At 46.7% G+C, this 255063-nt stretch overlaps 2 protein-coding genes across 4 annotated transcripts; both read left to right on the top strand.

Annotated features, from left to right (window-relative positions):
• Window positions 1–16206: 16206 nt before the first annotated feature.
• On the top strand, window positions 16207–190930 carry LOC142767596 (uncharacterized). 3 transcript variants are annotated; one of them, XM_075869592.1, is made up of 7 exons: window positions 16207–16337; window positions 45665–45792; window positions 91080–91112; window positions 120691–120740; window positions 130398–130462; window positions 142315–142383; window positions 190696–190713. In XM_075869592.1, exons 2-6 carry the CDS (start codon window positions 45675–45677, stop codon window positions 142358–142360), a joined length of 312 nt encoding a protein of 103 aa, XP_075725707.1. In that variant the 5' UTR covers window positions 16207–16337; window positions 45665–45674; the 3' UTR covers window positions 142361–142383; window positions 190696–190713. The 3 variants fall into 3 exon arrangements, with proteins under 3 accessions (XP_075725707.1, XP_075725705.1, XP_075725706.1); XM_075869590.1 differs by lacking the exon at window positions 130398–130462 and having other exon boundaries at window positions 190696–190930; XM_075869591.1 differs by lacking the exons at window positions 130398–130462; window positions 142315–142383 and having other exon boundaries at window positions 190696–190930.
• Window positions 190931–212805: 21875 nt separating this feature from the next.
• LOC142767845 (uncharacterized) lies at window positions 212806–213579 on the top strand. The gene has a single exon (XM_075870084.1). It carries the CDS (start codon window positions 212806–212808, stop codon window positions 213577–213579), a length of 774 nt encoding a protein of 257 aa, XP_075726199.1.
• Window positions 213580–255063: the final 41484 nt, after the last annotated feature.

Here is a 255063-nt window from a genome sequence, read left to right as displayed (position 1 = left end):
TTATGGCAGCTAAACTAGTTGGTGCCTCGAAAACAGAACATACTTTCAAAATATGAAATGACAAACGGTAATGAATTTCATACCATTTTTTTTGTCAAGGATATATTTCAGCAGTACAGATACACGCAATAGTGTTCCAAACGCAACAATAAATGACGTGGTTAAGTTTAGATATAACACGTGAAATGGAGCCAACTTAAATGCTCAAATACAGCTGACTCAAGCTTCTGCAGCAGTTGGCACTTTTATTATTGAAGGCTGCATATTTTCCAGCACGCAACACATACCGGAAACATCGGACATGGCAGTGATTAACTCAGTGGGCACGCGTGTATTTAAAACATTGTACATTTTGACCCGTTGGATCATGCGCTCAACGTGAATTCGTACCCTTGCGACAATATAAGTCTGCTGTATTTCAGCCTCAGTGAACTGGCCTTGGCCTCTGGGGAAAAGAGGCATTACAAGTACAGTTCCAGCCTTCCCGAGATCTTTAGTAATGCCTGAAAATCCCCTATCAGACATGATCATGTCGCCTGTTTTTTTAGAAATTTAGAACTTACAGTTACAAAAACATCTGGACACGTTCTACCATATGCTTTCGAATGAAAACACACAGCTCCACTAGCTGTGATTGCTACAAGAAATTTCAGCATGTAGCCACCCTTGTAGTTTGAATAAAGTGCCCTCTGCTATGTTACAGAAGCTGGCTGCTCTGTCGGAACCTCTGTGCAATCGATAATCATGGTGCAGTTTGGGTTGTGCATTTTGAAGCAATCAGGCATCAGCGATTTAATGATGTGCTTAAATGAAATGAATATCTATTCTTCAGTTGTAGTAGCCAATGTGTGAAGCACGCTATTGAAATGTCTAGCAGAGGTCATTCTGCTTTTGGTATATAATACTTCTAGTGATGAGTAGGAAATTGCCAACTTTAGCTTCAGTGACAAAATCAACAGTCTGACATGCATCGATACACCACTCGAGCGATCAGCAGCCACAGGCAGCAGCACAAATAAAACGGCATACATTTCTAATGCAACACTGAAGAGATCTCTCATGGCACCAGAACATGACTTAACACTTTCGTAGCCATTGAAAGATGAAGTTCGCTGGCTTGGCCCGCTGTGGCGGGAGGATGTTGAAGGGCTGCACAGAACTCCTGCATCGCAAATAGTTGTGTGCCAGACCAGTGTGCTTTCATCATGCCCGTTCATGCAGCACAGAAACCCAACCAAACGGCCACAGGTGTCAGCATCATCAGTCTGGCTGGCCTGCATACAACCAAGAGAAAACATATGCAATGAGCGATATTTATCCCCTTAGAAAAACTATAAGAAGTGGTATGGTTCAGCGTATACAGAAAATCCCAAACTCTAGTCCCTTATTTTTTTCCCTGACCTAGTCACACAGTGAAAATGTACTTACCGCACTGGAAGTTCATTTACAATAAAAAGGTCAACACATCACATATTGCAATTTGAGTGTAAATGTTTCAGCTAGTGGTGATTGTTAATTATGAAAGAATAACTTGCTGCCTCAAAATAAATTCTTGAAATTCAGCTACCATTTGAGTAAGCATAAAATTTCAGAGAGCTCATCATCGTGAATTTTAACGTAGCAAATTTCTGAGTACATTCCCATCATCTAACTGGTGGCTTTCTAGAATGTCTCCAGTGCTTTGGTGCAACTTTTTTTCACTTTTAATGAATGAAAATGTGGTTATGCTATAAATTGCGTTATCAACTGCAAGATGCTCAACAGGAAGACTTGTAGGAACAAGTGCAATTCCTTTTTCTTTTTATCAGAAGCGTCAGCATCCTGCTCGTGCTGTTACGTGACTGTGATTCTTGAAAGTGTCATTTATGGCAGAAGCAGTGTTATGCCTTCCGCTGAAGAGCATATTTTTTCTGTTAATCTTAGTGATGTGAAATGGAACAGCAGTTAAAAAAAACTGCTAATCAGCGATGCAAAAAATCAGTATAGGGTTAACATATTTGATGTATCTTAGCACTTTTAGACCTGATGCAAAGATGCGACCTACCACGATAATGTGGATGATGTCAGTTTTTTTTAGATGTCGTAATATGGGTGTTTATTTACACCTTCATTAGTGCGCATGTGACGGGCAGTACCACTGCTACCACTGCACAATAAAATCTCGTTTGTTGGTAAAAAGACCTGCTTTATAAGACACACTTCAATTTGCATGCAATAAAATGTCATATTTAGGTACTTCTTATCATACCTACACTTCGAGAACAATGAATATTTTGGCATTAATCAATACGTTTCAACTACAATTATTATTATTTTCAGCATTCATCTATACCTTCAACAACCATAAATGGCACTTTCAACATCTGATACAGCTACAGCCTTAAGTACAATGAAGGCTGCTATCATAATGAAATGATGTCATGTTGCCCACTGCTGAAGTGTATTTCAACAACACCATCAAAAACTATAGCGAGCGCAATTAGCATAAACAGGGCACAGCTGTTACTTAGTGTAAATTTAAAAAGCAACTTTCTATGGCTATACCTGGTCTGCAGCTTGCTCTTGCGCCAAAGCAGCGGCAGCGCAGAGCAGGTCCAAGCCATTGACTGGGCGTAGCGCTGGAGGTACTGGAGGTCGTACTGAGGCCTGTGTTCTCGCTGTTACTGAAGTCAATGTCAGTTTTTGGGTCTTCAGGATTTGCTGACCTTGCAGCAGATACCCTTCTGTTCCATCTAAATATGAAATGCAATAACAGTAAGTTTACACACGTAAGTCGTACAAATATTACAAAGCCTTTGACAGGCCTTCCTGTTTCTCATGCCGTGCATGTCTATAAATAATATTTCACACCAACACCAATCTCTCAGAACTGACCGTTTACATCTTGACGAAGGTCTTTCTGCATCGACAGGGTGAGACTTGCAGGCATCTAGAAAAATGGTAAGGTAGTAGCCTGGATGCGTAGTAGGTTGCTCTTTTCACCATTGATTAGGTGCTTTGATCATACCCTTGCTGCATCACTTAGGATCCATGCAGAACCTTTACCCTCACTAAAAACAGGCATTAAGAGAGAAGGCACTAGTGAGAAAAAAACATGCAGCCCAGAAACAGAAAATTTTTAACATTAAGCAAAAAAAAGAAAAGAAAAAAAGAAAAGGCTAGTCAGTGTACAATCAAGGTTGTGCGCACTTTTACAGCGAGAAATAGCATCAAGCACATAAACAAAAATTTTTTGCGCAGCTTTATGAGGAGGGTATGTGCTAGATAACTTTCAAACATACAGGCTTGCTTCAAAACCATACCCATATTTTTCTCAGAATGCAGTTTCTTGTAATTACTATGGAGTGGCAAAATTTATGCAACTTCGCCGGCAGACCGACTGATGCGAGCAGTAGAACTGGCAGCAACTATAGAACGACTTCAACGACTTCAATATTTGCTAGCCTCAAGCTATGCGTAAAAACAGCATAATTGCAGCACGTACACTTACGAAGTGAAGTAAATACATGGTTCACACAACGATGCTCACTCATGTTGCATGACGGCTGCACTGCCTCAAAGTTCGTTTCGCCACCGCAACTGCTCAGATTTTATTACTTTGAAAAAATTACCAGCTGTCACTATTCAGATATGTCAAAGTGGCAACGACACTTTCGCAGAAAATTCCCCAGTTTTCCTATTTGACTATTGCCAATCTCGATTCATTTAATTAGTCACAAAGTTGATTCAATTGAATATTACCGTCATTAACGTCTGATAATCATAAGATGTCTGTCGGTAGAGAAAACCTTAATATCAACGCAACAAGCGAATATCGCAATTTCCTTATTTTTCACAATCTTTAAATACAATTCTGGAACCAGTCCGTACACTTACGAGGACGCGCGTTCGTAGTGTCCAGTACACTCTCGTGTTGATGACAAACGGCAGCAGAAGTAACCGAAGCATAATTTAGTGCTAATTACACAGATGCTACAGGTTCTCATTTAACTCGCCGAAAGGCAACAATCGATTTTCTCCGTCGTTCTTTCTCCCAAGGCTGGCCGGGAAAACGATACAATCGAATACCAGCCTGTCCTTCGCGGCTGTGGCAGTCTTTGACGCAGCAGTAGCGGCGCTTGTTGGCTTTCGTTCTACTTGAAGTACCGGCGGTACCGGTACCACCATCAGTTGCCATGGGACCAACAAATAGAGGCACTAGCACGAGGCCGCGGGTACTGTTTTCGCTGACTGAAGACGATGGACGCGGCGCTGTCGTTGACGCCGCTGCGCACCAGGCCAACCCGCAGTTTTCACGGCATCGCAAAAGGTGGCGTCGGCGCGTTCGTAAACTCCACTGAACGGAGCCTATAGTAAGTGGTGGTCATGGCAGGTGTGGCGGGCGAACACACGGGGGGGCAGCTACGGGTGCAACGGTGAGTGTGTGGCAGGCGACGGATAGAGGGACACCAGCGCCCACTGCGAGGAAAGCGTGACATCAGCGAGCAGCCGTGGCGTAACCTACTTGGCACCGCGCCAAAACCTGCAGCACACGACAGGTTCATACGGAAGTACAGCGTTACAGAATATCTTTATGTCTAACGCTGTACAGTGCAGAATTGATGTGTATTGGACTCTTCGCGACTATTACACATCATTCCTACAGCTTGCAAAATGAGTCACATGTCTGACTCCAAAACCTTTTTTAGCTATTCCTGACACGCGCTTCTTAAGTTTGCCCTCAAGCATCTCCCAAAACTCACTCAACCTATTAGGTGCAAAAACTATACACTTGCTCCAAACCGACTAGCAACACCCTTGAAATTGTGGGATAGTCTGTGTATGTACGGGAGTATGACTCAATATTTATTATCCTCTGGAGCTGGATGACTAGCGATACCGTTAACGTTTATATTACTAGCTTGATAACTTACGAACAGTTTGACGGATGCGATTGTCCAGCATACCTGCGTCTCTAAGCCTGATCACTTGTTCCGCGAAGCTGGTGCCCATTTAATAGGAGCAAAATCTTAGTCGTGCAGAATGTAAACTTGAAAAAAGCAATATCGTTTCTAACAACTTTCTGATGACCTGTATTATTATTCATGAGAAATCTCGCTGAGCGAGGGCTAAACTTTCAGCGCACATGATCATTTCGTACATTCAATTGGACATCTAGGAACTGAAGATGCTGTTTAGTGGAATTCATTCCTAAGTTACAACCAAACAACCGCCTACAAGTTTGGAATACTAAGTTTCAGTTTTGCGGCTCCTTTTTTTCTTAGAAAAAAGTGTAAGGCATATTGTTACGATGCATTGTATAATTAGGTATTTTAAATCTTCAATAATTACTTTTGGCACAGGAACGACCTAATAAGTGTGATAGCAACCAATTAGATTGTCACAGGAAAAAGGGCAACCTGCTCGAAACTTGCAGCATGCTCCTAAGACTCAAAGAAAGACACACAAAACGAACGCAAAGGTATACACAAGATGATCGAGAGGTATTTGCCACTATTACTTGTTTTAGCAGTGTGTGGCCAGTAATCACGTGGTCTTACTAATCTACCTTAGTTTGGCCCTCCGAGCTAGCACCTGAGTACTTCACTCAACGCAGCCGCTGAAAAAAAGCGCAGTGACCTTCGGGCGTTTTGTAACTTCAACGCAAGGTTTGCGGTGAAAGTACAAGACACGCAAACGACCCTCCTCATAAAATCAGCGGGCGTGCTTGGTAGGGCAACGTACAAGTGGTACCAATACGAGTTATAGGCCGTCACCATCTCTCCTGTTCTCTTTTTCAACCGTTCCTTGGCATTTGTGCTTTTCTACAACATTGACCAGTAGCAAATTTCCTTTTAAACAGACAGGAAGAGAGAATATCGCAGCTCTGGTAAAAAGCGAATGAGGCGACGACCTCTTACGCGCCGTCCTCGCAGCAATCTCACTTGCAATGCGAAGAAGACCTCGACCCACGTTGACTAGTGGGGCTCATAATAGCTGCTTTGAACTACCAGTAAAAACACTTGATTATTCCGTTGGCACAGGGGCGGTAACTGGTCGTACTAAAGTGTTAAAACGCTTTAGTCAGTCCGAAGAGCATGAAAAGGTTCGACTGAAACTGTCATCCTTGGTCAGTTATTACATGGCGGGGCGCCAAAACGAGCAATTTAGCTTGCGAAGAAGCTCCAGGCGACGTCTTCCATGGTAATTACCTCGAGGGGACATGCCTTGGGCCAGTAGCGGTAAGGTCTATCCGTGGAAAGTAATTCTATTATGTGTAGGTGAATGCGCTCCGACTGACGAGAGGGCTGAAGCAAAGGTTTGAGTGAGGACGAGCAAGCCTGGTGGTTGTGGAACATCGGCAGTGAGTGCAGGAGTGCGCCCACGTTCAACAATGTCGCTGCATGGAGGGCCAGGCATAGTGATAATTCATGTAGAGGCGCGTATGCTGCAATAAATGAGGTTCTGGAACTGGTTGAAAAGACCTCAATGATGGGACAGGGACACGTAGAGCTTGCTTCGTACGCTCGACTTGTCGCTGTCTATTGTGCTTGCCGACTTTGAAATGGGGACTTCTTGAAGCTGTTGCGACAACTTGCCCTTGAGAAGTTCCTGCAGTTTCGCGTCAATGACCTGCGCATCGGCGAGGACGTCCACTGTTATCTGCACCGAGCTGCTACTGGCTACACGGGACAGCACTTCGGCGACCACGTTGCCTTTCCCTCTGACATGTTGGATGTCGGTGATTAACTGTGTGATGAACGAGAGTTGGTTCTGCTGAACAGGCGGGAGTTTGTCGTGACGTTCAGAGAAGGCGTAGGTAAAAGGCTTGTGGTGGGTATAGGTGGTGCAGTTCTGTGCTTCGTGAATACGGCGAAAGTGTTGCGCTGCTTCGTATATCACCAGAAGTCCCCTGTAGGAGGATGGGAAACTTTTCTGGTTGATGGTCGTTGTTTTGTCTGTGGAATTGGTAACTGAAGCAGTAGTCTTCGGAGTTGTGAGTTTTTTCGGGAAGACTGAGCGTTGTCAGGTGTTTTCCATGCGTTGCGTGAGGGCGGCGCCGATGGCGAAAGTCGATGCTTCCATGAAGAGTCTCAAGGCAGCGTCTGGTACAACATGAGTAAGGAGTGTGGCAGTTTGCTGGGGCGCGAGTAGCCGGTAAGTTTGGCGAGAATGACATGGTACGACGGGTGGTCGTCAACGCTGAGTACCTTGATGGTTGGCTGTTGAGTGGTTGTTCGCTGGCCTAGTGTGAAATATCTCGTTGTTACGTCTATGGACTTGTAATTGTGGCCGTCCGGAAGGAGGTTGTAGTGAGCAAAGTCTGAGCCGGTGAGGAAGTCTTGGGCTTGGCGACGTTGGTGATAAAAGTTCCAATTAAGGTCGCAGCGTATCCTCTTGAACTAGATAGTTGGGTGCAGTGAGCCATACGTCTTGATTGTGGACCGGTTCACCGGCTGAGCTCGAAAGATTTCGGTGGGCAAGGACCTTCAAGATGTGCTGGTGGGTAGCAGCAGACGTCAGAGCGGGAGTAGACAAGAAACCGCCGTTTTGTGATTTGGTTAGTAATTGAGATGCGACGGCTTCCAGGTTGGCAGCTTGCAGCCAACTCTACCAGCTGCCATTGGAGCTTCTTGTTAGCTGCGAAGGTGGTCAGCATTGCTGGGCTGTGTCAACGAAGTGCCGATGTTAGTAGCACCAGCTGTGCTCAGCAGGCTGCTGGGTAGAGGCAGTGTCAGGGTCACTGCTTCGCGATTGGTTTTGCTCACGAGTTGAAAGCCACTCACCGAAGCGTTGCTAAATGGAGCCGAGTCACCAATTGGTGTAGTCAACATGGCAGCAAGCTCTCAGTTCATCAGCAGTGCGGCAATTGCAGGGATGGTGGGCGATGACAGTGGCACAGAGACATCAATGATGCAGTTAGCGATCTCAGCAAGGTTGCTGAAAGGAAATCTGGGCTGAACCTGGGCAATTTTTTGGACGTGTGGTCGAAGTCATTGGAGCCGAAACACTTGCGGGAAAGGATCTGGTATTTCGGTGCTGCACGTGAGGGCGCGAATATGGCGGAGCAGCTTCGAAGGCTTACGTGTAACAAGCTGTGTGGGCTGAAATAGTCGCAACTTCTGTTGATTAGAAGATGGCAGGTGGCGTATTAGTTCAGTCTTTAGGAATTCGTATCGGGTAGTCACTAGTGAGTTCTCGAGGATATCCTGGACCTCGTTGGCGTGGCATCCAATTGGGCGGCTATGTAATTGTAACGGGTCCGGTCCTGCGTACTGCTTGCCAGAGAAAGCTGGGTCTCGACTTGTGTGAACTAAAGTTTGCGCGCCTCTGCCCATAACGGTAGCAGTTTAGGAGCTACGTGAAAGAAGTTGAGGTCCGCAATGCCTGCGGTAGTAACAGTGCCGGCGTGTACAGTGACCACTGGAACGAAGCCCTAATGAGCGTAGCCCAAGTGCGGAGGTTCCGACTCAATGAGGGAATACGGTTCAATTGCTAATAAAGCTCCTGTTAAAGGGTTTGCAGTTGTTTTTTAGGTTGTTGCACTTGCTGGTGAAGAATGTCAAGCGCTTCCGGGTCGACAATTGCGGTGTGGTTTGTTTGTTTTCGGGGACACAATATATAGGATGCCATACCGATGAAAGGATGCATCCCCACATAAAACATAACGGTCGTTTAATAACGTGGTAGCAGCAGTGGAGCGACAATTCCGTCACGGTGCTCAAAGGGCTAATAAATCAAGGATAAAACCAAGCTTGTCAGTAGTGACGAAAACCTCTGGTGAAGGTGCGGTGGCACTGTTTAAGCTGCGGTACCACCTCTCGCGAAGCTGCAGTGGCGGTGTCACCCAAGGCTAACTACTGACGCAATAGAACCTGCGCAGGTTTGTGCGAAGTGGTCGCCACACCCTCTTTAAATGACCACTCATATTTCTGCATAGAATGAAGTGCTTTGTCGTCCTTTGCTAAAAAAAATTCTGCGATCAATCTCACGACTTTAGGCGGCTTTCACCGTAGCTTATGCAGGTTGACCATACCGAACGTATGACGACCTCTGCAGTGCCTGAATTTCTGTGCCCGCAGCTTGATGCACAGTGACCATTACTAGTGCAGTGAAAGTAACTCATGCTAGTTGAGAGTTTCTTTTTCTTGTTAGTCTTGTAGGAGTTTCAAGGCTGCTCATCCCTGAACCCTGAAGGGAAGACGCAGAGCCAGACCAGGAACCTTGTTTATTCCTCTTAGCCTCGGCCTCAACTGCCCGCTGCCATCGGCTGCCGCGTGCCTCGAACCGCTCACGATATCATTTCCCTCTTTTTCCTCACCTTTCTGGGGCAGCTGCCACGTGTCCCAAGCTACCGCTTCTTTAATCTTTACTGCATGATTCCCTGAAATGCTGTGTGGATTTACAGTACGTGCAGCTAAGCCTCGTAGCATTTACACTGACTTGTCACTTAAGCACTCGAGATATTTGGATTGCACTTGCCAAGCGAAGGCTCTCGTTTTCTTCAAGATTAGCCGCCTCGACGTACTCTCTATTTTTCTCAAAGCCGCTCTTTTTATGGCTTTTTATTTCAATTAACGCTTTTATTTTAATTAATAGAAGAAGGCGATCAATCTCCGTCATCATCATCATCATCAGCCTGACTACATCCACTGCAGGACAAAGGCCTCTCCCATGTTCCGCCAGTTAACCCAATCCTGTGCTTGCTGCTGCCAATTTATACCCGCAAACTTCTTAATCTCGTCTGCCCACCTAACCTTCTGTCTCCCCCTAACCCGCTTCCCTTCTCTGGGAATCCAATTAGTTACCCTTAATGACCACCGGTTATCCTTTCTACGCGCTGATGCTGATGCTGATGACCTGTGATGGATGGCGCTTACCCACAAAGGGGGATGGGCCAAGAACCGGGCGGCAGGATACTTAAATGAAACTAAACTAAAAATGAAGCCAATCTGAAAAAGTAGCGTAAAATAATACTACCAGAAAAACAAAAATGTGTGCTGAGCAAGCGGTCAAACCATCTTTTGTTTTTGAAAGACATTACTATGAATTATAAACTAAAGATCTGAAAAGGTAGTGGTTCACTAGCATGGTAATCTTTTAGTTGCGTTGATGTAGTTAAACACAGCGGAGCATACATCCCTGTGGCAGTAACCAAATGAAGCTCCGCCAAGTGATAAAATTACTGGTAAATTTACTTGTATTCCTAGCTTTTGTAATGGGGCTACTAAAAATCTTTTTCTCTGATAAGAATAACGATGACAGAATAAAAAGAAATGTTCAATTGTTTCAATTTCGTTGCACCAAATGCATAGCGGTGACGCCTTGAGCTGAGCTTTATTAAGGTAATAATTTAGTTGTGGAACTGCACAGCGCAATCTGGTATAAGTGACCTCTAACTGGCGAGATAAACACCACTGTTTATTCCAGCAATAGCTCAAATGCTCGAAATCTTTGAAGTTATCCAAATTACCTTTTCCCCAGTGTAGGCAAGCATTTCGGAACCTTAGCGCAGTTACGTGCTACATGCGCTACATGCCCGGCCCATGTCCATTTCTTCTTCTTTATTTCAACTATGATATCCTTAACCCCCATTTGTCCCCTAATCCACTCTGCTCTCTTCTTGTCTTTTAAGGTTACACCTACCATTTTTCAGAAGCCTATATTGGGAACAGTTAGGGATAAGAGTTAATGGAGAATACCTTAATAACCTGCGCTTCGCCGATGACATTGCATTGCTGAGTAACTCAGGGGACGAATTGCAACTCATGATTACGGAGTTAGACAAGGAGAGCAGAAAGGTGGGTCTTAAAATTAATCTGCAGAAAACGAAAGTAATGTACAACAACCTCGGAAAGGAGCAGCGCTTCGAGATAGGTAATAGTGCACTTGAAGTTGTAAAAGACTATGTCTACTTAGGGCAGGCAATAACCGCAGAGCCTAACCACAAGATTGAAGTAACTAGAAGAATAAGAATGGGGTGGAGTACAATCGGCAAGCACTCTCAAATTATGACAGGTAGATTGCCATTATCCCTCAAGAGGAAGGTATATAACAGCTGTACCTTGCCGGCACTTAGCTACGGAGCAGAAACCTGGAGACTTACGAAGAGGGTTCAGCTTAAATTGAGGACGACGCAGCGAGCAATCTCCGTCGCAGTCCACAAATTAAAAGCTGTCGATACTGGAACTCGCAGGTTTTCATTGCACAAGATCTATGGTAGGTTACGATGATAATTCGGCATGACATGTGACAACGTGCGTAGTTTGGCCACTTCTTTAGAAGAAGCTTTTGAAGCCTTCAGAAATTACCCTGCGCCAAGCGCTTTTTGTCACCTATACATATTTTCAGCATCAATAAGGCGTCTGAGTAACGCACTTAGGTCACAGGCAGCTCCACTCTAGCTGCCACTGTGTCTCCTTTCAAGAATAGCCTCAGGTGTCTGAATTCGCCACTAGTTGTTAATTTCCCGATTGTTTATTTGATCGAATCGTTACCAGAACTTATTTCACTTGCAGAGGTCACCAACGAATAACTGGTTTTCAGCTTTGTTAACTTGGCTCCTGGCATTTTAGTAGATCCCCTAGCCACCGGAATGACGTGAACTTCGGTGGGAAGTGAAAACATTTATGTTTTGCTGAGCTGGTGGCGTTTTCTGTAATGCTCAGCTAAAAAGTGAGCCGCGTTCGCTTTATAGCCAAATACGATATAGTATTCTGCTTCAAATGCCAGGTTAGTTATGTGGCCTTCTATTTTATCCATTATGTTCTGTAGCTTCCTGTATTTATTCTTCGGGATCTAGGAAGCCGACTAGATTTGTCTCACTGCCACATCATTGTTACCAAGTAATGCATTCGCCTTTTGATTGAGCTCAGATTTCGGGCAGTTTGTGTGGTCTTCTTCATTTTTTTCTTATACATGGTGGTTAGACGTTCTGTACCCCTCCGTATTCGTGGCTATTGTTCCTGTTGTTACTAACGGTGAAGTACTTTGGCGGTAGCTGCCTGTAGTCATCTCGTGGGTTTAAAACCCCAAGAGGTGAAATATCTAGCAAACAGAATAGTCAACGTAGACTGAAGAACTCGCGCAGGCGTTGATTACCATATCAATGAGCTCAGAAACTGGTAGGTGGCACTTTGGTGGCTGTTAGAATAGCTGAACGCGCTAAGTGGCGTGCAGGGAATGACTCGTCGTTTTGTTGTAGCTGACGGAACGCAGGGAAATTAACTTATTCTTAGTCACATAATGGTGGCATTCCTAGTCATTAAGGTGTTTTTTTTGTTCGATTGATCACAAGGGCTCTGTGAGTACAGGTTCTTCATTTTCCGCGGAGCGGCCATGAGGTGTCAACCCTGTTGTAGTTGTTAACCCGCGGGAATATCAACATACAGTGCAAATATCCATGTCGACATTGAATCTCGCTACGAAAGCAGCTCTCAACGCACTGGTGTCAAGAAAAGTGCTAAAACAATAACAGGGTAATAATTTTGAGGGTTGAGAGTCTAAGACTTCAGGCCTTAGAGCAGGAACCCCGAAGGAAATGTGCATTGTTCAGGTAACTCGTCACTATAAAAAACTGTTACTTCTCATGCTGCCGGTGGACAGTGATGTAGTCAAAGCTATCAAAAGATAAAAATAATTGAAGCTCAGTCCTCTCTCAAAAGTTACGAAAGACACTATCGGTATAGACATGTTTGAAATGGACTACATAATACTGTTTTGTCGTGATCCCCCATATGGGCGTTTTAGTTGTGGTTCGTGTTCGCACGGTGATAACATTTCATACACTAAAGGCCATTGATGAAATGCGTCGAAAGTTTTGACCGAGATAGAACGGAAGTCATGACCGCTCACGCCATAAGCTTACAATCGGCCTTTTATTTGAAGCTTTACATTGAACACAATGTTTTCCACCTTCAACTCTTGGCCAATGCTTTATTTTACGTCTCGTTAACAAAGTTTGCAAGCGTACCTCAACATTTCGCTCCAAAGGAGGCCGCGTGGCACACATATTACTCTTATGAAGTGTTTCTAGCCTTATCTTAGTTACAAATGTTTAGTTACAAAAGGAGCTTGCACAAACTAGCATATTATGAATAATGTCTAAGCCGCAGCAAAACAAAGATATGGAGTCACTCCGGAATGTGAAATTTCTTCAGCATGGCATAACTTTGAAAATGATTACGATGATTCTAGGAAGATTTCCTTCATACTCGTATATGTATAAATAATTTAGATATCATACACTCTCTATCTGCAATTTTATTGTACACCCTACTCACATTGAATAATGCATCACAAAAGTAACTAAAGGGGAAACAATCCGCCCCCTATCTGATGTTTCACTGCAAATCTCGCCGAAAGACGATATTCTTGCGTGTACAGAGAGTGAACGAAACGTTTATTCGTTGTTCTGCATGAGAAAATCAGTGAATTGTATTTTTGAGGCGCTGGGTTAGAGAGTCTCGATCGGTGCAGTGATGGCTAAGGAGCGCATCAAAATACATTAGATACGAGTGCCATCTGGCGGTTGGGTTCGAAAACAAAGGAAGACGTGCGTGTCTGCGGAGAAATATGCGTGCCTGTCTCGGAGACAAAAAGGAGTATATGCAAAGTGACGGGCAAGTGCCGCCACCATGTCGTCTTAGCAAAGCGTTGGAAGTACTTTCCTTTTTGAGCATCGCGTTGCACTGTCAGCGCAACGTGATAAACGCAGTTGTCCTCAAAATTACTTCTGTGTGCCTTCACTAGTATGAAGGCACACAATCAAAATATTGATGTGTTGTTATGGTGCCTCGGATATGTGCAATAATTGATTTTTAATTTATCATTGCACAAGTATCAACCCTGAAACTTGAGCAATATTGGTGGGCGCTGCGGACGGGGTAGGCCGTTTGAGGCATCGTTTAGTCACTTTGTTGCCATGAGAGGGATCGTTACCGTGCACAAACAGACAAATGCACAGACAGACGAACAGACAGACAGACGGACAGACAGACGGACAGACAGACAGACAGACAGACAGACACACAGACAGACCTAAATTTTGATGTTGAAGGCCACAAAAAGAGTATCGCCTTGAAAAAATACTCAGGAGATGTACAGTTCCCAAAACCCTGATTGTTATCGGAAAACTCCTATTTGTGTGAGACAGGAAGCGAAGAAACAGGACGCATTTTCACACCCTATTGCAAAAGCCATTTGCACTGGCGGAGCGCCATACCTGATTACTGGACCAGCGTGGCACTGACACTATGACACTGTCACGTTGCGCGAAGTACGCTGGCGCTTCACACTGTACTCGCATTGTCGGCGAAAATTTCAATTTTAAAGTGTTTTTTTTATTTTGGTAAAGCGCACAGCTTAATTAAGGCTGGAACACGCGCACAGCGGGAAAAAAACGTGAAAGCAAGTGCGTGGGCCAGAATTGAACCTTCTACGTCAAGGCAACCCACATCCTGAGCCTGACATACTACCCACTACACCGCACCTGAATTTTGTTGTTCTTTATATACATTCACTCTCGTCTTCCACGTTTGGTGTAGTTAACGCATCGTTTTCACTACACCACGTTTGGAAGACGGGAGTGATTGTATTTTTTTTCATCGTACAATTTTTCCTCTCGGCAATATTTTGATTTTGTCGCTTACAAACGCAGTGTTTGGGCTTTTCGTGCTCGTGCCAAACAGATGATTGTTAGCTCATTTTTTTGCGGATTGCTTTGGATCACATTCATCCAGCTAGTTTTGCGCAAAGCTTGTTAGCGTAGCTGCAGATCTGCTAGGGCAATTGTAGTGACTTGCTGTGCAGTTAGTAATGTCTATGTTAAATATACCATTCATTTGAACTGCTCACTGAACACTGGAAATTTCCTCCCTCGATAGTTTGAAAGTATTTTTTGTCCTCCTTGTTTACGTTCTGCGTACGACAGCCACTGCAGATCACTCTAGCCTAAAGAATCATCAAGTTTAGGGCCATACTTTCTGTGCCACGGCATTGTGGTGATCGTAGATATTTAGCTGTAAGAGTCTAATAACTCTTAAAATGTACTTCTGATCATAACCAGCACATGAGTGGTCATATTTTTACCTTCGTGTACACAAATCAAAAGCTAAAAACACCGAGATCGGGCATTGCAGCGGATAACTGCTGCCGGAGACGCGCGGCTTTCTGTGGTACGAGCCGGAACAGCTTACTGCTAGGGTAAGTTAGTCTTGATTATCAGACTGATACTACTGTCATGCAGTGTTGCGAATTATCACTTATATCGACGCCGTATATGAACTACATTGACTAAACTCGATCAAATTTAAAGGAAAGTCCACCCGCGACAAGCAGGGGAGGGGAGGGGAGGCTTTCGTGGTTGGTTTGGAGCCTTTTTTACCAAAATTTTTGCATGCTTCCCGTTTCCCCCGCCCTCAAGAGTAAGCATAGTCAAAACATGACGCAAAAGTTTTCAGCCTCCCTGCCCCCTCCCCCCCCCCCCCTGCAAGAACACAGTTTTCGTTGGTGCCCCACTCCCCGGGAAAAAGCTGGCGGCGCCCCTGATGCGCGCCATTGACATTTGATTGCTTCAGCATACTCCTACACACATCAATTCCGTACCTAAAACTAAACCTATATATGTGTTGCACATAGATGAGAATACCATCTTGTTCGGTAAATTTTACGCTCGACACATTGCGATTCAATATGAGATATAACAAAAAGTGAGCCCATCACGCCTAGTTTCTTCCAATGTGCCGCTAATGTTCTAAATGTGCGGTAGATACTGTAGAGCGTGACCGTTGCCTACCAGTGCGTTTTACGACACTGGACTACCTTGTACAGTGTGGTGCAGTGCGTTTCAGTGCACTGGACAAGACTGGTCACGCTGTATACGGTGTCCCAGTGCCGCCCGTTGTGCTGTAGTACACTGGGACATATTTTACAGCATTTCCACTGTCATCCAGCGCTCAGCGATGCACTGGAAGACAATGGAAACGCTGTTTTTTTATTTCGATAGGGCAGTGCTGACGTTATGCTTTCGCGTTGCTGCTGTGCTACTTTTATTGACGAAGGCAAATGACGCCAGTCGGTCTGCTATGCGAAGTTTATTTGTTTTGCACTCTGAATTTTTATAGTTCATATCTCTATAATTGGATCGAAAATTATTTTTTGTTTCTCTCCGTCATACTTGGAATGTCCATAGCCCTTGAAGAGAAGACGTAGTACATCTGTAAAAAAAAAGCAGTGTTCATTAATTTTTCATAGCCGTGAGGTTGTATATATGAGGTGATAACTTCAGAATTCACTCTGCAGAGAAGATACTTTCAAGGCTTGAAACACTGCAAGCAAGTTTGGCGTTTTGATAAAGAGTGAGTTTGGATGTCTTTTCCAGATTTTTTGTGTTCGCTAAAGAAAAAAAAACGAATCCCAACAAAACGTAAAACCTGATATCAACATGGCAATAAGTCTTCACAACCTCTGCTTTTGCCATCTTTATTGAGAAGTGACTTTACTCAATAATCAAGGATCTTTCTCTTATAGGAGCACACCCGCTACATTTTTTATATAAATTTACTATGCTTTTATATAATATTGTTATGCTTTTTGCCTCGTTTTCTGCTTGCTGTTCTTAGGAAAAAAATGAGAAGTAAGTTGTATTGTGACAGCAAAGATGCACCTCTCTATTCAAAACATTATAGTGCGTATAAGTAATTACCTAGTTCGAAAAAAAGTTGTTTCAGGGGATAAATTTTGGGAGTAAGCATACCGGCATTTATTTGACGAGCAGCGTTAGTGCAAAAATTTAAGTAAGTAAATACAGGGCGGAGCTGTAATAACCATACCTTGTCTATACAATGCGTGAACTTCAGTCTAAGTGATTCGGGGGAAGATCGCTCTCATTTAGCAGAAGTAACAGTCCTTGTGAGCACAGTAATGAGGCTCTAACATATTGCAACAATATGCATTCGCTTTGCGCGCCATCATTATCGTACTTACTCGAAAGTAATGCAATTTTATTTCAAAATTCAACCTGCATTAAGTCGATCCTTCTAATTTCAAGCTTCTTCACCTTACTACAGCAGGACAAATTATTTTTTTTTCTCAACCACTGTTGTACATCTGACTAAGCAGCCAGTCGTTGACAGAAGACGTTTTTTTTTCGAGTCAGGGAGCGATACGTCGCAGTCGAACGTTGGGTGTGATTTCTGGCAAAAAGAACATGCTTTTTTGCAACGGCACTGTTGAGGACTGCCGCTGATGCCATTGGCTGATTCTTGCGACTGCTGGAGGTCTGTAGTTTGCTGTTGTGCGACATCCGTCATTGCTAGGGGTCTGCTGCCTGCACTCGTCCTCGATGCGTTGTTACTTGAGCAACTGTCGAATTTCTTCTTCCGAGTTTGGCGGTCTGTTCGCATTTGAAGTTTCAAGTCGCCGTCATCGGTGATATTCCACCAATAAATGCTTTGGAAGCGAAATCATTAACACATCGCACAAGATGGCAGAGTAGCAGGATTCCGTGATGCCGAGGCCCTTGAGCACCTTTGTGTTGATTGAAACGAAGTCTTAAAAGCTTCTCAGAGCACTAGCATTCGCTGACATAGTGACGGGTTAGAGCGAAGATTTTCGAAATGTCTCTGCTCAATCAAGCGCACGTCTCTGAGCCGCTTTTTAAGTGTAGAAACAGCGTCCTATTAACTGTTATTGGTTATGAGTATGCCTACAATAGCCATTGCTGCAGGACCATCGAGAAGAGATTGAAGGTAGTGGAACCGATCAACGTTGTTGAGGCGTAAGTTCTCGCGAGCGTAGTGTTGAAAGAGGTCCCAAAATGGTAGCCATTTCGTGGGGCACCTGTGGAATCTTATTAGGTCTAGCTTGGGAAGCCTTGCTCCTGTGCCACCGGAAACATCTGACTGGGCTGCTTGACGCGGCAGAGAAGAGTCGGTTGGCAACTCACCTTTGCACCTGGCTGGTCCTGATGTTTGGACAGCCAGCTCCTCGATTTGATAATTTGGAAGACCAACGCTCCTTGCAGTTCGGTACTCGTACTCTGGCACAGAAACCATGTCCGCCAGCACCTCGTCATCCGTCATGTGGGCGTGCAGTGCTTCGTTAGCCTTGGCAAGCTCGTCGGCGCTTTTCATCAGGGGCTGAAGATTGCTGCGAAGCCGTGCCAAGTCAAATTCAATGGAAGCTAGAACCTCATCAATGGCATTGATAGTATTGTTGCTTTGCCACCGTCAAGCTGCTCTCTTGTTTTGCAGAATTTTTATACTCTTCCTTGAAACCAGGTTGGCTTACGGCACCAACGTAAAATCTCTAGATTTCTATTGTAGAAAACCGGGTTCCACGCACTTATACGTCTGGAGACAAAGAACAGATCGTCTCGACGCTACCGTTTATTGCGGCGCGGATACTAGAACAACCCCACACGCCACGCGCTCTTCCTCGTTCTTCTCATTCTCTTGCGTGTGCAATGTGCACTGTTTTTACAACACTCGTTGAAGCCGTTATAATTTCCAGTCATTGTCGCCGCGGACACACACATCTCTCCTCTATCCTGTGTTCTTGTCCCACTCTTCTGTGACATTGCGCCCTCTGTCGTCGCCCCTTTTATCCCCTCCCCCGCTTTCGGCTCTCGCAAAAGCTTCCTTCTCCAGTTCGCAGATGTCACCATCGAAAACTTACGTGCCTCCATCTGTATAACAAACGTGCTTTCTTGGCGAGACTTTTTATTCTGTGGTGAAGTCATTGGTCACCTTGGGGAAATTGATTCTGTTTCTTCCAGTGACCCACCTGATGACTTGCCATCATCTCACGTACGCGCCATTACTCCTGATACCATTCTCAGTTCATCTCCACAGGTCTTTAAATGCGAAGTATTTTTTAGCGAACTTCGGTGACTTAGAGCGTATCTATCTATCTATCTATCTATCTATCTATCTATCTATCTATCTATCTATCTATCTATCTGTTTATCTATCTATCTATCTATCTATCCATCTCTCTCTCTCTCTCTCTCTCTCTATATATATATATATATATATATATATATATATATATATATAGCCGCTTAGGTTTTAGTTCTACTGACAGTTTTCATAATGGTAATAATACCAAACTTGATATGGCATAGCATGACTGCATGGCGAGTGTAAGCGACCAGTCATAACATGAAAATCATGACATGTGTGTGATAAAAGTCATAACTGAAATTTCAAGGTCTTGCTTGTCTTGCGGTGGCTTCGTTCACATGATATGTTGCAAAACTGGTATGGTATGGCATCCCATCATAGCAATTGCAAGCGAGAGACCCTACCGAAGAAATCATTACGTGCATGCGCTGTAAGTCATGAGTCATGCTTACACGTTACGTTCATGGGGCGCTCACGGTCGTTGCGGTAGCTTGACATATACCAAATTTTCGGTATTACAAGATGTGAATGCATGACGAAGGTACACTTGTAGTGTGAAATGAGAGCCATGTGATGCGTGCATTATACAACATGACCGCCACGCTCATGATGTGCTGGCGGTCATTTCGCTGGCGCCACATATACCAAATTCGGTATTACGGGCCGTGAATGAATGGGAAAGGTATATGACTGGTGCAAACAAGATAATCACAAAATGCGCGTCATGTAACAACATGACTGTAAGCCTTTCAGACGATGCGCTTGCGGTCGTTTTGCTAGCTTCACATATACCAAGTTTTGCATTACGGGACGTGAATGGGTGACTAAGGTATGTGACTGGTGCAAACATGATAATCATGAAATGTGTGCCATGTAAGGAGATCACTACATGTCACACTCAAGGCACCAATACACTTCGATGGAATCTGGCACGCGCACACACCTGTGTTCGTTGCGCCGCGTCACGACGGCGATGCAACGTAAGGCGCCGATCTGCCTGCCTTAAAGCGCGCGGCGTCGCGCTGCGTTGCATAGACTCATGCGCGTTTGAGCGCAGCCGGTGTCGCTTCGTGAGGAAGAGAGGCAGATGCAGTGCAGTCTGGGTAACGTCGTCAGCGTAATATGCACCATGTCGTACTTCTCAAAGGCTACCGCACAGCTGCGCTCAGCGATACTCACCATGTCATATTTCGGGAAGGTCGTCGCCGGACTGGCGCGACCAGCGCAGCCCGGCGGCCAAGCATGGTCGCGCTACACTGCCGGTCGCATCAGGCTGCACAGTAGTGCTCGCGTTTTGCTAGCGCAGCGTCGCTGCCCAGCGTGCAGCACGTCAACGTTACGTCGGAGTGCACGTATTGGGCCATTCATGATGCGCTCGTGGCCGTTTCTTTAGCTCAAAATATGCCCAAACTTAGATTCCGGTGGCGTGAATAGATTACGAACGGGCATAACACGTTCAAACATGATAATCACGACAAGTAAGTCGTGTACAGCATAATATAACCCCGCCTTGAAACGTTGGGCTGAATTTGAGGTGACACATCCAGCCTTCTCATTCGTGCTTCGCATATCATAGATTCCCACCGTACGTCAGATCCGCCTTTTTTTCCCCGTTGACACTGAACCTCCCGCTGTACACCGTACCGAAATTTTGGCTCTACTCGATCGCTTCAAGATATAATTTGACCACAGCCAACCTTCTTTCGGTTACACGTCTGCCATTGTTCACCACATCAACACCCGTAGCCATGCACCTTTGCGCCAGTGCCCATATTGAGTTTCTCACGCTGAATGCCGTGTCATTGATGATCAGGTGAACAATATGCTTCGACGAGGTGTAATATAAACTTCAGCCCTTGGGCCTCTCCAGTTCTACTGGTGAACAAGAAAGGTGGCAGCATCAGATTCTGCGTTGGTTATAGTTGTCCTAATAGGATCACTCAAAAGGACGTTTATCCGCTGCGCAGAATCGATGACATTCTACACTCTAAGGCAAAATTACCCGAAAAAGGAGTCACGAAGCCCAATAGGCGCACGCGATGAACGGATAGACCATTGAGGAGTAACCACAGAGAAAAGCATCTGGCGCAAAACCACTTAATCTCCACAAGCGATGAACTACCCGGGCATTGCATGCAGCGTTAGAAGCATTGCCAAGGTGACGAGCCCTCCTTTTTCACAGAACACATGTCCTTCTCCCCCTCTGCTGGCTCAGTCTTTCCCCGTATTTTGCTGGCGGTGGTTGCGCAGTGGCGCGCACAGAGTGCTCGACCACGACCGCCTAGATTCGACGATCCAAGAACTACGACGTGGTGCTTGTGTGTACGCCTGAATGAGCGTGAACTGTTGCTATGGCGTTTCGCTGCACCCTTGAACTCTGGAGCGAGCCTCGACAGGTCACCACGCCACGCTGTATATCTCTGGATTCAAGATAGTCACGACCAACACACGAAAGTAACAGTTGGGAAGGCCAATATGGCGGCCGAGAAGAGCAGGCCTATTGGATATATACTTCAGTCCGACTCAGGGCAGAAAACAGCGCTGGATTCTAAGGCAAGTAGGTTATCATTCTTTATTTTACTCTACTTGTCGAGTGTGCGATACGGATTGCGCTTGCCGGCAACGTGATCGATCGTGTTGTATAGCGCACGCACGAAATTCATCGCGAAGGTCAGCTTCAGCGTTTGCAGTTTGCCTGTGCTTTGCAACCACCTGGGAATTGGGCGCCATTGCCGTCGGCCTCTCGTACTCTCGCTCATCGAGTGCTGGCCCGTCTTCGCCCCCGCGATGAGCTCCGCGCTGAAGATATTGGGCTGAGACCTCGTCGCTGTGTTGGGGGTCGCCGAAAACACGTTGCGGGTTCTCGTGAAGGGCTTAGTTGTAGTATGTGGCGCACTGTAAGAGCACCAGCACGGGCCAGCGGGACTTTCACTAGCGTCGGAACTCACTGAAAATTGGTCGCCATTACAGTTGGCTTCCCCATCAGTCGGTCGCAAGCAGCTCGGCACAGTCCGTTGGCCGTGGCGGTGAACTCGCATTTTCGCGCTGCACTCGCTCGAGTTCGTGGGAAAGGGCCGCATTACCATCGAGTTCTTCGGCGCAAGCTCCAAACCAGCTCGGTGCTCTTCGTGGCGGAGGCCAAGCATACGATCGCTATCTTGTTCGAAGTTTTCTGGCGGCAGACGCTCCGCGTGCAGTGCCGTGTTTGGTCTCGCGTTCGCTTGCTCGAGCTGAACGGCGTCACTCGCTTAGGACTCGCCGACTTGATAGCGGCACGGTGGTTCGTGGAGTTGTGACAGCGGCCGCCTCTCCTAAGCTGCTGCACTACGGGGATCGAAATAAGTCTTTGACGATGTGTGACATCGCGGTGAAGTTATTAGCATGTCATATCTCACATGATTTCATTTCACCTTGCACGTATTTCTCAAATGCATTTGTATTCATCCTCTGTCACGTGTGACTCACTATTTTACGTACTTATTGTGCAGCCATGGGCACACACCGTGCTGAAGACTGTGCGCTGGCGTCTGAGATGCCCGTCATACACCTCTTTTGTCAGAGCAGCTTCAGAAGGACTGTGTGAGATGTGAAAGTAAAGTTATTTGTGTGTGATATTTTAACGCTTGTTTTTATATTAACGTGCACGTACTTGTGATATGCGTGCATCTTCATCTTCTGTGACGTGTGCCTAACTATTTTTACTATATTATTGTACGTGCAGCCGTGAGAATGCCACAGGCAGAAGGCTGCATGCGCTGGCGTCTGCAATGCCTGTCATCTATCGCTTAGGTCGGAGGTGCTCCCCAAGGAGTGAACAAGATTTGACAACGAGAATTAACTTGTGCACTTCACCATGAATTCACTTAAAAGAATGGAGAAACTTCAGGTGCATGTAGTAAATTAAAGATTTCGCTGTCTTACTTTGTCTTTCGTAGTTGCCGTGACTGAGAAAGCAGTTACACACAGCTGTCTAACTACTTTTTCGCATGTTCTTCTCTGCGGAATTCGTTGGTCACTGCGCAGAAAAACAGGTAAAAAAAGTATTCGGCCTGGCTTAAAATAAACAAAAACAATGTTAGAACTGGGGACAAAAAGTTCATTCGATTAGAGTATTTGATTGGATCAACCGTTCGTACGCCAATGTGCAACTGTGACGACTAACGGTTGCCCGGTAGGGTGTAAATGTGGGGATTAACAGTTGCTCTATAAAGTGCAATTATAAGGACTAATTGTTTGTCCTTTAGGGTGAACTGTGGAAATAACCGTTACTCACTAAGGTGTAAGTGTGAGGACTAAATATTAGTCCTTTCTGGAGACTAACTGTTAGACCCGGTGTCATTAGTCCTTAAAGAGAATAATGGTTGTGGCAGCCCCATTGGTATCCTAAAGGACAAACCACACACCCTTTTAACACCCTTTTGCCTTGGAGTGTAGATTGCTTGCAAAAAGCAGAGTTCTTTTTTCTTCTTAGACCTTCGATCTGGTTACCGACAGGTTGCTATGAATAAAGCCGACCGCTCCAAAACTGCATTTGTATCGCATGGCAGATTTTACGAGTTCAACGGGATGCCATTCGGCCTCTGTAATGCGCCTACCACCTTAAACATGTGGTGAACAATATCCTCAGAGGTTTTAAATGAAACATATGCCTGTGCTGTTTGGATGACATTGTCGTCTTCTCAAAGGACTTCAACTCCCACCCCAGCCACCTCGGAAGCGTCCTGACTTTTCTTACAGATGAACTGCAGCTGAATTTGAAAAAAAATGCCACTTCGCCGCCCGCTATCTTACCATCTTGGGGCATCTTGCTAGAAAGCAAGGTGTCCGTCCTGATCCATCCAAAGTTCCCGCTGTCGCCGACCTTCTCAAGCCGGCTACATCAAAATAACTGCGCAGCTTCACGGGCCTCTGTTCATATTTTCGCCGTTTTGTGCGCAATTTCGCCAACATATTCACACCCCTGACACAGCTACCTGCCGATAATCACGACATCTCGGCATAGTCCCCCGCATTCGATGAAGCGATCCCCTCTTTTCACATCTACACCTTTCCTACACCACTTTGATCCAGACGCTCCAATCGAAATCTATACGAACACTAGTGGAGTAGGCCTCGGCGCTATTTTTGCCCAGCATTAATCTGGTTTTGATGGGTATGTTGTTTCCTACGCTAGTCGCACCCTCGCTAAAGCGGAAAATAACTACTCAGTAACAAAAAAAGATTCCTTGCCGTGGTTTTGGCAATCGAAAAATTCCGACCTTACGTATAAGGCCACCCATCCAACGTCGTGACTGATCACCACGCATTGTGTTGGTTGTAGTCATTAAAAGTTCCATCTGGACGCTTTGCTCAGTGGGCGCTACGTCTTCAAGACTACGACATTCGTGTAGTCTATCGGTCAGGCCGCAAGCATTTGGACGCCGACGCTATTTTTTCGCTCGCTACTTTCCACGAATAAATACAGCGTCTGTTTTCAGCTGCGAATCTTCGTCACTCTGAACAACCAAAGAATTCATGGATAGCGTCTCCCCTAGAGCACCCATCTCAGACGTCGCCACGTACTAACAATCGTTCACTTTGACGAATTAGCACATTGCAAAGCGCAACTCGCATGGTGACAAAATTTTCCACACGAAACGACTTTGACATAGAGTTCGAGATACTCCGAGCACTTCGACGCTCAACGGAGCGTCGGTATTGGCGACAAAATCAATTCACGAACTTAGGACATTCAGGAAGATGCAAAGCAAGACTTAGCGTCGCATAGATAGATTAGCATCAGAACGATGGACAATGTTTTGCCAGTCACCAGACCCTCACAAGGCACTATCACACATTTGGAAAACGGTGCAAAATCTGCGTCACCCTATAGGGTGACGCAGATCTCTCTGCTTCAAGACGCTGTTTAATCAAAACGCTGTTCAATCAAAACGCTGTTCAATCAAAACGCTGTTCAGATCAAAACGCTGTTCTGTATACAGAACAGCGTTTTCCATTCAAAGCACTTGCGCTATTTCAAAGGAGGCAAGACATCGATGTCGCAGAAGATTTCTGTGCGCAAATCACCAACCAAGCCACTCGTCCAGATTCTCCAGTGAGAGGTGTTGTCCCCCGTTTCGGTGACTACCACATGGACCTCCCTTTAACAATTGAGGAGCTCGAGGCAGTAATAGCTCTCTGCAGACGTTCAACTTATCCGGGCCCAGATGGTATTCCATACCGAGCCTTGTACAACCTTGGAGAAGGTGCAAGGAAAGAACTGTTGAGCCTTTACAGCATCTCGTGGCAGGATGGCAATATATCTGACGACTGGAAAGTAACCCGCTTGTTACCCATCTTGCAGCAGGGCATATCCCCACTCAAGCTCGCCTCATACCACCCAACAGCACCGGCCAGCTGCGTAGCGAAGATAATGAAACAGGTGATGGTTGGCCACCTGGTGTAGTATCTTGAGTACGACAAGATTTATCTGAATTACATGGCTGGTTTCCGACGCAAACACTCTTCCATTGACAATGCCGTTGATCTAGTTTCGTACGCTCAGCATAAAATATCCCGTAAGCCACTCTCAACAGCTTTGTTTCTAGATGTGAAAGGCGCATATGATAACGTTCTCCATGAAGCCATTTTGGGTGCTCTTGCGGAGGTTGGCCTTGGTGGTCGAGTCTTTCGGTGGATTTTGAGTTACCTGGCTGCAAGATTATTGTTTGTGTTAACAGAAGATGGCTCAACTACGCGACGCTATACTTCCAGAGGTGTTCCTCAAGGCGAAGTTCTAAGCCCGACACTATTCAATGTTGCACTGATTGGCCTTGCTGAATTCTTGCAAAGTACCATTAAAATCTCAATATACGCAGATGATATATGCGTCTGGACTTCGGCAGTCACACGTCCTCGGATATGTTCCCGGCTTCAAAGAGCAGCAACTATGATTGCCAACTACTTGTTAAAACAAGGTCTCAGCATATCACCAAAAACAATGCGCGCTGGTGGCCTTCACTCGCACAGCAATGACCCTTTGTGTCAACGCAATCGGCGGGCGACCAATTTCTTACGCTAGAACCCACCTGTTTCTAGGCATAATTATTGATAGGAACCTCTGTTGGAGTCCGCATGTGACCAATATGAAGAAGCGCCTGACCGCTATTTCCAACTGTTTAGGTTCCTGGCAGGAAAGACGTGGGGGATGTCAGTAGACGCAATGATGGAGCTCTACTTGGCCCTGTTTTTCGGTTTCCTCAGATATACCTTGCCCCGGCAAGCAAGATCTGCAAGACCAATGTTCGTGTTTTACAGGTAGTACAAGCCCAAGCACTGAGAGTGTGGCTCGGTCTGCCCAGATGCACGTCAACAGAAGCAACAATTGAAATTGCTGGTGACTATCCGATACAAACTCACTTTGTTGTAGAAGTCCGGAGGACGCACATCAGACACTTCGCACGTGCTCCCTGCCATCACCTTGCACTGTTGCCTTCAGAGAGGCGCCAAGCATCGTTCGCTAAAATGATTGTGAAGTACAATGGGAAACTTCCCTCGCGCTTCACTCCTGCATCTAAACCATCGATACCCCTTGGTGTCTTATTCGACCCACAGTGCATCTTTGTGTACCATGAATCTGAAGGAAATCTGAGCTTTCGTCGCCCGTGCTGAAACAACTGTCTCTACTTTTGCACAAGAAATATTCAGACAGTGTACATATATATATATATATATATATATACCGATGGCTCCACGATCCGCCAGTGTTCGTCAGGTGCAGTAGTTGTCCTAGCAAGAGGTGTTACCATCAGCTTTAGGACTGACCACTCCTCGGCATCTACAGCAGCAGAACTAGCTGCTTTGTGCGCTGCATTTTTTGTGGTCAATCGGGAACCACCACAACAATGGTAGATTTTCAGCGACTCAATGTCTGCCCTACAACCTGTGCTCTCAGCACTGTGTCGCGGGCCGTACGGACAGCTTGTTTTCAAAATTCGATGCCTTCTACACACTTCACACGAGAAAGGGCATCATGTGACGTTTCAGTGGCTGCCAAGTCACTGTGGCGTCATAGCGAACGAATATGCCGATACTTCCGCGCGGGCAGCTCATGAAGGAACACGAGAAAAAGCCATACCACTTTCGCGGACCGATGCTGCCAGTAATCTTCGGCGACTTGCGCGGGAAATTTTGTCTGTCCTATGGTGCCCGCAGAGCAATGAGACGAATCGTCAACAACACCTGTCCTCTTTGATGGCTCTTCGCATGCCCACTGGGCTCGACCGAAGAGAAGCCACCCTTCTTCATCGCTTATGGCTAGGAATGGCACTTACAAAATCTTATTTCTTTGCCATAAGAATGGTCGACAACGCTCTCGCAATACCTGACATTGCGAGGAAACGCTACACCACATCCTGTGCGACTGTTCGCAGTATGACATCCAGAGACAGTCACTGGCGTCGTTTTTGCGCGCATCGATAACAGCCAAAGATCTGTGGACACTATCCTGTCAAGTACCCGACAGAAGACATTGCAACAGAAGACGACGGAACCTGTGTTGAAATTTCTACACGACACGGACTTGAAAAAGCGGCTGTAACAGCAATGTCCCACACCGCGAAAGACAAGACTGGACCATGACTGAGTGTGCGCTCGTGTGCTGCCGAATGTGCTGTGTTTATCTCTCTTCCCTGTCTGCTCTCTATCTTTCATCTCCCTCCCAAGCGCAGGGTAGCAAACCGGCTGCCTATGGGCTGGTTAACCTCCCTGCCATTCTTTTCCTCCTATTTTCCTTCCTTCACAAATTGCCCGTCATTTTACAATCTGTGACGGCAGTGTGTACCGGCAAAACTACTTATCTGATGGGCGCAAATGGTTCTTGGTAATCCTTCATCACCTGCGTTCTGGCGTGTCCTGATGTCTCATACGTAGATCCGCAATGCGCCTATGCTGCGGTGGTGAAGACGTATACTCGCCTCCAGATTTGATGCTACTGGCGCAGAATGCCCTGCTTTGTTCGGCAGTACGTCCGTTCATGTTCCTGGTGCCAATGACGGAAGCGCTCCCCTCGCACCACCGCAGGGCCACTCCAGCCACACCTTTGTACTTCTCGGCTTTCCGGCCGCATCGGACTCGACTTGTACAGTCCCCTACCATACACATCAAATAGAAACCGCTGGGTCATCGTAGCCGTGAACCATCTTACGCACTACGCTGAAACTTCGGGGCTTCCCGAGGCCACCGCACGTGAAGCCGGCTTCTTCATTCTGCGCAACTTCGTCCTTCAGCACGGTGCACCCTGCGAGCTTCTCAGTGACCTTGGGCGATCCTTCTTGTCAGAAGCTGTAGAAGCCCTTCCTCGCGAATGCCATATCGTGCACCGAAAAACCACCGCATATCACCGCTAAAGTAACGGAATTACCGAGCCATTTATTCACATGCTAGATGAAATGCTATCCATGTATGTTTATGATGACTACACGAATTAAGACAACATACTATCATTTGCTTCTAATGGTTATAACAGCACGATTCAATCTACAACTGGATTCTCATCGTTCTTCCTTCTTTATGGTCGGGAACCTTTCTCGTTCTTAGACATTATCCTTGTATACCGCCCAGACCTTTAAGAATCGACGACTTTGGCCGAAAACCCCACTTATGGCAAAAAATGTCGGCAGCTCGCACGTTCGCTTACCACGCACAATCAGGCTAACCAGAAGCAAATTCATGACCGGCGTTCAACACCTTACTTCATACGCACCTGAAACAATTGTACGCCCCCTGTGCCATCGTCTGCCCCTTGTCTTTCCCCGAATTTCATACTCAAGTATGATGGTTTGTAACCGGTCCTGTACCAGACATTGCCAGACAATTACATTGTTGAGCCCATTCAGCCACCTACAGATCAACGGCGCCATGGCACGAAACTGTGCACCTCGACCGTTTGAAACCCCACTACGACCCACCAGTCCTTCCTCCACCATGGGTCGCGAGAATGGCGCCTTCTAGACAGGAAAGTCATTGTAGTGACAAATACGGGTACTGCTGAAGCAACGACGCAGTCGACGTTTGTTGAGGCTAAGACTCGTGCTGCTTCAGCTGAAATGAGAAGGCTGGGGCAGGCATCTTCTCAAGTTTCCTTGACTGGTCCTTTTCGGTTATACTCCCAGATTACACACCAATATTTATAGCAGAATTATTCGCTATTGTACTTGCACTACGGAAACTTTCTTTGGGCGAATTGGAAGCAGTAATAATTACAGATTCTTTTTCGTTATGTGCTGCTCTGTCTCCAGCAGCCAACTTATTAATTATGCACGTGTTTAGGCAACTCATACCGACAAACTTGCAAAACCTGCAGCTCTTATGGGTACCAGGCCATCGTGGCATATATATGAATGAGATGGCGGATGCACTAGCCACAGTATTTCTTAGTGGTACCCTTATCCCAATTTTGCCTGATACGGCTTGCGCGACAGCAATAAGTTTTAGAAACCTCTGTTTGCATGAATACAGCTGCTACTTATTGGATAAATTTCAAGATTTTGCACATCTAAGATGCTGCTGGAATAGACAGTGGTGCGCAACACGGCAATTGAAAGTTAATTATACAAGCTTTCGTTGCAAAATTCCGCAACTAAATTATTATTTGCATACACTTGGTCTAAAGGCGTCACCTTTATGTCAGATATGCGAGGAAATGGAAAGGATAGATCATTTCTTTTTGTTCTGTCGACAATTATCTTAACAGCGGAAAAGATACCTGGTAGCTCCACTAGAAAAATTAGTATTAGAAATAACTGTGGCAGTAATTTGACTGTTTGGCAGCATTAAATTTGGTTATAGCCACAGGGACGTCTGCTCTGTAATATTTGACTACCTAATTTAAACAAAGTATTTGCGCTGTTAAACTGCCTATATATATATATATATATATATATATATATATATATATATATATATATTTATTTATTTATAGGCTGGCATGGTGGTTGAGTGGCGCTAGCGTTGCAAAGAGTCAAGTAGATGCTCCGTGAGCGGTCCCAACGTGGTTTATTTTGACCTTTCGGCCTAGAGTCTGGCCTTCTTCAGGAAATCCTGATGAAGGCCAGACTCTAGGCCGAAACGTCGAAATAAACCACGTTGTTACCGCTCACAGAGGGTCTACTTGAATATATATATATATATATAGTTTAAGACCTATTACTTCTGCCTCAAATTGCATCTGATAGCCTGCATCAATCCCTGTTCAGATATTCTCCTTTTTCGATTTTTGGCTTCTCTTTCTATATAATGTTTTTCAGTGCAAAGTTACTTTGTGCAAAAAACCGTAAGCCTTCGACTTAAGATCCTGCCGCCCGGTTCTTGGCCGATCCACCTTTGTGGGTGTGCGCCAGAGTAACAAGGACCATCATCATCATCATGACTGGCTGCTGTCTCGTTGCTGCCCGTCACACTAAACGCTTGCCTTACCCGGGCGTGTGAAATTATTCTTCCAACGCATTCTTCTATTTCATTCATTTGCAGGCACTTCCGTCCTGTATAGCAAGATATTGTAGGAGGCGTGCGTGCATACACCTAAATTTCAATGTTAAAAATAGTTATACAGTGATAAAAGAGAACAGTACTACGAAAGTATGCACATTTCAGTGAACGCAGTTCGCTCCACAAGTTTGATTAGTCAACTGCCACAGGTAGTGTTGAAGACCAGTAAAATGTCAGTGGTACCAGAAAAAAGGAAAACAAAAGAATGAGTGGATAATTTCAACAGACCTCTGCTAAGAAGAACAATTAATCTGGTGATTCGAGAAGAAGGGTTAATGAAAGCAATGGATATGTGGATAAATGTTTCTCAATAAGCGATTTTCAGCAGCAGAGCTCTGTGGTCACAGATACATCTGTGTGCGAAATTCGCTAGCCGTAGCTTGTTGGTATGTAGTGCTGGTGAAAGAAAGTGATAGTAACAATTACATATTGTCGCGTTAAAACGCGAAGAAAGCACAGGTACGCTTTGAGATAGAGAAAGCAGCGTGTTGTCAACAGCTGAGCCGCAAGCTTGTCTTCTTCGTTCTCGAGTCAAGCCACAGGCCCACTACCTGGTGTCCGCCATCATGATTTTTGTTCACATGTAGACACGGGTCATTCGCCTCCCTCTCAAAGAGCAACGATCCAATGCGAAGTCAATATTGCAGTTTTTTTTGAAGTTTCACGTAATCACTCGCTGACGTAAGGCTTCATGCGCACTACGTGAACGAGTTCAGGATGATGTTGGCGACGCTTGGTACTACATGATCTGTCGAGAACAACTTCGTAAGTGACATCACTCAGTTGTCGCAGCACTTGCTGTGGCCCAAAGTATCTTCTTAAGAGTTTTTAAGAAAGTTCTTGTTTCCGTAAGGGTGTTCAAACCCATACTTTGTCAGGAGTTTGATAGACAAATGTTCTGAGGTGAGCATTGTGGTGGCCTGCATCGTACTCTGCCTCTGGCAGATGCGTAAAACGTGCAAGTTGCCTAGCTTCTTCCGCGCGTTCTGTAAACGTGCTGGCGTCTGCGTCGATGTCGTCACTTTCGTGCGGTAGCATCGCATCTAATACCCGTGACACAAGAGAAAAAGTAAAGTACTTTGAAGTAAACCGCTTTTTTCGCCTAAGCGGACCACTTGCAGAAAGGAGTGGCGCTGATGACACACGGCACCGGACTACTGCTCTAGGCGGTGCCTCAGAAGAACGCTGCAGAAAAAATGGCGCTGTTTGTGGAAGCAGCAGGATTGGAAATATTAAAAAGAATCTGCGCATGTACATCAATCACATTCAGCGACACCGGAGCATAAATCCGTTCTTTTATTGTCTGGTAGCTTATAATGCACATATCTGTAATTTTTTTTCGCATTTTTGCATTTTTAGCAGCAACTTAAGTTCGTCTGGCAACTATGAACAGTCGGTGTTTTGCTGTTTTTGTTTTTTGTCGTGCTTTTTACATGGCTGCGTCCAGCTGGGTCAGTGACGGCGTGCCGCGTTTCATCGTGGTCCTGCGATGTCTCAGCGCAGAAGCAGAGATAAAGCAACAGTTGAGGTGGGCCAGACTCTTGTCGCCCTCAGCTCCATCGAAAATGAACTAAACGCTGCGAAGGCAAGAGTGATGAGCCGAAAACAAATCCTCGTCATGAACAGCTTCATTTTGACTGCTTCCGCACTGTCCCCGAGCCATCAACCGCAAAAGGTGGGCCTATGTGCGCAACGAACGCTGGTTCGAAGACACATTGCCGTTATTAGGCGACGGCCACTTTAGGCAGTGTTTTCGAGTGAGCCCGACACAGCAACTGCCGCTGCCAGCCCTAACATGATCGCGCTAGTGACGTAATGCAGGCGTTTGAGAGTATGGACAGACTACAGGCCTTCACTTTTCAACAAATCGCACTGCTGCTGAAAACGAAAACATTTTCTCGGCGCAAAAAAACGCTGACAGGGCACCGCAGTGTTGCGACACGTTTTTTTCTATGGATAAATTATGCATACTGTATACGAGAGTACTCCCTTCCTGCCAGAAAAGTAGATGCGGGATCTGATTTTGCGAAAGGATCTTTGCCGGAAAGGACTTACCCCTTTGTCGTGTGTCACTGCGCCCGAACGCCTTTCCGAACGATGCCCCCTTGTCTAAAGGACTTCAGGTTGCCCGTGTGTCAGGGGCATAACATAGCTCGTATTTCTCGTCCATGAACAAGGCTTAACGCGGTCATGCGGATCGTTTCTTGCTTGGTCGTGTTGTACGCAAACGTTATATACGGCAAGATTTCATCCCAATTTTTGTTTTCAACGTATACGTACATCTAAAGCATGTCTTCAATGGTTTTGTTCAGACGCTCCGTCAGCCCGTTTGTTTGCGGGTGGTAGGCGGTGGTCATACGATGCTTTTTTCCACTTAGCACCAGGACGTGATCCAAAAAAGCAGCCGTAAATGCAGTTGCTTTGTCTGTGATCATGACGGTTGGTACACAATGCATCAGTACAATATTCTCGATGAAAAATCTTGCCACCTCCGCTGGTGTACCTCTCAGGATAGCGTGTCTCGGCATAACGGGTCAGATAATCCATCGCGACGATAACCCAGCGGTTCCCTGTAGTAGAAGTAGGTAGTGGGCCCAAAATGTCCATGCCGATCTGGTTGAATAGAGCTGTTGAGACCTGCATGGGTTGCATGAGGACAACTGGTTTAGTAGGCGGTGACTTGCATCGCTGCATTCGAGACAGGTACGAACATGGTGCTTTACGGCTGTGGTTAGTCTTGGCCAATAATACCTTTGCTGTACTCTGGCAACGTTCTTGTGTAACCCAAATGGCCAGAGGTCACCTCGTTGTGGCATGCTTTGAGTACTTCTGTGCGACAGGCCTGCTGGGATGACGAGCAGCTAGGCGGATCCTGCCGACGAAAAGTTTCTTTTGTAGAGTACTCCGCCCCGTAAACAAAACAATGACAACACTCTTGCGAAAACTCTTGGCGGCTTCTGAGATCTGCAATCCAAGTGGTTAATTAAGCCAAGCAACTCAGCGTCATCACGTTGTTGCTGCGCAGTGGCGGTCGTGTCGAGAACACCGAGAAATGCCGTTTCCTGCTCCTCACATAGGGTTGTCGACTCAATGGGTGAACGGGACAGACAGTCAGCGTTCATCTGTCGCTTGCCTTGCTTGTGTACGACCGTCATGTGAAACTCTTGCAGTCTTAGGCTCCAACGCGCTAATTGGCTGGTGGGATCCTTTAGATTAGTTAATCAGCAAAGGGAGTGATGGTCCCTAATAACATTGAAGTGCCGGCCATACAAGTACGGGCGAAATTTCATTACTGCCCATACTACGGCGAGGCATTCTTTCTCTGTTGATGAATAGTTAGCCTCTGCGCGTGTTAGCGTTCGGCTTGCGTAGGCGATCACTCTTTCTGTGTCCTCTTGTCGTTGCACAAGCACAGCCCTAAGACCTACAATGCTAGCATCTGTGCGAAGCATCGTCGGGGCTTCTTCGTCGAATAGGGCAAGCACCGGGGGCGTTTGAAGACGTTGGCGCATGTCATTAAAGGCAGCCTCCTGTTCTTGTTTCCATTCAAAGGCAACGCCGTCTCTCGTGAGACGAGTTAGTGGCGACGCGATGCGGGCGAAGTCTGCGATAAACCGGCGGTAATAGGCACAAAGGCCCAGGACGCGTCTGACAGCCTTCTTATTGGAGGGTATTGGGAACTGTGCAAAACAACTTCCAGCCTTTTGAGATGCTCGTCAAAAGTGGTCGAAAACACTATAACGTCGTCCAGATAGGCTAGGCACGTTTTCCACTTCAATTCAGAGAGTACAATGCCCATAAGTTTTTGAAAAGTCGCGGGCGCGGAGCAGAAAGCAAAAGGCAAGACTTTAACTTCGTATAAACCACCTGGTTCACAAAAGCGCTTTTCTCTCGGTCTCTTGGGTCTACTTCGTTCTGCTAGTATCCACTCCTCAAGTACATAGAAGAAATGTAGCGAGCGTGCTGAAGTCTGTCAAGGGAGTCATCAATACATTGGAGTGGGTACACATCTTTCTTGGTCACCAGATTCAGCTTCCTGTAGTCCTCGCAAAAACGCAGGGTACCGTCCTTTTTCTTTACTAGCACTACAGGCGATGCCCAGGAGCTCTGTGACGGGTAAATGACGTCATCTTCAAGCATTTTTGTGACTGGTTCTTGTATGGCTTCGCCTTCCTTTAAAGCTACACGATAAGGGTTCTGGTAAATAGGTCGAGTCAAGCCAGAGTCTCATTTTTTGGTGTCCGCTAAATCCCCCAGTCATCGTTTTTCTCCACGCGTATACACGGGTCAATATGTAGCTAATGTCTGTCTCCTCAAGAGACTTGAGCATATTTTTATTTTTGACATGATGTGGTTACCACACAATCGATGCGTACTCAGTTAGAAGCCTTGATACTGATCTCTAAGCCAGCGAACTCCATTCTGCAGTTCTCCATCGAAAGTTTCGCTTTATATAACACAGACTTCTTAGTACTTTACTGGTTTGGTTTTTACTGCGGCATGCCGTTGAGATATGGGTCGAAATTAACACCAATGTCTTTTATTGCATCTGCTTGTAGTCCTGAATAAAATATGTATATTATGTATTGCCGAATAAAACAGGTGAACTGCTGTGAAACAATAGCACGAAATTAGCAAGACAGGTTATAAACTTTTCAAGCAGCTTCACAGGCGAAATTACTTCTACCGTTATTAATACCCACGTTTCAAGCCTGTTTAGCCTTTTTTTGCTGGAAGCATACATGGCTGTCCATAACGAGCACTCAGAGTGGATTTGTTATTGTCCCTCGAGCAACTGCGACAGTGTTTCGCTTAGTGTACTCGGACAAATATTGCTATCAGCGTCAAAAGGTTATGAAAACGAAATTCTTCTGGCAGAAAAAAGATAATGCCGCCGATAGTTGGCTGGGCAGCATTAGGTATTAATCGCCATTCCTATAGCAACAGTAATCGATTTGGTGCTCCCTGAAGAATAGTGCAGACAAGCTTGATATAAGAGCACATAATGCCACTGCAAGACCCACTGAAGGGCTCATTATTCATTGATCTTTTAAGAGAATGTGCCCAATTAGTAGCACAGAGGTATACTGAGTAAATTAGGTGCAGATTGGCTTCTACATGCCTAAGACGTGCAAGTCAGCTTCCTCAGTAAATCGATCATAAAAATCTTGGTTCAAACCGTTCATTCTTGAGCCATCACCTTGAACAATGTCAAAACAGGTTCATATGCGTAAGCAGTGAATCTATGAAAACCTTCGCAGTTCATGCAAGTGCCAATTCCAAAGACAGTGCCGACAAGCTTCAACCGAGTGCACATTGTGCTGCTGCAAGGCCCAGGTATATCAATTTTTACGCACATGGTAGGTCCCTAATATGTGAAAAATCATATGGCAACGCCACTATTCTTAACCTTGTAGCTGTGCGTAGCACAGGTAGCCAGTGACTACATTTCTTAAAGCTGTTTACCAAAGCCTCGATGACCCCAATTTTCGAGGTTAGCATGCAGCGTGTCTCCTGAACGAGTAGACACTTGTTTGGAAAATTTGCCATACAGGTGTCGAATGTGCGAGCTACTTTTCGCTGTCCTTTTTCAACTTCATAATTTCGTAGTTGAGGTGCACGTCGTATGCAGCGATCTCTGCTAAGCTTCCGCCTTTATCACATATGTAGCACAGCGTCACCAAAGCACAAGGGAGGGAAAAGCACTCGCGCGGCCAGACTTTGGTGCCCTCGCATGCAAGCTGCTGAAGTGAACCTCTAGTTCATGACATAATATTAGTTTTTCCTTCCTTTCGCCTCGCTTCGTGCATTTATGATTATGTTATGGAATTTAGTAGCGCTGTTCTGTTAGCGCCATCACACCGCATTATATGCATGGATAAACAAAAAGCTGGGCTCTCAAGTGCAGCAGGCTTGAAATAGTAGAGGGACAAGAATACTCCCTCAGTGTCTCATCAAGTCACTAAAATGGGATTAGAGACCATTATTAACAACGCTGTAGTGCGATAGGTTTTAAAAATTGCGCTGTTGATTTAATGGCTGTGCTTCTTCGAATCAATAACACAATTACAAAATTGCGTCATCGATCGCACCAGCGGGCATGATGTCACGCATGCACCATGCATGTCGTGTATCGAGCTCTTGATGCAAGGAATGCCAACACGCACTCCCCCCCCGCCCCACCCAAAAAAAAAAGATTGATACTCGTGGTTTCACATCTCAATCACGCTAACAGTTCGAGCATCTGCGGGAGAACTCATTTCTGCCCAGTCAAGTCAGGACTGATGGACTACCGTCTGCGCTGCTGTGCCCACCTCTCCGCACGGTGCACCAATTTTAGGGGCAAAGCTTCTTAGGCTGGCCTCGTTTTGTTCTGTAGTCGGAGTAGTAATATGTAGCCACATCGAATTAATTAGTTGCTCACTAGATGGCGTTGTGTGTATATGTATTTGACAATATTTTAACTAGATGGCATTAGTGGTTTTACCAGCATATCCACGGAGTGAATGATGATGAGTGGGACAAAGTGTTCGTTCGTCCATGTCAATCTGTGCGTTTACCCATCCGGCCATATATTCATGCTTCCATTCATGCATTCGTGCTTTTTCCGTCCATCCGGCTGTCGGAACATGCATTCTCCCGTCCTTCCATCCGTGAGTCCGGTGCTAGGACCGGTGCCACGCCAGGCACCGGTCCTGCCATATACTCGCAGGCATCCGCTGCGCTGCGTTGCTTTGATATATGCGCGTTTCAGCGCGTCCGACGTCCCTCCGTCACAAAAAGAGAGAGGCGCAGTATTGTCTGGGTAACGCACTGGCACGAATTTCGCACTGGTTGCCGTCGGGCCGGGCAAACGGACGCTGGTCGCCTCGGTCGCTTCTGGCGTCAGACAGTAGAGTGTTCACATTTTGCTGAAGTAGTGTCGCTGTGCCCAGCGTGCGCGCGCGTCAATGCTACATTGAAGTATATTGGGTCATTCATGATTCGCTCGTGGCCGTTTCGCTAGCTCCCCATATACCAAATTTCGTGGTACATCAAGGCAATGAATGACGAAATATATGACTGGCGCAAACAAGATAATCCTGACAAGTGGGTTAGGTAAAAACATGACCACATACCACGCTTATAGCGTTCTCACGGCAGATTCGCTTGCTCTATATGTACGAAATTTGGTATCACGTGATGCGAATAAATTACGAAGGTAAACAACACATTCGAACGAGGTAATCGTGACACGGAAGTCATGTACGGCATCATTAACCTTCACCTCGCAATGTTGTGGTGTTTTTAAAATGACAGGTCAAGCTTTCTTATTCGTGCTTCGCTTATCATCTATTCTCGCTGTGCGTAGGAGCTGCCATTTTTTTGTTTTCTGGCAACTCGCACGTCTAGACAGCATGTTTAGGACTAACCCTTTTGGCCAAATCATCCGAAAATTCTCTGCTATCACTCCTGGTCAACGTGGCTAAGTTTTTCTTCTTGGACACAATTAGGCTCCTCTCTTTAATGCCGGTTGACGCTAAAAAGAGTTGACTACTTCGCTTCTTTTGGCTAGCTTTGCGTTCCCACAACTTCAAGCAAAATGTTATTACGTCACAACCTCGCACTCACTGCCGTTCCAGTATGCTTCGAAATGATAATAGACCGGAATCCTACTTCGTGATCACTAAAATGAATTTGGCCTTGCTTGAAAAAGAATACACCAGTTTTATACATGTCGCCGTGACTGTGGCTGATATTCTTGCGTAATGATTCTTCGGAAGCGTGTTTGGCTGGCTGAGAGTTTAAAACAAGTTCGAAAAAAAACAGAACATTCGAAAATTTTGTACACCCAGTTTGATTCACACCCATCAATATTAAATATGTGTAGCCATAAAGAAATTTGTCATTTTTTAATTGATGCGGACTACAACTCATTATTTATTTTCCTGTTGAACTACGAGATTACGTGAGAAATCACTCCAAAAGTGAATACAATGCAAGTTTTATTCCCAATGGCTGCTACTTTCAGTGATATGGTGAGAGAGGAAGAGAGAGAGAGAGAAGTAAACGTTTATTTTGAAACAGTGCCCCGAGCTATGGCCGGTGCCACCCTGAAGTGGGAAGGCTCCTTAGTTCGGGAACCCTCTGACTTTTTACTGCCCTCTTAGCCCTGGCAACGAGTTGTTGTTGGTCTTTTAGGTCCTCGAGGGCGAGCTTCGCCTCCCACGTTTCGGTTATGTCTTCACTTATTCGTCCTGTTTTGTTATCAGTCATGTTTTATTGCAGATTGCGTCTGGCAATACACTGGCATGCAAGATGCAAGTGCGCCAGGGTGTCCGGTACGTTGCAAAGCGGGCACGTAGAGCTATATCTCGTTGGCTAGAGACGGTGCATTAGGGCCTCATGTGTGTATGTGCTGCTTTGCAGGCAGGCGTCTTAGTAATACGCTTTCTTCTTTAGTCAGTTCTGGGTGTGTTTGAGGGTATACTCGTCACTCCAGCCTGTAATGCTTGAGTAACGATGAGCAGGTGTTTTAAACAACTTCCGTCTCTTCAAGAACGAGTCGAATGTCCTGTAGGCAGGGGGCAGCCCGGCTGACGTGCTGGCGGGCAGCAGCGTGGGCCGCTTCATTCCCTGCAGACCCTCGTGTCCTGGCAGCCATAATACACAAGTGTATGGGAGGGGAATGCTTCGCCGTTTCAAGACAATGACGGCATTGACTGAGATATCGGCCTAAGCAAAATCCCTGCAAGTGGCTTGTGAGTCAGCGAAAATCACAGCGTCGTCTTTACATGTTGTGGTTGCTAGAGCAATTGCCGATTCTTCTGCGGCGTCGGAAATAACTGCGTTGACCGTGGCCGACGCTAATTCTCGGCCTTGAGAATCGACAACGCTGACAGCGGACGCGTTTCTATGCGGATACTTGGCCGCGTCAGTGTAGCGGGCGTCCGGGTCTTGATTGAACTTTCGTCAAATAGCGTTAGCTCTAGCTTTGCGTCTACTTTTGTGGAAATTAGGATGCACGTTGCGTGGAATAGGTGCGATGGACAGCGACTCTCTAATGTACAGCGGGATGCACTTTTTTTGGTCTGCATTGGCGATTAACGTGTCGCTGTAGTTAGGTTACAGGAGCACTGACCTTCCCGTGGGCGTCAGCTGGAGCCTCTTCAGCTGATTGTTCCTATGCGCTTCGATGAGCTCTTGCCACGTGTTGTGGACGCCCATATTTAGGCGACGTGTGGTAGAGGCCATTGGCGGAAGTCCCAGGGCTACTTTAGGGGCCTTTTTTATCTTGATATTAAGTTTTTCCAATTCAGCGGTTTTCCCATTCAGGTACGGCGTACCGTACGTAATGCAGCTGGTGAACAGAGCTTGCAATATACGTAGCGTGTCGTGCTCTTTGAGTCCGTTTCATTGATTCGCGATCCTCTTGACGAGGTGCGTGAGTTGTGATCGTGTCCGCTGGAGTCTCGGTATGTGGCAGATGTGAACTCCAAGCACTCGCAGGGTCTCGACTTTTGGAATTAAGGTCCCTTTCCGCGTTACGCTAGGGTCGGGCTCGTCGTATAGAGGGGGTCTGCCTCCTGCTCTCGCCTTGAGGACGAGGGGCTCGGATTTCTCGAGGTCACAGCAGAGAACGCAGTTTCTGAGATACCGTTCGTTAGCATCTACGGCGGTTTGTAGGCCGGTCTTTTGTCTCCCAGTGTTCGAAGCCCTGGTCCAGAGCGTGATGTCATCAGCGTAGATTGCGTGCCGTAAATCTGGTATTTTGTCGAGAATTTTAGGCAGATTGATCATAGCCACGTTTAAAAGTAACGACGAGATGACCGAACCCTGCGGCGTTTTTTCGGTAGTTAGAAGCATTTGCTGCGGATGTTGCATATGCCCACAGTTGCCGTACGGTCCGCAAGAAAGTTTCTGACATACGCGTAGGTTTTAATGCCGCAGCCAAAGCCTTCGAGGTTGTTGAGGATCGCGTCGTGGCTGACGTTATCGAAGGCCACCTTGACGTCGACTCGGAGTATGGAGTACTTTCTTCGATGGGTGAGGTGATCGACGAGGTCTTCTTTGAGTAGTAAGAGCACACCGTGCGTCGAAAGATGCTGCCTGAAGCCAAACACGGTGTCCTGTAGGTGTCCACTATCTTCTAGGTACTGGGTTAAGTGGTCGTGCACCATGTGTTCGAACAGCTTTCCCACGCACGAGGTGAGAGAAATTGGGCGTAGGTTCTCGATGCCGACTAATTTGTTAGGCTTAGGAATCATGGCGATTTCCGAGTGCTTCCATACCGCGGGTAGCTCTCCTTTATCCCAGCAGTCATTGTAATATCGGAGAAGAGCCGTGGTGGCCTGGTGCGGTAGGTTGCATAAGTGCTTGTTGACAATCCTGTGTATTCCGGGGCTGGTATTTCTTGTCAACTTCGTTAGGGCTGTGTGCAGTTCAGCCAGGCTGAAGGGCTGGTCGAGTTCACTGTTTGGTGCGCCAGCGTATTTTTGGTTTGAATTGAAGCCCCAGTAGGTGCATCACCACAGGGCTTCTTTTGTAATTCTTTAAGGAGGTATTTTTCTGTACTGGCGTAGTTTCGGATAAGCTTCTGAAGGTGCTGCTTTTGTGCTGCTTTTGAGGGTTGCGTGGCTAGAAGTGTGGGTAGCTGAGGCCGGGTCTTCTTTTTGCTCAGAGTCCCCTGCAGCTTTTCACAGAAAGCATGCCCGTTCTGCCTGGCCCATTGGTTCGCATAATCTTGAGATTGCTCGGTGAGAAGAGAAATGCGTTTCCGTAACTTTCTGTTTAGTTTTTGCCGCTTCCACCATTTTAGATGTCCTCTTCTAGCCTCCCAAAGGTGGAGGAGATGTGCGTTGACGGCGGGTGTATCGACGTCAAGCTATATGTCCTTAGTGTAGCGTTCGGCTACATTGAGCTCATTCTTAAACTAGTCTTCAATGTCGATTATGGTGGTTTCAACGTCAAAGATATTCCTGAAGGATTGCCTTTCCGTTAACCACGCTATTCCAGTCTTGATCTGTTTACGAGTGTGTGCTACGGAGAGCTTGATGATGTGATGATCACTACCTAAAGTTTCCGGTAGCACACTCCACTCTGCCCCAGTGACGTTCGCCGTAAATGTAAGATCGGGATTTGTATCCCTGGAGACGCTGTTCCCGATTCTCCTCTTCTGAAGAGGGTCGTTCAGCAGGGTTAGTCTGCGATGTTGAGCAGTATCGTGCACCCTAGAATCCTTCCTCGTGGTGATATGATAGCCCCATGCCGTGCGAAAGGCGTGAAAACCTCCCATTATTGTAATCTGGTGGCCATTTGTGCGCTTCCTGATTTCTCGTATGAAGTGATCGAAGTCTAGTAGTTGGTCTTGTGGGGTGCTGTATATATTCGTTATGAAAAGTCTTTGCAGCGTCTTTCGTTCCGACAGAATCTTCATTAGGGTATGTTCTATCTGAGTGTTCTAGATTTTGTGTTTTTGCGTTGAAAGTGATTTCTTGACAAGTATGGCAGCGCGTTGGATTTGTGCACAGGTCGTGTACCCCCTCAGTCGTACGTTCTGCGCGTTGGTTTCATGAAGTGCAATCATGTCTGGTTGGTTAAGCTTGATGAATTCTTGTAGGCTTGCGTGTCGAGGGCGGTATGATCGACAGTTCCATTGCCATATGCCTAAAGTTGAATGCTGGTTGTTATACTTATGGTTAGGGACTGCCATCTTCGATCATTTCAATGTCACACCTGCCATCGCGACTCGGCGAGACTGAACGATAGGCATTGTGACTGTTCACTCGTGCTTTCTTTCGAGTCATTTGGCGTGGGTTGTTCAAGCTGTCATAATGTGCTATGGTTACGTAAGTTTTCTTCACGTGTGCGTTGAAATTGTTGAATTGCGCAGCGATCTCATCAATGTTGGCATCAAGCGCAGTGATTTTGTCTTCAAACATTGAGGCTGTTTTTTCTATTGCTGACTGGACAATTTTTTTCATCGTGGCGTGCATGTTATTCATAAAAGAGTCTTCGAATATCGTGCACCTTGCGTTCACTAGGGCTTAGACGACTACCTTGGTAAGCGTCATGGCCGGCTCTGTGCTTGAGCTTGCTTGTTCTTGATATCGTTGTTCTGCATTGTCCAAATGTCCTTGCTGATGCGTGTACTTTTCAAGTAGTTTGTCAATGAGCTCTTGTTGTCGTTTTTGACTCTGAAGCAGTTTATTTATGAGGCTTTGTTGGCTTTGCGATTGGCTGTGCTGATTTTGGAGCTTTTTTTGCTGGTTTTTCATTCTATCTTTGAGAACCTGTATGGATGACGCATCCCGCTTCGAGGAGGTTAAGCTGCTGCTGTCATTAGATCCACTTGCCATGGTAGCGTAGCTCGCACGTTTAACGAAACGCGAGCGCGTGCGACAGCGCGAGTGCGAACTGGAACGCAGTATTTATTTGGATATGCTGCGCGTAGAGACAGAACGCGTGCGACGGCGGGTGCGCGAACTCGAACACAATATTGACTTGGAGCTGCTGCGCGAGGAGACGCGGCCCTCATTGTTACTTTTAGAGGTAGCGGCCGATATTCTAACCTCAGGGAACTCTTCTCCGTTGGCGTTCCAGTTATTGTCTATTTCTTGAAGCCTGTTGAGGCGCTGTTGTCTTACGTTGAAGGGTGGTGGACTGGGCTTTTGTCTCCTTTTGCATTCCTTACTTTCTGTTTTGTGTCCTTTCTCGCAGATCTTGCAGATGGGTACACAATCATGTCCCTGCGTTTGTCCGGCCTTGCCGTATTTATAGCAGAAATTTGGGATAGGTTTTGGACAGACATCCTGGCGGTGACCCTTAATGCCACAAGCTCGGCAATACTGCACTGACTTACGATATGGTCTGCAGCGGAAGTCTACGCTCTGAAATATTATGTAGTAAAAAACGTGCGGTTATTCAAAGAAGACGACTGCCGCGGTCGATTGACCTAGCATTCGGGTGGGAAGAACTGCGCATCTTGCCGGTGCGCGAATTTCAGCCATGAGTTCTGCGGTGCTCGTGCCTGATATCAAGGCACCGATGACGCCTCTGGAGACATCGTCCGGTGTTCTGATGTTGCCGTTCACAGTGTAGAAATTTCCTCCAAGCGGTATTTTCTGGATGCTTACCAGCTTCTTGGTGTCTTCTTTGGCGGCGGTGCTTGCGATGATTAGGTTTGTATTCTCTGGACTTCTACGCGTACCTTGTCGTTAAAGTCTTGCTGTGATAGTCCACTCACTCTGCCGATGGCATGCGTGACAGCGACGGTGTTCCATTTGGCGAGGGCAAGATCTGCTTGCGGGTGGTAGACGATCTTAACGTCATCGAGCGGCAGAGTTGGCATCTTGGGCCTGCGTTGTTGCTGCGTTGGTGATGACTTTAGCGTCTGCTCATTGATAGGTGACTGCTCTGTGGGTTGGTTGGCCAGTGTCCTTGAATTGGTGACAGCCTTCTTGTCTTTCTTATTTCTCGTGAACCAAGCGCTTTCCTTAACAATTGTTCTGCCACTACCAGCGTCATAGGTCCAGAAATTTTCTGTTGTTTTGTTTGCCTTCACTGGGTCAGTTTGCATTGTATTTTTTTCGCCTTGTTTGTTTCTTTACATTTCGCTTGCTGCGGCTGCGTCTAGGCTCATTCTAAGCTTTTCGCCACGGTGAGCGCGAGCGCTCGTGCCGTGCCGTCAGGAACGCCTGAGCGCGTTGTGCACGCACCGCGCAGCTTTCCTCAGGAACGAACTTGGCGTTAGGATTAATAAAGTGGACGTGAGCTTGTCGAGAATTGAGTCTTATATCTTGAGACAGGGTGCACTCACCCAATAGAAGCTAGTGTCTGCCGATTCCTCGTGTCTTGGCGGCTGAGGCTGTGAAACTCTTGAGTTCGTCACTGCCTTGTTTCGGGTTAAAAAGCACGAAAACCAGGAGCCCATGCGAGACGCGTCTGGTCTATACGGCCCCCTAGAGGTGGATTCTTAGCGCTATGGTGAAATAACAATTTTTTGCGCCACAATTGCTAGTACCTATAGTCTTGTTCAGAACAACCACGGAATGCATGAATAGAGAGTTTTATTTGCCCAAAAGCGGAAGAAACCTTGTCAAATTGCTTACCAGGATTGTTACCGTCAATGAGGTGTGCTTTTGTTCCAGCTGTTATGATTCTGAAAGTGTACATGGAAATATTAACGTTTCAAAAGCGACTCTCTCATTTGTACCCATTGAATAAAAGACCGCAGCCTTGTTGTACATTTGTTGCTATTCCGGTCAATTTTACTGCCCTCGCCCTCTAAGTGAGGCAGACTTTGGTTGGTGTTGCTGATACCTGATTGTTTTTTTCCTTTGGACTCGGAAAAACTAGATACAGGATACAGGGAGGTGTTCACAATGCAACATGATCTCAACTCCAGTATTTCGGACAGTGGCCGCTAAAGCTAAAGCATACCTAATACTAGGCTATAAAGCTATTATGCACTTCGTATATAAGCCAAATGACGTCTTCTTTCACTTGTCCTTGAGTTTCGTTCACTGATAGCAGCCGTCTTTCATCGGCGAGTTTTTTCCCGGACAAGCGGTCATCAAATTAAGGTCACCATATGCCTTTCGTGAAAGCAGTTACATATTTTTTTTGTTATTGCTCGTTTTAAGAAGACGAAATAGTTTCATTACGTGCAATTTTTTTGTGAACTTGTAGTTCGCTGAACTTAACAGTAGCACAGTATATTTACTTCCAAACGTCACGTTTCGAGTATTTACTTGGGATCCTTGCGCAGAATTCACCGCTGTTACACGAGCAACGCTCATCTGCCTCAAAGCGACGGTAAAGAGGAAAAATGACTTTGTTTGGATTGATGAACTACACGCAGAGAAATGTAAAGGAATAAGGCTCGCTATTGTGCGGTCCTTTATAGCGAAAAAAAATGTGCTAGAAGTTTTTTTATTTCCTGCTGAAATCTCCACACGTAACCTCAAAATTTTTACAATGTATTTCTCGTATTCTCGCAAAATGGGCTAGATAAAATTTTTTAAACAACACATGCTAAGTCCATGGCACTCACAGATAACAATGTACTTAAACTTTATCAATTTTATTTCAACTAGAAATCCGTACACGTCTTCAAAGTTTATGACGTCATAGAGTTTGGTATCTTAATGTGGCAGGTCCGCCTGGATTTTCTTTTTTCCCGTTTATTCTTACCTGGTGATATAATGCTGCAAGAGTCGTGTTTTAGAGATTGTGAAATAGCACTTCGCTGCACACTAAATATCTTTTTTTAGGGTCTGTCTGATGCTGCACACTGCATCAAAGGTTTTGAATTCATATCCTAAATTGTTTTCCCAGAAGAGCATAAATATTCACAGTATGCTCTGTATTTTGTGGCATACAGTATTCATCGCAATTATCGGTAAGTCTTCATATTTTTTATTCTAGCCAGTGCAACATTATTGCCGAAAATTCACTGAGCAGCAAAACACTGTTTTTTTTATAAACGCACTCAAGTTTTGTTAATTTCACGATTATGTAACTATTTCAAAGTACAAATACATGCACGAGAATGAAATAGGGTAACTATGTTAGATGTGAATAGGCACCTGAAGAAGCAATTTATAAAAATATTGTGACATAATCTTCCTTAGAACGTAGACGTGCATTACATTGACGCATGAGATCAGAATTAAAACATTTTCTCAACAACAGTGGAGACAACGTCTTTATAAGCCCCGCCGCGGTGGTCTAGTGGCTAAGGTACTCGGCTGCTGACCCGCAGGGCGCGGGTTCGAATCCCAGCTGCGGCGGCTGCATTTCCGATGGAGGCGGAAATGTTGTAGGCCCGTGTGCTCAGATTTGGGTGCACGTTAAAGAACCCCAGGTGGTCTAAATTTCCGGAGCCCTCCACTACGGCGTCTCTCATAATCATAGAGTGGTTTTGGGACGTTAAACCCCACATATCAATCAATCAATCAACAACGTCTTTATAAATCAGAAGCGCTATTGTGGTAGATCAGTAAGTGCGTCTTGAATGTTATCGTGATGTTTAATATCAAAGCAGCATGCCGATGCTTTATTTTTACGATGTTCACTTGTCACCCAAAACAATTTGACGAAAAGGTTTGGTATATCTTAAAAATACACCTTTATGAGTTAGATGAATAAAAAGGGGCCAAATTACCCAAATAAAGGGCGGGCAGCAAATCTATGCTAGCGCAACTACAAAAAAACGGTCCTATAGAAGAATTTGGACTAGCAAGAATGAATTACGAAATCAAACATAGGTAGGCATGCGAAACACTGTCACTGCAGAGTGGGCGAACGTTGATTTGGTCTTCCAGCGCATTGAAGGCCAGCTTTTCTGGCCGCGCTTGCGTATAGCGTTTTCAATGAATAGACTTAGCGACTTCGGTCTAAGATGAATGAGCGCACCAAGAATGCCTAAGAAGTCCATGCGAAGCATTACATCTCTCGAGCTCTACTGTAATACTTGTTTGGTGTCCACTGAGTGGGCATGGACGCACAACCAAAATGTGGCACTCACAATTCTTGTTCATCATTGCGCAGCTTCTTGGTTTCGTTGGATTTGCCGACTACACGGACGGCGCCGCGTCTACGGGCTCGACTGATGGTGGTTTCGGCAAGGGATCTTCATGCAACGCCCCTGGCTGGTGTATTCATGGCGCACAACCACTTTTGCTGAGGAGCGACAGCGATGCCATGTACAATTTCCCACAGTTCGCCTTTCCCCGGAATGTCACAGCCACAGCAACATCGACTACACGCCTACCGGACCCTTTAAAAGCCCATCTAACAGATCTTATCGCCAGTGGGCATGGATGCACAACCAAAATGTGGCACTCACAATTCTTGTTCATCATTGCGCAGCTTCTTGGTTTCGTTGGATTCACTGACTGCACGGACGGCGCCGCGTCCATGGACTCGACTGATGGTGGTTTCGGCAAGGGATCTTCATGCAACGCCCCTGGCTGGTGTATTCGTGACGCACAACCATCCTTGCTGCGGACCGGCAGCGATGCCATGTACAATTTCCCACAGTTAGCCTTTCCCCGAAGTGTCACAGCCACTGCAACATCGACTACACGCCTACCGGACCCTTTAAAAGCCCATCTAACGGATCTTATTGCCAGTGGGCATGGATGGCACCCACAATTCTCGTTCATTATTGCGCAGGTTAGTTGCAGTTCATTACCACCTCTTAAGCCTTTTCGATCAGACAACCGATTCTTTGTTGTGCTTCATGCCCCAGCGTCCTGCTTGAACCTTTCTGTGCCTTGTTTTTGGCGTTGTGCGGAGACGTTGAGCAAAATCCCGATCCTACTGATGAAACACTAAAATTGGTGAAAGAAACAAATGCTCAATGCATTCGAATTGAGGCAAACTAAAGCAACATTGCGCAAGCAATAGACGACCTAAAGCTGTCCACACTTCTTTTGTGTCCACTGTATCGGGCATTAATGAGCGCTTGCAGTCAGTGGAACAACAAAGAGCTTGTTTCGAGGGATTTCAGGGAGACGTCTGCCGCACACGTGAATGTGTAACTACAATGCAAAAAGAACTAACCACATTGCGTGCTAGACTTGAAGATGCTGAAGATCGTTCTAGGCGGGACAACCTGCTGTTCTGCGGCATTGAAGATGATCTTCTGGAAAACTGGGAGCGATCATCAGCAAAAAATATCGCGCTTGCATCGGATAGACTACAGCTGCAGCTTTCGTCAGATAGTATTGTACGTGCCCATAGGTTGGGACGATACAAAGCAGGAAGTAACAGACCCATTATTGCTAAGTTTGCTGCAGACAAAAGAAAGATTTAGTTTTCTCAAAGCGTTCTCTGCTTTCTGGAACTGAACTAAGTGTAAAGCAAGACTATTCACTCGCTACGCGCACTGCCCGGAAAAAACTAAGTGAGTTCAGCAAAACACTTAACATAACCACTAAGTTAGCCCACAACAAACTTGTCGCAGGTGGTAAGTGCTATATTTACAATCCAGGCAAAGACAGTGTGTATGAGCGTGCTCGCGAAGAACCTTCAGACAATATGTGTAAGCCTGCGTCAACTTCCCGCTCTTGTCAGAATGCACCTCTCTCGCCTAGGTTAACGCGCTCTAGTAGAGCGCAAGCCACAAAAATATAGGATGCCGCGAGGGGTGGTGGCGTCTTCTTTCCTATACCTGTTCTGTATACCAATATTCGCAGCCTCAGTAATAAAAAGAAAGCCTCAGTGCTCTAATCAACAATTCGGATGCAGATGTCGTTATATTAAGTGAAACTTCGTTGTCAAACGAAATAAGAACAACGAGCTGTTTCATTGCAACAAAAAGTTTGGTGTGTACCGACGTGACCGTGACGAGAGGATTGGTGGTGGTGTTTTGATTGCTGTAAATGAAACATTCGAGAGTTTCCTAATTTCAACTGCGAGTAGCTTGGAAATGATTTGGGGCTGTGTAACAATCAATTTCAATAAAATAAGTTTTCGTGCCTGTTATCGTCCTCCAAGTTGTGCCAGTGGTTTTTCTGGGGCGTTTCATGACTCGGTGAATGAAATCACTGTCAAGTTTCCTGCTGTGCCCGTCTTTCTTGCTGGTGATTTCAATTTTCCACGTATTCAGTGGCCAGAACCTTACCTGTTCTCCATTTCATCATCCGCGGAAGCTTTCGCATTTATTTATGCATGCCTCGACATCTTTCTCAGTTGGTAACTAGGCGAACGCGTGTAACGCCCACCCCAGCGTCACTACTTTACCTGATACTAACACCAGTTGCTGATATCGCTTCCTCTGTAGCACACACCCCTGCCTTTAGCGATCATGACGTACTTCACTTTACCAATACCTTTCCTGCACCAAACTCACGTAGACAGTTGAAACAGATAAGAGACTATAGCAAAGCAGACTTTGAAGCTATAAACTCCAGTCTCTGCTCTTTTCTCGATGAATTTCTTTTAAATTATTCTTACAAACCCGTTGAAATACTATGGCAGTCATTCAAAGTAAAGGTTGCAGAACTAACAGCCCAACATGTCCCTCTAAGAACTATATACAGCAATTCTAACGCAACTTGGCAATCTAGACACCTTAAAAGGTTGCCGAATAAAAAATCGTGGCTGTTTCGTGCCGCGAAACGATTACAAAGCGCCGAACGCTGGTCTGTCTATAAAACGGCAGCTAAGTACTACAGTGACGCTCTCAATAGTGCCAAGCACCATTTCTTTAACTTCACACTACCAGCATTGTTACAAGCTAATTCAAAAAAGTTTTGGAACACATTTAAGCCGAAAGAGGACTCAACGATTTGCCTTGTTGATGAACTCGGTAATCCAGTCTCAAAAGATCACTGTGCTTCATTACTGAATGAAACGTTCGCTTCTTTTTTCTCCGACTCCATCATTAACAATCGTCCATGCATGCAGAATCTTGACGTTCTACCTTTGGATCCCATTACCTTTAATACAACCGAGATTGCGACACTTATTGATAAGCTAAAGTGATCATCGTCATGTGGAGTTGACTCAATTAACTCTAAATTTCTTCAGAATACTACGGAATACAGTACCATTATCTAAAGCTGCCTCTTTACTAAATCGCTCCAAGATAACTGTCTACCTAAAGGCTGAAAAACCGCTAAGGTGATCCCACTCCATAAGTCTGGTGAAAGACATGAACCCCGTAGTTATCGTCCTATTTCTCTCACATCAGTCCCTTGCAAACTAATGGAGCACATAATTTACTCAAACCTCGTTAAACATTTGGAATCAAATAACCTCTTTCATAACTCTCAGCATGGTTTCCGCAATTTGTTTTTTTTGCGAAACACAACAAATACTATTTATCAATGATCTCCACGCTGCACTTTGACTCAGGTGTGACTATTAATTGTATTTTCCTAGATTTCACCAAAGCTTTTGACAAGGTTAACCAAGAACTGCTCCTACTAAAATTACATTGCTTGCGCATAGACCCTTTATTACTTGACTGGATAAAAGAATTTATTTCTAACCGCACACAGTTTGTTTGCACTAACGATATTAATTCCTCTGAAGTGCTCGTGCGTTCAGGCATATCTCAAGGTTCTGTTTTAGGCCCACTACTATTTTTAATTTATAATATTGACTTGCCTAATAACATATCCTCCCCTATTTGCCTCTTCGCTGACGATTGTGTCCTTTACCTTACAGTTACTGATCATAACGGCAACGAAACCTTACAAGCAGACCTAAACAACATTTTACATTGGTGTAACCTTTGAAAAATGGAACTTATTATTTCTAAATGTAAAGCAATGAGAGTTTCACGTAACCACGCATCTATCGATAACTATTTTTACAGCCTGAACGCAACCCCTCTTGAATTAGTCCGGTCTTATAAGTATCTTGGTGTTCACATTACTGACTCACTTTCATGGTCCGACCACATTAATCACGTCACATTCAAGTCTAATCGCATGCTCGGTTACTTAAAACGAAACTTTCCTGTTGCGCCGACTTTTTTAACGAAACAGCTGTACATCACCTACATCTGTCCTCTACTGGAGTACGCCGCATGTGTATGGGATCCCGGCCACATAACTTTCGTTAACAAATTAGAGGCAATCCAAAACCGGTTGTCACGTTTCATTCTTTGCAGCTATAATCGAACATCTAGTGTAACTGCCATGAAGGTCAGGCTGAATCACCCTCCGCTTGTCATGCGTAGAAAAATCGCTCGCCTTTGCACGTTCTAAAAGATATACTATCACAATCACGTTCTCAAATCGCGCCTATTACAGCCTGCATCTTTCGTATCATCCCGCATAGATCACCCCAACAAAGAGCATATTTCTCGAAGTAACACCGTCACCTTTGCCCAATCTTTCCTTCCTAACACATGTTGCGACTGGAATCTTCTGTCAGCAGCAACCGCCAGTATTACTGAACCTGACGCGTTCCGCCAGGCCTTGACATCTTCCGTGTAAATTGAATTTCATGTTGCGCACGTGATAATTCCTCATCGTATTTTGTAACTTGTATTTCACACCGTGTTCTCTTTTTTCTTCTCGTTTTCTTATTATTGAATCTATTGCATCTTTTTTGCATTGCCTGGCTTATTACGTGTATGTTTTGCTTTCTGCCCGTTTCGCTTTTGCCCGTTTCGCTTTTGCTCGTTTTCTTATTATTGAATCTTTTGTGGTTTTTGTGCGTTGGCTGACCTATTACGTGTATGTTTTGCTTTTTGCCCCTCCCCTCTACAATGTTGTAAATCCCTGAAGGTAAAATAAAGAAAGAAAGAAAGAAATACTACAAAGCTTGTGGGGTTATTCCGGTTGGTCTCGCAGACTGTCACTGTGTATATTATCTCTTGCGCTACTAGGTGGCTAACAGCTGTCCGGATTCCGGAGTCTTCTCAGGCATGCTTTACTTCCACTTCGTACTTCGTGGTCATTGATTCATTGTTCAGATAATAGTCTGCTCTGGCGTAGGCGAGAGCTGTCAGGCTGTGGCCGTCAATAAGAACATCAAGGTCACTTGTTCGTCGTATTGCATTGCTGTTGGGTCGTGGCATCGGCTCACGAGTGCGTCAGTTTGTTGCTTTGTTGACACGAGGAGCCATCAGGTCTTCTGGCCACGAAGATTTCACCCCAAGACTACATCCTGCTTCCTGTCTGCACTTCAGATGTCGGCATGACGTCACCTTCGGCGTTGCTGGAGGAACTTTGCCGGTTTGTTGCACAGCGACCGCACCTATATTGATTGAAGTCGTTTGTTTTCTGGATAGGGGATGGGATATGGGGTACAAGAAGGGTTAGTCTACGATGCATTGACCTGTAGTGGCTGGGTGATCTGAACGAGAAGATGCTCGCAGGGAATGCTGCACTCAAGCCAGGTTGTCGGCGAAGCCGCGTAGTCTTTCACCTGTCTGTCGACCTAACTCGTCGACAGTGCAATCACACGGTACCATCTGTCAATCTTGCAGTGGTGGTAGGTGTGCTTGTCTCACCACAGCGGAAGCTCATCTCAGTTTCAGTGGTTCTGCGCAGCACTGAGGAAGCTTCAGTGCTTCTCTACCAATCAAGAGTGTGAGCACATCTAAATGTATCAATGCGTGCCTTGTCGTGTTTAGGTTGTGAGTGCTGCAAGCGGTGAGCTCGCGCAGCGTCAGAATGTCCTTCCTTTAACAGAAATTGTGCAAGACTTTGCAGTCAACCGAGGCTGAAGTCATACAGAACGCATCCTTGAGGAAGAACCCGGTAATCGAAAGAACTTAGCGTTAAAGTAAACAACGTGTCCTCAAGCTGGCACCTGTACAAGTGGCGCCAGAAAAGGAGAGTCAGACAAACCTACAAAGGAGCTAATCATACCTTTCGAGATTGGCGAAGCGTCTATCGCAACTTGCTGAGCATATAACATCATTCACTTGAAAGTGGCTTGCACAAATGAGGCTAAGTCTATCCGACTACTGTGTTATCGAAGATTAATGGCATGAAAATAAAGCGAAAGGAAGCATCAGTTCGGAGTATTCAAGCTTCAAAGCCCACGGTGGCTGCTAGAGAGATTCGAGGTGGGTGATCATTACTTCCGGCCGTGAAGCCATATTTACCGCACCCAATGCCGCTTCTGTGTTAAAATATTGCGTAGCCTTGGCCCTGCTGCGCGGACCTCATGAAGCAGAGTATAGTGGGTAGTGATTAGAGCATTTCAAACGTCGGCATTTTTCGTAGGTTAGGCCTAGCCACCAAAAAAGCGGTAGACCATCGGTGATAACGAGGGAGGGGGTGTCTGGTGTCGGAGCTCCGGTGATGCGCTGTCTTTAAGTTGTGTAGGAAGGACGGGACGGCGGACAGCAGCGCGTTGCTCACATCTTGCGCTCGCGGCTGCGGAGCCTGTGAGATGCCCATCGGCTGTCGTAATTCTGCTCGGACATTGTGAGCAATCAAGTCTACTTGAGGCTGTGGTGAGGGCATGGAGAAAGAAACATTCTTCAATAGGCTTTCACAGTTCCTGCCGCGTAATCTCTAGTATAGTTTCGCGGAATTTGTTGGAGTCAAAAGCATGGACAGCTGGGCTGTCGGCAATTGATTGCTGATTGTGTAGCGCGATTCGCACATTTAGTGTGGGCTCAATAATTGTTGCTTCGGAGGCAAATTCTTGGATGGATTTGGGTGTGTCTCTTATCAGGTTCTCGAAGAGCTCTTGCTTGACTCGTCACATAATAAAGCGAACTTTCTTTTCCTTGGTGATATCCGGGTCAGCGTGACGGAATGCTTGGTTTATCTTGTCGATTTGTTGCACCACGTTTTCATTTCGGCTTGGTGGTCACAAGATTGGAGCAACGCTTCGACATTCTCTGTGCGGACAATACTCGTAAATGTGTCGAAGAACTTGGTGCTGAAAATTTCCCACGTTGCAAAAGCCCACTCTTACATCCTGAACCAGGTGCGAGCACCGTCTTGCAATGCGAAGTACATTTGCCGTAACTTTGTCTTCACTGTTACAGTTATTGAAAAGATCTACGTGGTCCTGGGCTTTGGCACAGCTCTCCAGATGTTAATATGATGATCTATGAAATGCTCGAGGGTCCTTGGGTTGCTGTAGCACAAATATCACTGCCGGTGGCACAGCGGCAATTATTGTTGCCGCCGTCATAATCAAGGCTATTGATTTCCTGGTCTTCTCAAAAAAAGCCCGTACTCTGGTGGAAGATTTTGCGGTACATGGGGCTGGCTCATTGGTCGTTATGACGTCTTCTTCATAGCAGGGGCTGGGTTCGCGGCTTGATAGGAGCTTCTGGAACATGAACGCAAGGCAACTTCCCAGGTGTCACGTGGTCGCGACGTTGATAAATGCAAGAGTTGGTATGTTCAAGATGAAACTGCTTATTCGACCAAATATGGTGAGAGTAAACGAATATACACTGCAACTAATAGCGGCCAAAAAAGTCGACTTTGGATCAACTGTCAAATGGAGACGCGCGTTGGCAATCTTACGTACTTGCGCCGCCGAATATTCCAGTGTTCTTGTTAGTGGCAATGCAACTTCTTGGTGAAACTGTTGTGTTCGCATCATCAGGTTCTAACATATCATAATGATTTTTATTCATTTGGTGCGGTTCACGCTGAGCATTGATAACAGTCTTTTTATTTGTACACAACACACACGAAAATTGAAATAAGAATTGTGCGTGGCGAAATTAAAATCATGAACAGGCGTGAGCAAAAGTGTACAGACCACAGGTCGCGAAGTTGGCAAACCTTTGTACAATGTGGGCCTGTACTATGTGCGTCTTCGTGAACGTGAGAGTTCATAAAAGAAGGCCCCGTACTCGCACTTAGCGGTGCAATACAAGGAGTGCACTTGCCTACCGAAGTTTTCAGACACAAGAATAGCGTACAAGCACAAAAGCCGGACAAAGAGAAAAAGATTGAAACTGTATCGAATTAAGAAATGAAGTGACAAGTACGTCAGTCAAGCTCTGTCATAGTGAGAGATGTGGAATTAGCTTTTTCGGACGTAACATGACACAGTGCATTTGGTCTTTACGTTTTCTCTTAGCTTTTGGTGGCTTCAAGTGTTTTTTTTTTCGGGTGCGTGCTATCAATTATAGAAGTGGTTTTTCCGGTATATTACGTTGTTGATGATAACTGGGGTGGTTTGAGATGTCGTACATGCGTGTTATGCATATATAATTGTTCGTTTTGAAATGAAAATTTTCAGGTGCTAGTAAGCGCTTGTCCTGCGTCCTTTTTGAGTGCTTGCACTTTTTGGCGATTGCTTCGTCAAGTGCGTCAACATTATAGGCCTTCAACATAGCGTAAACCCCCTGTGCACCTGCGTATACATAAACAATGTGTTTATTTACCTTTTCGCCTTCTTCCCTACCTTTAGTCAGGCCACAACCCCGTGAAATATTAAGTCGAGGACCACAGATGCTTCCGAAAGCTTGTCCACTGATCATCAACGTCGGCGTCAATGCGAATGCTGTATAATATCATGCGGTTACAACTGATTGCCCCATAACGTCGTTTCGAAGTTGGAGATCGCTAATATTTTGGCGTCTTTGTGATGTGACTATGTTTTCACGTAACATTGTAACACACTAAGTGTCATCGCACAACACTGTCTGCGGACGCCGCTTAAAGGAGCACTGACATCCAATTTACTCATGCCAAGATTTTTGCGTCAAGCAGTTGCTATAGACCCCGTAGCAGTGATTGGCGACCTAAAACGCATTTGAGGGATTAACTTTCACTTTTTTTATTTATATCACTGGTATTTAGCACTATTCAAAACAGCCGGCAATCCGGCTGAAGTATATTACGTTAATAGAATACGAATAGAAACGAAATATAATACGAATAGAAACAGCCGGCTGAAATAGAATACGTTTCCTTCTTGTGAGGTTTTTTTTGCGCCTCCAGATGACCTCACCTATTCAGCTTTTCGCGATTCACACAGTATTACCACTTTTACGTGAACGCAAAGTCTACAGATGAACCAAAACTCAACAATACCTGCATGTTACTTGTCAGCGATGATATCTGACTACACGCTCTTCCGCTTTTGATAACTTGAGCTTGTGTTGATGTGTAACACATACGTGATATGAAAAGACACCCTCATTGCGCGTTTTTTGTGCTTCTAACCAGACGACTGCAACTCACCTGCAACTTACAACGATTCCCCGACATGCTGACCGACAAGCACACGTGTAATGTTACTTTTTCTTTCGCCATTATTTTAAAGGTGGTTTTTATCTTAATAATTTCACGAAATCGTTCAAACCGGTGCGATGAAGATCAGACGCGGCGAGCCACGGCTCGGCTAGACGGCACATGCACGCGCTAGCCCGGCCGTGGATGAGCAAGTGCGTTTCTGCACTTTGGCGCAAGTCGGCGCCACGATAAGAACACTGGGATCGTACACGTCACCGCTACTAGAGCGTCGTCTCTCAGGATGGTATTTCTGGAATGTATCACACCGAACACGTAGCACTAGTGTCGACGTCGCAGGGCAGTCTATTTTTTCGTTTTTTTCTCCTTAGCTTTTCTACGCTTGTTTACATCGAAATAAAATAACTTCCTCGCAACGGATGTCGTTCAAATTTGGTCAAGAAGACCTATGCATACCAAGCGACCAAATGATGAGCAGATCTATATTTTGAAATTTGATTGATTGATTGATTTGTGGGGTTTAACGTCCCAAAACCACGATATGATAATGAGAGACGCCGTAGTGGAGGGCTCCGGACCACCTGGGGTTCTTTAACGTGCACCCAAATCTGAGCACACGGGCCTACAACATTTCCGCCTCCATCGGAAATGCAGCCGCCGCAGCCGGGATTCGATATATTTTGAAATTTGAAGTCTGTGCTCCTTCAAGATAAAATCAAGTGTCTTATTACAATACCCACGGATGCCTTTCTTTTTTATACTGTATTGATTCACCGAGCGTATGCCGTCCAGCTGCACGAACACCTTGGTCACGCATACTATTGGCGTAAAAATAATCCAGTGCTATTAAGACTAACGAGTGCCCTCTCAACAACAATTCTAAAAGGGTGGATTGGTTCACCAGTCAACAAACACAAAAAAAGAAAAATATAAAAAAGCAGAAAGGACGAAGATTTTGGCGTTATCTTCTCCGAGGATGGTGGATGGCCACAACGCATTAGCACCATTGTCAGAACAGCTGGAGACGTCCTGAATTTTTCAAAGAAATTATAAGAAACTGCACACGTTCAATGAACCGCATACAATGTTTACAATATCTTCACCGGAATGTTTCTCGCCAGAGCAAGACCCATGTCAATAGGTGACTGTTCATGCGCCTAAGCACATTCATTCCATCGCACTTAGTAGTTTTACTGAAACAGTACGACCATTGTGAAAGCTCAATAGTTATGATGAAGAACTTTATTGGCAGTCTCTGAAAAACGAATAGGATACTGACAGAGTGAACCTATTTTAGTCACTCTGCAAGAAAGAAAACATAGATTTGTGCCTCAAATCCAGATCAGCTGATTATCAGTCACCATGTCTCTAAAAAATTTGTTTGACAACACATCTCCAGATTGATTTTAATAATTATTTTGGTTTCCCAATTACCATTAGCTAACCGAGAATGTTATTACTTTATTTTGTTCTCCACAACACTGTGGTTTCATAATATTAAGGCATGCACCTCGTAATTATTGCTTGAAAAGACGCTGCGAGTAAACTTCCGAACAATGAAAAAGAAATGTGGTCTAATCGTGAAGTCAGTGCAGCACAACTTGAGGTACAGAACATTTCAGTGGATGAAGGAGAAATCAAATCTTCAAAAGAGAGAGAAAAGGATAATGCTTGTCACCTTCAGTAGCTTTGGTCAATAACTATGACGCCGTTTGTTTTTGTGTTTCTTTACTGCCGTGACTTCACTGTGCCCATGCGGGATCGTTCCTAATAGGTGTATTATTGCTGTAGTGCTACGCGCCTCATGATTCAACACGCACCTCAATTTTCGGTGCGTGTCATAATAATCATAATCATTTGGTGGTTTTGGGACGTTAAACCCTACAAATCAATCAATCAATCAATTTCCGGTGATTGCTCATGATACTTTGTTCAGTTCTTGTCAAAGAAAAATGACCACTATTGTTGAAAACACAAATATACCACACTGGCCAGGAGAAATAATGGTAATCTGTTGGCGTGCCGAAAGACATATGTCGCCAAGAGAAATGACATCATCAATAGTGTCACTCGTTACAGTTAGTGAGATATAGCCAATGTCAAAATACCACAAGCCATCAAGAAATGATTTTTTGACGTGCATTTCCACTGTCACTCAGTCAATTAAGAAATGATCCAGTGAGCGATGCAACAACTTCGCCACATTCCTAATTCACGTTTTGCTATCTCCTCATTGAATGTGAATATTTCTGAGCGCAAATAGCGCCTACTGTGTTTGGGGGTTCTAGAATACGATATGAATATGAGAAGCTTGGGGGCTCGAGAATATGATTTGGTTAACAATAAACACATAACGTCTACATTACATATAATTCTGCAACCTGCATGGCCGCTTGCGATAGCGCTGAAATATTCGACGGTGCGCTTCACCGCTTGCATGTTGATCGATAGCTGACGCCTTGTTCGCCGCTACTAGCGCATCAGTATGAGTGCCAACGAGTGCTACTTGCCATGAGACTCGCATGCCCAAGGCCACAACCCCTACTCTGGCAACTATCACAGCCTCTTTGCCAAGCTTCCGTGGATCTCGGTCATTGAGCTTCCATAAATCTCTTAGTGAAGATCACGAGACCTGACTGGAGACCAACGGCCGAGTGACCTCCCTTAATCATTTGTACACCGAAGAAAAGCTACGTCGCGTCTACTTCTATCTAAAAGACGCTGCCAAGAAATACCTCAAGAATCAGGAGTCTGCCCTTAAAACGTATGATATCTATCGCCACATGGTCCTGGACACGTTTAGGACCATCACCCCCAAGTGAAGGGCCATGACGCTGCTGGCCACGAGAGTAAAACTGCTGAATGAAATTGTGACCATCTTCGCAGAATAAGTTAAGCGACCTATTTATTTCACGTCGAGTTTAACGTCTCGAAATCACAATATCATTATTAGAGACGCCATAGTTGAGGGCTCCAAAAATTTAGGCTACCTGTGTTTTTTAGCACGTCCAAAAATTGAGCAAACGGGCCTACAGCATTTTCGCCTCCATCGATAATGCAGCTGGCACCTCCAGGGTTTGATCCCGCAACATTCGGATCAGCCACCTGAGTAACCAGACCAACTGTCTATCTATGAATGACTCTACTGTCAACTACTCTGACCCCAATATGCCCGAAGAGTAGAAAGGGCGTTTCCTCATGCGAGGGGTCAAGAAGTCCGCTGAACTGATGCGAGACTCCCGAAGGTCTTCCAGGACTTTCTGTCGGAAGCAACATTGTTACAGAAGATACTGGAAAAGGAACGTGCCAGGCAGTCCATATCTTCATGCTCTCGGCTCCGATAACCTGCGCAAAACAGTACAAGCGACCGTAAACGAGGAAATTTGCAAGCTCAAACCTTCATCACAACCACTAGTGGACTTCATCACTGAGAGTATTCGCGAAAAAATCCAGCAATAAATCTTGCAGGAATTGAGGCCAGCCCACCACCAAAGTGTGGGTTTTGCCACCTATTTCTTCCAATCTCAAGTCCTGACATTACTCTTTCCTTCTCCGTAATCTGTCGCGCTGGGGGAGCGAGAGTGAAATTAACTCCTCTCTTCCGACAGCGGATGTCGACTGCGGCACCGTGCACAAAGTCTCTCAGGACGTTTTGCGTGCACGCGTCTGGAGTGTGTCAGATCTCTCCAGGAAAACCTAGGTTGAGCACGCATTTCTTTTCCGTCCGTCGGCTCCTATTGTTAAGGGCTTGGCGGACTTCACCAACGACACTTAGCACGCACGGCGAACGCTCACCTTTTATTGTTCCTTTGGAACGTTAGGCCAAATAGCAGTGCAGTGTCTTCAGGCGTGGTCATACTACGCCGACCCGTATCTTTCGAAGCCAACATGAGCGGAGTTTTGCCCTTGCTCGAGCGACTGTTCTCTGTTGTCCAGGTGTTCCTGTGAATCATTTTGACCACAGAGACGTACTCGTGGCACCCTGTGTAGTGCTTCTCGCCCGTGGCATGGACGAGCCCATTTGCTTTAACGCCGCCCCTTTTCCAACAGGCTCTGTGCTGCGTTTTTGGTGTTGCCACAGGCAATAAAATGTTGCGACCTTGAACAGTACCATGTTCTCGACACGTTGAAGGTTAAAACGTGCCCCGCGTCTCGCTAAGACCGACCCACGCTAGTGGCCGTACTCCTTGGGGATACGTGCACTGCGCCCAACGTGGCATCAAAAGCTGAAAGCTTTTGACTGCTCTTAGCAAGTCAGTTCACCTGAGTGATTCGGACTGGTTGCAACATGCCTCGTTTGTGGCATGTTTGTCCACTTAGCTTTTTAGGCAGATGCCACGTTGCCTTTACCTCTATCGATGGGCATTCTTCTGAGCCCGTCCATGTCCTCACCCGCTGTTGTGGTGAACACACAACCAACGTCATAGCTGACATGCTATGTCGTGCCCCCTGTTGTCTGCCGAAGACCTTGATCCTAGCACGAAAGCTGCTAGCGGTGCCTTCGCACGTGCAAGCGTCGGGGGAGAAACAGTGTGCCCCGTAGCGGCCAAGTAAGGGAGCTTTCCGAAGGCCACAATACCGAGAAGGAACCCGTGACGCTGACGCACGCAGCGGTTCTTACGATCGGGAGTGGGCGCGATACCAGACTTCCCACTTTGGGAGAATGGGAATCGCTTTCATCAGCGAAGAGCTACTGAAGGCTCAGCAAAGTTATCTGTTTTGAGTCTCGGAAAGCAGAAGCGCTGTATGCGCTGCTTGCTCTGCAGCCGGTGCTGATAACGACTGCATGGAAAAGACGGAGTGCGGTTACGCTGATTGATCTGCAGCGAGCACAAAAAGGTGGCTGGAACCAGCGTTAGTCCGACTGATTTGTTTTGCTCGACCAAGTCAGGCTCCTGCTGTACTATATAGCCACCGACAGTCTACGGATCCGTTTAAGATGGCTATGCCCAAAAAGTCTGAGAGCCGCACCGTTACGACCCTCTCACAGTGAACTTTTGGCCGGTAACCCGAGTGGCTATGAAGTTTGAGCAAAGTTGTGACCTTGCCCGGGGCGAAGCATGATATTTGTCGCTGTTGCCGTGATTGCTACGTCTCACAAATGGTGGAACCAAAGTTTGGCAAGCCACCCGGTCTTATGAACTCATTATCAGTGAACGTCCGTGGCGCGTACTTACTGAAAGATCCCCTTTAGGAAAAACTCAGCTGTGCCCACATCGCAAACCTGAAATCCTTTGTCATGGTCTGACTAGCTCACGCCAGCGCCTTGTGGCACTTCGCGCAAGAAACGGGGTGCACCCGGGACGATGAACCACATATTCACCCCGCACAAGTATAATCTGAAGTAGTGGTCGCCTTTGTAAGTTTGAGTCAGACAGCTGACATTTTTGCAACCGTAGGCTCTCAGTTAACTGTGTAGCTTCAGTATAGACAAGCTTTTTTACGGCCTCTTTTTGTAAAGAAGTCGGCCCCGCCCAGTTAGCTGCCAGTGGTTTTTAGTGTGTTTTATGTTGCTGTGTTTGATTTGTCGAATATCAAGTGTTCTTTTGTATTTTATGTTTTTTAGTTATTGAGTGTCATTTTTCATCACGATTTATGTTGTATTTCAACTACCAGTGAAGGAAGTTGTAAAAATTGGTGCTGATGCGTAGGGAGAGGGACGAAGGACGCTTTTCATTTTTGCTCGCGCAGTGTTTGTGTGCTTGCTTATGTGCGCGTGTACGTGCGTGACGCTTCTGTACGTTCCCGGGAAGAGTACGCGTCGTGGTTTCGCACCCTCGACGTGGACACTAGAGGTGCTCGGGGCTCTCACCTACTGACGTCAGACATTCCAGCTGTGCACTGCTCTCAGCCATTGTCGAGAAGCTTTTGCTGCCCATTCCACCTTGGCTCCTGCGTGAAGCCAGTTGGCAGCCGCTATAGGCGGTCTGACAACGCCAGGACACTGGACAGCCAATTCCGTTTCGGCCTCCCTGATTATGAGAGGCCAGGTTTCTGGTTTTTCTGGTTTTTCGCTGGTGAGTTCTCAAGGAGCTGTTAGGAACGACCACGTAATTGTAACGCCACTTAGGCGTTGTACAAATCTGTAGGGGCCAAAATACCTTTTAAACACTTTTTCACACAGTCACCTTCAGCTGATAGGACTTCGTACCCACAATTTCTCGCCGGGCCAATAAAAGACATGTTGCTATCGCAGAATACAACGTTCTGCGTCGTCATTTTGCTGCTGGGTGGTTCGGACGCAAGCAAGCTGCCTCGCTTCTCCTGTTTGTTGGGTGTGAAAGATTCAGCGTCTAAATCGGTGTGATTGCAGTCGTGGCATCAAGTACCATTGTCACTTGACGGCCATGAAGGAGACTAAGCGGTGTCCTTGGTGTAGTTTCTTGCTGCACTGTATTATAGGCGAACGTGATGTACAGTAGGATGTCGTCCCAGTTCTTGTGATCCCTGTCTATGTACATACTCAACATGTCTGCAATAGTCTTGTTGATGCCTTATGTTAAGCCGTTAGTTTGTGAGTGATCAAAAGTGCTTTTCTGATGGGCGGTTCCACTGGCCTCAAGCACTGTCTTCAGGAGCGTGGCCGTGAAAGCGGTACCTGGATCCATTATTATGATTATCGGAGTACCATGCCTCAGGACGACATTTTTTATGAAGAATCGTGCGGTTTCATTTGTGATGCCACTTGAAAAAGTTTTTGTTTCATTATTATAATTGAAATTTTATTATTATGATTGTTTCAACTCATTATTGAAAAGTCCGCACCAGTATCGACAAATGGCGTCACGTCAAGTCCGTGAATCGTAATTGCAACTTCGGCAATAACAACCTCATCTTTCGTCGAATCATTGAAAATATTGTCTTTTCACTCAGCAGTATTGGGGGATTTCCAGCACTTTAACAATTCGAAACCTTCATCCCTGAGGTCGCTGCTTTTAGTATCCCCAGCGTGGACTAGGAGGTTTGCCTCTGGGCAAGGCAGTAGTGCTCCGCGCAGAGGATAGAGAATAACGCCTTGAAGAAGGTGAGTGTGACCAAAACCCAGGTGGTACATCCCGTGAGGTCATGACACTCGTGTCGCTGTCAGGCGTTTCGCTCTAATGGTGCCGACGAATAGTGGAAGGAAATCTTTGGTACCCTGTGACGCAATGAGGGCAATATCGAACGATGTGCCTGCTTCCCAACAACGAAAGCGCAGGGGCCTCTAATCAGGGTTCGCCAGATATCGGTTTTGTGAAGTGGTGGCCGCCTCGGCGTTAAAATTTCTCTGTAGTACCAAAGCGCTGTGGGCGGATGTTGCTGGTGGTACCGATGCGTTGTCGGTACGTCAGCTAGCTGTCGGTGGATTAGGTCTGCATAACTTCGACCCAAGAAGTAAGAGCGCTTGACTGATCTCCCGGCACACAACGTCTGTTACTGAGGCAATTGTGCAGTCATTCAGCTTGGGGAGATCCAAGTCAAGATCGAAATCGAAGTGAAAGATCTGAGCATCCCCAGGACAATGCCAATGGACGCACAACCCGACAACTTGCAGGGCAAGCTAAGCTGGGCTATTGTTGTCACAGGGCACAGTCAATTGTAGCTGGAGAATATATCAACCAAACCATGACACCTTCTACTTACGAAAAAGTTAGCGCTTCTTCGAAAAGAAAACGAAGACTTGAAGCAGCCCTAGAAGTGCAAAAGAAGAGGACGCAAGAGAAGGAATCCAGTACAGAGAAACAGCTCACATATCTTATGTATGAAAGAGAACAGCTACGAAGAGAGCTGACTGAAAATAGGCAAACAACTCAACCAGATCAATCGCCGCCACAACAAGCATCACCTCCAACCCCGAAAGCAGCAACACTGGCAAATCAGAGACAACTTAGAACGACCTTCGTGCACTTGAACACCACTTCGATGGCAATATGGCAGTCATGATGAACGACATGATGTCCAAGGTATCTCAGGCGGTTCCCAACACGGTGACACAGATGCTACAAAGCGGGTTCAAAACACTGGAGCGTAAAATGGAGAATGAGAGTCTGGCATTAAACACGAAAATGACGCATTCGGGAGAAACTTTAGTTCAGCGCATTTACACTGTGCAAAAAAGAGAGAATGCCTGCCAGAAGCCTAAATACCCAGTAAGATAAGCTAAGCTCCTGCAGACCATAAGTAAGAAAGATGACGAAAAAAACTGACCAGAAATTTTAAAACTAGCAGCACTTACAGCTCAAAGTTTGGCAATAGAACTGTCATCCTATACAGAGTAAGAGAAGTAACCTTTCTCAATTATGCTTGCAAGTACACACCGATGTTGTAGCCCTACAAAAAACCGAAACTGACGACGTCAAGGTGAGAGGCTACGTCACTCACATCAGCGACGGCAAATAAGAGACTGCGATCTTGACGAAAACGACCATCGACGCTCAGCCACATTGCATTGATCAGTGCATCGAACACACCCTCGTGGAAATTGCGCCTGAGAAAAAAAAACAGTAGCAAAGTTTATTTGTCCTAAACGTGTACAGCCCCCTAAAGGACCTCATAAAGAATCTAGACAAGCTGATGAGAGAAGTAAAAAAGCTGAGCAATCGCAACGGACAAATAGTGGTTGATGATTTTAATGCTCCCCTTGAAGCCTTGGGTTACACGGTGCCAAAAGGAAAATGCGAATACGTGCACGTCGGCGCAACAACACACCCTCAATCTGTTGAATGACAATCAGACACCAACGCGCATTGGCAACAGTGTATCACGAAACACCAGTCGGGACTTCAAGTTTGTACAAGGCCTCAAACATTATGAGTGAACTTGCATGAAAGAAAGTTTGAGCAGCTACCAATATATAGTTGAAACGATCATTCCACGCCAAAAGTCGGCAGGTAAAATCGTAAAAGCCAGAAAAACGGACTGGGAAGCTTTCGTAAGGACGAGAGTGCTGCCGATGTGGCAATAGACGACATAGAAAGGTAGACTCGAGGAATTATAGAGAGCGCGGAGAAGCACACACGGGTGATCTAATTGTCGCGCGACACCCTTTGTTGATCCTCCCTTACTGCACTTGCGGGAGGCGCAAAAGGGCCTTGCGAAATGTTGGCAACGTCACAATGGCAAGCGTAAACTGATGATTTGAATATCTAATTTGGTCAAGGACGCGCAAGAGTATTCTCAACAACTGGAAAGAAAGAACTGCCATCACACTTCTAACAAGCTTCAAGAGATCCATGCACCAAGCATACATGGGCTGTACTAAAAAACTTCCTAGCCAAGAAAAGGACAAAAATTGCAGCAAAACAGCAAGTACACTGACACATACACAACCACCAAGAAAATGCGGAAGACGTCAAAGAAGTGAAAGAGAGGTTCCTTGGAACGGAATGGAATATTACTGTTCATTCACACCTTTATGAGTGCTGTGGTAACCTCAACATGGAAATTGATCGACCCTTCAATGTGGCGTAGATAGAGAGGGCCCTCAGCAAGCTCAGGCTGATCACGGCACCAGCCAACGACACAATAAATAAGAAGACACTCTGGAATGTAGATGGACCATTTCTAGACGTGCTCTTGAAGTTTATCAATGATTGTTGGGACAGCGGTAAAGTACCAACAGAATGGAAACATGTGGAAGTCATCATGATTGTTAAGCCGAACAAGCCTATTAGGATTCAGAGCCTAAGACCCATATTCCTGACCTCGTGTGCTGGAAAATTGTATGAGCACAAGGTGCACAATCGCATGGTCGATTATCTCGAGGACAACGGAAACTTTCCTAAATCATGTTCGGCTTTGTAGCTCACCTGTCCACGCATGACTTTCTACAGCAGATCAAGAAAAAAGTATTAGACAGATTGGCCACGCATACCCAGAGAGTCATAGATGCACTAGACGTGAAAGAGGCTTTTGACAGCATGTCCCACGAAGCCATAGTGCAACACCTTAACACCTATACATGCGGGGAAAAAGTTTATAACTACGTTAAATATTTTCCGAAAGAAACGAATGGGTGAGAATGGGTGACTTGTGCTCTGAGAAGCTTGAAATGCCACCGAAGGGTACGCCTAAAAGTTCCGTTATTTCTCGAAACCTCTTCAATCTGGCGAAGAGTTCATTATCAAAGAAAGTCTGACAAACAGCAGAGACTGAGCATGCAATATTTGCTGACGACCTCACCATCTGCACTATGGGGGGACCCACAGGCAAACAGCGAGAAGCTCTGCAAGAAGTGGTCCACCGAACAGAAAGATATCTGAGAGCATTTGGACTGACGTGTGGCCAGAAAAATCTAAACTCCTAATGCTAAGAAAGTGCTCAAGAGGCCGACAGCCACTGCAGACTCGGGACCCTGAAGTGAAGGTGGGAGGCATCGTATTTCCTCGGGTTTCAACGCTGCGCATTCTCGGACTGCTTGTTCAAAAGGATGGGACTGGAGGAGCAGAGCTAGAAAAAGTTCAATAAACTGTGCAGGAGATCAGTCACCTGATAAAAAGGGTGACAAGCAAAAGTTCCTGCTGAGTTTCTTACTGAAAAGGCAACAATAGAGCAAGTGATGCAACAACAGTCTGCCATATTTGACTGCAAAGAAGTGAATGCTGCTTCAACTCCCAAAATTTTTGCCACCCGTTGGAGCAAGTGCCCCGAATGAATTTGCAAGGTCATCCGCTCTGTCGTCCACGAAGAAATGGAAAAGATGTACGGAACAAGGAAAACTTATGTCGGTTCTCTCACCAGGGTTATCCGTTACAACGTCAAGCAGATGCTGCACGCTCTTGGTTTTCTACCGATGTCGGTTGATCCAGAAACGGCCCCTGTGTTATTCACAATCGCCGTCGTACGTACGCGGAAGCCTCGCGATCTGCCACGCTTCTTTCACGTCAAGGAGTCCCGACCCAGACAATGCCACACGTCCTAATCCAGTCAGTGTCGCACGTCCCTATCCAGACGATGGCATACGTCCTCATCCAGACAATGATGCCGCCAGTCGCAATTCATTCAACGCACGCCGGTTTGGACATTGATGGTCACCGGGCACCGACGCACAAGTCTGATCTCTGGCATACACCGGACAGAAGACCCCTCTGCTATCGAGACGACAGAAAATAGCGCAAATAAAACGGGGACACAAGACGAGGACACACGGCACAGGCGTGTGTCCTCGTCTTGTGTCCCCGTTTTCTTTGCGCTATTTTCTGTCGTCACAATGCACCAATAAGCCCAAATTTCGACAGTGTTGAACCCTCTGCTATCATTGCGGCAAGGCTGGTTAAATTTACCGGAATGCCCATGCCAGCAACTTGGACGGCGCGGATTTTCCGTCAATTCCCCTCGTCCCCGAATCGGTCAAAGGCCAAGAAATATTGAAGAATATCTCGAGCAACAGTGTGCACCCTTTACACGATGGCAATCGTGGTCACCATCTTTGAGGAGACCCGCAGCTACTGGGCCATGTTTCGAGGTGACGGTACGGGAGCGCTCTCCTAGATCTCAACGGGAAAACTGAAGGCAGCGGCCTTCGGGGCAAGGTCACTGGGACTAAAAGAGCGGAAGACCTCCCATCGGCGCTTGCACGCAACGCCGAAGGCGTTTTGTCGTAGATTGATCGCAGTACCGAAGAAACGCCGACATTCACATCTGAACACAGTGACCGCGTGTCACTCCACATACCTGTGCTGATTGGCGGTTTTCAGGTCAATGCCTTGGTAGACATTGGAGCAGGCTATTCGATTATCAGTGGGAGGCTAGCAAATGATCTCGGGAAAGTGATTATGCCTTGGAATGAAACGTGAATTCGAACAGCTGAAGGACACGTTGTAACACCGCTAGGTCACTGTACGGCAAGAGTGAAAATTCGTGCGTCAACGTTTGTACTAAGCTGCCTCGTTCTTCGCGAATGTTCACGTCAGTTGATTATCGGCATAGACTTCCTTCTGGAACACGGTGTCATCATAAATTTCCGTGAACACATTGTGACCTTGTCGACTCAAGGCGCAATAAACCGAGACGCTCATAACTGCCGTAGACCTGCGCTACGTGTTGCTGATGACAGTGTAACGCTGCCGCCTCGAGAGACTGTGCCCATCAGAGTTAGTTGTGAAGACCTCCGAGAGAGTGACGTGGTGGCTGAAAGCAACCTATCACTTCTGCTGCTCCAAGGTGTATGCGCTGTCTGAAGTGATGCGCGTGTTCGTGACGGACAGTCACAGATACTAGTCACAAACTTCAATTACGAGCACCGGCATCTTTTCCGCGGAACCACCATAGTCTATGGAGACCCTGTTGCCGACGGCACGCAGTGCTCCACGTCCAAAAAAAAAGGCATGAGCATGAGGAATTGCTAGACCACATTGATATTATGTAGACGCTGTCAGACGAGAGAAAGGCTGCACCTAATGACTTTTCAAGGGATTTTCAATCTTGTTTCACCTCTTCTTCCAAAGTCCGTCAAACACACCTCACGAAGCGTCGCCTAACTACCAACGATGACGTCAAACCCATCCGGCAGCAGCCTTATCGTGTTTCTGCGAAAGAACGCGAGGCTATTCAGACACAAGTGAAACAGATGCTCTTTGACAGGATTATTCAACCATCCAGCAGCCCTTGGTCATCGCCAGTCGTTCTAATGAAGAAAAAAGACGGAACGCTGCAATTCTGTATTGGCTACAGGAAGCTTAATAGAGTCACGAAAAAAGACGTGTACCCGCTTCCGTGAGTCGAAGACTCCTCGACAGGTTACGACGTGCGAAGTGTTTTTCGTCAATCGATCTACAGAGTGGCTATTGGCAAATCAAAGTGAATGAACGAGACTGACAAAAAACCGCGTATGTGACTCCAGACGGACTTTACGACTTCCGAGTTTTTTCTTTTGGCCTCTGTTCTGTTCCAGCCACTTTCCAGAGTATGTTGGACACTGTTCTCGCTGGCTAGAAGTGACAAAGCTGCCTTATCTGCCTCGATGATGTGGTCATCTTTTTCGAGAGCTTTGAAGAACATAAGAAGCGTCTGAGAAAGGTTCTGGAAGCCATTCGCACAGCTGAACTGACGCTGAAGCCCCCAAATTCCATTTAGGCTACGAAGAGCTGAAAGTTCTGGGACATGTCATTAGTGCGGATGGAGCGCGAGCTGATCCAGACAAAACTGCTGCCGTCACCGTCTTCCTAGTGCCATCAGATAAAAGAGGAGTACGCCGTTTTTTCGGTTTGTGCGCGTAATATCGCCGATTTATCGCCAACTACTCGAAGATAGCTGCACCTTTTACGCGACTCACCCGAGATTAGGTACCCTTTATTTGGAGCACAGAACAAGATAGAGCGTTCACAGAGCTTCGACAAAAAATGCAAACAGCCCCTGTTCTTGCCGATTTCGATGAGGACGCTGCTACGGAAATTCATACAGATGCCAGCAACGTCAGATATCGCGCCCTCCTTGTAGAACGACACGGTGGCGTTGAGCATGTGATAGCTTACGCTAGTCATACTCTTTCTCGAGCCGAGACCAACTATTTTACATCTGAAAAAGAATGCCTCGCAGTCATGTGGCCGCCAACCAAATTTCGGCCTTACCTCTACGGTCTTGCCTTCAAAGTGGTGACTGACGACCACTCGCTGTACTGGCTGGCCAATCTCAGAGATCCATCCGGTCATCTCGATCGGTGGAGTTTGCGTTTGCAGAAGTTCGACATGACGATTGTGTACAGGTCAGGACGCAAACACGAAGATGCCGATGCGCATTCTCGAGCACCTGTGGGACACGCTGTCAGGGGCTCCGAGGATGAAGATGGCTTTCTCGGGGCAGTTAGCAATTCAGAATTCATGTCAAAACAGCGGGAAGATAAAGAATACGCTAAGCTATTGATTCCCTGAACGGCCGGAACTCTCAGGTCTCTGAACACATTGCTCGCGAGCTGTCCTCTTTATGTCTACGAAGCGGCATTGTTTACAAAAAAACGCCCGTGGGAGCGACAAAGCCTTCCTACTTGTTCCTACCGACATGCGTGATGAGATCCTCCTTGCGTGCCACAATGAGCCACACGTCATGACATTTGGGCTATTCGTGAACTCTCGCAGAGTACGCTAACGGTGTTACTGGCCGCGACTATCAGCTAATGTACATCGCTAAGTGAAAGTTAGCCGTTAGTGCCAGTGCCGCAAGACTCCGCCTGTGCGACCCGTGGTCCTGCTCCAGCCGATCGCACCACCACGGACACCGTTTGATCTCGTGGGAATGGACCTTCTCGCAACCTTCCCTTTGTCGTCCTCTGGGAACAAGTGGATTATAGTTGCGACAGTTTACTTTACTTGTTATGCTTAAACAACAGCGTTACCCCATAGCACGGCATCTGAAGTCGCGCCGTTCTCTGTGCACCAAATTGTCCTAAGGCACGGTACCCAGTCGTGCGTGATTACGGACAGAGCGACGTCGTTTACAGCACGAATGATGAAGTACAGTTTTAAATTGAGCTGCACGAGTAATCGAAAAACGACGGCTTATCAACCGCAATCGACTGGACTGATAAAGAGGTTTAACAAGATCATAGGAGATATGCTGTCAATGTGCGTGGACGTACAACACAAAACCTGGGACGAGATTCTTCCATACATCACGTTTGCATACAATTAGACATCACACGAAACAACGGGATTCCCGTCTTTCGGACGTCTTTACGGACGAAACGAGTGGACCATGCTCGATGCTATGGTTCCGCGCAACCAAAGCATTGAACTTGCTCCAGACGCTCAGCAATACACTCAATACGCCGAAGAAGCTCGTAAGCTAGCTCGCATAAACACCACTCACCAACTAGATGCCGACGCACGGCATTACAACGTCCGCCATCGGAACGTCACCTACCACCCTGAGGACCGAGTGTGGTGTGGATTTCTGTCCGGCGGCTAGGCTTACCCGAAAAACACCTAAGCCGTTATTTGGACCGTACAAGGTTCTTAGACGTGTCACAGATCTTACATACGAGGTATCTCCTGACGGCGCAGCGTCTTCTCGTCGACAGCTTCAGCCCGAAACCGTGGATGTCGTTCGGCTGAAGCCCTACTTCACACAGTAGCCCTTGTGGTTTCACGTGTTACGACAGGCCGTGACATTGCGTTACTGCTGCTGTTTGTGTTCTCTTGTGTTTTTATGCCTTTTCTTGTTGCGCTTGGCGCAAGCGTGGGCGAAACTTCCTTATTTGCGCTGCGAGTTCTGCACTCTCCCTTTCTGGTTCTCTAAATCTGCGTGTGCATGCCTTCACTTTTTTTTCATTTTTACGAGCATCGAGTCGATGCTTTTAAGGGGGGGGGGGACTAGTGCTACAAGGTCTGCTTGGGTGAGATCCATGAGTGCAAGAGGACAACTGCTGCGTGGCTAGTCGACTCAACGAGCCCAATTATATCAAGTTTGTGGTGAGAAACATGACAAGACGAAGAATGGCCAGAGGAATAAACTTCACACTCTTATCAGAAGTGTTCAAAAGATGGCCTTAGGCCTGTCACCTTCCACATCCGCGGAAAAGTTGCTTAAAATGGGAGTGCACAACACATGGCAAGAGCTCGAGGAAGCACGCCATGTCAATCAGCTGGAGAGACTGCAGCTGACGAATACTGACAAAGCTCTGCTTCAAGATTTTCGTTATCGTATCGAGGATTACATGCACGTCCCTCAACGTAATCCGTACACCATCAGAAATAACTTAGATATAATGAATATACCAAGGAACGTGCATACCGACTACGACAAAGGAACAAGGCAAGCCAGGATAAAGCTGCTGAAGCCCATACTACAACGCACCAACATCAATGGAGAAACTGTGAGCTACACGAACGCAGGCGCTTACTATACAAATGACCGTTTTGGTATACGCATGGTCGACAAAAGCAGCAACGAATTGAGAGAAGCATCCATACGTGCCAAGGACGCGCGTACGGGGAAGAATTGGGCGTAGCCCTGGCCATCGCTACATGCAAAAATTCGTGGGCTACCGTGATAACAGATTCGTAAGAGGCGTGTAGGAGATACATGAACGGAAGGATCGGAAAGGCAGCACTACATGTCTTAAACACCAAGGTGGATGAAATAATCATGCTTTGGAAACCAGGACATGATTCTAACGTGGTGAATCACGCAGCACATGCCGAAGAAGTACGCAAAGATTTTGGCACACTACAGGAAGCAGAAAAAGTGGTACCCACCAGCACACAAGAGTCTGAGTAGGAAACAAGCGGTGACGTGGAGGAGACTACAAGCTAGAACTTACCCGCACGGAACAATGATGCACGCTATGTAATCAAGAACATTGAGGCGAGATCGCAAGTTTTGCCCTCCAGACACGCACAACACTCTGCGACACATGGTGCTGGAGTGTCGCAACAATTTGGACATACCACCTTTGTCACCGCTAAGTGAAACGCAAATGAAGAGAAGACAACGGTTAAAGAGGAAGGATTCGAAGACCAGAGGAAGGATTTGAAGACCAGTGGAAGGCTTTGCTGGTGACGCGAGACCCTGACAATCAGCTACGATTGGTGAACTGGGCTCGAGTGGTAGCAGTGAGTCATGACTACCTAGACTGAGGAGGCCCCCCACCTTAGAGTTGAAGTAAAAAGACCCTGGTTCAAATAAAGTTACTTTCATTCATTCGATCTCCAGTGGCTGCGTGCTGTACGTGAGCGAAACAACGTGGCACGATAATGAAGGTGCGGTCACCTCGTCATTGACGCGCACGGAGTTTTGGTGTAGCGCTGCGCTTTTATCCGCTGAAAAGGTCAATACACCACGCAATATATTATTGATGGCACCATGCTCACGCAAGGAATCCATCCGTAAGATTGCCTGTTTGCAACACTCGGAAAGAATAACGAAAGTTGCGACGAAAGATGCATACCCTATCTTAATTCTTTTGGTGCAGTTTCCGGTAGGAGTGAGTAGTTGCCCTCCAGCTCCTCTAATAAGCGGTCATATCCATTCAATTCTAACCTTCCTGAGGTTGTCTGCTAGATTCTCACTCATTATCAGAAGTCCGCGCCAGTATCGACCAATGCCGTCACGTCATGCTCATGAATCGTGATTGCAACTTCAATATAACAACCTCATCTTTCGTCGAATTATTGAAAAATTGTGTCTCGTCGCTCGGCAGTATTGGGGAATTTTCAGCACTTTGACGATTCAACTACTTACCCCCTGAGGTCGCTGCTTTTAGTTTCCCCGGCGTGGACTGGGAGATCTTCCTCTCGGCATGCCAGTGATGCTCTGCGTAGTGGATGAAAAATAATGCCTAGGAGAGTGCGAGCGCGACCGATACCCAGGAGGTACATCCCGCGTAATCATGACACTCGTGCAGACGTCAGGCGTTTCGTTGAGGCGCTGAGGAATAGTGGCAGGAAATTCTCGGTACCCTGCGACGCGATAAGGGCCATACCAAATGATGTGGCCTGATTCCTCACAACGAAAACACAAGGGCCTCTAGTCAGGGGTACGCCAAATATCGGTTTTGCAAAGTGGTGGCCGCCTCAGAATGAAAATTTCTTTGTAGTACCAAGGCGCTGTCGGTGGATGTTGCTGGCGGTACTGATGTGGTGTCGGTACGTTAGCTGGCTGCCAGTGGATCAGGTCTTCATAGCTTGACCTGGGGCTGCTCGTGTTTGGCCCAGGAAGCGAGAGTGATTGCCTGATCTCCTGGCGCACAACTTTTGTTACTGAGGCAATTGCGCTGTCATTCGGCTTGGCGACGAGCTTCTTGACCTCTTCTTGTATGATTTCTCGTATCAGCTTCCCCAAAACTGTCGAAGTGTGTCGTTGCTGTGCTCGTGGCTGCCACACTGATTGGTGCACTCTGGGTTGGGTGGTCCTACTGCCGGTAGCGTGGAAGCAGTGTGCGTTTGATGGCTGTCGCCTCCTTGGCGAATTTGTCAGCACTTGTAGGCGGGTTGCGCACAAGACTAGTGAACAGCTGCTCCACCCATGAGGCGGTAAACCTTTTTGGCTTCGAGCATAGTGGAATCTGCTCGACGAAGCAGCTGTGCCATGTCCTCAACAAACATCATAACGGATTCATTTGGTTTCCCAATACGTGACTCAAGGAGGCACTGTGCGGTTTCTCGTCTTTTGGTGCTGGTGATCGTGTCGAAGAACTTCTGCCGGAACTCGTCCCAAGCATCCCAAGACCACTACACGCCATTCTTAAACCACGATCGGGCTCTTTCATGAAGTCGAAAATACACGTAGCCAAATTTCTGTGCGGCAATCCACCCGTTAATGTTCACTCTGTGCTCGAATTCCTCGAGCCAGTCATGTGCATCCTCTTTCACGTTTCCATGAAAGTCAACATGAATTTGAAGGTTTGAAACAGTCACCGGTGTTGTGCTAAGGCTGGACATGTTACGGCTAGTGCTCCAGGCGCGGTCATGCTTTCTGGCATGGTCTGACAATACACCGTATCCGGCAATAGACCAAACTCCGGTCTGTGGCCTAACAGGCAGGGGCTGATTTATTGATTGATATGTGCGGTTTAATGTCAGAAAATCATCATATTGCCACGTTCCATTTCACAAGTTTTTGTTATCGTTCCAAAACACCACACGATTCTCGGCGCAAACCGCGTCTGCAGGTTTCGAGAAGGTTCCGGACTGTAGTAGATCATTTCGATAAGATCACGCCCATTGTGCGAACGGTACAGATTGTTCTGGAACCTACGCCACCGCCAGCGATAACACTAGAACATTCGACGGCAAGGGTATAAATGCCGACGCGCTTCGCCGCTTGTCAGTTGTTGATCGAAGGCCGACGCTGTCTTCGCCGCTATTAGTCCGAGACTGCAATCTGTGCAAGACTGCTACTGTAATTAGACTTTCCCTTTACCGGGCACAGGTTGCGTATGAGGAGCTCTTGTTTCTGGCGCACGTTATCAGCACGTCTGGAGTTCGTCCCGATCCACGGAAAACAGCCGCCATCGCCGACTTCCCGCCGCCCACTGACAAGAAGGCCGTGCGCCGATTTCTGGGCCTGTGCGCCTATTATAGGCGGTTCGTGAAAAACTTCGCCCGCATCGCCAATCCTCTCACTAACCTTACCAAGGCCGACTCGGAGTTCAAGTGGGAAACGCCACAGGAACACGCTTTTCAGGAGCTTAAACATCGCCTCCAGACGCCTCCGTTACTTGCCCATTTCGACGAATTCGCCGAGACAGAAATACATACTGACGCAAGCAGCGTAGGTCTTGGCGCCGTTCTTGTGCAGAGGGCTGACGGACTTGAAAGGGTTATTAGTTACGCCAGCCGATCGCTATCCAAAGCAGAAGCAAATTATTCCACAACAGAAAAACAGTGCCTCGCCATCATCTGGTCTACGTCGACATTTCGCCCCTACCTCTACGGCAGGCCCTTCAAAGTTGTGAGCGACCACTACGCCTTGTGTTGGCTAGCCACCTTGAAGGACCCTTCAGGTCGCCTCGCACGATGGAGCCTGAGACTTCAAGAATATGACATTACTGTCATTTACAAGTCCGGCAAAAAACACTCCGACGCTGACTGTCTCTCTCGTGCGCCTGTTGACCAACCGCTACCCGACGACTCGGATGACGACTACTTCTTGGGAACGATAACTACCGACGACTTCGCTGAACGACCGCGGGCCGACCCGGAACCTAAAGTCCTAATAGAATACCTCGATGGCAAGACCGCCGAAGTCCCGAAGGTATTCAAGCACGCACTTGCGTCGTTCTTTCTACGAAACGGTCTTCTACAAAAGAAAAACTTATCACCGCTTCGAGCTAAGTATACCTCCTTGTGGTGCCTTCAGCTCTGCGACCAGAACTCCTGCAGGCCCTGCACGACGATCCGACGGCAGGGCACCTCGGTGTTTCCCGCACGCTCGCGAGGATACAAGAAAGGTACTACTGGCCACGTCTTACCACCGACGTCACTCGTTATGTGAGGACATGCCGGGACTGTCAGCGACGCAAGACACCGCCGACAAGGCCAGCGGGACTTCTGCAGCCAATTGATCCACCTTGCCGACCTTTCCAGCAGATTGGTATGGACCTACTGGGGCCGTTCCCGACGTCGGCTTTCGGAAACAAGTGGATCGTGGTAGTTACCGACTACCTTACCCGCTACGCCGAGACAAAAGCCCTGCCAAAAGGCAGTGCATCCGAGGTAGCTAAGTTCTTCGTCGAAAATATCGTCCTACGTCACGGCGCCCCGGAGGTCCTTATCACCGACAGAGGAACGGCATTCACTGCCGACTTAACTCAAGCGATCTTGGCATACAGCCAAACAAACCACCGCCGAACGAAAGCGTACCACCCACAGACCAACGGCCTCACCGAGCGGCTTAACAAGACGATCGCCGACATGCTGTCAATGTACGTCGATGTTGAACCCAAGACGTGGGACACAATTCTTCCGTATGTGACCTTCGCATACAACACGGCGGTGCAGGAGACGACGCAGATATCTCCATACAAATTGGTCTACGGAAGGAGCTCGGCAACGACGCTCGATGCCATGTTACCCAACGTCACCGACGAAGAAAACCTCGATGTGAGCGAGTACCTTCAACGAGCCGAAGAAACCCGACAACTTGCGCGTCTTCGTATCAAGACTCAACAGACGACCGACAGCCACCGTTACAACCTTCGACGACGCTTCGTGGAATACCAGCCCGGTGAACGTGTTTGGGTGTGGACGCCGATACGCCGACGTGGACTAAGTGAAAAGCTTCTGCGACGGTACTTCGGACCGCACAAGGTGGTTCGATGTCTCGGCCCACTTGATTACGAGGTTGTCCCCGACGGCATCACGAACTCTCAACGACGCCGATCGCGACCTGAAGTCGTCCATGTCGCGTGCCTCAAGCCGTTTCATGCACGTTAACAAACTGAAACAGTGTTTTTTTGTATTATTGTTGTATTGTAATTTATTCATTGTACTTTCTTGCATTATTATTGTACCTTCATCTTTAGTTAAAGCATCGGGACGATGCCTTTTTTTCAGAGGGGGGCAATGCCACGTTCCATTTCACAAGTTTTTGTTATCGTTCCGAAACACCACACGATTCTCGGCGTAAACCGCGCCTGCAGGTTTCGAGAAGGTTCCGGACTGTAGTAGATCATTTCGATAAGATCACGCCCACTGTGCGAACGGTACAGATTGTTCTGGAACCTACGCTACCGCCAGCGATAACGCTAGAACATTCGACGGCAAGGGTATAAATGCCGAAGCGCTTCGCCGCTTGTCAGTTGTTGATCGAAGGCCGACGCTGTGTTCGCCGCTATTAGTCCGAGACTGCAATCTGTGCAAGACTGCTGCTGTAATTAGACTTTCCCTTTACCGGGCACAGGTTCGCCCAAATAAACAGTTAAATCCCAACACGAAGTTTCCTGTCTTTGGCCACGTCACGACCCCGTGGCAATATGAATGTGAGAGACGTCATATTGGAGCGCTGCGAAAATTCAGGCCAGCCGCGGCTCTTTAACGTGCACCCAAAATTGAGCACATGGGCCTACAGCACTTTCGATTCTTTTGAAACTGCCGCCACCGAATGGGGGCGTCGATGCGCGCAAATTCTTTTGGGCTAGGTGCGGGTGTGTTGTCAGGTGTCCCGAACCTGTCCCCCGCACCACCACAAGTGTCACAACAAAGAGACAGCAGCAGTTGAATACAGGAAAGCTCACTTAAGTATTCCAGAACACTGGTGCAGTGATCGTATGAGAACCTCGTCTTTCTCGCTGCACGTGCTCTTCGTTGTTCTCTTTGTGCCACATGTTTAATGGAGTTCTATGTTCATGGAAGGCAATCTGTAAGATGTCAGTTTGCAAAACCCAGGTTGTCAACGTGAAAGCGCACATAGTCATGATGAGTTTTCTGGTGGTCGGCACTGAGAGAAACGTAGTGGCTGCGGAAGAAGGCTGGGGCACGTTTATACACAAGGAGGTCCCACAATGGCTTCGTGGTTGCATTAGTGAGAGCTCCAAGTAGCACGAGTGAATGCGGCTGTGAAAGGTGCCTGTGAAAGTGACAGTTTGGCCGCTAGCGTTGGGAGCGGGCCGGTGGTGGTCATGTTGACTGACGCGGAAACGTCGTGCTCGAAGTACTCTGCGAATGAGGGCATGTAATCAGTCAGCGTGCCCAGCCGAGGTGAACGAGGCTTGAGGCGTGACAAAAAGAATGCCTGCATTCTAGTTACAGGCTTGCTTGTTCGCTTCCTTCGTCGAAAACATGGTAGGAGGCCTGCCATAAGACAGGGCAAACGCGCTTTCAGGAGGAGGGTCTCTAGGCATCAAGGGAGTCGTAGAAGCTCCTTCGGTAGTCCGCGTGTGAGGGCTCGCTCACAGGTCGACATGGCATATAGCTGCCTCTACGGAAGGCGCGAAGGAAGTGGTGCGCTCTGCCATAAGTTAAGCAGGCACGCCGTACGTTGGCGCGTCAGTCATGGTGACAACATCTGGCACGTTCGGTCGTGACTGGTGAGAGCCATGACCTTATTCTTCAGGATACACCGAAGGTGATGATAGTGGCAGCAGGCAAGACGCGCAGAGAGGTGAAGTACATGGAAAGTTGCCTTGTGACGTCGTCAACGGCGAAGCCTTCACGATTGGTGGCCGCATAGCGGGCGTGACGATGTCCATAGTCGTGGCAGGCTCCAGGGCATGCGGCGATGCAGTGGTCGTCGAGTCTGACATGCCACACGGGTTGTGGGCAGTGAAACGCCTGTGCGCCAAGAGCTCGGCCTTTCAGTTTCCTCGTGGCTCGCGCATCACGAGGTACGGGGCTGTTTTCTTCTCTAGTGCGGCAGCTGGCCAAGACTGGCGCGACGCTTCGTGGACTGCCCGCCTAACATTTTAAACATGTAAAAAAGAAAAATGAAGAGTGGTGGGCACTATGTACATTAGTGGTAGTGCATGGTTTGTCCGTGGGAAAGTCCAAGTTGTTAGAGTGAAAAACGTTGGATGTCTGATAGTTGCGAAGGGTGACACTGAAAGCCACGGAGAGGGCGAGGTGCGCGCCGAACAAATGATGTAGGCAGCAGTGACGCAACCTGTCGAAGACCATGTGTCCGTGGGCGTCGGCGGCACCATCGGTCACCAATCAGATAACTCTTTCGTGCGGGTAGTTTGGAGTGTAGGGATGACTCGTGAGGGCAGGTGTCGCAAGTGTTGCATCGTAGTTGTAGTCACGAGTGTCGTTGATAAATTGACGCTGTCTGCATGAGGTGCGGGCGTGATCACGCTGGTCAATTGTTCTTGAAACGGCATGCCAGAAGAAAAGCTCTGCGATTGACACTACGGTTTCCGACGGGCTGCAGACACGGCGGAAGGCACTGAGCACTGAGCAGAACCGCTGCTTCGGCGCATGCCATGTGGAAACTGATTGGTTTTAAGCTCTTCAGCACTTTCTTCAAAGATAGTCGGCAGCAAGTTGATATCCGCAAGAGACTTGGGCAGTCCAAGACCATGGCACGCCACGTATGTGGCTAAGTGACCACCTATGGCCGCCGCCACAAGAGGTATTGGTTGCGGAATGGCTTGCTGGCCTATAGGTTGCGTAGCAGGCGAGTCACAATCCGCTAACTTGGACATAGGCATAGCGGGCGTGTCGTCCACACCGTTGCTATGCTGGCGGTAGCTTTGCTCTTGGCGGGAAAGACAGCAGCTGGTTCGGTTACGGTGCCACACGTTGTTTTAGCGAACAGGTTACACGTAGCGCCGGGTTGGGTGTCGCAGATTGCGTCAGTAGGCGCTGAAGTCGTCGTGTTTACCGGCGTGTGCACAGGTGCCTACTAATCTACCAAAGGCCGATCTTCAAGCGGCGTACGCTGTGATACGTCCCTGGAGTCGTTTGTCGTAGGACGGTCGCCTACCTGGTAGTTGTAGCATAGCGCTGAACAAGATGCATTCGAGAGAAGCCGCGAGGTAGAATGGATGAGCGTTGATGGAGAAGCACCAACAGAATGGTCGGTCCTGTGTCAGAGGAGGTTTCAGCACCGCAAAACCATAGGACGGCGTACCGTAGTCCATCATATGGGTGAGAGCTCCAAGAGAAATAGGTGAGGCATCGTTTGAGGTCAAGTGCAAGAACTTACTCCAGCACCTCAGCCTTGAATTCTTGGAGCCAGATGCTGTTGAGCTACAAGGCAGCCTCGTACTCTAATAACCATGACTCGATGTCGGAGGTGCGGAACAATGGTGGAGGTGAGTGAAAGTGTGGTTGCAAAGCTTCAGCTGGCTAGAACATGACCGCAAAGCTCAATGGCCGCGGTGCAGCACCGGTCGCTTGTCGGTTGGTCGGTGGTCACCCCTTGTTGAGGAAAGAGAGGCGAAACGGTGGCGATGAGCTTGTTCCGAGGTCGCAGCTTTTATCTGAAACGCAGGCGTAGGCGGAGTCATCGCTGCAGTCTCCAGTCAGGCAAGAAGCTAGGTCGTTCTGAAATTTCTCGTGGCTCGTGCCACAGAGCCACGTGACTTGCTTCTTTTTTGGCGTGGCGCTACTGGGACATGTGTCACGTATTTATTTTGGTTTTAGTAATGCTTTCTTCTTCGTCGATTATTTTTGCAGCAGTTGTAGGGCTCGACTCAGGTTAGCTGTTGTTCAAAGCAGTGTCATTTTAACAGCATGGGTGATGTCCGACTGCCTTTGCAGACCGGCAAAGGGCGAATTTAGGGGAGGGGGTTGTCGGAATCGAGGCCAGCCCACCGCAATTGCGCGGGCTTTGCCGCCTATTTCTGCCGTTCTCATGTCCTGACATGACTCTCCCCTCCTTTGGGGTGGGATTGAAATTAACCCCTTTCCCCTGTAGTGAATGTTGACTGTGGAGCCATGCGAGAAGTTTTTCGGGGCGTTTCGCGCGTGCGTGTCGGGAGTGAGTCATATATCTCAAAGACTACCTAAGGAAAGCACGCATTTCTTTCCCGTCCATCAGCTCCTATTCTTCGGGGCTCGTCGGACTTCACCAACGGTGCTTTGCGCCCGTGGCGAACGCTCACTCTTTTTGCCTCTTTCGAATATTAGGTCAAATGGGCGGTGTGGTGTTTTCGCGCGTGTTCGTACTACGCCAACCTGAATCTGTCAAAGCCAACACGAGTGGAGCTTTGCCCTCCCTCGAGCCACCAGGCCACGTTTTCCCGGTGTTACCGGGAGTCACCTTTTGCCCACTGAGACGTGCTCGTGGCACCCTGTGTAGTACTTCTCACCCTTGGGGTAGATAAGCCAATTTGCTTTAGCTCTGCCCCATTCGCAGTGGGCTTTACGGCGTTTTTGGTGTTCCTGCAGGCAAAGAATTGCTGCGACCTTAAGTAGTACCTAGTTCTCGCCATGACGACGGTGAACACGTGCCCTGCGACTCGCTAAGGCTGTACCCGCGCTAGTTACAATGCTCTTTCGGAATACGTGTACACTATTATCTGCATGCCTGAATATCTATGATCCCAAGCCATGAGCTAAGCTGCTGCAGCTTGACGATACGCTCCCCGACCACACCCACGTCAAGAGCCCGCATCATTGCTGTACCGCCACCAGATGCCGCCACCACCACCATACTATCCACCCACCGGCCAGCGCTAACACTTCAAAGCAAACTGACGTGTGCCACGCCCCCGACCACCCACCTCTCTGCTACCACTGTGTTGAAGTTGGCCACACCTGCCGCCTATACATACTGCCAGATGAAACTGCGCCGTTTCGCTGTCGACTCACCATCTACATAGCGAGGTGAAAGGCCACGCGACATAGCTATCTCGCAGAAGCGCATCGGACAGCCCAAGTATCATCTCTTTCTTGAACACCACACGAAGAGCTAGCAAACGTAAATTAGTGTAAAAAAGTGGTCATAGCGTTAAACACCTATACCCAAGGAGGAGAGAAATACCTTAAGGAGGAATGAAATAGACTTTGTAATTTTTACTTAGGTGCGCAATTACGATGCGATTACATGAAAATACTGATGGGACAAACCGTCTGACGAGCGTCGCTACGCAATCCGAATTGCCGTAGCAAGCAAGAATTCGATGAAGCGTCGAAGAAGTAGCGCAATGTCCGACACTGAGATTGTGAATTTCCCTAACAAGATTTTACTTGTGCCTTTACCACAAATATTGGCGCCACCAGTGTTTTGGTAAGTAATGAAACTATGCGAGTAGAAATTGCTGCATGACCTTGATGGGAACTTTCTTACATTTCACAACAATGAATCCGCTATGTATTAACGCAATGGAAGAGCTTGTTTAGTGAAACATTCACTGTTGGCGTCGGCATCACCGTGGGCGTCGTTGGTTGCGAGTCACACATTATCTTTTCCGCGGCCAAAAAAGCAATAACGATGATAAACAAAATAAAAATGTCTAGTTTTCTACTCTGAGTGACGAATGAAATCAGGCTATCTGCTTGGTTAGCAGGTGTTCTACCACCTTGCTTCGCGTGAGCTTCAAATTTCAGTGGAAGAAAAACGCAGATCTTACGCATAGTGGAAGTCAATATAATACAATCTGCTGTCAGCATGAAGTAACTCATGCTGTACATAAAGTGCATGTCATGATGTACTTGTTACGGCATGTCCTTTTACCGTTTCATACAACCACGGCCCGCAAAACTAACTTTGACCTGCATGAAGCTTGTGATACGACCACGATCGCACAATTAGCATGATTGCTGATAAATGCTGTAAATGTTTATTATTCAATTTCAACAGATAAAAACATTGCCATATAGGTATTACGTACGGGGGAAAAACATAACCAACACAAAGCAGCCTGTAGCAGCAGTATATACTCACATATACACAAATCAGCGTGGTATTATCGAAAGTAACATCAGTATCGATCAACAAATAGGTTTTGAATACACGTAGTACATACTTAATGCGAGATAAGTTTTAAAACAATGAAAAGAAATGAATCGCTATCTGTTCTATGTACTCAGTCTTATGTTGAGCTATTCCACTCTCTCTTTTTTTTAAATATGGACGAGTACAAAAAAAAACGTTATATTTGTATGTGGTGTTAGAGCTCTTTTTTTATTATCACAGATAGACGATGCGTAGCGTGATTCAACAATGTCGCTATCGCAATTGAAGCCTGTGTTATAGTTATATATCGTGTGCAGCAGTTTTGGCCGTAGTTTCCGTCCACGTACATGGAGCAGGTCCCATCTCTGATTGGCCTTCCTTGGTGAACCGCTGTCCTAGGGACTCTAATTATATTATAAATTACCTTACCGCTTAGCTCAGAAGTTTTCTATTCATGTGATAGTCTGGCAGGAGGGGGGGCTATATTGCCTATGCATAATCAACTACAGACCTAACCTGCAAACAATATCAAGTTTTTTGATTTCGCGCGTCACCTGTGTTAAATTTCTGTGAATTGAGTGAGACATATCCCTAGATTGTGCTATGGCCGGGTCAGTATGCTTCCTCTGTGTAAACGATTCGGTGTAATGAACACTGAACTACTAATAATCGCAATGCATGTTGATAAGTACACCATGGATGTTGTGCTGATAATATAATTCGTAAATTTGCCTTGCGAAGCACTCGCTACAACACTTTTTTAAAACCTAAATTCATGTTTTATTTTTATAGCAGCCCGCAGCGTGATCAAGGTCCACTTGCAAAACTTGTCATCTCAATTGATTGATATGTGGAGTTTAACGTCCCCAAACCACGAAATGAATATGAGACGCCGTCATAGAGGGCTCTGGAAATTTCGACCACCTGGGGTTCTTTACCGTGCACCCAAATTTGAGCACACGGGCCTACAACGTTTCCGCCTCTATCGGAAATGCAGCCGCCGCATCCGGAATACAAACCTGCGACCTGCGGGTCAGCAGCCGAGTACCTTATCCACTAGACCACCGCGGCGGGGCGCTTGTCAGAAATCGCGAATTAAGAAAGTGGCGATTTCTCTGCATATGACACAGTTGCCAACAAATAATTTTATGGGTGATATAATCGTTTTCAACATTGTATCTTACCAACAAGAAGGGTCCTAAAACACTCCCTTGGCGAACGCCCGAACTGAGTGCTATTTATGGCATAATATCACAGATATCGTCCACACCAAGGTATCATGCTTTCTCTGTCGTCTGATTCCGTCATGCATTGACTTCACGCAATGGCGATTTTGGTGTATATCAAGCTAGTGAAACAGCCACGAGCGTACTGTGGACTAGGCACGTAAATTATGTTGTACCTGACATAGATGTCATGATGTACGTTAGGCCTTCTCATTCATCCACCTCATATATAGAAGTCATACAATGCGAAATATGCTCTGTATTACATTACTGAGTCGCCGCAAGCGCACCATAAGCGTAGTGTACGAGTAAAGCTGACATGACATGATACTATGTCCATAATACCACTTACCATTTATTATCCTCATACAGCTAAGTTATACAACACCGAACTTGGTGCATATGAAGCTGGCGAAACAGTCGTGAGAGCACCATATGGGAGTCGCAAGCAAGTTATACTTTGCATGCAAGAGTGTCGTGATTTTAACATCATCACTTGTCGTTGAGTTCATCGTAAAGGTACGTCAAGATACCGAATTTAGGGCATAAAATGCTAGGAAGCAGGCCACAACCGCACCACGAAAACAGTAGGCAAGTCATGCTGACACCGCATGTCATGACTATGACATTCATTTATGCCCAACATACAGGCTCGTACCGCAATACTAAATTTAGCGTTTATCGCGCGAACAAAACTCCCGATAGTGCACTAGGAGCCTGGTATGCAAGTCCACTCCCATGACAGTTCATGATTTTCAAATTACACTGGTCATTCATTTTCAAAATATACTCACGTCGTGCAATATCAACTGTGGCGTATATCGAGCTAGCGAACTGGCCATACGCACCTTGATTGTGACATGTGAATGGTGTTCACTCTGAGATTGATGTGATCAGTTTTATTTTATTCTCTGTCATTTATAATCATCATTCAGTCACATCATGCAATGTCTAATTCGGGGTGAATTAAGCTAGCGAACTGACCGTGAGTGCGTCAGGAGTGAGGCATGGAAGTCAGGCCGTACATGAAATTATTCCCATGAATATCATATCACCACTTGTTATTTGAGTTCATTATGCACGTGGAGCGCTAATAAATTTTGTACATGTGCGGATTCATTGCGAGAAAGGTATATACCGTGTGTCGCGGAATGTGTCCGCTATTATTAAAAAATTACAGAAAGGCGGTATATGCGTGCCGCCTGCAACGTTCCCTTTGCTGTGGGAGAAGACATCCTCAAATGCCTACTAACATTATACGTTAGTGTTTAGAGAATTAGCGCAACTAACACTTCAACCAGAAAAAGTAAGCACTGGCACCTAATGGGCAAATTCATGTCGCTTCTGCTAATAGTATATAGCTACTTTGAAATTTCAGAAAGGCGACCACTGGTGATATACGCGGGGAGATGAAGTCAGGTTATAACTTAGCAGGCGGAACCGAAAATGGTGCACTAAACAGCGCATCTAACAATAACTTAGTTACCACCCTCAATGATGACACGATTTCCCTCGGACCAAGGGAGGAAGATGAGCGAGCGTGGATAAGCGGCCAGGCGAGGGGAAAGCGCTGCCACGAAACGAAGTACTGTTGAGAACGGCCAGGCACACAAGGTTGTCATGAAAAGTGCTATTGAAGGGAATAGTAGGTTTGCTCTCTAGTGTGTTGGTTTTGATTTACCCTACTGTATTAGCCAGATTCCATAGCCTCACGTTGATTACCTGTGGCCGGCTTTCAGAAATTTCAAAGTGCCTATGAGTAGTGGCCGGAGGAGCTTGCATTCTCCATTTGACCACGCCGCTTATTTCCACTGATGAACAAATTTATTCTGTAAGTTTTTTTTTATAATTACGACTGCTTTGATTGCTTGTACAGACTAGAAGGCGCCTTTTGTAATAGTAAAGTGAATACTGCCAGCAGCACGCAGACGCCTCCTATCTGCAATTTCTTTATAATAGTGGCATATTTCTTGAAACACCTTCCATATATCACGCTATACGTGATATGCAAGTCATGTTTTTTTTATTATCACCTATTTTCTATACTAGTCATGCAAGAATGTCTGGTCATACAATTTTCAATACATGTCGAGTCAACGAAATGACCGCTAGAGCACCATGACCTTGGTGTGTAAACCATGTTGTTCAGGACAACTAAGTCATAAGTTTTCTGATACAACCAGCCATTTTTGTTCGTCACACAATTGTGTTATTCCATGCGAATATTGGCATAATATTGGGATTCGTAGCTGTGCCTCAGTGCAGACCAATACTCCGCTTTGCTTCGCCATGCAGGTACACGGTTTCTTTAACAGAATTCTCCTGCCCGCAATCCTGGCGATTCCTCAAGCCACCGCCATCCCAAGAATCTACCGCAGTCAGCCCGGCGCAAGCCTATTCCTCCATCTGTCCTAACTGATTCATCGTGTTCAACAGCGCCGCCACTACCTAATCTGAATCAGCATTTTCCATGGAAAGTGCCATCGTCTGCAACATCGTCGTCCACGTCAGCTTTAAAACCGCCCCTGTGGTCCCCCGCGATCTGTGGACTCAGCGCCTATGCTTCAGCACAGACAACTAATACGATGTGTCTCGCCATGCGGGTTAGTGGACCGTATCAATCCTTTGTAAAGAAATCAAGCAACTACCTTCTGATAGAGCTGCCGAGCCCCCAGTGCTGCGCTACAATTGTTGTTGAATGCCTTCATGTCCTAAAAGTTTTATTGCTTTTGTCGGGTGAGATAGAAACCAAAACTTGGCCTCTCAATATCAAGGACGTAATGAAGGAGTTAGGAAATTTAACTGCTTGCCAGTCAAAGCTAATCAATAAAGTACTAGGCGTAAAAAACAAGCTACAAGCAATAAATCTTATCCTATCCGACCAATGTAAGCGAATGATCAATTAAAAAAGCATTAGAAAGCTAACACGACCTTACGAACCGACTGAGATAGAGTAAGATTAGACACCACTCTAATAGCAGGCAAGCTCGATTGCCTTGCTTCACAAATAAAAGATCTTCACGAATGGCAGAACAATTTTATATTTTATAACATTAATGATCCCCATCCGAGAGTAACATTTGCCGAATCGGAGGAAATTGTCATTCGCCACTGCGATGAGCACTTGACCGTCATCGTTGAACGCAATCGCATTGAACGTGCACATCGTTTTGGGCGCCAATTAGAGTGCCGTGCTTGGCTACTCATAGTAAAATTCAACTGTTTCAAAACCAAAAAATCCCTCCTTCACACTGACCCTAAATTTAAAGCAAGCCATTACAGCGTCGGTGAGGATTCCTTGCAGTCCACCAGATCTGCTCGCAAACACCCTATCTCTGTTGCCAAATCAAATTCTTCGTCCTATTCTCTGCACTTTAAAACATAGCACATTGAAACTAAACGATACATAGTTCAGCATTCAACAGAATCTGGTAAAGAAATGTCATCGCAGTTGCCCAGTCATCAACATCCGCCTTCTCACCCGCTGCGCTCTTCGCAATCAATCTTGTCGCTTCCAGCGATCTTCACAATCATACACAGCTTTCTTCCGAAATGTGATATTATTTCTAATCTGGTTTTGTCATCTCGCCGCAATCTTTTAAAATTAACTGAAACCTGGCTTACAGGATACGTAACGGACAGTGAAGTCGTCGCTGACCTACCAAAGTTTAATCTTTTTCGAAACAATCGCAGGGGCACGAGGGGGGGGGGGGGGGCGGGGTACATGTTGCGAGGAGTGAAAACATATCCTGCACATTTGTAAACTTTGTACCGGATCGAGAAATCTAATGGCTGAAATCTTATGCCGCACCTCATTTGATTTTTCTAGGTGTTTGCTATGGGCCCCCTCAAAGTGCTTTCAAGTTGCACAACCTACCTAATGAGATAACAACCAAATACCCTAATGTGCCTGTGAATCTGTTTGGAGACTTTAATTTTCCTATTATCGTTTGGTGAAATGCGCACACCCCAGTGGCTACATCAAAGAAATCAAACGAGTTTCTTGAGGTGTGCCTAAACTGTAATTTATCTCGAAAGGTCGCACAACCAGCTTGTGTCACAGGTGACTGCGATAATATTCTAGACCTTGTCTTAACAAATTACTTCGAAGGCGTTTTATTCTATACGTATTTTCCCGAAATCAGTGAACACGAGGCTATATATGTATACTTTGTGGTAAAAACCTCTCTTGACCCCAATTGTTAAAAAAACTGTTCGCTTATATGGTAAAGGAAATTATGATGACATGACATGGGGCAGTTTTATTCCAAATTTGAAAGCACCATTTCTTTTCGTACTGTAGACGAAAACTAGAGCTTTTTCAAAGATTAACTAAAGAATTTAGTAGACAAATACATTTCTCTCATTACAATTTGTACTAATTGAGTGAATCCATGGTACGATAAAGCACTGAAGCAATTAAAAATTAAAAGGAAACAGCGCTTCCGCGCAGCCAAGTCCCGTAACACACCTGATGTATGGAATGCGTACAAAGACACTGAAAGTGCTTATTTTGAAGCCATCCGTCATGCTAAACGCTCACTTTTTCACTCTGACTTACCCAACATGCTCAAGAACGACCCAAAAGAATTCTGGCAAACTATAAGCCCTCATGACACGTGCTCTGTTACCTTATCAAACAAGTCTGGTGATGCCTAACAGACTCTGAATGCACCCATGTCTTTAACACCGCCTTTGCATCAATGTTTACCCTTAAAACTAAAGTGTTACTCTGTTCCTCATGCCGCTTTTCAATGTAGCATGCCACGAATTACATTTTTCATCTGGTATTTCATCCTTAATAGACAATATAAAACTCTCAATGTCGGCTGGTGTGAATGATATTTTATCAAAAGTTTTTAAAAACACAAAACATATTTGTGCAACATATCTATATTTATGGTTATCACAGTCACTTTAAACAGGCATGCTACCTTTTGACTGGAAACATGCAAATGTTGTTCCAGTTTACAAATCAGGTAATAAACAGTCCCCATTGAATTATCGCCCATTCCTATAAACCGTGTACCATGTAAAATGCTTGAAAATATCATTTATTCACATATCACGGAGTTTCTCAATTCTAACCACTTTTTTCATCCATCACAGCGTGGCTTCGGGAAAGAATTTTCGTGCGAAACACAGCTAGCCATGTTTCTCCATGACCTGCACGTAAATCCGCATTCTAACTTACAGACTGACACCATCTTTTTTTTATTACTCAAAAGCCTTTGACAAAGTTCCTCATGATCGTCAACAACTCAAACTTGATGCGTTATATCTAAAAGATTGAATATTGGCGATGTGGGCTTGTTGGTGAAACATTTGAAAGAAATGTATGTAGCGCGAGGCGAAAAAACAAACACAGGAAAGGATGTCTGTCTTCTCAGTCTATTCTTTCCTGTGTTCGTTTTTTTCGCCTCGCGCTACATAAGTTACATCTAAATCACTATAATTTAGCATAGATTAAAAAATTCATAACTAATCGCTCACTATCCGTCTTTGGTAATAACGATATATCTAGTGCTACACCGGTAACTTCAGCTGTTCCTCGAGGGTCCATGCTTGGTGCGCTGTTGTTCTTAATTTACGTTAATGATCTACCATTGCATGTCTCATCCAATACCCGTATGCTCGAAGACAATTGCGAAATTTATCGTACCATTTTTAACGTTTCCGATAACGCATCTCTTCAAGATGACTTGCGAAGTGTGCAAGAATGGTGTAACCTATGGGTAATGAAACGAAACTCTAATAAATGCAAGACTCCCTTTTTCCACCACTCTAAAAATCCACTTAATTTTTCTTAGCTAATTGCTTGCGCTAATCTTGAACTAGTCCCTTCCTAGAAATATCTTGGAGTTGCTCTTTGCAGTGATTTAACCTGGGCGACTCACAATATGAACACCATTACGTGGGCCAATAAAACACTCGGGTTTTTATTACACCATCTGCGCCATGCCCCTCAAGATGTAAAACTATTCGCTATCACTCTCTCATCAGGTCAAAGTTAGAATATGCACCCGCCATTTCGAACCCTCATCAACAATATCTAATGAATCGACTCGAGTCACTTTAAATTGAGCTACAAGTTCTATTCACTCTAAGTACTCATATGACATCGGCATATCGGCACTGAAAACAGAATCGAGTTTATCATTACTCGCATCACGTCACCACATTGCTAGCATTTGTCTTTTTTGCAAGTTTTTTTACAGCTCCCTTGGTAAGCTACCGTACATTCTCCCTCCGACAAGCATGTCCAGTCGCACTGGTCATCCGCAGCAAGTCGCTCGCCCACGAGCCCGCGCTGTCACGTCACTTTCTCACCTTCATTGTTTTTTCGTGCAGCATCTGACTGGAACGGCCTTTGCAACGACATCACAGCCATTACCTGTCCCTTCACACTTTTGATCATTTAACAAATCACTTTACAATGTAATAAAAAATGGCTTTTGTTTTTCATGTATGTACCCACCCCTTATGTAATACACCTTCAATGTGATCTTTAAGGAATATAAATAAAAAAATTTAAAGAATATAACGATATATTCAGGAGAGCACGAAATCCTAGGCTCATAGATAGATAGATAGATAGATAGATAGATAGATAGATAGATAGATGGATAGATAGATAGATAGATAGATAGATAGATGAATAGATAGGTGGATAGATAGATGGATAGATAGATAGATAGATAGATAGATAGATAGATAGATAGATAGATAGATAGATAGATAGATAGATAGATAGATAGATAGATAGATAGATAGATAGATAGATAGATAGATAGATAGATACGCTCAAGCTCGCCGAAGTTCGCTAAGAATTGATTTGCATTTAAAAAGTATGCATAAGGTGGTTGAAGTACGCACTAGAGATTGAATGTCGCTATCACGTTGCACTTTTTTTCTTGAAGCTTTGTTTGAAACATTGATTGTTTGATTGTTATCTGGTGTTTAACATTCCAAAAAAAACCAAACATTTATTTGATACCTTGAACAACTCTGTTCCAGGGGCTTGTCTTACATAGTGAATGATCTTTTCTTATTTTCAGCCTGCTCTCTCGGAAATTTGGAGTCACCAGCAAGTAATGAGTCTGTTTTTGTGCTATATCAGTTATCACGTTGGTTATGAAGTCAATATGCTGACAAAATGACGGTCATTTATTTATGGACCACTAATTTATATTTGTGGCTGAGCCACGAAGCGACAATACTGTTTTTCGTACTTTTTTCCCCTGCCGCCATTCGGTTAAGGAAATGTATGTGTTATAAATAGGACCGTACAATAACTGATTGTATTGAAAGTCCATGATAGACAACATTAGAAAGCATAAGCTCAGTTGTATACAACTTCATTATAGAAGAGATTAAGTAAGAAATGAGATCACCATATTACAATAGCTGCTGCATTTTCCATTGAGCCCATGAACGCAGTCATTTAAACCAACGAAAGTAGCACTGTAGCACCCACTGTCGAAAACACCAAACTTTTGTACGAAACGGTGAACTATCAGAATGGCCCACAGAGCAAGTTGGTGAGCTTCCATCTTGAACAGTTGACAGCGCCGCAGAAAACAAGGACGAGAAGAATGACAAATTACAGCGATAGAACGAAGCATAACAAAGGCACCTCGAAAACAACAAAAAAGTTAACAACCATCAAGCAGGCACAAAGGGACCAAAGTGGCAATTAGGCCCTATGTGGCCGATGATCTAATAAACGTAACGCGAGCTATTTCTGAGGTGCGATACTTCTGCAGCTGATGATGCCACCAACGTCTGACTGACACACTATTCAGCCTCCAGTGAGATGAGAAACGCCTGCATGAGTTCTCATATGCACTGGCTTCTGACAAAGCAAGATTTGTGTTCTATCATAGCACGTGTTGCATGCACTTTTTTGACAATTAGAAGTTTACAGTGCGTAAAAAACTGTGACGTATAGAGGACAAAACACAGGTGCTAAGTAATTAGGCAGGCAGCAATAATTGTAGTCAGCTCATAATGGCGAAAGATGGCATTTTGAATTGCTCACAATTACACAAAAATTGTGTCCATTTATGTAAGTACCCTACAACTGTGTGTGTAGCATTACCCAAAGAGCGTTTGACAAAGGCTCTTATTGGCCGCTCTTTAAGCTTTCGCTGCTAATGTGCTGCGCGTTTCGCTCAGGCCTGGCAGTTTTAGTGCATCCCCGCTTGGTACTCTATAAGTCCTTGTTTTATAGCGCTGTGCAAACGTGTCGATTCTAAAATCACCAACTAGTTCAATCTTCTGTTTTTCTAACAATAAATTGGAAATGAGACCCTGTGTCTTTTTTAACGAAAATCAATTGCTCTTTCATTCTAATATTTGCACTGCGACAGGTTTGGCCAATTTGAAACTTATTAGAATAACGCGAATATTTATATACTGCATTGGTTGGACAGCCGAAAAGTTATTCTTGTGATTCACTGCACATCTTTGAAGTTCGTTTTAGCTTCCTAAGCATGGCTGAAAATACGTGCCGCCACTTGTAGGTAACAATGAATAAGACAAAAGCTTGGTACCTACCACCCACATTTTTTTTTATTCTCTGCGACAGCCCATGCACAGCACTCATGGATTCAAAGAGGACACTCGGAGCGTGAGGCTGATTGTACATGTGCCACCAGTCTTGGGTGCGCGGAGAACCAGTGTGTTGCAATGAGGCATAGAGCGAGGAGAAGAACACCGATGGAGCAGAATTACTTCTTCTGGTCGCCAAAGTGTCAGCCTGTAGTTCACCGTGTGTACACTGCCAGCGTGGTGCTGCAAGGCTCATGCACATTCGCTTGTCGAACACTCTAGCTCACCACTGTGCACCATGAATTTCTATTGAGGTGCCAGCAAACGACCCTCTCGTTCTGTGCTCTGGCAAGTAAGATGCATGCTGTGTAAGTAAGACAAAAGATTCAGTTGTGAGACTGCACGTTGTGTGCGTTCTTATACCTGATAAACATCTGCATAAAAACATTGAACATTTTTTTCGTGCTTTCTGTCTCGACAAGAAAGAAAATGAGTGGCAGGCTTGCCTTCATGCAACAAGAGAGTATTATCAAGTATTATGGTCACTAGGGCAAGCCGTAGCGTATGATCGAGTGAATATGACAGAAGCTCTCTCGTTCTTCCATGGCCGGTAGCTGTACAAGAGTTTGCCACGCTGAATAGCCGAAATATTGGCTGCTCGGGGCGATACAACTACATACTAAGTCATTGTTTCAATGCTGCATGGCAACAGGCCCGTGGCTGCTACTTCTCTTTTTAGTAGCGACAAAAAGCTTGAGAAATTTTATATGCTTTTGTGCATCTGTTAATCACGTCTACTTGCACATGTCAGGCGCAATATCTTAGCTGAGTCCCATATCTTACTTGCGCAGCTCACGTGCCTCATCGTTGAAGGGTGCAGATCGAGAGTGTCGTCTGCTTTAATGGTGCGCACCATGTACTCATTTCTCGCTGCATGCAAGTGGTAGCGTGCGGGTCTTGTACCACGCTTACAGTGTGTGCCTTGTGAACTGAATGTCGACTTTTTAGCGACTGGAAAAAGACATCCTGCTCCGTAAACGTTCTTTCCCTCACTCTATACCACAATGCAACACCCTGGTTCCGTGAACGCTCATGAGCGGTGGTGCATGCACCGGCGGCCACACGCTACGAGTGTCCTGTTTCAGTGCGCAAGTACTGTACATAAGAACTCAGTGCTACATTCTTTCTAGTGGTATTGTGAATACCATCTACCGCTTCCTTTGGCCAAATATTTACGGTCTTCACCACTTTTTTACGAGCTTTCGTGATAACACAAGCATTACAATCCGGGAGCATATGAAAAATATTAAAAACGGCACAGCATTCCATCTGGCCATTCAATGTCGAAAACTCGCGTACAACCTATGTTTTCATTGAACCAGAACCTAGTATTTACACCAAAGACAAGGCTCACGGAAAGTCGTGCAGCCTTTTTTAATGTCACAGGAAGGTCGCAAGTGTATCAGTGAACTTTCGTTGGCATTATCAAATGCAAAAGTATCGTACTTCGTGAACAAGTTGCGTCAGGGTTGTCTCAATAGCCACATGTGGTTTTATTGCTACATTTCTCACCTTGTAAATCGGCGATGCTTTCCTCTCTTCTTTTGTTTGTTCAGATGATATTTATTGTGCTTCGTTTCAGTGCTCCAGCCCGTCATTCCTCCACTCGTCTCCGCCTCCTGTCATGCAATTTTAGGAGCGAAGCTTCTTTAGGCTAGGCTTGTGCGTTGATGGCGTTCACGTTCGTTGTAGCCGCGAAGACGATGCCACTGATGACGATGAAAATGTCCAGCACTGACAACGGCTACATTTTGTAGTACATTGCGTCCCGATATGCTCTACGATGGATTTTGTACGTCTGAAAACAACCAACAACCACCGGTGGAACGTGCCAATATCTCCTCGTTCCCAACTTTAGGCTATATTTCATACCAAAAAGCTGTACTAAGGAAGGCAAAACCAAAACTACGACTCAACACAACAGACAAATAATGAATTTTAAACATTCTAAATAAATGCACATCGCTATGTCACTCATCCACATGTGTCAGTGGCCAATGCCACGGTTGATTTACGGCAAAACTGAACTATAATAATGATTCACCCACTCATCATCATCACTTTATAGGTATCAAATCGCAGCTGTGACGGCTGAATTTTCGCTGATGTGGTAAGATTTGGGAGAACGTTAAGGAACACCAGGTGGTCGAAATTTGCGGAGCCCTCCTTTATGGCGTCTCTCATAATCAATTGTTGGCTTTGGAACGTTGAAGCAGACATATCACTAAAATCACTACGTTAACTCGCAGCGCAAAGATATTCGAGTTAAACCTCATGCAGACAGACACGCACACGCAAGGCTAAACTGCAGTGACAGATGGTCGCGCTGAAATCAACATTTCATACTTTTCTTAAGTATGAGAGTATGTCACATGTGCGTAGGCCTTTTATCGCTTTGGAATCTTATCGCAGCCTCCGTTTTCTATGCCGGTATATATTACTGTGTCATTCGACGTACTCCGTTCGAATCTTTGACTCTCTCCTATCGCTTCACAGCTATTTTTTGGGTGGGTAGTTGCATGCATCATTTTCAGTAGACCTGTGGTGGTGTGTAGTTCAATACACCTATTTCTGTGAGACGTGTTTGATTAAATGTTGAGTGCTTAGTTTTGGTGTACCTTTGGTGGATAGTGTAACTTTGCCCATTTTCTGGCTAAAACTATTTTATTATGGTGATAGCCTTTGGTCCGCACAAAAAGAAGAGACTTGCTCGAAGGCTTCGCTAATAAATGAGCAACATACAAGGTGAAAACAGCAGAGATGATGTTGGGTTAAGTGAACTTCCACGCAGTATTTTTTCACAGAAAAAACCAATTCACAAGATGTCCACAAAACTGGCGTACAAGAAAAAAAATGTATATGCGCCTTACAAGCTCCACTTACCCTTTAAACTCTTTGCATGCCTATGCAACTTACTCGTGATGCATCTAACAAAACAGTTGACAAGGTCTGTTTAAATAAGTCACGAAACTCGTGCGAAAAGTGGTTCAGAAGCATTTGCCAGTGACATCAGCACGAGGCGTTATGGGAGCTGCAATTGAAGTGCGACTATGTGTGTAGAGAACAAACACTAATAGTAAAAAAAGCAAGCTAGATTAAAAGTCGAAGCGATCAATCAGTTTTACAAATTAAGTTTCTTTTCCCTAAGAATATTATGTAGGTGTAATAAAGAAGAAATTTATGATACTGTTTTGTTATTACGAAAATCTTTTCAGTGCCCTCTGCTCATGCTATTATTACTCATCGCAGCCCTTACACTATATGAACACACATGGTGAAGCTTCCTCGTAACATTCGTCTGTGAAGACACGCCCGCTTACGTACTTTAGTGTTTTGCGCTTGCTTATGTTCTCTGTTGTGCGCGAAATCGTTAGGTGGGTTTTATCGCTGATGAAAGTCTCCAGTGCAGTGTGCGATGGGCAGTGAAACAATTCGAATTACAATGAACATAAAGTGCTTTCGTTGGTAACTGTGGAAACGATGTTCTGTGCAAGGATGCAGTAGCAAGAAACGTATGCCTGGTGACACATATCTTCTAGAGAACAAACGAGGTAAATGGTTCAAAATGCACTGCTCACTGGGCCTTCATCTATCAATATTCCTGCAGCCCAGTTTCCTTCTTGAGCATGCATTTCCTGCTATTCGCGTAATCGGTAAATTGGTTGCCAAGTTACCTATCATGGTACTCATCTCATGTCTTTATTCGTATACGTAGCGGTAATTTATCAGAACGTAATGCAACAAAAATAACACTAACACAGGGACTCCACGCCAATATTTCTTCTGATTACTAGTTTGTGCTGTGTAATAAATTTGAGGTATTGCGATCATTACATAAAACGAAAATGTTGTCAGTTGGGCGTCACTAGAGGCGTCATTTCTTTCTTGTAAAGTAGAAAGTCACAAGTATTATGCATGCTAAACATGTGCGTGCGTGTGAAACAAATAAGCCACGCAGTAAATATCGCATGTATACGCTGCTATACGATGTTGGTTGCCTCAATCCGTCGGCGGAAGACACAACGAACGGCGAATAAAAGATCGAAGAATAATTTTTCCTGTGAAACCGAGGAAAAGTGAACAGCAGTGCACTTAAACATCACTATTCAGTAATTAGTTCGTATTGAATTAGCTGGCGTTGACTTGAAGCACACTTCTGAATGACTTCCTGGTGATCGCCTTAGCGCGAGTAACTAGCGATCAGGGGCTTATAAAAAGTATTTTGAGATCAAACTTCGAGCTAGTGCACACCAAATGACGTCACTTGTTTACCAGCCAATGCGTCTCATCCACTTTATTATTTTGTGGCGCCTAGAGTGTTCTCTCCTGACGGAAAAGGCGCTAAGCCTCATGAGCAGCTGATCAGCCGCCATTTTTTAACATACGGACGTCTATGGAGCCTTGGCTACCAGTCGGTATATACCTTGCATTTGGTGTGCGAATTTCTTTGAAAGTATAGGCGCATTTTCGTTTTGGTAAGGGCACAGAGAAAAAAATCGGCCCAGTATCTGCATGTTTCTGCCAATGTCGTCAAAAGACGATACACCATAAGGCAATATTACCCGAAGAAGGAGTAACGGAGCCAATAGGCATGCATGATTAACGGATAGACCGTTGAGGAGCAACCACAGAGGCAAGCGTGCCACCCAAAACAATGGGATAAGCCACCCGGGCATTGCAGGCAGCGCGAGAAACGTTGCCAAGGTGGCCATCCCTCCCTTTCCTCCTCTGCTGGCTCAGTCTTTTTCTGTATTTTGCCGGCAACTATGACGTGGTGCTTGTGTGTACTCTTGGTTGAGCAGGGGCTGCAGCTGTTGCGTTTCGCTGCACCCATGATATCTGGAACAAGTCTCGACACGTCACCAAGCCGCGATATATATCTCTAGCTTCAAAATATTCACGACCAACACACGACAGCAACCGTTTCGAAGGCCAATTAGGCGGCCGAGAAGACAACAGGCCTATCGAATATATACTTCAGTGCGACTCAGGGCACAACGCAGCGCTGGATTCTAAGGAAAGTAGGTTATCTTTCTTTATTCTACTCTACTCGTCGCGTGTGTGGTACGTATCGCGCTTGCCGGCAATGGGTTTGGTCGTGTTGTATATCGCACAAACGAAATGCATCGCGAAGGTCAGCTTCGGCGTCTGCAGTTCGCCTGTGCTTTGCGACCGTTGTAAATTAGCCGCCATTGCCGTCGGCCTCCCGCACGCTCGCTCGAGTGCTCGCCTGTCTTCGCCGCCGCGATGAGCTCCGGGCTGGCGATAGTAGGCTGAGACCTCGTCGCTGTGTTGGGAGTCATCGAAAACACGTTGCGGGTTCTCGTAAAGAGCTTGGTTGTAGTATGTCGCGCACTTTAAGTGCACCTGAACAGGCTGGCGGGGCTTTCGCTAGTGTGGGAACTCACTGAGAATCGGTCGCCGTTACAGTTCGTTTTCCCGTCAGTCGGTCGCAAGCAGCTCGGCTGGCTAGGGCACCGTCTGTTGGCCGCGATGAAGGACACGAGTTTGCGCGCAACACTCGCTCGATTTTATGTAAAAGGGCCGAATTACCTAGGATTTCTTCGGCGCTAGCTCCAAACCAGCTCGGCGCTGTTCGTGGTGGCGGCCAAGCGTACGCTCGCTCTCCTGTTCGAAGTTTGCTGGCCACAGACACTCCGCGTGCAGCGCCGTGTTTGGTCTCGCAATCGCTTGCTTGAGCTGAACGACGTCGCTCGCTTAGGACTCGCCGACTTGTTAGCGGCACGGTGATTCGCGGAACTGTGGCTTCGGCCGCTGCTCCTAAGCTGTTTCGCTACGGGGATGGAAATGAGTCTTTGACGATGTGTGACGTCACGGTAAATTTATCAGCATATCTCACGTATGTTTTCATTTCACCTTGCACGTATTTCTGATGTGCATTTCTATTCATCTTCTGTCACGTGTGACTCACTATTTTACATGCTTATTGTGCAGCCATGTGCACACACCGTGCAAAAGACTGTCGCTGCTGTCTGCGATGCCTGTCATCCATCGCTTTTGTCAGAGCAGCTTCAGAAGTCTGTGCGAGATGTGAAGGTAAAGTTATTTGTGTGTCATATTTTAACGCTTGCTTTTATATTAACGTGCACGTACTTGTGATATGCGTGCATCTTCATCTTCTGTCACGTGTGTTTAACTATTTTTACTATATTATTGTACGTGCAGCCGTGGGAACACAACAGGCAGAAGGCTGCGTGTGCTGGAATCTATAATACCTGTCATCTATCGCTTCCATCGGAGTGAACAAGATTTGACAACGAGAGTGGAGTTTTACACTTCACCATGAATTCACATAAAAGAATGCGAGAAACTTTATGTGTATGTAGAAAAATAAAAGATTTTGCTCTCTCACTTTGTCTTTCAATAATTCCGTGACTGCGAAAGCAGTTACACAAAGGTGGCTAGCTACTTTCTCGCGTGTTCTTTTCTGCGCAATTTGTTGCACACTGCGCCTAAAAACGGGCGAAAAATTAGGCCTGGCGGAAAATAAACAAAAACTCAGTGTTTGAACTGAAGACAAGAAGTCCATCCAATTGGAGTATTTGAGTGAATAAACTGTTCATCCGGCAAGGTGCAACTGTGAGGACTGACGGTTGTCTGGTAAGGTGTAAATGTGGGGATTAACAGTTGCTCTATAAGGTGCCATTGTGAGTACTAAATGTTAGTCCTTTGAGGTCAGTTGTGGGACTAACAAGTACACACTAAGGTGTAAATGCGAGGACTTAAATTTAGTAGCTTGAGTTCGTCTGTGTGGACTTACTTTTAGACCGGGTGCCGTTAGTCCTTAAAAATATTACTTATTGTGGTAGCCCCATTCGTCCCCAAAAGGACGAACGACACAACCTTTTAACACCTTTTCGCCTTGGAGTGTAGTCTTGCGTGCAGAGAGAGTGAACAACACAATTATTTGATGTTCTGTGCAAGAAAATCGGTGAGTGGTATTCTGGAGGCGCTGCGTTAGAGTGCCTCGAGCGTGCAGCGAATGCGAACGAGCGCATCAAGTCAAGTAACACGTGAGACATGAGCGCCATCTGGCAATTTTTTTTTAAAACAAAGTGCGTGGGTCTGAGACGTGTGTGCGCGCTGTTGCGGATCTCTGCACTGTTCACCAGTAGTCGTTTCGGATCACAGCGCTGGGCACCCGTTGCTGCCGACCGGGGTCTTTCCGGTTTTTGTGGTAGTGTGGCGTAACTTTGTGTAGAGGACGCGAACGCTGACAAGATGGGGATAAAAAAACAAACAGGTTTAAGGCACTATTTACACTTATTTGCAGCATAGAAAGGGTAGGAGTTTCACAAACTACGAGCGTGGTAGTGGAGCCGTTACATAGTTCAGAGTGACGTCCAGCACTCTGCGGCGTCGTTTTAAGCCCTGTCGGGCTCCTCCTCCTTGAGTGTGAGACCAATAAAACACACATAAAACACCGCTCACAGGCCATCAGTCAATAAGAGACGGTCCGCTGAACAGTTATTGCATCTCCCAACGCAATGCTCTGAGGAGAGGAGAAATAGGGCTCCCTCCCAGCACAGTTTGGCAGTTGGGTTGCTTCTTCTGCCTTTCCCTGGAAGGGCAGGCAAGGAGTAGATACTTGAATCATGGAGGCCCTGCTTGTGTTGTCGGTCTGCTTCGCCGTCTCGCTAAACGAGCCGGCCCACAGGAATTGCTTGTAGGGACATTGGCTCACCGACCGTCTTCTAAATCCTTTGTCGCTCCCCGCCCTTGGACGCTGGTTTCGAGAGAATAGCGGTTCCTGGCGTGGGAGCGCTGTCCGGCTACATTTCTCAGCGACAGGAGGGCGCCTACTGACGACGGTCATAACAGCTTGCCTCTCGCCAGATAAGTCACAGAGGGCAGCAGTCACAGCTGCTGCTCGAAGGGACGACCAAAGGGTCCGTAGTTGAATGCCAGGAACTCGCCTTCGCGTGTCCCATCGTCTTGGTGATTGCCGAAAAATTTGACAGCGTTTCTGAAACTCCACCACATGGACAAGCAAGCACTCGGAACTCTTTGAACAAACCAAGCCAAAAGAGGGATGGCAAACCAATTTTCTTTACTAGCTTTAGACTAAACGCTTACCCTCAAAACTCTCAGGACTCACTTGCGCTGAGAAACCAGACGTGCTACCTTACACATTTACCATATTAAGTTGCTCGAAAAAAAGTAAATATCAATTTCGATACATAAAGTGTACCCCTAGATAGCTTAGAAAGAGCGACTGAGCGCGTCAGCGTTTTCGTTAAGTTTGCCTTTCTTTTACCTAATGTCAAAATGACATTCTTGAAGAATCAAGCTCCACCGCCAAAGGCGGCTGCTCCTCCATGTCATGGTTTGCAGCCAAGGGGACAATGATCTGTCACTACTTTAAATTTAGCACCTCTGAGATAACACAGCAACTGATGAATGGCCTACACATTGCAAGCGCACTCCTTTCCTGAAGCGCAAGACGTTATCTCATGAGAGCCCAATTTCTGGCTCAAGTAAAGCGTAGCTTTGCTTGTTACCACTGTCGTCCTGACATAGAATGGCACCCAAGCCTCGATCTCTCGCATAACACGGAACCGTTATTTCTGGTCGTAATAGGGATTTCTCAAAACCGTACGATGATCAGTATACTGTCTCTTTGCTTATGAAAGCAGCTTCCTTCTTTTCGTCGCTGACCACTTTCATCGGTTCTGTCCTGCTGAGAACATCTGCCCGGAACAAGAATTCAGTGAGCGCTAAAGTCGTCGCAACGTCCGTTTTTGTTTACGGCCGCCAATAACCATCCACTACTGAGACAATAAGCTATCTAGCTTTCTTGAAACTTTGACCTACGCAGTGGTCAAAATACTCCTAGTTTGCTCAAAATTAGAAAAAGCTCATTGTTCCGCTCATATGATCACTTGATCAATCGTCTTCAAAGAAAAGCAACAAAACATACGGAATAACCACTGCCTTATAGCAGGTTCACTCGGTCAAAGCAAACTGCTTATGCTAATGCCTCTGAGTAAAACTCACTGGGCTCTCCTGAGCGTTCGGTTACTCCCACTTCTACAGCATTGCGAAATATATGGCACTACTAACCAAATGCATAATCCCTCACAGTTCTTCTAACATTCTTACGTTACGTTGTAACACTCTGTGTACAACACAAAAATAATTCTATGTGCTATACTCATCAAAAGCATCTCACAATAACGCACAGGTTTTCGCTAAAACCGTACACCAATGGCTCTCAATTCTCATAGCGCGCAACGACAACTCCACTATGTCGCGCCAAACTTAATCATCTTACGAAATCATTTGGTCCATGCGAATATTGTCCCTCAAATGTTCATTCATCTAAATCCACATGACAGTAAAGGCATACGATATTACACTAACCTTAAAAACACTCAAAAAATACGAATTTTTTCTGTTTTTAACTTCTCGGTATATTCTTACTACTGATGAAAGCACTTCTAATTCGGCCGTTTTCTTTTTGAAAATTGAACACCGCGTCACGTAACTTACAAAATCAAACTGGCTGAAATCTACATCTCCAATGCAACACGGAGCAACAGTATTTAACCCACCCGTGCAAAAGTTACTTACACTGACTTTTCCCCCTTTCTCAACTAGATTCTTTTAAATAGTACACAATGGGGTCGTGGTCTCGGCAGTTTTTGAGCCCGCCAGAAGCTACACAATGCATAAACTGTAAGCAGTGAACTGCCATGACACCTCATTTCACACTTCGGCCGGCTCCCCTCAGGAATTTGAAAGTGACGCCAGAAACAGGGGTGAAACAGGGGACATTGTCTCTTTGTGCTTGCCCCAACGCAGTTTTAGCCCTGGTGCTTTTTCGACGTTCACTCTTCGGACAAGGTCCCTTTCTCGAAACTGTCGAACTGAAGCACTTGTTTCGTCGGGGTGACGCACGCCGTTTTCATCCTCTACACCTGGCTCGCCGATTGTGCCTCTATGAACGCCACCATTAACGTTTCCTGAAATTGATTAAAAACCTACCCTCTCATCTTTCTTGCGACTGAGTGGGACCTGAACTAGGCTCACGCCGTGAAGAACGTTTTCGCTTCCTCTGTTTTCTGCGCTGTTTGCAAATCACCTCATTAGTATGGCTGCACTGCCTAAGCGTGGTGTTCTTGCTCTCTTCGGCCACTGCGCTATTTATGTCTACATATGACGATGTGAAAGCATCCTCTTGAGGCACGAAGAATGTTTCCAGCTCCTTACTGGGCCCATTTGGGCTGCTAGCACCTTCCTCGTCCACGCAAGCAGCGTCTTTCGACATCGTCCCTACTGCCAGACCGGCCACGGCCTCGTTTTCAGCATACTCTACCTTGATAGATTCTAGAACACGCGCGCCCTTTACTTGCGCTATCTCTGGTTCAAGCGCTTCTCGACGTGCCTCAACTTCCGGCGCTTTGTGACGCGCCTCGCTTTCAAACTGCGGTGTGAGTCTTTCTTGCATTTTGCTAACAGAAGTTCCAAACCTCCTAATTAGCTCTGCTTTAACATTTTTGCAGTTGTTCGCGTCCTGCTCATTGAGTAGCGCAACAACATTTTCTGCCTCGCAGGGCAGAACTGTGAGTAGCCTTTGGGAGCTGGTGTCTCGCTCACACGACAGTTGACAACACTTTCGCTCAAAGGGTCTAAGATACAGGCCCATAACCCACGATACTTCTTATGGCTGCATGTACCTAGACATTTCCAACTTTGCGTTATTTTCGAGAAGCAGTAGTCCTCACTGGGGTCCTAACCAGGTAATTAGCTGCATATTTTGTTCGAAAAGCTTCATCTTGAGATCTTGTTTTTTGTCCTCTCCATTTCCTTCCATCTGAGCTGCTCTTAACTTTCTTTCAATGATGAGGTCCCATTATTCGCTTAGTTCCTCTTCATAGGCCTCCAATCATTATTCGCTTGGATTATTATCTTTTTTCGTGCCTAACGCTTTGAATCGTTCCGGAATTACTCACACAACAGCAGCAAGTCTGACTTCTTCAGCTCCCATAAGTTCATGATCGTACTGAGTGTTCGCTACATCCAAAAATAACTTCCCGAAACAGCGAAACAGAGTCTTTCAGCAAAGTTAACTACCAGTTCTACAATTTACCCTCTTTTGGAGCCTGGTTCATTCAAAGAAATAGCCAAGCACTCACCCATACATGAGCCATGTCGCGAGCCGGCCGCTTCTCGTGGGCCGACTGTTGCTGTCAGTTGCAGCTTCGTGTCCGACCGCTGATCACCAGTTGTTGCGGATCCGCCCGCTGCCACCTAATGTTGAGGATCTCCGCACTGTTCACCAGTAGTCGTTTTGGATCCCAGCACTGATCATGCGTTGTTGCCTACCGGGGTCTACCCAGTCTTTTGTGCTAGCGTGGCGTGACTTCGGGTGGAGGAAACGAACGCTGACAAGATGGGGATACAGATAACAAAGAGGTTTATGGCACCATTTACACCTATTTACAACATAGAAAGGTTAGGAGTTTCACAAAACACAAGCGTGGTGGTTCAACCGTTACATGGTTCAGAGTGACGTCCAGCACTCTGCAGCGTTGTTTGAAGCACTGTCGGGCTCCTCCTCCTTGATTGTAACACCAATCACACACATTAAACACCACCCTCAGGCCATCAGTCAATAACACATGGTCCGCCGAATAGTTATTGCATCTCCCAACGCAACGCTCTGAGGAGAGCGGAAATGGGGTTCTCTCCCGGAACAACTTGGCGGTTGGATTGCTTCTTCCGCCTTACCCTGGAAGGGTAGCCAAGGTGTAGATACTAGAATCACGGAGACACGACTCGTGCGGTCGGTCTGCTTCGCCATCTCGCCAAACGATCCGGCCCAGAGGAATTGCTTGTAGGGACATTGGCTCACGGACCTTCTTCTAATCCCTTTGTCGCTGCCTGCTGCTGGACGCTGCTTCCGAAGAGAACTGGGGTTCCGGGCGTGGGAGCGCTGCCTGGCTGCGTTTCTCAGTGACAGCATGGCACCTACTGCCGACGATCAATAACAGCGCCCATCTCAGAGGCGATACAGTGTACAACAGGAGGCGGCTGGTAGGTGCCACCACCGTGTCGTCTTAGCAAAGCGTTGGAAACACTTCTATTACCGTGCAAGCGTTGCATTGTAAGCGCTACGGTCCCTAAAATTACTTATGCATGCCTTTTCCGGTAAGAGACGCACATCCGAAATATATGTGTGTTGTTACGGTGCCCCAGACATGCGCAATATTTGCTTTTTATTGACAATTCTACAAGCACGAATGCTCAACCTTGAGCAAAATTAGTGGTCGCTGCGAATGGGGTCAGCCGTTTCAAGTACCCGGTGCCGTTAAGAGTGAACGAACAGACAAATGTACAGACAGACAGACAGATAGACAGACAGACCAAAATTTTTGCGTCGAAGGTTCCCAAGAAAGACTATTGCCTTTAAAATATACATGAGGGAAAACTCGGCCCCTTTCTGCGCCGCGATTTTGTTAGCCCCCGGAGCGGCGGCGAACGTCGAGGCCACGCCAGCTACATAACTGCGGCCAAACTGCCGCGCCGGAGCAGCAGACTCAGCAGTCGTTGAGCCCGCTCTGGTCGTCTGCTTGCAAGCTTACTTTTGCTGCTCAGTGTATTAGTGCGCAGCTCAGATACACTCGCTAAAAGAGGTGGTAAATCGTTACGACAATTTTTGCTAAGTTAGCCACATCGCCTTTGGAGAGAGGGCATATCGTAATGGCTTCACGAATTTCTCTACAAGCCTTAAACAGGTTCGCTTTCACTCTTTCACCTTCGCATTCAAAAGTAGAAAAAATCTTTGTGAGAACATGGCATACAATGTGCGCCAATAAATGGGGGAAATTTTCATGGTAAAGAAAAGTTACGAAAGTAGAAACGACAAAACAGAAAAAACATTTTTCTTATGTGTCTGCCATCTACCGAAGCTTGTTTCATGTTGTAACTTCCTGATAACCAGTTGTTCCTGCCAAGCTACAATAACCAAGCACATAAAACTAAGAACCACGCATTTTTTCGTGATGTAGCTTACCTGGAAGTTTGAAGGTTGGTAAAATATTTACTGAAAACTTCTGACTTATGACGACTAACCTCTACCTTCGCTTGTTTGGCGCTGATTTTATCGGTCATTTCAGCAATATTGTGGCCAGATTTGGATTCAATTCTGGCTAACAGTAAATAAAACCGCCGTTAAAAACTTAAGATGCCACATCAACGAGTCACCAGATCTATGGCTGGTCAGGTATGTCTGTAAATTTAAACTTGGTGAAGTGCCGGGGCAACCGTGCCGCTGCGAAAATAATTTTCTTAGACGCAGTCGCTCCGCTTCCGTGGTCTTCCTCCTCTTCCTATAGCCCTCGCCTATTCTTGCTACGGTTCTTGGTCAGACGAAGCGTTGACAGGTCGAACTTCTTTCTGTATTGCGCAGAATTGATTCACAGCTCGAGGCAGTCTCCCTTCTTCTCTTCAAATCAATTGCCGTCTGTTGAAACCTACTTCATCAATGCATGTCTTTCTTTCGTGCGCAGTAATACTGTATGACGCTGTTTTACCGAAGAACGTGCAAAATCGATCCTTAAGCTACACAATAAGTGCTTTTAGGCACTCACCTAGGTACGATTAAAGGTCATCTATTTTTTTTAATTCTACCAATTAATTCCTTATTGTGTTGTACAAAGAGCATCTGTCACAACTTATAAATTTCGCAATGCTGGTACAAAGATAATCTACTTCCTTCATTTTGTTTTGGCAAACCGCTCCAGCGAAAAAAATTGGAACGCTTAAGCTTCTCTTATAGGATTTGAAGACGATAGCGAAATCCGGCTCTTTGTTCACTCTTCAACGGCTAAAAGCATGCTTATTACTATGCTTTTTTACATTCACACACACACACGCGCTCACAAACACGCACACAGCACCAGCGCGTGCTTGCGCATGGTACATACGCGTTTTTATCTAAAGCAAGAGTCGCATGGCATCCAAGATACACATAGCGCGCTCGCCATCTCGGAGGCCATTAAGAGTCTCACGAAGCCTCACAGACGGCAGCGCAGTATCTAGCGTTTGCTGTTTGCTTGATCAACGCCTCTGGAAAGGCATTATATGTTTTCTGCTAGATGGACATAGTTGTCCATTTTTAGAGCTGTTTGAAAGCTCCTGTATATTTAGCGGCAATCGATGCACTATCCCGGCATTTTTCAACGTAGTTTGAGGCCTCCAAATGCGCCTATGAATCGCAAAATCGGCTCCTTTTCATTGCGACTCCTGTCAAATGAAATCTGTTAAAGGGGCCCTGAAACACTTTTTTTAAGTAACCATGGAATGAATTCACTAGAAAAACTTATTACCTGATGAGTTCAACACAGCAAAACTTTTAAAATCCGCCCAGTGAGAGTGAAGATACAAAGGTTTGTCGCATGCTGCAATTGCATTCTATGTTCTTTTGTCCCGACGAAAGCATTGGAATCTAAGCAGTGACTGGTGGCAGGGGCGAGAACTTTACGTCACCCACGCCTCGTGACCTTGAGCATTTTTTTTTCTTTGAATGCTCGGCTTTTTCAGTGTGATGGCGCGTGCACGCGTGGACAAGTATCGGCCTTCCGCGGCGTCTCTGTAACGAGCTTTTTCGCTCGCGCATGGTGTTTCACTCTAAATCAACGGTGCCGATGCCTACGGTGGAATTCCTGTGACACGAGCTCTCTAATGCTATAGCGTTAAAACTTTCATAGCTGCATTCAGTAGAATAGTAGGGTCAGTAAGAGGTAGATCTTGCAGGCGAAACTTTGGGGCGTCTGAGACCGCGGGCGAGCGCGCTTTCCTTCCGCGGCGGAAAACGAACAGTGCAGTGCGTCGCCACAAGAATCGCTGCGCGCATGTCCACCGACCTCCTCTCCCAGGGTGACATTATCGTAGCGCACTGGCGCCCGCTCAGAGTTTTCCCTCCGGTCTTTCTTGCTCCGCGAGTTATGATAAGCAAACTGTTGCTCATGCAACACGAGTACGTTCCATAGTCATGCGATGAGTTTAAAAGACCAGGGTTGTGTACAAGGAAGCGTGATTATAAAGCTTTTTTGTGTTGCGTAGCTTCGTGCTCATCTTGAGAATTACTTTCGTTCGTTCTGCCACCAGCTCTTCGGTTCAAGGATTTCGTCACGTCCAGGTTGTTGTATTCACGTTGTCTGATGACGTTTTGCGTGCAAGTTAGTTATGTGTGATGTAAATTTGCACCAACGAGCCAAATTCATATTTTTAATAGTAACACTTTTCTGTTTGTCACTTCAATAACGCTCTGTCTGCGTTTTCTTCATCTTTGGTGCAATCGAAGCATGATTTCTTTTGTTTTGGGCATGGAGTGAAGACACGCATCGGCAGTTGTCACCGTATCCAATGGCTGATGTTCTGACTTTCACACCTTAACATGTGACCATTCGTTTCTACTCGGGCATCAAATAAATGTCGACAATAACAAGTGAATGCGGTAACTGATTAGTTTGCCATATTGGAAACAAGTTATCGCCGAGAAGCGCACGGTGAACAGATAATCTAAATGGCGTAAACAAAGACGCATGTGACCGGCACAGACACGACGCCGCATTATTACACGTGCCGGTGCCGGTTTATTATACGACCAAACCCTGATCAAAATCTTGAACTCGTTGATGTAATAAACTAATGTTGTTAAATTTATTCTTGAGAGACAAGCTTGTAGACCTAAAACTTCTGCGTGCGTCTACACCACCTGTTTCAAACTCACCTCTAACAGCGAGCAGCTATCAATAATACATTTGCGCACTGGCCGGGGCATATAAAAATAAACGAGTTGGTGGGTCGAGAGTAAATATCAACTCGCGTTGGCAGTAAAAGTAAATTCCAGCTGTTCTTAAAGTCACTTTTGAAAGGAATCTAGAGTCAGTATGCAATGGACATTAACACCGACCTGCACAGCGGCTGAAATGCTTTCGATGAATTCGAACCAGAATTTTTATGGAATGGTGCAACAACTGATCACCTTAAGGGTTGCCTCGCGAAACGATTACTCAATTCCTGTACATGTGTATAGGTATTGCACATTCCAATAAAAATATATATAAAGAAATTATTACTCGGCGAGCTGGGTAAGCAGTGAAATTTTGTGGCAACAAGTTGTCATCTCGTTAACAATTAATAAAATTTTACGTTGCCTCCCATATGCGCTGCACGAATACCAAACAGGGTGCATAAGCAGCATAAAAATTCTTTCCAATTTTGGCGAATGGCTTTGCTGGTACTTGGACGGAATGTGATACGTCTGCCGGCTTGCCAGGGGGGGGGGGCTCTACGTCTTTGGCAGTCGGCAATTGGTTCGGCCGTAGTGTTTTACAGCAATAAGTAGCTTCAGCCAGTAATAAAGGCTTTGCAGTCGGGCCAATGTTCGAGTTTAGCCCAGATTATTGGAGGAGACTTCATCATGGCAAGCTACCTGAATTATTTTTGGCAGTGATGCAGACATGACGAGCAAGCATAGGCTGCCGTTGGGAGAAAAGTTCTTCTTGGATTGAACGTCGTTTACTAAACAAAAAGACAGCCGTCCTTGGGCGAAAACTCGAGGCAGGTTGTTAAGTCATTGTTCTAAAATGTCAATAAGTGGAAGCAGGTTCGGGTCAAAGCACTGCTCTTGTAGAATAGTGGCCGCGTTGACGCCTCTCAAAATTGTGGCATCCTGATACTCGTCATTTTAGCGGCAGGCACGACTGGTGATCGTTCGAGGCAGTCTGCGTCAGTATACTTCTTCCCTGACTTATATATCACGGTCATATATAATTGTTGAAGCTGAAAGCCACAGCGCACCAGGCGGCCAGATGGGTCTTTGAGATTAGTGAGCCAGCAACGTGGGAAGTTATAGCTGACGACTTTAAATAAACGGCCGGGCAGATATGGTCGAAATTTGAGAACCTCCCAGACCACGTTGAAGCACTCCTTCTCGGTAGTGAACAAGTACTCCTCCGTACGTGAGAGTGAGCTCTGCTAGCATATGCTAACACTTTGTTTTATTGATCTAGCCACTATATCAGTAGGTCGTCTAGGTGTCACAAACGAGCACTCAAAAAAAGGGTGCGCTGCCGATCTCTGGCGACCAAGCGACAGTGAGGCGGCTCAAGGTCAACGATAAAGAAGAAAACAAGCATCCAAAGACTCCGCGGGCGCGCTGTCTCTCCCCCCTCAGAAGCGTAGTTTCGACGACCAAACTCCTCACATCGGCAGTCGAGCAAGCCCTGGAAGGTTCTCGAAGAAAAAGGGCATGGTGATGCAGAGCTGCGTGAAGTGTTGCAGACAACCCTCGAAACGTCTTGCCCTTTCCCTCATTTTGGCTTTGCATCGCGCCAATGAAACGATTCAAATTTTCTGGAATCTAGAGCGAAAGGTACTTAAGGAAGCAACAAAGAAGGAAGATCAGGAGAAGAGAGTTTGCACCCGTGTGCTTAGGAGAAGTATGGAGTATTTGCCAGAGTGCGTAGGGTGTTTCCGCCGTGTAGTCGGTGAAGTTTTGTCCTCACTGACAAAGCAGGAGAAGAGGAAAGTTGGCGCCAGTGTACTTAGCGTGTTCCAACTTGTCGGCGAAGGGATCCGTCCTTAGTAACAAAGCAGCTAATGAAGAGTATTTTTACCTGAGGGGTGAAGACTCGTGTTACAATCAGAAGAGTGTGTCTACTGCCAGCGAGCGAAGACGCGTTGCAACAGGTGCGCGTGGGAAGCCGATGTGTTACCGGCGAAGATGTTGGTGCTTGGAGAACGGCCAATTGAAGACGCGAGGTTTCCTGGAGAAGAAACTTCGGGAGCAGCGGAACCACAACAGTGCTAGACTTTGAGTGAGTGATTCTTGGAAGAGTACCATTCGACTTTATTCCGAAGACTTTGGACTAAATAAGTTTTCGAACTATGTAGTCTTTAGGTGTTTTCGTTGTTCGATGCACGTGATTGAATTGTAGCGCGTATTGTTGTTTTTGTCCATTGTTCCGAGTGTACCTGATTGTACTATGTAGCAAGTTGTTTGATTGATGACATCGTATTCAACTATTGTCGAGTGTGCATATTTGTGCGTCGTTTTATCTGCCATATTTGAGAATACAATTTTGTTTAGTTTATCAACTCTCGGTTCTGACTTGTTCTTTGGACCACAGCCAGCGTCCGCTGGCACACCTAATAGGACCACTTCTAAATTGTCCACGCTTTCGTAGTGTAGTTCGGAGGCCGATACTGCGGCCCTTGGTATTAGCCCGGCGATCAACTGCCTAGTTAACGGGACGCGTGACAATCAATCTGGCGTCCGGGACAGGATCTATTGGTGCACAGTGGGTCCATAGCAGTGAGAAAGTGCCTTGAGTCGTTGATAGTGCTATCGAAACGATTTTTTTTGCTGCTCAGTGTTCTCTATAACATATGTGCAGAGTGTGTTTTGATAGACTGAGTTGGCAGATATCTTGTGCAGGCCGCTAGAATTTTATTTTAGAGGCACCATAGATCTTAAGATGTTAGTAGCTCTTGATGAGAAGATGTGTCTTTCTGGCGCTGAACTACGGAAGTGGGTGAGCCAGAAAGAGAAAGAGGCAGTGGAGAGAGAAAAGCTGGCAGCTGAGAGGGCGAAAGAAGAGAGGCGGAGATGGCTGAAAGGAAACGGCAGCGGCTACACGAGATGGAACTCGAGCGGCTCCGTTTGCAGCAGTGAAGCAGACTCCCGTCCACGCCAGAGTCGAAGACAATGAACGTGAAGATAACAGCTTCCTCGTGAACTCAAGCAAGCTACTCGTAGCGTTTGATGAAAGAAAGGATGACCTTGACGCGTACCTTCACAGATTTGAGACGATTGCAAGCAGCCAGAAATGGCCGTAACATCAATGGGGAACTGCTTTGAGTACTTGCTTGAGTGACGAAGCGCTCAGTGTGTGCGGTAGGCTGACGCCGACCGATAGAGTGAGCTATGCAAAGGTGAAAGCTGCTTTGCTGAAGCGATTTAGATTTACTGTGGAAGGTTTCCGGGACAGATTTTGGTCGGGAAAACCAGCTGATGGTGAGACGGCTACGCAGTATGCCACCCGACTTAGCCATTATTTTGACAGATGGATCGAACTTTCAGTCACATCACAGGAGTACAGTGACTTTTGACAGCTCCTTATTAGATAGTAGCTTCTTACCACTTGCCACTCAAGCCTGTCACTGCACTTGAAAGAGAGGAATGCAGAGTCACTTGAAGACATGCCTGAATTGGCCGACCAACTCTTGGAAGCGCAAGGTGGCACAAATTTGGCCAAAGAAGGAGTGTTCCGAAGATTCGAAGAAATCGGCACCCGAACAAAGGAAGCGTGCACCGAAGAGCGTCGCGCGATGTTTTCTGTGTAACCGAGTAGGTCATCGCCCTAAAAGCTGTCGAACTAACTTTACGAGCCCTATGGTTGTAAAATGTTTGAAAAGTGATCAGACCAGCCACAAGGCAGACGCATGTCGTAGCGGAGCCAGTCAACCTCAGCAAGTAGCCTGTGTGCAGGCGGCACCAAAAGCACATAATGATGACGTCACCGATAGAATCATAGAGTTGAAAATGGTAAGAAACTTCCTATTGTGGGTGCTGTAATGACAGAATGGCCAATCGGTGTTACGAAGGGAATGCCGACGCTGCCTGGAAAAGTTGCGGGAAAGAAGGTTACAGTGTTTAGAGACACCGGTAGCTCCACTGTTATTGTGTGGCGAAATTTGGTACGGGAGGGTGAGTTAACAGGCAAAAAGAAACCGGTTTGTCTAATTTACAGTCCGGTTCAGATGCTTCTCGAAGCAGAGATTGAGGTGTAAATTCCTTACTTCAGCGGGAAGGTTACTGTCTTATGTACGACGACCCCCTTGTACGACCTTATCATCGGAAACATTGATGGGGCGTGAGGGCCAAACTATCCAGAGCGTTTGGGCGAAGACCCGAAGGTGGAGCCCTCGCCAACATAAGGACCGCGAGACACCGTGGAGAAAAATCCCGTGACGAATTCCACCTGAGCTCAAGGCGAAGCGCGGGTGCAAAGACAGTGAATCGGGAGATCTTGGTGTTGGACGAGAAAACATGCGCTGCAGCTGGACTTGCGGCAGAGCGACGTCAACCGACCAACTGTGAAAAGGTGACGTTTTTGACCAGCCAGGCCCAATGTCGTGTCGTGAAAAAGCAGGTGAATAACCAGACAAGATCGGTTTACGTTATGACTTGTTCACGGAGTCGAAAGTGACAACAATGGCTCAGACGCGGCCTCCGATACCGTCGATTGGAAGGGCTCGCTGGAACAGAACGAGGAAAAATAAAAAGAGATCGAGCAGATACCGCAAGAAAGGGTGCAAGCGCAACTCGAAGTACACAAGATAGGTGCTGAGGTCAAATCAAAATGTGTTTTGCAGTGTTGAGCCTCAGTGTATTGTATTGTTGTTACTTTGTGTCACAAGTGTATGTCGAGTGAGTCAAAATGTTTGTTGCGGTAACGTTATGCGGTCGACAAGATTGTACGAGTGTTGCCAAGACAGACCCTTCTCTGTTCATATTGTTTGAAATGCGTGATGAAGTGTACTCATGTACCTGTAATTATACTTCATGTGTTGAGAGATTTCGTTGCAATGTGCAATTGTATTGAGTTTTCTATTGTGAATGCGACATGTCCGAAGTGGGGGAGTGTCACACAGGTCCCGTTATTTAGGGAGGCAATCGCCGGGCTAACTCCAAGAGCCGAAGTATCGGCCCCCCGAAACGCACCACGAAAGCGTGGACAATTTAGTAGTGGTCCTTATTGGCGCGCCAGCAGACGCCGGCTGTGGCCCAAAGAACAAGTCAGAGCCGAGAGTTGATAAACAAACAAAATTATATTCTCAAAATGGCAGATCGAAAACAATACACGAGTATGCACACTTCACAATAGTTGCATACAATATGTTACCAATCAAACAACGTACTACACAGTACAATCAGCCACACTCAAAACAACGGACACTGACAACAATACGCACTACAATGCAGTCGCATGCATTGAACAACCAAGACACTTAAAGACTAAAGAGATAGGTAACCTATTCGGTCCAAAGTTCTTGGAACAAATGTCTGGATGATAATCTTCCAAGAATCACTCACTCAAAGTCCAGCGTTGTTGTCGTTCCGCTGCCCCTGAAGTTTCTCTTCCAGAAAACCTCGCCGAAGTTTCTCTTCCAAAAAACCTCGCGTCCTCGAATGGCCACTCTCCCGGCTTCAAACTTCTTCGCCGGCAACACGTCGGCTTCACACACGCAGCTGTTGCCACGCGTCTTCGCTCGATAGCGATAAACACACACACTCTTGCCTGTGGCTCGAGTCGTCACCCCTCAGGTGGAAATCATCTTCTTCTCCTGCTTTGCCTCTACGAACAAAACCTTCGCCGAATCCACGGCGGAATCCCTACGCGCTCCGGCGCTAACTTCCGTCTTCTCCTGATCTCTCGTTTCCGCTGCTCGGTAAAATACCTTCTGCGCGAGATTCCAGAAGGTTCTCGTCATTTCGTCGGCGCGATACGCAGCGAAGGCTCGGGAGAGGCGAGACGGTTCGAATGCTCTCCGCGTCGGATGACTCAACTCGGTCGGACCACGCCTATTTCCTTCTGGAACTTTCCAGCGCTTGCTAGGCCGCCGTTGGGGGGTGAGGAGGTTCGTCAGCGAAGCCACGCTTCCGAGAGGAGAGCGCGCGCCCCGGGGAGCCTTGGATGTTTGTTTCCTTTTTTTTCTTTGGACCTCGCGGCGTCTGTTTCGCGCGTTATCGCAAGAATTTGGCGGCGCGCCCATTTTTAGCGCTCGTTCTGTGACACTGCCCCCACTTTAAGAATATTATCTCATAATATTCAAAACCACACAACGAGCGCGAACAGTCACCTCACACTCTCACAGACTGTAACACAATCCGTCGCTCATGACACTTCACATTCACAATATATCACTCAATACGATTGGACATTACATTCAATCTCACACACATGAAATATAACCGCAGGTACATGAGTACAACGCTTCATCACACATTCCAAACAATACAAACGTACAAGGTTCTGTCTTTACAACAATTATACAACACTATACATCACATCACAGCACAGACACTTTGACACTTGTGACACAGGATAACACAACATTAACACAACATATGGAACTCAGCACTGCCAAACACATTATGATTCGACTTCAGCACCTATCCTGTGTATTTCGAGCTGCGCTTATGTCCTTTCGTGCGGTGCTCGCTCGATTTCTTCTTGTTTTTCCTTGTTCTTTTTCGGCGAGCCTTTTCCAACGACGATATCTGAGGCGGCGTCTCAGCCATCGTTGTCACTTCCGACGCCGTTAACGGGTCATAACAATCGACGGGTCCTGTCTGTTTGTTTTCGAGCTTGATCATGCCTCTACATTTTGCCCGGCTTGCCAACTTCATCTCCTTTACACTGTCGGTCGGTTGAGGTCGTGCCGACGTAAGTCCAGTTGCTCGGCCCGTGAACTCATTCAACACAATCATCTTCTCATTTACGGTCTCTTGTACCGCGGCTTCACCTTGGGCTCTAGTGAGATCCGTCACGGGCGGCTCCTCCCTTGTATCTCGCGGTCGCTGGGTTGGCGAGGACTCTATCTTAGGGTCTTCTCCCAAACATTCCGGATCATTCGGTCTTCGCGCCCCGTCGATGTTTCCGATGACAAAGTCGTGAAGCGGGGTCGTCATACATACAGCGGTAACCTTCCCGCTGAAGTACGGGGTTTCAACCTCGATTTCTGCTTCTGGAAGCATCCGAACCGTACTGTCAATTAGGGAAACTGGTTTCGTTTTGCCTGTTAACTCACTTTCCCGTACGAAATTTCTCTGCACGGTAACCGTGGAGCTACCGGTGTCTCTTAGAACCGTAATCTTCTTGCCTGCAACCTTTCCAGGCAGCGTTAGCATTCCCTTCGTAACACCGGTTGGCTGTTTTGACATTGCAGCACCCACAATAGGAATTTTCTCCCCATGCTTCAACTCTACGAATCCATCGGTGACGGCATTATTATCAGATTTTGGTGCCGCTTGCACACAGAATACCTGGTGAGTTTGACTTACTCCGTTCTGACAAGCGTCTGCTTTGTGCCCAGTCTGACCACACTTGAAACATTTTACTACCGTAGGGCTCGTAAAGATCGTTCGACAATTTTTCGCGCGATGACCCACTCGGTTACACAGAAAACAACGCGGAGTGCTCTCCGGTGCACGCTTCTTTTCTTCGGGAGCCGAATTTTTTGAGTCTTCGGGACACTTCTTCTTGACCTTGGCCAAATTAGTTCCACCTTGCGCTTCCAAGAATTGATCAGCCAATTCAAGCATTCCTTCAAGTGACACAGCCTTCCTCTCAAGTACAGCGACAGGCTTGGGTGGCAACTACTAAGAAATTGTTCTCTAATTAGGAGCTCTCTAAGTTCATCGTACTCCTACGCCGTCCGTGAAAGTTCAATCCATCTGTCGAAATAATGGCTAAGTCGGGCGGCGTACTGTGTAGCCGTCTCACCATCAGCTGGCTTTCCTGTCCGAAATCTGTCCCGGAATCCTTCTACAGTAAATCTAAATCTCTTCAGCAAAGCAGCTTTCACCTTTGCATAGTTGGCTGCATCGGTCGGCGTCAGCCTACCGTACACACTGAGCACTTCACCACTCAAGCAATTACTCAAAGCAGTTGCCCATTGATGTTCCGGCCAATTCTGGCTCTTCGCAATCGTCTCGAATCGGTGAAGGTACGCGTCAAGGTCGTCCTTTCTTTCATCAAACGCCACGAGCAGCTTGCTTGGGTTCAAGCGGAAGCCATGATCTTCCCGTTCGCTGCTTTCAACCCTAGGTTGGACAGGAGTTTCACTTCGCTGTTGCAACCAGAGCCGCTCGAGTTCCATCTCGTGCTGCCGCTGCCGTTCCCTTTCCTCTCTTTCTTCTTTCAGCTGTCGCTCCTTTTCCTCTTTCTTCTCTCGCCCTCTCAGCGGCCAGCTTTTCTCTCTCCAACTCCAACTTCAATTGTTGCTCTCTTTCTTCCTTCGCCCTTACAGTGGAAAGCCTTTCTCTCTCCAACTCAGCTGCTTTTTCTTCCTTGGCCCTCTCAGCTGCCAATCTCTCTCTCTCCAACTCAGCTTCTTTTTCCGCTTTGGCTCTTTCGGCCGCCAGTCTTTCTTTTTCCAGCTCAGCTGCCTTTTCTTCTTTGGCCCTCTCTTCTTCTTTTTTTCCTTCTGGGTGACCCACTTCCGTAGTTCGAAGCCAGAAAGACCCATCTTCGCACCAAGAGCAACTAACTTTTCGAGATCCATTGTATCTAACAAATAAGACCTTGCCGCGTGCAAAAAGTATCTGCCTAAATCAGTCTATCGGAACACTCCCCTGCACTCGTTAACGAGAACACTGAACAGCACACAAAATCGTTCCGATAGCACTATCAACAACTCGAGGCTCTTTCTCACTACTTTGGACACACTGTGCACCAAAACGTCCTGTGTCGCGGACGCCAGAATAATTGTCACACAGGTCCCGTAAATAGGGAGGCAATCACCGGGCTAATTCCAAGAGCCGAAGTATCGGCCCCCCGAACCGCACCACGAAAGTGTGGGCAATTTAGTAGTGGTCCTTATTGGCGCGCCAGCAGACGCCGGCTGTGGCCCAAAGAACAAGTCAGAGCCGAGAGTTGATAAACAAACAAAATTATATTCTCAAAATGGCAGATCGAAAACAATACACGAGTATGCACACTTCACAATAGTTGCATACAATATGTTACCAATCAAACAACGTACTACACAGTACAATCAGCCACACTCAAAACAACGGACACTGACAACAATACGCACTACAATGCAGTCGCATGCATTGAACAACCAAGACACTTAAAGACTAAAGAGATAGAAAACCTATTCAGTCCAAAGTTCTTGGAACAAAAGTTTGGATGATACTCTTCCGAGAATCACTCACTCAAAGTCCAGCGTTGTTGTCGCTCCGCTGCCCATGAAGTTTCTCTTCCAGGAAATCTCGCCGAAGTTTCTCTTCCAGGAAACCTTGCGTCCTCAAATGGCCACTCTCCAGGCTTCAAACTTCTTCGCCGGAAACACGCCGGCTTCACACACGCAGCTGTTGTCACGCGTCTTCGCTCGATAGCGGTAAACACACACACTCTTGCCTGTTGCTCGAGTCGTCACCCCTCAGGTGGAAATCATCTTCTTCTCCTGCTTTGCCTTTACGGACAAAATCTTCGCCGACTCCAAGGCGGAATCCCTACGCGCTCCGGCGCTAACTTCCGTCTTCTCCTGATCTCTCGTCTCCGCTGCTCGGTTAAATACCTTCTGCGCGAGATTCCAGAAGGTTCTCGTCATTTCGTCGGCGCGATACGCAGCGAAGGCTGGGGAGAGGCGAGACGGTTCGAATGCCCTCCGCGTCGGATGACTCAACTCGGTCTGACCACGCCTATTTCCTTCTGGAACTTTCCAGCGCTTGCTAGGCCGCCGTTGGGGGGTGAGCAGGTTTGTCAGCGAAGCCACGCTTCCGAGAGGAGAGCGCGCGCCCCGGGGAGCCTTGGATGTTTGTTTCCTTTTTTTTGACCTCGCGGCGTCTCTCTCGCGCGTTATCTCAAGAATTTGGCGGCGCGCCCTTATTCAGCGCTCGTTCTGTGACAGGAAGTGTGTTACAGACTCTTGTTGTGTGGAGACTGTTCACGCTCATTTGTGTGGTTTTGAATATTATGAGACAATAATCTCAATCTGGAGGCCGTGTCACAAACGAGCACTCAAAAAAGGGCACACTGCCGAATTCTGGCGACCAAGAACCAGAGAGGCACCTCAAGGTCAACGATAAACAAGAAAACAAGCATCAAATGACTCTGCGCAGTCTTTCCCTCCTCAGAAGCTAGTTGCACCGACAAACCTCCCGACATCGGCGACCGAGCAAGCACTGGAAGGTTCTCGAAGCAAAGGGGAGAGGTGATGCAGAGTTGCCTCACGTGTCGCAGATGACCCCCGAAACGTATCGCCTTTTCCCCAGCCTGCGCTGTGGATCGCGCCAACGAAACGATTCGAATTTTCTGCAATCTAGCGGGAAAGATATTTAAGCGAGCAGCGCAGAAGGGAGATCAGGAGAAAAAGAAAGTTTGCACCCGTGTGTGTAGTAAAAGAACGAAGTGTGTGCCAGAGTGCATACGGTGTTTCCACCATGTAGCCGCCACAGCTTTTGTCCTCATTGACAAATCAAGAGAAGAAGAAAGTTTGCACAGTGTGCGTAGGGTGTTCCGCCTTGTCGGTGAAGGCTTCTGTTCTCAGTAACAAAGCAGCTAATGAAGAGTATTTCCACCTGAGCGATGAAGACTCGTGCTACAATCAGAAGAGTGTGTCTACAGCCAGCGAGCGAAGACCCGTTGCAACAGCTGCGTGTGGTAAGCCGACGTGTTACCGGCGAAGAAGTTGGTGCTTGGAGAACGGCCAATTGAAGACGCGAGGTTTCCTGGATGAGAAACTTCGGGAGCAGCGGAACCACAGCAGCGCTGGACTTTGAATGATTCTCTTCCACGAATCAATTACTCAGACTTCGTTCCAAAGACATTGAACAGAATTAGTTTTCGAACTATTTTGTCTTTAGGTGTCTTGGTTGTTCGGTGTACCTGATTGCATTGTAGCGTGTATTGTTGTTTGTGTCCATTGTGCCGAGTGTAACTAATTGTACTGTGTAGCAAGTTGTTTGATTGGTGACATATTGTATTCAACTATTGTCGAGAGTGCATGTTTGTGTATCGTTTTATCTGCCGTGATTGATTGGTTGATATGGGGGGTTTGACGTCCCAAAACCACCATATGAATATGAGAGACGCCGTAGTGGAAGGCTTGAGAAAGTTTGACCACCTGGAGTTCTTTAACGTGCACCTAAATCTGAGCACATGGGTCTACATTTCCTTCCCAACGGAAATGCAGCCGCTGTAGCCTATTCGATCCCACAAACTGCGGATCAGCAGCCGAGTACCTTATTTACTAGACCACCACGGTGGAGCATTTGATTTGCTGTATTTGAAAATGTAATTTTGTTTTGTTTTTCAACTCTCGGCTCTCACTTGTTTTTTGGGCCACAGCCGGCTTCTGCTGGCGCGCCCAATAAGACCATTTTAAATTGTCAATGCTTTCGTGGTGCAGTTCGGCCCTTGGAATCAGCCTGGCGATCGCCTCCCTAATTAACGGGACCCGTGAGACCAGTCCTATGCTTTCAACCCTAGGTTGAAAGCATAGATATCACAGACGCTCGCAATGTATACATTTCTAGCATCGGTGCGAACTGCTGTTGGCACTTGCAGGTCAAACTGCGTAAGAACTGGAGGAGTTTGGAGGCACTGGCGTGACTCTACGAATGCAATTTTATCCTTTTCACCCCACAGAAAAGGGGCATCCTGTTTTGTCAGCCGCGTCAAAGTTGCCGCAACAGACGAAAAGTGATCTAGTCTCGGTAACAGGCGCAGATATTTAGGAAGCACCTTACTGCTTTTTTGTCATGCGGGTGTGATATGCTCTATGAGCGCAGTTTTGTAGTTTTATAGTTTAGGTTTTGTCAGTGGCACCATGTGTTGAAAAGACATTGCAAGTATCACCAATTTCAATATTTCTTCGACACTGATTTGCTTTAAATGTAAGACCTGCCTACGTTTAGATGTTAGTTATTCACCCACCCTCCTGCCAGGTTCTTTCTGCTCGGCTCTCATACTGTAATAATCAATAACTGTAAAACCGTAAATATCAGTAAGTACCTTGCTTAAAACCGATGAAACGATAATGCAAGTTCTCTACAAGGAGCAAATTTGGTTAAAAATGCCACGGATATCTTTCTTCAAGTGTACCAAGCAAGCAACTCTAACTTACATGCAGAACATTTTAAATATAGAAAATTAATTATCGCAAAGTTGATTGATGCTCCGCTCTCGTTCTCAAGCATAAAGAATGGCTCGAAAACCATAGAAATGCATTATAAATCAATAATTTCGATCGCCTGACCTTTTATTCCTCACTTTTTTCTTGCAGCTGACTATGTTTCATGCATAAATTTATTCTGGGAGACCTCTGCGGGGCCGGTAAGTGCAGTCATTTCTGTCAACAGTGGAATATTGAACGCCTAGATTGATTAGTGACGTGTACGCGCACAAAAATAGCTACTGCGTTTTTTTATTTATGTCATGAAAAGGGAGTGAGTGTGCACCTAAGATAAAGAAATAAACCTAATGATTCTGAGTGATTTTACTTACTGTTTTACATGGCATGCTAACACATAAGGACGAGTGATGCAAAATGCAGCCCAGTATTCTACCAACTCCACTGCAAATCGGCATGAGGCTCGCTTGATGTCGAGAAATGACTCGCGTTAATATGAGTAATCAAGTCTTTTAGAACAGCAATAGAACAACCAGGCTTCACGCTATATGAATTTTTAACGAGTTTGATGTTAAATGCTCCAACCTCCATTACAAAAGCTTCAGGCGAAATTTTTCATCATCGTCTGCAAAACCATCAAAAACGTTGCACAAAATTTCTACCGAGTGTGTAGCGTGTACCACAATTCTGTGAAGAATGACGAAGGGTAATATAGCAAAAGAATGAATGTTTGGATGGTAGAGAAGCTAATAATAAAGCTTAACCAAATTTGTTTTCGTAGCGATTGTTCAGTTTGGTGTGCTGATGTTGATTTAGAGAGCCAAGTACAGCTTTCCCGAAAAAGATGGCACTACGTGGTGCTACGTGGAACCAGTTGGTTCCTACGGAGTAGCACAGGTGGGTCCATTAGATTGCAGGCAGGCGAGCACTTGGAATTTTACCATGCTTTGACGGCTCCCAGCTGGAACTAATTTGTTTTTACGTTACCAATAGCTTCTCATTGCTAAAGCTTATGACAGTGTCGAGCACTAAATTTCATTTATTACGTTAACGGACTTCAACTTTCGGCAAGATGTTGTTGAGTGGGCAGCAGAATCTCTAAAACCAAGCAAATCTGAATGCGCGAAAGATAAATGCCGCTCATCTAAACTCAAACAGCAACAGGGAGTTCCTCAAGGGGATGTCCTATCTCCGCTATTATTCAATGTTCTAATGAGCTTTATTCCTATTAAACGAGATATCACTGTATGCATTTATGACGATATCGTGTTTTTCGTTGCCTACAGTAACATTTTTTTTGCATAAAAAGTTGCAAAGGTATTGTATAATCACTAGAACTTTGGTTGCAGTAAAATTAGTTTTCTCTAAAAATCACTAAAAATTCTCTCCTCGTATTTGCACAAGAAGATTCTATTCCGATTTCTATCAAAGTATATCAATTTTATTCCAAGTCTATCAAATATTCGGGTAATATTTATATTGAGAAACTTGACTGGAGCTCTCGTATAAAATATATCGCCACAAAACCACAACGAGCCTCAGGCTTATCGCGCACGTTGTCCGACAAAAAAGAAGGGTTACGAAGACACACTTCATTATTGATATACAAAATGTACAAGCGCCCAATACTCGAATTTGGGTGCATATTATTTTTGGGTGACACTGCGTACGAATTATTCAACCCGACGCCTTCTGCCTCGTTCATTGGCCACAGTTTTTTACTTCCCAGGTTATATTTGTACAAAGAAAACTGAAAAGCATAAACACAGACATCAGATTGTTGATTAAAACTAATGCGGTAAAATCAAAATATACAATATGTTATTGCTACATTCATATTGACATATGACATATGGTGGGACAATGCGCGTGTGTGTCGGACGAAAAAGACAAAGAGTGGTCTCCGCTCGGTGTCTAGTAAACCGGTCACGCTGCTGCTGCTGGTTTGAAATATATTTCATCCACAGCCTCGCCGATAGGGCGTCGACCTGCTTACAGACCGTGGCTGCAGCTTTGTATCAAAGGTAATAGCTGATATACTTCAGTCATATGAAACGAGGCACAAGCTCACTACGTCGCACCACCTACAGACAAATTGACTCACGGAGCGTCTGAATAGAACACTTACAGACTTCCTTGCGAAGTATGTTTCTTCCAACCACCCTGACTGAGACCTTGCTTAGCCGTACGGGACATTTGCATATAATTCTTCTCGCCATAACACTGCCGCTTGCACCCCGCTTTTCTGTTGTTCGGCCGAGAATCAACATTAACCCTAGATACAGTCATTCCGGCTACCGCGACATTGACCACCAAATATGCCCCTGACGCTATCACTCGGGCTGCCCATGCACGTGAAATCACCAGCACTCGCTTTCTGGCCTCTCAAGGGAACCAGTGGCGTTTGTGCGATCAACGGCTCCGGGACGTATACCCGGTTCGTTGGTGCTGCTGTGGTCGCCGACCCGTCAAGTCGGCTTGTCGGAAAAACGCCTTTCCTGCTACACAATTCCATATGGAGTACTTCGTTAGGTTATTCCTGTGGCATAAGAAATCGCCCCTGCTACCTCATTGCCTTCAACTGCCTCACAGACCACCGATATCGTACATGTGGCACGCTTGAAGCCTTACCACTCTCCCGATGATGTTGACATCTGAATGTGCCGAGATGGCGCTTCTGCTGCCGGGAATTATGCTACATGCATGTTGACATTTTGTCGAACGATGCGCGTGTGCACCGGACGAAGAGGAGGAAGAGTGGTCTCCGCTCAGTGCCTGCTGAACCGGTCGCGCAGCTGGTGCTGATTCGAAATATATTTCATCCACTGCCTCGTCTATACAGCATGGCTTTTCTTCCGTAACAGTACAGAAACTCCCCCCCCCCCCTAACAGAAATTGAAGTTCTAATCTTTTAGTTTTTTTAACAACAGTTTAAAATTTTACATCATTCATGAAAAAAACAAAGAAAATAATAGGCGCAGATGGTTCTGTAAATAAAAGGCAGTAGTAGTAATTACCTCTGATTACGTCGGTTCCTCATTCTCAGTAACAGTGCCTGTTAGTTCCACCTCAACTGAAATTCCTGAAGTTAGTATGGGTCCCATGCCACTGTGGTATAGATATGAATGAAATGGCCGATTCATATGCCGAGCTTCTCTTGATGGCCATCTGATCTCGGTACACCCAGAAATAGCATACATACAATCGATCGGATCTAGAAAATTAGCTATTTATACATATATGATAAAAATACTGAATGAGCGGACTATCAGCACCTGATATATTCCTGGATACCTCAGTGCACTCAACCTAGAAAGTTAGAAGTTTCTTAACAGAATTTTGATGTCGTGTCCTCTCATTCAGCCTGTATTTGCACAGAGCTGGTCTGGTAATATCCCCCCCCCCCTGTGCCTATTCATAGAAGAAACAGAAACAATTTAGCATTACTTTGTATCACGTCAGAAATAGTTCATACTTAGGAAAACAATTCTATTTATTGCGTTTTCTACTGTAGGTTTCAATTTAACTGTAGATAATGTTCTCAGTATTCCGGCTGCGGCGGCCGCATTAACGATGGAGGCGGAAATGTTGCAGGCCCGTGTGCTCAGATTTGGGCGCACTTTAAAGAACCCTAGGTTGTCGAAATTTCCGGAGCCCTTCACTACGGCGCCTCTCATAGTCATATGGTGGTTTCGGTACGTTAAACCCCACATAGCGATATTTTCAGTTTCAACGCCTTTGGTGTGGGACATCGCCACAGAAACGTATTTGAGGTGGTATGCAATTTTATTCACCAATTTGAACGCATGTCAATATAGGGTCCACTTGAATATATTCTTCATGAATTCTTGTGATGTGATTGATACTGCGAATGATAGTCGCACACTCCTCGGTTTTGATTGGTTGAGGTTAACAGAACTGTCTGGTCTACTCTAAATTTCAGTCTTCTCATTTAGTATTACCTCCATTTTTATTTTACTCGTTCATCCTTATGTTGTTAATATTGTTATTTTTGAAATATAATTTTCTAATCTTTTTTTTCTATAATGACTTATATTCAGCGTATAAAAATATTGTCACTTCACTCCAGGGGGTGTCGACAAGGTTTATTGATGTCTGAGCAACAGGGCTCTAACCAAGCGCGTCGGTTGGGCTTGTTTGCCAGAGCGGGGGTCCACGCGCACTTCTTTCTTCTCTGTGGTGTGAGCCTTCACCTTGGGATACGACCCACTACTAAAAGTAGGTGGCAATATTCCTCCTCAACAAAAAAAAAGAAAGAGCATCGTCCCGAAGCTGTAATGTTATTGAAAAAAAAAACCAAAGTAGGTTAAACAATGAAAAAGGGCACCAATAATCAAATGTTAGACGCGATAAGTTCACCAATGATGAGGCAATTGTCAGAGCACAAATAAGAAAAAAACACAGAAAAAGTGGTCTTTTAGGAACGCGCAAAATAGGGCTTCATGCGCACCACGTGAACTATGTCAGAGGTCGGTTGTTTTCGTTGTGCCCATCGTGACAACGTAGCGTCCGGAACCACTTCGTAGTTTACGTCGCTCACGCGGCGTATTACTTTATACGGACCGAAGTATCTGCTGAGCGACTCTTCGGAGAGGCCACGGCGTTGAACAGGGGTCCAAACCCAAACTTGGTTTCCCGTACTGTAAGATACGTCATTGTGACGCATATTGTAACGTCGTGCATCGACCTGTTGCTGCTGACCAATGCGTAGCTGGGCAAGCTGGCGAGTTTCCTCGGCACGCTCTGCAAATTCTTCTGCGTCAGTTGTTATTCGATCAGCGCCTTCATAAGGAAGCATCGCATCCAGCATCGTCTGAACTTCGCGGCCGTAGAGAAGGCAAAACGGTGTAAATTGGGTTGTTTCTTGAACGGCGGTGTTATAAGCGAACGTCGCATGAGGCAAAATGCGATCCCATGTTTTGTGTTGGACGTCAATGTACATGGAGATCATGTTTGTGACTGTCTTATTTAGTCGCTCGGTTAAGCCGTTGCTCTGCGGATGGTAAGCAGTCGTCGTTCGATGCCTAGTGTTACTTAGCCGAAAAACTTCATCAATAAGCTGTGCAGTGAACGCTGTTCTTCTGTCGGATATCACTGTAGATGGAGCACCGTGGCGCAGAACAATGTGGCACATGAAGAACTGTGCTACCTCAGAAGCCGTGGCTCGTGGTATCGCCTGTGTCTCAGCATAGCGGGTCAAATAGTCAGTTGCAACAATGACCCATTTGTTGCCATCGGACGATAAAGGAAATGGGCCGAGAATGTCCATGCCGACTTGGTCAAATGGCTTGTGGGGTGGATCCATTGGCTGAAGTAATCCAGCCGGCTTGCTTGGTGGCGACTTTCGACGCTGGCATTCACGACAGCTTTTAACGTACTGCTTCACGCTTGCCGAAAGTTCGGGCCAGTAGTACGCCTCACTTACTCTGGCGAGCGTTCGCGAGTAACCTAGATGACCACATGTGGGCTCGTCAGGGCACGAGGAGAGGACTTCGTCCCGCATGTCCTTCGGAACGACGAGGAGGTAAGCGCGGCTCGTAGAACGGGCGTTTTTTTTTGTACAGGACATTATTTCGGAGGCAGAAAGACGTCATGACATGAAAAAGATGGCGAGGTATAACGGCGCTATGACCCTCCAGAAAGTCGTAGAGCGGTCGAATCTCTTCATCCTCTCGCTGGCGTCTGCTCAAGTCAGATGAGCTAAGGGCGCCCAGGAAACCGTCATCGTCGTCTGCTTCTTGATTGACTAAAGGTATGGGTGCACGTGACAGCGTATCAGCGTCTTCATGCTTCCGTCCAGACTTATATACGATGGTAACATCAAATTCCTGTAGACGCAAGCTCCATCGGGCCAGTCGACCAGAGGGATCACGAATGTTTACCAACCAGCAGAGGGAAAGGTGGTCCGTCACCACTTTAAATGGACGACCATAGAGGTACGAGCGAAACTTGGTGATCGCCCACACTACTGCGAGACACTCTTTCTCTGTGGTCGTGTAATTCACCTCGGTACGGGACAGTGAGCGGCTGGCATAGGCAATGACTCGTTCTTTGCCGTGTTGATGCTGGACGAGCACTGCGCTGAGGCCGATGTTACTGGCGTCAGTGTGCACCTCTGTGTCAGCATCATTGTCAAAATGCGCAAGAACAGGGGCTGACTGCATCCGCTGTCGTAGCTCAGCAAAAGCAGCCTGTTGTTCGGTAGCCCATACAAATGGTGTGTCGTCGCGTGTAAGGCGAGTCAAGGGTTCCGCTATCTTCGAAAACCCTCTAATAAATCGTCGATAGTAGGCGCACAAGCCCAGAAAGCGCCGAACAGTCTTTTTATCTGTAGGATGTGGAAACGCGGCTACAGCGGCAAGTTTGTCGAGGTCGGGTCGGACTCTTTTCGCGTTGACTACATGGCTAAGGAATTTGAGCTCTTGATAACAAAAGTGACACTTCTGCGGTTTGAGTGTAAGATCTGCTGAATAAATAGCATGTAGCACACTCCTGAGGCGATGAAGATGTTGCTGGAAGGTTTCAGAAAAAACGACATCATCAAGGTATACGAGACAAGTTTGCCACTTCAGACCAGTAAGCACAGTGTACATCATTCGCTGGAAGGTTTTGGGCGCTGAGCACAAACCAAAAGGAAGGACTCGAAATTCATACAGGCCATCAGGGGTAACAAAGGTCCTTTTCTCGCGATCTCGATTGTCAACCTCGATCTGCCAGTACCCGCTTTTTAAATCCAAAGAGGAAAATAGTGGGCGCGGCGTAATCTGTCTAACGAGTCGTCGATGCGTGGCAGCGGGCACACGTCCTTTTTAGTCACGCTGTACAGCTTCCAGTAATCGACGCGAAAACGTAGCGTTCCATCTTTCTTCTTGACTAGGACGACCGGAGAGGACCACGCACTGTTGGAAGGCTCGATGATGACGTCCTCAAGCATTTTTCGAACTTGCGTACGAATGGCTTCTCGTTCCTTCGCTGACACATGGTAAGGCTGTTGGTGTACTGAGCGGGCGTCGTCGTAAGTGATGATTCTGTGCCTAGTGATCAAAGTCTGGCGCACCTTAGAGGAAGCAGCGAAGCATGACTTGAATTCAAGCAAGAGTTTTCGCAGTGCTGTCTGGTTTTCTGGTGTAAGGTTAGAATTAATATCGATATTGTTTAGAGACGTATCGGCGGCCTCCACTGCGTCTGACGAGAAGCAGATGAGAACGGTACCTAATTCATCTGCAAATGCTAAAGAAGTGCCACAGAAAAGGTGTCGGTGTTCGTTGCTGAAATTTCTAACGAGCAGTTGAGATCGGCCATCACGTAGTTGTATGATACTCCTAGCCACACAAACACATTGAGTCAGCAGGTATTCAAAATTACTTTCTGCAATCGCTTCACCATTTCGCAATCCACAGCATGTGACGTCGACAATAACACTGGCTCTTGGAGGAAGCGTTATACTTTCAGAAGAAACACGAAGAATGTGGGCACACTGTTGGTCGTCCTGCTTGTCGATTGTTCGGTCGGCTGAGAAGGTGATGCGATTCTCTTGAAGGTCAATGACAGCTCCATACTCCTGCAGGAAGTCAACACCAAGAATAACGTCGCGTGAACATTCACGGAGCACAAGGAAACTTGCTACAAAAGTATAACCGCAGACCCGAACTCTACTCGTGCAGCTTCCAAGTGGAGAGACGGTGTGGCCACCAGCCGTTCAAATCACAGAGCCATGCCAGGGCGTGATTACCTTTTTCAGTAGTCTGGTCATTATCCCGCTTAGTATAGAATTGTCAGCCCCGGTATCAACTAAAGCACCTACTTACTGCATAGCCGTCTATCAGCACCGGTATATCCAGAGAAAGCCGCACATATCGCTCAGTCGAATCCAAACCCTTTACTGTTAGCGTCGATCGGAGGTCTTCAGCACGTCGGCTGCCACCGTACTCGCCTCCAAGGGTCGCTTGCGTTAGTTTTCCCGGCGGTGACTGGGGGACCGTGCGCCAGCATGGTGCTGTGGCGAAGATGAAAAGCGCCTCGGCGACGGTGAGCGCGGCTGCCGCCCAGAAGGCGGTGGCATGCGCTGTTGAGCCAGGTAATCCTCAATGTCCCGGGGTCGCTGGCCATACTGAGGAGGCGCTGAATATACTGAAAAGCCGCGCAGCCCAAGGCGCCGGTATGGACACTGGTGGTACAAATGGTCCGCTTCACCGCATTGGAAGCACAAAGGTAGGCGATCAGGAGTGCGCCAAACATCTGATTTCCGTGGCGAAGCACGTCTGTCGTTGAGGTAGTGTGCTGGTTGTTCCGCAAGATGCACAGGGTTGACGTAAACTAGGGGTGGGGGCGTGCGTGTGTTCTCGTAGTATCGTAGAGGCTGCGCCGACTGAAGTGAAACTGTAGGAGGTGCCTGAACAAACAGCGGGGAAGAGGAAGCTGGGCGCTTGAAGGCTTCCGCATAAGTCGCACGGTGGTAGTCAGCCGGGGCGGGTGTGGCGTTATCCAAACTCACAGGTTCACGCAGGGCATGATGCAGCTCGTCCTTGACGATACTTGCAATAGAACTCACCGTAGGTAGTGGTGGTGTGGCAGCCTTTTGCAGCTCCTCGCGTACTATAGAGCGGATAAGGTCGCGCAGACACTCGGTGTTGCTCCCAAAAGTCGTGAGAGCTTGAGTAGTGGACGTGCTCACTTGCCGGTCATACAGGGTGGATCGATGCTGAAGCATCTTTTCCATCGTGACGGCTTCAGACAAAAACTCAGCGACCATGCTCGGAGGGCTCCGTACAAGGCCAGCGAAAAGCTGCTCCTTAACTCCCCGCATCAGGTGACGCAACTTCTTTTCTTCTGTCATACTTGGATCAGCCCGTCGGAACAGGCGCGTCATATCTTCCAAATGGGTCATGACAGTTTCGTTGGGCATCTGGATGCTGGCCTGGATCGCTCGCTCCGCTCGTTCGTGGCGATCAGCACTTCTGTAAGTGTCCAACAGCCGGCGGCGGAATTCGGGCCACGATGTCATCTGTTCCTCGTGATTTATATACCCGGTACGTGCTCCATCCTCCAAATAGAAGTACACACGCCGTAGTTTGGCCGCGTCGTTCCAGTCGTTCAAAGCAGCCACGCGTTCGAAGTCGACCAACCAGTCCTCGACGTATTCGAACTCAGTGCCATGAAACGGTGTCGGAACCTGTGGACTTTCGAGGGTGTACCGAGTCACCGGGGGGTTTTCCGTTCCTGTTAAAGTGGTTTGAACGGACGTGCTCATCATACTGGTGTGAACTGTAGTGTCAGCTTCGGGTGGCAATCCCCTGATCCTGCGGCTTGTCCGATGAACTGGAGTGTGGACTCGCACTGGGCTTGTGGTGCCGCTTCCAGGAGGGGTCTGAAACATCCGTGAGGGGCTACCCAGCACCTCCACCAATTGTCACGTCGCTCCAGGGGGTGTCGGCAAGGTTTATTGATGTCCGAGCAACAGGGCTCTAACGAAGCGCGTCGGTTGGGCTTGTTTGCCAGAGCGGGGGTGATGATGATGATGATGATGATGATGAATCCACAGACATGGCTTGTACCCACTCAGGGGGATTGGCCAAGAATCGATGACTTAAGTAAGTTTTTTTTAAATATCGAAACCACCCACCAGAAAAAAGAATGAAAAAAGTAAAGACACCCTAGTCAGAATGAATGGAGTGCAATAGTTGCTTGTCACTCGTGCAGATAAGACAACTATTCATTACCTTGAATAAGAATCAGGATAGTTAAACAATGCTCTTGTGTTCGTTGGAATTATTATTATCATTTTTTTGCATGATCAATAATCACACAATTAAAAGCTTAATTCTTTTACTTTCATTCAGGTACTTGCAAACTGCGTAGAAAACGTTCTCGTGGCTGAAGCCCAGATCGTAAGCACCGAAGGAAAGTATGTTTTCTATAGTGAAATTCAACCCCAGGCTAGCGAATGGGAGGGCTAAGAATGTTTTCCTAAGCAATTTGTATCGGCGACATAATAAAAAATAGTGCTCTATTGTTTCCAATTCTGAACAAAAGTTGCATAGTGGTGATATCGCCAGACCAGCCCTATGTGAATAAAATTTAACGGGGGGACACGACATCGAAATCTGGTTATTATGGTTTCCAACTGTTTTGTAGGACACCAATGACCTTTCCATGGAAATCTTAAGTGAGTAAATTCTGGTGTTGACAATATTGCTTCCATAGCGTCTGCACTGAGCGCAAGCTTTCTGTATCTTGTCGCCGTTATAGTGGCCACTTCGGGAAGGACTGATAGTACTGGCCCTTCCAATGCTGCTTGTGCTAGAGAATCGGCGATTTCATTTACTTCTAAGCCGCAATTTCAGTAGCTGCAGCTGAGAAGGAACTAGCATAAGCAGCGTCTTTAAGGCCATCGATTTTGTTGACGCCGTAATAGACGTACAGAGCGGGGGTCTACGCGCACTTCTTTCTTCTCTGTGGTGTGAGCCTTCACCTTGGCATACGACCCACTACTAAAAGTAGGTGGCAATATAGGCTTTTATAAGCTTTTCCTTTCTTCTTACATGTCATCGTTTTAAAAAATCATAGGAAAAATTTGCGTGGAAACTTTATTTAAAAAACTAGGAATTGCGTTTACTACTCTATATTTGTTCTTTGGGGCCGTTTCATCAGGACTCAACGACATGAACATCTGCGGTGCTCTCTGCGAATTCCTATGTAACATAAGAAGATTTCCTTTCTGATCCAATCATCAGCTCTCCATTTTTACTAGCTAACCTAACATTTATTATTTAACTATACACTGTATTTACTTAACTCTCAGAACAATTTCTTTTAACAATTACACCTCAGTCATTCAACAAATTCTATTAGTTTCTTTATCTTCTTTCGCCCCCTTTTTTTCACATTATGGCAAGTCAATCCGCCAAGTAAAAACAAAGTAAGCCCATTTCCCTAGCCTGGAAATTAAGGTATGGACTTACATTAATCGCCGGCTACTTGGCCAATCCCCCACAGTGGGTGAAAGGCACAAAAAATGGCAGATCCCATGTACAGTGGGAATCGATGATATGCGAAGCGCTAATAGAGAGTTTTAGTACTGCGTACGCTGCGTACGTGGCGGTGTTGCGTAAAGACGCCACGTTCTGCATAGTGCGCTTGCGCAGACCGTAACGCGCACGTATCGCGTTACGTTCGCAGCCGTACGTACGCACGCATGAGATGCGTGCGTGCGTGCATATGAGCTGATCGCGCCGCTTTCGAACAAGTTCGCGACAGCGCGAGACTTCGTTTTGCAAAATGGCGGCATTGAAGGCAAGCACCGACTGGCTCTGTGGCTTAAAGTATGGCCATAATCTGGCTATAACACTTGGATGGGCTCACATCGGCTGTTAACAACACGTGCTTCTATTTTGATCTACAAGATGACGCAACACGCTTGACGCTCGTTACGTACGCGGATACTACAGTGTACTAAAAGGTGATCTGTTGCAAACGACGCCACGTAACTCAAGGCGCTTGCGTGATGCGTACGTAGCACGATTCCGCAGTACTAAAACTCTCTATTGAGACAGGTTCATATTTCACTTTAAAATTAGCCTAATGTTACGAGGTTGAGGTAAATGATGCCGTATATGACTTATGGGTCATGATTATCATGTTTGGGTGTATCGTTCACCTATATTATGTGTACACGTCACGTTATATCGAATTTATTATATGTGCAGCTAGCGAAATGGCCACGAGCACGCTATCAGGGTGGTGTCTTGTCTTGTTCTCAGATGACACGCTTCAGGAATATCATGTTTGCAGAAGTCATATACTTTCGAGTTAGAAGCTCAGCAGGCGAAAATCGGCAACATGGTTTTTATTAATAACAAAGGCAGTGAGCATAAGGTGCAGGAAATCACGCTAGAAAGAGTGGATAAATACAAATATTTTTATGTATGAATAAATGGCGGGGCTGTGTATCTAAAGGAGCACGAAAGATACTTAATGACTTAGGGCACAAGGAATGCAGCGGTAATGAATAATAAGCCACTGTGGAACTACAATAGGTGTGACGTTATGAGAAGAATTTGAAGAACTGTCGTGGTACCGGATTTGACGTTCGGCAATGCGGTCTTGTGCATTGAATCAGAAGTTCAAGCAAGATTGGAAATTAAACAATGTGGCATAGGTAGACTTTCTTTGGGAGCACACGGGAATACCCCAATTCAGCGGGTACAACAGGGTGACATGGGATGGACATCGTTTGAGTGCAGGGAAGCTCGCAATATAAGTTCAGGAGCGATGGAGAAAAATGGGAGAGGAGCAATGAGCCTGGAATGTTTTCAGCAACTTGTACATAATGAATGTCGATACTAAATGAAGAAAGCGAACTCGAAAACTGTCAAATGAGCAATAGGACAACAGCAGAATACCAGGCGAAAAGGAAACATCAGTTAAGAAGAAGGTGAAAAAAAAACAGAAAGGGACGTGTGGAAGATGGTAATGCTTACGAAATCAACACAGAAGACCTGCCAAACTTTTAAGCAGGAAATTGCAAGAGAAAAGATCTACGATAATTCTCGGGGTAGTTCTCTGCTCTTCCTGTCTAGAATGGTAGTATTGCAGACCAACCAGTACCGAGCAAAATACGAAGGCACAGAAACGTTATGTAGTGTGTGTGGAGAGGAGGAGGAAACAGCTGAACATTTGAAATTGTGCTGTAAAGCGCTGCACCCTGTAGTCTAAGTTAATAACGCCAACGTTTTTCAAACAATGGTGATTTAGGGAAAGTCAAGGCAAAGTAGACTTTAAACGGGTAGAAATCCATCCATCCATCCATCCATCCATCCATCCATCCATCCATCCATCCATCCATCCATCCATCCATCCATCCATCCATCCATCCATCCATCCTTCCATCCATCCATCCATCCATCCATCCACTCATCCATCCATTCATTCATCCATCCATCCATCCATCCATCCATCCATCCATCCATCGATTAGATATGCCGCGGGCTGTGCTTGGGAGAGCGGGGAATGAGTCCCTCAGCTTTCTGGATCGTCCCTTAACGTGTCGGATCGTTGGTAGAGCATGGACCAAGCAGAGTGGTGAACACGGAAGGCCATGGCGGCTCGTGCTCGTCGCCACCTGGCTGCGCGGAGGTAGAGGTTCTTGAATGATGAAAGTAAAGAGAAAAGCGCGGAGCTGTTATTCTCTTGCAATACGAAGTCACCGACACGGCTCCGCGAGGGGGAAGGGGGTAAAGATTGAGGAGGAAAGTATAAGAGGGAAAGGACACAGACGACTGTCTCGGATATTCTCAGACGCAGCGCCCGCGCTGCCGCTGAGAAAGGGAAAGCAGTCAGACGAGCCGGCATGGGGAGTGAACAAGAGCACCTCTTGGCGAGCGTCAGAGGAGGTGGGCGTGGCCCGACACGTTAACAAACATGGACACATGGATCCGGGCCGCGCTAGAGGCGCGCGTTGAGAGCAGCGTCGCCAAAAAACTTGAGTAGGGCCTCGAAGGCCCGCATGAGGCTCGAGCAGTGGGCCTGGGGAAACCGGAAGTGGTCGAGGCTCACGTTTGGCAGTCCGAGACGACAGTAGGCGTCGAAGAGCCGCCGGTGCTGTTTAGTGTAGCCGGGGCACTGAAGCAGGATGTGCTCGGTGGTCTCCTCTGCCGGGCATTCGGCACACGAAGGGCTTCCGCTGTTGGTGAAGCGAAACCGCCTCGCAGCGGTGCGGGAACAGTCGGTGCGAAGCCGACGCAGGAAGGCCCGGGCACGCCTGCTGATGCCGGTCCCCGGCAGCGGTCGCGGGGGGTTTCCTGTAGCCACACGTGAGTCCGGGTGTAAAGCGCGCACATGGCGCGCAATACGAAGATGCGCAACATCACTCACGCGGATGAACGATGAAATGGGTGTGCTGGGGTGGTGAGCCTCCTTGGCGAGCACGTCCGCTGTTTCGTTTCTGAGTACTCCAACATGAGACGGCACCCACTGGAACACAACATTACAACCAATCCGCACGATCACTGCGAACTTCCGCGCGAGCCGTTGCGCAATGGAGGCGCCGCGCTCTCGGCGGGCAAGTGTCAGGAGGGCGGCACGAAAGTCACACACCACTGCTGCCGACTGGAAAAGGAAGTCAACGAGTTGATTTGCCGCGAGATGAATCGCGGCAAGTTCAGCAGCAGTGGAGGAGGCACTTGTGGGAAGCTGGCACTTCTCACGGAGACCGAGGGATGGGGCGAAACAAGCGACTGCCGCCGAACCGTCCGCTGTGACTGAGCCATCGAAGTACAGTATAACCCGGCCGGCGAGCCACTCCTCTATCATTGCGAGAGTCTCCTGGTGAAGGGCAGACTGGTGTGTGTGCTTTTTCTATCTGATGCCGGGGATGGTGGTCTTGATCTCGAGGCCGGGATCCTGGTGCGGCGGAATCGGGAGCAAGCCGCAGTAAGGCGGGTCGGGCACGAGCGCAGAGCGGAGAACGAGTGCCTCTCTCAGTCTCCTGGATCGTCGAATTAAATGTAGGATCGTTGGTGGGGCATGGGCGAAGCGGAGTGCCGGGTGTGGAGGGGCGGGGCAGCTCTTCACCAGACAGAGAAAGAAACTTGAAAATAGACAAATAGACAGACAGACAGACAGACAGACAGACAGAAAGACAGACAGACAGACAGACAGATGGTAGAACTGACGGATGCGCGCGTGGATAGGCGGATGTACGAACGAATGCGAGAACGGACGGATGGACGAACGCACGAACAGACTGACACACGAATGGATGCACGGACAAACACAAAGACGGATAGTGTTATGTATGGACGGATGAACACTTCGCTCCAATCATCATCATTCATTCCTTGAATATGCTGTGAATTTTTCCTTTTTGAGCAGTGCGCTCTAGGTGCCAAGCTAAGACAGTTGTTAGTGCACGCTCGTCCTACGTAAACTCTGTCTTTGTGTGCTTGATTATATATTGCCCACGTCAAGTTTCGAGCTGCTCTCCGTTCTTCGCATTACCTCTCGTTGCTATACAGCATTAACTCGTTCACCCTTGTGGCAAAAATATGCATCCTAATTTCTCTGCTACCTCTGTGAATACGAGGGTCGTTTTTAAGTTATATAGTTCCTGGACAGAGTTATCAGCCACTTTTTTTCACATTCAAAAATTGTTTGCAATTCGATCTTTAGCGAAGCACAGAATAGTTATCTGTTCCTTCAATATTTTCTTACTGTCATTATCGGGTACTACGTACAGCCCGAGGCGTGTTCCGAGTTCAATGTAATGTAGAAAGCTTAGTACAGCAGAACATCTCTAATATACCATTGAGTCACTTGTAGCAAAAGAAAAAAAGTCAATTTACTTGCACTTCTTTTGTGCACGTCCATGTGCACCTGACACTGCTCTTCCACATATGATGCAGTAAATGTGAACAAATTATGTTATAGCCGTCGATCGTAAACCTTGTTCAACTGTCCTTCCATAGTACTTTTTTTAATTGCTTGTATGCTATGCTCACATCAATACGCAGATGCCCTTGTTCGCTATCCAGAATATTTCACAGATAAAAGTAAATCATGAAGACTGCAGCAAATAGACCAAAACAGGAGAGACAAGATCATATATACAGTTCCTTACCACCTTCCCGTTATGTTGAACTTTACTTACTTGCGAAAATCTTCAATTGTGCTCGTATTGATCAAAGTTCACCCTACCTAACTCATTGATTCCTTCCTGCTTAGCTGCTTGCTACCTACAATCTGGAAAATAGCTTGACCTGACAGCACACTTGTTTAAGTAAACTAATAAGCATCCTGGAAACCCGCACTACGAGCCGGTTGTGTCTCACTCCTGTTGCCCACTAAAGTCAGGCATAATTATAATACTTCATAGACGATTCATGTGAAGCATATTTCCTTGATTTTTTCAGCTGGGCTATTCACTTCAGAGTGCAATAGGCAGTCATTGTTTCAACAAAGAAACAAAAACTAAACACTGGCTGTTTAGAGTGCACTCGAACTCCCTTAGCGGATATGCATGTCAACGCACGTACGTATTTTATACGGAGAACTATTCCCCCAACAATTGGCTTGCATCAGTCGGCCTACCATGGTGCTTCAGTCAGCCCGGGTTCCTCCACATCGTTTTCGCGCACGTTTACTTATAATCAGGCTGACTAATAAAACAGTATTTTAGAAGTGCACAGAAGATGTAAAAAATATACACCTGCACCTCAAAACACCGATGCCATGAGTACTTTACCGCACAAAGCACGACGCACTTTACCCGTGATATGGATAGACGACAAAAATGAATAATGTCCCTCGTAACACGCTTTCCCCGCAGTGGTCTATGAGGACCTCAATGCATAAACAAGTTTTAGTGGCGAACCTTGCTAGGACCTCATGATGTCCATCTGGCTTCCGTCCGTCCTGTCGCTGTGCACATTTGAAGCACAGGTCGAAATAACTTTGTGCTAAACCGACTAAATAGATAGATAGCGTGCAAATGGTTTAAAAAGATGAAGCAAAATGAAACAACAATGTGCAAACAACGACTTTACCCACCAATCGAAGCATACGATAAAGCAAAAGGTTAACAAGAACAAAATAAAAGGCTTTTAAGAAAAAAAAAGAGAGGGCCACAACACCATAACAGCGGCAAAGGTACAACAACAACAATTGAAGAAACCGAAAGATCCGTGACCACCAAAAACGTTAGTCGTAAAATGTTTTATGGTATATGCAGCTCATTGCCGTATGAATTAAAGGGTGAAATTGCACCCAAAAAGGCACATAAATTTTTCCAAAAAAAGGTTATTTACCAGAGTTGCATATAAGGCTAGAATTCTTGATGCAATGCACATGGCTTCGTCTCATCGTCTGCATTCACTTCAAGGATCTGTCCTAGTTATTTTAACACAAAACTGTTTTATGGTGATGTTCACCACGACTCGACTGACGTATTTGCGTCATGAATATGAAAAAATTGAATATACACTAACACATGGCAAAGCAAAAACTATGAGAAAAACATGACAGGCTACCCGCAGAGTGAATGATGATGAGTAAGGCAAAAGTTCGAAGGGTTTTATTGGTAAGTCCATGAATCATCCGCTAGCCTCGTCCATCTTTTCCTCTGCCAATCTGTTTGTCCATTCATCTGTCTCTCGGTCTGTCTATCTATCTGTCTGTACGTTCATCCGTCCTTTCATCTATCTATCGGTCTATACATATGTCTGTCTATCTATTTATCTGTCCGTACATCTGTCCATCCACCCGTCTGTCTGTGTAAATGTCCATCCATCCATCCGTCTGTCTCTCTGCTAGTCTGTCTGTATGTCTGTCTGTCTGTCTGTCTGTCTATCCACCCGTCCGTCCGTCTGCCCGTCAATCCGTCCGATAGTTCGTCTGTCTGTATGTCTGTCCGTACATCTGTAGATCCCTCCATCTAGTGTATGCTTCAAGTACCATCATATTGCATCTTTCATGATATTTTCATCATATAAAAGTACCGCCACCCAGCGAACCTTATAAGAACTGAAATGGGAGGTGGCTACTATACATACAGAAAACGCATGACCCAAGTCTTAAGGAACTTCGCCGCTAAAAGCTCTGTCACCGGAATTGAAGCTTACATGACCGCGCTGAGCAGCGCTTGGCAGCAATCATCTCGGTCACAGCGCATGCGTTCTTCAGCTTACTTACGGTGCGCGATTTGAAAAAAAAATCATTTATCATTGTCGTTAGTCTGAGCTCGGTGGTTTGAGCGTGTTTTTGTAATAGTTAGCGAGATGGCGCTAAGCACGTGTTGTTCTCGTCACATCTGGAATTGTGGAATTCATCAATAACTTTGCTTGAGTAGAAAAGCCAATAACAAATCTGTTATACTTTGCTTTGTACAAAGAAAACGCACTGTTTTCGGAATAGATTGACACAAATCAGTGTGGTTTCACTCGACAAATCACGCGTAATATTTGTACGAAGCGAGATAAGTTTTCAGCCTTGCGCATCAAGAAATGTAATAAAAACTTGCTATAATTCACCAGATAAAAAATAATCTTTCTTTTAAAATCAGAACACGTGAAAACAATTACACGACGACACTAGGAGTGCTGCAAAACTGTCAACACCGGGCACGTCAGAGTGAGAGGTGCGCATTGATTTGAAGCGGCCTTTGACATCAGCAAAAGAGTGAAATGCCAAATAGAGCGTGTTTGCTCATCGTCTGCTGGTATATTGAAGTTCGAAGGCTAATTACATGCGCTATGGTGCACCAGCAGTGATCTTTATTTCGCTTTCATCTTAGTGCTCGGCACTGCACAAATTTTTGCAGTGCAGAATGCAGAATAAAAAGCTTCGCAGGGCCCCTTAATGCTCAGTGACAACTTTTCTTGGCACTGAAGGGAAAGCTACGGGGGCAGAGCTTCTGCACATGTATACCACTACGCGAGGCTGTCCCCTTTGGCACGCATTGCATAACACTTTGAAAAGTGACGGGACTGTACCACCAGTGTTTCATATAAACGCAGACGCCGCTTAGCCTCCACGGCACATAAATAAAGGTGGAACTTTATGGTGCATTCAAAAATGTGAAGGCGGAATAAATAACTTCAAAGAAATACGAATATCTCACTGGTGTTAGCTGCCCCCTGTCTCAAACAGCTTCACGCAGACAATGCAGGAGGAAATGTTGTATTTTACGTTGCATCTACAGGCGCAATTGTAGAACTACACTCACTGGTGGTAAGATGCACGTGACTTGAATCTGTAGCCTTCGCTCCAATGCCCAGAAAAGTTGTGGCCGAGTATAATATTGTTCCACCACAGGTCGCCATGCACATGCCTTTCTGCAGGGCGTGGTCACTCGCATGCGCAAATACTTCATGAAGGGAGTGTAAAGACCCTAACACACGGGCACCCTGAAGTCCTTTAGACAAGGGGACATCTTTCGAAAAGGCGTTCAGGCACAGTGACACACGACAAAGGAGTAACTCCTTTGCGGCAAAAATTCTTTTCGCAAAGGCAGATCCCGCATCTACTTTTCTGGCAGGAAGGGAGTACTCTCGCATACGGTGTGCATAATTTATCAATAGAATAAAACGTTTCGCAACACTGCGGTGCCCTGCCAGTATTTTTTTTTGCGCTGAGAAAATGTTTTCATTTTCAGCAGCAGTGAAATTTCTTGAAAAGTGAAGGCCTATAGTCGGTCTATACTCTCAAACGCCGGCATTACGTTACTAGCGCGATCAAGTTAGGGTTAGGGTTAGGGCATATTAGTTGTGACCCTCTCTAGCGAAGGGCGTAAGCTGTCCGCAACGAAACGGAAGGTGGCTGGGCTCACTCGAAAACACTGCTTAAAGTGGCCGTCGCCTTATAACGGGAATGTGTCTTCGAACCAGCGTTCGTTGCGCACATAAGCCCACCTTTTGCGGTTGATGGCTCGGGGACAGTGCGGAATCAGTCAAAATGAAGCTGTTCATGACGAGTCTTTCTTTGAGGCTCATCATTCTTTCCTTCGCAGCGTTTAGCTCATCTTCGATGGAGCCGAGGGCGACAAGAGTCAGGCCCACCTCAACTGTTGCTTTATCTCTGTCTGTGCGCTGAGACGTCGCAGCACCACGATGAAACGCGGCACACCGTCACTGACCCAGCTGGACGCAGCCATGTAAAAAGCATGACAAAAAACAAAAACAGCAAAACACCGACTGTTCATAGTTGCCATACGAACTTAAGTTGCTGCTAAAAACGCAAAAAAGTGAAAGAAAAACGGTTTTATGCTCCGGCGTCACTGAATGTGACGTACATGCGCAGATTCTTTTTAATATTTCCAATCTTGCTGCTTCCACAAACAGCGCCATTTTTTCTGCAGCGTTCTTCTAAGGCACCGCCTAAAGCAGTATTCTGGTGCCGTGCGTCATCAGCGCCACTCCTTTCTGCAATTGGCCCCCTTAAACGACAAAAGGGGTTTACTTCAAAGTACTTTACTTTTGCCCGTCTGTCACGGGTGTAACCTTCTTATTCAAAAACGCTGTTTGACTTGAACTTGACTTGTCACCGACTTCATTGCAGCTCAAACGCGTGCTGAACATGCTGTCTTTAGGCTGTGCCAAGGCAGCGCAAACGCACAGGCACGTTTCAAACGCGCTGCTTTGAAGGCGGTTTCAAGTCAAGTCCAACTCAAGGAACCTCTGAAAACAGGATAACACCCGTATTCTTATTCTTGTGTAAAGCTTCATTTTTTTATCGTGTACATGACGCGAATGTGTCAGCCTGGCTATTGCCTAGACGGAACAGGGAGGTCAAGCCTCCTGGCCCTGTCGTTGGCGTATTGGACAGCCAGAACTTGATTGTCATAAGCTAGGAATCTGATGAGCGTTTCGAAGCGTTCACGCTTAATACCGGGCTCCAGTAAACCGCAGTCCCAGACAATGTGGTCTAAAGTGCATGCATTTTCGTTGCCTGGCTTTGCATGTAATATAAATAACACCCGTATTCAGAAACGCTGCTTGACTTGAACTTAACTTGCACCAACTTCAATGATGCACAAACACGTTTCGAACACGCTGTCTTTAGGCTGTGCCAAAGCAGCAAAAACGCACAAGCACGTTTCAAACGGACTACATTGAATGTGGTTTTAAGTCAGGCTCACACCAAGGAGCGTTTCTAGATATGGGGCTAAGTCTTGTGCTCGCACCACAGACTTTGAGGTTTTGTGCTGAAGGTACAGATAATGCGAAAGTTGCTTCCCTCAATCCAGCGGCTCTGTTTGAGGAAGGAGTGCGCTGCTCAATCGCAAAAAGAAAAAAAAAACAAGTGTGGCAGTTGGTAGCTCACGCTTGTGTTGTGTGGACTTGTTTGTTTGTTTCGTGTATTATTTTCAGTGTACCAGAGAGTGCCCTAAGATTCAAGCTGTGACAGTTTTTCGACCTTGCTCTGTGTATGTTCTTTTCTTGTGTCCTTTCTGCTTAAAGAGTGCACTGCGTATAAGGTGACTATTGCTGTCCTATTACAGTTTTTATACAGCATTTATTAAGGAAGATAGTCGTTCTTGGAGAACTATGAAGCAAAACTTTTGGTATGTCAGTACATTTGTCTGTTTGTCTACCCTTAACAGTCCAGGATACTCTATACTTGTGCGATTGTCAATTAAAAAGCAATTATTGCGCATATCTGAAGCACCGTATACACTCTGAGGCAACACGTATATATTCTGTATGTGCGTCTTTCACTAGAAAAGGCATACATAAGTAATTCTAAGGACCGTAGCGTTTATCACGCTGCGCCGACCATGCAACGCTTGCAAGAAAAGGCGAGTGTTTCCAACGCTTTGCTAAGACAACAAGCTGGTGGCACCTACTCGTAACCTTGCGTTCTACACCTTTTCACCTCTGCCAGTTAGCGCTCATGTCTCACGTTTGAGTTGACTTGAAAACTGTCAGATGGCGCTCATGTCTCACGTGTGACGTGACTGGCTGAGCTCGTTCACCTTTGCTGCACGCTCAAGGCTCTTTAACGCAGCGCCTCCAAAAGACCATTCACCAATTTGTTTTTTGCAGAACATCAAACTAATGTTTTGTTCACTCTCGCCATACGCAAATCTATTGCCTTTCGAGGAGATTAGCAGATCAACATGCAGATACGGGGCCAATTTTTTCCCTTGCTATTTTGGCGAATCAATGCGTATTAGGGTCTCAACTTTCTTCATGAAGGCATGTATGTGTTATACTGATTTCAGTGAAAAGCATCAATCATATTTTTTTTTGTTTTTTTTACCAGACAACTGTTGGCTGCAAGCATGAGTGCTATAATGGAAAAAAAGTGACAGATTCTGGAAGACAGTGTCTTGTGAGTACTGGAAACCAAACGAGTAGAAACAGATTGGAGAGTGCGTGGCGTTGCTGTCTTAAGCAGACGCATGAAGCCAAGCAGCTTAGAAATTATTGGGTGTCCTTTCGATTTTCAATACGGGCAGCATTTACAAGACAACACAAAGGAGTTTTCTTTGCTAAAATTGATTATAGACTTTCCCATGCCGTAACATGATCGTAACACTGGCCTAATATCATTGAATAATTTGTTATGAAAAAAACATTGAGGTAGTACTTTCATATGACATTTCTCTTAGGCGCTTGGCAAGCGAATTTCATTTTTGAAAATAGTGTCGAAATACTATTCACAAATTAGTTCATCAAAAATAATTCTGTTAATAATTTTGCCCCAAAAATGTTGACGCCATGTTGTAAAACGCATTGCGGGATTATTCCCTGTCGTTGCTACAATCGGATGACATACAGATTACTGCGAAGGCCACTAATCCGTGCTTTCTCTCACGTGTTTCACATAGTGTTAGTGCTTCCTCGTGTCACCTCAATACGCACGCTCACATACACTGGATTGTAGACCTATATGCCGTAGCACAGCCTTGGTTGGAGTTTTAGTTCTGGTGAGTTAACGAACACATCATCATTCACGAACCCATAAAACATGCAATATTTGTGAGCACGCCCTTTATTTTTTGAATGGCTTGTGCACCTCGAGCCTTTGAAGCTAGACATTGCTTTCGCTAAGGTTCACTGTGGTTCTGTAGTTTGTCAATTTTAAACGGCGATTGCATTTCTTAGTCTGGCTATGCCTGGCATCAAATGTGGTGCTCCCTCTCCCATAGCACCAGTTGCGGGCACACGCGCCTATGCTCGCCCCTCGCGACCGCAGCATGTCTTGCGAGAGAGTGTAGGAGAGAGTCCGTGCAGTGCTTCGCCGCTCCTTCCCTCGCCGTTCGCTCGATCTCCTCTGTGCACCCCACTTTACCGTCCGCTCGTGCCTCATTACTCTCGACCGTCCGCTGGCTGGGCGCCTCTCGAAAACGCCCGGAAACGTGTGCTCAAAACGCCGATTGGAAACGCAAACACTGGCCGAAAACGCTATTAACGACGAAAACCTTTCTTGGGGACTTTCAAAACAAACATTTTGGTCTGTCTGTACGTTTGTCTGTTTGTCCACCCTTAACGGCACCCTAAACGGCACCAAAGTGGCCAAACGATACACCAAATGGCCAACCCCATCCACAGCGCCTACCAATATTGCTCAACATTCAGCGTTCATACTTGTGAGATTGTCAATTAAAAGCAAATATTGTAAGGACCGTAGCAAATTCTAAGGACCGTAGCATTTAAAACATTGCGCTGACCATGCAACGCTTGCTCGAAAAGGCAAGTGTTTCCAACGCATTGCTAAGACTACACACGGTGGTGGCACCTACCCGTAGCCTTGAGTTCACGGTGGTGGCACCTACCCGTAGCCTTGAGTTCTACACTTGATCACCTCTGAGGCAGACGCGCAGGGTGCGCGCGCTTTGTTTTCAAGATACCTGCCAGATAGTGCTCATGTCTCACGTGTGACGTGACTTATAGCGCTCGCTCGCCTCCGCTGCACGCTCAAAGCACTCTAACGCAGACCCTTCAGAATACCATTCACCGACTTTCTTGCTCAGAACATCAAATAAAGTTTTTGTTCACTCTCTCCAGACACAAGACTATCGTCTTTCACCGACAAATTTAGTGTAGCATGCATATAAGGAGCCAATTTTTTGTTTGGTTCACTTCATATTATATTCAAAGGGCCACTCACTAGGTTTGACAATTCTGAGGGGACAAGCTCAATGCGTGAATGAATGCAAAACTGAATGCAAAACTTTATTACAAATAGTTTTTTTCCGGTGAATGTGCAGTCCTCATTCCAGGGCCCCTGTGGCCATTGGCATCTTACAAGCTCTGTCGATCAGCTTGAGCTGTTCATCAAGCTTAGAGCAGGGCACCGCAGCCTCCAACTGCCCCGGTGTTGATGTACAGTTTCTTGGCACTACCTGTGTGTGTTGGAAGGTCCATGTCACGTGGTATGAATGCAAAACTTTATTACAAATAGTTTTTTTCGGTGAATGTGCAGTCCCCAGTCCAGGGCCCCTGTGGCCATTGCCATCTTACAAGCTCTGTCGATCAGCTTGAGCTGTTCTTCAGGCTTAGAGCAGGACACCGCAGCCTCCCACTGCGCCGGTGTTGGTGTACAGTTTCTTGGCTCTACCTGTGTGTGTTGGCAGGTCCATGTCACGTGGTAGAGTGTTAGGTGTTCTCTGCATAGCGGGCATTTGTTGGTGTATATTCCAGGATAGATTTTACTCAGAAGACTGAGATTGGGGTACGTATTAGTCTGCAGCTGTCTCCAGGCAACTGACTTCTCTCTGTTGAGGTCTTTGTGGGGAGGGGGTATATCCTCATCAGGGCTCTCTGTTGTTCTAAAATTGCTGCATAGCGTCCAGTAACTATGACTGGTTCCTAGTCGTTGTGCGCCCCCCGGTCAGCGTATTCTCGGGCAATGGCGTCGGCACGCTGGTTCCTTGTCAAAGTTTTACGGCCTGGTGTCCACGTGATAGATCAACTCGAGAAGTTGATTATACTTCTCGTGAGTATGCGGATGGCAGCACTGGATATGCGTCCATTGCCTATTTTTGTAGTAGACTCTTCTTCGCTGTGGTGTGTGATGGCGATCGCGATCGCTACTTCTTCAGCCTCGAGGATGTTGTTGCTTTTGATCGAAGCACTGTTCACTTCCCTAAGTTGGTGATCAACAACGCTTACAACTGTCCCGGAGAGCTCCCTGTATGTGGTCGCATCAACGTACAATACGTCAGTTCTTGCCTTGAAATTTTTTTCTTGTGCTTCTGATCTTGCTTTTCTTCGAGCCTTATGGATTTCTGGATGCATGTTTCGAGATATTGGGATGACTTCAATGATCTGGCGATTGTCTCTTGGTATGCTCGCCGTGTTATTGATTTCTCCGCAAGCATCCCTCATGCCCAATGTCTGCAACGTGTACCTGCCCGTAGCAGTGAACAGTAATCTCATTTTATGCGCAACAAGATGCGCTTCGATGTGTTCTTGAACTGTGTTGTTTATCCCGAGTTTAAGGAATTTCTATGACGAGGTGCTGACAGGTAGACCAAGGGCGCACTTGTAGGCTTTTCTGAGGATCGCCTCTAATTGTTCTTTTTTCTGTGGGAGTGGCGTTTGGTAGGAGACACTGTTTACAATCGTACTGACCACAAGGGCCTGTACAAGCCTACAAGTGTCCTCCTTCTTCATACTCCGTCTTTTGTTATATATTCTGGTCATCATCCTCATGATTTGCGCTGTAGTGTTTGACAGCTGTCTGATAGCGTTGTCTATACGACAGTTGCTTTGTATCCGCATGCCGAGAATCTTAATTCGGGACACTTCTGGAATCTTCTTGCACCCCATATAGACGTCTATGGAGTCTTGCAGATCGCATCCTCATCTGTAGACTCTCAGGACTTCTGATTTCTCCGGAGAGCAGACGAGGCTACATTGACGGATGTAGTTGTGAACTGTATCAGCTGCGCCATGCAGAAGACCTTGTTTTTGGCCTAGAGATCCTCTTGTCACCCAGAATGTAACATCGTCTGCGTAGATGGTATGTCTGAGTCCTTCAATGTTTTTGACGTCCTGAGCTAAGCCAATCATAACGGTGTTTAACAGCATCGGCAATATCACAGAACCTTGGGGTGTTCCTTTTGTGGGCGTATCAAACGTATCAGTGCGGATGCCTCCTATATCAATTGTGGCGGTTCTGGTACTGAGAAAAGCTTTGATGTAGTTGTGTATTTCCTTTCCACAACCTAGTTTGCTAAGCCCCTCAGCACAGCCTTATGACTGACATTGTCGAAAGCAGCCTTAAGATCTAGTGCAAGTAGTACGTTTTCGCCCTATTTTGGGACATCGATAGGCACCTCCTCTTTGATTTGTAGGAGGATATCCTGTGTTGAGAGGCATTTTCGGAAGCCAAACATGGTGTGTGGCATGAGTTCATTGTCTTCCCGGTAGGTTTCCAGCCTCTTAAGCACGATTCTCTCGTATACTTTTCGCAAACATGAAGTTAACGAAATGGGTCCTAAAGTTTCCAAGCTTGGAGCCTTTCCAAAGTTTGGAATCATTATTATTTCCGCATGTTTCCTGTCGTTTGGAACGGTACCCTCTTCTTAATGTTTGTTGATGAATTCTGTAATCCTTGTGATAGATTTGTCATCGAGGTTCCGTATCATAGCTTTGCTGATGCTATCCTTTCCTGGCGTAGTGTTCTTTGTAGCCGACAGCTTCGCATGTCGAGCTTCTTCTGTGATAATGGCTTCGTCTAGAGCGGGATTAACTACACCAATGTATGCCAGACTGCAGTCAGTATTCGTTTTATCGCCAATATAGCACAGCTTTACGTGTTCTAGCAGTTCCGGGTCTGTGCCTTTGAATCAGTGTGCAATCTTTTGAGTCGTCTTACGAGTTTCAGTCTTGGTCGTGGTTTGATATATGAGGGCCCTCAGCAAGGCCCATGTCCTTTTTCAACCTAGTGTACCTTGTAACTCGTTGAGATTTTGGTCCCAGTTGCGCCTTGACAGCTCTGTCGCATACTCTTCGGCTTCCCTTGTAACTGCGGCGATCCTAAGTCTCAGTTTGGGGTTGTATTTCTGCCGCTTCCATCTTTTTCTTAGGCCCCGGCGGGCGTCCCACAGGTGTAGGAGATGCTTGTCCACCTCGGGCGTGTGTGTATATAGGGTAACTTCTCGGGTTACTCGTTTCGAATCTTCCTTTATTCCCGAGACCCAACTCTCAATGTCCGCAATTTATTTATCCAAGAATTCTGCCCTAGTTTTATAAAAGCTTCTCGGGTTAATCTTTTCCAATCTGCCATGATTTCCGAGACCCAACTCTCAATGTTTGCAATTTATTTATCATAGAATTTTGCCCTAGTTTTATAAAAGCTTCCCAGTCTGTAAGTCGAGCCCGGTTATGTCGACAAGAGTGGCGATGCGGGCTTGTTGGTGAAACATTTGAAAGAAATTTATGTAGCGCGAGGCGAAAAAACGAACACAGGAAAAAATTGACTGGAAGACAGAGCGCTACTACCAACAACATGTTTATTTTCAACCTCCAAGCTGCTTTTAAGCCATATTTGCCAGGCGACCAAGCAAATAAGCACGTGTAATTCAGATACATGCACGACAATGCCATCTACCTACAAGAAAAAACCATAAAGAGGACAACAAAAAACCTCACAGATAAAATCACGTATCACTGCGTACGCAGGAACGCCAGTTCTTTGGGTGACAAGGCAATTGAAGGCTTGCGAGATGTATGTATTAGCAAGCCTTCAATTGCCTTGTCACCCAAGGAACTGGCGTTCCTGTGTACGCAGTGATACGTGATTTTATCTGCGAGGTTTTTGTTGTCCTGTTTATCGTTTTTTCTTGTAGGTAGATGGCATTGTCGTGCATGTATATGAATTACACGTGCTTATCTGCTTGGTCGCCTGACGATTATGGCTTAAAAGCAGCTTGGAGGTCAAAAATAAACATGTTGTTGATAGTAGCGCTCTGTTTTCTCAGTCTATTCTTTCCTGTGTTCGTTTTTTCACCTCGCGCTACATAAATTTCTTTCAGGCTATGTCGTTTCTTAACCGAAAAGGTTTCTATCTGGAAATGCAAAATGCAGTGGTAACTGCCAAGCGTTTACCCGCCGTTTTCCCATCGGGCTTCCCTGACACCTTTAACGAACGCCAAGTCCGAGCACGTATCTCGGTTGATACTATTCCCCACTAGCGTTGGTTTAGTATTGTCTGTAATGACGCTTAGCCTTTTGCGATCAGCTTCTCTGGCCAAATGCCTGCCTTTCTGAGTTTCCTTGACTTATCCCCAGCTCTTGTGCCACGCACAAATGTCTTCAAGGATGACAAGACCCTTTTCGCCTGCTGCTTGTTCTGCCTTGCGCAGAATGGAGCTGTAGTTGGTTTTTCGCTGGCTTGGTGGGCTGTAGATATTGAGGAGAATTATGCTTTCGTCGGTTCTTTGTTTCGTTATGATTTCAATAAAACTTGGTCAATGTCTGTTGTATCGATGTCATGTCTAATTGCGGTGACCACTTTGGCAACCAAAGTAGCAACCCTACTTTGGCTGATACCCTCGTAAACCGAAAAGCCAGTGAGTTTCGGGAGCAGCCAGTTTCCTGGAGGGCGGTGATGTCTGGTGGATTTGTGCATTTATTGATGTATTGATTCAAAAGACCTTGCTTTCGACGGATTCCACGACAGTTCCACTGCCATATTTTGAGGGTTGCAGACTTGATGAAGCATTTACGGCTGCTCGCCATACTAAGGTGATGGCCGAGCATAGGGTTTGCTTCTGGATTTTATGGCCGTGAGTTGCACCAGACTTTCTCTATCCTTGCGCGCCTCATCTTGGATGTTAGAGATGAGGTTGCTAAGATTTGCTAGGGCATTTTTTGTGTCTGCCGGGGTTGTTGTGAATTCCTGGCGCCCTACCGTGGCTGTCAGCGTTAAGTCTGATTGTAGGTTAGCATTGGTCTGTCCTGTTTTCAGGTCTTCAGTTCATCCACGAGATCATTCAGTTCCTGCCGGAGTTGGGCGTTTTCTGCCCTGAATGTCTGGATAGTCTGCCTTACTTCTTTTACTCCGTCGTTAGGTGGCGCACTGCTCTCCTTACCGAGCACTACTGTCTGTGTATTTGTGTTGTTTGGAGCAGTGGTAGAGGCAGAGAAAAAAGGCGCTTTCCTGCTCACCATATCGTCGTCTTCCTTCCTGGTGACGGCTTTCTTCTGCTGCTTTTTCTTGTTTTCTGGAGCCTGGTGGGTCCTGCACGCCGATATCGACCATGACCGTGGTTTTCATGCTGATCAGAACCTGGATTGTGAGCTTCTATCCCGGCTGAACCAGCGTTTCCGGGCCCGGCCGCGTCCATCGACGCCTTGTGTTTCGGCGACTGTCTGCTCTTTTGTTCTTGGTCGTAAGCTTCTCGGTCTCCTGAGGCGTTGCTTGCACTCTTTTGCCCGAGTAAAATGCGCTTCCTTGCATAGCGCGCACCAAGGCTCACAGCTGTGTTCGTCCTCTATGACTGACTCGGTGCGATTTGAGCAGACAACAGCGTCTGGTGTTGGGCATACGTCTGGCTTGAAGCATATATAGCAAACTTGCCGCGATGATCGATTGAGGTAGCAACGTGTCTCACCACCGTAGTAGTAAACATAGCACGGCACGATCTTGCCCTCGACGGCACTTTGGGATTTTCCAAGCCATCTTGGATATAGTATTTTCACTCCTTGTGTACGCACCCGAAGATGGCCTAGTAATTCGGTTGGCGTGGTCCAGGCGTCCAGTTCGTAAATCACACCCTTAAACAAGTTGTCCGGCGCGGCAACGTAAGCCATCACTGCATAGTCTTTTGCACCAAAACGTAGACTTCGAAGGCTCTGCAAAATGTTGGCGGTCTCCATGCTTGGCGCGTTGATTATGGTGATGTTAAATCCATTGCGCAGCCGTATAAGCAGGTTGCCTTCGTGGCAGATGTCTGGGTTACCACATGCCATAGTTATAGCGTGAGCGATCTGATGCGTGCTTAATTGACTCATGTTGAGCCTATTCCTCGGCCTAATGAAGACCTTGAAGTCGATTTTCGGCAGTGGAGGCAGTTTCTCTTTCGAAGAGAATTCCGTTTCTGTTTAGGTTGTCTCGACGCTGATTTGTCTACCGCTTCGGCCCTGGTCTCCGGAACGGCGATCAGCCTTGAGTTGTGGTACGTTGCAGTGAACCATCCCCCGTTGTCAAAAGGCTTCTTTTGCGAGACGCTGGTAGCATTTTCTCCGCCTTGAGCTTTTTCTTCGATCGATGTCGTGGCTCCGGTTGACGCAGTTGCGTTGTCGTGAGCCATTCTCGCGCGTTGGCCCCACGCCGCTTAGGCTTAAAGCAGCGTTCTTCGCCTTTGATCTTTACACAAGCAGAATTTCAGGAAATATGGACTTATGATTGAAAACAAGTTATCCACCGACTGCGCTTGATTACTAGAAGACGGTCTAGTACTTCATAGGTAGCGGCGATGAAGTTTTCCGGGTGAGATGAGGCACGCGTGAATGAGGCGTTCAGGATCGCGTTCGCCGAAACTTGCAACGCTACTACGAAACTTGCTACGAAACTTGCGACGTGAAAATAGGTTGAATTTCAAGACAAACGCCACTACCCCTTCCTTTTGTGGGCAAGCGCCCAGAGTATGAGGGCATGGCATGCGCGTATGAATGGCCCTACATACACGGCAATGCAGTGACGTTGATCCTCTACGCAGACGAGTGTGCTCTGACTTTGCCAACAGTGGCACGCGACATGGGGAATATCATTCAACACGACATGCGCAGTTTATCTATTTGTTGCTTGAAAAGATTATTAAATCACTAGTTAAATAATGACACGCAGGGAGGGAATATGAGTGTTTACTTTTCATTTTTTTGCCGTGAATCGCAATGACAATCGGGGCTAAAGTGCTGGGGATTCACATGCGATCGTGTCCCCGTGGTGAGCGCATCAAGCAGACGACAGCCTTAGAACACCCCTACGCGTTCGCGCCTTCGATGTGCTCATCTATTCTACCGCGTCTAAGTCAGCGTTTCCAAACCATCCCGCCGAAACAGGCAGTAGACCTCAAAATAACGCTGATCAACAACAACAAAAAAAAAACGCCACTCACGTGCACAGGAGCTGGGCTTGTTCGGGCTGTCTTGCCCACGTGACCTCTTGGTCGGATGCGGGAGAGGGGGGGAAAAAGGTTTGGCTTGTGAAGGCTATGTAGAGGAGTGGCGAGGGTTTCGAGCTCCTCTCCTCTAATACTTGTTTCGCGCCGCATAAAAAAGTGAGTGAGTGAGTAAAAACTCTATTGACATTGTGCGGTGGTATTTAGTGGGGAGGACCTACAAGCACCCCAGTCGAGGTGACGGGCTCGAGTTCTTGAACATGGGCGGCTTCCTGGGCGTGCCAGACTGCCCACGGTTGATCGGCCATGTCGCGGCTGAGCAGAGCCGCCTCTCATTGCGCCTCGTGGTTCGAGACTGTCATGGCTACCCAGTTCATGGGGAACTGCTGCACGCTCCCGGTGCACTCCCAGAGAATTGCTGCAGCATCGATCTTGCTCCACACGCTTTACAGTAGTCGGATGCAATAATGTCAGGGTAACAGAGGCGCAGGATCGCCGAGTTCAGGTACGCGTGAGTCTGTAAAGAAATACTAGTCTCCAGGCAACCTACTGTTTCTTGTTTCTCGTGTGGTTGTGGATATTTGCGTCTGTTCAGTCTGTAGGTGATGTCTCTGAAAGTTCTCATGTGATCCCTCCCACGTACACTCCCGCACTGTTTTCGATGTCTGCGAGACACCGGAGCTGCCGGCAGGTGCCACCGCTTAAAAAAAGTTTTCTCGGCTCGCAACGAACGGATGTAAAAGTTTTTAGCGCAAATTGTTCCACATCGGACACCCAACAACTTAAACAGTCTAACTAAAATTTAGTATGGGGCCTGCTGAGTGGCCCTTTAACCATGCACGCTAGCTACTAGAGCTAGAGATGCGTACCAAGTTTTTCGCACCAGAAAAAACATTAGCAAATCCCCCGTACATTGGGAATCCGTGTTTCGTACTTATCAAGAACCGATGCCAGCCGTCTCCCAGCGAAGAGTCACCTTGGTTTACTTGTGCGCTTGATTTATACAGTGCAAGGCGGAGAGAAGGAAACAGATAGCGTGCGCGGTAGACTGCCTGCGCACGCGCGCTCGCTCAGGCGCGCCTAAACACGATACATTCTCATTTCTCTGAAGGAAAAACAAAATAAACATCAAGAGAGAACGTAACTACGGAATTTGCACAAAAATGTCATCGTAGCCTAGTCGACGGGGTGCTCTCCTATCTCGGGTCGATCTTCTGGGCATTTGCGGCTCCTCTGAACGCGGGACCAGAGGTGCAGCTTGCTCTATCGGTGCATCGGCGTTCTCATCGGCCAAGTCTTCGGCGGAGGGGTGGAAGGGCTCAGTAGTTGCGAGCAGGTGCTGTCGATTACGCCGAAAAACGTTGCCGTCTTCCGTGACGACGTGGTACGACCTCGGTCGCGTCATGCTGACCACCTTCGCCTTTGTTGCCCAGTTCTTACCACGTATGCGGGTGACTTGCCCTTCAGCTAATGGCTTGAGTGGATGACCCATTCGGCGTGCTCAGCTGTGTTTCTGTACGGCCATGTGTGGGGCCTCATTGAAACCGGGCAGGGGCGTTCGTAGCCGCCGACCTTGAAACAGCTCTCCTGGGGACCAGCCAAGTCCAATGGGCTGGCCCTGTAATTCAAAAGTCCCAACCATAAATCATTGTTTCCTTCCTTCGTCTTTTTCAGAATTCTCTTCAATATTTGCACTCCTTTCTCTGCCAGACCGTTTGATCGCGGAAACAAGGGACACGATGTGGTATGCTCGAAGTCAAACTTTAATGAGAATGCTGCAAATTCTCGGCAAGCAAACTGCGGCCCGTTGTCGGTGCACACTTCCGCCGGTATTCCGTATCGTGCGAATATTGCGCTTAGCTTTTCGATAACTGTAGCAGCCAATGTGTCGTGGAGAGGCTCTACCTCTGGAAAATTGGATAGCGAGTCATACGCACACAGGAATGCTTCGCCGGCGTAGTGAAAAATGTCGACACCCACTCTAAACCACGCATGCTCCGGCACGGGTCTCATCATGAGAGGCTGACTTTCTTGTTTGTAAGAATATTTTCTGCAAGTTGCGCAATTCTTGACAACCTGTTCGACGTCTGCGCAAAGTCCTGGCCAGAAAACTAAACGGCTGGCTCGGGATTTGCACTTGTTTATTCCCATATGCCCATCATGAATCCTGTTCAACATCTCACGGCGCATGTTTTGCGGTATAACAGCTTTGCCTCCTTTGAGCAATACGCCGTTGACCACCGAGAGTTCTCCGGCGAAGGGTTTGAGTTCTCCGTCCACGGGTTGCCTGTTTTGCAGGCACTCAAAGACAGTTCTCAAGTACCTGTTGTTTTGAGTCTCCCTTGCCAGTCGTACTTGGGTGGCCTCGCTGATCAGTGCCTGCACAGTTGTAACGGCATGGATCTCGACGTCTTCGTCCGCCTCCTTGTCTGGTGGTCCAACGGAAGCCCTCGACAGCAGGTCGGCCAAAACCAATCCTTTATCGGGGACGAACTGCAGGTGGAAGCGGTATTTCAGCAAAAGCAAGAAAAAACGCTGCAATCTCGGTGGCATGTCGCCGATAGCTTTCTGTGCGATAGCAATCAGCGGGCGGTGATCCGTTTCAAGTCCAATGGTACGCCCGTACACAAAGTAATGGAATTTCTCGCACCCGAAAACAACAGCCATCGCCTCTTTTTCGATCTCGGAATACCTTTTCTGGGCCTCGGTCAACTCGCGCGAGGCATAAGCGACTGGCTTCCACGCGTTATCATAACGCTGCATTAGCGCGGAACCTATGCCATTCTGCGACGCATCGGACGTTATCTTTGCGTCTCGCTCAGGATCGAAAATTGCAAGCACCGGCTTCTTGCTTAAACAGGCGCAGAGTTGTTCTCATTCCTTGGCGTGATTGGCATTCCATTCGAACGCGGCATCTTTTTTCACTAGCTGTCGCATTTGCAGAGTCTTCTCAGCTAGTGCTGGGACGAACTTGGATCAATAATTCACCACGCCTAGCATGCGTTGTACGCCATGCTTGTCAGTCGGTGGTGGCATATTCCGCATAACGTTTATGGATTCAGGGCTTGGCTGTATTCCTTTTGCGGATATGATATCGCCGAGGAAACAAACTTCGGACACTCCTATGTCGCACTTTGTGGCATTGAGTGTTAGCCCCGCTTTTAGCGCTGCTTCCAAGACAGCCCGAAGCCTTTCATTGTGCTCGTCCCGCGTCGCGCCACAAATAGGAATGTCATCGACGTACACGCGTACACTTGGTATGGACTCAAAAATCTGACCAACCGTTTTTTGAAAAACTTCCGACACCGAAGCTATTCCGGAGGGAAGTCGCAGAAAGCGATAACGCCCAAATGGAGTGGCAAACGTGCATATTTTTGAAGTCTCTTCGTGCAGCAGTATTTGATGAAACCCTGAAGTTGCATCCAAGCGAAAAAAATGGTTGCGCCCGCAAGCTCAGCCTCAATATCTTCTCGGCGTGGCATTTCAAAATGTTCTCGCTTCAGGCATTCATTTATTTTTCTGGGGTCCATGCACACTCTCAATTAGCATCCCTTTTCCTGGTAATTACCAAAGGACCCACCCAGTCCGTAGGCTCTTGTACCTTGGCCACGATGCCTGCCTTTTCCATGTGGTCGAGTTCCTGTTTGAGGTGCCCTTGTAGTGCCAGGGGCACCCGTCGAGCTGGCTGGATCACAGGAACGGCGTCGTCCCGCAGCACCATCCGGTATTGCCGTTGAAGACATCCCGTGCCGCTGAACACTTCTTGAAACTGCTTGACGACTTGCTCACTTGTAGTCGTAGAAACTGCGTTCACCAAGCGTGAGAACAAGCCGAGCAGCTCACTTGCTTGTAGTCCTAACAGCGCTTGACGTCCTTTCTTGACGACAAAGAAGTCGATGTCGGTTGCTTTGGTGGAGAGCGCCAGTTTTACAGTGACAATACCCAGGTGTTTGACGATTCCTCCGTCATACGTACGTAGAACAGAGTTGCTGGCCCTTAATCGCGACTTGAGCTGCAATTTTTTATACACGCTGTACGGCAGCAGATTTGCTTGGGCGCCAGTGTCGACCTTTAGGTGTAGTACGTGATGACCGACATGGGCTTGAACGATCCAGTGTTTTTGCTGCAAAATGGCATCTACAGATACTTCCAGAATCTGGAAATCTTCGTCGCTGTCCTCAACTTCAGCGACCTGCTTGGTGGTTTTGCAACGGTCGGCAAAGTGATTTTTTCCTCCGCATTTTCTGCCCATGCGTCCAAATGCTGGGCATTTCCGAGGACCATGCATTTGCCCACACCTCTGGCACTTTAACTCAGCGGGTTGTTCAGCGCCTCTAGGCCTCGCCTTAACTGGGTCGACTTGTCGCTCTCGGGTCCACATGTCGTTTCGGGCGGCGGAGACATCGGCAGCTTTGCATAGCTGTTCTGCTGTCACAAGAGTCAGCTTGTTGTCACGAAGAAGCTTTTCGCGTACTTTTTCACATTTTGTTCCGAACGCAAGCTGATCCCTAATCATTGATTCCGTCATTGTGCCAAAGTTGCAGGACTGCGCCAGCTTTCTCAGGTCTCTTAGAAAGTGTTCCGTAGGCTCGCTTTCTTCTTGAACGCGTTGACGAAACACGTAGCGCTCATGCACTTCATTTAGCTGCTCGGCAAAATACTCATCGAACTTCTTGATTACTGTGGCGTAATCATTCCGGTCCTCACCTTGGTCGAAGGAGAAGTTGTACACTTCGAGAGCGTCATCGCCGGCTATGCTGAGCAGCAGTGCAAGCTTGTTGGGACCGGGCGTTGGCACTTCCTTGGATGCCGCTGGCGCTGAAGCAGTCAAAAACAGCTCAAACTTTTGCTTGAACAGGCGCCAATTCTTGCTAATATCGCCATTCAGCCGCAGATGCTCGGGCGGTTTCAGCAAAACTTCCATACCACTTCCGTCCAGTTCCGCAGTGGTCGTGGTAGCGTCTTTCAATGACAAGACTCGCCCGTGGCCACTTATGACACCATGTTTCGTGCTTATCAAGAACCGATGCCAGCCGTCTCCCAGCGAAGAATCGCCTTGGTTTATTTGTGCGCTCGTTTTATACAGTGCAAGGCGGAGGGAAGGAAACAGATAGCGTGCGCAGTAGACTGCCTGAATACGCGCGCTCGCTCAGGCGCGCCTAAACACGATACAGTGATATGCGAAGCACGAAATAGAAACATTGATATGTTCCTTCAAGATCAGCACAACGTTACGAGGTGGAGGTAAATGATGCCGTACATGACTTCCGTCTCATGATTATCTTGTTTGTACACGCCGTTTATCTTCGTCATCTATTTACGTCACGTGATACTAAGTTTAGCATGTGTGGAGGTAACAAAACGCCCGCGAGCTGGCTATTAGCGTGATATGTTGTCATGTTCTTACAAGTCATGCGTGTCAGGATTGTCATGTTTTTACCAGTCATATATTGCGTCATTTATTGACGCCATGTAACACCAAATTCAGCATATGTGCAGCTAGTAAAACGGCCATGAGTGCCTCGTGAAGGAACCAATATACTCTGATGTAGCGTTGACGCGCGCGCACGTTGTGCACAGCTACGCTACGTTAGGAAAACGCAAGCCCCCTTTAGCCTGACGCCAGGCGTCACCAGCGTCCGTCGGCGCAGCCCGACGGCAACCGGCGTGAAATGCGACATGTTGCACTTTGCGTGGAAGCGTTACCCAGACAACACTGCGTCTCCCTTTTTTCGTGATGGAGGCAGAGTGCACTAGAAATGTTGAGTGGCGCGACCGCACCTCGCCACCTGATCATTTCCGCGCTGCCCGCAGCGGAGGCACTGCAGTCGAATAGTATTGAAAGAGCCACGCACCGCGTGCAGGAACTGCTAGGCACTTCGGTTTCTCTGTCGCGCTTTCTTGATGCATATTTCTTTGTAAATGCCAATCATTCATATCTAGCACAAGATGTCGTAGCTTTTGATGTATGACACGCAAATCTACTGAATTTGAGCTCCATAAAAGCCCTTGTGGGAAATTGAAAATATTTCGGAACTGGTGTGTCATAATGAATTTTTCACTGTTAACTCTTTCTTTGTTGGTTAGGCGTCAACAATATTCACAACTGAACCCATTTATTGGAAGACAGCCGTGCTCAGAAAGCTGTGATATTACAAAACAAATACTGTGTCACACGCACACAGAACCAGAAAGCTATAAATAAAGAGGGGAAAGGAAGGGAGTGTGAACCCCTACACCACGAATAGTTTCCATAATTTATTGTTCAGTGTATACAAAAAAATTTACACGCATTCACAGCGGCCACCAATTGCCAAAGTTAGGCGTTCTGCTGCACACTTCACCCCCTTAAAAAAGAAATCCTGGGTAGCCCTACGCCAATAGTTTACAGTTGTCGAAGTTGAATAGAGCGTGTCTCTACAAATGCGCACTGTATATTTCATCTTTTCAACAGTATGAGGTCTCAAAACTAATTCACGTCCAATGTAGTCGGACGAGACGTGCACCTGTGTGTGTGTGCGTGCGCGCGTGCGTGTGTGTGTGTCTGTGTGTGTGTGTGTGTGTGTTTGTGCTTTTTTCGCCCTCTATTAGTGAAAATAACTAAAAGGAAAAAGGGGGTAGCCCGTACCACCAGAAGGTATAACGGGCTCAAGCCAATCTAACATAAATGAAGAGGGGAAATTTCCCAAATTCTTTTTTTTCGAAAAAGCAAATTTCTTTTAAAATGACATAGGTAGAACCTAGTGAGTGCGGCATGAAAGTGCAATAAGTAAACTAGTTAGCTTTTCAGGAATGAGCAGGTCGACATGCAGCAGCAGTGTATTTCCCTAACTTGAGTTTTTGGGGTTCGTGTGTGTGTGTGTGTGTGTGTGTGTGTGTGTGTGTGTGTGTGTGTGTGTGTGCATGTTTATTTTAAATGCGTTGTCGTTAAGTGCGGAAAGTCCAAACAAAACGACGAATTGGGATGCGGGCCAGGTGTCTTGAGGATGGGTAAACGTTGACGAGGATGGTAGCAGTGGCCTCTGTGATGACGAAGCCTATTTCTTCACCAGGAGCCGTGTAGCCAGGCACATCAGGCTGTCGTTACAAACAGCGATGCAAAAGGAACCCTTGGGCAGCCTGTTTGCCGCTGCGAATTTAGACAAGGCGCCAAAACAAGCTTTAAAAAAAGGGGGGGGGGGGACAGCGTTAAATACTTGCGCAAGCGTTGCGCATGCTATTGTTCGAGTACTTAGGGAAAATGGAGCAGTGATGCTATCGTTATCAGTAGCAGAGGTTTTCCCCCACTTTTGTTGGCATAAGTACGACTATAATCGAGAGCATTCACGCAAACGTTATGATAGAGAGGTGATTCGGAGTATGAAGCGACATCCTGATAAAGTGTTGGTAGCTAATGCGTGTCATGTGGATGTCATAGAAATAGAGTTGCGCATGACAGTCACTAACTGAAGTAGGTACGCATGAGATTTTTTTTTGGTCAATAGCCCATAGTAATGCGCGGGTAGTGTTGGATCACTGTTGTGCACACGCAAATGGGTCACAATGTGTTGAGTGTTTGGGCATTCATGAAAGTAGTTTTGTTCGCTCAAGCATGATGCGCCACACATGCACCTGTCTGATGCAGTTATATTGAATCGATAAAGATAATAATGGAAGTGTCCGTGACGAGGCAATAAGCGCGTTAGGCTTTTAGGAGGGGGGAACCATTGAGGAATTTTGTATGGACTTGTGATACAATGAAATAGCGTTGTCTCAGGTCCCTCAGTCTGCCAATGGGTGTGCCAATATGAATTCAAGATTTTATGAAACTGAGTTTGTACTGACCGAATCTATATTTTGGCGTAACACACGAAGCCCGATCTCTCTCCTAATGCATCTGCAACGTCAGCTAGTTCATTTCCCAAGATTCCCATATGGCCGAGACATGATACAGTTTTATAATTTTGCCTGAAAAAATTATATGGTTAAGAAGCAGCTTGATGTTCCAAATTCTTTCATCGCCATCAATGATACTTGAAAGTTGCATTAGAAGCGATAGACAGTCTGTGTAAATGTGGGCTGGCATGTTAAAGTTGTTTGTATAAACGAAATGGAGGGCTTCTTAGAATGCAATTAATTCCGTGTCGTATGCGCTTGAAGCATTACGGATCTGAAATTTCCTGACAGTTATAATTTTTCCATCTTTTGTCAATGCAATATATGCCGCTCCCGCTGCGTAGGACGTGTATCAGCAGTCAGTGTATACGTGAATGGCTTTTGTTTTGAAGATAACCGGTTCTTGTGATGGTGAGAGTTTAATGAAAATAAATTTATATTTTTTACGGGGGTGATGAGTCCACGGACTGCATGGATAAAGTATGTCAGCCGGTTTGAATGTTTTTACACCATAGTAAGTTACGTTCCGGAGTATGAATAATGAAAATTCTGCAGATAGTCTGTTCACCTCTAATGGTAAAGGAGGCGCGTTAGCGAGAATCGGTAGGGATGACGTACGTGTGGTGTAAAATGCACGTGTTAAAGAAATTAAGACGGTTGGCTAATCTGATAAAACTCGCGCCCTAATGAATTTTTATGGGAGGATAAGTCATCATACTGGAGATGCATATGTGAGAGAGGGCAATATCACTTGACGGTACAGTCGTCTAATGAGTGAACTGTTTAGTGAACGGTGGATTTAACAAATGCGAGGAGGCGGGACCTGGACACTTCAGCTTTTTTTAATGAAGTCAATGTGGGCATTAAAATTGAAAGAGGGGTCAAATATTATGCCTGGAATCCTTATTTCTTTTTTGTGTATGAGCAAAATGCCATCCATGCGGACAGATCGGCGGCGTTTTGATGTACCCATATGTCCGTTATTAAAGAACACAAAGAAGGACTACTCGGTGCTTACCATAACTTTTTGTTCTCGTGCCCACTCGGATACCAAAGCCAGAACATGCTCAGCCTTTGCTTGTAACCGGAGTCTTGACGTATCTGTGATAACAATGATGGTATCGTCCGCGTACGCCTGTATGTGTACGCCAGGTGGCACGTGCAGAATGAGTAAGCTGTGTATTACTATGTTCCACAGTAGCGGACTTACAGGGGATCCTTGCGGGCTGCCAATTGTTGTACGAACTGTCTCTTGTGCGACGTTGGTTGAAAAAGTTACAGTGCGGTTCGATAAGAAAGATATGAGTAGACAGTACAAGTTTTGTGGGCACCTGTGTTTGCGTAAAACCTTTAAGACTGCAGGATGCCGAACGCTATCAATTGCTCCTACGAAGTCAATAGATAAAAGTATGGCAGGAAAGTAGGATGCCTTGTACGCAGCTAATTTGCTTTGCAGTGTGTACGGTGCTAAAGTAGCACTTTTATTGATCGTAAAATCATATTGATTATTTTGAAGATTGTTACTGTGCTGGAAATAATGCAGACGAGCCTTTAGGAGTCTTTCTAATACTTTACTAAATACAAGGTTCATTACTATTGGTCTATATGCATTAGGCGAATTGAGCGGACGTCCTGGCTTTGGTATGAATATTACTTTCCGTCTTCTCCAAGCCTGTGGGAAGTGTCAGATTCTTAAGGTGGTACTGAATTTAAAATAGAAAAATTGAGGATGGTATTCAAATAATCTTTTAATGAACGGGTAGTTTGATCCGTCTTCTTTATGAGCAGAGTGTGAATTGCCCTGTTTCATCCGCACTCTATCTCAGATATTGTAAAAGGAGTGTCAGAAGTATGCCACGGGGAAGGACTAGCCGCAACGTTACGCATCATAGTGTGGTGCACGTTGTCTTCAGAACAGCTCTCCACTACTACCAATGTATCAAGTAGGAGCCGGGCGGACTCAATTACAGAAGTTGTGCGAGTGCCGTTAGGTAAATCTAGAGGAGGAAGAAAAGTTACTTGACGGTGTTTTTGAATGCTGTTTTAGACATAACCATATAAGCATTTCTTAGTAAGAAAGTCACAAATATCTTGGTTTTGCACGATGTTTTTGCTTTCCTGGTTTATCCTTGTAGGTGGAGAATGCGTCAGCGTACAATTTGCGACACATGTCTCGAAAGAGGGGGTCAGCTGTTCGCTGATATTGTCGTCGCATAGCCCGAATACGTTTACGCTCAGTAGTCAATTCTGGTGTCCACCAACCATTACGTATTTTACCGCGCAATGTTATGCGTCGTGAGTAACGTTGGCTTAAAGCGGAATATATGGCATAAAACTTGTCTATAATCATGTCTAAGGCTTCAGGTGACCCAATGTTGCAGACGAGTATCTTTGTAAACCAAGTGTCGTCCTTTAATTTGTTAAGAATTTTCGCTCTTCCTAGATTAGTTAAACGTTTAGCACTGCTGGTATGTGCTTGCAAGAACGAGAATTCAATGTAGTTGTGGTCCGACAGGGTAGAAATTCAAAGAACCTTTCAATGGTAAGCATCGTGGGTTAGGTTATGCGAAACGGTGGTTAAATCTATCCATGAATTTGCATACAGAGTTGTGAAAGTTGGAGGGGAGTTGGGGTTGTTCAATATGACTAAGTCATTCACCGTCACGAATTGGACTACTTGAGAGCCGCGAACATCCCCTATAGTTGGCCCCCACATTCTATGCTTAGAATTGAAATCTCCGGCTATGTTGACAGTACAATCTGTGAATAATGAAACTACACATTGCAATTCATCCAGAACTGGATCAATAGGTCTTTGTGGCGGTGCATACACAGCTATCAGTATTTAGGCTTGGTCAAGGCTTTCACACCTTACTGCAACAACCAAATCTGTTACGTGTAATGGGAATAAGTCAAAATTAGTGTTGTGTACTAGAAGCATGACGCGAGGATTGTTTGGTGCGTGTAACTTTGTTATGTTATGTGGTATGCCTTGAACAGTGCCTGCGCGGATGTGCAGGTCACACATGAAGGTGAAATTGAAATGTTGTTGCGTCATGTATTCTATCAATAATTTCGTGGCATCACGTGTATGGTCCATATTAGCCTGTAAGAATTCTAAGTTATTGCTGTAAGTCATGATAGTTCTAATCAATTTTAAATAAGAAGCGCGACGCCTTCCCTGAAACGAAAATGCGAAAAACTGTTAGGAGCCTTTTTTTTTTGTATTGCAGTGTGACCCGCGCAAACAGCAAATATCTTGAGGAAAGAAATATCGTGTAATGTTGTGGGATGTGTAGTTACTTGTAAGTTTGTGTCGTATGGTATAATTTTGTGTATGAATATGCCATAATTAGAAGAATAGCGGCCAAAGCAGCGACCTCTATGTGGTCCATATAAATTAGTCGAAATAGATGCGTCAACTAATGTAGAAAACCGTGAATAACAGTGCACGTTATAGAGGCCACTGCGTCCTTTTTTGATGTACACGCCTCCTAGACTATGCATAGTCAGTTTTGGCTTTCATGTGGGTGACACGTTCTCGTAATATAGGACACAGTTCGTGTCCAGTTGGATGAGAACTAGGTCTTGCAACCCTTTGGCATTCGTTGCAAACAATTCCTGGGTCGTTCATTCTAAGAGTGCATGCTTCGCCGAGATGTGTACCCGTGCACTTCAATACACCACTTTATCAGGTTCCTCGGCCACAGAACAAGACTTTCTTGTATGGCCGTATGTCACACAATATGTGCACAATGGCACATGAAAGTCCTCACTCACGCTACATGCAGTCCGACCGAGAAGAACTCGTTCCTGAGCAAGCAGTGAGCGACAGGTGGAAGGATCCACTTCGAGCACATGTGTGAAGTTGCCCGATCGCTCCTTGTACGATACCGCCACTCGGTATGTGGTCGGGTCTAAATGTAGGTTCAAGTTGCACATGTTTAGCTGTGAGATGATGTTGGTGGCTGGAATATCGGAGTCTGCACCGATGAGTTTGACGCGACGTTTTCGCTTTTGCGGCAATCGGACTGATAATGTCATGCTTGTGATTGCGTTGTTTTCAAATGCAGTCTTTAACCTAATAATAGCATTATGATCGTTTGTTAATATTGTTAATCCATGACGTGTCTTTCTGATAGTTATTTCGCCAATGTTTTCCTTGATGGGGTCAATGTTTGACTTAATAATCTTCATGACCTCATTGGCAGGATTGGTAGACGGAATGAGTGGTGTTAGAAACATAATATGTTCATGCTCTCACCTAGTGGTGTGCGTTGTGGGTTGGTCAGCGATTTTCGACCAGTGCGATGGCAGTACAGGGTGAGAACAAGTCTCCGGCCAAACATGTGGTTGTGTGTGTGTGTGTGTGTGTGTGTGTGTGTGTGTGTGTGTGTGTGTGTGTGTGTTTACATATACAACGAAGGTAAACAACACAAAACAAGATTCACCACTGCCTGCCTACGCTTTTGACTGGTTTTACGCCAAATAGGTTATTTGGAAAGCAGCACAAACTAGGCTGCCGATACAAAGAGAGAACTCGTTACAATGAATTTGCGCCAAATAACGGATGGATTATTATACAATTAGTACTTTTCAATATGTTTCTGTTGTGTTTTGAAAAATGTAATAAGCCTTTCATAAAGCAATACTTATTATCTTCTGCAAAGTTAGCATGATAAAACAATGTCGCTACCTGGTAATGTTGTGAGAACGTTACTTCTACTCATGTTTCTTGTGAAACAATCGAGCGCATGTAGGGTCACATGAGAACACTATGCTCTGGATATTGTAGAGACTGCCGACAAAACGAGCATATAATTTAGTCATGGTTTTTATACTTCTCTTCTGTTAGTAGTTTGCCAGCTGCAACTTATGGTGTAACGCAGCTAAAAGCGCTGATTGAGTAAGAAGTTAAGCGAATCCATGCAAATTCCAGACTTTTTTTAGGGGCGAAGCTTTTTATAGCGGCACCCGTTCATGCCTCGGAGCCATTGTAGTATGTAACCAGTATAACATTTTGACTTTCAATGTGGTGCCGGTGAGAGATTTCTTCTGTGTGTTGTTGAACAATAAAAAATAGGGCTCATTGTAGATGTCAATTACTGCTAATGGGGAATGAGAGCCAGGAGCATTCCGCTTTTAGTTAACGCGCACGCTGCAATCCCTATTAGCAGCCATTGGTATGTACAATCAGCACTATCTGACAAGAAAGGGTTGCTGCGTTATACTCGCTGGGCGTAACCTCCTTAGTTTTGGAAAGGGTTAGCGAGTGATTGGCCGCAGTGCCGTGAATACAGTGAGCTAGTATATACCATGAGCTCGTGGTGGTTAAAGGTGGGAAGTAGACACGAAGCGCAAGCCGCAAGAAAGTGTGCGTGTGCCACCTCTCGTATAGTCCTTGGAATGTCCGCTTGATGGCGGTGCTTCTGTATGGGAAATATATTATGAAAAGATGCGAGATGGTGGTACTTGGAGTGTTGAATAGGTGGATGAACGGACACACAGACAGATGCATGGACGGACGCCTGAACGGACGCAGGAGCGGATGCATGGACGAGCGTAGGGAAGGACGCACGAACAGACGCACGCACGGATGGGCGGATGGACGCACGGACGGACGGAAGCAAGAACGAATGGACGGACGAATGCTTCGCCCCACTCTCCATCATTCACTCCGTGGATATGCTGCCACTTTTTTTTCTGTGTCAGCAGGCTCTTGAAACAGTGAATGTATCGACGCAATTTTGGCGTGCCTGCTTATGCACTCGTGCACCATGACGCGTAGCATGTGCGTCCACTGATAAAAGCTGAGAAACGCATTAAACGCGCTAAAAATGAGCAATTACACACTTTCGCAGGCTCGGGTGCACGCGCTTTCAATGCAGACGCTTCTGAGATCTTCAGTAGCACGGGACTACACCGCCGCCGCTACTGTCCTCAGAAAGAGAAACAGCCCAGATGCGGCATGGCCACCTCGTTCACTCCACTGCCCCCTTCTGTACACTGTAACGAAAGGACGCCAGACACGCTGAAATGCGCATTCGTCATAGCAACGCAGCGCGGCGCGTGCCTGCGAGTATATGGCAGGACTGGTGCCTGGCGTGACAACGGTGGTGGTAAGCGACTAAACGAACGCCGGCGATCAAGTGTACCACGTCACGTCAAAATGTATTGGCGCCTTGGCTGTGGCATGTAGTCATGTTCTCACATGACACGCATCTCATGATTATCATGTTTGCGCAAGTGGCATACCTTCGTCATCTTTTGGCGTCACGTAATATCAAATGTGGCATGCGTGAAGCTAGCGAAACGGCCGTGAGCGCATCATCAGTGCAGCATGTCGTCATGTTGGTACATAACACGCATGTCGTTATTATCATGCTTGGATGTGTCATTTACCTATGTCGTCCGTTCACATCGCGTGATACCGAGTTTGGTACATGTGTAGCTAGCGAAACAGCCACGAGTGCATCATGAGCGTAGCATATAGCCATGTTGTTACGTGACATGCATGCCATCACTTTCATGTTAGGTTCTGTCGATTATGTTCGCCATGCTATCTTGTTATACAATACCAGTTTCGCAACATGCAACGTGCACAAAACCACCGCAAGAGCTGCAGGACCATGAAATGTAAATCATGACATCAATGACATACATGTTTATGACGATGGCGTTCCAGACACTGTGATCATACTCAACTCCGTCTTCAAGGTATAAGGCAAAAATACTTGTTTATTTAACTGCGTTCGGAAGCGCTATGCTGTCACTTGAGCGTCCCCGCGTCCCTCGCTCGCGCTCTTCTTCTTTCTCGTTTCCTTGTCCCAGCCCAGAACGTGAAAGATAATCAACATTCCCAGCCGCACAAAGTTAAACACATAGTTCAAGTGCGTACAGTCCTTGTATCGGCCTGATCGCAAGGTGACCGCCTTGCAACTTGATGTTGCAAGAACGAATGAGACCGTCTGCACTGCGGTACACTTCTGTGACCCTTGCAAGCTTTCATAGCGGGCGTGGCGTGTTGTCCGTATGCACGAGAACGATGTCACCTTGCTTCACTGCTGTATTTGATTTCGTGTCGGCAAAGCGTGCAGATCGTAATTGCAACAGGTATTCTTTTTGACAACGCTTCCAAAAACTTTCAACCAACAGCTTCCTGTAGTTGTGTCTGCGTATTGCGTCTCATCGTTTGGAAATACTGTTGACTTCCTCAGCGGTCGCATACGGTATGGAAGTCAATCTTCGTCCAAGGAGAAGTTCGGCTGGCGTCAAAGTGCGAGGTTCTCCTGCATCTGTCTCGATGAAAGTCAGAGGCCTAGTGTTTACGACTGCTTCGACCTCGGCCAGCACTGTCAATATTTCTTCGTAGTTCAGACGAGCTTTGCCGATAATTTTTCGCAGCGGAAGCTTCACTGATCGTACAAGGCGCTCCCACCATCCACCCCACCAAGGAGCACTTGGTGCTATAAACTTCCCCGAAACGCCGTTGGTGCTGAGGTGACCAGCGAAGTCGTCTTCGGAGAAAATTCGGTTTAGCCGCTTTATGTCTGCCGATGTCTTGTGAAAGCTTCGTGCGTTGTCAGAATAGATCACCCTAGGTAATCCTCTCTGAGCTGCAAATCGTCGTAGGCACAGCAGGAAAGCCTCGGATGTCATTTCCGAGACAAGCTCAAGATTCACGGCTCTAGATACGGCGCACGTAAAAAGTGCAACGTAGCACTTCGTGTCCCCTTTTTTCATGCGTGCATACAGAGGGCCCGCGAAGTCGACTCCTACAACTTCGAACGGGTTCGTTGGTGTCACTCGATGACTTGTTAACGGAGCAGTCTCAGCAGTTCCTGGGCCCGCACTGAAACGCTTGCAAATATTGAAGCCATGCAGCACTCTTTTTACCAAAGAGTGAGCTCGACAAATCCAGTAGCGTTTCCGAAGCTGCGTAAGTGTATCTCTAACTCCTCCATGTAAGACTTGAAGATGGGCTCTGTTTGCCAAAAGTGTCGAAAAGAGGTGGCTTGACGGCATTATGAATGGGAGCTTAACACCTTGTGTGGAATGCATGAGAAATAAACGGCCTCCAACCCGAAGAATTCCGTCTTTGTCTATGTAAGGGCGTAGTTCAGCGATTCGATATGTAGACTCGACTGGTTGGCCGTTGGTCAAAGTGGTGAGTTTTTCAAGAAAGCCTTGCTATTGTTTACATCTTATCCAATACTGTTTAGCGTTCAAGATTTCTGTTGCCACGAGATGTCCTGTATGATTTCTTCTTTTTCTGCATTGGTCAGTAAATCTGAAAATCCACGCAGTGACTCTGAGTAGCTGTTGAAGCCTGCTGTATTGTTGAATATTAATTATCGGAACTGAGAAGCGTGTCATCAGTGCGACGTAGACTGTTGTAAATTCACCTTGGTTGGCTTCCGCTTTGTCTAGTTCACAGAACTGTAGGGGCCATTCCGACACCGGTTTAGTTAGCCACTCGGGACCATGTCACCATTTTAAGCTGCACAGCAGTCTTTCAAGCGTCGCGCCACATGTGAGTTGGTCAGCCGGGTTGTCCGTTCCAGAAGAGTATCTCCACTTTGATGGATCTGTAGTGTACCTAATTTCATTGACTCTGTTGGCTATGAACTGTTTCCACTTTTTGACGTCACCTTTTATCCATGACAACACAATGGCGGAATCTGTCCACATCGTGTAGTCAACTTGAACATTCCTCAAAGCCTCACGTATGCCAACATTCTTGAGCCGATTAAGGCAGCCAGCAGCTCCAATCGCGGCAGCGTTGTCTCCTTAATGGGTGCTACACGGGGCTTCGCAATCAACAGTATCGGCTCCTCAGGACTTGATACGACGTATATCGCTGTTCCGTATGCCGCTGGACTGGCATCGCAGGAAACATGTCATTGAAGCACATTGGTCTTCCTTGCTTCGTTGCCCAGATAGCGAAGAACGACGACGTCTTTCAGTGTCGGCAGCCGGATGACCCAATCCTTCCATTCTTTTTGCAGGTCATTGGGTAGTACTTCATCCCAGCCAGTTCCTCGTGTCCACAGTCTCTGAAACAATATTCGTATGGCAATACTCTATCATCCTACAAATCGCAACGGGTCAAATATTTTTGATGCTGACTGCAAGACAAATCGTTTTGTACCCGTCGGTGCTGTCAAAAACCGGAGTAGATTTTCAACCGAAAAGTTGAATTCATCCTGTGCGAGATTCCAAACCAAACCCAGGACCTTGACCGGCGTTTCGTGAAGAATGACCATCTCATTACTAATAGATTCCACTGGATTTTCAAGCGTGCCCATCAAATTTGCTGAACTTGTTGTCCATTTTCGCATTGTCATGCCGGCCGATTTCACTATTGGGCGCGCTTCTCGGCATAGTTTATCGGCTTTCTCTTCTGTGTCGGCACCAGTGACTAAGTCATCCACGTAAAACGACTCGGCAAGAGTTTGCGCTGTTTGCGCCATGACAGCCGGTGCTCTTTTCACATGGTAGAGAATAGTAGCTGTGAGGAAAAATGAGCTACATGTAGCTCCAAAAGGCACTCGTGTCATCCTCCACTCATGCAAATTGCCCTTGGATAAATCTCCTTCTGCAAACCAGAGAAAGCGGAAAGCATCTCTGTCGTCCTCCCGAATCGCAATTTGAAGGAATGCCTTTTCTATGTCCGCGATAACTGCCACCGGGTGCGTTCTGAAGCGTAGCAGAATTTGCACGAGGTCTTGGTATAAGTTAGCACCCTTTTGAAGGCAGTCATTAAGGGACTTGCATCCTTTGGCATGTGACGAAGCGTCAAACACCACTCTCAATTTCGTCGTCAGTGCTTGTTCACGCATGACTTCCTTGTGCGGCATGTAAAATAATTTCGTCACCTCTGCGGGTACGTCACTGACTACCTCGGTGTGTCGTGCCCTCAAGTACTCCCTTAAGGTACGGTCATACGTTTCGAGCAGTCCTTTTCTGGAGTCGAGACGGTTGACAAGCTTGTCCAGTCGAGTAACGGCTACTTGCCTGTTGCTTGCAAGCTCGAAATTATTCTTTCAAGGAAGGGTCACTTCATATCTTCCGTTTAAAAAGCTAATCGTTTGCTCAAAATGCCTCACGGTGTTGCTCATTTCAGGTGGCTTGTTTATCGTGTCCGTAATTCCTATGTTTTCAAGTTCCCAAAAGGACCGCAATATCTCGTCGGAATCGGTAGCTTGGGTTTTTAGCACGCACACCATCTTTTGTGAAGTATTTGGGCGGGACACCAAGTGCGATGTGCTTCCCTGGAAGGTCCATCGAAGCTTCGAGTTCAGTGCGGTCAATGATTCGTTGCCTTCGCACCGTGAAACTTCGCTGGTCAATACTTTCCACACCTGATCGGACCCGATAAGTACGCTGATGCCACTCTTGAAATGATGGATGAAGTTTGGAGCTCATCGGCAACATGGTTTCCCAGCTTCTTGAAAGACGCAACGCAGGCTACGTCCATTGCAGTCTCTGCGATGTCTTGGCAGGTGCTTGAGATCTCTATTGCAATTAAGACTATTTCCGCGTCGGAAAACTGGCTTCGCAGTCGTAGTTCTACTATGCGACGCCTCTTAGCCTCTTGGGCCGATGTATTTGCGAAAGTATTGAAGGCTATTCGAGTTGCTCCCACGCTTTTCAGCTTGAGGTGCTTGGACAGATCTTAAGTTACGAAAGTCCTCTGACTGCCACCATCGAAAACGCCTCGTATGTAGCGGCAGGTGTCATCATTCATGGCCAATGCTCTGAAAGTCTGAAGAAAAATGGAAGTGGTAGAGTCTTTCTTGACGGGTCTTCTTCCAAGTGATGTGCAGACTGTCGTAGTTTTTTCGTAGTTCTTGTTAGCATAGTCTGACTTTCGCAAACACCTATCAGGATCGCACATGCTTATAGCGTGTCGAGCTTGGCATCAGGAGCAGGAAATCCTCTTTTTGCAGTCTCGTGCCCGATGTCCTTTGGTGGTGCAGCGGAAACATCTTTTCTCGTCGGAAAGCAGTTCCTTCTTCTGCGTAAGTGACAGGTAAGCTGTGCAGGCTTCCGATTCGTGATGGCTCGACGAGCAGAATACGCCGTTGTCCTTTTTTTCTCGTACCAAGTTGCTGTGAAGCACAGATGACGTCGGTTTCCCACGCCGAGAGTACGTCGACTGGCTGGCCACGGGGAGCGTTTCATGTTCTCGTCCTTTAGCATCCTTAAAATCACTCTTCTCCAGGCTTTCCAGCTCGATACACAGGAAGTTGAGCACACGGTCCTGTCCCACGGGTGTAGCTTCAGCTCTCGAGTCATATGCCAACTGGAAGGCACATGATCGATGATACTGCACGACTATATCCCGTGGAAGAGGACGCAGTAGGATGTCGCAGAGCTATGACGAAAATGACGACTTGTGCACACCCAAAGTCTCTAAGCTTCGGATATTCACGAGAACTTGGTCGTACAAGCTGCGTAGCGCTTTGGTGCCAGTCGATGAACGGACAGGGCTTAACATCCGTAGCTTGGCAAAATATTCTTGCTCCAGGCGCGTCTTGTCCCCAAATCACTTCTGTAGCATTTTGATGGTGTCACTGTAGCAACTTTCTGTCGTCGGAAGGCCCGCAATTACTGATGCAGCATCTCCTTTAACATACAGTCGCAAGTAATGAAACTTCGCTGTGGCAGTGATGCGATTGTACCTATGAACAATTTGGTAACATTGTTCCCAAAATTCGGTCCACTTGCATAGGTCTCTAAAAAAGGAGCTATTGTCAGTTTAGGCAATTTAACTCCAGTTCCGTCTGATGGTGCTAGGACTGTCTGGGCAACTGTTTCTTGAGTTCCGGTCGATATCCTTAGCATGCGATTTTTCTTGCTGAGAATCTCAGCGAGAATGCGCCTAGCAGCGTCCTGGTATTGTAAGACAGCGTTATACTCGAGCTCGTACTCCTCGTCAGGTATATGCGGCTCAATCACGTTGTTCAGGTATTTAAGCTCTTCATTATTAGCCTTCAGCCTCTCATGTATGAAGTTGAGCTTGTCATAGGAGGCAGAGTCGTTAGCGAGGAGCTCATTTGACTCGTTTATAATCCTCGTGTTTTGTGCTCGCCGCGACGTCCATTTCGACTTTAGTCGCTCCATGCCACTGCAGTGGACTGGCAGCCGTCCGTAGGGTCCTGGTTTTCGATCCCGGGTTTCGGCACCAATTCTAAGACGATGGCGTTCCAGACACTGCGATCAGACTGAACTCCGTCTTTTAAGGTATAAGGCAAAAATACTTGTTCATTTAACTGCGTTCAGAAGCGCTCTGCTGTCACTTGAGCGTCCCCGCGTCCCTCGCTCGCGCTCTTCTTCTTTCTCGTTTCCTTGTCCCAGCCCAGAACGTGAAAAATAATCAACACATGTGTTGGTTTTATTGTTATGACTAGTTAAGTATGTTTTTCATGCAGTCATATTACGCCATACCAAGTTTGGTATCGGTACCATTATTGAAACGGCCGGGAGAACTAAACGTCGTAGGCTGATAGATAGATGCGCTTAAAGCCGGCGCGGTTCACTTAAAATGCTTCGCATTCTAGACGCGAGGTGTGGCGAACGGCGCTATTGGATGCGCGGCTATGTGCGTGGTGCAAATAAATATAAAACATTCTTCTAAAGGTGGGTTCTCACGTGTGAAACGCCTTATGAACGCTACGCAATGCATTCGCATTTTCTCATGAATTCTTTTCAGGAGGTGCGGACATTTTTTTAGGATTGAAGTTCTTAGAGCCTTGGGTAGTGCATCCACGATTTATGTAGTAATAGTAGTAGTAGTAGGTCCTCTCGTTTAGTTTTTGGAATTTCCGCTAGAGGGCGGTACGTCTAGATAATGATTATATGAGGAAAACATGCAAGACAGTGGTACATAGAGTGTTTACTAGATGAATGAATGGACGCAAGCACGAACAGACAGATAAGCAGACGGACAGATGAACGAACAAACAGATGCATGAATGGACGATGCATCGACGCGCGGATGGACGCACAGACAGATGCACGGGCTGACGTACGCTCGGGTGGACGCCAAAAAGTATGAACGGACGGACGATGAATGGACACACTGACAAATGCACAGATGGACTTATGGATGGGCGTATGGATGCACGCACGTCCGAGGGAAGCACGGGTGGACGTACGAATGTACAGACGCACGCACGGGTGGAAGAACGCATGGACGAACGGACAGACGCACAAACAGGTTGACACACGGACGGACGGATGGACGCACAGACAGACGCACAGTCGGACGCACGATTGGATGAATGGATAGACGGACGCATGCATGGTCGCATGAACAGACGCATAGACGGACGCATGGACGGAAAGAATCAAGAACGCACGAACTGATGGACGCTTCACCCCACTGATCGTCATGCAATCCGTGGTTATGCTGTGAAGTGACATGAACTTTACTTGGTCCTGGAGAACTTTGTCAAAGAACACCCTAAGAGGGGTCCACCGCAGTTGCTGGCCGCGTCAATGCCGGGACTGGAAGACCGTGGCCCTCCGCCCGTTCGCAGGCCTCTTGGACTGCCGTGTATTGAACTGAGAATTCGGGGCTTTTAAGAGCCCTCTCCCAGTCTTCTTTTTTGCTGGAATTCGAGCCATGTAACGCCGGGCACTGCCAGACCATGTGAGCGAGTGTGCAGTTATGTGGCTCACAACTAGGGCATCCCTACTTATGCCATCAGCAAAGCGGCTGAATGTGCTACGAAATGGAATGAACCTGTCTGTAGCACCCGAAGAACCGACGACTGCAGCCGGGTGAGCTTTGAATGCGGAAGCGGGTACCTGCGCCTAGACAACTGATAATGAGACGTCACTTCGTTAAAGGGGCCAATTGGATCTTTAAAGTTGTCTGCGAACCAACATCTGTACCGGCCCGGACCGCCCCGGTACGTGATTACTCGCACACTGTTATGAGAAGAGTCGGATGCACCTCAGAGCCCATGTGAGCCGGAAACAGGTGATTGTGTGATAGTCTACTACATCCCTGGAATTTAAAATAGCGGCAGCCTTTCTAAAGATTACCTCCAAGGCAAAGGCCAAGGCGGCGGTCCTGGAGTCAGTAATTATCTCTCGAAGCGAAGGGTCTGTCATCGCCAAAGCTATCGCTACCTGCTCTGCTACGGAGGCAGACGCTTTCCTCAGAGAAGCCTAGTTGAGTACGCGACCGAGATGATCAACGACCACAGCTGCAAAACGATCGGAGCGGCCACACTGCGCCGTATCGACGAAAGCTACACTGCTTGTAGACCTAGCCACGAAATCACGGAGAGACTTGGCTCGTGCCTTTCGCCTCCCAACTATTAACTGTGGATGAACATTACGCGGGAAGGGTGCCACCTCGCACGTGCCCTTCATTTTTTGTGATGAGATCTTCTCTTTCTCCCCTGCTGTATGATGATATCCCACCGAGTGAAGGAGACGCTGCCCAGCTTTTATGGAAGAGAGTCGCGCGACCTCAGCTTGTTTTTGTGCCTCGGTCACCTCCGTGAGGGTTTTGTGCATGCCCAGACTCATAAGTCTGTCCGCACTGGTGCTCATAGGGAGGCCTAGTACCTTATTGTGCTTTTACGCATTAAAGCCTCCCTGCCTTCCTTTTTTCTCGTTTCGCTTTCTCTACGCATTAAAGTGTCTAGTTTATCCTCCTCGCGTTTAAAGCAATTTAGCGATAATGCCACGTAATGATGTGGCTCATGAGGAATGCATAGAACAGCCGAAGGAGATTGCTCTCCCTCAGCCCTCCCCTGCAGCTTGAAACCCTCAATAGTAGTCTGAGATGTTCTCCGTTTTGAAAGTGATGCGAGCCAAAACCTGCCAATTTCTGCCATTGGTTTCAAGAAGGAAGCTTAGCACTCGAATGCAATTGACTCTTGATATCGAATGACCATGTCGTGTGGTTATAGTAATCTGCACCTTATAAAGCGGTGACTTGTTCCTTCTTTCAGGTCTAACTGGTCTATATAGAAGCAACTTCGATTTAGAGGCGGATAGCTGAAGCCCTGCAACCTGCAGAGAACGTTCTGTGATTGACAATGTAAATTGGAGCGCCTCCTCCACTTCAGCATCCGAACCGCCCAAGCACCAGACTGTAATGTCGTCAGCATATAAGGCATGGTTGGTATTGGCGAAGTGGAGAGGCGATTCCAGAGGCCTTTCATGGTTGTGTTGAACAAAAGGGTGAAAATACCGCTCCCTGTGGCGTGCCCCTCCCACCCAGGGTGACGGCCTTTGATTTTAATTTGCCAATCTTTATGGTGGCTTTGCGGTCCCTGAGGAAGGCGCGAACATAGGAGTGGAACTTGGGACTTAATTTTATGTGCTCTATCTCCTCCAAAATAACAGATGTGAAATCGTACCGAAGGCCTTGGCAAGATCCAGGGTCAATATTCTTTGAACATCTCGGGTGTGTCGGTCAATGATTTGCCTCTTAATCAGCAGCATCACACCCTTGTTAGAGAAACCTGGCCGAAAACCTTCCCCTTTCTCCCCTTCCCCACGCAAGATGTGAGGAAATTGGGACGCAGTTTCTCAATGGCGAGTACCTTGCCTGGCTTGGGAATGAGTATTACCGAGGTGGTATGCAAGGCCTCAGGTGCGCTACTTTCTGCGCAGAGGATGTTGACCTCCTCGGTTAACTTAGCGATTGACTTTCCGTCGAGATTTCACAGCAACCTGTTTGTAACGCCGTCTGGAGCAGGGGCTGAGTGGCTATTAAGCGCATGAAGCACCTTTTCGATCTCAAGGTTCGTAAAGAGCTGCCTTCCCCGGTAGACCGGGTAATCCTAGTTCCTGGAGGGGCCAAGTGGAAGTGTATATGCTGTGATTTTTTCTTGGGAAAAGTGAAAGCGCATGTCTTAGGGGACAAGGTGCGGTTCGAAACTCTGATGCATCTGTGCTGATGCACGCATCTTCTCTTTTATGATTATTGAGTACCAATTAGTTCCGCTATCGAGAATATGTTTTCCAAGTATGCGTCCGTTCGCTGCTTTCGTCTCCGTTGAGACCGATGATGCTTTAGGGTGATTCCCATTGGACTGACCTCTACGAAAAGAGAAAAACTTTATTATTTATATATATATATATATATACGGGGAGTAGGAGGGAGATGGCCCGGTGTGGGCCACCTCTCTCCCACACCACGTGGGCTCCTCGTTGGAGAAGTCCATTGGCAGTGAACGCGACTCGAGCTCGGTGGACCAGGGCCTTTCGGCTCGCCCGGTCGGAACAGCTGATCAGGGCTGCCTCCCAGTCCTCTCGCGTGGGGTTTGGTTTTGGGGTGAGGTGCGAAGTTCCCTGGCATTCCCACACTATGGGGAAGATGTAGGAGGACTTGTGCGCACAGTGCGGGCAATTTCCTGTACGCGCAGGATCAAGATATTTGAAAACTGGTGGGTGCAGCAGTCTTTTGGTGTAAAGGTGGAAGAGTAAGCGTTCCTCTGCGTTTGTAAGATTCTTAAAGTGTTCATGATAAGTCGCTTAGCAGAATTGATAGAATTCAGTAGTTTCTCGAAATGTTAAGGCCGGATTAAGTTCGGGATCAATTCCGGAAATGTCTGAAGGCATCACCCGCAAAGTGAGTGCGCGGGCAGTGGCGTCTGCCGTTTCATTGCCTTTGAGGCCCGTGTGAGCTGTAGCGCATACGATGCTACGAGATGCGGGAGCCCCGACCAAATTACTAATTTGTAAGATGCAGTACCCTAGGTATGGGACGTACCCGCTTTGAATAGTTCTGCATGCCCGCCTCGAGTCCATAATGATGACGCGCGAGTCCTCACGTGTGGCAGCTAGCACGTATGCAACTTTCTCCGCTCATGTTATGTCCTGTGCTCTGAATGTGAGACCATTCACCGCGATATTTTGGTGGATGACTGCAGCCGCGTACTACCTCCCAAAGAGAGGGCTGGAGGCGTCCACGTAAAATATGCCGTGTATGTTCCCCCATAATGGCGGCAAGTGCCTCCGTCCACGCAAGTTGCCGGCCATTGTGGTCGTTACGTGTCAGGTTGGCCGGAAAAGGGTGCACGTGCAGGGCGTATCTCAAGACTTCTGGGATGCGTAGGATTCGTCTCTGTTGGGTGGTGCACGTGTAGTCGGGCTAATAGGCGGGGACCCGACGGAGTGTTAGAAAGTCTCGTGTATTGGTTAACCAAGTGTGTCTGCTGGAGGTCTGCGAAAGTGCTTACCATCCCTATGCTCATAAGACGCTGGTTGAACGTGATTATTGGGAGATCGAGGGCACGCTTGTACATCTTCCTGAGAATTACCTCAAGTACGTGGGGGACCAGTTGGACCATACGGCCCACCTGGTCTCCCGCCTTACGCAGTTTTGTCAATGTTGTATCAACTCGGAGATGTTTATGGGTAACCAGACCTAGTATTTTGACCTCATCGCGTTCTGGGATGAGCCCGCTTTGTAAGAACACTTACATTTTGCCAAGGAGCGTATGTGCACACATTTTGGTTTGGTCGGGGAGCATTGGAGGCCGCAGCGGCCGGTGTAGGCGTCAACGATCTTCCCGGCTTGCTGCAGGTTGACTTTTATGTCATCTACTGATCTGTGTTTAGCCCATATGGTATTATCGTCGGCATACAGCGCGTGCTGTATGCCTTGAACATTATCCAGCTGAGCCGGGAGTTTCATCATAGCCAGATTGATCAATAGAGGTGAGAGGACCGCGCCTTGTGAAGGGTCTCTCATACCTAAGTGGTAGGGGCCATGTTCTTCATATTGTGTTCGGATGTATGACTCTCGGTCAGAGAGGAACTGTTGAATGTTTTGAAACATGTTCTGTCCACAGTCGGTTTGGGAAAGGTGCTTCAGTGTTATGTCATGTGTGACGTTGTCAAAAGCTCCCTTAAGATCAACGGTGAGCACTGCCTTGTCATTAGGGGGGTTTTCGACAGGATTTCGAATTTCGCGGTCTAATAACTCGGACAAGCAATCTGGCACCATAGTCTCCATCAGCTTTCCTGCACAAGACGTGAGAGAGATGGGGCAGAGGTTGTCCGTGTTTATGGATTTCATGGCTTTCAGAGTGAAAGTGACCAGAGTGGTCTTCCATTCGATTGGAAGGGATGTCCCACGAAGCCAGATTGAATTTATGCGCCCGAGGAGTGCGTTGCAAGGCGAGTCGGGAAGGTTGGAATGTAATTTCACTATTACTTTGTCTCTCCAAGGCTAGGGTTTTTCGTTTCATTTTAATTAGGACTGCTTTCAGGTCATGGATCTGGAATGGTTGATCCAGCTCCACGTTCTCGGAACATGCATACGAGTGCCCTGGCCCTTGGGTGTCATGTAGGACACAGAGGTACTGATTGCATAGTATGCATGCAAAATTTGAGGTGTCTCCATCGAAGGCGTGGATTGCCCGTTGAAGACTTTTTGCGGCTTGGCTTTGTGTTTTTGGTGGTGCCATGTGTGGACGAGGCTGTGCCACGCCTCCCAGAGGTGAAGGTGTTGATTGTCCACCATCTGCGTAGCCTCTGAGAGTCGAACTTAAGATTCCGTCGAACGAAGGTGTGTGACCGATTCTTGTGACATTGCGTGGTAACCTGTTTCAAGATTAGGGGCCAGATTAGTGTAGGTTTTCCGAATCTTTGTCCAGTCCGGTATGCAGGCTTGGGCATAGGGTCCTGCCATAGGTTTGGTTGTGACGGCGGTGTTGAGTATGCAGTCGTGACTGCGAAGGTTTTACTCTGTGTTGGCCCAGTCTACATGTCTAATGTTTTTGGTGAAGTCTGCATTTTTAATGTTTTTTGGTCTGGACACGTGCCCCGAGTCACGAGTTACCTACCCGCGTTGGATGGGTAGGATCAGTGTGAAGAGTGAGGCATAGCGTGGACATAACTTCCGCCAGCTTGCGCCCACGATTTTCATCACGTACATATCCCCATAGTGTGCTGTGAGCGTTGAAATCACCCACGATCACCAGGGGATCTCTGCCGGCAGCCTTCAGGGTGCTACTGAAGGGTGCTGCGAACGTTACATTTTTAAATTTGGGGAAACAATATATGTTAAGTGCGTGGAGTGCCGCATCTTGTTTCTTAAGCGGAAGAAGTTTCACTATCACGTAGGAATACAAAGTTTGAAGATTAAAGTTGACAAGGTTATGAGCATAATTTTTATGCACACAGACGCAGAAAGAAGAGTCCTACTGGAAGTTGATGTAATTTGTAAGATTGGTGCCACTCCCTGGCTCCTGGAGGGCAACCACCGCCGGGAGTGAGTGAAGAGTTGATAGAAAAATTTGAAGATGCGCCTGCTTTGTCCGGTACAGAAAGCCTTGACAGTTCCACACAACAATGTTAATGGAGATTGCCGAATAGGTTTTCGGGAAGCACCTTACCTTAGGGCTGCCCGCCTTGGTGAGATTGACTGAGTTGAGATTGTTGTGGCACTGCTCCACAGTCAGCATTTGCAGTGAAAAATGGGTCTCCTCACCACCGGAGAGTGAGCACCTGCCATCATCATCTATCTCTGTGTTGCGTCTAGAAGTTTTAACTGAGCGACAAGAAACACCCTTGAATGGACCCGCAATCCAGCGCGAAGGGCGCGAGAAATGCGGTATTTGCTGGGATATCATCGTGAAAATTGTCTCCTGCAATTTAGGCATGGCGGTCACCATTACTGATATTTGGTTTTCCATGGTGGCGAATCGAGTGTCTATGGCTCGGATACGGCCTTCGAATTGCACCTCGATTGCGACGTCCGCGTTTGTTGCCACCTCTGGAGGCACGAGCTTACTTTCCATGACCTCAGCCGCAGGGCAGGAGGGGGCAGAAGGAAGCTGGTTGATTTTGGATTCTAAGTACATAATTTTCTTTAGTAGCAGCTCATTTTGGGTCCTTAGTGCTACTATTTTATTTTGTTCACACTCCGCGCCAATGGTAGGGGCATGAAAAGGGGGTACGAGAGGCAGCCCCTCCCCGGACCACTCACCTGTTGCCCATTTTTAACGGCGTTGACCCAGGCCCCGGTCTTGCCATGCGCCTCCATTGCTCGTTTGTCAGGGTCACCGTGTAGTTGAGACTCCGTCGACAGACGCATTCCAGCACCCTCAGAAGGTGGTACTGGCTTGTGAGGTTTCCCGGCGAGGCTGGTCGCTGAGTAACCCTTAATGGCGGCTGGTCTTTCGGGCGGTTTCGTTTTGCCTCCTTTTAGAGAGTTCATCTTCGGCGTGCGAAATGTTGCCGCACAATCGCGAGAGTTGGTGGCATGGGCACCATCACACACAGAACACCGGGGAACAGATACGTGAGGGGCCCGCACCTTCTCCACTAGCGGAGTATGGAGTCCGCAGAGTTTACATGTGTTTGGCTGCAGATTTGGGAATGCATCTGCGCGACGCCCGACGGCTCCACACCAGCTGCAGGCCGGAATGGTTTTGTAGTAGTTCTGCATGGTGACGACCACATTGTCATATTGCACGTAACGAGGCTTCACCTTACCCGCGAAGGTGATGCATGCCTTGTTGGATGTTCGGAATTTTAGGATTTTCATGGATTTCCACGTTCGAATTTCTACGCTGGCAGACTCAGTGTTGAAGAGTTTCCGTGGCGTTTGTGTTACGGACCACGGAAACTCTGGCGGCGACAGATGGCGGCAACATCTGCCATGGCAGATGTTGTCACCATCTTATCATAGATAACCCTGGAGCAGGACTGACCCTTTCTCCGAATTCACTGCAAAGTTCCTGATGAGCAGGTCCGCCGCCTAAAAGTCCGGGGTATGCACGACAATAATGTTGTGGTCTCGCGAAGGCAGCACGCAGATTCCGCGGGCCTGCTCCGGCCCGAGGTACGCCGAGATGGTGGGGCCGTAGCCGGTTTCCGGGAACGCGTCGATAAGAGAAACGCATTCTCAGGGTTTGATTACTATGACGCAGTCTTCGGGAGCACGTTTTAGCATTGGACGCGGCTTCCACTTCATGGATGCCTTGTCCTTGCATCCCGTAATTTGCGTCGCGGGAGTGTTCATGTTTGTCAACCGAGGAGCCGGTGGCCGGAGCCGACGTTACTAGATCCTGCCAGTTCTCAAACTGCAGAGCTCCGCCTGATGCCCTTCCGTTGTGCTCCGCGTAGGGTCGCGCGCGACACAGTTTTCCCGGCAAGTTGCGAAAAGCCGCCAGAGACACGGACGGCCGGACAACCGTTGTTAACAGCCCGCTCCAGTGTTCTTGGTAACGTTTGCGCGAGTACCCGCAGTCATTTAAGGACATGCTGGCAAGTTTATGAACCAAGCCACGCTATTTGGTGACCGGGTGTGAAAGCGCGTACGATTCCGTTTTGCCTTCGGGGAACCGAATGTCGTGCTCGTTTCTGTGGAAGACACATAAAAGACCGTCAGAGGCACTCACAAGTTAAAAAGAGCTAGCTTGCGCCCGGAGATTGAAGCTGGGCTACTGGAAATGAGATCAATGCCATACGTATTTCTCCTTACCAATCGAGTAACGAGCACAGCTGCTTCAAAGGTTCACGAGACGACAGTGTTGTGTACTAAATCTCCATGAGTTGTATACAAAATGACCAAGCATGAAGAGTGTCACTTGTTTTTACAGGACGTCAGTTCAGAAGCTCTTGTCATTGACTCTGATGCCCACTTAGCTACATACCGGAGCGTCAAAGATAGAAGTCTTAGGCTTCCAGCATCAAGATGGTACACATCATGCAAATTTCATATGAATCTATTTCACTTTCTCTTGATAAACAAGGTTTCTGTGCGGACCTTTTTTGGAAGATGTTGGACGAGTTGGATGAGTGCGATCTGACGAGGCTGGGTTGCGACCAGCACAAGCCCACGTTCACGTGTCAGGTCCTCTATTTTTTCATCGTGACATGATTGCATTTTTACGCCAGGGATATTAACCGACGCTTTCGGACCCGCGAGAAAGTTGCCATCACCACCAAAAAAGCTCGCCTGTTGTGAAACCGTTGAATATTTGCATTGTGTGCATGTGTCTTAGACCTCGGCAAGAAACGCATTTTGCGGCAACGAGAATAAAAGGTGCTCTTTTTTGCTCAGTTTTTGTTTGCAGTAATAGATGTCCGCAAACATTGGCCGCACTTTTGCGGACAGCTTTGCCACTATAGCTTTGCTTATATATATATATATATATATATATATATATATATATATATATATATATATATATATATATATATATATATATATATATATATATATATATATAAGGGAGTTTATTGAATAAAACCAACTGCCTGGTTCAAGAGGCGTCCGTTACTATCACGAGCTCAGCTCTTCGTCGTAGTCGTCTTTCAGGTGCTCCAACTAGATACTGTCTCTTTCCCTCTTCCCCACTACATTTGCCCCAGTGGTGAAGAGGAGCCATCCTCGCGACTCACGGCGGAGCAAGCACAAGGGGATTATAGTAAGATTTTAAGCGGATGATGTGGATTGTCTCACGACCACGGCAACGTCTGCTCGGCAAGTGCCACTGGTTCGATGACGTAGTTGACCGATGACATGCACTGAACGATGCGGTATGGACCATTGTACATGGGTGCAAACTTTTGAGAGAGGCCGGGGGACTGGAATTGAACCGAAAGCCATACAAATGAGCCTACGGAGAAGCTGTGAGCAGGCTTGTCTTGGTCAAGTCGTTCTTTTTGGAGACCTTGTGCGACGGACGTTTGAACGCGCTAATTGGCGGCACTCTTCGGCACACCGAACACGTTCGGAGGCTGGGCAGTATTCTGAAGCATCTGGGCGGTAAGTAAGTATTGTGTCAAGCGTAGAAGAGGGCTCACGTCCGTACAGTAGAAAAAAAAGGTGAAAACGCAGTAGTTGCTTCCGTGGCCGTATTATACGCATACGTCACGAAAGAGAGCACAAAGTCCCATTTAGAATGGTCTGACGATATGTACATAGAACGCATATCACCGAGCGTGCGGTTAAAGCGCTCTGTCAAACAGTTTGTCTGTGGGTGATAGCTTGTAGTGGTGCGATGAATAATATTGCACTCACTGAGAAGCTCCTGGACGACTTGCGATAAAAACGCACGCCCACGTTTGCTAAGCAGCTCACGTGGTGCTCCATGGCGAAGGACAAAGCTACGCAAGATGAACAAGGCGACATCACGAGCAGCAGTGGCTGGCAAAGCGGCGGTTTCAGCGTAACGGGTTAGGTGGTCAACGGCCACAATAATCCAGCGATTTCTCGCAGGTGTACAAGGTAGTGGGTCGTAGAGGTCGATGCCGATTCTATCAAACGGCCAAGCTGGACACGGCAATGGTTGTAATTCGCCAGAGGCGTTAGAAGTTGTTTTCCGTCGCTGACACTCAGTGCAGTAGCGTATATGCTTGCGAACGTACGAGTACATTCCACGCCAGAAAAATCGCTGACGAAGCCAGTCGTATGTTTTCAAAACGCCAGTGTGCGCGTTTTGAGGTTCTGCGAGGAAGTACGCGCACACGTTGGAGCGGAAATGGCGAGGTATAACAAGAAGCCATTTCCTTCCATCCGGCTGATAGTTGTGACGGTACAACATGGCATCCCGTATTGCATAATGGGAAATTTGCCGACGTAGTGCACGAGGTAGGCGCTGGCGTAGTGTCACCGAACACGAGGAGAGAACGTCGATGAGCGAGGCTATCCAGGGGTCTTTGCGTTGTTCCGAAGGCATGTCAGTGGTATCGATGCTGCCGATGGTAACTTCGGCGAAGGAAACAGGTGCAAAGGCTGAAGGAAGGGGCGAACGAGAAAGAGCATCTGCGTCTATGTGCTTGCGGCCTGAGTGGTAAATAACGTGAATATCAAATTCCTGTAAACGTAACGCCCAACGTCCAAGCCAGCCCGAAAGATCCTTCAATGAAGCGAGCCAACAGAGGGAATGGTGATCTCTAACTACATCAAATGGGCGTCCATATAAGTAAGGAAGAAGTTTTGTAATGCCCAAACAATAGCCAAACCTTCCTTTTCAGAAACCGGGTATTTGTGCTCTGCCTTGGTTAGGGTTCGACTGGCATACGCAACTACATACTGCGAGAAGCCAGGCTTGCATTGAGCAAGGACAGCGCCAAGTCCTATGCCACTGGCATCCGTGTGCACCTCGGTTGGAGCAGTAGGGTCGAAGTGGCGTAAAATAGGTGGTGAAGTAAGGAGATGGCGTAATGTTGCAAAACCATCATCGCATGCTGGCGACCAATCAGAGAGGTGTCCGTCGCCAGAGATCAGCTGTGTCAGTGGTGCGATCATCGAAGCAAAGTTCTTCACAAAGCGGCGAAAGTACGAGCATAGTCCGACAAAGCTGTGAACCGCTTTCACGGTCGTAGGCTTCGGGAACTCAGCGACAGCACGAAGCTTCTCAGGGTCTGGGAGGACGCCCTGTTTTGAGACATCGTGACCAAGTATTGTGAGCTTCCGAGCTCCGAAGTGGCGCTCCTTGATGTTTAGTTGAAGGCCTGTGCTCGTGAGACAGCTCAAGACTTCGCTGAGACAATGGAGGTGGTGTCGAAATCAGGGGAGAAAACAACGACATTATCCAAGTAGCATAGGCATGTCTTCCATTTTAGTCCACGCAAGACGCTATCCATCATCCTTTCGAATGTGGCTGGCGCATTACAAAGGCCGAAGGGCAATACAATAAATTCCTATAGCACATCGGGCGTCACAAAAGCAGTTTTAGGACTATCTGATGGTGCCAAGGGGGGCCTGCCAATAACCGGACCGTAGGTCTAGTGATGAGAAGAATTCAGCGCCTTGCAAGCAGTCCAGGGCATCATCGATGCGCGAGAGAGGGTATACGTCTTTAATCGGGACTTTGTTTAAACGGCGATAATCGACGCAAAAGCGAATCGACCCGTCTTTTTTCCTCACAAGTACCACAGGTGAAGACCCGGGACTGCTGGACGGCCGAATGACGCCACGTTGGAGCATGTCGGCAACTTGCTCGGTGATCACACGACGCTCAACACGAGATACACGGTAGCGACGCTGTCGCAGAGGCGCTTGGGAGCCGGTGTTAATGTGATGGACAACGGTGTGCGTTCGGCCTAAGGACGTCTGCTGGCAATCGAATGAGCCGCGAAACTGTTGAAGAAGATCTAAAAGCTTTTCGCGGTGTGGTTTTTCAAGTTCGTCATCAATTGAGGGTCGAAAGAAATTATTGTTTTCTTGGACAATCGAATGGGCATGTGGCGTCAATGCATTATGCTGCAAATCACTTTCACCGTCAAAGTCGAAGATGGAGGAGACGTCTAAGTCTTGGAATGTTTCAATACATTCTCCACGACGCAAGGTTGTGGCAGACGGCAAGGGATTTGTGACAAACAAATTTATAGCGGCCGCCAAAATATCTAGAACTGCAAACGGCCACGCGAGGCTCTTGCGACTTTGGAATGTTTGGGAAGGCACTGCGTAAACAACACTGCAGGCTTAGACACAACGGCACAAGATACGGAAACAAAGGCTGCGCTAGTCTGTGGTATGTCGATGTCGTCAGCGACAAACAGCTTGTTCAACGGAAATTCCGGAGACGAGACACACAACGCAGAGAAGGCCACTTCAGCACGAGCACAGTCGATAACCGCATGATTACGAGACAGAAAATCCCAGCCCAAGATCGCATCATGAGAACACGCCTGTAGCACAAGAAACTCAACGTATACATAATATCTTGGATGAGAACGCGAGCAGTACAGGCAGCTGATGGTCGAATATGGTGAGCACTGGCAGTACGGAGGGACAACCCCTTTGGCGTCGTGGTAACCTTCCGAAGCAGGCGGCAAAGTTTTAAATCAATTACTGAAATGGCAGCACCGGTGTCCACAAGCGCAAAAGTATGGTAACCATTCACAAAACCGTCAATGAGGTTTGTCGGAGAAATGCGAGGACTTGATTCTTTCGACGACGACGCAGTTCGTGCCTCCGAAACTGCGGCATCTAGTTTTCCGCGTCTGAATGGCAGGGTCGACAGCACATAGGCGACAGGGAGCGACGTCGGGGAGATGGAGATCAATGACTGACTGAGGGAGGGCGGTCGGGTGAAGAGGATCCTTGTTGACGTGCCGTGTTGTTAAAGTGCAGAGAGCCGTGCGACGATCTTTGCATGTTGTCGCTCTGAATGAGAGAGCGGCTGTGGCACAAGCGAGCCACATGTCCTGCGTAACCGCAAGAATAGCGAATCGGGCGGTTGTCTGCGGTGCGCCACGGATTCGGAAACGCTGCAATCGGCCGGCTGAACGGAGCTGGTGATGACCGAACAGGGTTCGGTGAGGTAGCATAACTGGACTGTCGAGGAGCTCTGGCTGCAACGATTTGCGCATACGTCAAGGGTGCGGCCTCCAGAGGTGGTGAACGAGCGAAAGGCAAAGCGTCCGCTACCCCATCTTGTATGACGTGCCTTATGGCCGGGGCCAGATGATCTGGGGCCAAAAGATGCGTTTGTGCTGGCTTAGCCGCACTCGATAAAACGGAAAGCTGCCGAGCGACCTCCTCACGCACAAACTGCTTTGTGCGAGCCAACATGTCGTTCTGGTCTCCGATAGTCAAAGCCGCGATCGAATCACGTTGTTCCAGAGAGCGCCGTGTTTCGGCGCGTTGCTTGCGCAATTCGTCAAAACTCTGGTACAAGCTGACGAGTTCGGCAATGGTTTGTGGCTTCTTGGCGAGCAACATTTGAAATGCGTCATCGCATATGCCCTTAAGGATTTGTTTGATTTTGTCGGCTTCGAGCATCGCTGGATTTACCCGCCTGCACAAGTCAACAACGTCTTCAGTGTAGCTGGTAAAGGTCTCTCCTGGCTGCTGAGCGCGCTCATGAAGTTGTTGTTCTGCGCGGAGTTTTCGCACAGGAGGGCGGTCGAACACTTGCGAAAAAGAGGCCTTGAATGGATCCCAGCTGGCAATGTCGGCTTTGTGATTGCGCAACTAGAGACTAGCGACGCCGGACAAGTAAAAGCTTACATAGCTCAGTTTAGCCGCATCGTCCCACTTGTTCGCTGCGGCACAAGTGGGACGATGGTAAGTAGCCAGCCACTCCTCAACGTCTTGGCCGTCAGTGCCGCTGAAGATCGGTGGGTGACGCAGTGGCCACGTGCCGGGACATGTAGAGGCGGGAACTTGCGAGGTACCTTGGGTGGAGGGTTCTTCCGGCATTGCTGGCAATGCAGGTAAGGTGTGACTTCGTAGTTCCAGCTTCGAAGACTACCCCCAGCACCTTCACCAATTTAAAAGGGGGTTTATTGAATAAAACCAAATGCCTGGTTCAAGAGGCGCCAGTCACTGTCACGAGCTCAGCTCTTCGTCGTAGCCGTCTTTCTGGTGCTCCAACTAGATACTGTATCTTTCCCTCATCCCCACTACATTAAATATATATATATATATATATATATATATATATATATATATATATATATATATACATATATATATATATATATATATATATATATATATATATATATATATGCTTATTGCTACATCAACACAAAACATGCATAAATAGCAAGGATGGCGGAATAAAAGCTGCTGAAAGGCCGCTCAACTAGTCCCCCCTCCTCATACAATAGCAGCAGCTATATGAAATTGCCCTATAAAATATTTGTGACGCAACTGATACTAGCTAGGAAAAAAAAAGGAGAAGACAGGATAGGGCGCCAGACTTTCAGCTTGTTTAATTTTCTCAAATCACCGAAATATAATTGCTTCTAGAATGCGCACAAAGTGGGGGTGTATCACAAGCGAATAACACATTCCACGCACGAAAACCCAAACAGAATAAAGCAATCGCACAGCCCTGTCTAGAAACGGGTATCCTTCTTGTAGAATGTGACGATGGGGCTTTGACACATTGGTTCCTCTTCATTTGTATGTGATATGCCTCAAGTACTTCACATTCAAACCTTTCCTTGCTTCATCCTAACACACGTGTCTATCACTTCTTACAAGAGGGAATGCCTGCTTCTAGATAGCACTTTGCGATAGCTTTCTTCTGTTTGGGTTTTCGTGCGTGCAATGTGATAGTCGCTTGTGCTGCGCCCCTTCTTTGTGCGAATTCTGGAAGCATATATATTTTGGTGATGTGAAGAAAATAAACGAGTTGAAAGTCTGGTGCCCAGTCGTCTCTCCTTTCTTTTTTGCTAGTATCAGTTGCGCCACAAATATTTTATTAGGCTATGTACCAAATCGCCCAACATCACACTCTGCTCAAGCAACATGACAAGAATTCACACAAAAAATACACTTGTTGACAACTGTAAAAATAGATACACAGAACAAGGGATTGAAGAAATGAAAGTTCAGCTGATTCATAGAAAAACTACAAGATATTTATTTCGAAAAGCACCAAATTAAGGTTAACATTCATAATAACAGATAAAAAATGCGTATTGTTAAATGTATTGTATGTAATGTAATACATAGAGCATCATCTAACTGTTCGAAGAGGTCCCTAATGACACTATAAATTTGAGACGCGTTGAACGAATATTATAAGATAAAAAAGGCCATTTACAACTTGCACCGCCGGCTTCCTGCTGCACAGCAGCGGGCTAACCGTGGCCACCACGCCATCTGGTGAGCGGAAACGAAACGGGGCCATGCATCTACGGCCGCCGCCGTGGGAGTTTGAGAACTGGGAGGATCTAGTAACATTGGCCGAAACAGCATCAGACGCCGTCATCTTCGCTTTGTTCTGGGAGCGGCGTTCCACCGCTTGAATCGAGGCATGGCACCGAATTTCCGGCGAAATAGTTGAACTTTGGTCACTGTTGGTGGAGACTAAGGTCCACGCTATCAACTCGGGGTCATATCCGCGTAGTTGGAGCTCGGAATCAGCCATGTTTCAGTCAAAGGGCCTATTCCGCCGCCTGGAGTGCCGGCGTTCATGACCACGGCGTCTGCGTGGTCGGTGGACAAACGGCCGTAAACATGGCAGGAAATGGCTCGTCTAGACAATGTGAATATCCAGTTTTGACACTTGGTGTTCAAGATTGCACGATGCCGGTTGTGTTCAGGTGTGATGATTTGGGGCGTGGCCCCCAACAAAATTTGGCGGAGCCGATACACTGCACGTTCACTCACGTCGCGCGCTTGCTGCTCCCCTATTTATTGGGTGTTTTCAAAGGCGATAGTCTTTCTTATGGACCTTCGTTGCAAAAACATTGGTATGTATGTATGTATGTATGTATGTATGTATGTATGTATGTATGTATGTATGTATGTATGTATGTATGTATGTATGTATGTATGTATGTATGTATGTATGTATGTAGGTAGGTATGTTTGTTTTTCTGTTTGTCTACTCTTAAAGGCACCGAGTACTTGCAACGCCCATCCCATCCGCAGCACCAACTAATGTTGATCAAGAGTCAGCGTTTATACTTGAGCAATTGTGAATTAAAAGGAAAATGTTTGCACATGACTGAGGCACCATAACAATGCGTATATACTCTGCATGTGCGTTTTTACTAGAAAACGCGTACGTAAGTAATTTTAAGGATTGTAGCGCTTCTCACGCTGCGCTGATCATGCAACACTTGCAGGAAAACACGAGTGTTTCTAACACTTTGCAAAGACGAGACGGTGCTTGCACCTATCCGTCACCTTGCGTTCTACATCTTATCACTTCTGAGACAGGCACGCACACCAGTCTCAGAGCCACGCACTTCGTTTTCCGAGAAAACTGCCAGATGGCGCTCATGTCTCACTTGTGACGTGACTTGATGCGCTCGTTCGCCTTCACTGCACGTTCGAGGCACCCCAACGCAGTGCCTCTAGAATACCATTCACCGATTTTCTTGCACAGAACATCAAATAAGTGTTTTGTTCGCTCTCTCCGCATGCAAGGCTATCGTCTTTCGACGACATTTGCAAATTAACATGCAGATACGGGGCCATTTTTTGCTTTTTGATATATAATAATGAATTGCACAGTGGAAAATATTCAACACAAAAACAGAAAATATTTTGAGAAATGCGAGACAACGACAGATGTGTACCACCTACAGGACATTGTTAAATGCTCTGATCACCTTGCTGCCCAAGAGACGTGACTAGTAAATGTTTGCAAAGGCTATAAAGTTTTGTGGTCACATTCTTCATAGCAGGCGCTGAAAATCACCACACTGCTGGTGTAATCATTACAAAACTCGCCACTCGTTAGCACTGCTGTGTGTGCAGCTTTTAGCTAAGAGTTACCACTAGCGCACTGCAGTACAATTACTCTTAAGGTGAAGCCTGACTTGTGTGGAAAGTGACTTGAAGCAATGTCAACACCAGGCTGTTTCGCTTACGCAGCGTAACGTCTTTTACAGATTACCACTAGAAAGCTTCTTGTAGAGGCAGGTATGTTTCATTCAGAACGGTGTTCAGAAGCGCATTTAAATTCACAGATTCAGGAATTTTGGACACAGAAATTACGATACGTATGGTTTCTTTCGCCAGTTGCGCTAAATAAGATAACCTCACGAAGGAAATTACATATGTACAGTACTCCTAAAGTAGGCATTTCTAACCTTTTTTTTTCTTGATGCTTTCCACCAGTCCCTTCGGCGAGCGTTCTTTTAGGTTCATAATAAATTGATTGGTCATTATTGAACACTATGAATTCACACCCAGATACATTCACTTGTGATCAATAATTTATTTTTGATGTTTGGGAGGCAATATTCGTACACCCTTACCATAAATACGAGGTCTAGAAGTCTTTGTTCTCCAATGTGCCAGTAGAGAACTATCGAAAATCAGTTAGCTCCTAAGCAGAGAAAAGCTGCACTGTCCTTTGCTTGGTGTCTCAACCCAAAATAAAGGACGAATCAGCTTTGGTGTTCCCCCACTATCTCTGTATATTGCAGACGTTCGCAGTATGTTGGCACGGTGCTAAAAGAAAGGGCCGACCCACATGGCTGGGTGTTTATCAAGACAAGCCATACTGCTTTATACTTGGTTCCGTGTAGGGAAACGGCTAAGAAATATTGCGAAGTGATCGAAGTGAACTTACATAACGTGTAACCCTTCAGGTTACTGCATATAACAGTGCATGTTAGTAGATTACGTCATATCACTGGTGTACGCTAATTATTTCGCTCATCATAAAATTATGTGTGCATTGATATTTATCTCCTTGGCATCACGCATAAATTAATTCAGTTTCTGTCAATATGTGGTTGGAAGGTAGTGATCCTGCATATTGATTTGTGCCTCAAAATTATAAGTGTGTACATAGCGGAGAACCTTTTCTCCTCAAAGAATGCACCAAGTACGCAACTCTGCTGCATATACCTTTATACTCGTAGCTTTTTGACGTATTTTATGTGAAAAATGTTTCCTGGTAAAATGAATCAGTTTTTGTTAAAACTTAGAGACAGAGTGTACGACAGGTTCTCAAAGTCCGCGTATTCCACTTGGGTGCAAAAAGTGTTTTGTAACGAATGAAGGCACAGTGAAAATCATCGTTTGTTGCTTCCACTGCAAAATTAGTAAATCAAGCTTCGAGAAGCTACTCTACTTACAGTTAAACACCAAAATGTATTTCTTTACATACTTTCTTTTTTGTGTGTCTTTATTCTTGACACTGCTATTTCATCAGCATTGTACAGTGCAGCAGTGTTCTCCTTTCTGCCCAGAAAAGTAGGGCTACCCGTGAGACGTATAGTATGATCAAATTCATCACCAAGTGTCTATTTTCATTTCGTTTCAGGCACTTCCTCTCCCTGCTCAAAGTATAGCCAAATCTGGTGTGAATTACACGTGCACATTAGGTGAATGCGACGCTGGACAGAACTGCAATCCTACGGACCTGCTTATCGGCTGCTGGAAACCAAAATACTGATCTGTTTATGAGTAACGAACGTGTGAAATTCTTGGGATTGAAAGTGTCGTTTTCCATATATCCATAGTGCCGATGTTGTAATAGGTTGTATAAATAAAATTACTAAGAATAATATAACGTTAGCAAAATGCACAGAAGCAGAAGTCAAGCAAGTAGCACTCCCTCCCCCCCAAGAAAATGGTTTGTTGATGCCGATTACCTGCGAGCCGAACCGATGATCACTCGTTTGCAGTAATAGCTACAGATGGAGTCACACTTGTCTAAAGTGCTGCGGATGCCGTTGTTTTCAGCTGTTACCTCCGTTACAACGCATGCTTCTGTTCGTCTAATAATTGCAGCGCACGCACCACCGTGGTGGTCTAGTGGCTGAGGTACTCGGCTGCTGACCCGCAGGTCGCGGGTTCAAATCCCGGCTGCGGCAGCTGCATTTGCGATGGAGGCGTAAATGTTGTAGGCTCATGTGCTCAGATTTGGGTGCATGTTAAAGGACCCCAGGGGGTCAAAATTTCCGGAGCCCTCCACTACAGCATCTCTCATAATAATATGGTGGTTTTGGGCCATAAAACCCCATATATCATCATTACCATTGCAGCGCAACCCCATAGTATGCATTCGACTATGTCAAGCTGTGCCTGTCTTTGAGTATATTTGCACGACAATGTATCTGAAGCACCTGGTCCTGTGCTGTTCACAACTGTCTCTTTGTGTATGTCAGGTGCTTTGCCGATAGCGTCACTGCTGCACACAGGAGGCATTACTAACGCACTGTATATTTCTTGTGCTTCGTGCGCAAGAGCCACGCCAGCGTTTCGTTCATTCAAAACTCGCCTTATTCACTCCTGAACTACCATTAGGCAATTTAACCATAAGCAGGACACATTGGTGGAAGAGTCGCCTTGCAATTATGCGGAAAAAACTTAGTTTCCCAACCATAAATTCGTCGTGCCATTTTTGTCATCTCATGAAGATGGGGTCTTGAAAATTTATTTTGATATCGTGGATGTATATTCACAAATTATTTTTACGCTCCTGGGTAAATTTATCGGTCGTGGTCTTTTCAGACCCAAATTTAAAGTAAAAAGCGCACTAAGAATGTGTCTGACAAAAATAAAATTCCAAGGCGCTGAAAGGCTTAAGGGCGAAGGATTTTAGGGTCTCAGTGTGCCAGCATGCATTGTCCTACATCTGCTGCTGTTAGTGCTGTAGTGAAGGTCGATTACTCTATCGAAAAAAAAACGTCCACCATAGGAATGAAAGACTCTACCATTCAACATTTTGGTGAATTATGGTGGTGGAATTGTTCTTGACGCATGGTGTATGGTGGCGTATGGTGGAGCGGGTGGTGGATGGCGTGCTCCAGCCGGCAGTGCTGGAGTGTGAAGCAGCATCACAACCACCGTGACGAGCTGCCACTAAAGGAATAAAAAATGATGGTATAAAAACTATGTAGAAAGTACCCGCAAAAAAAGTGCGACAGTGCGGAATCGGACCTGCCACCTTCAGATTCCAAACTCAGCACACCAACCCCTGCGCCACGCTGACAGATGGCAGTTGTGGTGCTAAAGAAGTAGTCAGCTCAAAAACTCACTATTTAATTTCAGCTTTGTTTGTCGCTTACTCGAGATTGATGGGACCTGCACCTGCTACTAACATTCGGACATTCGATAAACACGATGCCACAGGTCCCGTTATTTCGGGAGGCGATCGCCGGGCTAATTCCAAGGGCCGAAGTATCAGCCCCCGAACCGCACCATGAAAGCGTGGACAATTTAGAAGTGGTCTTTTCGGCGCGCCAGCGGACGCGGGCTGTGGCCCAAAGAACAAGTCAGAGCCGAGAGTTGATAAATAAAACACAATTATATTCTGAATATTGGCAGATCAAACAACAATACACAAGTATGCACACTCCACAATAGTTGCATACAATATGTCACCAATCAAACGTACTACACAGTACAATCAGCCACACTCGAAACAACGGACACAGACAACAATGCGCACTACAACGCAGTCGCATGCATTGAACAACCAAGACACTTAAAGACTAAAGAGATAGAAAACCTATTTAGTCCAAAGTTCTTGGAACAAAAGTCTGGATGATACTGTTCCGAGAATCACTCACTCAAAGTCCAGCGTTGTTGTCGTTCCGCTGCCCCCGAAGTTTTTCTCTCCTGGAAACCTCTGTCGTTTCGCTGCCCCCGAAGTTTCTCTTCCAGGAAACCTCGCCGAAGTTTCTCTTCTAGGAAACCTCGCGTCTTCAATTGGCCACTCTCCAAGCTTCAAACTTCTTCGTCGAAAACACGTCGGCTTCACACATGCAGCTGTTGTCACGCGTCTTCGCTCGAAAGCGGTAAACACACACTCTTGTCTGTAGCTCGAGTCGTCACCCCTCAGGTGGAAATCATTTTCTTCTCCTGCTTTGTCTCTCCGGACAAAACTTTCGCCGACTACACCGCGGAATCCCTGCGCGCTCTAGCGTTAACTTCCGTCTTCTCCTCATCTCTCATCTCGGCTGCTCGATTAAATACCTTCCGCGCGAGATTCCAGAAAGTTCTCATCATTTCGTCGGAGCGATGCGCAGCGAAGGCTGGGGGAAATGGCGAGACGGTTCGAAGGCCGTCCGCGACGAATGACGCAACCCGGCATTACCACGCCCCTTTCCATCTAGAACATTCGAGGGCTTGCTGGCACGCCAATGAGAGGAGGTTCGTCGGCGAACCTATGCTTCCGAGGGAAAAGGGTCGCGCGCCCGGGAAGTCTTTGGATGCTTGTTTTCTTTTTTTTGTTGACCTCGCGGCGTCTCTCCTGCACTTAATCGCGAGAATTTGGCGGCGTGCCCTTTTTGAGTGCTCGTTTTGTGACACTGCCCCCCACTTTAAGAATATTATCTCATATTCAAAACCAAACAAACGAGCGCGAACAGTCCCCACACACTTAAAGACTGTAACATAGTTCGTTGCTCATGGCACGTCAAATTCACAATAGGTTACTCAATACAAATCTACATTGTAATTCAATCTCAGAACACATGAAATATAACCACAGGTGCATGAGTACAACACTCCATCACATATTCCAGGCAATACAAATGTACAAATTTCTCGCATTACAACCAATGTACAATCACATCACCGTAACAAACATTTTGACTTGCTCGACATACAGTTGTGACACAGGATAACAAGAACATTAACAAAACATATGGCACTCAGCCCTGCCAAACACAATCCGATTCTACCTCAGCACCTATCCTGTGTACCTTGAGCGGCGCTTGCGCCCTTTCTTGCGGTGCTCGCTCAACCTCTTCTTGTTTTTCCTCGTTCTATTCCGGCGAGCCCTTACCAACGACGGTATCTGAGGTGGCGTCTCAGCCATCGCTGTCCCTTTCGACACCGTTAACGGGTCGTAACGTTCAACCGATGCTGTCCTGTTATTCACCCGCTTGTTCATGTCACGACATTGGGTCTGGCTGGCTGACTCCGTCACCTTCACACTGCCGGTCGGTTAAGGTCGTGCCGACTTAAGTCCCGCTGCCCAGCACGTGAACTCAATCAACACGATCATCTTCTCATTCACTGTATCTTGCACTACGGCTTCACCTTGGGCTCGAGTGAGATCCGTCACGGGATGCTCCTCCACTGTGTCTCTTGGTCCCTGGGTTGGCGAGGGCTCTATCTTAGGGTCATCTCCCAATCGTTCTGGTTCGTTCGGCCCTCGCGCCCCGTCAATGTTTCAGCTGACAAGGTCGTACAGGGGGGTCATCATGCATAGAGCGGTAACCTTCCCGCTGAAGTACGAAGTTTCGACCTCAATTTCTGCTTCGGGAAGCATCCGAACCGTACTGTCAATTATGCAAACTGGTTTCGTTTTGTCTGTTAACTCACTTTCCCGTACCACATTTCACCGCACGATAACAGTGGAGCTGCCGGTATCTCTTAACACCAAAACCTTCTTGCCCGCAACTTTTCCAGGCAGTGTTGGCATGCCCTTTGAAACACCGCTTGGCTGTTTTGTCATTACAGCACCCACAATAGAAATTTTCTCCCCATTTTTCAATTCTACGATTCCGTCGGTGACGGCATCACCATCAGATTTCGGTGCTCCTAGCACACAGGTTACCTGGTGAGTTTGACTCGCTCCGTTACGACATGCGTCTGCTTTGTGCCCAGTCTGACCACACTTAAAAAATTTTACTACCGTAGGGCTCGTAATGTTAGTATGACAGTTGTTCGCGCAATGACCAACTCGGTAACACAGAAAACATAGCAGAACACTCTCCGGTGCACGCTTCTTTTGTTCAGGTGCCGAATGTTTCGAATCTTCAGGACACTCCTTCTTCACCTTGTCAATTAGTGCCACCTTGCACTTCCTAGAATTGGTCAGCTAATTCAAGCATATCTTCAAGTGACTTAGCTCTCCTCTCTTTCAAGTACAGCGACAGGCTTGGGTGGCAACTAGTAAAAAATTGTTCTCTAATTAGGTGCTCTCTAAGCTCATCGTACTCCTGCGCTGTCCCTGAAAGTTCAATCCATCTGTCAAAATAATGGCAAAATCGGGCGGCATACTGCGTAGCCGTCTCACCATCAGCTGGCTTTCCTGTCCGAAATGTGTCCCGGAAACCTTCCACAGTAAATCAAAATCGCTTCAGCAAAGCAGCTTTCACCTTTGCATAGTTGGCTGCATCAGTCGGCGTCAGCCTACCGTACACACTGAGCGCTTCACCACTCAAGCAAGTACTCAAAGCAGTTGCCCATTGATGTTCCGGCCAATTATGGCTCCTCGCAATCGTCTCAAATCGGTGAAGGTACGCGTCAAGGTAGTCCTTCCTTTCATCAAACGCTACGATCAGCTTGCTTGGGTTCAAGCGAAAGCCATGGTCCTCCCGTTCGCTGCTTTCAACTCTAGCTTGGACCGGAGTCGCACTTCGCTGCTGCAAACGGAGCCGCTCGAGTTCAATCTCGTGCTGTCGCTGCCGTTCTCTTTCTTCTCTTTCTTCTTTCGCCCTCTCAGCTGCCAGTTTTTCTCTCTCCAGCTCCAACTTCAATTGCTGCTCTCTTCTTTCAGCTGTCGCTCCTTTGCCTCTCTTTCTTTTCTCGCCCTTTCAGCGGCCAGCCTTTCTCTCTCCGACTCAGCTGCTTTTTCTTCCTTGGCCCTGTCAGCTGCCAACCTCTCTCGTTCCAACTCAGCTGCTTTTTCTTCCTTGGCTCTCTCAGCTGCCAACATCTCTCGTTACAATTCAGCTGCTTTTTCTTCCTTGGCTCTCTCAGCTGCCAACCTGTCTCTCTCCACCGCCTCTTTCTCCTTCTGGCTTATCCATTTCCGTAGTTCGGCGCCAGAAAGACCCATCTTCTCACCAAGAGAAACTAACTTTTCTAGATCCATGGTGTATCTGTGTAAATCAGTCTATCCGCCTAAATTAGTCTATCGTACCTGCCTAAGTCTATCGTATCTGCTTAAATAGTCTATCGTATCTGCCTAAATCAGTCTATCGGAACACTCCCCTGCACTCGTTAACGAGAACACTGAGCAACACACAAAATCGTTCCGATAGCACTATCAACAACTCGAGGCTCTTTCTCACTACTATGGACACACTGTGCCCCAAAAGGTCCTGTCGTAGACGCCAGATTAATTGTCACAGGTCCCGTTTATTCGGGAGGTGATCGCCGGGCTAATTCCAAGGGCCGAAGTATCGGCCCCCCAAACCGCACCACGAAAGCGTGGACAATTTAGAAGTGGTCCTTTTTCGCGCGCCAGCGGACACTGGCTGTAGCCCAAAGAACATGTCAGGGCCTCGAGTTGATAAACAAAACACAATTATTTTCTTAATAATGGCAGATCAAAAAACAATACATAAGTATGCACACTCCACAGTAGTTGCATACAATATGTCACCAATCAAACAACGTACTACACAGTACAATCAGCCACACTCGAAACAACGGACACAGACAACAATACGCACTACAATGCAGTCGCATGCATTGAACAACCAAGACACTTAAAGACTAAAGAGATAGAAAACCTATTCAGTCCAAAGTTCTTGGAACAAATGTCTTGATGATACTCTTCCGACAATCACTCACTCAAAGTCCAGCGTTGTTGTCGTTCCGCTGCCCCCGAAGTTTCTCTTTCCAGGAAACCTCTGTCGTTCCGCTGCCCCCGAAGTTTCTCTTCCAGGAAACCTCGCCGAAGTTTCTCTTCTAGGAAACCTCGTGTCTTCAATTGGCCACTCTCCAAACTTCAAACGTCTTCGCCGGAAACATGTCGGTTTCACACAAGCAGCTGTTGCCACGCGTCTTCGCTCGATAGCGGTAAACACACACTCTTGCCTTTAGCTCGAGTCGTCATCCCTAAGGTGGAAATCATCTTCTTCTCCTGCTTTGTCTCTACGGCCAAAACCTTCACCGCCTACACAGCGGAATCCTTACGCGCTCTAGCGCTAACTTTTGTCTTCTCCTCATCTCTCATCTCGGCTGCTCAATTAAATACCTTCCGCACGGGATTCCAGAAAGTTCTCATCATTTCGTCGGCGCAATGCGCAGCGAAGGCTGAGGGAAAGGGCGAGACGGTTCGAAGGCCGTCCGCGATGGATGACGCAACCCGGCATCACCACGCCCCTTTCCATCTAGGACATTCGAGGGCTTGCTCAGGCGCAGATGAGAGGAGGTTCGTCGGCGAACCTACGCTTCCGAAGGGAGAGTGTCGCGCGCCCGGGGAGTCTTTGGATGCTTGTTTTCTTTTTTTTCGTTGACCTCGCGGCATCTCTCCCGCGCTTTATGGCGAGAGTTTGGCGGCACGCTTTTTTTGAGTGCTCGTTTTGTGACACACGAAGAAGTTCTGCGTGTAACGATTGCCACTGTGATAATGGCAACAGTGCTATGTTTTTGCTACTATTTACAACTGCAAGAAAAAAAACTCAATGGACTGAGGAGCAGGTAGAGTTTATTGGCGGTTACTGCCAAGTGTAATATCCATTTCTCGCTCCTTCCGAAGGGCGATATCTGTTCAGGCTTTATGACGCTTCTGTGCTCATTTGATCGATACGCACACAGAATAGATTGTGATGTTTTTCGCGCAGCGCACAGCGAAGTGGTGTCAACGCACCGCTGTTGCTCTGTCGTTTGAAAAAACTACATAACGGCTTGGTAAAAACGAAAGCGATGCGCCAGAAACAGTGTATTATCATATTGGTTCAGTAAGCATTTGATTTGACAAGTCTGTGTTCTCGCATAAGAGCCAGTGAAAGGCCGGCGAGTTCGACCCGCGGCTGTCGGTGAGGGGAGGCGTACATTTGGTGGAAGTGCTTGAACCACGTCGCAGCGATATTTGTCGCTTCTTGCGTGGACACTGTATACAATAAAAAAGGCTTCATCTACGTTAAATGATGCCACAGCTGTGCTGTATTGTCATTTTTACTCGTCGAAATTGTTCAGTCTGAAACTCAGAAGCGCCGATAACACTTGTACGGGTCCGGTCGCTCGGATTAACCTTGGGTGGAAACCATAGTGGTATAACAGAATGGTTAATCCCAAACTCCCTAGGGCTTGGCTCGAACCATGTCGAAAGACAAGGTTTATGCATATTCGCACGCACTTTTTCAACTATAAAGTACGGCTCAAGCAATAGAGTGTCCAAGAATTGCCAGGTTTGCGTTTTAGCGTGGTGACATGAAGTGACCACGGTGTTCTCTTCTAAAATTGAAAGGGGCAATTGCAAACTGGAGCTCATATATTTCTCGAAACTGCGCGCCGATGTAAAACATTTATTGTCACTGTTCACAAGGACGCCTCTAGATAGTCTTCTAAACATAACAACAAAGGAACACATCACGGATGTCAAACTGATGTAAGTACGTGCGCGAAATGTAAACGTGTTCACGGCCGCATATGCTACGCTCAACAAAAGTTTAAGCGTTGTTGACAATACTGGAATAAAAAAATAAACGTGCAGGAAAGCGTAATGAGCAGCGTTGGTTTTTTCTGACCATAAACCTATATATCCACGCATACAAAAATGAAACACTAAAAGTAAATGATTTCACGCACTGTCATCTGCTTTTTCATCATGCCACCATCATCCACCGAGCTTCCATCACGCCACCATCATCCACCTTGCTCGCCAAGGCTTCCACCAAACACGTCTTGCCTCGTCACCATCAGTCGGCATTTTCCACAATCACTATCATTGGTTCGTCACCACCACCACCTTCTCCCACCATTTTTTCCCTCTGGTCGTCATCAGCCGGCGTTTCCTACCATTACAACCATTGGCTCACGATCACCACCACCCCAATCTGCCATCAATTTTTCCGCTCTCGCCGTCATCAGCCATTATGCCCACTACAGTTTCCACCATATCTACGGATATTTACACCATATCCCCTAATATTTCCACCATACTCACTATAATTTCTACCATATGTACCAATGATTTCAGCATCCATCAAACCAGGATTTTCAAAAGGAAGCTTACTTGAACGCAAGAATGTGTTCCCTCTCTTTCGCCGCCACCTCGGTGCTCGTCGTGTGGCAAGTGAGTCAACGATATGCCTTGACTGGAAATTCTCCCTCACTCCTCAGAGACAACGCACTACACATCCATTCAGAAACAACGTATATAATACTGGTGCACATCAACGCCAGCTCTGTCCCAGTGAACGAAAAGACAACGATGTTCGTGTGTTGCGCTCTTGGCCTCCTGTTTTCTGTGCTGCAGCTGTCTTGCTTCCCTTCACGCGTATCTTGCTAGAACTCTTCCGAAGAACACGCTTGGTATGTTTGGTGGAATTGCTGGGTCATTTCCCTCCTCGTCAAGGAGCTCTGCAATCAGACTTTATCATCTGCTATAGAAATGGCTAGGGACGTCGCTCCTTCCCAAGCTCCACCTACGCCCATGTCGGTTGTGTGTGCTTTGATGCTTCGTCAACATGACCTTCCGACGTTCATCGGCACCGACAAACGAGACGTTGGAGACTGGCTGGCAGTGTTTGAGCACGTTAGTGGTCCAAAAAATGTGATGACCCTGCTCGTTGACGCACGCCAGCTTTTACCTGATTGATGCGGCCAAGCTATGGTACTATATTTATGAAGTCGAGCTCAGTGCCTGGTCGGCATCCAAGCAAATCATCGCTTCGTTCTTCGGTCACCCTGGCTTGCGGAAGCTTTGCGCCGTATGTCACTTCGATGCCAGAGTCCAAAAGAAAGGCAGGCAGGCAAAGAACTTATTTGATCCGGAGATGGCACTCGCTCCCCTTTTAGGGGGCGACATTAGTGGCCGCATGCCCGACGGGGTAGGGAGATGCATATCCTCGGCCGTGTCACAGATTTTTTGGATACCCCGTAGCTAGTCTTCCTTCTCGTTGCTTGTGAGAAGGAATTACCAGTCCACCGTTGAGAGAGACCCAGGGTTTTCACGCAGGGAAAGGCTAGCATTTTACGAGTTATATTGAGGATGTCATCGACCTCTGTAAGCGAGTGAATGTATCTATGGTAGAGTCTGACTAAATAAGGCACATACTGAAAGGCATAGATGACGATGCATTTCATATGCTGGTAGCCAAGTGCCATCTGACAGTAGCTCAAGTCATTGAACTGTGCCAAAGCTTTGACGAGCTGCGCAAGGAGCGCCTTTCTACCCATTGCGCAGAAATTACCACAGTGAAACTCTCACATATGTGATGTCACGAGGCATTCTACACTTTAAACAAAGGGAGCGAGAATGCAGAAACGTGTTCCGTTTCTCCTTCGGCGCAGCGACTTCCTCCCTTTCAGGCGCTTTACCTGTCGCGTCCTCTTGCGGCAAGGACCAAACGAGCAACGTTCTTCCTTCAGTATTCAAGTTTCTCCTCAAATACGGGGGTCTTGCGCGCGCGCATGCGCACGCTGAGCCTAGCCGGCTGCGGCCAGTCGCGAGCAATTGCTTTTACCTAAGATTAATGCAAGCAATGCGGGAGTGACGTTTAGTTTATTGGTGTAGAGTAAAAGCCTCTCATTTTTTTATCACCAGGCACTCGCACGATGTTCCGCACACTCCTGTGTGTGTCTCTTGTTGCTTCATACGACCAATTTCTTACAAATACATAGAGCTCTTCTGCCCAAGCAGTCTTGCTTTATCGATTACCTTATACTGTACACAAATAATGAATTTTTTCGGTGTCGACACACTTGGTAAGCCCCCGCATTTTTGTTTCGCATAGCACCAACGGCACTCATTAATTCAATGAGGTGCATAAAAAACCATCACACCTAATTTTTTTGCAACATTCTAGTAAACCTGATACCACTTTACAGTCCATGCGTGAAAGCACGATCATATACAATTGATAGAGTTATACGTGCCGCTACTGCCATATGGAAGTTCTTTGCAGATTACCCCTAGTCGAATACGGCAGCCGTGCCCAGAAGCCGAACCTCCGTCCTCCAGCGTAGTCACACGACACCCAATAAGGCTCTGCTACCACGGCAGGTGAAAGCACAAAGGGAAACAGGCTGTGAAGTTTCACCAAGCGGTTATTCTCCAGTATAGGTTAAAACCACCATAAACGTTTTAAACATCATCACACCTACACTTTTGTGAAAAGTCAACCAATGAATTTTGTCAGTTGAACCAAATTCTCAATCACTTGCGTTTTGAACTGCCCATGCCAGCACTGAGAGGTAAGATGGAATTATGTACGCGTGCAGTATGGCTTTCTCGTTTTGAGTCTCATTTGTCTTGAGAAACTCAACACAAAATGCACTTCTAGTAACACCTGTGCACAGCAGGTAAGTACTAACATTCACTCACCTTTTTAAAAAGAGTATTCCAAATCCAGAGTAACAGTAATCACCATAGCCACAGCGCTAACAACAAAATTGTGGTACGCACTATGACTGCAAGTTGAGACGCGAGGCAAATCGCGAGAGGCATCTGAAGCAGAAAAGTATGTGGGCAAACTTGCTGTAACGTCATAGTAAGTTTGCGCACTGCAGCGCTAGTTCCTCCATTCAAGTAATAGAGCTGCCACGACGCCAACAGCCACTGCCACGAAAAAATACCGTCGGATGCGAGGTCATCGCTTATTTCTCCCGCAAGACCCGCGTTGTAACGTACGTATACACTGCGAAAACGGTAGTTACCGCATCAAAAACATTGTCATTGAAGGGTTAGTGATGTATCGTATCCATGGCTAACGGTCACAATTGTGGTAAGCACGTAAAAAGGATATAAGCAAACGTTAACACCAAACAACTAAACGAGGCCGACGCGACCACAGAACACCTACCACGATGGAGACTAAGTCTGGTCTGCATTCTTCGCCCTCTATGAGTAACAAGTGGAAGAATAAAAAAAACGTGACCTCCGGAATGGCTATAGCGCGCGGCAAGCGTGTATGTTCTCGGAGGCTTTAAGAAAATAATAACTGTGGCAGTGGTCGAGAGATGGCGCAGCGTACAGAATGGGGTAATCGTGTTCGCGAAAACCAGATAAGCTCTAGTAATTATTCCTTTCAATATTTTGCAACCATTATAAAGTTCCGTGTGTCTAAGCATCAGATACAACATGTTTACGTGTGCGCATGTTGCGGTATTCTCAGAAAACGCAAAAAAGTGTACAAAAACTTACTTGTAATCTGTGCCACTAAGGTCAGTGGAAATTCATTGCTATATAGGCTTGTTCGTTTTGAAGTAGGATGTGAGTAAACCCGTCCATTTTTTTGCGGGCACTTGCACGCGTCGGATGCAGGAATAATGGGCTCCCGCGGAGCGGCAAAGGTGGTCCTTGGTGGCCACGCAAACAGGACTACAGACGAAAGTGACAAAGATTTTGACATCATCTTGCCGAATCAACCAACAGGACGGATTGTTTCGAAGACAGTGTTTTTGCACGGTGATATTCAAGTGAGCCCTTTCAAGGTCGAAGCTTTCCGGATTGCCCTGGACAAGGAACGACTGCTTCCCGACGTAATTGCATTGGGCGCCTACCAGATCAACAATGTGTGGGCCGTCACCTTTAACAGCCAGGAGGCAACTAAGAGGTTGACTGAACTGAAAAAACTCCAGGTCAAGGGACGCCGCTGCCTCGTTATCGACCCTCAGGAGCAGAAGGTGAGGCTGCGGCTTCACTGGCTGTTACATGGCGTTTTGGAAGAAGATCCCGCATGGCGTTGGCAGCGTTCGGGAAGTTACAGAAGTGACCCGGGAACGCTGGCGTGTGAAAGGAGTAAATGAGGAGAATTCGAAGACCCGCACTGTTTTCATTAGGCTTAAAAGCGGTGTGAAAGTTGAGGACCTGCCTCATCAGATACGAGTCGCCGGTAAATTAGCCTTAGTGGTAGCCCCAGGTCAGTCTATGCAATGTCTGCGTTGCAGCGAAACAGGACCTGCGCGTCGCGAGTGTAAGGTGCCACAGTGCTCTCGCTGCCGGTGTTTCGGGCACGGGGACGCGGAATGCGTCCGTTCGTACGCCTCAGTGACCACGTGAGCGGATGCCGTAGATGCGTCAGAACACATTATGGACGTGACAGAAGCAGAGGACGCGGCTGAAGGCTGCGGAGATCAAGTCGCATAAAATTTGAACTGCACATCTGCAACATCAATAGACGAATCTACACCGGCACCTGTGGACACTCGACCAGATTCTGCCGCTGTATCGACCGAGACAGCTGACAATGCAGTGACAGACGCAGGCTGTGAAGTAACCGGAGCGTCTGCCTATGCATCGGAACAAGGCCAAGTAGTTGATGGTGTCTCTTGTAGCGTTGGTTTCGACATGAAGATAGACGGAAACACGTGCAACGCCAGCTGAGTCTCTTGGCCAAGCGGTACCATTCCAGCCATTAAAAGACCATTGGAAGAACCTGTGAAAACGGGATACAAGAAGAGTGCAAGTAACGTGGAAGAACCATCGGCAGAGACGCCGACAGGCAGACGCACCAGCATGAGAGCAAGAGCTGGTGGCACCACGGACAAGAAAGCTGTGAACAATTCAATTTTACTGTGCAGTGAAACCGGGCGGTCGGCCGGTCCTGGAGGCATCTAGCGTAGTGCTAGACGTGCAAGGTAAGCGCCATGCTCCGGGCATAACTCCTCCACATGGTTGTATTGGCGCCTCAAGTATCATTTAGCTTCGCCACGCTGAATGTTAGAGGCTTGGCTTCAAAGAAGAAGCAAAGCCAAGTCTATCGGTTGTTGTTGGAAGAAAGTCTGGATGTGCTTGCATTGCAGGAGACAAAAGTTGAAGGCGAGGAGGAAACTGGGAGCATGGTGCTCAAGTTTACATCACGGTATTTTGCCACTGTGAGCCAGGCCACAGGCACATCAGGGGGATGTGTTCTTTTTGTTAGAAAACTGCCAGGATTAGTCATATAAAATGTCTTTTCTTGCGCTTCAGGCCGAGTAGTATGGTGTGATTTTGTTTATTGTGACACTGAATGGCGCATTATATGTGTTTATGCTACAACTATTGGCCAGGAAAGATCGTTTTTTTCCAATGTACGACAACATATGTGTACTGGTAGGAAACTCTTAATGGTGGGTGGTTTCAACTGTGTCTTGAATGAGTGATAGATCAAGCAGGCGCAACGTTAAAGACAGAAGCAGGGTTGTCGTGGCACAGGTGGTTACTGAACACGAATAAGTAGATGTAGCGGAGTGTTTGCATAGCTCCCGAGATGTGAAGTATACCCAATTTCAAGGCACAAGTAATGCCCGATTGGATCGACTTTACCTTACTGCAGATGCGATAGCCCACTGCAGCAGGTATAGTGTTGTCCCTGTTTCCTTTTCTGATCACTGTCTTGTAAATTGCAATATCGGGTCAAAAAAAGAAAGAAACGGCTTTTCTTGGAAACAGTGGAAAGTGAACTTTAACCTCTTAAGGGATGAGTCGTTTAGCGCATCAGTTATCAAAGAAATAAGTAATATTAACATAGAGTGTATGGACAAAATAGGATAAGAATGGGAGCCATTCTAGCAGCGAATCAAAATAAAAGCAATAGAGAGATCTAGCGTTTTATCTTTTGAATCTAAGAAAAATGAGAAAGAGCTTAGACGAACACTTGAGAGGCTAACAGCTCTTGATTGCGAAAAACCTGGAGTATATGGTGACTATTTGCGGAGTATCAAACAGAGGATAGAGGTATATGAGGAGGAACGCTAACGCGGAGCGCTAGTGTGAGCCAGAGCAACATAAATAGCTGCGGATGATCGCCCGACGAGGCAAGCGCTTGGATTAGAAAAGAGTCATGCCAGATGAAATCATATAGATGTCATTAAAGTCAACGGTATCGAAGTTTCAGACAACGAGAGCATAGGACGAGCGTTTGGCAAACACTACGAAGGACTCTTCGATGCCACGCTTATTGATTCAGAGGCATTTAAGGAGGAGTTCCTTAGCAGATAGCCGAAGTTGTCTGATGACACCAAATCAGCTTTAGAGCTATCTATAACGCCAACGGTAGTAGAAAGCGCTATATATAAAATGAATCCTTCTAAATCTCCGGGGCCGGACGGGTTTTGTGCTTCGTTCTATAAGGAGTTTAAAAATGAATTATCCCAAGTACTTGCAGATGCCTTCAATCAAGCTTATAAACTTAATGGCCTCCCTAGGTCCTTTGGTGAAGCAGATAAAGTTTGGATACCTAAAACAGAACAATCGGAGAAGTTAAAATTAGTTTTTTCTTATAGACCGATAACCTTAACAAATTGTGATTACAAAATTTTAATGAAAGTACTAGCATGGCGACTTCAAGGGGTAATCAAAGAATTGGAAGGGCCTCACCAAAGATGCGGGATTATGGGACGCTGCATTGTGACCAATATACACAAGATGCGCTGCGTGCTCGAGTGTAGCGATGCCAATCAAGTAGGGGTACCCATTCTACATATTGATCTCGAGAAAGCTTATGATTGTGTTTCCCATAACCCTCTGTTTGCCATTCTTGACCATGTCAATGTTGGTTTCGTAATCAGAGATGGCGTATCTATGGCATACCGGAACTGCACGACCCGACTGGCAATCAATAAGACGCTAGGAGATACAATTACCATAAAGCGTTCTGTCCGCCAGGGCTGTCCGCTGAGTCCCCTACTTTTCAGTTTATATATAGAATTGTTGTGCTTAGCAATAACTCAAAACAGTTGCATTCGTGGCTTTAAATTACAAGAATCCGAAGTTAAAATTTTGGCGTATGCCGACGATGTGGCTGTTTGTGTATCGATCAAGATAGTGTTACCACTATCATCAGTGTGGGTAAATGGTTCGGCAATGCAACTGGCCGTCTAGTAAACTGGGGAAAGTGTCTGGGTTTCTGGCATTAAGAGTGGTCGTCAAAACCAGACTATTTTGCCAATGTTAAATAGGTGACCACACCTGTCAAGTACCTTGGGGTGACACTAGAATTTTATAAAGATTTTGAGAACTACTGGCAAGAACAAGCGAAAGAAGTCCAGACGAAAGCTAATAGATGCAATGGTAATCATCTGTTAGTGTTTTTAGGGCGACTGTCTGTAGTCTTTTCTTACTCTCAAAACTTTAATATGTGATGCAAGTATTGCATTGTTCAAGGGCAAACATACGGAAGTTCCATCGCATCTTCGCAGTGTTCGTGTGGGCTTCCAACTGGGAGAGATGCAGTCAAACTAATATGTTTCGAAAAAGTAAACACGGAGGGCTTGAATTTACACATCTTTTTATTACGCCAAGTCATAAAGAGGTTCTTTTTTTTCGCTACACAAGGAACCCTTTCTTACGTACACTGTGCCAAATGAGACTGATGCGGGCTTTACCTGTATATGTGGTTAGCACGAATGACTTGACCGGTGCTGTGCGCGGGTATCTTAAAGAGGTTATTCTAAGTGTACGGTTTTTATCTGTTAGATTTTCCAATGAATATTTGTTTTCAGTGACACGAAAGAAGTTGTACAAAGAAGTATGCGAAGTTGTTTTACCTAAACCCCTATACCATGCCATGCACGCTGGAGGTGAAGAGAAAGATGTGCCTAAAGGAGTGAAAAGAATGCAAGTGGCTCCTGCCGCGAAGTCTTTCTTTTTCAAGCTAAACACAGGTACATCATCAGTCAGGACATTTCAAGCAGACCGTGGTTTTACTTACTTTGGGGGACAAATTGCCCTATCTGTAAAAAACTGGAAACTATTGACCATGTTTTCTTACATTGTTGGCAGGGAGTATTTTTTGGGATGTACTTCAAAGGACGTTACAGAAAGAATTACCTTTAAATTCATATGGTATAAGATTTCTGCCAATAGTGGACGAAGAGGGAATGTCTTTTGATTTGATTATGCTATGTGGATTTCACTGTTTATGGTAGGCCCGTATGACGGGTTTCTATCGCGATCAGGATGCATGGCCTGCGCGAATGTATTTCCGTGAATTAATGGCCAAGTTTGCTGAACTTCAGAAAACTCAGGAGATTTTACCTGAGTGGTTGTCAAGGGTGGAGCCCTTTGCAGCACTTAAGGAATTCTAATTTCTCTCGGAGTGTTACTGCTTGTTTTTGTTCTGCTTGTGGTTTGATGTACACACCTATAAGCAAGCAATAAAGCAAAAAAAAAGTAAACACGTCGAAGTGTGTGCAACTTTGTATAATTATTCATTGCGCTCTTGTTCAATGAGTTCACCTTATATGCGTACTATGTGCCCTTGTGTGCATATGTAGTTTGTGGGAATCAAGAGCGCCTCATACATGGCGCCTCGTTCCCAGCTGCCGCACGCGCTCTGACAGCGTAGCCCGGGCGCGCATAAACACCGGCATCCGCCAAGATGGCCGCCAGGGTGCCTCTTGGTCTGGGCCAGTCAACCGCCAGCTTCTTCCCACGCTGGCATATCCGGGCACGCTACGGGCCTAAGTCACAACGCAGCGCCATTTCCCATAGGGCGCGCGTGACATCCTCCTCTCCTACGAGTTGTGTTGCGCCCGACGATTTGCTCATCGCGGCAGATGCTCTCAGGCCTCCACGAGAGAATGACGCGCTGCTTAGCAGGTGGCTTCTCGTTCGAGCGTTCGACTTCGGCCCTTGTGCGGGAGTGGTAGCGCCCTAGGCAAGCGTACTTGCTCGGTCTTGCGGAGTTCCCTATACGGCCTGCAAGCCCGTGAGTGTCACACTGTGCTGCATCTTGGATTAATAAACCCGTTGTTGTTATCCTGCCTCGTGCGTGGTTTCTGCGCGATGCCAGAAAAAATGACGAACCCGGCCGGAACGTCTTCGCACGCAGCGGCAGTGGAGGACGTCGCATCCCTACACGGTTGCGCATAGCAGGTAAGCCTAGTGCAAACCTATCTCCACATAACTGGCGCCCAACTTGGTCTCGGCATGGCTTCAGAGCAGACCCCTTCGAGGCGCTCGTTCCTGTTCGACCCTGTGGCGACGAACTTGATCTCGTTCGAAGCGGACCGCTGCAGCAGCACGGTGTACGGCCTTCTCGGCGACCCTCTTCTTTCGTTCACCGGGAGAGATCCCTTGTTCGGGGCCCTCTACGGTGATTCGAGTCGCTTGAACGAGGACCACAGTCCTAGCCAAGCCAATAACGGGCTGTATCAGCTGTTCAAGACTCACGCGCTTAGGGGCCCATCCCCGGCGCAGTCTTTACTCGCTGACCTTTCCCCGTCTGAAGCACGGTTGACAGCTCAAATAGCCGCACCCAGTCCTTCCTACCGGGGGCACTCAGGTGTTGGCGGGAACGCGCTTCAGTAACTGACACGTCATGGTCGCGAGCGCAAAGGGTTGACGATGTCGTTCGCGAGCCTGCTTGCTTAACCTACAACGTCGCCGCGTTCACCGACTCTCGCTGGCCTGAGACTCGCATGGGCGACGCTTTCGACGGACGTGGGCCACCGTGCTCCGCTGTCGACCCGTTTGCCAATCGTGTGAGGCCTCAAGCACAAGTCGGAGCGCAAACCATACCCTCCTCCCTGCCGTGTACTGACCCATTTCGGTCGAACGCGCATGTTTGAGAACAGGCGTGCGCACCTGTTACGGCCACGCCCGCGTCGAAGCAGTCACCACTGCACGCAACTGCGGCGCAGCTCCTAAACGTTCTGTTGGAAGCGGTGCACTCGCAGCCTTGTGCTTTCAAGGAAGACTCCGAGTCCCCTCAGCCAAGCGTTCCGAGTAGCGTAAGGGTACTTCAGCATGAGTACAGTGGTTATTCGGACCGCATCAATGCCACAGATTACCTCGAAGCGCTGCACCACTATCAGCAGGCTACGTGGCTGAGCGACAGCGTTATGCTAGGCTCTGTTTTGCCCGTGTCCCTGACAGCCCAAGCGGCGAGGTGGTACCAGCTCTTCGGCCACTAAGCTCGCTCGATAAAGGAGTTTAGGGCGCTCTTTCGTAGCCAATTCCTTCCTCCTGAATTCGAGCGCCGCATGCGTCGCAAGTTAGAGCTTCGCACACAGCATCCCGACGAATCTCTTCTCGAGTACGTTTGGGCTTTGCAGGAGCTCTACCTCCTTGCCGATCCTACGGCATCAGACGCCGAGAAGGTGTAGCGAGCCATACGCCAGGCTCATCCAACCTTTGGCGCTTATCTTAGGAGTGCCCGTTAACGTGACCTAAACGAGCAGGCATCCGATGCGAAGCGTGTTCAGGGCGACATACTGGCGGCGCGAGCCTATCACCCGCCGCTACCGCCGTCCGCGTCTCTCGAGCCTCGTTGTGCGTGGGCTGGTCGTGACTCGTCACACTGGGGTTCCCCGAACCACGAGGCGGCCTCTGCCGCGAGAGACCGAGACATGCTCGATGTGTCGCACCGCGCTCTGGACCCGTACTCGTACGACCGGGCGGCCACCGTTGCCCGGAAGCGTGAGCAAGAACAGAAACCCCGTGCTCCAGTGCACGAGGGGATATTTGATCGCGGAGCCCCCACTGCGGCTAGCGAACACACACCTCGTAGCTCAAAATGATCGCCGAAATTCCCCCCCCCCCCTGTTGGTGGAAAAGACGTTGTCTGCTTTCGTTGCCGTGACCGTGTCACACCACACGTGAGTTCAACGTGCCCCAACCGACAAAAGGGCCTCCCCGCCCATCGGGAAACGGGGTGGGCCGTCGGTGAGCTCCCCCTTGCCGCCGGCTGCAGCAGTAAGAGAACACGGGAATGTAACACAACCTCTGGCACCGAAGGCGGGTCGCCCTGGACATGACATTCCAGCCACGCCGGCGCCGTTCATTGCCATTACGATCGCTGGACGAGAGTTTGCGGCGTTGCTGGATAGTGGGTTTTCTATCTCGCTGTTCAGCGATGAGGTTAGGGCTCAATTGCGCGACCGCTCTGTCCGCATTTGAGCTTGCGATACTGCCTTCTACCTCGCCAACGGCACCGCCACCTCGTGCGGCGCTGCGCGGTTGATTTTGCGTTGGGAGAATCGCGCACGCCGACAGCGCTTTGTGCATCAACCTGGTCTTTCCGTGCCTGTGATTCTCGGTCGCGACTTTCTCGCGCACACAGGTATCGTGAGTGACGTCGCAAGCGGAGGCTACAGGGACAACCCATCCGGCGCCCTACAGCCTTTCGCTGCACCTCCCGTGGTCTCGGCTGCCAGTAAGTCGCCGGACACCACGCGGAAGAAAGAGGAAAGGAGACCAAGCATCGCCCCCGCGGCCCGCGTCTCCTCTCCGACGCCAAGACTGGTCATTAGGCCGGTGTGGTGGAAAATGGTCCGTGCGTACAGCTTTCTCTCGAGCATAATGCTAATGCGGTGAACGAGGTCTCGGCTATGCCGGTGCCGTCGTCGTCGTCCCCGCCCCGCTAAGCAGCAACTGGAATGGCTCGCTGCCGCCTTTGCCGGACAGCTTGACGAAACGCGAGAGAGCACGCCTGTCGTCGCTGTTGACACGTTTCAGCGAAAAGTTCACAGAACGCCCGCGTTGCTCCTCTTTGGTGAGGCACCGGACTGACAACAGCGACGCACAACCGTGGAAATACAATCCTCGCCCCGTTAGTGTGGCAAAGAGCAAAGCCATTGACCAGGCACTGGATGTGTTGATTGAGACCGGAGTTGTCCAACGCTCGAACAGTCCTTGGGGTTTACCGGTGGCAATGGTCCTCAAAAGAGACGGCTCTCATCGGCTCTCTGTGGACTACCGCCAGCTGAACAAGGTCACGCGGAAGGATGCTTATCCTATGCCTAACGTTGACTCGATCGTGGCTGCTCTAGGCGGTGCTTGCTACTTCAGCAACTTGGATGTTAGCCGCGGTTACCTACAGGCTCAGATGGAGCCAGCTGACGCGGAGAAAACTGCGTTCACCTCTCACAGAGGTTTGTACGAGTTTACTCGCATGCGGTTTGGCTGTTCTGGAGCTGCAGCTACATTCCAGAGATTGATAGACCGCGTTCTAAGGGACGCTGAATGGCAACACGCCATGCCATACCTCGACGACATTGTCAGCTTCTCTCGAACGTTCGAGGAACACCTTCACCACTTGGAGGATGTCCTCGGGAGGTTGCATGCCGCCGGGTTGACTTTGAACCCGAAAAAAGCTCAAACAGCTGAGACTCGCATCTCGCTATTAGGCTTTATCATTCAGAGTGGTCGTGTTCTGCCGTGCCAGGAGAAGGTACGTGCCATTGTGGAGTACCCGACGCCAGCAACCATTCAGGGCCTGAGGCGCTTTTTGGGCATAGTGAACTACTATCGACAGTTCATCCCAAACTGTGCAGCCCTCCAAGCGTCCTTGACTGCACTCTTGAAAAAGTCGGCACAATGGAGCTGGGGGCCAGAACAAGAGCGAGCCTTTAAGGTGCTTTCCGCAGCTCTAGTGGCCACAGCCGAGTTAAAGCTGCCCGACCTGAACAGGGAGTTGGTTGTCCAAGCGGACGCGAGCGACCTGGGTCTCGGCGTGGTACTCCTTCAGGAGCACGACGTCGTCCTCCGGCCAGTCGCCTTTACGAGTCGGTCACCTGACGCCACCGAACGTAACTATAGCGTCACAGAAAGGGAATGCCTCGCTATAGTTTTTACTCTCCGGAAGTTCGACAGCTCTGTCGACGGCGTGCCATTCGTGGTGGAAACAGACCACATGGCACTCACTTGGCTTAAGCACTTGCGCGAGCCCTGGGGCCGCCTCGCGCGCTGGGCGTTGACCTTGCAGTGGTACAACTTTGTTGTGTGCTACCGAAAAGGGAGTTCGAACGTCGTGGCTGACGCCTTGTAGCGTGCCCCCGTTTCGGCGTCTGACACTTGTGTCTGCCACTCCCGAGAGCAATCGCATCAAGTAGACCCCGCGCCCTCCAGCTCCAAAGGGTCGAAAGGCGCGAATCCCAATGCCGAAGTGAATTTCCAGTCTACAGCCTCGGGTGAAGACGCATACCTGGTAGACCCTGTCACATCCAACGGTATTGTCTTTAGCAGAGGGGAGCTCCTCAAGGCACAGCAGGACAATCCGCTTTGTCAACACATCGTTGACGAGCTCAAAGAGCTGAGCTTCCAAGCGGAGCGTGGCGGTCAAGCCGCCAGGAACGAACAGACAGCTGGTATTGCTGTTAGCACCTAGTGCCATACGCAGGCTGGTATTGCTGCGGGCACGTTGGACTCGTACCTGCTTCATGCCGATGGCGTTCTCTTGCGCTACGTCCCATCTGAAGAAGCTCCCCAGGAGTCTTTCAAGGTGGTGATACCCCGCAGTGTAAGGAAAGCCACCTTAGGTTGTTTCCACGACTCGCGGTTGGCCGGACACGCGAGTGGCCTTAAGACTTTTCAAAAGTTGAACCGCTGCGCTACCTGGCCTGGCATGAAGCGCGACGCCCTTCAGTACGCCCGCTCATGCCGCGTGTGCCAATGCGTGAAGCCTCGCGGGGGCAAGCCTCCCGGGCTCATGCAGCCGATCGACAGCTAACCTTGGCAAATCGCGGCCTGTGACATTATGGGACCTTTTCCAAGAAGCCAGATAGGCCATGTTCCAGACTCCTGGCTGTCACAGATCACTTCACGAAGTGGGTCGAACTGTTTCTCCTTTGGAAGGTAACGGCACGCGTAATGTGGGACAAGTTGACGGAGGTCTTTATCCGCTTTGGCTTTCCGGCGGAGTTGATCAAGAACATTTCGTCCTATTTCACGGCCAAAGTGTTTGTGGATACGTGTGCTGCCTTTGGCATTAAGAACCATAAAACAACCACGTATCACCCGCAGGCCAACTCGACCGAGCGGATTAACCAGAACCTCAAGCCCTTGCTGACAGCCTTTGCGCAGCAACACAGGGATAGGAATGCTTGTCTTAACGAGATCGGCTTCTCCTTGCGGTCTACGGTCAATCGCTCGACAGGGTACACGCCCGCTTTCCTCAACTTTGGGAAAGAGCTGCCTAACCCCATGGACCGCGTCCTACGGGGCGGTGGCAGGGCAAGTGCGGCGAAGGTCAGCCCGTCTGGCTACGCGGTGGAACTGTGCTCACGGATGGATGCGGCCCTCCACCTAGCGCGTTCCAACCTGGCGAAAGTGCGAGCTGGTCAGAAGGCTCAATACGACCGCTCGCATCGGAATGTCCGTTACGATGTTGGCGATCTCATCCTCAGGCGCAATCACGTCTTGAGTGACGCCGTTAAAGGCATCTCGGCCTCCCTTTCGGCTAAGTGGTTAAGCCCATACCGAATGCACAGCAAAGTGTCGCCCCTGGTATACAAGCTGGCTGACTCCCAATGGAGACCAGCCGGTGGTCCAGTTAACGTCTCCGACCTCAAACCTTTCGTTGCCCGCAGCAACGACTCCGGGGAGGGGGAGGCGGTCAACCGAACCACAGGGAAACCGGGATAAGGCTGGTTCCAAACCACGCCACCGGTGCAACCTGCGAAAACGCATCTAGGCTGATTTTCGCCCCCGGCATGTAGCGGGGCGTTATCGCCTCCATGTAAGGGAGCGGAGATTATAGCTGCTGTGCGATATCCCATCCAGCAGCAACAGTAACGGCTACCTGGCGAGCTTTCTCTCTGGGAACTCTATTGCAAGTGCTGCAACGGAATATCCACCCAGTTCCCAGCACTCCCGGCTGCTCGAGAGAGAAAAGGCCTTCCGCGGTGGCTCACTCTCTCACTGGGTATCTTCCGCGTAGTTGGAAGGAGAAGGGAAGCGTGCGCCCTATTGGCTCACACAACCTTCATTCCGACGGAGTAGGTTCTTTTAGGGGCGAAGCTCCTTAGGGCGTGGGCTGTGCGTCCCCTGTAGCCTGTATGTAGCCACCTCTAGTTTAGTTCTTGCAGTGTTCACTAGATGGCGGTACCGTCCCCTGTATGTAGCCACCTCTAGTTTAGTTCTTTCAGTGTTCACTAGATGGCGGTACCGTCTCCTGTATGTAGCCACCTCTCGTTTAGTTCTTGTAGTGTTTACTAGATGGTGGTACTTGTAGCTGATGATGAAAAGATGCAAGATGTTATAAACTAGAAAGCGGTACTTGTAGTTCATGAAAGACGCGAGATCTTATAAAATAGGAATGATGTCACATATGGCGTGTGTCATTGGTTGAAAGCAATCGTTCTATTTAGTGCGGTGACGTACGCTAGGGGGAGCGATGTAATAAAATCGAGTGGGCAAAATGTACAGAGGATTCATGGTTTACCAGGTTTACCTCCGGAGCTTCGCCCACTCATGATCATTCACTTCGTGGATATGGCGGAATTTTTTTTATTGGGCCAGCCTGTCGCACCTCCGGGGCCGCACCTTCAGTGCGTTTCTGCTTTTCACCGACACCCCAGCATTCGTGATGTCCTCCTTGAGGGCCCGTTCCTCCAAGAAAAAAACCCGGGAGACCAGCCGCGTGCTCGGTCGTTCCTCAGGCACCGGCCGCGTCCATGCTACCTCCGTCGAATGCTCCTCCGGCCCCGGCTAACAAGACACCGGCTCGTCGTGAAGTCGCTACGTGGACGTTGAAACATGGCACTGAGGCCCCGGTCACCTTCGTGTCGACTCGTCGCTGGTCCAAGCAACGCAAAGTCTGGGTGGTGTTAGACCCCGAGTCCGTCCCACGTCCTTTTCGCGGACGCACCCTTTCGGACCTGCTCGACGCTTCCAGAGGTGCCTCGATGCCACCTATTCCTGAGGCCTCCTACTGCGACGATTGTGGTGTCCTGCTGGAGTATGAGGCTACCCACCTCCGTTCGAGGGTTCACCGAGCGAAGTCCGCCGGTGCCCCTGCGGTCATGTCCACTGCGGCAGTGCCGCCTGGCCCGGGCCTTCAACCTGCCCTGTCGACCGACTCCGTTCAGACGGTCGTGACGGCACTCGTGACGGACTCTTCATTCAAGTCGACCATCGCTGCTGCGGTGTCCGCCGCCCTCCCGCGGCCCCAGGCTCCTGCTGAGACGCTGCCGAACGAAGACACCGGGGCGCCCGACGATCTCGTGGACGGCATGGACCTGGACCTCAGTTTTTTCGGTGTTGGTGTATGCTGTCATTGCGGCGTCTTTAGGGCGGCCTCTGACTTAGGAGGGGGGGATGTTGGAATCGAGAGTGCCCTCGTACCTGGTGCCTCGTTCCCAGCTGCCGCACGCGCACCGACAGCGTAGTCCGGGCGCGCATAAGCACCGGCATCCACCAACATGGCTGCCAGGGCGCTTCTTGGTCTGGGCCAATCAACCATCAGCTTCTTCCCGCGCTGGCGTGTCCGGGCACGCTACGCTGGTGCACTGCGTGGGCCTACGTCACAATGCAGCGCCATTTTCCAATTGGCGCGCGTGAAATCCTCCTCTCCTACGAGCTGTGTTGCGGCCGACGATTCGCTCGTCGCAGCAGATGCTCTCAGGCCTCCACGAGAGGTTGACGCGCTGCTTAGCAGGCGGCTTCTCGTTCGAGCGTTCGACTTCAGCCCTTGTGCGGGAGTCGTAGCGCCCTAGGCAAGCGTACTTGCTCGGTCTTGCGGAGTTCCCTATACGGCCTGCAAGCCCGTGAGTGTCGCACTGTGCTGCATCTTGGATTAATAAACCCGTTGTTGTTATCCTGCCTCATGCGTGGTTTCTACGCAGTGCCGGAAAAAACGACGAACCCGGCCGCAACGTCTTCGCACGCAGCGGCAGTGGAGGACGTCGCATCCCTACACGGTTGCGCATAGTAGGTAAGCCTAGTGCAAACGTATCTCCACAAGTTATAAACATTACATCAGCATATATTAGTCAACCGGTGTCAGTGAGTAACCCTGAATGGGTTGAGTCGTAAATTAGCCGCAAGGGAGCCGTGATGGTGGGTAGACATCATACGTCGCCGCAGGCAACATTTTTTAGGTATCGTTCAGTCCCTCCTTATGTGGCCAGCTACCACCTACTTTAAGACTGTGAAGCTCTCACACCTCCAGCTACTTATATAACGTTGAACATCTATCTATCAAAGCTCTATTACTGAGTCGGAATGGTTTTGCTGTGATCGAGTCTACGGTTTGGAAGCACATCTCGTGACCGGTGGCCCTGTAAATGCATGATTGACGTCGCTACACTATATGAATCTGCGAGAAATAAATACAGCAAGCCTAGCATGCACTATTCGGGTGAGGACTCTACAGTATTTGTGTCTTTCGGAGTGAACATCACCTCACTGGCCGAACGAAACCTACTTGCTCCGTTGTTTTTTTTCGCGATGTTTTCATCACTAGAGGTTCGTCTGCTTGTCTTTATAATCATTTCGTTCAATATCAAACTCAGCGGAACCGTTGCTTGTAACTTTCAGTGCCGTGTACTGCTTATTAGTCGATAATCGACGTTTTTGCTAAGCCTACTCACTTCGCTAACCTGGGGTCAGCCATGTTGATTTTCATAGGGAGGAACACGTTTCTCCGTAGATAAGAAAGCAACGTTTCTCTATATAAAGACGAACATTGGGACATCACCTTTCCTCCCTAAATGGAGAGAACGCCACTCCATTTTTTAAGAGTGTAGGTGACAAAGTAGTCAGATGGTAGTGCAGGGCAGCGAAAAGCAACGTACAAGAATGCACCCAAAGAAAGGCTTTATCAGCAACTCGTTGGCCTCTTCTCTTTTTGCCCCATGCGCACTGCCGCTTGCTGTCCAGTACAGTTATTTCTCCCGGCTGAAAAGAAGCCGTACCGCCTAATTATGGGTCACAGAGCACAGGCGGATCGTAGTAAGGCTGTTAACGTTCGACATACACAATTTCGCGCTGCCAGTGGCGCTTGTTAAAGGTCGTTCTAAGGGTTGAACGATATAATTCACGTGAGACATTTGATTTACCACGTGGTAGGCACGCTGGTACTTCGAAAGAAATTTCGGTGACAATCCAGGGCTTGTGGCGGGCACGCAAAGCCATACTAGATACCCATGATCATAAGATGCAGGGGCGAAGGCAGTATCCCGGTGGTGCTTTTGATGCTGCTGGTCCTCAGACATCAACATGCGGGAGAGCTTGCGGCACGCTTCAGCGTTAGCAGCAGCTTCAGACAGGGTGTAGGTTCCTGCCATCAGCGCTATATAGAATAGTGTCCTTAGGGGTGGATGGCTCACGCTTAAGAACTTGAAAGAATGGAGAAAATCCCGTGGTGGCCTGCGTAGTAGCGTTAAGGGCATATGTAACAAATGGGAGTACATGATCCCGGTAAGGGTGGTCAGACGCGACATGCATGGCCAACATGTCGCGAAGAGTTCGTTTGAAACGTTCCATCATCCCATTAGTCTGCGGGTGATACGCAGTTGTGGTGCGGTGAAGGATACGGAATTTTTTTGAGGAGAGCTTCGATGACGTCTGAGAGAAACACTCGGCCTCAGTCACTGAGTAATTCGCTTTGAGGTCCAGGACGCATGTGACCTGGTACAGGATAAACGAGGAAATATCATGAGCAGTAGCGCTAGGTAAAGGTGAAGTTTTCGCATAACGTGTCAAATGGCCGTTGGCCGCGATCATCCATCGCTTGCCGTCGGGAGTGCTCGGTAAAGAACCATAAAGATCACAATGAAATGCATGTGTTGGGCAATGCAAAGGTTGCATTGGGGCAGTTGAAAGGCGAGGAAGATCCTTGCGACGTTGGCACGTGAGGAAGGAGCGTACAAAGTGATGGACGAAGCGGTACATGCCGTTCCTGTATTAGCAGAGGCGTAAGTGTTCAAAATTCTTAAATAAACGTGCATGCACGCACTGTGATTCATCGTGAAACGACGCACAGATGTTTGAGCGGAGATGCTGAGGAACGAACAACAATTGTCGGCCATTCGTAAGGTAAATGCGGTGGTACGAATTTGCAGATCCAACGTATAGTTGGAATCGATGATATGCGAAGCACGAATGAGAAATGTGGATATGTCACTTTAAAATCAGCACACCACTACGAAGTGGAGGTATAAGATGCCGTCCATGAATTCCGTGTCATAATTACCATACTTAGATGTGTCGTTTACCTTCGTCACCTATTGACATCACGTGATACAGAATTTGTTATGACATCACGTGATACCTATTTTCGCACGCTACGAGCATGGTATGATCTAATGTTTTCACATGACACGCGTGCCAGCAATATCATGTTTGCACCACTCATATATTTATTCAACCATCGACGTCACGTAACACCAAATTCGACATACGTGGAACTAGCGAAACGGCTACGAGCGCAACATGAAGAGCCCAATATACTGTTGACACGCCCACACGCTGGGCACAGCAATGCTACGTTAGCAAAACGCGAGCACTCTATAGTCTGACGCCAGGTGCGACCAGCATCCGTCGGCACGGGCCAACGGCATCCGGTGCGAAATGCGACATGCTGCAATTCTCGCCGATGCATTACCCAGACAACACTGCGTCTCCGTCTTTTCGTGACGGAGGGATGCCAGATCCGCTGAAACACGCATGCGTCAAAGCAACGCAGGCTGGTGCGCGCCTGCGAGTATATGGCCGGACCGGTGCCTGGCATGGCAACGCCGGCGTGATGCGATGAAATAAACGCCAGTGAGCACGCGCACCACTTCACGTCAAAATGTTTTGGTGCCTTGATTGTGGCATGTAGTCATGTTTCCACATCAAACGCATTTCATGATTATGGTTTTTGCACCAGTGACATACCTTCGCCATCCATTGGCGTCACGTAATTTGGCATATGTTAAGCCAGCAAAACGGTTGCGAGCACATCATCAGTGTGACATGTAGTCATGTCGTTACATGACACGCATGTAATTATTATCACTTTTGGATGTGTCATTTACTTATGTCGTCCGCTCGCGTCGCGTAATACCAAGTTTGGTACATGTGAAGACAGCGAAACTGCCACGTGCGCATCGGAAGCGTAGCATGTAGTCTTGTTGTTACATGACATGCATCTCATGTTTATCATGTTAACACCAGTATCATACCTTCGTAATCAATTAACGTACCGTAATACCAAATTTGGTATAGGTGAAGCTAGCGAAGTTGCCGCCAGCACACCATGAGCACGGCATCTAGTCATGTCGTTACATGACACACATGTCAAGATTATCTTGTTTGCACCAGTCACATACTTTCGTCATCCATTCAAATACTGTAATACCAAACTTGGTATATGTGACACTAGCGAAATGGCTACGAGCGCATGATGAGCGTGGCATGTGGTGATGTTGTTACATGAAAAGCATGTCATTATTTTCATGTTTGGGTCTGTCACTTGTAATCGCCATGCAATCATGCCATACCATACCAGTTTTAAATGCGAAGAATTTTTTAGCGAACTTCGGCGACTTTGAGCGTATCTATCTATCTATCTATCTATCTATCTATCTATCTATCTATCTATCTATCTATCTATCTATCTATCTTTCTATCTATCTATCTATCTATCTCTCTATCTATCTATCTATCTATCTATCTATCTATCTATCTATCTAGCGACTTACGTTTGGGTGCTGTCATGTTCACCCCCTTAACTTGGTGTGCACCAAAATTAGCATGGGAGGAAAAGATGAATTGAGGAATATGACGTGCTGCTCAAGACATGAATACTGTCACCATGCCACCACGTACGTCGCCAAACATTTCCCGCCAGACAGTGGCACATACCCAAGGGCCGGTATGTGCCACTGATATGCGGGTATGTGCCATGGTGATTGATACTTAGTATCTGCCCAGTATCTAATACTTCGTATCCATACTAAGTATCTGAAATAATATCGCATAACCTCGATTCCTAGGTACGTTGTATCTGCCAAATTTTTCAACATGTGATGTGAACGAAACTAGCGCAAGAGCTGCTGGACTATGAAATGTAACTTATGACATTCATGGCTTATATGCCATGATTTTCATGTTATGACTAGCAAAATATGTTCATCAGACAGTCATGGTATGCCATACTAAGTTTGGCATCGATACCATTATCGAAACGGCCAGGACGGCTAAACGTCGTAGGTGGCTAGATAGATAGATAGATAGATAGATAGATAGATAGATAGATAGATAGATAGATAGATAGATACGCCCAGAATCGCCGAAGTTCGCTAAGAAATGCTTCGCATTTAAAAGTCCACCGCGAACAGAGAAGTGATGTGCTTGTCGACGCGATGCCCGGCTGCAAGGAGGCGTTGATGGCTGTTGCAAAAATTGAACAGGGAAACAATTCATGGGTCTTTCTTCTGCTCTGAAACCAAGTTGGTAGCATGGAGGGAGGATTCGCGTAGCAGGGTATCAGGGGAAGTGGTCTTGCCATGCAGTGGAGAGTGGGACAAGGCGTCTGCGTCGGAGTGCTTTTGCCGGAACAGTATAGCACAGGAATGTGGTATTCCTGTAGCCGTAGCGCCCATCAAGTGAGACTACCTGAAGGCTCTTTCAAGGAAGAAAGCCACCGTAGGGAATGCTGGTCCGTTATCATGTCGAATGAGTGGTCCTATAGGTATGGTCAGAATTTATTTATAGACCAAATTATCGCCACACATTTCTTTTCTGTGACAGAATAGTAAGTTTCTGTCTTCGTCAAAGTGCGACTGGTGAAAGCGATGATGTGCTCACCAAGACCAGTCTTTCGCTGAGCAAGGACGGTGCCAAGGCTCACACCACTGGCGTCGGGGTGTATTTTCGTCGGCGCACTTGAGTCGAAATACCGCAGGGTTGAACGAAAAGTGAGAAGACGATGCAGCGTTGTGAACGCGGCATCGCAATCTGGTGACCAGTTCGACAGGTTGCGGTGAGGTCGAATAATTGGTGTCAAGGGCGCTATGACGGTGGCGAAGTTGCATATGACGCGTCAATTTTATCAAAATAACCCAACTAAGCTGCGAAGTTCACTAGGAATTTGAGGTTGCGGAAGGTCAGCGAAAGCTTGTAGTTTCAACGGATCAGAGAGTACCCCGTCTCTTGTCAAGACATGGTCTAGAATCACCAACTGCCGCAGCAATGCGACATTTATTCAAGTTGAGCTGGAGGCCAGCGTTGGCATTGCATGTGAGTACGCGTTCAAGTCGCAGTAGGCGAGAAGGAAAGTCTGGTGAAAAAATGACAATATAGTCCAAGTAACGAAGGCAGTTTTGCCACTTGAGCCCGCGTAGGATGTTATTCATTGTTCTTTCAAATGTGGCAGGCGCATTGCATAGGCCGAAGGGCATGACGGTAAACTCTTATAGACTTTCTGGGGGGACGAATACACTCTTGGGGTGTTCTGCTTCAGCAACAAGGACCGGTCAGTAGGCGGATCGTAAATCGAAGAACGAGAAAAACTTTGCGCCTTTGGAGGAAGTCAGGCGCGTCGTCAACAAAAAGAAGTGGGTAAACCTTCTTGCGGGTTATGTTGTTCAAAAGACGGTCGTGCACGCGAAAACGAATGATGCCATCTTTTTATTTTACCAACACTACAGGAGAGGCCCAGGAACTGAACGAAAGTTGTATAGCTCCACGTTTAGGCATGTTCCTTACGTGCTCATCGATGACTTGGCGCTCGGTTGCGGACACACGATATGGCCGTAGACGCAATGACCCATGGTCTCCGGTGTCGATGTGGTGAGCAACAGAGGAAGTGCAGCCTAAGTGAGGTTGTGGAAGTTCGAATGACTTACGAAAGCTGTTGAGAAGTGCGACCAGCTGAGTGTGATGGTTGAATGTGAGGTTGGCTTCCACCTTGTGCTGAAAGCTTGGGAAGCAGCAGGCGCGGTGTTGAAATGCTCAGCGCTAATACCAGAGCAGAAGACATAGTCTGGACCAGAGCTTTGTGGCTGCACAGAGTCGGTAGAATACCATGAACTTCGGTGGCAAAACCGTGCAAACGTGACCAGCACAGTCGCATGAGGAACAGATAGGCAGGTTGTCAGAGGTGCGCCACGAGTTGAAAACAGGTGTTCCTGATACAGCGAAACATTGGCGCGCAGAAAAAAGAGGCTGCGATGTTGGTCAGATAGATTTTTAGTGTGTAGTTGCCAGCCAAGGGTACAGGTGAAGAAGAGAAGGTGGTCGTTGGCACGCATGGCACTCGTAGAGAGGGCAGTCTTCGCCTAGCAACAGCGGTAGCGCCCGTTAGCGGAGCTATCACGGGAGCCGGTTGACGAGCAAGAGGTACGACGTCTACCACTTGCTCCTGTATGACCTGCCGGATGTCAGGCGTTAAAAGCGACTCAGACGCTTAGGAGACGGGTAGAAAAGACAAAAAGGTCTGTGTGGACATAAGTTAATCATCAAATATTAAAACAAAAGGGCAGAAAATACAGCTGACGTGCGACTTCTTCTCGTACAAACTGCTTGACTTGGTCGAGAAATGAGTCGAAGGGGGGAGCAGAGCAACTGTCAGTGCCCAAAGCGTACTGTTTGATACGAGATATCGGCGCGTAGAGAAGCGTTGGTTATGCAGTTCCTCATAGCTGTACCAAAGGGTGCTTATTTCGTTCACCATCTGAGGGTTCTTCGGTAAGAGCATTAGGAAGGCGTCGCCTGCTATGACCTTCATATTGTTCTTTATCTTTTTCTCTTCAGTCATGTTAATGTTGATGAGACGGCAAAGGACCACTAAGTCTTCAATGAAGCTGGTGAAGTTTTCACATCTCTGTTCATCACGGATGCGAAGGTGATGCTCTGCCCTATTGTAGCTGGTGAAGTTTTCACATCTTTGTTGAGGACGAGTGCGAAGGTGCTCCTCTGTCCGAAGTTTGCGGACGCACAGCGTGCGAATACATCTTGCACACTCGTCTTGAGTGTCACCCGAGTAAAAATCTCTGACTAAAGATTGTGGAACCAAATATTGCAGCCTCTGGAGAGGTAGAAGCTGACGCAGCTGAGCTTATTTGCGTCGTTCCACATATTGGCCACACTAACTTTGTCTTACAACGACGACCAATTGTCGACGCTCTGGTATTCAGTTCGACTAAATGTCAGAGGGTCTCGCTGGCAGACGCATCTCAATAGTAGACCGCAGATGGTGCCAGGAAAGCGTTGCCCGGCCCAGCGTTTTCGGGCATAATAGGCACGGAGGAAATATGCGGTTTCGCAGTTTTAGGTTTGGAAGTGCCGAGCAGCTTCTCCAGATGTCACGAGGCGTTCTAGGTGAAAAAGTTGTCAGATGGTATCGTAGGATAGCGAGACGTCACGCACAGGAGTGCACCCAAACAAAGGCTTTTACAGCAGCTCGTAGGCCTCATCTCTTTTTGCCACATCGCCACCGCTTCTTTCTGTGTGTATATATCACAAGACGGTAGCAGCGTTGCGGTCGCGATGCATTTTTAGGCTAAATCGCCTAATCAACGCTTCGAACGAAGACGACGTTTTTCGTGATGATGATTATATACAACTGAAGAAGGTAGAGGTCAAATGCTGTGATTATTGTGCTTACAATAATTTCCCCCCTCGCGCGAAAGCAGCCAAAGTGGCTGCTGTTTAACGGAGGTGTTCGTCCCACAAATGGTTTTAAGCGTGACACATGGACAACCGCCGTACCACGACAACGGCTGTCGGAAGGCAGCCGTTGTAAAAGTGGATGAAAACGTGGATGAAAGTGGTTAGAGCATCGAACGCGTTGTTCGAAGGTCGTAGGTCCAATTCCTGCTCACGGCTGGTTATTTTTTCATCCACTTTTCTTTCTTCCTATTTACATTACATTTTTTCTAATAACTTCCCCTGTACATTCCTTGGCATTACTGTCCGTTATATCTCATCAATATTGTGTCAAAACACGGAAAAACGAGCCCTTAGGTATACACTTCTTTCCCTTATTTCATTTAACGAGGGTCTCGTACTGGCAGACTTGGAGTTTTTAGGTTGTATACGAGGGACTATTAATCAGCTGCCCGCGCGTAATAGGTTCACGTGCTACTTGACGCCAAACATGCGCATAAAAGAGCGGTTCACAATCGTCGCTTGGCTTATAGATGGCGCTGACTGTCACTCCTACTTCTAAATTCACATATAAACCCCAAAAAGTGAATGGAGGGAAGGGCGCTGTGGTAGCTCAGTGGTTAGAGCATCGAACGCGTTAATCGAAGGTCGTAGGTTCGATTCCTGCTCACGGCTGGTTACTTTAGGGGTGCAGCTCCTGTTTAGAAAAAGTTTATTCTTTCATAGGACGAAACAAACCTAAGAGACAAGCGTCTGTATAACAGGTACAATAACAAACAAAAGACAAAGCACAACATACACTACACATTTAAACTAAAGTGTCCAAGTCCGTAGCATGTCCATAGTCCGTTGTACTAATAACTGTACATATACTACGTAAATGCACTAATGACAATATGGACAATGTACATGATGATATATGTACAGAATTTACAAGACTTGGTGAAGATGTTAGAAAATATGTACAACAGGTAGTAATATTCATAAAGGTTACATAACTTACAGCGTTCGAATGAAATGCATATATAGGAGAGCTAACACCCATATTGAACACACACAAACACATAAAAATAGTAAGCACATAGTGATTACATGCACCCATCAGACATTGACAGGTGACCTGGCTATAGGAACCAGGCCAGGTGGAAAACTAATTGAACGCGTCTGTCAACTACGGACAGAAAGCGGCACGACCATTGTCGCAGAAATGCTTCCTCCCCAAGGAAGAACAATTCCTCCGACAGAAACGATATGAGTTCAGAGTAGAGGCGTTCCAGTATTGGAAAAAGAGCTCGACGACGATGATCTGCCGCAACAGCTTCGCACCTAATACGCCATAAACAAAAAGCTCCCGCAGCTATGAGAAGGCGTGCAAAGCGACTACGCGGGCAGCGACCAGATGTTACAAAGCGATTAACACCTAGGCCGCGAAAACTAGTGTTAACTGACTTCCAAAACACCTTTGCAATGACACATTGCTGCAGCATATGCTGGTTAGACTCCTGTAACGGGCAGTTAGGACAAGTGGAAAATGGGACCATGCCCCACCTCTCCAGTCTGTCCCGTGTTGGGAGTACTCTCCATCCAAGACGCCACATAAAGTCACGGAGGTGACCAGGCAAAAACAATGCCGTTATCGCGCTCCACGAGACTTGTCTCGATCGTGCTAGACGGGCTGGAGGAACCAGAGGAAGCAGAAGAGCCGCCGTTGTATCTACAATGCGGCTTTCAAGAATGTCCACATCGGGACAAACCTGCTGCGCGTGTCGATAAAAAGATACTGCCGTTGAGTAAAATGCAGGTACGTGAAGTGTTTGTGGTGCAGAATTAAGCCGTGCATCTGGTAGTAAATAGCGTAACTTGGTGCCTAAGAAGTAGCAGGCGAGATCACGCGCGGGGCACTGATCACCATGCAACAACCGAAGTAAGAATCGTAGGGCAAGTAGCCGGCAGCGAACAGAGACGGATGGGAATGCGAATCCATCGCAGTTTCTCGGTTGCCCAAGAGCTGCTCGGCAAACCAGCTCTGTTCCACCCGACCAGAAAAAGGAGCCAATGAGGGATTGCAACGACCTGGTGATTTGTAATGGGGGCTGTAAGACATGAGATATATACCATGCACGGCCGCAAAACACCGTCTGTGCTAGATACCTTCTTTCGAGCATCGGTAAATCATACTCTTGTGCTTCCCGGACGTGTCGTTTTACATCTTCGACTACTGAATTCCACAAGGAGGCTGATATGCCGTAGCAAGTATAATCAAGCCCCAGAATGCGAATAGAGTCACTTTTTTGAAGACCGAAAAAGGAACTTAGACTTGCGTCTGGTGAACCAATGAAGAAATATCGACATTTGGAAAAATTTAACGCAGCACCTGAAATCGTGCCATACGTAGTAAAAAGTCGTAGGCTACGGGATAAACTGTCCTCATTCTTCAAATACAACGTGATGTCATCAGCAAATGCTGTCACTGTCGCGGTACCACTACCTGGAAGAGGAAGGCCTCTAACGTAAGGATCAGCGATTAGCGATTGAAGAAATGGTTCGAGGCTGAATACAAAAAGCGCAGGGGATAGAGGACACTCTGGCGAACACCAAGGGTAACCGGAAATGGCGCACTCTCTAAACCATCAAGAAATAACGTGCTGCGTATATTTCGGTATGCGTTTCTGAGAAGCTCGACGAAGTTTTGTGAGAAGCCAAATGCTGCCATTACGCTAAATATAAAGCTATGTTCGAGGCGATCGAATGCCTTTTCCTGGTCAAGTGAAACCAAGAGTCCCCGAGCTGATCTTGCTAACGTGTACCCAACTATATCGCGCGTAACAAAGGAGAGACTGTGGATTTCTCTTCCAGGAATAGAGCACGCCTGATGATGACCTATTAAGGAGGGCATCAGGCTTCTCAAACGCCGAGTGATAACTGCCGCGAAAGTTTTATAATCAACGTTGAGGAGCGTTATTGGTCGCCACTCCTCTGGGCGAACTGACGATGGGTCATGTTTAGGTATTAAAACAATTCGACCATCGCGAAAGCTATCTGGAAATTCAAAATTCTCGAAGCAGCGGCAAATAACAGAGGTGAAAAGGGCACCAATGTCGTCCCAAAACGTTAAATAAAACTCAACAGGCAACCCATCCGGCCCGGGGGCCGAGCCACGCTTCATGGAAGACAGTGCCTCTTTCACTTCGTCAGCTGACGGACTTGTGCATAGTTGTTCAGCTACTTCAGATGAAATTTGAGGGAGCCTACTTAACATTGTGGCTGTCTCGGTGGTACCGCGATGTGATGACATTGTCGTACGAGCCATGTTGGCAAAGTGAGCTAGGAAAACTGATTGATCACGTGTCGGCGGTAAGGCAGTGTGTAAGAATCTGGCTGCCGGAGTTCCTAGTCGACTCGACGGGTTGAGAAGCGAGCTTTTCGCAAATCGTAGAACCTCAGGATGAGCACAAGGATTACGTCTGCAACGCCAAGCAGCCGCCGTCAATGACGAAGCTGCAATGAGGCGTTGAAAACGACCCCTTAACTCTCGCTGCCATGCGCGCATCAAGGGAGTTAGTCGATCAACCCGAAGAGCAATACGCAGCTGTGTTGCAGTGTCCGCTAGTTCTTCGGACGTACGGCGTCTAAGGGCCCGCCCCGCTACTGAGCAGTGTAAACGCCACTGCGTCTTGAGCGCGTCCCACACCTCCGGACCGCATCCCGAAAGAGAGGCGCGCAAGATTCTAGATAAACTGGAGCGTGTGCGCGCGTCGTGCAGAATGCGGATGTCAAGACGCCAAGGTTTCACTGATGATGAAAAGGGAAAGTGAGCCTCGAGCGTCACTGGTCGGTGGTCTGATATATAAACAGGCGATGATGGTAATGTTACTACGTCAGAGTGCGATATGTAAGAAGCTAGCGCGCTCGGCACATAGAAACGATCCAAACGACTAGACGACGTGCTACGCCGCCAAGTCCAGGCATACTGTGGTCCATGCACTAGTCTGTACGTATCTGTCAAAGAGAAATGGTGCACTAGGCGACGCAGCTCTCGCGCGTTCCAATCAGAGCGACCCCATCCTGGACCTTGCACGTCAGCTCGCGTGTCTAATACACAATTAAAGTCTCCAGTGAGTATGACATGACGACCGTCTAGAAAATACACGTCCAGGTCACGGAAAAAATCGTTAGACATCGCTGATTGAGCCGGCCCATAAATACACAAAACACGCAGCTTGAAGGATGATAAGACGCAGTCAAAAGCCAATACCCGCCCATTCCCGTCATAGAAAACATGATGATTGCGCAGAAGAGCGCGGTTAAAAATAATAATTCCGACTCCAGAGGAGCGAGATGTAGCGAAGGAAAAATAACAGTCTAAATTAAAAGCGCGTTTGAATGCACGAACGTGGCTAATGGTGAAAAAATTTGTTTCTTGTAAACACAGAATATCACAATGTTCCTTATGGCATGGCTTGTGCGTCCCTCGTAGAACGTAACCACCAGTGGCACATACCCGAAATAGGTATAACAATTGACCTCCAAGGTGGTGCCGGTGAGAGATTTCTTCTGTGTGTTGCTTAACAATAAAAAATAGTGCTCGATGTACATGCCAATGGCTGCTAATGAGAAATCAGAGACAGGAGCATTCGGCTTTTAGTCAACGCGCACGCTGCGATCCCCATTAGCAGCCTTTGGCATGTACATTGATCACTATCGGACAAGAAAGGGTTGCTACATTATACTCGCTGGGTGTAACCTCCTTAGTTTTAGAAAGGTTTAGCGAGCGTTGAGCCGCAGAGCCATGAATACAATGAACTAGTATATACCATGAATGAATTCGAGGTGGTTAAAGGGGGGAAGCAGATACTAAGCGCAAGCCTTAAGAAATTAAAAGCTGAATCCTCCTGTCTCTCATTTCACATTAGCAGCCACTGGCATGTACAATGAGCACTATCGGACAAGAAAGGGTTTCTATACTGTAATCGCTGGGTGTAACCTTCTTAGTTTTAGAAAGGTTTAGCGAGCATTGGGCCGCAGTGCCATGAATACAGTGAACTCATATATACCCTGAACTCAAGGTGGTTGAAGGTGGGAAGTAGACCCGAAGCGCAAGCCGTAAGAAAGTGAGCGTGTGCCACCTCTCGTTTAGTGCTTGGAATGTCCACTGAATGGCGGTGCTTCTATATGGGGAATAAATGATAAAAAGATGCGAGATGGTGGGACTTGGAGTGTTGAATAGATGGACGAACGGACACACAGACAGATGCATGGAGGGACGCATGAACGGACGCAGGGGCGGATGCATGAATGAACGCAGGGACGGGCGCATGAACAGACGCATGAACGGACGAATGCTTCGCCCCACTCTCCATCAGTCACTCCGTGGATATGCTGCCATTTTTTTCTCATTCACTTTTCTTCTTGTTTACATTCCATCTGTTCTAATAACTTCCCCTGTACATTCCTTGGAATTACTGTATGTTAGATCTCATCATATATATATATATATATATATATATATTTATATATTTAACTCAGATGAAGCGGATGAGCAAACAAAAAAGTGATGCTGTATTGCCATCGTAACGGCCACACCCGGCTATCGTCAGCGCATACATGCATATGACAGTAACACGCACTTAAGGACATGACATAGGGGAGCCGCTATTGTGAATACTCACTCTTAATAATATTGACATACATACATGTTAACAAACACATATTCAGACACACGCAGCATTCTGTAGATAGCAGAGCAGCAGTGCGCGATACAGAAAATGGGAAGGCACGTAGACGTGAAAACCTAAGATACAAATAATATGACAGACACTTATAATATTGCAATATTTGTGAATGAATAAAAACAATGAAAAAAGGCAATACCATGTCACGTTCATTGTCAATGAAATATACATGAGCATAATATCCCCAATAGTGTCGCAATGTGGTAAGAAAGTGTGCACGCGTTCTGGTCAACTAACTGCTGTGGCCGATGTCACCAATATGTAATTACAGCAGTGAACAAACGTGTATGTGGGCTACTGTGGTAGATTTATCTGCTTTGCTAGCAAAAACGTAGGCCTCCCTGGGTTCTCGTTTATTCCAGACGCTATGGCGTTAACTTTATGAATAAGAATATATTCATGAATTTCCCTTTTCTAGTGTGATTTAGAACCACATTCGCGAATTCTGGCAGTGATTTTTTTAAATAAATGTATGTAAATGTATGTAAGGAGAGGTTGGTTGTGGCAGTTATGTTGTCCAAAGAGTGTCCTGGGGTAGCGAGGCGTTTGGGCCGGGAAAGGCTAGGCTTTCCGATGGAGGCGGAAATATTGTAGGCCCGTGTGCTCAGATTTGGGTGCACGTTAAAGACCCCAGGTGGTCTAAATTTCCGGAGCCCTCCACTACGGCGTCTCTCATAATCATATAGTGGCAATGGGACGTTACACCCCACATATCAATCATCAAGGGGAAGGCTAGGCAGGCCCAAGACGTGTTACCTGTGATCATTGAAGCGTAACCGCAAAGCCACCTTCGTTTGACCAATATATTGGAGCTCACAAAAAAAGCATTGAAGCAAGTACATTGCATTGTTCGTGTCACATTCAAAATTTTCTTTTATCCCGAGAGTGAAATTTGACGCAGAGCTCTTAACGATTTGCGATGTGGTCATGTCGGGGCACACCTCGCAGCGTGCCTTGTTACATGGGTAAAAACCCACATAAACTGGCGTTGATATTTTGGATGACGTAAGTATGTCTCGTAGGTTTCTCGATCGGCAGTAAACTGCTCGTGGAGGCTCCGGGGGCGTCTTTGTGACGATTGCTCCGCATTAGTAGGTTGTAGAGCTTTTTGAGGAGCGCGTTAGTATTTGGAATTGACGCATAATGTGTCAGAATTAAATTGATGCGCTTCCGGTGCGCAGGTTCTTTATCCGATTCTAGAAGCGCTCTTCAGTTCATTGCATCGGCGTGCATGATCGCGTTGTCAACAATAAGAGGTGGGTTACAGTTGTACAGTTAGGGAATCACGAAGTTCATTGCAGTTTTCAACAAAGTCTGAATTTTCAGAGCACAGTCTTTTGAAGCGAAGTGCTTGAGTGCATGGTATACTCGTCCGTATTTACACTGCTGCTTTTGAGATGAAGGTATCAGTGAATGTCGTTGAGTTTCCTGTATATTTTAGTAAAATTTTTTTTTGCCGCAAAGACCCTACTGAAACTTTCCGTAAGATGCGGACACCTCACATACGGAATTATTGGAATATGGAAGACGTATGATGCGGACTCCGCATAAGACGTATGGTGCGGGCTCCGCATAAGACGTATGATGCGGACTCCGCATCTTATGGAAAGACGTATCATGCGGAAATTACTGTAATGTGTGCATGTTACGTCTGAATGTAGTGCAAAGAAACATAATGTGTAAATTGAATAGACGTCCACATCTTGAGTACATGCAATACTGTGTACAAATCACAATATTTCTTAAATGTGCATGATGAGGGATTGAATCATTGGCATCTTACTAATTGTCGTGATGCGGAAGCAAAATTACCTTTTAAATAAAATACATTACAAAACTACTAAATTAACATGCTAGCAATCATAAATGGTGGTTACATTGCAACACATTAATGCAGTGTTCTATGCAAGACTTTAAAACTTATAAAGTTATTATTATCAATAGAGAAGCATTATTATACACATCAGCCCTGCTACAATCAATATGTTTTTTATTTGTCTGTATGCTCCAGCTGTGAATAGTGACATTGCAGTGTTGATCGTACACAAATGAGGTGACTGCACCGCAATTTCACGAGCTCCACCTAAGCCACAGAATGGTGGCACAATGTAACAGCAATTTTAGAACGAAATGTTTAAACATAAATAATAATCATAGCACTGTGAAAGTGTGGCGCTGTGTTTATCTCATGAATGCCTTGTGGAGATCGGCGAAATGCTGCTTGAGGCTCCGGCACCACTGTAAATTTCGAAGGTCACTGCGATAGAACTTATGTGTCCTTCATAGGCACCTGGAAATGAAAATAATTGGCACAAATAATGTCAGAGACACATGTTAGCACAATAGTTTACATGCACAAGAAATATAACACACAGAATGAAACTGAAAATTTAAGACACACAATCCTTCATGTTATGCATATGTGAATAATAGAAGGAATGAGTGTATAAATTAGTTCTGCCACATAAAAAAACAGCATGCTTATCACAGTGAAAATAACTAGGTTGTCACGATTTTCAATGGTAGAGATAATCGATTAATATGTCCTTATGAAATTATGATTTAAACGCTTGCTGCACAGTAAAACTTTAGGAACTGCAAGTGAAAGCTCTCAATGTTCATTTAATAGTGTGTGCATGTACATATGCTGCCTTTATACTATACAGTTTGTGCACAAAATTGAAATCTTGAACAATTTTGAGAGTTAAACCTATGTAACTTATGAAGGTTAAAATCAACATGAAAGCAAGCAGGACCAGGCAGGTGACATTAAAAATCTGTGCAAGCCAGATAACTATAACCGAACTGCACACATATAGGGGAGCAAGAGTAACAGAAATTTGACTGCTGACCCGCATGTCGCGGTATCAAACCCCGGCTCCATTTCCGATGGAGGCAGAAATGCTGTAGGCACGTGTGCTCAGATTTGGGTGTACGTTAAAGAACCCCAAGTGGTCGAAGTTTCCAGTGCCCTCCACTACGGCGTCTCTCATAATCATATAGTGGTTTTCGGACGTGAAACCCCACATATAAATCAAGAATAACAGAAATAAACTGCCAACAGAAAAGTTGGGTGCATATGCTATCTGTAAGTGCTTACACCTTACTACATACAGCATGCTCATTCCACTTTAAATACCGATATTGAAAATAACTGCTCCATTAGGAATGTAAAAGGTAAGGTAGAACTGAACGACTCTACAAAAAGTGACCCTATTATGACATCACGTTTTCTTATAACAAAATTGACTAAGACTCTCAAATATCATTATGCAAGGAAAAGATCTTCAAAAGAACAATCAAGTTTGAAGTCATAATTATTTATATGGCTACTATGACTATAACCAAGAAATCGACCTCAACATGGCTAATGTTAGTTTTTAAGGCCTATGTTCACTAGACAATGAACTATACCACAAAAAGCACAGCGTTCAGGCAAAGCACTACACAGAAAAAGAAAGCAGTTCTTTTTGTTATTACCTACAATGCCTTTAAAATGGTATTTTTACCTCTACTTTCCGCTTTTTATCTAAGGAACTGGTGTGAAACAAGTTAGCTGAAAATGCACTGTGTCTCCAAAACCTGTTGGTTGAATATGAATTTTTAAAAAATGGTGAAGCTTGCACTAAATTAGGCTCCACAAGCCTTAGAACAGTGAGACTACATGACTCTTAGAACTACTTTAGTTACTTGTGTTTTGTTTCTGGGCCTAAGCATAAAGACAAGGGCTTAACTGAATTGCTGCTAACAAACAAATGCTTTCGAAATGGCCCGAGCGTCAAAGGATGCTCAGCCATTTGTTGTTTTTTGCACTGGGCTATTCTACACCAAACATGCAAACCATACTGCCTGGCGACCATCACAGATGTATAGTTTAAAAAATGATGGTAATTTACTCTTCTGAAAATAGTTATTTGCAGAAATGTTTTGAAGAGAAAAGAGTAGTGGTCACGTGGGTACCTTCAGAATTTCGCAGAATGTCGTGCGGGTGTTATTTGTGATAAAAACGTCAAAGTACCGCTTTTTCTTGCCATATCAAATTTGATCTACATATTAAGTGAAGATGCTTCTTAAAGTATTTGAAGTCAAGTAACATTAGTGCAATTTTTCTGCTACATAGGCTTTGAAGAATTCAGCCAAACTGTTTATCGTTTCCATTTCTTGTATGGCTATACTGCATTTTGTATGAATATTTGAGCCACAAATACTCACTGCACAGAAGTTATATTTTACGAAAAAACGTAATGTTAGGTCCAGATTACAAATATCACTATATAATCGTTTTTGTCCACATTGAGATTCAATTTGAGCTGTGTGTTTGTCTAATTGAAAATTACTTTTATATGTAAGTTGAAAGCAAATAAACAGTTCTTGTTACATGGCAAGTGTTATCATTACAATTTTTGTTTAAATGAGGAAAATGATTTTTGAAGTCTCCTATTGAGGGCCATGAGGAACTCCGGAACGAAAGCTGTCGTACATCAAATGCAGAAAACAGCCATCATAAGAAAACTTCAAAAATGTATTTCTACTTTAGGACAAAGTGTAATCATATAACTTGCCATATAAAGATAACTGCTTCCTTGCTTTTGATGTGGCGAAAAAATTGCACTAATATTACTATGCATTACACACAATCACCTTTACTTAATACCAAGACCGAATTTGGTGTAGAAGAGGCAGTATTTTTGAAACACCTTACTTTTTACAAACAACACCCAGACGACATCCTGGGAAGTCCAGAAGGCACCAACGTGGCCTAATATTTTGTTCTCTGTGATATAATTTAGCATTTTGCTGTTTTCAGAAAGATACAGTAAACGAGCACAATTTTTTTTCAAAACTCATTTAGGACGGTTGGCAAAATGGCTGGGATGTTTGATGCGTAATTGCCTCACTGCCAGAATTTATTCTTCCGAAGCTCAAGCTATCACCTCTCTGTTACTGTCTCCCTCACATACAATGCCTGCATAGGAAAGAAAAACAAAGGCAGGTCCGACAAAGTTCACAAGGCAAGATATTTTCATGTTGGATAAATTCATTACCATAAACAGCAGCAAAATAACATTCATTTTGAGTAGTCCAAGACACAAGATATATACCAGCATACTAAGAGCCAAGCACAAACTTTTCCATAGAACATGTGTGGTGATAGACAGGAAGCACTTATTGCAAGACTGATCAGTCTATAATTAACTAAATGAAGTATGATGCACTGTTCAATCCAACACCACATAGGCATCTTTGCCATAGCAAAGCCATGTGTCGTTGATTCATGCACTAGATGGGACAATGCAAATGTAACAAAAAAGGTGAAGAAAACAAGGGAAAAAAAGAAGAAAAGGGGGGATGCAAAGCAGGAGCAGTGTAGCACTACTTTTACTTTGCATTCCCCTTTTCTTTCTTCTTTTTTCTTCTTTTCTATCATTTATCTTTTTTTTGCTTCCCTTACCCCCAACTTCCGACAGGAGAACACGATGTAGCCAGATTGTGCTAAGGACTTGATAGCCCCCAACCAACAACACTAAACACTAAGGTAACTGACTGCCTAAGGTATTTATATCGCTCACGTCACTGAATAAACGCTTTTTGTGACTGGACTGCCAGCGAGTCACACAATGTTTTCATCATCAGCTTCCTGGGCACTACAAATAATAATTATTGCCTTCGCATTGACAAATGCCCCTTGACTCGACCCTTCACTCGAAACGCTCCTTGAGAGGCGTTTTCTCATACACAAACCGCCCTTCACCTAAAACGCTTCTTTCACTTGAGAAAATCTCGAACATTTCCTCGAGATTGTCAAGGCAGCGATCGTGCTACCTTGAATCATTCCTTGAGAGAAGTTTCTGCGCCATCATTGCGTCCATCGCGGGGCCCATCTCGCTTTGACGGTGTTTCTCGATTAAATAGGCTGCCACTGCCGCGTTCTTCTGACAGTGAAGGTGCGCGTTTACTACGAAGTTGTCTTCGAACGGTTCGGCAACGGCTATTGTGGTGCCGGGACAGGCAGGCGTGGTGTCAAGAGGAGCACTCACCAGTGCCGGGGTCTGTTGTGTTTCGTGCAAGAGGCAGTGCATCAACTACCTTCGGGTGTGCGTATACTCGTCCTGCGAGTGCTCCCCAGGGCATCTAAGTGTTTCGATGAAGTTCGCACTCTACATCAGTTCAAGCAGTTCGCGAAAGCTTGACAAACAAGCGGAGAGAAAAGGTAATAGGAAACATTCGATGCGCTGCATTCACGTACTCCTGAGCGGCTTCCACTCCGGTGAATCTTTGCTACTCTAGCTGAAATATACTTCAAAGTACACTTTTGGTAAATGATCGTCTGTATCTACGAGAAGGTAAGTTCTCCGTTTCTTTTTTTCTGTTAATTTTCTCCCCTGCTTAGGTCAAATCACTATAAGAGAGTTAAAGAAGAGCAAAACACAATGAAATTGGGCGCAATGAGCGTGCTGTTGTTGCTACTACGTGTAAAAGATAGCTTCGATATACATTGTGTATGCAGCTCACAGTACCATAGAAAAACCGGACACAAAAACGCAAACTTATGAAATATAAATACAGCAGATTCATTATAAGATTGTTTTTTACAGTTGAACTTCCCATCCCATCCATAAGAGATATTGCTGGCTACGCCATTGATTCACGAGATAATTGAATTGCATAACCATATGCCTGGTGAACTGCCCAAGTGCCTGAGCCATGTGTGTGTGACATGTGTGAAAATAGGCGAAGCTCAATAACCCAACCTTGCCTGTTCTGTAAGGCAAGAAATAATAATGAATGTGTGCATCACGAGAAATAAAAAAATGCGGCATTGGTGTCCTACCTATTACGTTTTCCTAATATTTTTTCTTGTCTCTTTTGTGCAGAGACCAGGCTTCCGACAGAAGAACACAGATGAAAGGTTTCCTAAAATGTACCGTATTCGCAAGGCATTGCAGAGCTTGGACGACTGTATACAAAAGGACGAAATCTGTACTGAATGCGCGAAGCAGCACTGCGTAAGAGATGCTATGGTGTCTACTACCTTGATTTTATTATATGTCCTGCAATCTCGAACTTTATTTAGACCGTATGTCAGCTGCATGAGCTTGCTTGATGCACACTTTTCTGTTGCACTATTGTGTTCGCCACAGGGCTCTTCATCATCCAAATGTAATAAAGGTTTATTTTGCCATTCGCAACTTTTACTTTATTCATTTTTTGTGTATAGCTATCTTCATGTTTTCTTATTCAGGGTGAGACAAAATCACAGAAACCACTTCTCCGATTCTGCAGGACAGCAGTTCTACAATTGAAGAAAACAGCTTTAAAATGCTGTTTTTGCCATTAGTTAAAGAAAGGCACTCGATTGCCTTTTTTAACTTGCGTAGCAGTTTAATTGAAATGCTCAGTCGTGAGTGTGCCATGCCTACGTTTCAACGCTACCCTGGTATAACCTTGAACAGCAGTTGTGAACATTGTCTTCCAAATTTTCCAATTGCACAGTCCCCTGAAACATTTCAGGGGATATCCTGAAAAATTCAGGGGATCCCCTGAAAAATTTCAGGAGACATTGCACAGTCCCCTGAAATTAGGATCATTTCACGTACTCCTTCTCATTGATGGTCTATTAGTTGACTCATGCCCACATAAACATCATTCATTCACACTGCCATGTATTCACTCACGCTCATATTCGCTTCACACACTTTGTCACTAACGTCCATTTTCAGAGACGATAGTCTTTATTGGGGTACTTCAATGCAAACCTTTTGATCTGTACATTTGTCTGTTTGCCCGCCGTAATGATACCCCGAACTATAGAGCCTAGAAGCACTATATCCCGAACGAACCCACACAATACCTTAAACGGTCAACCCGGTACGCAGCGCCCACCAATATTTCTCAAGTTTCAGCGTTATTACTTGTGCAATTGTCAATAAAACAATTATTTCGCTTATCTGAAGCACCATAACAACACCTTGTACTTTGTATGCTGTTCTTTATACTGGAGAAGGCATACATCAATATTTCTAAGGACCGTAGCGTATATCACGCTGTGCTGCCAATGCAACGCTATGCTCAAAAAGGCAAGTGTTTCCAACGCTTTTCTAAGACGACACGGTGGTGGCACCTGCCCACCGCATTGCGTTCTATACTTTATCGCCTCCGAGACAAGCGCGCATGCCTTCTTTCACTGCGCTTTTCTCTAACGTGCCTCGATGCGCTTGTTTTCCTTCACTGCACGGACCGAGAATCTCTAACACAGCGCCTCCAGAATACTACTCACTGACTTTCTCGCGCAGAATATCAAATAAACGTTTTGTTCACTCTTACCAAACGCAAAACTATAGTCTTTCGAAGACATTTGCAGTGAAACATGCAAATACGGGGCCAGTATTTTAAATGCTAAGCATTTCTTAGCGAACTTTCGCGACTTTGAGCGTATCTATCTATCTATCTATCTATCTATCTATCTATCTATCTATCTATCTATCTATCTATCTATCTATCTATCTATCTATCTATCTATCTATCTATCTATCTATCTAGATCTATCTATCTATCTAGCCGCCTACGACGTTTAGCTCTACTGGCCGTTTTATTCATTGTATCAATACCAAACTTAGCATGGCATAACCTGACTGTATAGAGAACATATTTGACTTGTCGCAGCATGAAAATCATGATATTTATGTCATGAATGTCATAATTCATATTTCACAACCCTGTACCTCTTGCAGTGGTTTCGTTCCCTTGGCATGTTGGAAAACTGGTATGGTACAGCATGATTGCATGGCGAACACAAGTGACAGACCCTAACATGAAAGTCATGACATGCATGTCATGTAACAACATGACTACATGCCGCGCACATGATGCGCTCGTGGCCGTTTCGCTATCGTCACTTTTAACAAGTTTGGTATTACAGTACCTGAATGGATGATGAAGGTATGTAACTGGTGCGAAAATTATAATCATGAGACCTGTGCCATGTAACAACATGACTACATCCCACGCTCATGATGCGCTGGCGGCTGTTTTGCTAGCTTCACTGATACCAAATTTGTTGTAACGGGACGTAAATGGATGACGAAGGTATGATACCGGTGCAAACATGATAAACGTGAGATGCTTGTCATGTAACAACATGACTACATGCTATGCTTGTTATGTGCTCATGATGCGCTCGCGGCAGTTTTGCTAGCTTCACATGCACCAAACTCGGTATTACACGACGCGAATGGACGACAATATAAACGACACTTACAAACATGATAATCACGACATGCGTGTCATCTAACAACATGACTACATATGCTTCACTGATGATGCGCTTGCGACCGTTTTGCTAGCTTCAGCTGGCCAAAATCGGTATTACGTGACGCCAATGGATGACGAAGGTAAGTGACTTGTGCCAACACGATAATCATGAGATGCCTGTCATCTGAGAACATGACTACGTACCACAGTCGAGGCGCCAATATATTTCATGGTGAGGCGTTGTGCGGGCTCACCGGCGTTCTTTTTGACGCGTCACGCGGCGTTCTTTTTGACGCGGCGTTGCGACGCCAGGCGCCCGTCCTGCCTTGTACTCGCAGGTGCTCGGCGCGGTGCGTGCGTTGCTTTGATGCATGCGCGTTTCAGCGCGTCTGGTGTCCCTCTGGCACCAAAAATTTAGGTGTAGTGTTGTCTGTGTAATGCAATGGCGCGTCCGTCGGCGCCAGGTGTGAAGCCGATGGACGCTGGTCGCACCGGTCGCGCCTGGCGTCAGACTATAGAGTGCTCGCCTTTTGCTTACGCTGCGTCACTGTGCCCAGCGTGCGCGGGTGTCACTGTTACATTGGAGTATAGTGGACCGTTCATGATACGGTCGCGACCGTTTTGCTAGCTTTACATATAACAAATTAGGTGTTACGTGACGTCGTTAGTTGAGGAAAAATATGACTGGTGCAAGCATGATAATCCCGACACGCGTGCCATGTAAGAACATGACAACATACTACGCTCATAGCGTGCTCGCTGCTGTTTTGCTAGCTCCACATGTAGTAAATTTGGTATCACGTGACGTGAGTAGATGAAGAAGGAATACGACAAATCCCAACATCAAATTATGACACGAAAGCCATGTACGGCATCATTTACTTCACCTCGCAAAGTTCTGCTTATTTTAAAGTGACGTATCAACATTTCTTATCTGTGCTTCACATATCATCGATACCACTGTACGTAGGATCTGCCATTTTTTATTCAAACTTATGGCAAAGCCTTCACGCTCATGGTCATGTCCATTCACAGATAGCTACTCAATCTGTTCCTACTGGTGTCTCTTTGCACAAATCGGTACTGAATTCTATAATCATGGCATCTCTGATTCATCGAAACTTCTTCCCCTTTATACTCACGCCTACTCCTAAAAATTTGTATGGACACGCGTTTGCATTGAATCTTACTGAATTCTTTTGATAGTGACTTTCCTTCATATCCTCGTCGGTGGGAAACATTCGTTTTAACTCGCTCACACTAATGAATATTCATTCATACTGATAATCATTGCTATCCACAAAGTACATGAATTAACGCTCATTTGAAGCCTTGAGGGTAAGTGAGTGTACTCTCGAATGTGGTGTGTGCGCCAACAAGCTTGTGCACGTGTGCGTGTGGTGCTGAAAAAGAAGTTAAGGACGCTGAGGTATGTGCTCAGGAGGTGTGGACACGGTGACTGAAGTAACTAAGAAGAAAAAGGTAGGGACAGACTCCGTGTGTCATTCGACACAGTAGCATGAGTGGGCCCGAGTGTCGTGCCTCAGTGTTGCGGTAAACGTGGGGACGCTACGGGCATCACGTGGCTGCGAACGCTTCGCAACCGCAAGCATAGAGCTCTCACTCCAGTTGCCAGAAAACCGTTTTAACTCCTCTGAAGCTGCTCTTTCACCGCTAAGCACCTCTAGTCGTCACCATGCCCATTGCTGTATCTCGCCCAACTCGATGTAGACGCAAGTGGGCCAGCATGTGTAGGGCGAGAGCTCATGACTTTTGGGAACACTAATTCGCTCGCTCATGTTTTCTCTCTGTGTTTGTGTAGCTTGTTTAGGTGTGTGGGTTTCTTGTTTGTGCAAAGTGTTGTTTACAAGCCTGTAACCAGCCCCGTAGATTCGTGGCATTTTACGGGCTCTGATCATTTAAGTTCGAAGAACCAGAGTTTTCATTACATTCAGGGAGGACACCGAACTATACTTGTTTATGTTCACTTCAAAGAAGCCTTACCAGTTCACTCGCAAACACTAGCACCCATGCATTGCTTGAACAGAGAATAAATTACATAAAATAAAACACTTTTCTACGTAGCAAGGAGAAGTAGGAGGAACCTTAATATTTCTAAGCTAAACTTCTTAGCATGATGCTTACTGAATCCAGTCTATGTACCTTTTCCCTGAATACACATACTGAACCTGATATAGCCATAGCTAAAAAATTAGGTGAAAACCCAGTCATTACCCTCTCAAACGTTCAATATTGCAAACTACTTTGGTTTTGATATGCTACTTTCTAATACTTAATGTAAATTTATTAATACATTCATTCACAGTACTCACAATATAAAATTTTAATTGGTAGTAAAATAATATAATGTTACTCGTGCTGACTACTCATAATATCTATGAACTGACTTCTTACCTTTGTCGCACAGTTCTTGTCCATGTTATCAGGTTAGCTTATTTGAATGTATGCACATCTTCATTTTTTATCTTTCTGATGTTGTGGCTCGGCCAACACGTCTTTATTTGTGGCATTTTCTGAACTGTATTAGAGGTTGCACTCATCATTGCTTGTAACCCAAGACGGCCTACACTATTCTAAAATTATTGGGGATACAATTTTGAAATGCTAACAGTAAGGAAACATCCCGCACGTCAGTTTAATGCAGACACATACATCACTTCATATGTAGTTTTTTTATAAGCCAAATTTATTATTTCCAGCACACACTAAGGACTTCCCAAGGATCACAGATTTGTTGGGCGTTGCAACTGCCTAATTCACATGTGTAGTTGACGCCAGATTTCAAGTGATGCCAAGCGTAAGGAGGAGCAGTCTGCAAAATATTGAAAAAAATACGTTGATCAAAACGATAATGTAGGACGCTGCGCGGGTAGCTTCTAGTTCCTGCACACCATAAATTCTTCTGCACCTTGTTAAACTGGCGCATGTTTATTAAAATACAAGTCTCAAAAGGAAAATAAAGTAGAGCTTCACCGTTTATTATAACAGCGGATCTGTTGAATTGTGCAATTGCACCAATTGTGGACCACACAAAAGTGGTGAAGCAGACGATAGCAAAGCTAAGAGAGGAAAATGGCAGAGTTGAGCTATGCATTTTACAAGTAAAAGATGAACGGATACGAAGAGATGAAAAAAAGAAGTGAAGATTGCGAGGAGTGTTGGGAATGTGAGGTTGAGGAAAAAAGAAGCAATTATTAGTTAAGCTTGGCATACGCATGTACAATGGTGTAAAGCAAGTGGTTATCTTAGTGAAGATTAAGATTGTTTGGAGGGTAAAGAGGAGAAAGGGAACTGAACATTACAGTAGCTTCGTTTACAAGAGCCAAACCTGTAAAAAATACTCAGCCGGGCCACCTTTCTTACTTATTTTGACTTTTCTTGTTCTTTTGAATTTCCGCGTTATTTTCTTTTCTTCCGTTTTTCTCCTGTTTTGCTTTTTTTCCGCCAGAGAGAAGCATGGTCATGAATAGTATATCACACCCAGCGCTAAAAAGTGGAGAATCAGTACGGGTGATACGAAGGTAAGAAGAATGATAAACCAGAGACAGTGTAAATGATGCCCATGTAAATTGTGTCAAGGAGTGGGTATCAGAAGTGAGGTTAAGAAGCTATCGGAGGGTGAGCAGGGTCACGATTTAAAAGCTGCATAGAGAGAAAAATAGCGTAATTTATTGATTAATTTGTGGGGTTTAACGTCCTAAAAGCACCATATGAATAATATAGGCGCCATAGTGAGGATTCCGAAAGTTTAGACCACCTGGGGTTCTTTAACGTGCACCTAACTCTGAGCACACGTACCAAGAGATTTTTCGCCTCCATCGAAAACTCGGCCGAGGCAGCCGGGATTCAATCCCGCGACCTGCGGGTTAGCAGCCGAGTACCTTAGCCACTAGACCACCGCGGCGGGGCGAAGAATATCGTAGCCATTTGTGCTATTGCCATCAGTCATGGTGTGGACTGGTTTGTTTCACCAGGTGTGTGCCTGCATTGCTATCAAGCGTTTTGTGTAGTGATGTGTGCGCTTTCACATAAACGGTGCAAATTGCAATCTCTGCTCACTCTCTTACCCCTGGCTTTATTGTTGGACTTCCGTGATGGTGAGCAAAGTGGACAAGCCATTCATTTTGTTTTTAGGGGCGAAGTGCTTCATGGCGTGACTTCTGAGTCCCCCGTTGTCGTAGTGCGTAACCTGTGCGCCATACCAATATACCAGTGGCACATACCCGCTTTTGGGCACAGATCCGCATGTCCACATGTTACGAAGAACGTAGCACGGCGTCTTTATTGCGCTCTTGGTGTTAACAAAGCGCTAAAAACAGAAATGTGGTACATACTCCCATTTAGTTCTTGGATTGTCCTCTGGATGGCAGAACTCTTATATGATGAAGAAATGGTAAAAACAAGCGAGACGGCGGTATTTGAAGACGCACGAACGGATGGATGAACAGACATACAGGACAGGTATACAGACGAACGTACGGACGCACGCACAGACGAATGCATAAATGGACGCATGAACGGGTGCGCGTATGAATGAACTGATGCACGAACGGACGGATGCATGGACGTAGGCACGAACTGGTGCACGTACGAATGAACGTATGCACGGACGTAGCACGGACGGATTGACGAACACTTCGCCCCACTCATTATCATTCATTCTATGGACATGGTGGTATTTTTGGGCCTCGAATGACGACTGATTGTTTCGCCAGGCCCCGCAAACTCAGTGTTTGTGTCGGTTTGAAGGAACAAGCGTGCTCGCAATGGTTTCCGGGCATCCTAGGATCTGTTTGAAGGAAGTGAGGTTGATGTGATGTTCGCATTTATCGGCTTTCACAAGTTTTTAACCCGAAAGTACTTCATTCCGGGGTCCATCACGGCTCTAGTGAAGCATTTCCGTCAAATAGATGACGTTCTAAAATATACTCTAACATATTGATGGAAAAAAACAATATTCACAGGCTTTACTTCATTGGGGCTTCGAAACAATGACCTATCAAACTGCAGCGTTGGACGCAATCTTCTACGCCACAATGCATAGGCACTCTGAGCGCTAACGGCTTCAGCTATTTATATACACCATATACCATTCAATAACACTGGGAGCTCCGCAGCTCCACCGCGTTTGTGTCATCAGTAGCAAGATGGCTGGACAGGTGGTGTTGGGCCCACTCATCGCCTTACGTCGCCTCTCACGTGTCGGTAGGTGCCGCCTCTACGCAGTGTGGTTCGGGCGAGCACGAAGGTAATTTCGCTCGCAGCCTCCGCCACACTTGTGAAAGAAGGGCGCTGTGCACACACGGAGAAGTGTAATAATTCTGACAAGTGTTCGCGCTTGTCCTGTGTTTATGTTTGCGTTCGTTTCGTGAGCCTTTCCTTCTGTTTACACAGCACGCTCCAAGTGTCGAGCTGGGACAGTTGTTCACGCTCGTGCTTTGTATGTTCATTTCGTGCATTTCTTGTGCTTTATATGCGCGCTGCAGCTTTTCAGCTACTGCTGCTTGCCGTTCTCCACGCGACTTTGTGGTGTGGTGCTATGGCATTACATTCATTCGGCCTTGAGGCGAAACTATGCACAATAAACGCTTAACTACCTCTGTGAAACGTTTTGCTTTGGTGCTTTACCGACTACTAGAAAGAGAGGTCAGCCACATTTCTACAAAAAATAGTTCGATACAACTTTCAAGAACATTTCTTTTGTTGATTTGGCTTTTTTATTTCTTATGTTGTGAATTCTATATCCGCAAAAGCAAGAGAAGGCAGCAATTCCTAGTGTTTGTCTCCGCTGCTTCTCGCTACTCGCTCAGCGATATTCGCGATGAGCCAAACTACATGTAGCGTGCTGTTCGATACAAGATTGCCCTTGGAAGGGGGTTGAATCATTTTTTCAGTATAGGAACAGATAGTACAGCGGACGTGTGGGTAATGCTAATTTCATCAAATAAAGTGTTGAGCTGAACTGAAAAGCACATGAAACCGTGATACTTCCTGAAGCCATGGAAGCACCTTACCTGATTATTTGTCACGGTGTGAAAGGCGCTGCTTCAGCTCCGTCAACATGCATTAACCACGCTTTGCGAAATTCTTTGGGGGCTGCAGCGAACTGCACGAACTAGAATGAACGTGTGAACTCAACCACGCTCTGAAGTCATATGTACTGTATCTGCCTGATGAATTTACCGCTACTAGTAGTAGGCCTGAAGCGAGTGACGTGTCGTCGCTGCTGCACAGGACAAAATGTTCAACGTGTTGATTGTTTGCACAATAAATACACCGTTCCCACAAATAGTGCTCTCAGGCACATATAGTTGCTTCTTCATAGGAAGACATAATTTATTATCTAGTTAAATTGCGCTTATGTCACAACCATGCCCCAACTTTAGCTGTCGGGTATTTGCTGTTCTCGGATGTTGCAGGTTTGATAAGCGCGATAGAAATATAAATATTACGAAAAATACACCTTACTCTTCTCGCGACTTCAAGATTGCGAAAATTCGTCGAACAACAATATCGTTCCGAAGGCACCGGTAGTTCAGGAGAAGTAAGCAGAAATCCGTTGACTGCAGCCAACACTGTGCGTTTCATTCTCCTAACCAATTCGCTTCACTGTTCAAGTTTGAGCGTGTTGTCGGCATGCGGTGCTCCATCATAATGACAGTAATTGCGCTACATTCAATGTAAAAGAAAAAACTGTGCTTTTTCTACCTTGCTGAAGCATTATACACATAAGTACAATGAACGTGACTTACGGGCGTGAGATAACAATAACGCGCAAGGGGCCGTGAAGTGACACTCACTCCTCGCGAGTTGGCGGCTGACCATTCACCGTCGCTGTTACTCTTGGTGCGTTTACAGTCTTCTGCGTTCAGCAAAAAGTCCTCGCCGTCAAGATGCTTTCTTTCAACGTCACTGCTGCAGTTATTTTGTGAAATTTCCTCCGCCGTATGACATCATAACACCAGCAACATTACGTCAAGACATCAACTGTGCGCGGAGAACATCTTGCCAAGCTGACAACAAGCAAATCGCTTGCAATGTGCTGCCATCTTTATTCAAATGTACAAAAACAAGTGGCACACCACTGGCCATTTTGAGACTGACGAGCAAATGGCAAGCCCGCTTGCCTTTTTGCGTAAAACTTTACGGAATAAAGACACAACAAATGCCTTGACGAATAGAATTTACAAGAAAGACGAGATCAGTTTTGTTACAAATAAGACAGGTGATAACTTTTAGCTAATGTAGGTCGCTACTGAAAACCTCGCAAAGCTTATATGGGTACACTGTGGGCAATGTCTGTGGACTATCATTGAAAGCCTGAGTTGCCACGTATTTTAACGAAAACTTCACGTGTAGGAAGTACTAATCAAAGTTATTGTGTCACGAAGGGCGCGATTTGTTCACTGATGCCGAAAAAATTCAAATTGGTAGCTTTCGTTCCTGGCTAACGCGTTAACACTGAAACTAGCACAGCCGAGCAAAGGAGCATCTGTCTACTGACCATCCTTGAGAGGACGCTCCTGAATCCCGCTTGGCGGTGACAGTCTAGGGGCATTGCAAATTACAACTTGCCTAATGCTAAGTTATCTCGCGCTCTGTTGGCGTGCCAACTAATGGAAAGATGAAGGCAGCAAGTTGTGGCACGCATAGAACCGAAGCTACAGTCCACTATATGCCAAGCAAGTCAGCTTTGCACTCAACGAAGATGGCCAAAATGGGCAACGCATAATGTTTGCGGCTCCGCGTGGTGTTAAGCCAGCAATTTACAGTTCCGCGAAAGTTCTTCAGGTTTTCTAGTGGAAACGGTTGGGCACAATTCTTTGGACTCATTATTTGAGAACCTATTGTTTTTTTCACGATGACTTATTATACCGCGTCCTCTGCAAGTATGACTGGGCTGACAAGTGCAGTGCCGCTAGGCTTGTACCTTTGGAACAGCATTTGGCTATCTCCTATTTTGTCCAGGACTGCGTCTCTGTCAGACGTATCGCGAAAATGCGGAGCAAGCTCTTTGAAAGTAGCCGAGGTACAGTTGGTACAACATTTTTACATGGGGCGATACAGCAGCAGAGCACCACGCGCACCTTCAAAGTGTTTTTCAATCGGCCTGTGAGGCCAGTCAGATCCTTAACGCTACCGAACGCAAGTTTACAAAAACTTGAAACGACGTTCTAACTTGCGACGGCATCTGGCTGAATGCGGTGCTTAGCGCGATCATCAGGGAAGTGGCGCTCCTAACAACCAAATTCATAGATTGCTGGATGTTGCGTGATACTATAGAAAATAGCCGCGAAACCTGGCCAGAAACGCAAAGCTTTCGGGCAGTTTTATCGGGAATGACATGGTGTTTAAATGAACTGGCATCTACAATCTATGTCCAATGCTGAGCGAGGCGCTGGTTCTCACTATGTTTTACTGAGCGGAAGAAACTAAAATAAAACCTCATGCATCAAAACGTTGATAATGCAGCTCCTTTCTAAGCAAAAGGGGATAACTGGGGACCGATAGCTTACGCTTCACATGTTATAATACATGCCGAGCAAGTGTGTTCACAAATAAAAGAGAAGCCATGGCAATCCATTCTGCATGCAATAAATACACCTCGGTGCACATGGTCGCTAAGTTATTATTGAGACAGACAACCTGCACTGATATCCATTGAATCCAAAAGAATTTGAGACGTGACACTAAGATTTCCTTGATTTCATAACAAACGAATATGAACTCCCAATACTTCCAACAAAGCGGCTGCTCTTGGCTTACAAGATGTCCAGGCAATCGCATTGAAGGAACGAGAAATTTCAAGGCTCAACAGGAGACGTCAGTGTCAACGCAGTCACTGTTATACTGCAGGTGGTGACCATTAGGTCCTTGAATTGCTTCACGGCAGAGACTGCGAAAAATCGTAAAGCAGGCTGTTAGTCGCCACGTCGAAGAAAAAGGATGCGATAGCCCTTAATGTCCAATGAAGCCGTTTGCTCATAACTATCTGAAGGGGTAAAATGTGGTAGTTCCGGGATCCATGAGGACAGAAATGCCCAAACGCATCAGTGAAGAATACTTGGGCCTAAACAAAAGTAAAGCAAGAGCGCACAGCTTGCTGTTGCGGCCCGGATATAGTAATGACGTTTACAATATGGCGTGAAACTGCAGCGCATGCTGAAAGCACGCAAACGCCCAACCAAGCCAACCACTCATTTCGAGAGCAATGCTGCCCCACGCTTGGTAGCGGGTTGGCGTTAACGCTTTCCAGTACGTGTAATTTGTTATTTGTGTGCCTTTGGTGCTTTGATAAATTTGTCAAAAGTGCAGCACTGGGGTGACACAACGGCAAAAACCACCATTTTCAAACTGAGTGCTATTTTCCCCATATACCAGGTACCAGTACAAGTGTGCACGGGCAACGGGCCGCAGTTTTTTTTTCTCGCGATTTTTTCATTTTACTCTCCGGGTACGATTTCACTATATCGCATCAAGCCCCGGAGTTCCTGCTTCAAGAGTTTTGCCAAGCAAGGCGTGCACAGTCTGCAGACTGGGAAAATCATACTGAAAAAGATGTTTAAAACCCAAATCGACCTCTGCCTGGGTTTTGTGGCCTATTACAACTGCTTCTCTTGAAGACGGTCTGTCACCAGGAGAGCTCCTGTCAGAGGAATACTTTACTGTCTCCTCCTATATATCGCTCAAAAGCGCTGCTCCTCAGTTTTCAAGCGAAACTCACTGGCCGCATGGAGGGGGAATTAGTTACCGCTTAGGGAGGGTGTAGTAGTCCAGGTTAGAAACAACCAGTGAAACCGAAGAGCTCAGGTCATTGTAAAGTTTCCAACGTGGTTCTACCAGGTAGTCACAGAAGAGAGCCAGCTGGTGCGTCGAAATAGACAGCATCTTTTTTTTCGTATTTATTTCAGACAAAGACAAGTAATATGTACATTTGCCCTGTCTAGGAGGAGTGACAAAAAGGCACAAGTGCCTGACTGGGTGTCACACCCCTTTTTAGACACACACAACTCAAAACATCAGTGGCAGTTATCTAAGCAAAATATACAAGGTTACATATAGTATACATATTTTGGCCAAACATACACAGGATTTTCTACATATATACATTGTTCTATATACATATGAAACAGAAAGATTTTCTATATACATATACAGTATAAACTGCAGCAAAGGTAAAAAAAAGAGAAAAAAAGAAAAAAGAAAAAGAAAAAAGAAAAAGAAAAAATAGAAAAAAAAAGAAAACGGAATTATTCTTGTATTGATAGGAGATATGCAGTTAACTTTCTTTTGAAGCATTTCATGTGCATCGTTTCTTGTACCAAGTTTATCACGGTAGGATGATGATTTAGAAAGTCTGCTATAACGTAAGATTGATCTGCTCTACGCACGTCGACCACTCGGGCTTGGTATACAACTAAAAGCAATGACTCGCATAGTGAGGGCGCAGCCGAGAGAAACTAGCTTTTGCAACATCGTTCAGCTTGTATTGCTGTTTGCCACCTGCGACAGTGGGCACGTCTAATGCAAGACTGGCACGAGCTCCTCGGCCATACTTCGCCAAGCGTGTTGTATTTCTCTGCAGCGTAATCTCGTTTGTGTATCGCTTGTGTGCTATCCAACTGTAGACTGCACATGCGTATCAGCCATGGTGTCTTTATAAGCACGTGCATTAGCTCAATGAACGTTTTTAAAATGAATTCCGAGGGGGACGACAGTTTTCTGACCCCTTTTTTATGCTTGCAACCGCCTTCTTGCCGACCACGTTCCTACCATCCTTAGCAGCTCCTAGCAACACCGCCTTGGTGGCGCAGCTCAGCTGTTCACAAACCTCCTCTCCCGACAAAATCAAGCTCGCCAGGCGCAGTGCCCCATTGATTCAGGTGCACCCAGCGCGAACGAGCCATCTTTTGCAGACAGACATTCTTTAATGTGAAGTAATAAAAACACATCGTCAGCCTGCACTGTAAACATATAGGAGGAGATTGCAGACAGACAGAAAGGGCGGCACCCAGATCGACAATCGTTGTGGACGTGGAAGGCCACGTGTCGGACATGCAGGGATATCAGCCTTTAGAAAAACTCTGCGCCACGTATTTAATTTTCCGCGACGCCCCTCCCCGAGAACCCACTTTATCAGAAAAGAGCTATGCCCGCAAGACGCATCATATGGTCATGCGGCCTGCAAGCTTCGCCGCGCATAAAAACAAGCTCTTTCCGAATACAGTGCCTGACAAGCTCCATGTAGAGAAATCGGGAAAGCCTATCAATTAATTCTGAGAACCTTTAGCACACATCGCGAAGGTGCGAGAGCAAATACTGCGCAAATGCGCAGACGGTTACCATGCGCTCGTCTGAAGCAAGAGATCAAATACGACCAATACAACCAAAACCTCAAAGACTTGCCCACCCGTACTACGTGCCTTCATGAGCCAAGAAAGCCAGAATTACTTGGCCGATACAGCTGTCGCAAATTTCTAGTCCTGCAGCGATGGAAGGCCTTGTTTCAGAATTGCCTTGCCAGGGCCAGGACACTCGGCCCTATTGTCGGTTTCAAAAAATATGCACGCTCGTAGGGGTTGCCCGGCATCCTAGGATCTTGTTGAATGGAGTGAGGTGGATATGAATGTTCGCATTGATTGGCTTTCTCAAGTTTTTACAATTGGAAAATTGGTACCACTCTAAAAATATTCTACTTAGTGTATAAGTCTTTTTCTATAATTGATTTCATAAGTTTTAAATCAGCCCAAGTGCAGAAACTGATAGATTTCCGTTCATAGCGATCGCCTCTGCTCCTTCTCGCTCTTCGCTCAGTGATATTATCATTTAGATCACGCTCAGTTACCTGACTGGGTTGGCGTGTGAACTACGGGCACGATAAAAACAGCAAGGTGTGGTGGTCAGAGAATTTAGGTCGCAATAAGGTACACCCCACAAGTCAACCATGCATTCGTCAAAGATAGCTTATTCAATGAACCGAGCTTTTCGGCGGCACTGCGGTGTGCTAAGCGGAGTATTTCTAGTTCTGCGGAGATTTTTCTGCGTTTCCTAAAACCAATAGGGGAGTACAAGAATTCGCACCTATTATTTTAGCAAGTATCGATTTTGCATGAGTACATATGAGTAAAACCTCTTTTCCGCAAAGCTGACTGGTCTGACAGAAGTGCAGCGTCGCTTGACTAATTGTTGAAGACGGCGGCCAAGCTCGTGTCAGAAAAATGTGTTTCACGGGTTTGAATCCCGGCTGCTGCGGCTGCATTTCCGATGGAGGCGGAAAATAGCGGAGGCGGAAAATTGAAAGCGGAAAATAGCCCCGCCACGGCGGTCTAGTGGTTAAGGTACTCGGCTGCTGACCCGCAGGTCGCGGGATCAAATCCCGGCTGTGGCGGCTGCATTTCCGATGGAGGCGGAAATGTTGTAGGCCCGTGTGCTCAGGTTTGGGTGCACGTTACTGAACCCCAGGTGGTCGAAATTTTCGTATGTCCCCACAACGATGTCTCTCAAGTTCATATGGTGGTTTTGAGACGTTAAACCCAACATATCCATCAATCGAAAATGCGTTTATCAAAAGGCTGGCTGCGTTGCAGAGTTATGGCTTATTTTACTTTTAAAGTGTAGTTCATATATTGACAAGTAAAGATTTGCTGCTTCCTCTCATAAAACATTTATAGCAGTGCTTTCTGAACTTGTGACTCTATAGTACTGATTGTGTACCCAAATGCAGGTGATGGCTTAAATGCCTTTATAACCTAATGGACAATTTCGATAGAGTCACCGTTTCTACAAGTGAACTTTTCTTCGTCAAGACAAGGTGCCCTCACAAAGACAGTTCAACTTGCCGAAACACTGTTTCCAGCGACGTTCTTTCTCAGAAAACTTCTGATCACTTCAAGCATCTCCGTGCGTCAGAACTTCAGTCTCATTTGGCACTCAAGTACTATGATTGATTGATTGATTGATTGATATGTGGGTTTTAACGTCCCAAAATCACCATATGATTATGAGAGACGCCGTAGTGGAGGGCTCCGGAAATTTCGACCACCTGGTGTTCTTTAACGTGCACCCAAATCTGAGCACACCGGCCCACAACAAATCCGCCTCCATCGGAAATGCAGCCGCTGCAGCAGGGATTTGAACCCGCGACCTTCCCACACTCAAATTCTCTAAAAAACTATACGCGCTGTCATAACAAACGTGATTGAATCAAATACGACTTGTCTTAATTGCGATGGTTTTTAATTTTCGCATTGGTTTGAATAGTCTAGGTTGAACATTTGCTTATTATGCCCATATGTAAGTTGTAAATTGAAGCTGCTTTTATAGGCTGCCACTTTCATTTTACACGTATGTCTCGTTTTTTAATACAAATCTTTTATACGAGAGGCTTTCATTTGTTTCGATCGTGTTTTATCTTACTGAGAAATCAGTGAGCTTAGCTTTTACCTATATAGAAAGCACGAAAAGATTAACGAAAAAAGATTAACCATTTTTTACCAATGGCCGCATCGCCTTAGAAGCCATCGGACTTGAAAAAGGCACAACCGCATTCCGCTTACATTTGAAGTGAGAAAAGAGAGGTTGTACATTTCGCTTGCATGCGAAGTCACAAAAGAGGGCCTGTAAATTCTTTATGCATAGGAGGTGCGGCGAGGTTCCGCGCGCTGGCCGTGCATTCCGCTTATCTGGTACAATCAGAGTTCATTGACTTAAAACAGATTTACTCCTTTAAATAGTAGAATACGCACTGGTATACTGACAACATGGTTTGTCTGCAGCCAGCGCACGCCATTTTGATCATCCACACTTTCTTGCATATTCTTTGTAGAGCATTTGAAATTGCGACAGCCGAACCGACAGCCGCATCTAGTTCCTTGCCGCAACAATAACCACTTCGACGCAGTGTTGGGAATCGCGCCGCTGCCACCACTTTTGGGTGACGTGTGCCTCAGCTGGAGAAAGCTTCTGTGTAGAGCTGCCCCACTGCGGTGGTCTGGTCGCTAATGTACTCGGCAGGTGATCCGCCGGTCGCGCGATCGAATCCAGGCTGCAACGCCTGCGTTTTTGGCGGAGGCGAAAATGCTGCATGCCCGTGTGCTCAGATATGGGTGCACGTTAGAAAGCCTCTGGTGTTCAAAATTTCCGGAGCCCTAAACTACGGCGTGGTGGTTTTATGGTTAATATGGTGGTTTTGGGACATTAAACCCCATATATAAATTAATGAATCTGTGCAGAGCTGAAAGAGCGGCCAAGGTGATAGTGAGTTAAGACAGCATCGATGTACAGCATAAACAAAGGCTTTACATGGGTAACACTGTGGCCGACAGCCTAAGGAGCTCGCAATGCGGTGCGACGAGTAGCCAAGCTTTTTTAAGATGCTGTCGAGTGCTCTTGAATGCTCTCGGATGCTGCTTCTTGTCGCGCCGTTTGGTCCTTTTATAGACCCTGGGGCAACATGCGTCAGCTATCTCGAATCAGAAACCACCGCTGGTCGCAGGCTGCATTGCACCAGTAGGCGGAAGGCTTGCCACACGTTGCGTAAGACGAACCGGACTAGATGCCATCGATTACCCCATCGGGCTGGAATTGCACCCGGTGGTGAATGGATCCTGCCGCCCGTTTTGTAACACACGCCGTTGCCGGTGATTGCATCAGCCTGTCTTGTTCACCGGTTTGGATAATGCTTGCATTTGCAGAAGCAATTAAGTTCGGTTTAGACTACAAGGCATAGCGGTACTCCCGCCGCTAGACAAGGCGCTAGAAAGTAGAGCTGCTTTCACGTGGCTCGGATATCAGGCGCGCTCGTTGGGCAGGTCCCTCCAAGCTCGCCTCCAGTGCAATGGGGAGAATGCGGCTCCAGGCTCAGTTCCCTGAACAGATCACATTCTCAAATAAAGATCCCGACTCCGCTGGATTGACACCCTAACTGGTCAACTACATTGGCTTGTCTCCTCTGACAATTTTGGCTTCAGCACTTGCTGATGGTTCTGCGACTTGTCAAGAACGGTTCGACAACAGACAAGACACTATAGAAGCAAGTGCGCTAGGTTATCTGGCAGAACAGCGGTCACAATATGATACAATACATACCTCGATATGCGTCTATCAGAATTTAGTTCCCTCGATATCAAGAGGCATAAGTGGTACACAAAACTGTTGAAATCAGAACTCAAAATTTTTAACGTGCAACAACTCTATGAAGTAGAATACAACATAAATTTGGCCCCTTGAGTTCACTCAAGATGGGAGCGCTCAGTTAAGGCCACAATGAGCACAGAATTTTGCACAGACTCGCCAGCGAAACACGTAAAGGTGGAGAAGGTACAACTAAAATACACGGCTCAATGCCTCTGCGTTAGCGCTTAGCTTTCTTCTCTTGTAGCAGACGTCTAAGTAGTGCTGTTAGAGTATCATGCTTCACCTCAGTAACCAGCCACATTTAGGGAACGATACTTATGCGGTACCAGGAGGGTCTCATGCTTGAGGCCTCCTGTGTAGCTGCCATACAGCAGACCTTATCTCTCATAAAAGAAACGATATTTTTCTTTGTTTCCAAATTCACGCTTTCTACAAGCACTTTTTTTCGTGAGGTCATCACTCTGCTTTCGAAAAAGTATTTCTCTATCAACCCACGACATCTCACACCCACTTTCCGCTAAAGGTGAGACCGTAGCGTTCTTTTCGCCCAACTGCGTAATTTCGTCTTCTCCGCCAACAGAGAAAGCACCACTCGATGTAACTCACGACGGAACCAAAGAGTCCGAGCTTCAGACCAACCTCTCCCAGTCGAAGAAGCACCGTCAGCAAGCCCCGACATCTCTGATACTCACTGCCCACACTGCTCCTCATACTACCACTGCACCTACGGCTATGTCTGCCCACGTTGCTCCCAGCCCTGCCAATGCGCCCACAATGACTCAGACCACCCCTGCGGGGGTACTTGCCGCTGAACACACAATGCGGCCTCTACATCGTCGTCGCTAGACTCAGGCACTGTTATTTGCCGAGTACACCTTTTCACTGCACATCCCGCCTAGCCTTTGCGTAAGCTACTGAGTGTTGTGCTGTGATGGTGCGGCTTCGTTGTGTGGACATGACAGTGGCCTCTGCGTATGGGTGACCTGAACAATGGTAAGCGCCGCCATGCTGGTACTTCTCAAGGCTAGACTCATGTGAGGACATGAATACTCGTCACAACAAGTGGCGTGTCGCTCGTGATCTCTCAAGGAAGGGATTTGGTCGACGTTATCCATCAACTGGGCCTACATGCTTTGAGCACCGGATCTTTTACAATCGTAGGCAGAGCAGCACAACCATCATGCTCTGCCATCGACGTCACCCTGGCCACTGAAGAAGACCGGTATAATTGGGCCACGAAGCTTGACTTCTGGGGTTCAGACCACATGCCAATTGTCATTTCACCTGTGGGCGCAAAGATCTCAGGAAAAGCCTGTGTGTTACAGTCGTTTGGCGGGCTTTCTGAAGGTAGCTTTAAGACCTCTCAAAAGATCAAAATTTCCTGAATCTC

The sequence above is a fragment of the Rhipicephalus microplus genome, chromosome 7, assembly GCF_043290135.1.
Source record: "Rhipicephalus microplus isolate Deutch F79 chromosome 7, USDA_Rmic, whole genome shotgun sequence".
Lineage (NCBI taxonomy): Eukaryota > Metazoa > Arthropoda > Arachnida > Ixodida > Ixodidae > Rhipicephalus > Rhipicephalus microplus.
This window is presented reverse-complemented; position numbering and strand designations above follow the sequence as displayed.

Excerpts from the sequence above, each read along its gene's own strand:
- LOC142767596 (XM_075869590.1), top strand. The coding sequence starts at position 45,675 with ATGCTGCACACTGCATCAAAGGTTTTGAATTCATATCCTAAATTGTTT. Across the intron at positions 45,793-91,079 it reads AGTATTCATCGCAATTATCG|CCTGCTCTCTCGGAAATTTG; the intron begins GTAAGTCTTCAT and ends TCTTATTTTCAG. Across the intron at positions 91,113-120,690 it reads AAATTTGGAGTCACCAGCAA|CTGACTATGTTTCATGCATA; the intron begins GTAATGAGTCTG and ends TTTTTCTTGCAG.
- LOC142767845 (XM_075870084.1), top strand. The coding sequence starts at position 212,806 with ATGTGGGACAAGTTGACGGAGGTCTTTATCCGCTTTGGCTTTCCGGCG.